Source organism: Orcinus orca, chromosome 4, assembly GCF_937001465.1.
Source record: "Orcinus orca chromosome 4, mOrcOrc1.1, whole genome shotgun sequence".
Taxonomy (NCBI): Eukaryota; Metazoa; Chordata; class Mammalia; order Artiodactyla; family Delphinidae; genus Orcinus; species Orcinus orca.
Genome location: NC_064562.1, coordinates 68,406,755 through 68,662,433, shown reverse-complemented (window position 1 = coordinate 68,662,433; position 255,679 = coordinate 68,406,755). Strand labels below are relative to the sequence as shown.

At 36.2% G+C, this 255,679-nt stretch overlaps 3 protein-coding genes and 4 pseudogenes across 7 annotated transcripts; 2 read left to right on the top strand and 5 right to left on the bottom strand.

Annotated features, from left to right (window-relative positions):
- Positions 1 to 1,062: 1,062 nt before the first annotated feature.
- On the top strand, positions 1,063 to 6,232 carry LOC101276834 (vacuolar protein sorting-associated protein 45-like; annotated as a pseudogene).
- A 52,995-nt stretch (positions 6,233 to 59,227) lies between these two features.
- On the top strand, positions 59,228 to 93,954 carry YTHDC1 (YTH N6-methyladenosine RNA binding protein C1). Of its 4 annotated transcripts, none has more exons than XM_004268345.4 (17): positions 59,229 to 59,626; positions 69,441 to 69,542; positions 69,910 to 70,238; positions 70,358 to 70,790; positions 75,326 to 75,415; positions 75,875 to 75,928; positions 76,499 to 76,593; positions 78,098 to 78,206; positions 78,288 to 78,405; positions 84,374 to 84,458; positions 85,444 to 85,610; positions 88,123 to 88,205; positions 89,450 to 89,486; positions 89,559 to 89,622; positions 89,722 to 89,784; positions 91,298 to 91,432; positions 92,964 to 93,954. In XM_004268345.4, the coding sequence occupies exons 1-17, from the start codon at positions 59,599 to 59,601 to the stop codon at positions 93,186 to 93,188; spliced, it is 2,217 nt and encodes a 738-aa protein (XP_004268393.1). In that variant the 5' UTR covers positions 59,229 to 59,598; the 3' UTR covers positions 93,189 to 93,954. The 4 variants fall into 4 exon arrangements, with proteins under 4 accessions (XP_033281438.1, XP_004268393.1, XP_033281439.1 ...); XM_004268346.4 differs by having other exon boundaries at positions 59,230 to 59,626; positions 89,583 to 89,622; XM_033425547.2 differs by lacking the exon at positions 75,875 to 75,928 and having other exon boundaries at positions 59,228 to 59,626.
- Positions 93,955 to 109,034: 15,080 nt separating this feature from the next.
- Positions 109,035 to 112,888, bottom strand: LOC101276585 (UDP-glucuronosyltransferase 2B4-like). Its single transcript, XM_012532498.1, is given in 3 exon segments — positions 109,035 to 109,067; positions 111,390 to 111,538; positions 112,159 to 112,888. Coding segments are annotated over 3 exon segments (912 nt in total).
- A 4,513-nt stretch (positions 112,889 to 117,401) lies between these two features.
- Positions 117,402 to 134,145, bottom strand: LOC101275333 (UDP-glucuronosyltransferase 2B31-like; annotated as a pseudogene).
- Positions 134,146 to 138,458: 4,313 nt separating this feature from the next.
- LOC101275073 (UDP-glucuronosyltransferase 2C1-like) lies at positions 138,459 to 176,112 on the bottom strand (annotated as a pseudogene).
- Positions 176,113 to 192,665: 16,553 nt separating this feature from the next.
- Positions 192,666 to 230,885, bottom strand: LOC101274822 (UDP-glucuronosyltransferase 2C1). 2 transcript variants are annotated; one of them, XM_004268344.3, is made up of 6 exons: positions 230,061 to 230,885; positions 223,885 to 224,033; positions 213,404 to 213,535; positions 201,101 to 201,188; positions 199,539 to 199,758; positions 192,666 to 193,200 (listed from the first exon to the last, which is right to left on the bottom strand). In XM_004268344.3, exons 1-6 carry the CDS (start codon positions 230,779 to 230,781, stop codon positions 192,921 to 192,923), a joined length of 1,590 nt encoding a protein of 529 aa, XP_004268392.1. In that variant the 5' UTR covers positions 230,782 to 230,885; the 3' UTR covers positions 192,666 to 192,920. The 2 variants fall into 2 exon arrangements, with proteins under 2 accessions (XP_004268392.1, XP_033281437.1); XM_033425546.2 differs by lacking the exon at positions 230,061 to 230,885 and adding an exon at positions 224,292 to 225,002.
- Positions 230,886 to 244,389: 13,504 nt separating this feature from the next.
- On the bottom strand, positions 244,390 to 245,939 carry LOC101274581 (zinc finger protein 532-like; annotated as a pseudogene).
- Positions 245,940 to 255,679: the final 9,740 nt, after the last annotated feature.

Below are 255,679 nucleotides of genomic sequence, written 5' to 3'. Positions count from 1 at the left end.
CCAACACATGTATATGCAAATATCTGTGTATTTGTGTCAGGTATAATCTTTAAATTGCCTCCCCTAATCCCCATAAACTAGATAAGGTGTTTCTCCTCTGTGTTCTCATGGTATCATAACACTTATCATATTGTACTAGAATTTTTTATTTTTATCTCAACCCCAGCAGACTGTGAATTCTTAACAGACAGTAACTTTATTCCTAAGACATATGGGCTCTCAAAAATATGCATGGAAAAGAGAGAGAGGATGAAGGAGGAAGGGGGTATGTATGACCAGTCCTAAAAATCACCATAAAGAAGACAAATAAATATTGTTGAATACTACTACACAGCCATTTAGCCAATGGCTCATCTGAACAGATGTAGAAGTTGGGATCCGTACTGAAGTGTGGGATTAGGCTGCCAAGAATTGGAATCATTCTCTAACAGTAACTCAAGAAACCTCTACATTGGGGCACACTGTACTTAGGACTAGAGAGAGCATCACATCTACCCTTTTTATTAGCCAAGAGATCACTTAACACTGAAGAATAACATGGATATTTACTTGAAGTTACTTAATATATAGTATCATGTTTCTGTCTACTCACTTGAAAGTACAATTTAGCCAGAAATAAAGAAACAATAATGAAGTAAAAACTTTCAGGTTATGAGATTAATCTGTTCTTGTTATATAGCCTTTAAAAAATGAAATCCTCATTAATGGAATGTTAATACTGGCTTGACATACTATATTCTACTTCATATTAATATTTTATGAAAATATTGATTATACTCTTGCTTTCAAAGGAAGACATATTCTTCCTCAGAGTGACTTTGGGCCAAGACTTGTCAGACTCATTTTAACAGAACCCCATGACTCTTTCTCTTTACCAAAATCCAGACTCCAAACTCAAATAAATCCTTCATATGGTCTAGTTACTTAAGTTTATGTATACCTGAACATGTAAATGAAAAAAAAAATGAGAGGGCTTTCATGAATTTTTTAAAAACCCTATGAATATAAGCTAGAAATTACAGAAAACCAGAGACTAAGGATACGTAAATAGAGGATGAGTGGATGTCGGTCAAAATACAACCATAACTATTTCCTTCCTATATAAAAGGCCTTCATTCACCCTACGCAAAGAGTATTAACAGTGTGTATCATCAAATTTCATGATATTACTTACCTTTTAATAGCAATTTGAAGAATAACAGGGAAAGAAGGAGGAATGAAACATTATACAAAATTATCCACTGAATGGAGCCTTTCATGCACTCAAGGTATGTCTTTAATAGTCATTCTTAGAAATTAGAACACTCCCTAACACCATACACAAAAATAAGCTCAAAATGGACTCGAGACCTAAATGTAAGACCGGACACTATAAAACTCTTAGAGGAAAACATAGGAAGAACACTCTTTGACATAAATCACAGCAAGATCTTTTTTCATCCACCTCCTAGAGTAATGGAAATAAAAACAAAAATAAACAAATGGGACCTAATGAAACTTCAAAGCTTTTGCACAACAAAGGAAACCATAAACAAGACGAAAAGACAACCCTCAGAATGGGAGAAAATATTTGCAAATGAATCAACAGACAAAAGATTAATCTCCAAAATATATAAACAGCTCATGGAGCTCAATATTAAAGAAACAAACAACCCAATCCAAAAATGGGCAGAAGACCTAAATAGACATTTCTCCAAAGAAGACATACAGATGGCCAAGAAACACATGAAAAGCTGTTCAACATCACTAATTATCAGAGACATGCAAATCAAACCTACAATGAGGTATCACCTCACACCAGTTGGAATGGGCATCATCAGAAAATCTGCAAACAACAAATGCTGGAGAGGGTGTGGAGAAAACGGAACCCTCTTGCACTGTTGGGAATGTAAATTGATACAGCCACTATGGAGAACAGTATGGAGGTTCCTTAAAAAACTAAAAATAGAATTACCATATAATCCAGCAATCCCACTACTGGGCATATATCCAGAGAAAACCATAATTCTAAAAGACACATGCACCCCAATGTTCATTGCAGCACTGTTTACAATAGCCAGGTCATGGAAGCAACCTAAATGCCCATCGACAGATGAATGGATAAAGAAGAGGTGGTACATATATACAATGGAATATTACTCAGCCATAAAAAGGAATGAAATTGAGTCATTTTTTGAGAAATGAATGGATCTAGAGACTGTCATACAGAGTGAAGTAAGTCAGAAAGAGAAAAACAAATATCATATATTAACGCATGTATGTGGAATCTAGAAAAATGGTACAAATGAACCGGTTTGCAGGGCAGAGGTTGAGACACAGGTGTAGAGAACAAATGTATGGACACCAAGGGGGGAAAGCCATGGGGGGGTGGGGATGGTGGTGCTGAATTGGGCGATTGGGATTGACAAGCATACACTGATGTGTATAAAACTGATGACTAATAAGAACCTGCTGTATAAAAAAAAATAAAACAAAATTCAAAATTAAAAAAAAGTCATTCTTAGAGCCAATCAGTTTTAAATTAATTGATCTCTAAGAGGGAAAAATAGTATCTTAGAGCAAAAATTTGTCTTTCATTCAAATATTTATTTTCTTTATACTGTTTTTCTGAAATCATAAATTTTATTCTGCAATCCTTTGCCCTAAACTGTGGTGTGAAGAAAATGTATTCAGAGTTATCCACCTCTTTGTTTCTGAGATACGACAATCTGTCTTACCTGTGTCCTTCTGTGCAATGTGGAAGCAGAGTCAGGAGGAATATATTTGTGGATTCAAGTCTCTTAGAAACCTATAGTAGATATGTCACATTGCATAACTAGTAAAATAGCAACTAGACCACAGGCATTTTTACCAGCCAACAAACCATTCCATAGTTCTTTACATATTTAGCAATGTCATAGCAATGAAGCATCTGATGGCCACAAGGATGAGTATGCTAAAGAGGTATAGTGCCAGTGTGGCTAGTCATGGGTGGTTCAAGTCCCCTGGCTTGAACCAAGTTCTTTTATGCCTGATAATATCAATGCATGGATGCTTAAGGATAGTAATCTGATAATTTACGGAAACCCTCAAAGTTATACCTAGATTATGTCTCTGTAATGCTAAAGCGATACTTTCATTGGCCAGTTTATTGGGTTGTACATAACAACAGACCAATGTTAAACTAGTGAATGAGCTAGTTATCAGAGTAAACATAGCTATTTTGTCATTTGTGGATCCATTTCCTCCTATCATGTATTGTTTTGAAGGTACCCATGCACCTTAGTTTGTTTAAGCTGAGAAAACAAAGAGCATTAATATAATTAATTAACCTTTGGCCTCTATTTCAGCAAAAAGAGATCATGCAGAGCTCCTCTGAAGAACAAGCTATCACCATTCTGTCACTCTCCTTTATCTAATTTTCTTAGCAAAAATGTGATTTGTTTTTCACCAGCCTATCTGTCCCTGTCTTTGAAATCCTTTTTTTATCTCCCCTAAACCTTTTTTATTGAATGTCATCATGTAGTGGTTGTTTCTCAGTCCCATCTTATCCATTGTTTTGCAGTGGAAGAGACCATCTCAGCCAAACTAGCATTGGCTTTTAACCTGGTGTTGCACTCATAGGGTTGGCAGAGTTGATTCCAGGATGCAGCCACAAGCATGAGGAAGAGGCTGTAGATAACTTCCTGCACTTCAGCTGGTTGGAGAGTACCACTCCCACTCTGAACAACATCTCGCCTTCCCTCCAAAGAGTGTACTGTACTTGAAGCAAAACAGTTACACACAAATGGCTATGCATATAATTGTTTGCCAAAGAAATTTCTGGCCCTTCCCTTTCCCTTAACTGCCTTAGGGAAGAATCTTTTCTCTAGCTTAGTTTCCACATGATGTTTCTTTTGAGAAAGGGGACTGGGACAAGAAATCTGTCATGTAGTTAAGCAGGCAAGAAATATTATTAATCCAATTTTGTTTGAGAGTTGTTTGTCCATATGATTACTTAAAAGTCAAGTTTAGTTTCAAAAAACCTTTTTTTTTTCTGAAATTACTTTTGGGGTAATATTTAAAATGAGAGATTGTAACTCTGTAAAATGCATAGGGAATAAAGCATTCCAGTGTACACAGAAAAGGCAAATTTTTAATCAAATAAAGTTTTATGAAATGAAAAACAAAGTCCTCTATAAGATGTTTCGCACCTGCTACAACTATCTCCTATGCTAGGGATAGTTTTCCTGGCCATTGACATGAGGATCTGCTAAGCTTTACAATACATAGTGATACATATAGCAAAAACCAGAGATATGGTTTTTACAATTAAAAGACAATAACAATGCTAAAACAATCTTTATTGTTTAATGTATTGGGATATACAATATAGACTAGTTAATGTCGTTAAACTAGTGAGTGAATGAGGATAACATTTTTGGACCCATTTTAATTTTAAAACATTTTTTTTAATTAGTCTTTAAAAAACATTTTTAAGATTTATCAGGCTGCCAATGTCCTTGCCCCCACGGTGAGCCACAGCCACCCTCTGCCTCTGCAGGAGACCATCCCACACTAGCAGGAGAGTGTGGATTATCTGATTCAGGAGCTCTGAAGACCCAAATACAGTATATATTTTATTTATTTCAGTAATGTGATCAGCAAGAGTAATGTGAAGTCATTAGCTGAACCTGATGAACAGGAAGTTGTGGCTGAGGTTCAGGAATTTTATGGTGATTACATTGCTGTGAATCCACATTTGTTTTCCCTCAATATTCTGGGTTGCTGCCAGGGTCGAAATTGGGATCCAGTCCAACTATCCAGAGCAACTCAAGGACTGACAGCTCTCCTTTTATCTCTGAAGAAATGTCCCATGATTCATTACCAGCTTTCATCAGAGGCAGCAAAGAGACTTGCAGAATGTTAAGCAAATGATAACTAAAGAATATGAACTGTTTGAATTCCGGCAGACTGAGGTTCCTCCCTTGCTACTTATTTTAGATCGCTGCGATGATGCCATCACCCCATTGCTAAACCAGTGGACATATCAGGCCATGGTCCATGAACTACTGGGCATAAACAACAATCGGATTGATCTTTCCAGAGTGCCAGGGATCAGTAAAGACATGAGAGAGGTGGTCCTATCTGCTGAAAATGATGAATTCTACACTAACAATATGTACCTGAACTTTGCTGAGATTGGCTGCAACATAAAGAATCTCATGGAAGACTTTCAGAAGAAGAAACCAAAAGAACAGCAAAAACTAGAATCAATAGCAGACATGAAGGCCTTTGTTGAGAATTACCCACAATTCAAGATGTCTGGGACTGTATCAAAGCACATGACAGTGGTTGGAGAGCTGTCTCAGTTGGTCAGTGAGTGGAATCTGCTGGAGGTTTTGGAGGTTGAGCAAGAACTGGCCTGTCAAAATGACCATTCTAGTGCTCTCCAGAATGTAAAGAGGCTCCTGCAGAACCCCAAAGTGACAGAGTTTGATGCGTGCAGCCTGGTGATGCTTTATCCTCTACATTATGAGCGACACAGCAGCAATAGCCTACCAGGATTATGATGGACCTTAGGAATAAAGGTGTTTCTGAGAAGTATCGAAAGCTTGTGTCTACAGTTGTTGAATATGGTGGTAAACGGGTCAGAGGAAGTGACCTCTTCAGCCCCAAAGACGCTGTGGCTATTACCAAACATTTCCTCAAAGGATTGAAGGGAGTAGAAAATGTATATGCTCAGCATCAGCCTTTCTTACATGAGAACCTGGACCATCTCATCAAAGGAAAGCTTAAGGAAAACCTGTATCCTTATCTAGGCCCCAGCACACTCAGAGACAGACATCAGGATATCATTGTGTTTATAATTGGAGGAGCCACCTATGAAGAGGCTCTAACAGTTTATAACCTGAACCGCACCACTCCCGGAGTGAGGATTGTCCTGGGGGGAACCCCTGTGCATAACACGAAAAGTTTCCCAGATGAAGTTCTTGCTTCTGGACTGCACAGCCGAAGCAAGGACAGCTCTCAAGTTACATCAAGGTTAGCAAGCAGAAGATGAAATGGTGATAGAGAGGTGAGAAGAATGGCACAACTTCCCCTCTTGCCTCACTGCAGGCTTTCTCCACTGACCAGAGGGGTGTTGGAGAAGAGCCTTGGGTTTTGTACTTCTTGTTATAAACCATCTCCAGGTAGCCTGCTGATTCCTGAACTGTTGGCACAGACACCAAGACTCCAGTGGTGAGTTGAGAATAAGTCTGAGCCCATTCCAACCCACTTTTCTCATGTTTTCTTTATCAAATAAATAAATGTATTCCTTGTATTTGATAGCCCACACAAAAAAAAGATTTATGAATTTCATGTTGAGGGATCACCTTTCAGTCTTCTGAACAGACTCTTCCTGAGATATGAATTAAATGTGTTTATCTACACTCTACCTCTTTACAAATAGACACCCCAAGATGTATAAATATATTGATAAAATAAGGATCAAATTCAAGAAAAACTACAAATGCAAATATACTATCTCTCTATATTGTTTATACTTGCTTTGATAGAGCTGGCAATTTGGCTTTGAACTTCCTGGCAGTAAGGATAACAACAGAAACTTAGATAATTCTCATTATAGAAAAGAAAAAACTTTTTGGTCTAGCTTGATCCAAAGGTAGAACTTGAATTACCTTAACTAGGGATACTATGTTCCTTAGATGAACATTCCTAAATATCACTTCTCTCAGAAGACCTTTATAAGAACAGAAAAGGAGATTCTGAGTTCATATTCTTGACAAAGGCCTGGAGAGTTAGGATTATGCATTGCTGATTGAGGGAAGATTAATTTACTTTGTTACACCAAAGAGGCAATTGACAATATCGATACTTTATCAAAACTGAGGAGCTGGAGGAAACTTTACTTTTAAATAACATAAAACCCCATGAGATTATTATTTTAGATTAGTGCACTTTGACTCCTTATTAGCTCCTGTGTAGTTTGTATTATTATGTCTCATAGTTTGCTGGATTCTATAATGTATCTCAATAGGTGCATAAATGCACCATAGGTTAATATTTATTCCAATAAAAGCTTCTATCCGTGATGTGCCAAATCTCCTTTTCATATTCCTTAAAGAAATCTTGGTACATACGATCATTTTCTATTAATTATAGTCTAATTTTAAACCTTTGTCTAGTGTAAAACTTCAATAGTGAATCTGATATAAATACAATCACCTCCTTTTCCCCTTAACGCAAGCATAAACTATGACACTGGCTGCTTGAAGTAGAGAAGTTGGAAGGAGGTCTGGCTCCTCCTCCTCAGCGCTTATTTCTTCTAGCTTGGGGTCAGACAGAGGAGATAGGGTAGTAGAGATTTTACATAATCAGCTATGTGTCGGTGTGGGAAAGTGTCCCTGGTCTTTCTCTGGTTCAATCCAGTTATGTCTACTGCTAATAGATTCTGTTATTGAGAATTCTTTGCTGATGATGTGCTTGGTTTTCTTTGGATGGTGTTCAGCTTTATCCGAGCCTACCAATCACTGAGGAATCCCTCAGGGAAAAGTAACCATGTCCACTTTGGGCTTTGACACTGGTTCTGCTCCTGACTCCCTCGCCTCACTGAGCAGCTATCTTGCCCCTTTCCTTTCCTCTGTGCTGCTTCAAATATAGTCAAGGTAACCACTGACATCATCTTCTGAACCCTCCAAGAGCCACAGAACACCGGCATGGGATAGAGGGGGCTATGTATTCCCTCTCAGGAACAAACTCCAGTCCCTTACTTCCCTGTTAATGTGAGCTAATGCAGTGAGCTCCTCCTCTTCAAAAATCTGAAGACTAGAAGTGAGCAGCTGTCTTTGGTTCACATGTGGTGCTTAAACATCAGATGGCAAATGCTTAACTTCCCCAAGAAGACTTTCACAACAGGGCTCTACCATAGCAGCTCCAGGTGGACCTCTCTTGCTTCTTGCAGACACACACAAACATTCTTTACACATGATTCTCCCAATGGGCAGCCATAATTTGGCTTCAGGAAGAGAAGAGAATAATCTCTCTTCTTCCCTTGGGAAGAGGAGAAACCTTTTCCTCTGAGGTCTGTGATCTTCAGGAGTTACTGGCTCTTACCACTCTTCTCCCTAGTTTTCTCCTTATACATATGAGGAGTTGAGTGCTGGTTTTTGTTAGGACAGCAGGTTATTTTACCTCACAGTGTGCCCACCCTTGGTGGAGGGTAGTGACTGACCCCAATTTTTGGCATCTCTTCGGAGGTTTTCATACGAAGGGTATTACTTAGTTCTTCTTTTCAATTATAAGCAACAGAAAAAGTCCTACTCAACAATATAAAATCTTTTTTACAAATATATCTAGTATGTCCCCTAATTTCTATAATATTTTATACTTCTTGAGGTATTTTTTATCAAAATGCTCCATCATTTTTGTTGATTCATTGAATATATCTATTAATCCAAAATTATTTGCCTACTCCTACCTCATTTCCAAATATAGATGTCACTTCACTTTACCACCACATGGGCCTTCTGTTTGCTCTTGAACACCTGAATTCAGATCTGCCTCATGGCCTTTATACTTGCTGTTCCCACTTTCTAGAATTTTCTTCTCATTGATTTTCCTAGCACTTACTCTCTCACTTTACTCATATCTATGCTCAAATATCATCTCCTCAAAAAAGTTCTGACCATTCCATCTGAAACAGTCTGTCCCATTAATATCCCCCCATCACTCTTCATCCCATTAGCCTGCCTTTTCTTCAAAGTACTTATTAATTGTTAAAATTATTTATACATGCGTTTGTTTCTTTTTTATTGTCAATTTCCTTCATTAGAATGAAAGCCCTTAAGCTGAAATCTTTATCTTGTTCTCTTTGACTCTATCCCTAGGACCTACAGAGCACCTGAAACATAAGCACTCAAATACTTGTTGGACAACTAGGGCACCTACCAGGCACCGGTAGGGGACCATGGACACTTAAAGGGATGGGAGGAGCCTCCAGTGACTGGCTTGTGGGATCTTGGTTCCCAGGCTGGAGGTCAGGCTTGAGCTCCTGTGGTGAGAGTCTGAGTCCAAACTGCTGGACTAACAGAGAACCTCAGATCCCAGGAAATATCAACTGGACCTCCTGGAGGTCCTCATCTCAACACCAAGACCCAGCTCTATCCAACTGCCTACAAACTCCAGTGGTGGACGTCTCAGGCCAAACAACCAGTAAGACAGGAATACAGCACCACCCATTAAAAAAAAAAAAAATGAAAGGACAAAAAAATTTGTTACAGGTGAAGGAGCAAGGTAAAAACATATAAGACCAAATAAATGAAGACGAAATAGGCAAACTACCTGAAAAAGAATTCGGAGTAATGATAGTAGAGATGATCCAAAATCTCAGAAAAAGAATGGAGAAAATACAAGAAACATTTAACAAGGATCTAGAAGAACTAAAGAGCAAACAAACAGTGATGAACAACACAATTGCTGAAATTAAAAATATTCTAGAAGGAATCAATAACAGAATAACTGAGGCACAAGAACAGATAAGTGACCTGGAAGATAAAATGGTGGAAATAACTGCCAGGGAGCAGAAAAAAGAAAAAAGAATGAAAAGAATTGAGGACAGTCTCAGAGACCTCTGGTACAACATTAAACACACCAACATTCGAATTATAGGGGTACCAGAGGAAGAAGAGAAAAAGAAAGGGTCTGAGAAGATATTTGAAGAGATTATAGTTGAAAACTTCCCTAACATGGGAAAGGAAATAATCAAGTCCAGGAAGCACAGAGAGTACCATACAGAATAAACCCAAAGAGAAACATGCCAAGGCACATATTAACCAAACTATCCAAAATTAAATACAAAGAAAAAATATTGAAAGCAACAAGGGAAAAGCAACAAATAACACACAAGGGAATCCCCATAAGGTTAACAGCTGATCTTTCAGCAGAAACTCTGCAAGCCAGAAGGGAGTGGCAGGGCATATTTAAAGTGATGAAAAGGAAAAAGCTACAACCAAGATTATTCTACCCAACAAGGATTTCATTCAGATTTGACAGAGAAATTAAAACCTTTACAGATAAGCAAAAGCTAAGAGAATTCAGCACCACCAAACCAGCTTTACAACAAATGCTAAAGAAATTTCTCTAGACAGGAAACACAAGAGAAGGAAAAGACCTACAATAACAAGCCCAAAACAATTAAGAAAATGGTAATAGGAACATATATATGAATAATTAAATGCTCCAACCAAAAGACATAGACTGGCTGAATGGATACAAAAACAACAGCATACATATGCTGTCTACAAGAGACCCATTTCAGACCTAGGGACATATACAGACTAAAAGTGAGGGGATGGAAAAAGATATTCCATGCAAATGGAAATCAAAAGAAAGCTGGAGTAGCAATTCTCATATCACATAAAATAGACTTTAAAATAAAGACTATTAAAAGAGACAAAAAGGACACTACATAATGATCAAGGGATCAATCCAAGAAGAAGATATAACAATTATAAATATATATGCACCCAACATAAGAGCACCTCAATACATAAGGCAAATGCTAACAGCCATAAAAGGGGAAATCGACAGTAACAAAATCATAGTAGGGGACTTTAACACCCCACTTTCACCAGTGGACAGATCATCCAAAATGAAAATAAATAAGGAAACACAAGCTTTAAATGATACATTAAACAAGATGGACTTAATTGATATTTATAGGACATTCCATCCAAAACCAACAGAATACACTTTCTTCTCAAGTGTTCATGGAACATTCTCCAGGATAGAGCATATCTTGGGTCACAGATCAAGCCTTGGTAAATTAAGAAAATTGAAATCATACCAAGTGTCTTTTCCGACACCAATGCTATGAGACTAGATATCAATTACAGGAAAAAAAAACTGTAAGAAATAAAAAAAATGGAGGGTAAACAACAGGCTACTAAATAACCAAGAGATCCCTGAAGAAATCAAAGAGGAAATCAAAAAATACCTAAAAACAAATGACAACAAAAACACGATGATCCAAAACCTATGGAATGCAGCAAATGCAGTTCTAAGAGGGAAGTTTATAGCAATACAATCCTACCTCAAGAAACAAGAAAAATCTCAAATAAACAATCTAACCTTACACCTAAAGCAAGTAGAGAAAGAAGAACAAAAAAACCCAAAGTTAGCAGAAGGAAAGAAATCATAAAGATCAGATCAGAAAGAAATGAAAAAAGAAATGAAAGAAACAATAGCAAAGATCAATAAAACTAAAAGCTGGTTCTTTGAGAAGATAAAATTAGCCAGACTAATTTTAGCCTAAGAGAAAACGGGAGAAGACTCAAATCAACAGAATTAGAAATGAAAAAGGAGAAGTAACAACTTACACTGCAGAAATACAAAGGATAATGAGAAATTACTACAAGCAAGTATAAGCCAATAAAATGGACAACCTGGAAGAAATGGACAAATTCTTAGAAAACCACAACTTCCAAGACTGAGCTAGGAAGAACCAGAAAATATAAACAGAGCAATCACAAGCACTGAAATTGAAACTGTAATTAAAAATCTTCAAATAAACAAAAGCCCAGGATCAGATGGCTTCACAGGTGAATTCTATCAAACATTTAGAGACAAACTAACACCTATTCTTCTCAAACTCTTCCAAAATATAGCAGAGGGAGGAACACTCCAAAACTCATTCTACGAGGCCACCATCCCCGATACCAAAACCAGACAAAGATGTCACAAAAAAAGAAAACTACAGGCCAATATCTATGATGAACATAGATGCACAAATCCTCAACAAAATACTAGCAAACAGAATCCAGGAGCACATTAAAAGGATCATACACCATGATCAAGTGGGGTTTATCTCAGGAATGCAAGGATTCTTCAATATACGCAAATCAATCAATGTGATACACCATGTTAACAAATTGAAGGATAAAAACCATCTGATAATCTCAATAGATGCAGAGAAAGGTTTTGACAAAATTCAACACCCATTTATTATTAAAAAAAACCCTCTAGAAAATGGGCACAGAGAGAACCTAACTCAACATAATAAAGGCCATATATAACAAACCCACAGCCAACATCATTCTCAATAGTGAAAAACTGAAACCATTTCCTCTAAGATCAGGAACAAGACAAGGTTGCCCACTCTCACCACTCTTATGCAACATAGTTTAGGAAGTTTTAGCCACAGCAATCAGAGAAGAAAAAGAAATAAAAGGAATCCAAATTGGAAAAGAAGAAGTAAAACTGTCACTGTTTGCAGATGACATGATACTATACATAGAGAATCCTAAGGATGCTACCAGAAAACTACTAGAGCTAATCAATGTATTTGGTAGAATAGCAGCATACAAAATTAATCCACAGAAATCTCTTGCATTCCTATACACTAATGATGAAGAATCTGAAAGAGAAATTAAGAAAACACTCCCATTTACCATTGCAACAAAAAGAATAAAATACCGAGGAATGAACCTACCTAAGGAGACAAAAGACCAGTATGCAGAAAACTTTAACACACTGATGAAAGAAATTAAAGATGATGCAAACAGATGGAGAGCTATACCATGTTTTTGGATTGGAAGAATCAACATTGTAAAAATGACTCTACTACCCAAAGCAATCTACAGATTCAATGCAATCCCTATCAAGCTACCAATGGCATTTTTCACAGAACTAGAACAAAATATTTCAAAATTTGTATGGAAACACAAAAGACCCTGAATAGCCAAAGCAATCCTGAGAAAGAAAAACGGAGATAGAGGAATCAGGCTCCCAGACTTCAGACTATACTACAAAGCTACAGTAATCAAGACAGTATGGTACTGGCACAAAAACAGAAATATAGATCAATGGAACAGGATAGAAAGCCCAGAGATAAACCCACGCACATATGGTCACCTTATCTTTGATAAAGGAGGCAAGAGTATACAATGGAGAAAAGACAGCCCCTTCAATAAGTGGTGCTGGGAAAACTGGACAGCTACATGTAAAAGAATGAAATTAGAACACTTCCTAACATCATATACAAAAATAAACTCAAAATGGATTAAAGACCTAAATGTAAGTCCAGACACTATAAAACTCAGAGGAAAACATAGGCAAAGCACTCTATGACATAAATCACAGCAAGATCCTTTTTGACCCACCACCTAGAGACAAATCGGACCTAATAAAACTTAAAAGCTTTTGCACAAGAAGGGAAACCATAAAAAAGATGAAAAGAAACCCTCAGAATGGGAGAAAATATTTGCAAATGAAGCAACTGACAAAGGATTAATCTCCAAAATATACAAGCAGCTCATGCAGCTCAATATCAAAAAAACAAACAACCCAATCCAAAAATGGGCAGAAATCTAAATAGACATTTCTCCAAACAAGATATACAGATTTCCAAGAAACACATGAAAAGATGCTCAACATCACTTATCATTAGAGAAATGCAAATCAAAACTACAATGGAGTATCACCTCACACTAATCAGAATGGCCATCATCAAAAAAAATCTACAAACAATAAATGATGGAGAGAGTGTGGAGAAAAGGGAACCCTCTTGCACTGTTGGTGGGAATGTAAATTGATACGGCCACTATGGAGAACAGTATGGAGGCTCCTTAAGAAAATAAAAATAGAACTGCCATACAATCCAGCAATCCCACTACTGGGCATATACCCTGAGAAAAGCATAATTCAAAAAGAGTCATGTACCACAATGTTCATTGCAGCTCTATTTCCAATAGCCAGGACATGGAAGCCACCTAAGTGACACAAAGCCACTTTGTGTCACAGTGGGAGACAGTGGGAGACTACTGGTATAATTAGGGAGCAGGCCCACACACTCAAGTAAAAATAGTAACAGGTAACACTTATGGAGTGTTTACCTGTGCCATAGCCTCTTCTAAGGACTTCACACATTCATTGATTTAATCTTCACAACAACCCTATAAAATAGGCATTATTACCATCTCCATTTTTCAGACAAGGGTACTGAGATACAAAGATTTATGTAATTTTTTGAAATTGTATTTTATTATGATAAGAACACTTAATGTGAGATCTTACCTCTTAATAAATTTTTAAATGTCTAATACATTATTGTTTACTATAGGTACAATATTGTACAGCACATCTCTAGAGACTATTCATCTGTTTAACTGAAACTTTATGCTCATTGATTAGTAACTTCTTATTTCCCCAGCCCCTGGAAAGCACTATTCTCTTTGATTCTATGAATTTGGCTATTTTAGATTCCTCATATAATTGGAATAATAAAGTATTTGTCTTTCCGTGACTGAATTATTTCACTTAGCATCATGTCCTTAAGGTTCACCCATGCTGTCACACATTTCAGAATTTCCTTCTTTTTTAAGGGTGAATAGTATTCAGTTGTATTTATATACCACTTTTTCTTTGCCCATTCATCTGACTATGGACACTTAGGTTGTTTCCACGTCTTGGTTACTGTGAATAGTGCTGCAATGAATATGAGAGTGCTGATATCTCTTTGGGACCCTGATTTTAATTCTTTTGAATAAATACCCAGAAATGGGATTGCTGGGTCATATGGTAGTTTTATTTTTAATGTTTTGAGGAACCTCATACTTTTCTACATAGCAGCTGTAACATTTTGCATTCTCACAACAGTGCACAGAGCTCCAATTTCCTCACATTCTAACCAATGTCTTTTTCTCTTGTAATAGCCATCCAGGCAGGTGTGAGGTAATATCTCATTGTGGTTTTGATTTGCTTTTCCCTGATGATTAATGATGTTTTTATCTTGTATATCTGTTGGCCATTTGTATGTCTTTAGAGAAATGTGTATCAAATACTTAGCCCATTTTTATAATCAGGTTACTAGTATTTTTGCTTTTGAGTTGTAGGAGTTCCTTATGTATTTTGAAGGTTAACCCTGTATCAGATAAATGGTTTGAAAATATTTTCTCTCATGTTTTTTAACTCTGTTGATTGTTTCTTCTGCTGTGCAAAAGTTTTTTAGCTTGATGTAGTCCCACTTGTTTATTTTTGGTTGTGTTGACAGAACTTATGTAACTTAACCTAGGTGACACACTGGTGTCTAATCTTGGATTTGAGCCAAATGAGTCTAGTTCTAGTTTATAGGCTGAGTTAACTACCATAATTTAAAAGTGCACTTTTACCTTCTAGATTGGTGGTTTTCCACCTTTAAATTATGTTTGATAAGTCATTAAATTCAAGACCAAAAGTATTGCCATTTTTGAATCTATAAATCTAATCATAAGGAGAATATATATATATATATATACACATATACATATACATATATATGTAAATTATCTAAATTGCCTTAGAGGAGGAGTTCACTATTCAACATCCAAAGATACAAAGTCTTAGTTGGTTTCTTTTTAAAATTTACCTATAGTTTTTTGTAAGCCTCATTCTAAAAAAGAGATAGGAGTAGATATTTAACAATATTAATAATTTGATGGATGATAGTATAGAAGATATTTTCTAATACTAGAAGTGTCCAAATTAAATGAGGTTAAGTGATGCTAAATTAATTGAACTTGAACTGTGGAACCTAGAATAGCTATTTAAACAAGTTCTAGCAGGTTGTGTTTGGCACATATGTCTCTGTTTGGAAGTTACAAATGATTTTGATTACAGTGGAGGGAAAGGTTAACTGATACTGCAGTCTCTTTTAAGGAAATAACTTTATTTTATTCATCTTTTATTCTGCAAAGCATCTAGCACAGTGCCTAGTACAGCAGGATCACTCAAAAGCATTTGCAAAATTACCAGAAATATTGTTGTAAAATACGATGTTCTGCTTGTTTAAAACTGGCCCTAAGTGAACAACTCTTGGTTTTTCTCTAAGATCACAAACAAGGCTATTTTGGTCTCTGAAAGCCACAACTTCCTGTCACCATCCCAAATCTTAATTTATTACAGTAATATGTTTTCCTACGTATTAGTGGCTCTGTTTGGGCCTAATAAAGTTATAACAAAATACACAAGTGATAATGAGATCTGCCCTCTGTGTGGAATATGTGGAAGTATGAGATACAAATTATTAAAAATAGAACACCTGAACAGGCTGTCAGAACTGCTATGCCATTTTTTCATTGTCTAAAAAAGATTTAAGGGGGAACATCCAGTATCAAGAGTCACTCTACAGCATTTTTGTGTCTGATATATACCTGAAATGGAAGAGAAAGGAGGGCTAACAGTGGAAAAGAAAAAGTCCAAATATAGAACAGTCTTTTGCTTAAGTAACTTGAGGTGCAGGACTATACATCTGTAGAAGAGCATGGAAAGGGTAGGCACAGGCCTTTCTTCATTTGTTTTCTCATTCGACTCCATTCCGCAGCCCTGATTAACTGCATGGACAAGGCCTATCCCTCTATCTCCGCCTTAGAGGAGTTCACCATTGCTTGGGTGTGTTTGTTTCTGAATTACTCAGTGGGAAATCAGTCTCACATCTTATTCACCTAATCAAGATGATTTCAGAATAAATGCCAACGTCACCACCACTACCTCATTCTTTTGTTGGGAAACAAGAAAGAAAAAATAAACAAAATTTTTGAATACCGAGAGAGTATAGTCTTAAAGATAGAGTAATCAAAATAATCAGTTGACTATGAAAATTAAACTAAATTTTAATCCATTTAATACACATATTTCTTTAAAACATTTATTATATTTAAATACTATACAGAGTTCTGAGGTTAGAAGGTAGAATGATTAATTGCTTTTTGCAAGCAGGAAGGCATAGGAGGAGAGGCAGATAGGGATGGAAGCTCCACCTGTGTTATGAAACAAAGGGTTAAGGAGAAAGAGAAAATGGAGCAACTGATTCTGCTTGGCAGAGATTTTATAGAAGGCCAAAGACTCACCAGTGATTAAGATTTCACCAAGATATAAAAAAAATTCATTCTGGGAAGAAGAAACAGCACGAGTAAATAGTACTGAGACTTGAATAAAATACACAATACACTTGTAAGATGTTGACAAAAAAAATTCAGTCTGAAAGGAATACAATTGTTTTTTTCTAATTTCTCCCCGTAAGTAATCAAAGTCTTTGTGCTAGTCCCTTCTTGCTGGATCAGTGTAATAAGCAACTCTGGAAACAATTTCCCATACTGAATGCCACTTTTGACTATCCCTTTACTTCTAAGAAACCATTCTGTGTGGTTGAACCAGAGTAAGTTTTCATTCAAATAGAGAAAATTACCACCAAGCTACTCCTTCCTTGTCTCCCCTCTCGTTATACTGCATCACATTCTTGGAAGACATTCCTGAGCCCCTTAAGGAGCCCTGCTCTGAGCTTCATAGGATGCTATACTTCATGTTATGTGCACTTCTCAGCCCATTTTATAATTGTCTGTATATCCCTGTGTCCCTAATGACAGTGAACTGTGTCTTTTCTTTTAACTACACTATTCCCAAGGCCTAGCTAAGTGCCAGACACATAGTTGGCACTCAATAAAGATCTGTTAAACGAACACATATCTTCAACCTTGTGTTTTTGTGGGTCCAAGATCTTCCTGCAGGATACTGGGCCAGACCTGGTCAAGATGAGTCAGTAGGGCTGACAACCAAGGATTAGTCCCTAGGGTAGGGTACACTAACTGAGGAGGTCTGCAGTGGAGAAAAGTAAGAACACTGAATTCCGAAGTCCTTCAAAAGAATGGGGTTTCAAAGTCAAGGAAACAAAGTCAGAGGGAAGAATCAGGGTCTGAAATGCAAAAAAGCCTGCGCCTCTCAAAAGGCTGTGCCTCTCAAACTGGGGACCTTGTGTTCACAGGGGTATTTGTCAGGGTGCCTCGGAAGACAGGAAGCCATAAGACCAACATGGACCATCTCCCTACAGTATCAAATTTATTAAACCGTGAGTAATTTAGAACATTCTATTTCTAATAAACATAGACTAAAATGCACATTTTCACGGATTTTAAAAGTAAAAATGAAATTTCAAAAGAACTCTATGCTTTCAAGTGAGCCACTTTATTTTGATACCAAGTTCCTAGAGTCATGTGCTTTTCCTCTTGATGTTGGGGATACTGCAGCACAAATTTCTGAGAAGGATAGGCAGGCTAAGAAGCTGAGCAAAACCAAACTTTCAAAGAAATACATTGGACACAATTTGAGAAGTATCTCAAGCACCTGGTAAGAACAATATTGGGCTATCCTTAGCTTAATCATACTGATTTGCATAAAGGTGAATTCTATGGATTAGAGAAAATAAGTAGGTGACTAGATCCTAACATCTTTTTAACTAAAATCAACTTTTTTCTTATTACAAAAAAATGCATGAAACAAGATTTGTCACAAGTTGATAATTGTTGAAGCTAGGTGATGGATACCTGAGGGTTCATTATACTATTTCATTTATTTTTGGATTGACTTGAAATTTTCCATACTAAAAGGTTAAAGAGACAACAACAATGCATACTTAGTTATAGAAGACTATTACATGCAGGTAAGGAAAAGGAAAACATGTAAAAGAAATGTAATTCCATTGCCCAATGCTATCATACTGTGGGATTAATTTTCTATTCAAAGATAGACATTAGATAGATATTTTTAAAACTGTATTTGACTCTCCAAATGCATTTCACCTATACTCCATTGAATGGCAATACTCTGGTTTGGGAAATTGATATTAGCTCAGTGAGTAAGCCTGACTATTCTAAAGAGAGTCACATTCCCTTTGCCAACTATGAGCTTAGAAATCTGAATATGATGCAATTCTAGCCAATGATAAATGAGGAGGTGGTTGCTAGAGACTTCTAAAAAGGTTCCTCTTCAGTCTTTACAGCAAGTGATAGCCATTCTCTTCTTCTCCATCTGAGTGTTAATGAGGAATCAAGTAGTTATACCAAATGGCACCTGGAATCCATCTTACAATTATTTGGGGAACTAGCTGGAGGATAAAGCAGATATTTTGAGTGATAGAGCAAAGAGAAACAAGCTCTGCCTATCGTGGTTTCCTTGATAACATTGTTAGGTTACTGAATCAACCAACTGTAAAGCCTGCCCTGTCTCTGGACTAGATCAATTGGATTAACACATCTAATTAATAATAAATACATCATTTTAAATTCATTTTGAGTTGGATGTTCTGTTACTTGCTGCCAAAACTATCCTAACTCACACATTCAGTTTAGTCTTTTTGTCTACTTAAGTATATATATCATGAACATCTGCCCATGTCAACAAATTCATTTCTACAGCATCATTTTGAATACCCATACAGTATTCTATTGTGCACTTATACCCTTCCAACATCTCCAAAGTTTAATTGCAATCTTCTTGTACTATCAAATGCATGAAGTTCTTTATCAATGAATCCATTAAGGACATGATCTAAATATCAGTACCCTTTCTGAAGGCAGGACTACCCCTCCATTGAATGACCACTATAATAAGATAGCAACAATGTTCAAAACCATTGTATCTAAGTTCAAGATTTGACACCAAGTTAGCAGTTCTTTCTTATGAATCCATGGGAAGTTTTACATGGTACTGTCTTCTTTTCCACTCTTAATCAGGGAAAAGGTTACTATAACCCAATACTAGAACAATTTTGCCACCTCATATAGGATGCTATGCAAAGTTCCTTCTCACTGAGCTGCAGGAAAAGGTAGGGCTCAGTGTCAAGAGATTTGTTATGACTGTCTTCCTGGTATACTCATGCATCATTCAGAAGGGTCAGAAAATAGTGACCTCTTATTTCCCTGCTTATTGTAGGGAAAGACAGGTATTAAGAAGGTCCCATTTAGGGTTTTTTAAGCTTGATATGTCATGTTAACCAATTATTCTTTGACTGGTTGCAATCTTTTCAAAAAGGATATTGTATTACGACATTAGGATTAGGATTATCTAAAGAGACTAGACAATAATTTCTCTTTTAACCCTAACATTCTTATTCATTATTAAGGACTCCTAGTATGGGTGAAGAAAATGTGAAAAGGGGCAATAGTTTAAATATGAATAGTCACTTCAATTGTCATATCAAATACCATATCATGATAAAAAGAACATGATTAAACCATAAATATTGCAAATATTGGTGTTCTACTAAATTTGAATGCATCTGTGCTAATTCCCCGGTTACTTGCCTTAATTTAAGGTGAGTGTTGTCAAAATCTCAATTACTGGGCTTCCCTGGTGGCGCAGCGGTTGGGAGTCCGCCTGCCGATACAGGGGACGTGGGTTTGTGCCCCGGTCCGGGAGGATCCCACATGCCGCGGAGCGGCTGGGCCCATGAGCCATGGCCACTGAGCCTGCATGTCCAGAGCCTGTGCTCTGCAACGGGAGAGCCACAGCAGTGGGAGGCCCACATACCGCCAAAACAAAACAAAACAAAAAAATCTCAATTACTCGTATCATTTTGGATTTCATGCACAGGCAGGTATTTTTTTCTTATTTTTTATAAATTTATTTATTTATTTTTGGCTGTGTTGGGTCTTCATTGCTGCACGTGGGCTTTCTGTAGTTGCAGCGAGCTGGGGCTACTCTTCATTGCGGTGCGCGGGCTTCTCATTGCAGTGGCTTCTCTTGTTGCGGAGCATGGGCTCTAGGCATGCAGGCTTCAGTAGTTGCAGTGCATGAGCTCACTAGTTGTGGCTTGTGGGCTCTAGAGTGCAGGTTCAGTAGTTGTGGCACACGGGCTTAGTTGCTCTGTGGCATGTGGGATCTTCCCAGACCAGGGCTCGAACCCCTGTCCCCTGCATTGTCAGGTGGATTCTCAACCACTGTGCCACCAGGGAAGTCCCAGAAAGGTAAATTTATGTCCTATCATACTCTTTTGTTCTAATAAAAGTCTTGCTGAATTAGCAAGTGTCCTAATCCAGATTATTTTATGAATATAAGATTAAAAGAAAAATTATTGGCATAAAATAGAACCATAGTGGATATTCACTACAATCTATTCTTCCATTGCTTAGCACATATCCAGAGACATGCTTATACCTCTAAAAATGTCTTCACCAAGCGTAACTCATGTGCCACCAAAAACACCCACCTCCTGCCCATTGGGAAACTACATAAAGTCATTCTTTTAGACCTTCCCTCATACAATGTTTTGAGCTCAGTGTTCTTCAAGTCCAAGCTTTCTGTACAATATCCTTCAGTACAGCTGACTCTACTGTGAAGTTTCAAAATATCGGTCATGGATTAGACAATGAACTCACTCTTCTTCAATCAGGGTCCCAAGAAGAAATAGATGGCACAACTAAATAGATTATTTTCAGGGAGGATTGTTTATAAAGAGACTATTTTCTAAGGTGTGGATGTGGGGGAATTATAAGGTATAATGTAGGAACCCGAGGTTTTGTAGCAGCTAATCTGTAGCTCCTAGGCCAGAAGTCAAAGGAGAGAAAGAGTCACATAGAGTGATTTGGCTTGAGATGAGCAGTGACCTTCAGTTGAGGGACACAGAAGGCAGACTTGCAGGGAGGGAGCCAGGAGGTAAGTACCCTTACCTCATCCTTTCCCAAGTCCCTGATCTACTGCTCCTATGCCTCCCTATTGGCTGAAACTAAATGGAAGTCAGAAGGTGTAAGAATCTATTAATGTTGTCTAAACAGGTCTGCCTCCCAGGACAAAGGTAGAATAAGAATAAGGCATAGAGAAGAATAAGAATAAGGTAGAGAGGGGTGAAGGATAGACAGTGGATTCAGAAGGGCAAATAAAAACACACCAAAGACAGAGTACCTATAATAAAATATCTTATTTTAAAAGAAGGGGGGGGGAAATGATCTTTTGTTAAGAGCATGTACTATAAAATGTCATTAACTTGCTTTCTTGGAAGTAGAGGAAACATTCTTGATGAGCCATTCTGCACCTTGGAGCTCCCTTGTTTACCACTGTTTCTCCAATGCCTGATCTAATAGTTATTACCTACGAGGCATTTGGTACTATTATTATTGAATACATGAGTCAAACTCCGAATCGGTCTTTCTATATCTGATCTTGTTCTCATGAAGTACATTATCCCACTTCTTACTAGGATGATCATTCTCAAATGCCAATCTCACCATGTCACTCTCTTGCTAAAATTTCTTCAATTACTATTTACCATTTGAAGAATAAATTTAAAATTTATTAGCATAATATCTAATGCCTTTCCCCTGCCTGCCTTCAGCCACATCATTGGTCATGGCATACTTTGCACTCTGATCTACCTTCCCTTTAATCAACATATCTTTATAAATGCTCTGCTTTTGATTAAGATCTCTTTTCCCTTTCTTAGTCTGGCTGAACTACTCATCCCTCAGAAGTTAATTCATCTTTCACCTTTTCTAGGTAGGTGTTCTCCATCAGTCTAGATTAGATGTCCTTCCTAATCTGTACTTTCCTTAGCTATAGCACCTATTATGTTGTATTAGCATTTTTAATATATGTTTTATTGTTTTTATTATTAAAAAATGATACTGATCCACTGTGAAAATTTCAAAAAAATATAGAAAACCAGTTTAAAGAGAATCAAATTAGTCAAATCTGTTACTATGCCAGATATTCACTTTGTGCCCACAAGTGAACACATTTTGCTATATATCCTCCTCCCTATGTGTGTTTGTGCCCCTTCTTACTTTCCACAATGCGGGCAATTATCTTTTTTAAACTATAGATTATTCAAACCTTTCCTCTCCTTAATAGTCTTTTAAAATTTCATATTGCCTTTAGGGAAAGATTTTATGCCCTTACTATAACCTGTAAAGCCAGGAAAGATCTGGTCACTACTTACCTTTCCATATTTACTATATGCCACTCTCCCCACCTCTTCCTCCTCATGCCACATTGGAGTTCTCACCTTTTTATACATACCATGGTCTGTCCACCTTAGAGTTTGTCATTCTATTCGCTCCGCTGTGAACACTTTTACTCCAGCGCTTCATGGAAGTACCTTGTATTTATCATTCAAATCTCACTTTAGAAGTTACATTTTCAGAGAAGTGATTTTCTAATCTACTTTAGCTCTGGAAAAGCTGGTATAGCATTTCTTACATCTACTTCATAGCAGGCATACTACTTGGAATTATGTGTTCAGTACCAGTTTCCCCACCACCAAATTTATGAACTCCATATGTATGTCTGTCTTACTCACCTCTGTATTCCCAGTACCTACCATGTACTTGAAGTATTTCAGGTGCTCAGCATTGCTTAGAGGAAAAATAATAGAATATGTAATAAAAATGGGTTTTTATCTATTTTTTATTTAACAATATTTTATGGATATCTTTCCATATCAGTAAACCTAGGTCCAATGTCAATTTTGGTGGTTCATTGTATGTATTTCTCATCTCACATCATTATTATTTTCTCTTTCCCTGTATATTTTCCTAACTAGACTATGATCTTCTTTAACACAGGGACTAGACCCCTTTCTCTATAGCTCCAGTGCCTAGCATGTAGTAGGAATTCAATACATATTACTGAACAAATGAATGAGAAAAATTTACAACCACAGCAATAATGGTTTCCAATTGCTGAGAACTTTCTATAGTGTGCTGAGCACTATACTAAGTTCTTTATATGTTTAGCTCACTTAACACTCACAACAAGTATTAGCCCAATTTACAGATAAAGAAACAGAAGCCTAGAGAAGATAAATAACATACCACAAGTCTCCCGGTTGGTAAATAGCGTAGCTGGATTAGGACACAGGCCGTCTGGCTACAGATCTGAGTCCATAAAGGGAATCAGAAAGAGATTGCTGGTCAGGCTAAGGGGACATTAGCAGTGACTTTCAAGACAGAAGATCTGTGAGGCAGAGGTTGTTTTGGGAGTATGCTGAGGACAAAAGTAGGTTTTAAACAATGGTTCAAAAAATCAGAACCACTGTATCAGGGATGAGCATAGGGAACAAATGAGAAATTAGTGAAAGGAATGGCTGAGGATGCAGCAGGGCAGCATTCCCGAGAACCATGGAGGATCGAAGTAAGAGGTCTAAGTAAAAGAGAAGCATGATTGAACTTGGTCTTGTATGTAAGAAAAAGGCATAAGTCCCACCAAACAAGGACTTTCCATGAATACCCATGGAGCCATAGTGACAGTGAGTGGTCCCTTCTATAAACCGGTCTGAGATTTGAAATCCTTTCCTTTAGGCTAGTTATCAAAATATTCAAGGCACAAGAAATACAAATCCCTAAGAACTTTTTCTGGGAACTCTTTTTCTGTGTTCTCCATTATTCCATATTGTTTGTCAGTTCTTGATATCATATCCATAAAAAGCTCATTCTTCTTACCAGTAGTAGACATTTTATCTAGGGTATGGTATACTTAAGGATTTGAGACAGTTGTCAAATGATAAACGTTTTCATTTTCCTTACTTTGAGAGGTAAAAGATAAGAGCTGTAACAAGGTACTTACTTGGATGTAGAATAATAACTATGAGGATAGATACAATACAAATACAATTTATTTTCTAAAATAAAAGCCTCTTTCAGTCAGTTAATAAAAACTCAGAATACATGCACATGCAGAGTCTATTTCTCACTTGCTTTTGATATGTAAGAACTGAAGAAAACTTAGAAATAAAATTGCACAAATGCAGGAACAAATCAACAGGGTTGAATACAGCTAAACTCTCCATGCCAAATACCTACAGTTAAAAAGAAATGTTTTAATAAGAGATCTAGTCTATTAATAACTTTTAAAATGTTTTTGTTTTTTTTTTTTTTTTTTTTTTTTTTTTTACGGTACGCGGGCCTCTCACTGTTGTGATCTCTCCCGTTGCGGAGCACAGGCTCCGGACGCGCAGGCTCAGCGGCTACGGCTCGCGGGCCCAGCCGCTCCGCAGCATGTGGGATCTTCCCGGACCAGGGCACGAACCCACGTTCCCTGCATCGGCAGGCGGACTCTCAACAACTGCGCCACCAAGGAAGCCCAGGGACGATTCTTGATTAGGCTCCAATTATGTTTTCTGGGGAGAACTCCATTATCCAATGTTCTCAACCTCTGGAAGGCTCCTCCTTGTCTGTTATCCTCCTCGACTGCAAATGGACAGATCAGGGCCTGCAGGAGAGAGGGGCAGAGAGGGGTCAGAGGGCTCTGGGGCCTCAGCAAGCAGGGGCAGTGGGGAGCTCCTGGACCCTGATGGGAGTGGGGCCCCTAATGTCGAAACCAAGGAGGGTCAGAGGGCCCCAGGGTGGGAGTGCTGATAATCATAGCCCATTTCATGCATGGGGGAATCCGGAGACCCAGAAATGCCAGAGTGCCCCAGGAGCCTGTAGTCCCCCTGGGGCGGTGGTGGATGGTGGCAGAGGCTCACTCATTCAGGGCCTCTTCCAGGTCCTAGAGGCACCACCTAAGCCTCCTTTAGGTCCTCCTGCACCCGCAGCTCATACTGCCTCTGCAGCTCCTCTGGCAGGGACTGTAGCTCTGCAGATGCAGCACCACCGGCGGGCAGGGCACCGAGCTGAGAGGCAGGCAGGTGCCGGATCTCCCAGCCCTTTGCTCTTCAAGCAGCCCTGGCTCCAGCTCCACTACCCCCCCACCCCGCCCCCCTACTCACTTGGACAGCCACTCACTTTTGGCAACCAGACACCATATGCCATACCGGTTCTACTTTCACTGGTGCCCTGCCACAGGTTGTTACTTACATACTGCTACCACTATCAGAGTAGGTTCTCCACTAGCTCCCAATGTAAAGTTGAGTGGGTTCAGCAGGTTGGTTGAGCCCTGGTCATGTTCCTGTGCCCTAGTTGAAAAGGAAGTTGGGATACAGAGCATATGGACTCTGGGGCTTCTGTCAAAGATGCGTAAGGTGGAGAATTCCCCAAATATACAAAGAGAGTTTGTACTCTGGGCAAAAAGAACAACAAAAGACAAACATTTACTTCAGGCGCTTAGTGAGCTATGCCTGGTAATTTCTGGGTTCCAGGGAAAGAAGTCAATGAAATAGTTCTTGCCTCCAAAAAGCTATAAAAGAAAGTATTTTACCTGACTCTATTCAAAGATATAGGAGCCTAGATATCTGACCTCATATGCACAGTATCATTTTTAACCAATAGCTTTTCATGAATATCAGCAGATAGCAACTCCAAAGTTACAAAAATACAGTACATGTGGATGAGTTTCTATGATTTCTCTTTAACTACTGAAGCTCTGGTTCCTGATCTAGCAGAAGCGTCACCTGTTTTCATATACAGTCATGTCAAACAATTTTAGAAAAAAGGGTCAATGAAATAAAGACTAATGTTATTCATTTTCCATTAAATAGAGACTGGAATTTCAGATGTTTCATAAAAGAATATATTACCTTTTCTACATTATGATATAAAAGAACTGTGGATCTCTGAAGAATATATCTTCCTACAGAGAATAACAAAGGAAATGTCCTTCTCCAGGGTTAAATTAGTAATTAACATTCAGTGAGTTGAATGATTAATCTTCTGAAAGAAAGTACTATAGGTCATTCTCAGTTACCCTATTATTGTGGCAATGAACCAGGGAGTTTGTGACTTAGCCTGTTTTGTAGGGATGGATCAAAATCAGAACCGGAGGAACCAGGTCTCACAGATCCTACCTCTTTGGGGAGCAAATCATGAGGAATGGTAACAATAATCAGCAACCAGAAGACAAATGCTAAGAAAAATAAGCGGGACCTCATAGTTCCAACACAGTCAGATCCCAAAGGGTTAGCTTGTTCATCTGTCTATAGATTTCAAAATAGTCATTTTTGCAACTACAAAATCATTTTGAAATGCAATATGTATAAACATTCACATGAAATAACCAGAAAAGAAAGCATAATTATGATGAAAATAAAGAGGAAAGCCACATCACCACCCATTTACAGAGTGAATATAAATCAGTTCACCGCAATTATCAGTTTCCTTAGGTAATCTTTCTGAACCTATGCCTTCTCAATTCACCTAGTCAAAGAAATAAGTAACCTAACCTTCACTAGTTAGATGAAAAAAACAGATGACAGTTGAATTGTAATCATCAACTCTGAGTGATATAACAAGCTTTTTCTTTCTCAAATGGTAAATGTCTATCATTCCTCACCACAAAAAAACAAACAACACACTCTTCTTTTTAAACTTTTGAAGGATTTTAATCAGGAAGCAAGGACATTCTTCAGATTCCCTGAGATGTAAAGTTGGCATTTTTCCACATGACAAACGTTCCCTACACCATCAACTAAGGAGCAGTCAGTGATGTTAAAACACACTGAATATAATTAAATGTTCTACATGGAAGCATAATATCCTCTTAATATTCACATTCAACAGTTAAGAAACTATTATTTCAGCTATTTCCTCTAACAGGCTGTGCTGTATACTCCACTGCCTTCTTTTCCTTTTGTGAGTTTTCAAAGGAAGCAAGACAATAAATAGAATATAGAACAGAGGGTAAGTGCAAGACAAATAATTTTTAGAGGCACTGAGTTCCAAAGATATTCCTCATTCAAGGTCATGAATGATAACTAAAGAAAGATAAAATGGTAGTTACAATTGAAGTAATTTCTAATGATAACATATTAAAATCTGAGAATGCAATTTAAGCCTCATGTTATACCAGTTAATGAGATAATTGCAAAGGAATTCCCACTATGAAAAAAATCACCATAATTGTCACATGGAAAGGTGAAGTTTTTGATGATCATCTTCTTTTTAAATGTATTTTCTACATTTATGTTTGCTAGTATACATAGATGCATCAATCAGAGCTTTATAGCTTATCTCGTTATTATCATTTGCCAAAACAGAATTAAAGTATAACTGCTATGATATTTATTATCTTTCCCTTACCCCAGAAAGAATATAAGAGAAGGGAATCATTAGAAGCCTGAGAATTCAACATGCTCATGCTCAGATAGCACTGACTTTCATATGCTCTCAAATTACCCCAGAACCCATACTCCAGGTTGTACTATGTATTATTACTTTTAGATGATCAAGTGCACAAAGTTGAATTAATCACTTTCTCCCATTTCACCGTACATTATCAGCATCTGTCCAATTTCTCTTATTTTTCCTCCTTTCATTTCATTATTTTTTCCAAGCATCCATCATCTCTCTTCCACCCTTGTGTAAAAATACATGTATTAAAATATATGCTCTTCCATGTTTATTTAGATACACGTGTATCCTTAGAAATAAGTGTAGGGTTGTTTTCTGAGTGTATGTGTTTAATCTCCTTGAAAGATATTCTTTTATAAATCTCATATTGTTTCTTTTTTGTTTGTACTTGCCAAAATATTTTAAGATCCACCTAGCTATATATTAATCTAGAACATTAATTCTGATTACTGCATACAACTTTATTATGTGTCTATCTCTCACTTTACTTCTCATTTCTCTCCTGATGGGCATCTAGGCTTCTTCCATTCTTATTACCACACCCAGTGCTGTAAAAAATATTCTTAGGGACATGTGCAGAAGACCTAGGCTATAATTGCTACATCCTATAGAGAGTATAAGTAGAGTTAATGTACCAAGTACTTGCAGGTTGCTCTCTGGAATGGTTGCACTTACTTTCTTTTAAGCTTTATGGGAGATTTCTTTTTTTTTTAGTTTGATTAATTAATTAATTTTGTGGCTGCATTGCATCTTTGTTGCTGTACGTGGGCTTTCTCTAGGTGCAGCAATCGGGGGCTACTCTTCCTTGTAGTGCGCGGGTTTCTCGTTGCGGTGGCTTCTCTTGTTGTGGAGCACAGGCTCTAGGCGCATGGGCTTCAGTAGTTGTGGCATGTGGGCTCAGTAGTTGTGGCTCATGGGCTCTAGAGTGCAGGCTCAGTAGTTGTGGCGCACGGGCTTAGTTGCCCCGCGGCCTGTGGGATCTTCCCGGACCAGGGCTTGAACGCATGTCCCCTGCGTTGGCAGGCAGATTCCTAACCACTGCGCCACCAGGGAAGTCCCTGGGCGATTTCTTATTTCCCAACATTCTCACCTCTACTTGATATAAGACTTTCTAATTGATGCTTTAATTTGCGTTTCTCTGATTACTAGTAATGGTAAATAACTCTTATCAGCCATTTGGGTTTCCATGTTTAGTTGTGTATTTTCTGTTTCAATAGCAGAATGCAAACTTCATGGGTGCTGTTATTTATTGCATCTTCTTCCCTTTTTCCTCATTAGTTTTAACAGAAACTGGCCTAATCAATCTTTTACAAGAAAAACTAGCTTTAGATTTTTACAGCAATACCTAGCACACATGAATGATGAATACATTAATAAGTGACAAAGGAATGTCTTTTGCTATGTAACAAACAACTGAACAATTCAATAAATAAACGACGTTTATTTCTCACTCATGGGTGTGCAGACTGGTCTGAAGGAAGTTGTGACTCTGCTCAGATCTCCTGGGCTTGGCACTAGCCTGCAGTTTGGTTTAGGTATGCAATGAGAGGAAACTATCCTAAAGTTTTTTTTAAAAACTTAGCTTAATAGGTTTCATGTCTTAAGTCACCTTTCTTTAAACTATGGGAAAGAAAATGGTACATGATATTTATAACCCAGAAACACTTAGTGAAAACCCAAGCAAGCTGACTTGTCAGGAAAATATCTTGAGTAAGATTATTTGATTATTCTCTCTTCTTTATTATAACTTAATATCCCTTATTTATTTTTTCTGACTTGCCATGTAAAGAAGATAAGGCACTCCAATATACCAAATCGTTTTACTTCAGGAACTGTCATCATCTCTCAGGAATATAACATCTACCCAAGGTTTGTTTTAAAAAACAAGTAGGGCCTTCCCGGGTGGCGCAGTGGTTGGGGGTCCGCCTGCTGATGCGGGGAACGCGGGTTCGTGCCCCGGTCCGGGAGGATCCCACATGCCGCGGAGCAGCTGGGCCCGTGAGCCATGGCCGCTGGGCCTGCGCGTCCGGAACCTGTGCTCCGCAACGGGAGAGGCCGCAGTGGTGAGAGGCCCGCGTACCGCAAAAAAAAAAAAAAAAAAAAAAAAGTAAAGTATGTTTTAGAAAACTGCATTACATCATCAAACATGAGGGCACATTGCTATTCTGCCAGTATACGTGACCATACCAACTGTTAAAGTTTTGAACAATTCTATATCTGTTCATAAATAGAAGCTACCCTGAGCCCCATCCTTGTGCCTCCCACTGCCCCAGCCTGTCCCAAATCTACCCCTAATCCCCAGGTGAAGGACCAAGCAGGAGCCTCCTGGAATCTACTCTAGCCCTTTGACTGACATCTGCTCTGATGGGTCAGTGCCCCATGCTGTACTACATGGTATATATTTTAAATATCACCTCTGATCATAGGAAATAGTACATATATATTCACATGTACAACTTGTAAATAAACTCATGGGAGGTTTTTTTGGCCTTTGTTCCTCCAGCAAATATACACACATACCAATGACATATGTCACACATATGTATACTCTATGAAATCTCTGGGGTAAAGGAAGCAGTCCAATCTTGTCTCTCCCTGAAGCTGTTTGAATTAAAGATGCTCCAGCAGCTTCTGATCCAAGCACAAGTTCTTCTCCCACACTTTCCACATCTCCTAGTTACCTCTTGGATTCATTCCTTTTCTTGCTCAGACACTTCATCCCACAATGTTTTCAAATAGGATCTTTCTGTGTCAGCCTTCTCAGGCCTTGTGCACCTTACAATAACTTATTTGGGCCTTACATATAATTAATTAGATTTTAAAATGCTACCTTGAAATTTCTCCTATTTCAACACTTTCTCTGCACTCTTTCCATCTAGATACTAATATCATTCTTTAATCTTGCAAAATTCTGTCACTATGTCTTAACTTTTCTCTCAGTTTTTTTAGTACCACTTTGTCCCTTCCTAATTCCTTCAGAAATGTTAATTGACCTGATCTTTCAGTTTACTAATTTGTTTTTCAAGTATATTCATTCTGATAAACAGTATCCACAAAACAGTAGTAAGGTGTTTCTGATACAATTCTTACTATACTATTTCATCTGGTAGAGTTTTCATATTCAATATCTCCAATTGGTCCTTCATAACTGATTTTCTTATTTCCTATTTCCAGTTTCCTCCTTTAGCTTTCTAAGGTTATTTATTATGCTTTTAAAACTTATTTGTGGCTTCCCTGGTGGCGCAGTGGTTGAGAGTCCGCCTGCCGATGCAGGGGACGCAGGTTTGTGCCCCGGTCCGGGAAGATCCCACATGCCGCGGAGCGGCTGCGCCCGTCAGCCATGGCCGCTGAGCCTGCGCGTCCAGAGCCTGTGCTCCACAATGGGAGAGGTGACAACAATGAAAGGCCCGCATACCGAAAAAAAAAAAAAAATTCTTGTTTGGTCTGGTCCGTTCACTTGGCTTCCTCTAAAGATTTCTCAATTTGTTTACTTTCTTTTCATACTATTTGCATTACTCCTAGTTTGTTATTTTTTCTTGTGTCCCTTAGGATCTGGAGTAATACCCAAATGATTTAATAACTAGATGGCATGAACTAATCCTAATAGAATGTTGAACACATTGGAGCAGGTAGATGCCCACTGCAACCACCCCATATGGGCTCAATATTGAATGTCAGCTTAATCTGGGACTATCAGCTACCTTTGCTAATTATATGTACTATCATATTCTGATTAACACCTCCAGATTACAAAGTTCTTGCACCAAAAATATCCTGCCAGTGACCCAATTCTGATTTTGATTTGCTCTAAATTGCTTGGCAACATATTTTCTAAATCTTCTTCTTGCAACAATTAAAATATAATTTGGCATTTTCTTAAGACCAATAAGATTTTTAAGATCATAAAATGTTTAAAGTGTTAAGAAGAAATGCTTTCAAGAAAAGGCCTGTGGTTGTTATCATCCAGCAAGGGTTTTCATTTCCAAATTAGATGACACAATATCAAATTACAATCATGGATTATTTTACATAAAGTATTTTAAAACTTTTTTATTTTTGGCTGCGCTGGGTCTTCATTGCTGCTCACGGGCTTTCTTTAGTTGCAGCAAACGGGGGCTACTTTTCATGGTGCCGTGCAGGCTTCTCATTGCGGTGGCTTCTCTTGTTGCGGAGCACGGGCTCTAGGTGCGTGGGCTTCAGTAGTTGTGGCATGCGGGCTCAGTAGTTGTGGCTCGAGGGCTCTAGAGCGCAGGCTGAGTGGTTGTGATGCATGGGTTTAGTTGCTCCGCAGCATGTGGGATCTTCCCGGACCAGGGCTCAAACCCATTTCCCCTGCATTGGCAGGCAGATTCTTAGCCACTGTGCCACTAGGGAAGCCCCTACGTAGAGTTTTTATTTATATCAAAATTTAACAGAACAGGGGTGAGGTTTATTCCATGCTATAATACTTACTGTTCTATTTTTAAATATTTGGCTCTAGTACTCGAGTGTCAGAATTTTTCTTGCTTTCAGGTAACCTATCTTGCCACTAGTTGGAGAGTAATGACAGTTTATGGTCTTGTGGTAAACTCAGCTTTTAAAGATAGCTGTTTAAGTATAATACATATGTATGGGGTCTTAATCTGGTGAAAAATCAATATTCTAGTTTCAAAGGTGAATTTAGAACAAGTTCTTTCTCCTCTAAATCACTAAATATGAATAAAACAAACAATTCATTAAGGCCTTCCCTAAATCTCCTTATGCTTATTTTGGGAAGAAAATAGAGGATCTTTAACCTCAAGAATAGTAAAAAATCAATCAATCAATCAATCAATCAATCTCTTACCATTTCAGAGTAGATGCTTCACATGATGCCTACTAAAAGAAAATGATGTGGGAACTGTTGTCCTGACAGCCCAGGGGTTCCCTGGGAATTCATGGAGCCGCATTAAATCAGGGAGGCCTAGTGATTCTGTCAGTGGATTCAAGCAGATGTAATGACAGCTCTATGTTTGTACCTTTCAGACCTCCCCAAGCTATAGAGCTCTTCCTCACAGAGCAGCTTTCCTTCCATGGCTCTTACTGTGAGTGGCAAGAAATTCAGAGCCTGGACCCGTGCACATGTAACCCACAAATCTCATAAAGTTATACCCATAGATATTCAGATGCTTACGATTCAAGTCTAGTATTTGCCCCTAAATTAAAGTGATGGCATCATAATCAAGTTACATAATCTTACTTCTAAGTTATGGTCTACAGGCTTTAATTAAGTTTAATTCATTTTTTAATTAATTTAATTTTGGAGACAGTAAAAGAAGAAAGTTTCCTTGGTGTTTACTTGAAAGACCTAAAGAGGATGGTTTACCTAGCAACACAGGGCTGTAGTAAGGGGTCACTAGATCTTAAAGTTATTTATTTAACTAATAGTAATTATATATGGATGATATATATGGATATATATATCCATATATATATATATGGATGATTACCATCATTTGAGATAATGCATATGAATGCATTGCTGAGAAATACTGGGGAAATGGGTAGTCTAAGGACTTGATGGTACTTCACCTACAGTGAGAATTAAACTGTTCAAATTTACTAGCAAAAGAAATTAGAAGTTTTTAAATGATGTGTCATTTTCCTTTTTAAAACTATGAGCAAATGCATTACTCATGATTGACAATATGGAACAGGATGGCCAGAAAGAATATAAACTGGTATAAGTTTTTAAGGGGAGTTTTGCAATAATTATTAAAAACTTGAAAAGTATTCATACTGTTTGACTAAGATTCCACTTTTAGGAATTTATTTTATTTATTTATCATAGAGAAAAATATGTGACAACCTAAAAATCTAACGAATGGTTAAGTAAATTATAACAATGTTCTACTTGCATTCCAGTCGGCTTCTAGTATTCTTTCTGTGCCTTTGAGGTTGGAAAGTAAAAACTACATTTCCCAGATGCCCTAGCTGTTAGGGTTGAGAGTGGATTCCACCACACAGGGACAAGAGATCCGTGGACACGGGACCGGGACCGGAGCAGAGGCGGGTTTTGATGCTGTGAACCCAGGCGGAGCCAGTATTGTTCTGTCCGCCGAAACCTCTTGGTTTGATGACTTCCTAGTGGCAGTGCTGCTTCGGAAGTGAGGGTTGGCGGTGTGATTTTGGCGAGTGGAAGTCGTTCCCGGAAGCTCCTTAGCGCCTGCCATTACAAGGAGTTTAAGCCATCTAATACCGGGTAATAAATTCCTTCCTGCTGGAGCTAGATACAATGGTGTGCAACTGGACCGTAGCCCATAGCTCATTCATACGATGGAATATGACACATCAATTTAAAAATCCATGGTCAAAGTTAATATTTAATGATATAGGAGTAAATTCTGTAACTTTATTTTTACTGGCTCATTTTTTCACTGATTTATAATTTAATCATTTACGCCAAAAACTGTTTTCTTAAAGAACCTCTATATCTTTAAGAGCTAACAATTGAACACATGTGAGTAGTTCAACCTGGTTGTAGGGAAAATTAAAAATGATGTTTTAACACAGCACTTAAAAAGATTTCCCTATACACTAATATGTATAAAATAGATAACTAATAAGAACCTACTGTATAAAAATATAAAAAAGATAAATTAAAAAAATTTAGCTTCAGATTTTGAGATTAAAAAAAAAAAAGATTTCCTTTCTGTCTTCAGGTAAGCCACGATTCTGTTGCTACACTACCCAGTTTTCCTCAAAGGCATTTGTTTTTAGGTGTAATCCAGTCATCAACTAAAGTAGTCTGTTCTGTATTGTTTAAATTTGGCTCAAACCCACATAAATGGTAGAAATCCTGCATTCCTCCGTGTTTCTATTCCTCAGCTAATTCTTGGTAAAGGGGGAAGGTGGGAGGGTAGGTTTGACTTTTTTCTGAACAATTAGTCTAGTGGTTTTTGCTTGTTCCCTTAGTTGTGTTAAATTAATTAAACAAGGAGGCCATTAGACTGAGGTGGCTCTAAATGCCATGTCAGTCTATGGAAGCAAACCAAAACCTAACCCAGTAAATGCCAAGGTTACCAAATTAAAACCTAAGGACAGTCAATCACAAATAGCCAATTAGGCCTTATGCTATAGACAATCAGTTATTTCCTTACTTTGCACTCAGCCTTCACTGTTTTTCCCCCAGCTCGTGTGGATGGAGCTCTCCTAACTACTTCTGGATTGGTACTGGCTGATTTGATTTTTGCTGAAATAAACTCTTAAAATGTTTACTATGCCTCAGTTTATCTTTTAACAGAAGTTAAAAGCAGAAGAGTCAATTTTAATTTTAAATGATTTTTTCTACTTCCATTCTGCAAGACTTCTAAATCACCATATTTTCACTTGCAAACACTTTTGTAAACCTGAGGACACACCCATATGTTCTGCATATGTACTGTCCTCATAGGGTGATTATGAAGAATCAATAAGATAATGTATGCAATTAAATTTAGCATTTAAGAATATAAGAGCCTAGGTGTATGTAAGTGGTGAAGAAATTGACCCAAACTGAAATTATCATCTTTACAATCCTGATTCTTCTTTTATATTCCTTATCTCTGTTAATGACATCTTTTAGGTGTGTGTCAAGAGCAGATGATATTTCCTTCTCTGGGCTAGGTATAATTTCAGTTCTTTTAAATTAAACAATGAGAAGAAATTTTCAGAGCAGCAATAATGGTAGAAAATACTATCCAGGGATTTAATAAGTAAATACATGGAAAGTGTAAAATAAAATTCTTGCTAACACAATCATCTCTGCCTTATTTCTAGATAATAGAATCAGTCAGAACCATTTTCTCTTTTGAAGCAATCATCTGTCTAGTCATGCCCCAGGAGCCCAGCTAATTATTGGGGCAAAAACTGTATGTCCTACTATTCTTCCCTCTTAAAAAATAAAGCTGTGGTAAAACTACTATCAATAACAACAACGATAATGACTTCCATTTTTTAAGTGCTTACTGCTGTATACCAGGTGGCATACATGCTTTACTTGCTAAATCTGCAAGGTAACTCTTTGAGGCAGCTATTCTGATTCCCACATACCCTCAGATTAGGATGCAGAGCTGAAAGAGGTTAATTTGATCAATAGCTTCTAAGTGGCAGAGTCTGGATTAGAACAGAGAGCCTGATTCCAGAGTTCTTAAAGAGAGACAAAAACTTGCAGAGTCAGGCTTGTCGCAAATGAAATTACTAGATGCATAGAGAACTTGATAGAGTTATCGTATTAAAATGATCCAATCATGTTATTCCCTCCAGTCACTCAAGATGCCTGTTAAAATAGCAGGTTTGGGACTTCCCTGGTGGTGCAGTGGTTAAGAATCCACCTGCCAATGCAGGGGACACAGGTTTGAGCCCTGGTCCGGGAAGATCCCACATGCCACGGAGCAACTAAGCCCGTGTGCCACAACTACTGAGTCTGTGTGCCACAACTACTGAGCCCGTGTGCCTAGAGCTCGTTCTCTTGCTCTGCAACAAGAGAAGTCACCGCAATGAGAAGCCTGTGCATCGCACTGAAGAGTAGCCCCCGCTCTCTGTAACTAGAGAAAGCCCGGGCACAGCAACAAAAGACCCAATGCAGCCAAAAATAAATAAATTATTTTTTAAAAAAATTAGCAGGTTCCCAGCCTTATAACAAACCCCTGAATCTTATTTCTGGGTTCAAGACCAGGAATCTACATTTTCAATAAATTTTCCTTATGAATCTTGTGCACAGTATACTTTGAGAACTACAGATCAAGAGGGTCAAGTTCAGACTCCTTATTTTGGCACAAAAAACAGTGTCTTGGGCAGTATCTACCATGTAATGGATGTACAATAAATACTTGTGGGAAAAAACCCAAGGAGGCAAGAAGGGGAGGAAGGTGGGGAAGTAGGTTCGGCTACTTAAGTTTTGGATAAAATTAAGGCTTAATATGGAGATAAGGAAGATAGACTAGATTCTTTACAGAAATCCTGCACATATTAATTCCAACATTCAATCTGTTTTCTGCCTTGTTTTTCTTTCTCCAAAAGATTGTAGCCCTTGAAAAACAAATGCAATGATTAACTAAGTGTAATTTTAACTATTCAACTTTTAAATGCCTTTCATTCTTTTCCTCTTTTTATTATACCTTTCTCTCCTTGCACTGGCAGGTGAACTTGTTGTTCTGGTCAAATGAGTCCGTTTAGATGGAAGCACTGATGTATAGGAGCACAGCTTGTGTTGACGTCCTAGTCACACATTCACAAAAGTAGTGGCTGCACATCTGTGTTCCACTTAGCCCACAGAATTTCTAAAATGTTCCTGGAAATTTGACCTGAAATCTGTTTCAGAAAGTCTGGAACAATTTAAGTCCAAACTTACCCAAGTAAAAAGTGTCCTAATGGGCTTCCCTTGTGGCGCAGTGGTGGAGAGTCCGCCTGCCGATGCAGGGGACGCGGGTTCGTGCTCCGGTCAGGGAGGATCCCACATGCCGCGGAGTGGCTGGGCCCGTGAGCCGTGGCCGCTGGGCCTGTGCGTCCGGAGCCTGTGCTCCGCAACGGGAGAGGCCGCAGCAGTGAGAGGCCCGCGTACCGCAAAAAAAAAAAAAAAAAAAAAAAAAGTGTCCTAATGATATTAAGACTTTATTTTTTTTAGAATAGTATTAGGTTCATAGCAAAATTGAGAGGAAGATATAGAGATTTCCCATATAAACCTTGCCAACACATATGCATAGGCTTTCCCATTATCAGCATTCCCCACTAGAGTTGTACATTTGTTATAATCGATGAACCTAAATTGACGCATCATAATCACCCAAAGTCCACAGTTTATCTTGGGTAATCCTTTGGTGTTGTACATTCTTTGGGTTTGGACAAATGCATAATGACATGTATCCATCATTACAGTTTCATACAGAGTAGTTTCACTGCCCTAAAAATCCTCTGTGATCCACCTATTCATCCTTTCCCCACTTTCAACCCATGACAACCACTGATCTTTTTACTGTCTCCACAGTTTTCTTTTCCCGAATGTATTTGGGGTCACACAGTATGTAGCCTTTTCGGATTAGCTTCTTTTACTTACTAAAATGCGTTTAAGATTCCTCTGCATCTTTTCATGCTTAATAGCTCATCTCTTTGTAATGCTGATTAATAGTCCATTGTCTGGATGCACCACAGTTTATTCATTTACTTACTGAGGAATATCTTGGTTGCTTCCAAACTTTGGCAATTATGAATAAAGCTACTATAAACATCCATGTGCAGGTTTTTCTGTGGGCATAAATTCTCAACTCCTTTGGGTAAAAACCAAGAAGGATGATTGGTGGATCCTGTAGTAAGAGTATGTCTGATTTGAAGAAATAGCCAAACTGCCTTCTAATGGCTGTACCATTTTGCATTGTCACCAGTGTCAAAAGATAAACTGAGGCATATTAAAATTTTTTAGTTTATTTGAGCAAAAATGGATTCAAACTGGAAGCGGTTAGGATCACTCTGCTGACAAGAGTCCGGGGAAAGACGTTATATAAGAAAGCATAAAAACAAAGAAAGGAATATATTTGACTGGCTATAACTTCAAGCCTAGTTGGCTATTTGTGATGGGTTGTCCTTAGTGGTTTGATTTCATAGCCTTGAGGCATTTACAGGCTTAGGTTTTGGTTTGCTTACATCAGCCGCCATGGCATTAGAGCCATCACAGTATAATGGCCTCCTTGATTAATTAATTCCACAGAATGTAAGGTTATCTGTCCAAATCCAGGGATAAAATGCAGCCAAGTCTCAGAAAAAATTGCAGCTGAAAACTATTGACAATAGAATACTGTAAGAAAACCAAGATTGGTGTTTTCCTTTGCTTTCCCTTTGCATTTCTTCTTCTTTACTGGAAGATCAGTCTTATTTGCTACTCAGTCTACATTATGGTCGAAAAGTGATTAGCTCAAATATTCACGTGTTAATTATAGCTTCAGTCACACATAGAAAATGATTCTCGGTCTTAATTCACATCTAAATTCTGCATTACTCTCATTAGCTGTGGCCAGGAAAGACAATGATGTTGTACAGATTTGGCCACTGGGAGCAGTGTATCTGAGGGCAGTGGTTTGCTGGAAGTGGCTTATAATGACTTACGAGAGTCAACTGTGAGATTTTTAGAAATTTTGCAAACTGGTTGTTAAACACAGGGATTATTAAAAATTAGATTATATGAAACTGTAGTTAAGTAAACTATATCAAAAACAAAAGTAATAAATTTCAAAACTCAACACTTTCTAATTCTTTCAACTAAAATTTAATACTATCTATGTTCTTTTATAAAAATTTAATTTAATTTATTTATACAGCAGGTTCTTTTTTTAATAAATTTATTTATTTATTTAATTTATTTTTGACTGTGTTGGGTCATTGTTGCTGTGATTGAGCTTCCTCTAGCTGTGGTGAGCTGGGGCTACTCTTCATTGCAGAGCACAGGCTCTAAACGCACGGGTTTCAGTAGTTGTGGCACACAGGCTTAGTTGCTCCATGGCATGTGGGATCTTCCCAGATCAGGGATTGAACCTGAGAACCCTGTTTTGGCAGGTGGATTCTTAACCACTGCGCCACCAGGGAAGTCCCAACAGCAGGTTCTTATTAGTTATCTGTTTTATACATATTAGTGTATATATGACAATCTCCCAATTCATCCCACCACCACCACCACACCCTGCCCCTGGCTTTTCCCCCTTGGTGTCAATATGTTTGTTCTCTACTTCTACTTTGCAAATCAGTTCATCTGTACCATTTTTCTAGATTCCACATATATGTGTTAGTATATATTTGTTTTTCTGACTTACTTCACTCTGTATGACAGTCTATACAAATGACCCCATTTTGTTCCTTTTTATGGCTGAGTAATATTCCATTTATATATGTACCAAATCTTCTTTATCCATTTGTCTGTCAATGGGCACTTAGGTTGCTTCCATGACCTGGCTATTATAAATAGTGCTGCAATGAACATTGGGGTGCATTTGTCTTTTTGAATTATGGTTTTCTCTGAGTATATGCCCAGTAGTGGGATTGCTGGGTCATATGGTACTTCTATTTTTAGTTTTTTAAGGGACCTCCATACTGTTCTCCATAGTGACTGTATCAATTTACATTCCCACCAAAAGTGCAAGAGGGTCCCCTTTTCTCCACACCCTCTCCAGCATTTGTTGTTGTAGATTTTCTTTCTTTCTTTTTTTTTTTTTGCGGTACACGGGCCTCTCACTGCTGTGGCCTCTCCCGTTGTGGAACACAGGCTCCGGACGCGCAGGCCCAGTGGTCATGGCTCACGGGCCCAGCCGCTCCGCGGCATGTGGGATCTTCCCGGACCAGGGCACGAACCCGTGTCCCCTGCATCGGCAGGTGGTCTCTCAACCACTGCGCCACCAGGGAAGCCCTGTTTGTAGATTTTCTGATGATGCCTATTCAAATTGGTGTGAGGTGATACCTCATTGTAGGTTTGATTTGCACTTCTCTAATAATTAGTGATGTTGAGCAGCTTTTCATGTGCTTCTTGGCCATCTGCATGTCTTCTTTAGAGAAATGTCTATTTAGATCTTCTGCCCATTTTTTGACTGGGTTGTTTGTTTTTTTGATATTGAGCTGCATGAGCTGTTTATATATTTTGGAGATTAATCTTTTGTCCATTGATTCATTTGCAAATATCTGTTTATAGTTTCCTTTGCTGTGCAAAAGCTTTTAAGTTTCATTTGGTCCCATTTGTTTATTTTTATTTCCATTTCTCTAGGAGGTGGGTCAAAAAAGATCTTGCTGTGATTTATATCAAAGAGTGTTCTTCCTATGTTTTCCTCTAAGAGTTTTATAGTGTCCGGTCTTATGTTTAGGTCTTTAATCCATTTTGAGTTTATCTTTGTGTATGGTGTTAGGGAGTGTTCTAATTTCATTCTTTTACATGTAGCTTTCCAGTTTTCCCAGCACCACTTATTGAAGAGACTGTCTTTTGTCCATTGTATATCCTTGCCTCCTTTGTCATAGATTAGTTGACCATAGGTGCATGGGTTTATCTCTGGGCTTTCTATTCTGTTCCATTGATCTATATTTCTGTTTTTGTGCCAGTACCATATTGTCTTGATTACTGTAGCATTGCAGTATAGTCTGAAGTCAGGGAGTCTACTTCCTCTGGCTCCATTTTTTTCCCTCAAGATCGCTTTGGCTATTCAGGATCTTTTGTGTCTCCACGTAAATTTTAAGACTTTTTTTGTTCTAGTTCTGTAAAAAATGCCATTGGAGATTTGATAGGGATTGCATTGAAACTGTAGATTGCTTTGAGTAGAATAGTCATTTTCACAACACTGATTCTTCCAATCCAAGAACATGTTATATCTCTCCATCTGTTTGTGTCATCTTTGATTTCTTTCATCAGTGTCTTATAGTTTTCTGCATACAGGTTTTTTACTTCCTTAGGTAGGTTTATTCCTAGGTATTTTATTCTTTTTGTTGCAGTGGTGAATGGGAGTGTTTCCTTAATTTCTCTTTCTGATCTTTCATTGTTAGTGTATAGGAATGCCAGAGATTTCTGTGCATTAATTTTGTATCCTGCAACTTTACCAAATTCATTGATTAGCTCTAGTAGTTTTCTGGTGGCATTTTTAGGATTCTCTATGTATAGTATCATGTCATCTGCAAGCAATGACAGTTTTACTTCTTCTTTTCCAGTTTGGATTCCTTTTATTTCTTTTTCTTCTTTGTTTGCCATGGCTAGGACTTCCAAAACTCTGTTGAATAATAGTGGTGAGCGTGGACATCTTTGTCTTGTTCCTGATCTTAGAGGAAATGCTTTCAGTTTTTCACCATTGAGAATGATGTATGCTGTGGGTTTGTCACATATGACCTTTATTATGTTGAGGTAGCTTCCCTCTATGCCCACTTTCTGGAGAGTTTTTGTCATAGATGGGTGTTGAATTTTGTCAGAAGCTTTTTCTGCATCTATTGAGATGATCATATGGTTTTTATTCTTCAGTTTGTTATTATGGTGTACCACATTGATTGATTTGCATATATTGAAGAAACCTTGCATCTCGGGGATAAATCCCACTTGATCATGGTGTATGAGCCTTTTAATGTGTTGTTGGATTCTGTTTGCTAGTATTTTGTTGAGGATTTTTGCATCTATATTCATCAGTGATATTGGTCTGTATTTTTCTTTTTTTGTAGTATCTTTGTCTGGTTTTGGTATCAGGGTGATGGTGGCCTCGTAGAATGAATTTGGGAGTGTTCCTTCTTCTGCAATATTTTGGAAGAGTTTGAGAAGGATGGGTGTTGGCTTTTCTCTAAATGTTTGATTGAAGTTACCTGTGAAGCCATCTGGTCCTGGACTTTTGTTTGTTGGACGATTTTTAATCACAGTTTCAATTTCATTACTTGTGATTGGTCTGGTCATATTTTCTATTTCTTCCTGGTTCAACCTTGGAACTTTACACCTTTCTAAGAATTTGTCCATTTATTTCAAGTTGTCCCTTTTATTGGCATAGAGTTGCTTGTAGTAGTCTCTTAGGATGCTTTGTATTTCTGTAGTGTCCATTGTGACTTCTCCTTTCTCATTTCTAATTTTATTGATTTGAGTCCTCTCCCTCTTTTTCTTGATGAGTCTGGCTAATGGTTTATCAATTTTGTTTATCTTCTCAAATAACCAGCTTTTAGTTTTATTGATCTTTGCTGTTGTTTTCTTTGTTTCTATTTCATTTATTTATGCTCTGATCTTTATGACTTATTTCTTTCTACTAACTTTGGGTTTTGTTCGTGCTTTTTTCTCTAGTTCCTTTACGTGTAAGGTTAGATAATTTATTTGAGATTTTTCTTGTTTCTTGAGGTAGGATTGTATTGCTCTAAGCTTCCCTCTTAAAACTGCTTTTGCTGCATCCCATAGGTTTTGGATAATCGTGTTTTTGTTGTCATTTGTTTCTAGGTATTTTTTGATTCCCTCTTTGATTTCTTCAGTGATCTCTTGGTTGTTTAGTAACGTATTGTTTAGCCTCCATGTGTTTGTGTTTTTTACTTTTCTTCCCTGTAATTTTTTTCTAATCTCGTAGCGTTATAAGCAGAAAAGGTGCTTGATATGATTTCAATTTTCTTAAATTTACCAAGGCTTAATTTGTGACCCAAGATGTGATCTATCCTGAAGAGTGTTCCATGTGCACTTGAGAAGAAAGTGTAATCTGCTGTTTTCGGATGGAATGTCCTATAAATATCAATTAAATCTATCTGGTCTCTTGTGTCATTTAAAGCTTGTGTTTCCTTATTAATTTTCATTTTGGATGATCTGTCCATTGGTGTAATGAGGTGTTAAAGTCCCCCACTATTATTGTGTCACTGTCGATTTCTTCTTTTATAGCTGTTAACAGTTGCCTTATGTATTGAGGTGCTCCTATGTTGGGTGCATATATATTTGTAATTGTTATATCTTCTTCTTGGAATAATCCCTTTATCATTATGTATTGTCCTTCCTTATCTCTTGTAATATCCTTTATTTTAAAGTCTATTTTACTGATATGAGTATTGTTACTGCACTTTCTTTTGATTTCCATTTGCATGCAATATCTTTTTCCATCCCCTCACTTTCAGTCTGTATGTGTCTCTAGGTCTGATGTGGGTCTCTTATAGATAGCATATATATGGGTCTTGATTTTTATCCATTCAGCCAGCCTGTGTCTTTTGGTTGGAGCATTTAATCCATTCATGTTTAAGGTAATTCTTGATATGCATGTTCCTGTTACCATTTTCTTAATTGTTTTGGGTTTGTTTTTGTAGGTCCTTTTCTTCTCTTGTATTTTCCACTTAGAGAAGTTTCTTCAGCATTTGTTGTAGAGCTGGTTTTGGTGGCGCTGTCTTCTCTCAGCTTTTGCTTGTCTGTGAAAAGGTTCTTCCCTTTCATCACTTTAAATATATCGTGCCACTCCCTTCTGGGTTGTAGAGTTTCTGCTGAGAAATCAGCTGTTAACCTTATGGGAGTTCCTTTTTATATTATTTGTTGTTTTTCCCTTGTTGCTTGTAATAATTTTTCTTTGTCTTTAATTTTTGTCAATTTGACTACTACATGTCTTTGCGTGTTTCTCCTTGGGTTTATCTTGCCTGGAACACTCTGCACTTCCTGGACTTGGGTGGCTATTTCCTTTCCCATGTTAGGGAAGTTTTCGACTGTAATCTCTTCAAATATTTTCTCAGGTCCTTTCTCTCTCTCTTCTCCTTCTGGGACCCCTATAATGCGAATGTTGGTGAGTTTAATGTTGTCCCAGAGGTCTCGTAGGCTGTCTTCATTTCTTTTCATTCTTTTTTCTTTATTCCCTTCTATGGCAGTGAATTCCACCATTCTGTCTTCCAGGTCACTTATCCATTCTTCTGCCTCAGTTATTCTGCTATTGACTCCTTGTAGTGTATTTTTCATTTCAGTTATTGTATTGTTCATCTCTGTTTGTTCTTTAATTCTTCTAGGTCTTTGTTGAACATTTCTTTCATCTTCTCTATCTTTGCCTCCATTCTTTTTCAAAGGTCCTGCATCATCTTCACTATCATTATTCTGAATTCTTTTTCTGGAAGGTTGCCTATCTCCACTTCATTTAGTTGTTTTTTTTGGCGTTTTATCTTTTTCCTTCATCTGGTATATAGTCCTCTGCCTTTTCATTTTGTTTTTCTTTCTGTGAATGTGGTTTTTGTTCCACAGGCTGCAGGATTGTAGTTCTTCTTGCTTCTGCTGTCTTGCCCTCTGGTGGATGAAGCTATCTAAAAGGCTTGTGCAAGCTTCCTGATGGGAGGGACTGGTGGTGGGTAGAGCTGGGTGTTGGTCTGGTTGGCAGAGCTCAGTAAAACTTTAATCCTCTTGTCTTCTGATGGGTGTGGCTGAGTTCCCTCCCTGTTGGTTGTTTGGCCTGAGTTAACCCAGCCCTGGAGCCTACAGGGCCTTTGGTGGGGCTAATGGCCGACTCCAGGAAGGCCCACAGGAAGGAGTACTTCTCAGTATTTCTGCTGCCAGTGTCCTTGTCCCTGTAGTGAGCCACAGCCACCCATTGCCTCTGCAGGAGCCCCTCCAACACTAGCAGGTAGGTCTGGCTTAGTCTCGTATGGGGTCACTGCTCCTTCCCCCTGGGTCCCATGAGCACACTTCTTTGTGTGTGCCCTCTAAGAGTGGAGTCTCTGTTTCCCCCAGTCCTGTCGAAGTCCTGCAATCAAATCCCACTAGCCTTCAAAGTCTGATTCTTTGGGATTTCCTCCTCCCGTTTCCCAACCCCCGGGTTGGGAAGCCTGACCTGGGGCTCAGAACCTTCAGTCCAGTGGATGGACTTCTGTGGTATAATTTTTCTCCAGTTTGTGAGTCACCCACCCAGTGGTTATGGGATTTGATTTTATTGTGATTGTGCCCCTCGTACTGTCTCATTGCGGCTTCTCCTTTGTCTTTGGATGTGGGGTATTATTTTTGGTGAGTTCCAGTGTCTTCCTGTCATTGATTGTTCAGCAGTTAGTAGTGATTCCAGTGCACTCACAAGAGGGAGTGAGTGCACGTACTTCTACTCCACCATCTTGAGCCAATCCAATATTATCTATGTTCTTGAGGTTATTTACATTTACATCTATTGCATGTGTGTGGTGAAAATACTATATAACTGTGTGTTACTGCACACTTCTCAACTTTTTTCAGTGATATGGTGTCATATTGGTAGCTTGAAATAGGTCGTGATAATATGGAAGTACTTATACCATAGAAATTGTCAAACACTACAAAGACGGTTTTTCCTTCTGGAGTGCTGGTTGTTAAATATCTATCAGCTCACTATCAATTAAAGGAGTCAAAGTACCCTTTTCTCTACTATCTATTACTTCTACTGTACTAGAAGATAGGTTCCTTTAAACTAGCTATAACACAATAACAATACAGTTGCCTCTTCTACAATTTTTTAAATTATTTTTAAAATTGAAGTATAGTTGGTTCAAAAAATAGGATGGCAGTTTTAAGGATAAGTTACTGCTAAGAGATGACTGTGAGTTTGGATAGCTACATAGCAGTTTGGATAGCCATGTTCACAAGTAACCACAGTGAGAACAGAAAGTGTCATGGGACTACAGAGCAGGGAGTGGTTAACTGAGGCAGGCTGGATGATATCTCAAAAAAAAAAAGAGAAATATACAAATAAATACATAGTTTTCCTTTATACAAAGTATACACACTTATAGAACATTGATTAAAATTAAATTCTATTAAAGGAAAGTAGAAAGAAAATGTTGCATTTGGGAAGTATGTTGGACTCCTTGTAGGGAGTAGCCATTTTCCCGATTTGTAGCCTTTTAGGCAAGTGCCACAAAAAATAAACAACTGGAAGATAATTTAGGATACAAAAATAGCTCTAATTGTTTCACAAGTTATACTGATCTAATAACAATGCTAATAAATACAACTCAGAAGTGGGAATTTCTTATTTCCTTCTCCTGCAATCAGTCCATCATTACAGTGAGTTAGCTTTGATTCATTTTTGCCGTTTATGCCACTAACAGCATACTGTAGTGTTCTGCTCTTGACCCTATGGTTTTTTAAAATTCATGGCCTCTGGCTTCTCTTCCTGTTTCTCTCCACTTCTGCCTACCTTACTATTGTTGTTGTTGTTTTTTAATTGAGACATAACTGACATATAACATTGTATTAGTATTAGGTGTACAACACTATGATTTGATGTATGTATGTATTGTGAAACAATTGTCATGTTAAGTTTAGTTAACATCTATCACCACATATTTCATCTTGTGATGAAAACTTTTAAACTTAGCTTTCTTAGCAACTTTCAAATATACAGTACAGTATTATTAACAATAGTCACTATGCTATACATTATATCTCCATGACTTACTCTTTTTATAACTGGAAGTTTGTAATTTTTGACCCCATTCACCCATTTTGCCCACTCCACATCCCTCTCCCTACCTCATATCCGTGACCTCAGTTTCTTTTGTTTTGGTTCTGGGTTTTGGGTTTTGGTTTTTTTTTTAGATTCCACATATAAGTGAGATCTTATTGTATTTGTCTTTCTCTGTCTGACTTATTTCACTTAGCATAATGCTCTCAAGGTCCCTACATATCGTTGCCAATGGCAAAATGTCCTTTTTTTTTTTTTGGTGGTATGTGGGCCTCTCCCGTCGCGGAGCACAGGCTCCGGACGCGCGGGCCCAGCAGCCATGGCTCATGGGCCCAGCCGCTCCGCGGCATGTGGGATCTTCCCAAACCGGGGCACGAACCCGTGTCCCCTGCATTGGCAGGCGGACTCTCAACCACTGCGCCACCAGGGAAGCCCTTCCTTCTTTTTCTATACCACATTTTCTTTATCCATTCACCCATTGATGGACGTTTCAGTTGTTTCCGTGGTTTGGCTATTGTAAATAATGCTGCAATGAACATGGGGGTGCAGATATCTTTTCAAGATAGTGTTTTTTGTTTCCTTTGGATAAATACCCAGAAGTGGAATTGCTGGATTATATGGTAGTTCTGTTTTTAATTTTTTGATACCCCTCCCTATTCTTCTCTTTTCCATAATGATTGCACTAATTTACATTTCCACCAACAGTGCACCAGGGTTCCCTTTTCACCACATCCTCTCTAACACATGATGTTTCTTGTCTTTCTGATAACAGTTACTCTAACAGATCTGAGGTATCTCATTGTGGTTTTGACTTGCTTTCCCTTGATGATTAGTGATGTTGAGTATTTTTCATGTACCAATTGGCCCTTTGTACATCCTCTTTTGGAAAAATGTCTATTCATTTCCTTTATTTTTAATTGAATCGTTTGAGTTTTTTTGCTAATGACTTTTGTGAGTTTGTAAAATATATTTTGAATATTAACCCCTTATCAGATATATGATTATCTCATTCCATAGGTTACCTTTCCATTTGTTGATGGTTTCCTTTGCTGTTTTTTTTTTAATTTAATTATTTTATTTATTTATTTTTGGCTGCATTGGGTCTTCGTTGCTGTGCATGGACAGAGAGCGGGGGCTACTCTTCGTTGTGGTGCACAGGCTTCTCATTGCAGTGGCCTCTCTTGTTGTGTAGCATGTGCTCTAGGCGTGCAGGCTCAGTAGTTGTGGCACACAGGCTCAGTAGTCGTGGCTCACGTGGCTTAGTTGCTCTGTGGCATGTGAGATCTTCTCGGACCAGGGCTTGGACCCGTGTCCCCTGCCTTAGCAGGTGGATTCTTAGCCACTGCGCCACCAGGGAAGCCCTCCTTTGCTGTTTGATGTAGTCCCATTTGTTTATTTTTGCTTTAGTTGCCAAATCCAAAAAATCATTGCCAAGACCAATGTCAAGAAGCTTACCCCCTATGTTTTCTGCTAGGAGCTTTATGGTTCAGGTCTTATGTTCAAGACTTCAAACTATTTTGAGTTGATTTTTGTGTATTATGTGAGATAGGGATCCAGTTTCATTCTTTTGTATGTGTATATCCAGTTTTCCCAACACTGTATATCCTTTTCCCCCTTTTTTTTAGGAGTAACAAATATTTATTCAGAAGTGGATAAGTAACACATAGTCTCCTCCATCCGTTAATGCTGCTTCCTCTCCTTTTAAACAGAAGAGACACAGATGGGGAATGTATTATAGAAGAGAGGGAGTGGAGAGAGAAATAAGGGTCGGCTCACCACCTTCTCTTCCCTGATTTCCACAACATCCTGTAGAGCAGGGGAGGTGAACAGCCTCCGCCCTCCAGTGTATCATATGGCTATGCAGCAGACAGCATCCAGATGGCCAGGCAGCTGCAGCTGGGTTCAATAAAACTCTGTGATAACCAGAGCTGTTCACCATGGGAACAGGAGGGGAGAAGGAAAGGGAAAGCCACTCAGGCAGGATATTTACCACCCCTACTCAAAGCAGAGTCCAAGCAGTGATCTGACTGTCCTCAGCACCTGAGAAACCAGGTGCTACTGTCTTGTGGGTACTTTCTTGGGCCAAGAAGGGAAAAGCGTAGGAGGAATGCCTTCCAGCTGCTGAGGAGAACTAAGTTTGTACCCATTCAAACAGGGAGAATGGAACAAAAACAGCATTCTTTAAAGAACCAGAAAGTAGAGCACCGTCAGGCGCATTGGACTTCTCAGACCTGAAGGACTGAGCTGGTTTCCAACCCTGGGTTCTTCCTGCTTGACAGATTTAACTCTGTAAACATGAGTTTCTAAGTTTTTCTTCTTCACTGGGCTAGCCCTAAGCAGGTCAGAGAGGTACTCAGTGCCTTAGGTTCCCTTTACCTTTTTGGCTTGTGTCTTTCACAGCACTTGCTACTGATTTTGTAGAGCTCCCAGAATCCTCCTCAACTTGCTCCAGGTCTGTTAGCCTGGATTCCCATTACAGTCCCCCCCAAAAGAGCAGAAGACTAAGAGTGACACTGGAACAATTCTGTCTTGGTATTCAGGGGCTGTCCCTGGGTTCTACAGGATCTATCTCCAAATACAGTCACATTGGGAGTTTGGGCTTCAACATAAGGGTCCTGGGGAGACACAGTTCAGTCCAGAGTAGTACCCTAAGCCAGGATGAGCAAATGAAGGTTGGAGTTACTAGAGCCCAGTTAGGATAACTGTACAGATAGTGTTGACTACTAGGAACTGGGGCCATGGATAAAAGGACAGAGCCAACCTCTGGTAACCCTGCATGGATGTAGTCACGAAAATAAATGTTTCAACTCTTACTCTACTCTCAGGTCTTCTGTTTGTGCCTTCCGTTGACTGCACTCAAACAAAACCAAGGAAGGGAGCCAATTGGCCAGTCTCTATGGATCAGCTTTCTAAGGTACAGAGCAGGATACAGTGTATGAAAAATGGATCAGGGCAGCCAGAGAGATCCAGCACACCCCTGTGCCAAGATGCTACCAAGAAAAGAGAAGAGGAAAAGAAGGAAAACCCTGAAAGCTTAAGCGTTTACTCAAAAGAAATTTACATCCTCAGTAAAATAAATATAACAATAAGGTCTCATGGGGGTGTTACATGGATTAAGGGAAGTAAAATACAGGCAGAGTTCAGAGTAGACTCCATATAGTGAGTACTCAGTAAATGTCAGCTATCAACGTTGTTAAAAAGGAAGCAGAACAACTTTGAAATTCCAGAATTCTTTAAATATCCCAGGATTAGATACTTTTTTAAAAAGCTGAGCAAAATTATATTCTTTTTTGGAAGTACTTATATTTTGAAAATTTATTTCCTATTAAAAGGCTTAAACCAATAGAATTTCTGTTAAAGAATGCAAGGCTGCCTACTGTGGTACACTTAAAAACTAAATGAAAACTTGACATTAACATCTTAGTGTAGAAGAACAGTTTCAGGTACCTGGTTTCAAATCAAAAGATTAATACATTTCCAAATTTAAAAATACCCTGTAATATTTAAACAGCCCTATTTTTATTGATTTTTTAAATTAAAACTATAATTGCTGTTAGGATAAATGTTTATTGAATCTAACTCAGAAGCTGGTTGTGAAGTTTAAATGGGATAAGATATGTGAAAGAGAAGTTCTCAGTAAATGTGCTAGTCAAATGTTAGTTATTTTAAGACTACATAATATACTAAATTGTGCAGGCAGCAGTTCAGTGCTATATCAAGGACTCTGCTGCATTATACTCAATAGTTCAGCAATGTTTACTGTGGTATATTTAATGTAAACTTTCCTCATGTTTGGGAAGTTCTGGAAGAGCTTCAGGCAAGTCCAATACCAGAAAGGACCAAGTCCTTACTAGGAGCCAAACATGAATTCAGTCAGATTCCAGAAGGTGGTGCAGAATACATATTTAAATATTTTAAATGATTCCTATCGGTGTATCTTTAAGTCTTTATAAACCTATTTCAAGTGGGTTCAGGAAGTTCCCTTCTCTAAGGCTTTCCTTCAGACTCTCTTTTCTAGCCTTCTGCTCTCCTCCTCAGGATTTTGAGCACTTTGGCCTCTTTTTCTCCTAGAGAAAAAGCCTAGAGAGACCCACATGCCCTTAAGAGGCCTAGGTCCTTCACGAATGTTTTTTTCAGAGTGGAGCAGCTACAGTACAAACAACTCCTCTCCTTTTTTTTTCTACTTTATTTTTTTCCCAGCTCTATTGAGGTATCATTGACAAGTAAAAATTGTATATGTTTAAGATCTAAAATGTACTTTAGAAATACAAAGTATTTGTATTTGTACATGTACAAAGTACATGTACTTTGTGAAATGATTCCCACAATCAAGTTAATATACACATCCGTCACTTCACATAGTTATAATTACCTTTTTATTTTCCTTTGGTGTGGTGAGAACACTTAAGATCTACTCTCTAAGCAATGGCAAGCATGTATACAATACAGTACTGTTAACTATAGTCACCATGCTGTACGTTAGATCCTAGAATTTAGTCACCTTAAAGCTGAAAGTTTGTATCTCTCTTAATAATGTATTCCGTTATTATGTTAAACTTCTTGATGTGCTATTTTATAAAAACACCTCATCCTTACAAGGCATGGGTGAAGATGGGAAAATATAGTGTCAGGAGCAGCAAATCAGGCCGTAGCACATTAGCTCACATAGCAGCTTACAGAGGCACTCAGGCAGGCAATAGAAGAGGGGCTGGGCTGTGAAGGCAAGCTAGGCTTTATGCATCTGGAGATCCAGATAACCATTTCAGTAAAGGATATGAGTCCTATCTTGTGCTCTCCTCTCACCTACACATACTTGGTTAGGAATAGGAAATGCTGTCAAGTCTGCATCAAGCTAGAATGAGCAGAAACAAGGACTCTAGTGGAGAAGGCCAAGAGACAAAGGAAGCTCAGTTTCTCTACAGCTTTGAGCAACTATTTTAAACACAATTGCATAATGCAACACGTTCCATTTAAAAATTTGCTTGAAATTCCATGTGTAATTTTTTTAAATGAAATATTTCAGACACTGATGACAGTAATGTAATCCTCATGTGCTCACTAATGTTATTATTGCTTTGCCATGTATTTCAGGTCTTTCTTGTCTTTAAATAAATAAAGCATATCTGATGAGCTTTTAATCCTCTTTGTACCCCTTCTGAGTTATATTCCTTCCTCCCTTCCTAGAAATAAACACTGTTTTGAAGATTACTTCTGGTCTATAATTTTGTATTTTTCATACATATATCTATTTCTATAAAAGAATACATAGTATTTTTGTGTGTGTGTTTTTAACATTTAAACAATATTACCATAGCAATCTGAAAGTTCCTTTTTCACTTAACATTATGTGTTTGAAATCTAACCATGTTGGTACATGTAGCTCTTGTTCATTTTTAATGCTGTATTATGTAACTGTATTTGAATATAACAAATTATCTCTACATTTAATTCTGTATTCCATGCCTAGGTATGATTATATCATACTTTATTGATTTATTGATCTATCTGTCTTACTTTATTTATTTATTTATTTATTGCGGTACCCGGGCCTCTCACTGTTGTGGCCTCTCCCGTTGCGGAGCACAGGCTCCGGACGCGCAGCCTCAGCGGCCACATCTAACAGGCCCAGCCGCTCCACGGCCGGGGCACGAACCCGTGTCCCCTGCATCGGCAGGTGGACTCTCAACCACTGTGCCACCAGGGAAGCCCCTGTCTTACTTTAATAAGTACCACACTGTCTTGATTACTATGGCTTTATGATAAGTCTTGAAATCAGGTAATGCTGATGCTCCAAAATTGTTGTTTTCCAAAGTTGTTTTGACTATTCTAGGTCCTTTTCATTTCCCTACAAATTTAAATTCACCTTGTCAATTTCTTTTGTGAAAATCCATTGGGATTTTGAATGAGATTGCTTTGAATCTATAGATCAATTTAGGGAGAAGTGACATCAACATAGAGTCCTTCAATGCATGATGAGTATTTTTTCATTTATTTAGGTCTTCTTTCTGTCAACACTTTTATAGTTTTCAGTATTGCTAAGTATTTTATGTTTTTTAATGCTATTGTAAATGTTTTTAAATTTCATTTTCCAATTGTTTGTTGCTATATTTAGAAATATAATTGATTTTTACATATGACATTGTGTATTACTTATCTAGTGCTATGAAACAGCACACTCCCAAGTTTAGTGGCTTAAAAATAACCTTTATTATCTTTTGCCATTTCTGTGGGTCGGGTATTTCAGAACCACTCAGCTGGGCAGTTCTGGCTCATGAAGTTGAGGTCAGATTAAGGCTGCAGTCATATGAAGGCTAATCACCTTGAACTTGTGTAGATTGTATGTTTATGCTTTATAGGAACAACCCAAGTTTTTAAATCCTTTCTAATATGCAAGATGCAACTTCCACATTTTGTTTCCCCTGTGGGTCTTCCTGGGCCTTGGTTTTAGTCTTTGTCTGAGTAGGTCATGATTAGACTTTACTTTAGGCTAAAGTCCTTATTCTTATGGTGTGGCCTTTCTGGTGTCTCAGGTGGCTACCTGGGGTATTAGGAGGTATGAATGAGATTTCTACCCCAGAAGGGCTAGATCTCCAAAGTTCCGTCCCACTGCTCCTCCTCTAGCTTTGCTTGTCCCCTAGTATCTCTGTTCTGATATTAACCCAATAGTAACTGAAATCTGGTAATCCATCCTATCATGGTTCTTCTCTCCATATGTATAGCTCTGGGCACTTTACTGCTATCTAAATTCTGTTAATTTCAATTCACAATTCATTACCATCAGTTTAAAAGGAACTTCCCACTTTAGAAGCTGTATTGTATTTTTTAAATAATATTTTGATGATCCCTGAGATCTGAAGAGAAGTTTTGGCTGTATGTTTTTAGTTTACTGATCTTTACTCAGGAAATCATATGTATACATAGACAGCTAAGCCAAAAATCTATTTAGAGTCATTTAGTGCTACATTTTCTGATTAAGTTCACCAACAACAATTGATAAAACAATCCATCATCCCTGAACTACAGAAATGATAAAAATAACAGTAGTTCCAGCTTATTGAACATTTAACTGCCCTTTTCTAACCATTTTAAACATTATAGCAACTCTGAAAATGATTTCTAAGTTTTCATTCATAAAGACACTAAAGATTAGAGGTTAATTTCTCCTAGATCGCATGCTAGTGAATGGCAGAGCCAGAATTTGTACCAGCTTATTATGACTGCAAAATCTGTGCTTTTAATAAGTACACAATAGTTGAATGTTCAACAAAGCTAGAGTTCAGTCCTTTATAACCCCTATAACTTTTCCTTTTTATTAACATGACTGAAATGAAAACTGCATTTTTTAAACAGTTGTACCCTTGTTCTCACATAAACTTATTTTTTTATTTTTAAAATTTTTATTTTACATTGTATAGTTGATTAACAATGTTGTGTTAGTTTCAGGTGTAAAGCAAAATGACTCAGCTATACACATACATGTATCTATTCTTTTTAAAATTCTTTTCCCATTTAGGTTATTACAGAGTACTGAGCAGAGTTCCCTGTGCCATACAGTAGGTCCTTGTTGTCATTGATCACATAACCTTATTTTAATAGCAAATATTTAAATATAGAATTCTAATTACATTAAAGATTACTTTCAATTACTTCTTAGTTCTGATAGGATAAATATGGATTAGGGAAAATGGCATTTTGATATCGCCTTAACTTTCTTCGTTGGTTTCTCTTGCTCTGCCTTTCTTTAAAATTATTAAAGAAAATCTAAAATATTTTTTTAAAAAGGTAAAGAGAATACGTTTTTCTATGAATGTATACATATCTGCAGCTCATGAGCTGACTTGTATGATGCCACCCAAATCCCCTTGCCCTGTACAAGTTTATTTTGAAATAAATCTCAGATAACATGTCATTTCATCTACAGATATTTTAGTATATATCATGAAATTATGAGAACTATTTTTTATTTTTATTTATTATTTTTTTAAAGAAGATGTTGGGGTAGGAGTTTATTAATTCATTAATTTATTTTTGCTGTGTTGGGTCTTCGTTTCTGTGCGAGGTCTTTCTCTAGTTGTGGCAAGTGGGGGCCACTCTTCATCGCGGTGCGCGGGCCTCTCACTATCACGGCCTCTCTTGTTGCAGAGCACAGACTCCAGACGCGCAGGCTCAGTAGCGTGGCTCACGGGCCTAGCTGCTCCGCGGCATGTGGGATCTTCCTAGATCAGGGCTCAAACCCGTGTCCCCTGCATTAGCAGGCGGATTCTCAACCACTACACCATGCAGGGAAGCCCCGAGAACTATTTTTTAAACTTAACTTATTAAACTAAAAATATTAATAGCAATTCTTTCAAAATTATCATTCACTCAATATTGTTTGCTGATATGTGTATGACTCTGTATGTGTGTGTGTGTGTGTGTGTGTGTGTGTGTGTGTGTGTACGCAAGGGTATTCACGTATTCAAATCAGTATCTAAATAAGATCCATGGCATTAGTTTCCTGGGCTGCTGTAACAAAGTACCAGAAACTGGGTGGCTTAAAACAACAGAAATTTATTGTCTCACAGTTCTGGAGGCTAGAAGTCTGAAATCAAGATGTCACTAGGGCCATACTCCCTCAGAAATATGCAGGGGAGAGTCTTTATTTGCTTCTCTTAGTTTCTGGTTTTTGCCTGTAACCCTTGGGATTCTTTAGCTGCGTCATTCCAACCTCTGCCTCCATTCGTCACATGGCCAAATTTCCCATGTGTACTTCTGTCTCTGTGTCTCTTTTCCTCTCTTATAAGGACACCAGTCATTGGATTAAGGGCCCACCCTACTCCAGTATACCCGTATCTTAATTAGTTACATATGAAACAAGCCTATATCCAAATAAGGTTGCAATCTGAGGTACTGCAGGTTATGTCTTCAACATATTATTTGGGGGAACACAATTCAACCCATAACATCCACGTACTACAATTGGTTTACATTTTTTATATTTCTTGTAAGTTTATTTTAGTGTATAGATTACTTACTCCTCTCTATTTCTTTCCTTCTTCATTGCAATTTATTTTTGAAGACATCTGCTTGTTTGTTCTGTAGTTTCCTACTGTCTGGATTTTGCTAATAGTATTTGTGGGGGATAGCTTAACACAGTCACCTGTGCTTTGTCTGTGTCCCAGAGCTCGATTTCTCAGCACAAGCACTGTTGGCATTTGGGTCAGATAGTTCTTTGTTAAAGTGGGAGGCTTTCCTGTGCCTTACAGGATGTTTAAAACCATCCCTGGCCTCCATTCATTATATTCTAGCAGCACGCTCTCTGTTGTGGCAACCACATAGTTCTCCAAATACTGCCAAATGTCCCCTGGGGGCAGAATCCCCCCCCACCCCCACCCCTGCTAGAGAACCACTGACAAAAGTCTTGATGAGATCCAGGTTTAGTTTTTTGGCAAGACTGCTTCATAGACAGAATTAGGTACTTCCAGCAGGAGGCACATAACATCTGATTGTCTTTCTGTTATACAAATTAGCAGCCATTAATAACCATTGTCTTGATCTGTTTATTTCATAATGGTTATAAAATGGTGATGTCCTACTTCTATCATTGCTTTGCCCTGGCCACATAGTAGCTGGAATACTTCCCTAAAGAGAAACTTCCCTTCATCAACTATTTGTTTGGTAACCCTGAGATACAGTTCTAATTGGAAAGACGGATAAATGATGATTTCTCTTTACCAGTTTTCAAAATAATGAACTGGTTCCCTAGCATCACCCAAAGGGGAATGATGAATTTTTCTGAACTATTATGAATTCAAGGATTTAAACATATTTGATATGTTTCAGTCCAATGCAATTTTATCTTTACAGTTGCTCAAAATGCTCCATAGTTTGATAGGTCTCTGGCATTCTCTGATTACTACTTTCTAATATGAGAAGATGTTCTAGGTTCATATTGCATATTCTCTTCATTGACATTCTCTAAGAGTCTGGACTGAGTCTCCTTTACTCTCCACCCTACATTACCTTCCCGGGGCGACAGAACACAGCTATCAATTTTTTTTTTCTTTTTTCTGAATCCACACACTTCATTGATACATACTTCAATCAGTAATATTGGTCAAAGGTAGGGCAATTGAGAAGGGTGGTGGAGGAAATCTTATTGGAAAGTGCATGCCCTGATTAAAGGCATTAAGCTTCAATAAAAGCACATAAACACTGATGGTTCAAGGAAAGTCTTAGGTCAGCAGGCACCAGTTTGCAACCTGTGCTATATAACCTGGCCCTAGCCTGATGTGATATTAAATATTGTGAAATATATGTTTCAGAGATTTTATATTTTGTTGTCTTCCTCTGAGGAGTGCTGATCATCTTGAACTTGTGTTGGCTTATTTTCACATTTTACAGGTGTGGCTCTTTGGAAAGCCAAAGGTGTTTTCCTTCCTCATGCTCCAGTGGGCTCACCTTTGAAATTCTGTTTCTCTGTAGACCTTATACTGCTTTTGTTTAGGGTTGGGTCCTGATTAGGCCCTTACTCTCATAAGATGTGGCCTGTCCCTCAAACATTATCTCAGCCACTTGCTCTCTCACTCATTATCTGGGTGGCAGCTCATTGGTGTTCTCCTTAGACCCTTGACCACACCAAGGCCTCTTTCTCCCTCAGAGCCTTTGGGTGTGCTGTCCTCTGCCTGGAAGACCCTTATCTCCACCTCTTACTGGGTATCAGTCTCAACTTCACCTCCTCAGAGAGGACTTTACTAGTTTTTCTATATAAAAAGCCTCCACCCATTCCCCCCCTACCACACCCTTTGCCATATTAACCTCTTGTTTCTTCCATAGAATTTGTCATGACTTTTAATTTGTTTACTTTTGCTTTGTCTCCCTCACTAGAACATAAACTTGAACTCTTTGAAAAGAGAAACCAGATTCTATACCATGTATATTTTTTAACTCTGGAGCCTATTACAACATTTGGGGCAGGATAGGAATTTAATAAATACTAGTTGACTGAAATAATAAATGAGTGGAACATATATAATGCTTTTCTTGATTCAGCTTCTTCTTACATAACCATTGAATATCAACCTGAATTGAACCATGGGTAATTTTGCCACCTAGGACCTTTTTTTTTTAACATGAAAACCATTTTTCTGCCCACCACCCTTGTCTTTTCTCCCCTTTACCTAGGTTAGGAGGCTTTTAGATCTCAACTAGGCTTTATTTTCCCTTCTCCAGAAAGCTTTCCTTTACTCTATTCTGTACCCTCCAGCAGTCTGAGTGACATGCCCCTAGAAGTTCCAATAACATTCTGAGCTTACTCCACATAAGGCAATGTTAGGTGGTGGCTGGATCCAAATTGCCTTAATTTGAGTCATGTTACTTACTACTACTCATAACTTTGGGCACTTTAATTTCATATTACTTCACTTTCTTTTTATGTAAAATAGAGCTAGTAATATACTAATCTAATTGTGTTTTCAGAAGATGAAATCAGATTGTGTAGGTCAAGTGCTCAGAACGGTTCCTGCCAGACAGTAAGAACACACAATTTTTAGCTATTATTTTTACACAGTAACTTCCTGTTAACTTGTCTCTTCCTTATACATACTGAAAATTCCTGAAAGGCAGAAATACTGTCCTATTCATGCTTGATTCCTAAGCATCTGATACAAAGCTGGATTTATATTTACTGAATTGATTTCCTTCTCTCTTCTCCCTTCAAGCCCTCCAGATAGCTCCAAACGAATCTCTATTCGTGTTTTCCCACTACTTAAAATCTTCCCACTGCCTTCAGTTTGGTCTCTACGTTAAAAGGGCAATCAAAGACCAAGACACCATAGATCTGTCCTTCTCTAAACTTGCCATAAGTCTGTAGTTTGTTTTTATGTCTATAACACTGTTACTTTTCTTGTTTTTCTGTTCTTCAAACTTTTTTTCTCTTGTAAACTCAGTTATGGAGCAGTGAAGCAAAATTACATTTTCATTCGTTGGACAATGAACTTTAAGCAAGTTTCCTCGCAGATCTTACCATATCATGTAAAATAATTTTTCGTCACTTCTGTAGTTTTAATTTCTCAATAGTCTGTTTAAATCAACTGTGTACCCCAGGACCTCGATAAATGTTTCAATCAAATTTATGTGAATTACAAAGCTATTTTAAAATACAATATAATTCCCTTCCCCAGTTAAAAACGAAACTAGTAGGCTTTTGTGACAAGTGAGCTGGTTGTGTCCTGTGCTGCCTTTGGGTAAGCCTGTAGCACCAAACAAGAAAGTACATCCGGTACCTAGAGTAGAAAGTGGTGGCTGGCCCAGACTTGTCCTAAATAAGTCTGCAATTTCCAGAACTGAATCAGGTGTCCCGCGGAGCGACAGAAAGCATCTTTGCTTTGAGGCTGGAAGCTCCGTTAATAGGCGCTTCAGGTGAGAAACCTGAGCCACCTGGGAATACCCAGCGCAGCTGGCTCCCCGTAAACTTGGGAGACTTTTATCGCTAGAAATCGAACTCATTCCAGGGACTTCCGGGCTGCGGGGGGCGGGGCAACGTGCTGACGTTACGTCACGTTCTTGCCTGACCTGCCACCCCGCCCTCTCCGCACTGTGACGTTCCCAGGGAGGAACGAAGCGTAAACAGCGCAGGGCATTTTGGGAGGGGGATTGTTTCACGCAGGAAGCAGGCTCCATTTTAGCGCCGCCCGCTGTCGCCATCTGTTTCCCTTCCCTCCCCGTTACCGCCTCCCGTTCCTAAGCCCCAACGGGAAGGCTGGGCCTGGGGTGGGGGAGGCAGGAGTGAAAGGAGGAAAGGGGAAAAGGGAGAAAGGGAAGAAGTGGGGAGAAAGGGTGGGTCGGGAAGGGTGAGTGGTAGAGGCTAACGTGCGAAGCGCGCAAGCCCAGCGGACGGACTGACGGACGCGCCTGTGGTTCTGCTGCCGTGGCTGCGGCGCCCGCGCGAGTCGCGTCGAAGCGGCGGTGGCGGCTGCGGCGGCAGCAGCGGAAACAAGAGGGGAGCAATGGCGGCCGACAGCCGAGAGGAGAAAGGTTAGTGCGGAGAAAGGTGATGGGCGGAGGTGGGGCTCGGGAGTGGGTCGACGGAGCCGTGGTCGTCGTTGTGGGTAGGGGAGGTTAGCTTCCTCCGCGCGGAGCCGGTCTGTCCATCGAGACGCTTGGACTCATTGGAAAAGACAAGGCCTGCCCTTTCGTCTTCGGTCTCCACATAACCTAACACTTCATCTAGCCTTGGATTTTTCTTTAATCCTAATTCCCTTTTTCACTTAACGTTTATGTGTCCTGGGCGCGGCAGAGAGAAGGCCTGTTCTGAGTTGCAGGCCCTTAGGTTTATTTCCTGGTAGTGGTATGCGGATGTAATGCGTATCTTCAAAACAGCCTTTTCTGTTAGGCTGAATTTCGAAAACCCTTAATACCCTTAAAGCTGGTAATCTACTAAGTAAGCATATTTAAGAAGTGATATAGGTAGATAATTTCGCGAAATGTCTACGAGTAACTTATGGCTGTTCTGTTAAATAGGCAAAGTGGCAAGAATGGCCTGTTTGGTTCCTCAGATACTTATTTTGGAAAACGTGATGTTTGAAAAGATGATTATGTGATTTAGGCCAGGCAGGAAAAATCCTGGCCACTATTGTGATAGACACACGTTGTGCGTAGTTCCTAGAGGGTACAACCAGGAACAAATGGATACAGTTTGTAGAGAGTCGGAGGGCTACAGTTACTTTAAATATGGGAAGAACTGATGTTGCCAGAATGAAATGTCATGTCTTTTTAAATACCGACCTTCCAAGCCCTGGAAATGTTAATGTAGATCCTGAATCAGTACAAGTCTGGAGAGTGGTCTAGATTGGATGGTACGTTAAGGTTTTTTACAACCCTAAGATTACCATGATAGATTTGGCAAGGTTATGGTTGATAAAAATCTGGCCAGCTGCTGTCCTGTATTTTACGGATCTACTCTTTTGTGTGGCTAATTGATTTGGGGGAGGGAGGATTTGTTAAGTGGGCTGTAGAGTCAAGTTCCATTAGACTTGTGACCTCTCATTTTTCTCCTTGAAAGAGTTTTCATGAATCAGTGAACTGCTCAATAATAGGGACAGGCTTGGGCAACGGAGTGGGTGGGAATATGTTTAAGATATGGCTCCTATCTCAAAGCAGCTCGGTGATTAGGTTTTAGTAGTTCAATTTTCCTTCCTTAAACGAATCCTAAAAAGCCTCTCCCTTCCTTTTGAGAAGTCCAGAAGGAATGTGATCATAGGATTACATGGTGTTAGTGAATAAAAGAAACTGCTTTTAATTAGTAGTAAAGTAGTATTAAGTAGATGATTTTAATCAGGAAGAATTAATTCAGTCAACATTTGATTGTTTCAGAGTGTAATCTATGATCTGTGTGTATGGGAGTGGGTGGTGGTTGTGGTGGGTGAGATGAACTAGATAAAAAATGAGTAAAAGCTCAGTACTTCTCAAGAGTTCAGTGTCTGTTAAGGTGAACATAGTTGTAAGTCATTTATGGAGTAGACACAATATTGTACATGGAGGAAAAAAGTAGGTGATGTTTTATAAATTTTGTTTTAGAAACGGATTTAGTGATGAAAACGTCTAAATGCATAAACTTTGTAACTATTATTGGGAAGTAGTAATGCCACCTATTAGCAATACTCAGGATAAATTGTCCAGCTAAATTGTCCAGCTTCTGAAAGGCCTCCCATTTGTGTAGTTTTTAAAAAATTAATTTTCATAATTCAGCTTCATTTCAGAATTTATGATGTAAGTACTTATAGTTTAAGATTGTCTCTAGTTTACTGGGAAAGCTAGCAGATACATACCTACTGGAATTGCTTATTTAATTTTGGAATGAGCAGATTTCTAGAATAACCCACTTTGCATGTATGGAAACTGAGGCCTAGGGTGTCTCACTTTCTTGATCTTTGTCAAACAGCTAGAATAATAGCCAGAATTAGAATTAATGCTTGACTCTTTGTTTTCATGTTGAACAGGGAAAAATGGGAAGCTAAGTACTTATTGTCATCAGTAGGATGACAATGAAACACTAGGAAATTGTAAAGGTAAACCCTGTCACAAATCTTAGACATGTCACAAACCTTAAGTCCTTTCTTGAAAGATTCCGTAAGTGGTGTAAGATCTTGATAAGAAATGAGTTTAAGTTGCAGAAACTTGCTATAAATCACAGAGCAGTTACAACACTTTCAGTTATAAAGTCCTTGGATTATTGGGCTTTGCACATTAGCTGTGTAATAAGCAGACATTACCTTCTATAAATGCTTCTGTAATACCCATACCTAGAAAGTGAAGCCTATAACTGGAGAATTTGCCAGCTTCCTGATTCCTGTGGTGATTGTCCAAAAAGTAGATGTGGAAGATGTTGGAATGTTGGTGGTATTAACTAGTGTTAATTGCCATTTTTCTATGTTTTCCATTATAAACACCTGGTTTATATTTTATTTCTTGAGCTCTTAAAAATTTCTCTCTGAAGAACAGTTATACAAGTTTAATGTATCTAAAATGTGGATAATGAGGTACCACTTTTGAAAGTAACATGTTTTCTGCATTACCAGACTGGAAGCTCCATGAAGGCCAGGAGTATGTCTTGTTTACCAGGTTCCTGGTGTACAGTAATTATGTCTCAGTGCCTCGAATAAATGATTTAGAAGATTGTAAATCATTAGCTCAAGGTTGGACTTCATTAATGACTGACTAGTTATGACTAGTTATGTGATATTTGCTATTGATGTCCAAAGTTAAGAGTTTCCCAGTTTAAATTATATACGTACACACACTCATGCAGGCAAATACATATAAATATGTATGCATGGTTATATATACACACATATATGTGTATACACACTGTAGCCCTCACTATAGTAAGTCCTTAGGGTTAGATTGACTTGGTCCACTTTAGTTAGGGCTTTGTAAAGCATAGAGTATGTATTTGATATTCCGATATATTTGTTTTACCCATAATAGAAGTAGGAGAAAAAAATTACAAATGCCCTCCTTAGACTTCAATTGTATGCGTTTTGGAAGACAGGAAATTTGGATGGTATAGGAAATCCAAGTCTCTACACTTCTTGAAGAATGACGGTTTTGAGTGACAAAAAAGTAACTGAGAGACTGGTCTAATGTACAACACAACAGAAGGGGAGGCTCCAGGAAATCTTGCTACGTTGCCAAACCCGACTAAAACTATATTAAGTGAATTAAAATAAAAACTGTAATGTATTATGGTGCCCTGTATTGGAAAACAAAATAAGTAGTATATTTAAGTACCCAGTTTTTTTTTTTTTTTTTTCTTTAAATATTTCAGGTCTTAGTCTGATGCTGGATCCTGAAATAAATAGTACTTTGTATCTCCTAACCCAGAAGCTTCCTGGGTCAAAAAAATGAACTGCGTCTCAGATAAAGGTTAATTTTCTACACTGATATCCCTGGAGTTAAGGTTTGTGGCCTTCCTGGGCCAGGAATTTCAAGGTTGAGGTGTAATTCTGGTAGAGTGGAAACAGCATTAAATTTGGATTCAGAACTGAGATTTAAGTCACAGTACTTTAATTCTTTGGGCTTCATTTGGGATATTTTTTGTTTCCTTGTTTTGCTTCCTATACCCATGGATCTGTACCTCTTTCCCAAAACTCAGTTTGTTAATAATATCGATAGTTTGTGATAACTAAGATTATGCTTGCTTAACAAGTGATGATAATGAAGTCCGTATAAAAACATCATATATTGTGAATGCAAAACGTTCACAGATTATTGCATTTCCATAGAGGAATCAAGCTAGCAGTAGCCTGCTTTGTTTTGTTTTTAATTGAGGCAGCATTTAAAAGACAATTTCAAATAAAAATCTGAATTTGGGAATCCTCTCGAAAATTTGTAAGATCCGACATAGCACTTGTATTCGGTCAAGGCAGTTAATCCACTTGAGTGGAATAGGCTTGTCCTCTTTAGCATTCCTACTCTTCCACAAAGTATCATATATACTAAAACTGAAGTTTGGTGTCCCTGTGCCTCAGTGTCTTGAACCTTAAATTTTTTTGCAGTTATTTAACATCAGTGTTGTTCAGGAGTTGTGGGTTTATATGCATTCTAGGGTCAGGCAGATAAAGTACTTACTTAGTACTGTAGGTAATGGTGAGTGTTAGGTTATAGACAGTAAAGGAGTAAGCATGGTATGTGTTCAGGCAATATTAGTAAATACACTGATGTATGGGGCATAAACCCAGATTGTCTCATGCAAAACTATGACATAAGTTACCTTCTCTGTGTCTTAACAGAAGACTGTCAGGACTGCTCCATCTGGTTTTTTTCAGATGGAGTCTGGGCCCCTAGTGATCAAATAGTCTTTTTTTTTAAATGTAGGGTCTGGATTTTTATATTAAATCCTTGGCACTTTCAAAAACAAAGCATCCAAGAGCTAGATTCATCCTACAGGCTGTTAGTGTATAACTTTGAATGGATTTGAACTTTAGCTGTAAATGGAAATACTGTTTATTTGTGTTTCATTTGAGTTAATTTGTTGCACTGACATATTGTGGAAAAATTCATTTTGTTGTGGCATCTAAAACACAATTTTCAGGGTTTTAAAAGGATTTTTTTAAAAAGACTGTATAGTTCTTTATATAGACTTCTCAAAAAAAATGAAGTGCTTTAACTGTAGAAATACTGCATTTGAGTTATTTTTTATATAGAATTCTTAACCTGGCATTTGCTAGCCTTTGTTCATTTTATTGCTAATATTCTTAAGGTGCTGCTGTCAAACTACTGTGAAGAAATTGTATATGTACATATCACTATACAGAATAATAATGCTAAATTTCAGGATAAAGTGAGTGATTTAAAACATTAAAGTAGTTTAAAGAGAGTCACCCTAGAGAACCGGTGGATGTTACTTTATCTCTTAAAGACATAGTTATTTCTTTCTAAAAAGGATATGCCAGTGATAGATAGTCTTTAATAGTAGTAGCTTCTGAGACTACTAAAATAATCTTTCTTTATAACTAATTCATTTTAAATTGAAAACATGAATTAAAATATATACAAACTCCTTTCTCTAGCCAATGAATGAAGTGGTCAGAGGAAGCAGCTTGTTAGCTTTATAACCCAATACTATGAACTCTCTCACCTTTTTAAACCAGATTTTGGTTTTTAAGAGTACTCCTTATATTTATAATTAAAATCCCTAAGTTTAAGCAAAACTAAGCAGGTGGTGGTAGTTTTGAAAACATCTATCAAGTATTTAATATTTCAACCAACAATAGGTGGAGTCCATAGCTCCTCTCTTTGAACCTGAGTAGACTTTTGTGATTGTCTCTGAATAAAATACTGTGGCACTGTTGCTGAGCTTCTGCCTAAACCACCATGAAAGCTCTAAACCACCATGAAAGAGGTCGGCCTACGCTGAAGCTGTCATGGGGGAGAGTGACCATAGAAAGGAGTGCCCTAGGAACCCCAGCTGTTCTGAGGCTTCCCAGCCAAGGTATGTGAATAAGCAGATGATTCTAGCTAACCCTTAACTGCAGCCACGTGAGAGACCCTAGTTGAGCCTCAGAACCATAAGCAATAATAGTAAATTACTGTATTGTTTTAAGTCACCAAGTTTTTGGGGTAGCATGTTAAACTTACAGCAGTAGATAGTAGGAACATTTATGCATTTGTCTTATTGAGAAAAGAGGATTTTATTTTATGTGCTGGACCAGATTTTGTGTATCATGTACCCTAGTCATTAACAAAAGGTTCAGAAGCATCAAATAACTGCCCTGTCCACCCCCTTCCCTTCCCCAAACACTGATCTTTTTATTCTAAATGCCTCTTTTCAGAGGTGAAGAAACTGGAGCTCAGACTGGGACTTTCCTAAAGATACCTAGCTCTTAAATGATGACCTGGATTTTCTTGCTTCCAAATACAAATCTCTTGCTCCTGTGTATCATATTTCAGCAAATATATAAGCGATTTCAGTGGTGGAGAGAAGTAAATTAAAATGTGATCTTTTATATCGGGGTCAGATAGAAAATAATATTTTAGGCTTTGTGGGCCACATAAGGTCTTCGTCATATATTCTTTCCTTTTTTTTAAAACACAACCTTAAAAATGAAGAAACCATTTATATCTTGCCAGTCAAAAATAGGCCATGGGCTGAATTTGTCCTGCAGGTCTTACTAGTTGGCTGATACTGTGATAAAACCACAGTTAGGTTTTTTTTTTTTCCCACAGTTAGGTTTTTGATGTCATAGACTATAATATGGATAAAAATTTGTAGACCATCAAGTGAGGATGTTATGGTTGATCTTAAAGTAAATTTAAGGTGCTATAATGTTGGTAATGTGGAGCTTTCTGGTGCACTAATTTGGAATTGATCTACTAGTGCACATGACCTTTCAGTGATACTTTGTAGTTTTGTTTTCTTATATTTTGTTTGAAGATGCTTATTTTATAATAGCCAGGACATGGAAGCAACCTAAGTGTCCATCGACAGATGAATGGATAAAGAAGATGTGGCACATATATACAATGGAATATTACTCAGCCATAAAAAGAAACAAAACTGAGTTATTTGTAGTGAGGTGGATGGACCTAAAGTCTATCATACAGAGTGAAGTAAGTCAGAAAGAGAAAAATAAATACTGTATGCTAACACATATATATATATGGAATCTAAAGAAAAAAAAGGGTTCTGATGAACCTAGGGGCAAGACAGGAATAAAGACGCAGACATAGAGATGGACTTGAGGATACAGGGAGGGGAAAGGGGTAAGCTGAGACAAAGTGAGAGAGTTGACATATATACATTGACATTGACATATATACACTACCAAATGTAAAATAGATAGCTGGGGGGAAGCAGCCGCATAGCACAGGGAGATCAGCTCCTGCTTTGTGACCACCTAGAGGGGTGGGATAGGGAGTGTGGGAGGGAGACGCAAGAGGGAAGAGATATGGGGATATATGTATATATATAGCTTATTCACTTTGTTATACAGTAGCAACTAACACAAAATGTAAAGCAATTATACCTCAATAAAGATGTTAAAAAAAAAAAGATGATTTTAATGTCCCCCATCTGATTTAACCGTAAATTTAGAAAGCCTGAACTCTAGACGTGTGAATTTGCTCAACTTGAATTTCTGAGCTTCTGTTTCTTTATCTGCAGAGTATTGGATCTAAAACATACCTTGTGTGTGTCATGTATGATATGTGTGAAAGTGATAAAATGTTAGAAAAGCAAGTATTGATTAATATTTTAAAATTTTGTAGATGCTTTCTAAAACTGCAACCAATCTTTGAATTTGACTAATAAAATTATTTGTTAAAGCTTTTTAAGACAGTAATACCCTTTTTATAGGGAAACCATGATTTAGGCATGTCTGAAATTTAAATTGATTAATTAACCTGCACAGTTATTTCATTCTGTGTTTAGCATGTCTGGATTTAGCATGTATAAAAGTTCATGTGAATGTTCAGGCTTTTGAAGTGGATATTTCTAATCAAGAACTAGTATTTCATGAAAAGATTTGTGTAGCACTGTATTTACTTAATTGCCTATTTTGCTGTCCTAGTTGTATGTTTTTTCTTTTGCTTCTACAGATATCTTATTTTTCAAGATCTGTTGGACCCACTTTTTACTGACTAGAGAGCTTTGACCTAAGAATAATTGAATATCTGAAAAACTTGGGTTTTAAAAAATCAAATTGTATGTTTTTATTTTTTATTTACAATATAACGTCCAAAAATTGTGTTTGCCACCATTCAGGTCTTCAGGGAATTTCCTCAGTGAAAACATGAACCCAGAGGATGAGAGAAGCCTTTTTGGTTGGCATATCTTGATTTTCAGTACCATTTAAGAAAATAAGTAAATAAAAATGGTAACAGTCTGTATAGTATATATTCATTTTAGAAAAATGGTAAAGTACAGAAAAGCATTCTTACCACTCAAAGAAATCAGTTACGATGCTATTCCAAGCATAGGTAATTTTCAGTGTTTTTTTTTTTTAATTTTTATTGGGGTGTAATTGATTTACAATGTTGTGTTAGTTTCAGGTGTACAGCAGAGTGAATCTGTTATACAAATACATATATCCACTCTTTTTTAGATTCTTTTCCCATATAGGCCATTACAGAGAGTTGAGTAGAGTTCCCTGTGCTATACAGTAGGTCCTTATTAGTTATCTATTTTATATATAGTAGTGTGTATGTGTCAGTGTTATTAAGTAGCAGCAGTGACTCCAAGCACAGAGGAAGATACATTGTTACCTTTTCCATATCCTGTGTAACCTTGCTTTCCTTCTTATTATGCCTACATTATCTGTTTTAGTTCTATTGAGTCACTGATTTCTGTCCCTCTTGGGGGATATTTGAACTCCATCTAACCTGTTCAAGACCTCAGGTTAATAATCCTTGCTATAATTTTAGTGGGCTTTCCTTTTTGGCTGGAGCTGTGATACAATTGTCCTATCTCATCAGTTTTTATGATTTTATACCTCTCTTTACGTCACCTTAGATTTGGAAGATATTTTTTGATGCCAGGATATTTAGTGTTCAAAACATTTACCATTAGCTTTAGTGCCTTATTTGAAAAAAAAAAATCAGTTTAAAGTAGTAAATACATAGTTGCATGTATTTCTAAGACTTATTTTATCCAGTTGGACTGGGTTGGGGGTAGGGAAGGTGATGGGGTAATAAAACTGAGTTCTAAATTTTCACGATCATTGACTGTATCAATTACAGTCAAGTTTCCTTGTCTGAACAAGTTATACTTTTATAGTCCATGCCAGCAGCCTCAAATGTTTTTGATTGTGTACCCCGTCAGTAATTTTCTTCTTTTAACTTACTTGGACATTATTTCAGACAAACAGGATAGCTGTAAGGATAGTACAAAGAATTCTTTTGCTTTTCAGCCACGTTCCACAAATGTTAACATTTTTACCACATTTGTCTTTCTGACTCATTCTTTCTCCCTCTTTTGTCAGTTGTAGACATGATGCTTCTTTGCCCCTAAATAGTTAAGTATGTATTTCCTAAAAAGTAGAATTCTCTTTTACTTAACTGTAGTACTATCAAGATCAGGAAATTGACATTGATACTTGTAATCTACAGATCTTGTTTAGATTTCACTAGTTTTTCAGTTGTCTCAGATAATGTGCTGTGTCAGTTATTGTATCTTTTAGTCTCCTTTAATCTGAAGTATTTCCTTAGTGTTTGTATTTCATGAATGAACTGTGACATTTTTGGATGCCTCTAAATTTAGGTTGGTTTGATGTTTGTTTACTCATGTATAGGTTTAGGTTTTGCATAGGAATATCACAGAATTTCTCTATTCATAGTGCATCATTCCAGGGGTTCCATGTTGTTGATTTGACTCACTGCTAGTGATGTTAATCTTGATTGCTTGGTTAAGCTGGAGTGTGCCAGATTTCTCGACTGTACAATGGTAATAAGTATTCTGCCCGGAGTACACAATCTTTGATAAATGTATGTTTATTTAAATATTATACACATGTATTTTTATTATTGTGCACATTTTAAAGCAGGTACAAACATTAGACATTAAAGGATGAGCTACAAATACAGAAGGTCTCACTTTTTCTTTTTGTACCCCAGTATATCCTTTCATACCTTATGGATTATATATACTCCTGACTTTGTAGACCAGAGCTGTGCATCATATCCTTTACTTTATATCGTTTTATAGGAATTATTCTTGTGTCTTGATCCTGAAATAAAAGCTCCTTGAAGGTTATGTTCTCATACTTCCGTAGCCTCAACACAGTAAGTACTCAGAAATAAATGCTTAATGTTAATGATTTTTCCCTGTTACTTTTTAATCTTTTGCTTCCAGATGGAGAACTTAATGTTCTAGATGATATTTTGACTGAAGTACCAGAACAGGACGATGAACTCTATAATCCAGAGAGTGAACAAGATAAAAATGAGAAAAAGGGTATGTAAGATTTCTATTTTTGTTAAAATAGCAAAGTAGAGATCAGTTTCTTAAGAAAGAGTCTTTGCTTTTGTACTTATTCCTTGAGGCACTTACCACCAAAAGCACAATCATGAGAAGCAGTGGTACCCAATTCCATGTGAATGAGAGTAATATATTTTTTTCCAAACGTGTGAAATGTCTCATGTATTTATTCCAGTGTTTGAAAGCTGTGTTTTCTTTATGATTAACTTTGGAGTAAAGGTATTTCAGAAAACATTTTAAAGAAGTGAGGCTTTTATTCTCTTATATATTTACCTGTTAAACTTTGGTGAAATAAGTCTAATACCCAAATTCTTATATATATTTTTTTCATTGTATTTTTAAGGTTCAAAAAGAAAAAGTGACCGAATGGAATCTACTGACACAAAGCGACAAAAGCCTTCTGTTCATTCAAGACAATTGATTTCTAAGCCACTGAGCTCATCAGTTAGCAATAACAAAAGAATGGTTAGTACAAAAGGAAAGTCAGTCACAGAGTATAAAAATGAGGAATATCAAAGATCTGAAAGAAACAAACGTCTAGAAGCTGATCGGAAGATTCGTTTGTCAAGCAGTGCCTCCAGAGAATCTTATAAGAGTCAATCTGAGAAAACATGTCTGCGGAAAAGGGATCCTGAAAGGAGGGTCAAATCCCCTACACCAGATGGTTCTGAGGTAGTAAATATTATTGCAGATATAATACAGAAAGCAGTTCTTTTTGAGGCTAGAACTATTTATTCACTCTGACCTTGTCTGTTATATGACTGCTGATTCCCTTTTTCTTTAAACATCAGAGAATTGGGCTTGAAGTGGATAGACGTGCAAGCAGATCCAGCCAGTCTTCCAAGGAGGAAGTGAACTCTGAAGAATATGGCTCTGACCATGAGACTGGCAGCAGTGGTTCTTCTGATGAGCAAGGCAACAACACTGAGAATGAGGAGGAAGGGGTGGAAGATGTGGAGGAAGATGAAGAAGTAGAAGAAGATGCAGAGGAAGATGAAGAGGTGGATGATGATGGAGAGGAGGAAGAGGAGGAAGAAGAAGAGGAAGAGGAGGAGGAGGAGGAAGAGGAGGAGGAGGAAGAAGAAGAATATGAACAGGATGAGAGAGACCAGAAGGAAGAGGGAAATGATTATGACACCCGGAGTGAGGCTAGCGACTCCGATTCTGAATCTGTTTCCTTCACGGATGGGTCTGTCAGATCTGGTTCAGGAACAGATGGATCAGGTACTAATTTTTATATGTAAAGATTTGTCTTTTTTTTTTTAATTGTTTTTTTTCTTGAACATGTTTAAATTGAATTATAAAATTTTTGAGGCAATGGGGGGGATGTTAGTAAGACTGTCCTGTGATTTTTTTTTTAATAGTGTGCTTTTGAGTATTATAAATGCACTTGAATAAGATTTACATATCTTAGTAAAGGCATTTCCCAGCTACAAATTGATTGTATTATAAATACACTAGTCTGATTGTTTCTCTATAAGGAAATGTATTTGAGGTTTTAATGTTATAAATTCTTAGATTTCCATACTAGTCAACAACAGCTTATTTAAACACTGATGTACTTGAAGTATATTCATATGGAACCTGTCTGCTAGGTATTAAAATATTTTCATGTTAAATGCCTCTAGATTTCCATCATGTGGCAACAGAAACCAAAATAACTTTCTTTTTCTCTTGGGAGCACAAACTTGTCTTTCATTTTTGTACCTGTGGGTTGACTGACGGGCAGGGTCTCCAGAGGGCTGGGTGTAAAGGTACCAGATGGAAAATAAGAGTATAAAATTATTGTGGAGAGACTGGGTAAGAGGCATCTTGGGTCATTCCTTCAATGATACATGCCCTGCCACTTTATCTGACCCATGAGACTTGAATATGAGAATGGTAGGTAGTTGCAGTCATTAGACTGAGGGAGCCCTCTTTTGGGGGGAAGTTCAGAGGGTAGAGCAACGAGAGGCCAGGGTACTTAGAGACCGCTGGTTACTCTGTGATGATTATACTCATGGCTGTCTTATGTAAAGATGCAGCCAGATCTCCTACATAGGCCAAATGTACTAAATATTGGAATACAAGAAAAATTCTATTCTTTTGATATATATGATAGTTAAATGTCATTATTATAGAATTTTATCATTTTAGTGTAGTACATTGTTAGTAAATCATATTTTTGATATAGTGTAAATGATAAGAGCAAACGACCAGGTATTTTCTAATTGGCAGCTGAAGTGCTTCTAGCCTTTTGCTCACTAGAGTTCTAGGTTTGGGAGTTTAGATAGGTTTTGACAGGGGGCTAAAGAGTTAAACTGAATAGATGAGTAGGGTTTGATATAAAAAAAAAACTTGTGGAATCTTTAATTCTACTATCCCATCATACTTTTTGCAAACTGATGGGATATACGTTTTGTAATTTATGATAATGGATAGAGAACAAAAATTGCATTGGCAATATGAATGAATGTTCATTTATTGTGGAGAATGTGTCAAACCTGTAAAAGTAGGGAACATTTTATTATAGGAATCTTCTTTTTGGTGTCCCTGTTAAGAACGATATTTCTTAGACTTGAACGTTTATCCTGTTTAAGTCAAACGAGGGAGACATATAAATACGTAGGGCCTGAAATAATGTATATTTTTAATAAATTCCTAGATGCTGATACTTAACAAGATACTTATTCATACTTTATGTTTTTTGTGGATTAGACATTTCAGATTGAATGGTAGCCAATAGTTTTATAAAACCTGGATATTAGAACTGTTAAGAGACTTACTGTTATAAAAGAGATACCTGCCTGGAACTCTTACTTTCCATATTAAAGGAAAATTTGTGGCTTTTCTTTGGAAGAGCTCTTATGTGGAACATTTTTTAAAGACTGTATTTAGTATGCAGGACATTATTATTTTTATTTTGGAGTGGTTTCTCTTTATAATAATGTGTGAGAGAAAAAGGGGTGTATCTGGAACTCCACCAGAGGTAAAAAATGTTTTTAAAGATTTTTAAATACAAGGGATCACAGTTTAGTTTTTGTGTCTTGAATTTTCTAGATTCCAGTTTATTTTACCTTATTTTTTCTCAAAATTTCAGTAATTTCCTTATAAAAGTGACACACTTGGTGGTTGTTAAAGGTTTATTTGTTAGATGACTTTCTTTTTTTTTTTGCGGTATGCGGGCCTCTCACTATTGTGGCCTCTCCTGTTGCGGAGCGCAGGCTCCGGACGTGCAGGCTTAGCGGCCATGGCTTACGGGCCCAGCCACTCCGTGCCATGTGGGATCTTCCCGGACCAGGGCACGAACCTGTTCCCTGCATTGGCAGGCGGACTCTCAACCACTGTGCCACCAGGGAAGCCCTCAATTGTTTTTTTGACCTGAGAATAATAGTCGGGAGAGGAGATCATAAACTTAAGAGCAGTGAAGGTTATTTATACAAAAAAGATAATAAATTCTTGGAGATTTTTCATGGTAATGCTATATTTAACATTACATAAAAATTGTTGGGCGAGATCTTACTTCTGCTTCTATTATATTTCCTGCATCTTTTTTTTAAAAAATAAATTTATTTATTTATTTTTGGCTGTGTTGGGTCTTCATTGCTGTGCGCGGGCTTTCTCTAGTTGCTGCGAGCAGGGACTGCTCTTCATTGCAGTGCATGGGCTTCTCGTTGTGGTGGCTTCTCCTTTTGTGGGGCACGGGCTCTAGGCAAGTGAGCTCGGTGATGCACGGGTTCTAGAGCGCAGCCTCAGTGGTTGTGGCGCATGGGCTTAGTTGCTCCGCGGCATGTGGGATCTTACCGGACCAGGGCTTGAACCCGTGTCCCCTGCACTGGCAGGTGGATTATTAACCACTCCACCACCAGGGAAGTCCCTGCATCATCTTGGTGAGAGATTCTTTTAGTACTTAGAACCGTAAAGTATTATTTTTAAACAGCAGCAAGAGATATATTACCTTTGTCATCAATTTATAATGCTTAGATCCCTAACTATTCAAAGAGGAAAAGAATAAAAGAAACATGCTAGAATTTTTGAAAGAAATAATTAAAAAAATTTTTTTTAAAGTTATTTTTCTAATCTCTTTCATGTACATGTCATACTCATTGATTCAGTGAATTCAGTTCCTTCTGTGTGCCAAACACTATATAAGAATGTGTAGTCAGTGAACAAAACAGACATAGATGAGAAAGAGATTTGGGATATGACAAAAACTCCTGTTATCTGTTTGGATGAGATTCTCAGTCATTTTATACTAAAAGGCTTCAGTCTATTCTCTTGAAGTCTTATAGTTTACCCTGAGGGAGAGGATTTTAAAACTTAAAGGTCAGGTATCATTCAAGGCCAACAAACCTGTAAATAAATGCTTTTCTCTATAGCTAGTTATATAAATTTCATTATGTTCCCAAGTTGCTAGCTTTAAATGGGCCTGGCTTTGAAGTTGTGCCAATATGTACTGCTTTGCCTTTCCTTTTTGCCTTAAGTTAGGAAAATCAGCATCATTTACAAGCTTCTTGTTAACATCTATTTGCAGAAGGAATTAGTAGTAAATTACAAAGGGAAAAATGCTTAAACTAAAAGAAAAGGAACTTTTGTCCTTGGAGTTTTCCATCTTAAACTAGTTTAAACCTAGAATCCCCTTTCAAGAATTGAAGTAAAATATCTTTTCTATTCTCTTGCTCATGACTTGTACTTTCAAGTTAGAAACTAGGTTCTGCCACTCAGGAACTGTGGGACCCTAGCCAAGTTGCCTAACCACACCACTAAGTTGAGGTTTCCTTTTCTGTAAATGAGAATAATGGGTATTATGTATCTCATGAGTTTGTTATGAGGATTAAGGGAAATAATTTATTTAAAGCTTTTGAAATAGGAGTTTGTATGAAAGATCATTGATTATTATTTTTCAACATTCTGTTAACTTTTATAAAAATAAGTATATGCATTTTCTCCCATCATATTCCTTCTAGCTGAAAAGTAAAGGTGCTTATAGTGGTGTAATTAAAATACCAACAGAGACAGGAGAGTCTAATTCCATTTTAGGCCCTCATTTATATGCTTCCAAATTAAGCCTGAAATGGTTCTTATAGGTAATGCAAAAAAACCTCTTCTGTCTACTGAAGATTCCCAGCTTTTTAATAGAAATACATAGACTATTGCTGAGATTTTAGAGATAAATTTTAAATTGAATTTGAAAATAAGCAGTAATTCAGGAAGGAAGTGGTCAGGAAGAATGGAATTGAAGATACAAAAGCAAGCAGTGGCAACCAGAAGGGAGTCGCTAATTTACTATAGTGTAATTTAAAAAAAAAAAATTGAAAGGCTTTGGGTTCTGGGGTTCATCAGACATCTAAGATAGAATCAGAGTTGGAATTGTGATGAAGAATGATAGTATACTTTTTAAAAAGAGGACTTAAAACAGTGGTACTTGGTTCATAGAAGGGAACACTGTAAATTTAATTGAAAGAAAAGTTGTGTTTGCTTTGCAGAATTTTTTTCTCTTTTAAAACTTTAAGACCTTTTATATATAGGATAAGTAGTTCTTAATTATAGCTGTGTATTTTTATTTGATTAAAGTTGGTGGGAGAAATAACAAAATGTCCTTAGTATTTGAACAGTGTCTGAATTGGAACATCTTAGGAAATTGAGGGGGTCAGGAAGGATTAGTAATGAATAATACTTAGGGATTATGCAAAATCCAGATGCATGGTGATACATTGTTGTTTGACTAACGGTACCTATATTGTAATGTTTTTAAGAATCTTGTCTGAATTCTTTTTTAGATGAGAAAAAGAAGGAAAGGAAGAGAGCTAGAGGCATATCTCCTATTGTTTTTGATAGAAGTGGAAGCTCTGCATCAGAGTCATATGCAGGTATTCTCATTTTATTTGTGATCATATCTGACTGATTCTAATGTAATCTGCTGTAAAAAGTGTGTGGAGGCTGTAGTTTAGCGTGAACTTGTTAATATTCATTAGTATTGATTTCTGGCATGTTCAGTGTAATAAATCTAGAGGAAACTAAGCTTTTTCTTATTATTTTAATCCTGTTCTGTTATTGCTTAAGTGGAATTTCACTTTTTTTTTCTTGGAAGATGATGATTCAGTGACTAGTTTTCTGAGTGAGAAACTGTTCAAATATTTTTAAAAACATCCAAACAACCCAAAAAGCAAAACACTCGTACACATTGAGAAGTATTTTTTTTTGTGTGTGTGGGTGCGCCAGGAAGAATAATTTGTCTTGAATGAGAACTTTATGTGACAAGACTGTAGAAATTTTGTCTTATCTCTATTAAAGCTCAATCTGAACAAATGTACTTTGGCTAAATACAGGTTCAGAAAAGAAGCATGAGAAATTATCATCTTCCGTTCGTGCTGTCCGAAAAGGTATCATTTAAATTTGAAATTGTTTTCATTGCATGCTTCCTTAAAAGTCATTATTTTGCCTTATTGGTTCTCCATTAATAGTTGGTTTTAATGTAGTAATGTTCTGATATATTACATTAAGGGAAAAAAAATAATTTAGTCTTACACAGAGCTCCATGTTCACTTCTTACTGGGTATCTTTTAGAACAGTAGCAGACATTTTAGGACATCTTAACAGTTTTTGGACAGAGTGGATGGTATATATATTTTAGTAGCATAATGGTCTATTAGTAAATTTTAAATGATTAATGTGATAAAGATCTATAAAATTTATAGCCATTTTCACACTTAAAAAATATTGATCTGATATATTAGAACATTACTATATTAGGTTTGCCTTCTTGCAAAATGCTGGTGTCTTTCTTAGCTTTGCTTTATTATGTGTTGTGGCTTAGCTTTCTAGGTTGAATGGGTGATTATGAATTTAAAAAGTTTAGCTGGGTTTTGGAGGGCTGATTTCAGTTAGTACAACTTATATCCCTCTGTGTGATAATGGCCTCTGTTTAATCAATTTGGATTTCTTTTTTTCAGATCAAACCAGTAAACTCAAATATGTCCTACAGGATGCGAGATTTTTTCTCATAAAGAGTAACAACCATGAGAATGTGTCCCTTGCCAAAGCTAAGGTATTAGCATCAGTTCTGTTGAAATATCCTAATCTTGAAAATTTAAATGTGAAGGTGGACTTGCGTATCACTTGAGTACATGACATACTGTAATTTTCATTAAAGTTTTAGAGATCCATAGTCCAGTTGCCATGTAGGGTCTGCTTTTTTGACTGGTTAGGCAACCTAGTAGTAATTTGAGTTTTCTTTTAAATCTTTTGAAGATGAGTTTAGAAGTAAAAATATTTGGTATTTGAAGAATATATAATTATACGTTGTACTGAAAAAGCCGTGTTTCTTTGGATTTTTGTGTTTCTATACTCAATTGCTAGTTTATTATACTAATAAATTTTATAAAGTTTTTTTAGTTAACCAGTTTTGTTTTATATTGCTGCTTGTTTTACACCTTGAGATTTTCTTGAATTCTTTTCCGGAGAGTTTCTTTTACTTTTAGAAGTAAGATCACTTGGATTTAGAAGAAAAGGGAAGAGTTAGTTTTAGTTTAAAGCCCCACCCTGGGCTTTACAAAAGGGATATGCCCAGTTGCTATAGGATGTCGTAAGGTTAATTTTTTAAAAAATGTTTTTGTTACAAAAATGCATCTACTTTTTATACCAACTATTCTAATATTTTTGTATTTTTGTTTTAAGAGAGTTTCTACTGACTTTGAGAAAGTTAAAACTACGCATTTTTTAAACTGTATTTCTGTCAATATTAATAATCCTATATTTCTAACTTAAGTTGAGGGTTACCCACTAAATTTTACAGATGGAAGGAATAATACACTAAATAGTGGAAGTTTATTCTGTTCTTTAGCTGGAGTGGATTTAGGCAGAAGTAGTTAAGCACCTAGTGAGAATGAGGTCTAGTATGTATCAGCAGATTAAACTGAATTAGAGGTTCTGGTTTACATTACCATTCCTGCCTCTTAATCTTTCATGATCAAAGAATTGTTTAAAATGCTTTGGAAATAATAACTATGTTCCAGCTCAACATAAAACACAGGTCTCTTCAGTCAAACTATTGATACATGAAAATTTGAACTTAAATAGAAAGAAGAGAGAAATGCTAGAAACTTGACAGAAATTCTTCACTTACGGATTTATTAACATGATCATTTTTAATTATTTGGTTAGTCACAGTTTTTAAAGAAAAAAATGTACACATTGTGATTCACCTTCAAACAAAATGTTTTTACCACAGTAAATGGCTCTGATTTTAAATTGTAGGTGATTGTTTTTATTATCTAAAATTCTAGCCCATATGATTTGATTGCCCCCTGTCCCCATGTGTTCACTAGTTGTTTTAATGATTTTGTTAAGGTTGGTAATTTTCTCCATATTTTTCCCAAGTTTTTAATAGATTATTCCATTATTTTGACATACATTATTCATAAATGTCCTATGAATAAATAGGACATTTATTCATTATAGCTTATTGGTAACCTTGGTCTTCTGCAAATGTAATTGGAAACATAAAAGATTTACATTAATTTCAATCTTTGATCTTTACATCATTTATATAGGGTGTATGGTCTACACTGCCAGTAAATGAGAAGAAATTAAATGCTGCATTCAGATCTGCAAGGAGTGTTATCTTAATATTTTCTGTGAGAGAGAGTGGAAAATTTCAAGGTAAGAGTAAAAATAATTTGGATATGTAAAAACATTAATTATATTTGCATCTGTATATTATGTTGTGATTTATTCCCCTAGGATTTGCAAGACTTTCTTCAGAATCACACCATGGAGGATCTCCTATACATTGGGTACTTCCAGCAGGAATGAATGCTAAAATGCTGGGAGGCGTCTTTAAAATTGACTGGATTTGCAGGTAAATTACACACTTCAGTGTAGATAATTAAAGTTGCTCTTGTTTTGAATGGGCTACCAGTTGAGAATAATGTTAAAACTCCACAGTTATTTAGTTTTAATTTATTATTCTAATTATTTTCCCCCTTATTTTGGTGTCATTCCTAGGCTGATTGGGATCTATAGAGTTTATTTAACAATGTTAAAAGTAAAAGTAACATTAATATGCTTAGATTGTATTGTTTACCACCTTTATAATGTAATGTAGAATGCATAGGGCAAAGATTTATTTAGTCAAGAGTTTTATGTATTTCATTTGTTCTCTGCATTAGTATTATGGCAGTAAATTTACAAATCAGACAATTGCTTATGTTATTAGCACATGTTTATGTTTAGTGATTTAACATGCCATTTTATTACGGTGGTGTGGGAAAATAGTCACCCTTTGACTTGGCTAATATAACATTTTGGAGGTGACTAATTTAGTTGTGAACAAGTAGTGTTTAAGGAAGTTAGCAAATCATGTTAGTTGGCATTGTGACCTTTTGAAACTGCAGTAGTTAAGATTTAAATGTTTGTTAGAAAAGTAGACTTACTTTGAAATCTGAGTTATTTACCACTTTTTTTGTCCTTACTGAACGATTGTACATTGTTTTAAAAAATGATTAAAGAAGTCAATTTAGATGATACAGAGAGACTTAACACTTCAGCAAATGGATAGTCTCTTGTCGAGAACTGCAAAATGGGGCAGAAGGCAGAAAGCTTTTATAGGATCAATAATAAAGAATAAGAAACAGACAAGAAAATATCTGATTAGATGGGGCCACACAGTCAACCTTCTTTGGGATGAGGAAGCCCAGAGTTGGCTTGGCGTTTGGGGATTGACTGACTGGATATATTGCATTTCTGGTCAAGTGGAGCATTTACAGGGACATGAAAGTTATCTAAGTTTCAGTTTGCTGGCTTAGCACCTTGGACAGGAGTGGCTCCATCTTGGGCTTAGAAAGCTATTTCAACAATATGAAAAGCTAATTATTTAAGTGAACTTTATATGGCATGCACAAATCTACTACCTGTAAAATTAACTTTAGCTAAATAAGAATTACCTGAAAGGGACCATATGGATTTTTTTGTATCATTAAGTCGGCTTAGGTGGATTTTTGATGAGGATAGAGGAATTGGATAAGAAAGAAAAATGCTGTTCATATTCAGAAGGCAAAGTAGCACAAAGAAGAGACATGAAATCAGAAACCATGGGGTGGGGGGTGTGAGTGGGGTGTGTGGATGGGATAGGGAACCACCTTTTTAATAAAGCAGATAGTCATTAAAGAGAAGAACAAAAGGCAAAGATGGGTAGTAATGTGGGCCAGCCTAAGGAGTTAAACCTTTGCTGTGGGACAGTGAGGAACTATGAAAATGGGCAGTGATACAGTAGAGATAGTGTATTAAGTTGATGTTTAATAGAGTAGCAAAAAGCTATATGCGCATATAAATATATCACCATTATTCATCCAGTAATTACTTTTTTTTTAATAAATTTATTTTTACATTTGGCTGTGTTGTGTCTTCGTTGCTGCAGGCGGGCCTTCTCTAGTTGCGGCTAGCAGGGGTTACTCTTTGTTGCGGTGCGCGGGCTCTTCATTGCGGTGGTTTCTCTTGTCGTGGAGCGCGGCCTCTAGGCGCGCAGACTTCAATAGATGTGGCACTTGGGCTCAGTAGTTGTGGCTTGCAGGCTCTAGAGCACAGGCTTAGTAGTTGTGGCGCATGGGCTCAGTTTCTCTGCGGCTTGTGGGATCTTCCCAGACCAGGGTTCGAACCCATGTGCCCTGCATTGGCAGGGGGACTCTCAACCACTGCGCCACTAGGGAAGCCCCCTGTCATTACTTTCTATAGGGAAAAATTAGAAGCAATCTAAATTCTCTCATAGGAAATTGGTTAAGTAAATTACGGTTTGTCACTTAAATGTAATACACAAAAATAATTGTCCATGTGATAACATGGAAAGATACAACAAATGAAAGGATACATAATTATAATGTTGGAATGCATTGTTAGGGTGGTGAGACTATAGATGATATTCCCATACTCCACTGTGCCCAGGGTTTTAAAATATAGATTTATAGTTCTTAATTTCTAAAGTTAAATCATAGTCAAAATTATAAAATTTAAAAATCTGGTGGCAGTTTATAGGGAAGACAAGGTGCCAATTATTTCTTAGCAGAGATAGACATTTTTACTTAATTTTTTGGATGGATAACTGTAAAGGCCAAAGGAGAGATTTGTTAAGTCTATGGTTTAATGACTAGAAACATTATTGGTGTCACTGGAAAATATTTGGAGGTGATGCTTTTTTAGGAGAAAAATAATTACCCAGTTTTAGATTGGTGGTAGCAAATTTTATTTTGAATGTTGCTTGTTTTGTGAACCTTCATTTTCAGATTATTGATAAGGAAATTTGTTTCTTAATTTTAGAAGATGAGTTTAATTTATTCACAGATTATCGTCTTAATTTTCTTCTTCATTGACTTACTGGCTCTTTTACTAACTCATTTGAAATATATATAGCTAGCATCAGAAGATAGGTACAAACCCAAATAGTCCATTCTGCTAAGATTTTGTGTAAAATTTTGTGTAGTAATGTTTTTTATTACTGTTAAGTAAGTTTTTGGTTTACCTGGAAAAGAATATTCTTAATTAAAAAAAAAAACTAACTTTATTTTTAAATACTCATAAGTGCGTTAAAGAGTAATATTAAAATACTTCAGAGTTCTGAGGGGGCACGTGTTCTTATTACATTGACATTTCTTTGAGTAAGTCACTTGAACTCTTAGTTTTCTGTGTGAAATGAGAATTACATTTGACCTTCAGTGTTAAAAGGATGAAACTTTAATAAATACAAACCCTGAAGGCTTTGCTATCAGTAATAGTAACTGCTATTAATATATTTTCTTTTCAGATATGATAGTTATTAGAGTTTTATTTAAGCACCTTTTGGATTTAATAATAACTAGCCTTAAGTTTTTTGAGGTGTGGTCCCTGGATCACCTGCATCAGTAGTATCTGATTTTTAAAATGCAGAATCGTTACATGCACCTCAAACCTGTAGGCACACCGGAGTTTAAAACTAGATGGTGCATGGTAGCAGATAGGAAAGGAGGCATTAAAAAGTGACTTAAGTTGCTGCTGGGAGTTAGATCAAAGTAAGGCTAAAATCTATAGAATGTCATTCAACCAGAATTAAATCTACTGACTATATTGTATTTTAACCTCACCCCTTTCTTGTCCATTCCAGATAACCCATTTCTCTTTTCTTTCATGGTTTCTCGATATTATTCCTTTTAGTTTTAATGACCAAAACAGCTGTCAGTACGTAAGAGCCTCTGTACAGTTTCATGTTCTTTTGTTAAATATGCCCCATTTTCTAAGCTCCTTAAGTCAGAGAATCACTGCCATGTTACCTAGGGTACTCACAGTAAAGACAGTCATCTCTAGGCTTTTTCATTACATGTCTGCTCAAAAGCTGATTTTTAGGATGCCTGCTCTATAATTGTGATGACCACAGATGTGCAGTTTCTCTTAGTCTTAATCTGAGCCCTGTTTTTCCTAAGGCCTCATAGTTCTCTGTGCTTTTCAGTCTGGGATTAATTTGTCGAAACAGTGGGCAGAGGTCTCTAGAATCTAGTTAGAACCAGTGCCACCAAAGAATTTTAACCCTAAGTGACTCAAACAGCTCAACACATGCCTTTTTTTTGGACCTAGGGTATTCCATTGCTAATGTTTAAATAACAGTGGTAACTCTGTACAATAATAATTTGTAACCGTCCTGCATTTTCGTAGTTGTAGGTTATTTATTCCTTTCCGTAACCTTTTTTTAACTGGCAACTGAGAGGAAAAATCTGAGAAGCTATTAAAGTACAGTTTTAACTATAGATCTGCATCTGGATATTCTAGGCTTTTGATATGGACTTGTTCTAGCTTAATGATAGTCTCTTTCCCCCTGCCTTCCCTGTAAAGGGTGTGTGTGTGTGTGTGTGTGTGTGTGTGTGTGTGTGTGTGTGTATGTGTGTGTGTATGTGTGTATGTATGTATGTAGATACATACACACATATTTTTATGTATGTATATACACTATTGAACCACTCTCGATGTGTGAGGTAAGATGTCTTTAAGGTGAGGAATCCAGTAGTAGTACCTAGTAGGCATTTCTGTACACTCTGCCCATTTCTCCCATACATTCACATCACCACCACCACAGATCATGCCACCTTGATACTTTAATTTTAGATATACTTCTCTTTTCCTGTAAATGTCGAAATATTTTCTGAGGTTTAAAAATAGTTGTGTAAAATTTGGGAGTTTAATATTCATCTTTAAGAAAATTCACATAAGGTTAGAATAAATGGTTATATAGCTGGTCCACTGGACCAGGTTATTTGCTTGTATTTTTTCTTCTCCATTATGTCTTTGCTCAGGTCCTTTTCATTGCTTCAAATGTAACCCTGCCTTACCTCTCTACATACGGCTTTTCCTGAGTCACTTTTCTTTCAGGCTTATCCCATATGCCACCTTTTCCAGGAAGCATTTTCTGATTGTTTTTTCTTTCTTTCCAAAATACGTATGACCATGCACATTAAAAATAAAACTTCTGTACTCTATTTATGGTACCCATTCTTTTACAAAATAATTGTGTGTGCTTGTTTACTCTCTGATAAAAGCTGTGGAAGAAAGGTTAGGAATGCAGGCTCTTTATTTTATTCATCTTTGTATGTCTTTTGAGTAGTTTCATTTATATTGTATATATGTATATATATATATAATCTTTAATTAAAGCATTTATTAAATTTGGTATTACTTTATGCACAAATAGATGAAACCTTATTGAATGATGTTAATTTTCGATTATTTTTTTTGACAAGTACTTATGTGTCATGTTTGTGTTCAGTGTTGTGCTGGGTTGATAAAGAACTATAAAAATACAGGGTATCTTTTTTTAACTTGGTGAGACCATTTTGCCCTATGGCTCAGCTTAGAGCCAGAGTTTGTTTAAATTATTTAGGTATAGCACTGTAGTGTAAGTGAAGGGCATAATTAATACATGCAAATATAGGAATTTATGAATAAAAACATTTGTGTTGTCAAGAGCCATTCCATGTGTGGTGGGGAGTATTGCCTTATCAAAAGGAGGGAGGACATTTGAATCTGGGAAAGCAGCCCTGAACCAAGGATAGGGGGCATGTATTTTCATTTGGTATTAACTGCCTGGTTAAGCTTCATCTCTTTGTGATCAGTTATTAAAAAATACAAGATTTTTAGGGGCTTCCCTGGTTGCGCAGTGGTTGAGAATCCGCCTGCCGATGCAGGGGACACGGATTTGAGCCCTGGACTGGGAAGATTCCACATGCCGCAGAGCAACTAAGCCTGTGCGCTACAACTACTGAAGCCCGCATGCCTGGAGCCTGTGCTCCACAATGAGAGAGGCCACCGCATTGAGAAGCCCGCTCATGGCAACGAACAGTAGCCCCCACTCACCACAACTAGAGAAAAGCCCGCGTGCAGCAACAAAGACCCAACGCAGCCAAAAAAAAAATAAATTTATTAAAAAAAAAACACAAGATTTTTAGTACACAGAAGCAAGAAATATGCTAAACATTTGATATGTTATTTCATATGTAGACTGCTTAAAACAAGTATGAAGAAGGTGGTGATATCCTTGTTTATAAGATGAAGAAACTCAGAGAAGCTGAGAGATAGCTGGGATTAAACCCCAAACTGTCTTGGTTTCTTAAGCGTATTGTTTAGCTTTTTTAAATTTTGAGAACACCTGAGAATGTGGAAAGAGTGTGTCTCTGAAGGGGGCTCCCTTTCTGGGGAATAAGCTCTATCAGTCTTAAATTTTAGTCATATTTAAATCATGATTAACATAGGAATTCACTACTAAAGTAGTATAAGGATTCTGCAAAGTAATGTAATTAATATTACTTTGTATTTAGGCGTGAATTACCCTTCACTAAGTCGGCTCATCTCACCAATCCTTGGAATGAACATAAGCCGGTAAAGATCGGACGTGATGGACAGGTTTGTTGTTTTAATTGATTCTTTAAAAAACATATTTAATCAACCCTTTTAGAGATCTTTATTGAAGGATATTCTAAAACCATTTTTGATTGAATTTGTGGGAAAGATTAAGGGAAAATATTCTTATTTGGAGTTTGTGATTACTGTGATTTTGATTGATTAATCTGACTTCCGTAATGTTGAAAGGTGGCTTTATATGGTACTTCATTAATACAATTGAAGGAAAAGTTTTCAAAGAGAATTGGCATGATTTTTACATGCTTTTTCATTATGTTACTACTGTTTGACAGATTCTGAACTTTGTATAATATATTTTAGAAATGCCATTTAATGTCTTTGCTGAAGCTTTCTGAGTAGAAGGAAGCTTTATGAAAAGGAGATAAGTATGTGTAGTCAGGTTTTCAAATCTGCAAATGAAATTAAAAGTGTGCCGTGACTTAAACCCAAACCTGTGAACCTTACGGTTTCTACATGTAATTTTGAACCAGGTTTTCATTGCTTCTAAGTGAAAATATTGGTAATTGAAAATAAAACTTAATTTAAAAAAGTCTGTAGATTAGTCTGTTTTTCTAGTTAATATAATGTATTTAAGTGCATTTAGCAATTTATTATTATGAAAATTGTTGACACACTAACACGTTTTTCCTCCACTGTATTGAGATGGATGACTTTGTCCTGATACTTCTGTGTTTTGCACAAAGAAATATTCCTTTGTTGTAGAGGGAGATTGTCACAGACTTTTTGTATAGTTAACGTTGGAGATTCTACACTTTTAATTGTTCCCCTTATATAAATACGTGAAACACTTTTAAAAGGTTTTTTAGAAACCTTTCAAGGAAATTTATCGGAATCTCATACGATCATCAGCCTTGGGAAGGAAGCCTCCAAGTCAATCTGTTTTTGTTCTTGTACATCAGGAAAATACAAGTCTATTGAAAGTTTCTCCTTTTTTTTCATCTTGTAAATTACTACTTTCCTATTCTAGGAAATTGAACTTGAATGTGGAACCCAGCTTTGTCTTCTATTTCCCCCTGATGAAAGTATTGACTTGTATCAGGTCATTCATAAAATGCGTCACAAGAGAAGAATGCATTCTCAGCCCCGGTCAAGAGGACGTCCATCCCGTCGAGAACCAGTCCGGGATGTGGGAAGGTTAGAAACGTTCTTTGGACTGATAATAGGCACATGTATCAGAATAACATGATGGAGGAATGTGATTCGTCAAAAGTTTGTCCTGCGGTAAAGAAGAAAGAGAAAATCCTCAAATCAAGCTGCATGGACTAGTTTGTGGCTTCATTGAGGATTTCACATGGTCATCTTGGTCTCAGTCATTTTTCAAGAGGAAAATGGGGATCTTTCCTTATGCAGAAAAAATTATCTGCTAAAGAGTGATAACCAGTTTAGATTAGATAATAATCTGATAATACAATGTATACCATTGAAATGAGGTAGGCCTTTGTTGCTAAGAACAGGCTAGAAAGGAGGAAGAGGAGGAAGTCTTTATTTGCAAAAATTGTTAATATTTTGTAAAAAGCCTTTTCTTTCAGGTGTGTCTCTGGATAAGCCTTATCAGATATGGGACTTTTATAAAGGATCACTAATATTTTTTCAGAAGATGACGCCTCATTTAGAGGATAAAATATTTTAAGTTATTTTGATATTCAAGAGGAGCATTATTGGGACTGTTTCAGATTTTACCATCGTGATGTGTTAACCCCATTGTCAAATATTGTCTAACTTGTACCCAGTGAATTCACACATCTTGCTGAGCTTCTGAAAACACTAGGTTCTTTCCAAAGGGGATCAAGTGGCCCTGGGAGACCCGGCAACAAACCAAAAAGAAGGGCTGTTGCTGTGTCTGTTTACAGCTTTTCCAGATGCTGGCAGTACCTGTGGACTTAAAGTGTTTTTTAGAGGATCGCCATGGTTATTGATCACTACTTATGAACTAAACAGCATTTTCCAGGAAAAGGGGGTTTAACTTGTTACAGAATTGGAGAAGTCTTTGCAAAGGACTGATATATGCCCTTCTACCCAACACCTTCCCCTGTATAGATTTGCATACAGCTAAATCTAAAATATTCTGCTAAAGACTGTTGGATGTGTGGTTGATGGGATGAAACCTTTGGTTAAGTTTCCTTTTGGTGGAAACATCCTGTGGTAGGTACAGATAATCCAACAAGAGTCCCCATTTCTTTGAGCTTAAGAAGGACACTGTCAAGTAGGTAGGAGGAAACCTGGCAGAGCCCCCTTATTTTTGGCCTAAAAGGACTGAGCACCAAGATGTCTTTTGAAGTTTTAAGCTAAGAGGTTTCCAGTGCAATACAGTACATACAAGTGAAGTTTTTACCTCAGTTTTGCAATGGACTGTAAACTATACTTACACTACACCTTCTCTCAAGCCTGCCAGGGCCTCCATATTTGTATGTGGCTTACAGCTTAAAGTCAGTAGTTGGACTACTTTATGAACTGTTACTATCATGTTTTATACCGGTCGTAAATGCACTCCCCAAACTACAAGAAAGCGGTATGTTTATTTTTTTAAACCAGCTTTTAATTTTCTTAGTCTTATTTATTGTAGATGCAACTGTTTTTATTCTGTTGGGGGGCTTGGGTTTGTTGCAGCTTTGTAGTTTGAGTGAACTTGTGTTGCAAAAGTTAATGAAAACAGTTAATATGCAGAGAAATAGCTGGAAAACTAGTGATACCAGGTTATTATGGAGTTTTTTACATTAAGGGTAAAAAGGTGTATTTATTATTACCTTAAAAACTTGGATTTTTGTTTTTCTTTTGTGTAGCTCTTTATTAAATGCTAAGTAAAATGAAGTGTATTTAATGATGTATTTACATTAACCATTGAGATTTATGGAAGATAGTGAAGAGCAGCCCTCTGCAGATAGTAAAGTTGTCACCTTCTAAAGAATACACTTTGAACTCGTTTTATGAACTCTGTTAAAACTCTGCCCCATTACGTGCCAGTTTTATTTTAAGGCATTGTCTCTGGAAAACATTCCCATAATTCCTAAATGTTATTAACTTTAGAAATTGGTTTTTCAAAGTATTAAGATTTTCAAAACTTTTCTGTAAAGTCACGTTTAATTATCAAATTTTCTGTATGATCATGTGAAAAGTGTAATTTTGTGCAAAGCAGAAGAAAAATATTTAAGAAATTCTTAATTTTCTTTAGACTTAGCCTAAAATGACATTAATACGTTTAAATATATAGATTTTAGAATTACCTGTTGTGTAATGATGATAGTTTTTTTTCCCCTTTCTTTTACCTGAATGGAGACTTTATTTGGGAAAGTGTTTTGTTAAACTGGATATTTATATTAGTTTGAGGGCAGCTCATTTACTTTTGTTTAGATTACTAAAATGCGATGTACGTATTTTGAGCAGGTTACTCTTTGCAAGTGCCTCGTCATAGCATGAGGATTACAGAGAATATCTATTCCAGCGATACATCTAAGGATTGGTGTATAGTAATTACTTTGAGGAATTAGAATTTAGGAATTTTAAGGTATTTGCTCACCAAAAATGAGGGTGTTATTTTAAAGGAAATAATGAGCTTTTTTGTGTGCTTATTTCTGTCAGAAACACTTGCTTTGCTGTTTGTTCTCCCAGCAGTTTTTGGTTTAATTTCTAATGTGTCTAATTTGTGTAGGCGTCGACCAGAAGATTATGATATTCATAACAGCAGAAAGAAACCAAGGATTGACTATGCCCCTGAGTTTCATCAGAGACCAGGTTAATATTTTATAATCCTGCAGATATTTGACTTGAAATTATTAAAAACAACAACAACAACACAAACTTCTATCATGACCCTATAGTTTTAAAAGTGAGAAAACTTTAGGATGCGACTACTTAAACCTTAGGAAATTATTAATCACATAGTAATTCCTCTTCTTTGTTAAGGTTGTTTATTCTAGTGTGACTCATTATCATAATCTGTTAATTATCTGAAATTACTAATTTATCATTATTGCACAAATGGAAACTGCACTTGTGCTTTTAAGATTAAATGTAGTTAGGGAAAGCAGTGATCTTACACTGTATTAAGCTTTTTATTCCCTTTGATACTTAGTATTTCATGTGTATACAGCTTTAAATGGAAACGGAAATAATGCTGTATTTTTCTAAATAAAAATACCTTTGACATCATTTTTTTAGAGAGGAATGGGGAATGCTTGGTTTAATCTAAAAGCAGCTTTTCAGTTAGTCTTTCCCTTACTGGAATTGAAAAAGGCAAAGTGTATTTAAGAGAAGATATTTAAAACAGTCAGTGATACACGTATAAAAATTAGGCAGTTTGGAAGTTGGTGTTAGCATTACAGCACTGTATGTGGCAAGTGGCTTGATAAGTCTCATTCTTCTCCAAAATGGGATATTCCAGAGAGTAAAATTAAATTTTTCCCCAGTAACTTGGCCACTCGGATTTTTTTACATTTTTAATTTACTGAGTACTTATGAAAAGGAGGGAGAATATTTCTCTTATTACCATGGTTCTTTCACTTATTGATAAAATGTATATATCTTCATTTTTGCAACTTTTGTTAATTTTGCTTTTCTCCCTGTACGTTTGCATTTTTTAAAACTATGGTTGACTTAGCAAGACTTGTGTATACTCAAGGTAGAGGTAAACATTTGTTTTAAGGAAGCCCTATTACAGTGTCCTCAAGATAATTCCTCTGCCCTTACCTTCCTTACGGTGCAGCATGAAGAAATTTCTGTCTAGCAAGAAGTGGGGTGTGAATTTAGAAGATCCATATGAAAATCTCTCTAGCAGTTTATAATTCTGTGATATCAGTAAGTTATTTAGTTACTTTTATCATGTAATCTGAGAAGAAAATCTGAAAGTGGAATAATACAATAATAGCATCACTATTATTTCATGGGAAGAATTGAATTGAGTGGTAAGGAAGGTTTAATTATAATGCCATAATAAAAAACATATATTTGATATACTAAAATGCTTGATGTTTAAACAGGGTATTTAAAGGATCCACGATACCAGGAAGTAGATAGGTAAGTTGGGTTCACTCTTGCTTAGTTTTGAATTACGTTCTTGGAACTGGTTTATGAATTACCTGAATTTAGTTTCACAAATCTTATTCCCAACAGACGGTTTTCAGGAGTTCGCCGAGATGTGTTTTTAAATGGGGTAAGCATCTCACTTTTTAAATTTAATGTACATAAAATCTGTATATGATTTATAACTTCTGGGCATTTTATTTATTAACATTATCATCTTTCATTTTAGTCCTACAATGATTATGTGAGGGAATTTCATAACATGGGACCACCACCACCTTGGCAAGGAATGGTTTGTATTATTCTGTTTTTGCAAGTTATTTAACTTCATTTGCAGTTCCATACATTTTGAGTGCTTACTTGGAATATGATTGTTACAGTTACCCATTAGGAGACTTAAAATACGTATCTTTGGTGATATATACTTGCATGCGGTTTTTAAAACTAAAGGCTAATGAATGATTTGATTTATATTAATAGTACCGGCTTAATTGATGAGTATTATGATCTATTATTGTAGTGGCTAGTAGTGCAAACTCTTCGGGGTTCAAATACCTTCCCTTCTCAACTCTGACCTTGGACAAGTTTCATAATATATTTTTTTCTTATAGCTTTCCTTATCTGTAAAACTCGATAAGCATCCATTCATTCTTTGGCTCATCAAACTAATATTTAGAACCTACTCTTTGCAGGCACTGTGCTTGCTCTGGGTATATGTTGGTGAATAAATTGGGCATTATGTCTATCCTTTTATGGCTTAAAATTTAATGGTATAGTCATTAATATCATTTAATGTCAACCTCAGGATTGTCAAGAAGCTAAATATACAAAATACAAGTTAAGTTTAGCATAGTGCCTGACCCTAATATTCAGTAAATTCTCTATATTAAATAAGGTTAATTAAACCCTATTCCTAAACTTTAATTTTTTTTCCTTTCTTTAAGAAAACTGGATATTCTTCTTAGAATATATCTTAAGGTATTGAGGATAGCTGAAGCATTAATCCCTAAAAAATAAAAAACTTGGAAGTTTAAGTAGTTCTGATTGTTTCTTACCTTTTTTATCTTAAATGCTGCCTGTAATGTGGCATTTCCATCTGACTTTTGTTTCACTTAGTTACTCTGTACAGATAGATGAATTATGAGGTTACTTTCCTTTAGATTCTATGAAATTAAAGAAAATATTTAATAATATTATCTTGGCACTAATTAGGGGGAGAAGTACCTTTGATTTTCCATTATTTTATAATGGCATTTAAAAGTTCATTAGCCCCTGAGTTTTGTTTTTTTTTTAAGAATACATTTGTACATAGTGGTTAAGATGACTGATTCTAGAGCCAGAATGCCTGATGTTGTGTCTAACTTCCACCCCTTTACTAGCAGTGTGATCTTAAGCAGGTTACTTAACCATTTGGTGCCTCAGTTTCCCTTTTGTAAACTAGGATTACGTAATAGTACCTATCTGTAGGGTTGCTGTGAGAATTAAATGAGCCATGTAAAGTGCTTAGGACAGTGCCTGATCCATAGTAATCACTGTGTAGTGAGGGCTCGCTGTTTTTATTAGTATGTAAATGGTATGTATAAATGTTAAATTTTGGAAGATATGTAATTAGAGAGTTTATTACACACATTTTCAACAAGCAAATAAAGAGGGTATTTTGACGAATCCTAATGCCATCAAAGTAAACGGCTTGTACAGAGTAAATTATTTGTTTGGGATGGGTGGTTTGGATAGGGGAATTCTAAGAATGGTTTGTTTACAAGGATGTTTGGTAGATGCTTATGGAAGTGGTTTTCTTTTTTTAGACTCCTTATCCTGGAATGGAACAACCTCCACACCATCCTTACTATCAGCACCATGCTCCACCTCCTCAAGCTCATCCCCCCTACTCAGGACATCACCCAGTACCACATGAAGCAAGATACAGAGATAAACGAGTAGTAAGTGAATGAGAAGGCAGAAGTATGAGGGAACTACTTAGAATTCTGTAGATAATTTGAATGTGAGGGATACCAGATTATGTTGAGTGGTAGACGGTTTCACATTCTTATTGAAGGCTGTTTTTGAAGTAATTCACAACTTGTTTTTATTAAAAATGGCTAGTTTCTTTGATTATTTAAGCAGACTATATTTGAGTTTGAGATTTCTGGGTCTTCAGTATAGTAGTTGGGCTTAGTTTATTAAATGTTATACACACACACACACACACACACACGATGACTGTGCTGGGCCACATAAACATCCTTTTATCTTCCCACATGATGAAGAGCATGCATATCTGAGAGGACCAGTCAGAGCAGTAGTTTCCTAGCCTATCTTTGAGATACTTTCATCTGTCATTTATTTCCTTATCCTCATAAAGATACTAATCCTTCAAAATAAAGTCATACTAGGATCTTTAATGTTCGGTTAAACAATTTGAGAATACTAATTGACTAATAGACTTTAATTTAATAGTGGTTTTTTTTTTTTCAGTCACAGAAGAAGACATATACAGCCTATATGTATGATGAAATCTTAGTTGACTAGCTGGATTGTGTTTTTAAAAATGCCTTTTGTAAATGATCATATTTTCAAAAGAAGTTTTTCTGAGATTGCTTTATCAAAATGTACTTTTAAACAAGTTCTATTTCTGTTGTAGCTTTTTTGTTAGTATATATGTATATATTTCATACTTAGGTAATATTCACATATTTATTATATGTGAAAGGTAGTGTGAAATTGTTTTTGAACCTTATATTTTATATATTTAAGCTGACTTTTGAAGAGACCAATTTCAGTAAGTAAAGAATTGAGAACTAAGAGTAGAAATCTAGAGCAGGGGTCAAGTTTAGAAATATCCACGGTAACAACCTTGCACCTCAGTTGCTTATCTTACCCTTCGTTGTCCTCCTCAACCTTTTGTGTATTATTAGCTCTGTGTGGAATAGACTACAATCTTACTGCAGTACATATTTTCTTAAAATTCTGTCAAATTCCACAAATTGTCATTAACAATGATTCAGTCTGAAAAAAATCAGGAATGGAAGAATTCTTAATTTCACCTTTAGAGGGCAGAGTTGGTTTGGTTTAGTTTGTAGACTCAGGAGGAAAAATAAGTAGAGCTCACCTGTTGCAGAAAAACATTGATGACATTTAGCGTAGTTGACAGCATGTATTGATGTATTTATTGATCATGTGGTTGATGGTCATCAGGTGATTATTTTGGCATAAATCTTACTAAAGGGATTGGATGGAGAAATCATCAAAGTTAAATAGAAAACTGCATGAAGTGATTTTTTAATGAGATTTGAATAATCCTCTGTTGTAGGTGTCTAATTAGTAAGACATCAAAATCCTTTCTCTAAACAATGTCAGAATTACATTCTGTGAATTAATAGGGCATTTCTTTAGATTCTTTCTCTACAATGAAGGGACACATAAATTCCGTTTGATTTTTGACATACCTTACCCATTTCTTACCTTTTCTAGCATGATTATGATATGAGGGTGGATGATTTCCTTCGTCGAACACAAGCTGTTGTCAGTGGTCGGAGAAGTAGACCTCGTGAAAGAGATCGGGAGCGAGAGCGAGACCGCCCTAGAGATAACAGAAGAGACAGAGAACGAGATAGAGGACGTGATAGAGAAAGAGAAAGAGAGAGATTATGTGATCGGGACAGAGACCGAGGGGAGAGAGGTCGATATAGAAGATAATGTGCTTTTGGAAGCACTGATTGTTTAAAAATAAAAAGAATCTTGTATTTTTCTTTTTGTGTGTGTTTACAAGTAGTAAATTTATTTTCAACTGTCTACTTAAAGTTCATTGTGTAGAAGGATTTATTATGACCCTCTTTGTTCCAAGCATGCAGTATAATAAGAACTGGAAAAACTCAAATCCTCCAAAAAATGCACAGTTGACAATTTGAGTTGAGACTTTTATTGGGGCAGAATGGAACAGTCCAAGAATGTAGATATTGATTCAGTCTCCATAAATGTTCACCTACATATAGTATGTTCATCCTAGAGTTATTTTTTGTTTTCTTTCTTTTGAATCTTGATGGATGACTGCCACAATATTTTGCTTTGATGTATTTCTAAATGTAGGTGCACACGGTTCAGTAAAAATAATGCTGCTATCAAGTATGCAAATATTGAAATATGATGGTTTGACTGTATGGCAGTGTTGTAGCAGCCTCTTGGTTTTTCCTTTTTTTTAATCTTAAAAAAAGTCACTTTTTATGTTTCTTCCGTCTTCAATGATGACAGCAATATTAAGAAGACATTGCTATCTAATTTTTAGTCTTTTTAGATAAAAAATTCCTATGTTCAGTAGCATGGTTGATGCTATTGTTTAGCCTTCCCCTCCAAACTGTATACATTGGCTTGGAATGTTCACAACTTGCGTGTGTGGCAGCGGAAGATAATTCCCATATTCTACATTGCTACTGTTTTGTATAAAATAAATTGGTAAAGATTGACACTTATGTCTTGTATTTCTTTCTTGTCTGTATGCAAGTTTGTTTCCTTATATATTAGTGGACATAAAAGAATGCTTTGTGTTCAGGAATTGTGAACCCCAGTTGTCTCTTTTTGCATATTTTATGAAATGATTAACTTACGTCAATTATATTAAAAGCTTACTTATATTTCTAATATAAGAACTAATGGTACACAGTGGAGTTTCGTTAGTATTTTGGTTAAGTATTCATCTGATAACATTTTTGGATCTCCTCTGATTATAGGATTGTTTTTTCAGGTTTTGTGTTGGTTTGTGTGTAACTTTGATAAGTTAGCTACTTTAGGTATTTTCTATTTTACTTTTAGAATACACTTTTAAAATTTAGCCCTCTTATAGTTACTTATTTTAAGTTAATCAAGTTAATCATCAATCCCTCTCAGTAATAACAAGCTGTATAAAATACAGTTTATGAGAGTTTTTTTTGTACTTTATTTTGAGTTATACCTATAGTTTTGGCCTTTGTTATGTTGAATATTTAAATATTTGGGATATTTGACCACATTTTTTTGTTTTCATACATTGTCATAATTGTGTTCTGTACCAGATCATGATTACAGTTTTATATTTACTCTATATTAGTCTCAAGAACACAGGAACTTCACTGTTGAAGGATACCTAAAACTATCAGTTTACTGCTTTCATATGCTCACTGGTATTTAGAATATTTTTCCATTCAGTTACAATTAGTAGGTATATTTACCTATTTCAAAAATAAAGCATAAGGATTTAAGTCTGTGCAGTGTGGTAGAGAAGAAAGAACATTTAACTGTATTACGAAACCTGGGTTCTAGATTCAGCATTGCCTTTGATTAAACCAGTTGGTAATACATGGTAAGTCATTTCACTGACATTTTGTTTGTATTCATCAGTATGTTTTACAAGTTGATATCTAAGGTTTTCTTTTCAAGTTCTTAAACTCTGAAGGATTTCTAAAATGTAGAGGAATCACGAAAAATGTTACTTTATGAGATAAGTAGGTAATATTAAAGTCATCTTTCTGAAATAATCATAGTAATAATAAAATATACATCATGTTGAGCACTTTGTATTTAAAGTCACTTTGTGCTTTCACGTACTGACTTCATCTTCATATAGCATCTCACTCTGTATTTTTATACATGGAGAGATAGGCCCAAAGAGGTTAATAATTTGCTCAAGATTATAAAGGTGGTAATTGATGGAGCCAAGATTCCACCCATATATTTCAGCCAGTTTGGTGTTTTTGAAGAAGCCATCTCATCATTTGGAAAAAATAGAAAAATATTTTAAATGATGGTGCTGGGTTCTACTAAGGATATTAAACATTTCAAGCTTCCTTATTAAAAGAAGTGTCCAATCACATGTTAACGTGTGCTTTGTATTTTAGGTGTTAAGATGCTTAGTATCCAGTTAATCTATTCTAAAAAGCTAACATTTACTGATTTCTTACTATGTTATGTATTCTGTATACTTAATGTTAGCTGATTTACTCCTCACAATAACTGGTTTTTCTCCTCATGATTTTTTTGAATGAAAAAACTGACAGAGGAACGTGGTGTGAAAGATTGAATGATAATTTTTTTTCCTATGCAAAGAAATCAAAATAATAGAAGTGTAAAATGGAAATTTTGATTAGCTATTTGAAGACATTTATGACAGCCTTCCTTATTGTGAGAAGCATAGTTTCTTCCATGTATTCTACAATATTGACTGTAAAAATCTATACATCAGCAGCATGTTCAAGTCAAACAAAATTGTTATTCAGAGTGGTTTTCTTTTTGTCTTCTTGTTTGTTTGTTTGTTTTGGCAGCATGGGATCTTAGTTCCCTGACCAGGGATTGAACCCGGCCACCGCAGTGAAAGCACCAAATCTTAACCACTGGACACCAGGGAATTCCCTATTCAGAGTTTAGAAATTCAGGGTTTTTATTAGGTGGAGAAAAATTCAAGGGAGGGAAATGTAATTCAGGTATGTCACTTGTCTTTTGGCTTTGCTTTCCTCTATAATGACTTTATTCTCAGGCATAGTCTTAAGTATTCCAAAAATGGCCATTACCATCTCCAGGCTTCTATTATCCATATAGTTCTCAGTGTCAGAAGGAGAGAGACCATTTTTCCAACAAGTTTCCATATGAATTCCACAAAAGAACTCTGAATAGCCATGCTGGTTTCATGGAGCCAGGTCTGATCCAATGTGTGTGTCCAGGGAAATGGTGTTCTTTGACTAGCCAGCACTGGAGGCAAGAGAAGCTGGGGCTATTATGTCAGTGCCACTGGAATTACATCAGGAGCGACAGTTCCCAAATGACATGGACAAGTAGATAGCTGTTAAATGCGTGTTCTCTCATAGAACTAATATCTCTATGTCTGATTTTTCACTCAGAATATTTTGTCATCATAGGCATAGCTTCCTTCTGTTCTTGGATGTCTCTTTTCACCCTGCTGTAGAATGCCTTGGTCACTCACCTGAAAGACATAGATCCTGCTTTGTGCTATCACTAAAATTATGATCTTAAGGCATCGATGTATGTAATAATAAGGAAATACGAGTTTTTGCAGCATTTCACTGACTATGCTAGAGTTCCCTGACTGCAAGGTAAGGGTGACTGTTCACACATGGGTCATTTTATCTCAACTTTTAAAATTTTGTTTGATTTGGATAGAAAACATTCCAAATGTAATTTGATGTACATATTAAAAATTGAGGCACATGTGACACTATTCATCCAAACCTTTAGACTTCAAGTTCCTTGTAGTAGGAATAGGTATCTTAGAACTTAAACAATTCATAGTATTCTATCCTCTGTATTATGGGTCATCTAAGTTTTTTCTCCTTTTCATGCTCTTAAGTCTTTGTGTTTCCCTTTCAGTTTCTTCTCTATGTCCTAAATTTTTCTGTGACACCTGAAAGACTATTCATTCCTACAAATGATATTCAGGGTATAACAGGTCAGAAAACTGTTCCAGATCTTGGCGTCCACTGAACTCACGCAAAGGAACTTTTTTTTTAATTACGTGGCAAAAGACAGGAGGCTGCAGTTAGCCTCAAATAGTTTTCAAAGGACTCAATGATTTTGGAATGTGAGCTCAGTACTTTTGGTTGGAAATAATCAATGGGCAAACAACTGGCTTATAAGAGTGCAAAAATTCCTACTACCCACTTCATCTGTAGTGGTTTTCAGAAGTGGATGAGAATTTTGATAGAAAATTAGGAAATGTGTTTTTTATGGGAACATACTATTTAGATTAAAGGTATTTCTTTTACTATGGGGGTAATCGTATTTTTCCTCTAACTCCTGAGGGTTTTTTTGTGGTTTTTTTTGCGGTACACGGGCCTCTCACTGTTGTGGCCTCTCCCGTTGCGGAGCACAGGCTCCGGACGCGCAGGCTCAGTGGCCACGTCTCACGGGCCCAGCTGCTCCGCGGCATGTAGGATCTTCCCAGACCGGGGCACGAACCCGCGTCCACTGCATCGGCAGGCGGACTCTCAACCACTGCGCTACCAGGGAAGCCCCTTCTGAGAGTTTTTAACTGAAGTCTATGGAGATAGAATATTATTGGGATTAATTTTAAGCTCAAAATACTCAATTTTTAAATTTTTGTTTTCAAAACAATGCACATAAAATATTTACTATATATAAACTTCCTTTTGGATAAGAAATCTCCATTTGTGTCATTTCTTGTTTCAAAATCATATTCTGTTGTAGAAAAACTTGTACAAGAACTGCTTACTTTGTAAGCAGACCTCTTTAGAAATGTACATTATCTGTACTATAGCAGCTGTTTTTCATCACTGCAGTGAGGTCATAGAGCTTGAGAGAGAATTTGAGAACAGATCCATTGACTCTAATAAATTCTAAATAATAGTCACAGTGAATGTTACTGATTTCTTTTATAGCCTCCATTCATTGTTTTGTCCATCCTAACAGTTCTTCAATTATCACCAAAGTATCCCACCCTGCAAGAACCCATGTGATTCAGAATTAGTTGGCCCCATCCTCAGAGAGTGAACTTGATTGGCCAGGGTTATCCCATTCCTTTAGGAACTCATGAATCAGGGCATGGCATTCCTTTTGCCAGGACTTGGCTTAAAATTAGGCAGTTTACCATACTTAGGCCAATGAAATGCCATGGGAGTTTTTCTGAGAATTTCTGGGAAAGGTTTGCCTGCTCTTTGGAGAGAGTCACTGAAATAGATACTTTTCATCTCATGGGACTAAATTATGTGAATGTGAAGTGTGGAAATGTTTTAACTATTTTGCCAGCTTCAGGGAACTGGTTTAAGGATAAATCCAACAAACAATAGGACAACCCGTTCTGTCTTGCATCATAGAATAGGGTAGAGATTTCTGTAATCTTTGAGGAACTTTTCTACTTCACTGGGCCTTGAACCAAAGATGCTGTAAGTACAGTCAAGGATTTACAGAAATAAGGAAAAATCATTGGGAAGAGGTCATAGATCTGAGTAAAACAGAGGGTGAGTGAGGGTGCAGGATCAATATGGACAAACATCTTGATAAAACAAGTTACATTTCAGCTCAAGAAAAAGTGACACAGGGTTATGCTTTGCACTTGAACTCATCCGACCCAAGTGCTGATGTGGGGAAAAGGTGCTCAGAGCACATTGGAGTTTATAGTAAAAATCTGGTAAAGGGAGAAAAGGGAAGGGAGAAATTTAATGATGTTACATTTAATCTTTACATCCTCTCTCTCCAGTAGGCGCTTCAGACTTTATTGCTAGTAGGCAATAAAGTCAGGCTTTGAGCCACATTGTTTTAACTCAGTAGCCCACAATCTTCTGAGAGGAGGAAGGAAGAGCTTATTTCTCCTCTGTTTGGGAATGTGTTTCCTGGTGCAATCTGGCAAAAGAGTCGAGATATGATGTTGATTAGGAATGAAGGAAAAAAAATAAAAAAATTTTTAAAACATTTAAAAATTTTAAATTCATTTAAATTTGTTGTTTAATTGAAGCATAATTGAAATGTAACATTATATTAGTTTGAGGTGTACATGATTTGGTATTTATGTATTGTGAAATTATCACCACAGTAAATTTAGTTAACATCCATCACCACGTGTAAGTTTTTTTCTTGTGATGAGGACTTTTAATATTTACTCTCAACAGTTTTCGCATATGCAATATGATGTTAGCTATAGTCACCATGCTGTTAAAATTACATCTCCATGACTTGCTTATTTTGTAATGGGATGTTTGTACCTTTTTTACCCCTTTCAGCCATTTTGCCCACCTCCACCACCTGCCACCTTTGGTAACCACCAACCTATTTTCTGTATAAAATTTTTACTTTAAAGATTTTTCTTTTAGATTCCATCCACATTTAAGTGAAATTGTACAGTATTTGTCTTTGACTTGTTTCACTTGGCATAATGCCCTCAAGGTCCATCTGTGTTGTCAGAAATAGCAAGATTTCATTCTTTTCTTATGGCTGAATAATATTCCATAGTGTGTATGCCACACTTTCTTTATTCAGACATCAATGGACACTCAGGTTATGTCTGCATCTTGGCTATTGTAAATTTGCAATGAACATGGACGTGCATATATCTTCTTGAATTAGTGCTTTCGTTTTCTTTGGGTAAGTACCCAGGAGTGAAATTGCTGGATTGTATGGTAGTTCTATTTTTTAGTTTTTTGAGGAGCCTACACACTGTTCTGCATAGTGGTTGCACAAGTTTGCAATCTCAGCAACAGTACAGGAGGGTTCCCTTTTCTTCATATCCTCACCAACACTTGTTATTTCTTGTCTTTTTGATAATACCCAATCTAACAGGTGTGAGGTGATATTTTGATTTGCATTTTCCTGATGATTAGTGATCATGAGCACTTTTTCATGAACCTGTTGGCCATCTGTTTCTCTTCTTTGGAAAATAGCTATTCAGAACTTCTACCATTTTTTAATTGGATTTTTTTGGGGTTTTGTTTTTTTGCTATTGAGTTGTATGAGTTTTTTAATATATTTTGGATATTAACACCTTATATATATGATTTGCAAATATTTTCTCCCATTCTGTAGGCTGCCTTTTCATTTTGTTGATGATTCCCTTTGCTGTGCAGAGGCTTTTTAGTTTGATGTGTAGGCATACTATGGAGATAATTGCAGGTTCAATTCCAGACCACTGTAATAAAGCAAATATCTCAGTAAAACTAGTCACATGAAATTTTTGGTTTCCCGGTGCATTTAAGTTATGTTTACACTATATTATAGTCTATTAGGTGTGCAATAGCAATACGTCTAAAAAAACTATGTACCTTTGTTAAAAAACACTTTATTGCTAAAAAATGATAGCCATCATCTGGCAAAAAAAATGTTAACCATCATCTAGCAATGCAAGGTTGCCACAAACCTTCAATTTGTAAAAAAAAAAATGCAGTATCAGTAAAGCACATTAAAGGGTAGTGCAATAAAACAAGGTTGCTTATAGTCTCACTGTTTTTTGTTTTGTTTTGTTTTTTTGCGGTACGTGGGCCTCTCACTGTTGTGGCCTCTCCCGTTGAGGAGCACAGGCTCCAGATGCGCAGGCACAGCGGCCATGGCTCACGGGCCCAGCCGCTCCGCGGCATGTGGGATCCTCCTGGACCGGGGCACGAACCCGTGTCCCGTGCATCGGCAGGCGGACTCTCAACCACTGCGCCACCAGGGAAGCCTGTTCTTATTTTTTTCAGGTATATACCCAGGAGAGGAATTGCTGGATCATATTTTTATTGTTTTGAGGAACCTCCATACTGTTTTCCATAGTGGCTGCACCAATTTACATTCCCACCAACAATATACAAGTGTTCCCTTTTCTCCACATCCTCTCCAACATTTGTTATTCATAGACTTTTTGATGCTAGCCATTCTGGCAGGTGTGAGGTGATACCTCACTGTAGTTTTGATTTGCATTTCTCTAATAGTTAGCAATGTTGAGTATATTTTTGAATGCCTGTTAGCCATCTGTACATCTTCTTTGGAAAAAATGTCTATTTGAGACTTGTGCCCATTCTTTGATTGTGTTATTTGTTTTCTTTGATAATGAATTGTATGAGCTGTTTGTGTATTTTGGATATTAACCGCTTGTTAGGTAATTTACAAATATTTTCTCCCATTCTGTAGATTGTATTTTTGTTCTGCCGATGGTTTCCTTTCCTGTGCAAAAGGTTTTATGTTAATTAGGTCATTTGTTTATTGCTGCTTTTATTTCTTTTGCCTTAGGAGACTGATCTAAGAAAATATTGCTGTGATTTATGTCAAAGAGTGTTCTACCTATGTTCCCTTCTAGGAGTTTTATAGTTTCAGGTCTTATATTTAAACCTTTAAACCATTTTGAGTTCATTTTTGTATAATGTACAGGAATGGTCTAATCTCATTGTTTTTAATGTGGCTGTCCAGTTTTCCCAGCACCACCTGTTGAAGAGACTCTTTTCTCTGTTACATATTCTTGCTAACTTTCTCAGAGATTGACCATAGGTGTGTGGGATTATTTCCAGGCTCTGTATTCTGTTCCATTGATCTATGTGTCTGTTTTTGTGCCAATACCACACTGTTTTCATTACTGTAGCTTTGTCGTATATGTAGTCTGAAGTCTGGAAGAATTATACGTCCAGCTTTGTTCTTTATCCTCAGGACTGCTGTGGCAATTTGGGGTCTTTTGGTGTTCCATATAAATTTTAGTATTATTTGTTCTAGTTCTGTGAAAAATGTCCTGGGTATTTTGATCAGGACTGCACTAAATCTGTAGATAGCTTTGGGTACTAAGGCAGTTTTAATAATACTAATTCTTCCAACCCAAGAGCACAGGATATCGTTCCATTTCTTTGAATCATCTTCAATTTCTTTCATCAATGTTTTATAGTTTTCAGCCTGTAGGTCTTTCACCTCCTTGATTAAGTCTATTCCTAGGTATTTTATTATTTTTATGTGATTTTAAACAGGATTTTTATCTTACTTTCTTCTGACATTTCATTATTATTTTATAGAAATGCAACAGATTTCTTTGTATTGATCTTGTATCCTGCATCCTTGCTGAAATTATTTGTTAGTTCTAATAGTTTTTGTGTGGAGACTTTAGTGTTCTCTATATAGGCTATCATGTCATCTGCAAATAGTGACAGTTTTACCTCTTCCCTTCCAATTTGGATACTTTTTATTTACTTTTTGTATCTGATTGCTGTGGTTAGGACTTCAAAAACTATGTTAAATAGAGGCATTGGGAGTGGCATCCTTGTCTTGTTCCTGAATTTAGAGATAAGGTTTTCAGCTTATCACTGTTTGTTGTGAGTTTGTCATAAATGGCCTTTATTATGTTGAAATATGTTCCCTCTATACCCACTTTGATGAAAGTTTTTGTCATGAATGGATGATGAATTTTATCAGTTGCTTTTTGTGCATCTATTGAGATATTCATGTGATTTTTATCTTTCCTTTTGTTAATGTGGTATATCACATTGATTGATTTACATATGTTGAATCATCCTTGTGACCCTGGAATGAATCCAACTTGATCATGGTGTGTGATTCTTTTTATGTATTGTTGGATTCAGTTTGCTAATATTTTTCGTTAGCTAATATTTTTTTAAGGATTTTTGCATCTATATTCATTAATGATATCCACCTATAATTTTCTTTTTTTATGTTTGACTGGTTTTGGTATCAGGGTAATTGTGGTCTTGTAGAATGAATTTGGGAGTGTTCCCTTCTCTTCACTTTTTTGAAATAGTTTGAGAAGGATAGGTATAAATTCTTTTTTATATGTTTGGTAGAATTCCCCAGTGAAGCCATCTGGTCCTGGACTTTTGTTTCCTGGGAGTCTTTTTAAATTTCAAATTCAATTTCACTTCTAGTTATTGGTCTGTTCAAATTGTCTGTTTCTTTTTGAATCAGTCTTGGCAGGCTATATGCTCCTAGAAACTTGTCCATTTCTTCTAGGTTGTCCAATTTGTTGGCATATAATTGTTCATAGTATTCTTTTATGATTTTTTGAATTTCTGTGGAATTGGTTGTTATTTCTCCTCTTTTATTTCTTTTGTTTTTTCGGGTCCTCTCTTTCTTCTTGGTGGGCTTGGCTAAAGATTAATCAATTTTGTTTAACTTTTCAAAAAACCAGTTCTTGGTTTGATTTTTCTATTGTTTTTTGATGTCTATTTCATTTGTTTCCTCTCTGATGATTATTACTTCCTTCCTTCTGCCAACTTTCAGCTTTCTTTGTTCTTCTAATTCCTTTAGTTGATAGATTAGGTTGTTTGAGATTTTTCTTATTTCTGGAGGAAGGCCTGCATCACTATGAACTTCCCTCTTAGAACTGCTTTTTGTTGCAACCCCTAGATTTTGGAAAGCTGTGTTTCCATTTTTATTTGTCTTGAGGTGTTTTCCTTTTTCCTCTTTGATTTCATTGTTGACCCACATTTTTGGTAGTAACATGTGGTTTGGTCTCCATATGTTTGTTCTTTTCCCAATTTTCTTTCTTTAGCTGATTTCCAGTTTCATGCTACTGTGATCAGAAAAATGCTTGGTATAGTTTCTATCCTCATAAGTTTGTTGATGCTTGTTTTGCGACCTAGTATGTGATCTATATTGGAGAGCATTCCATGTGCACTGGAAAAGAATGTGTATTTCTTATTTTTTTTAGAAGTAATGTCCTGTAGATACCAAGTAAATTCGACTGGTCTATTGTGCCATTTAAGACCACTGTTGCTTTATTGATATTTGTCTGGATGATTGGCCCATTGATGTCAGAGGGGTTTTAAAGTCTCCTGCTATTATAGTACTATTGTCAAGTCCTCCCTTTGTGTCTGTTAGTATTTGCTATATATATTTAGGTGCTCCTGTATTGGGTGTGTATATGTTAACAAGTGTAATATCCTCTTTTTGCTTTCCCTTTATTATTCTGTAATGCCCTTCTTTGTCTTTCATTATGGCCTTTCAAAGTTTATTTTGTCTGATATGAGTATTGCTACCTCTGCTTTCTTGTTGTTTTCATTTACATGAAATATCTTTTCCTACCTCCTCACTTTCAGTCTGTATGTCTTTTGCCCTGAAGTGAGTCTCTGGTAAGGCACCATACTGAAGGCTCTTGTTCTTTTTTTTTTTTTGGCAGTACACGGGCCTCTCACTGTTGTGGCCTCTTCCGTTGCAGAGCATAGGCTCTGGATGCGCAGGCTCAGCGGCCATGGCTCATGGGCCCAGCCACTCTGCGGCATGTGGGATCTTCCCAGACCGGGGCATGAACCTATGTCCCCTGCATCAGCAGGCGGACTCTCAACCACTGCGCCACCAGGGAAGCCCTCTTGTTCTTTTTTATCCAGTCAGCTGCCCTATGTCTTTTGGTTGGAGCATTTAGTCCATTAACATGTAAAGGAATTTTTGATAGTTATTAATGACTTATTGCCATTCTAAAACTGTTTTCCAGTTGTTTTTGTAGTTTTTTTCTGTTCATTTCTTCTTTTTGTTTTTCTGTTGTGGTTTGATGATTTTATTTCATAGTATGCTTGGGATCCATCTTTTTGATTTTTGTGTATCTATTGTACATTTTTGATTTGTGGTTATCGTGGGGTTCATATATGTTAACCCATAATTATATCTACTTTCTTTAAACTAATAGTCATTTAAGTTTAAACACATTCTAAGAGATTAATTTTTTATTCCTCTCCCTCATATTTTGTGTTTTTGATATTATATTTTACATCTTCATGCTTATCCCTTTACTGTTTATGGTAGTTATAGTTGCTTTTGCAATATTTTTTTGTCTTTTAATCTATGTACTGGCTTATTTAAGTGCTCTTCAGGAAAAAAAGTGATCTTCAATCCTTACTTTATATTGGCTGTTTCTACTGTGATTATCCCTTTCCTATAGATTCTTACTTCTTTTTCATTTAGAGAAGACCCATCAACATTTCTTTTTGGGTAGGTTTATTATTGCCAAATTTTTTTAGTTATTGCTTGTCTGAGAAGTTCTTTATCTCTCCTATTTTAAATGACAGTCTTGCTGGGTAGAGTATCCTAGGTTGCAAATTTTTCCCTTTCAGGAATTTGAATAGATCATGCTGCCCCCCTTCTGGCCTGAAAGTTTCTGCAGAGAAATCAGATAATAGCCTTATAGTGATCCTTTTGTATATGACTCTTTGTCTTTCTCTTGCTGCCTTTAGAATTCTCTCTTTATTTTTAACTCTTGTCATTAATTATGATATGTCTTATTCTGGGTCTGTCTGAGTTCATGTTGTTTCAGATCCTCTGTGTTTTCTATACCTGGATGTCTGTTTCCTTCTTTAGATTTGGGAATTTTTCAGCCATAATTTCTTCAAATACATCTCGATAACTTTTCTCTCTCTTTCATCTTCTGGAACCCCTAAAATGCAAATGTTGCATGTTTTATGCTATCCCAAAGATCTCATGTTACTTTATTTTTATTTATTTGTCTTTTGTTCTGATTGGGTGATTTTCATTCTATTTTCTAGATTACTTATGCATTCTTCTGTGTCATTTAGTATTCTATTCATTGCTTCTAGAGTGCTTTTTATCTCAGATATTGAATTATCTATTTTTGTTTGTGTCTTCTTTATATTTTCTAGTTCCCTGTTAAAATGATCTGTGCTTAGATGAATTCTCTTTCCTAATTCAATTAGCATTTTTATTATCAACCGTTTGAATTCTTTGTCTGGTAGACTGATTATCTCTGTTTCATTATTTTTTTTCAGGGGTTTTGTCTTGCTCTTTCAATTGAGAGTAGTTCTCTGCCTTTTCATTTTACTTGCTCTGTCTCTGTGAATATAGGTGAAACAGTTACCTTTTGTGGTCCTGAAGTGGTGTTCTTATGTGGAAGCATCCTTATGTAGACCTTGTGTGCCTTTGGTGGGAGGGCTGTGTTTGATGTGGATTCCAGTCACACATTTCCTTAGGGTGTGCTGGTAGCTATCACCTTGGTGTAGGGGTTGTGGCTGGTGATGGAGAAGCCTGAGCCTGTGCAGGGTGTGAGGTGGAACTTCCACTCTGCTCAGTGGCCATCTCTACCCTTTCACAGGTGGAGTCTGCTCCCAAGGTGCTGGAGCAGAAGGTTGAGAATCTGGCTGGAGCTGGTTGTGTGTTCCATTTAAGTGTGTGTTTTTCTTCCTCCCTGCACTGGGGTCTTTTCCCCAAAGCAGGGGAGTACTGAAGCAAGTGGGGCTCCTGTGCTTACAGTGGTCTGATGCACTGGTTGTGTAGGCATCTGTGGCTACCTCAGACACAGCTCACATTCACATCTCTTCCCCTGTTGTGGTCACTCCAGATCTAGTGCTAGGTTGTGGCATCAAGTGGGCAGGGCTGGAGCATTTGCTCATCTGGGATTGCATACTTGTGGTCACAGGAGTTCAAGCAGCTGTGCTGCCATCAGAAGTCTGGGCTGCTTATGGGGTGCTGTCTTAGTAAGCACCAACAATGGCCTCCACCATCCCACCTGTAAACACCCCAGGCCCCAGGTCACCTCTGCATCCCAAGATTGAATCTTTTCCCAGTTGGTGGGAAATCTCCCTAGATCCAGGGCCAAGCTGTGGTGTGGAGTGGGTGAGGTAGGAGTGTTTGCTTGGCTTGGACTCGGGAGCCCAGTGAGGCAGCAACCACTAGGGCTGACCTCTCTCCGCCCTGTCTGTTGGCAAGCCAGCACCCTTGCATTCCACACGAGTGGAGCCCAGGCTTCTCCAGACTTTCTATCTGTCCCAGCAGTTCTCCAAGCAGCCAAGGGAACTTGTCTCCTTCCTGTAGGACCCTAGAACTGGGATGCCCAGTCTGTGACTTGACCCACTCACTTCCCAGGGTGAGTGTCCATCTGTGCAATCTCTCTTTTCCTCTTAGTACCCTCCCAGGGGTATTTGTCCCAGACCGGTGCTTTTTTTCTTGTCCTACTCAATTATGTGTGTATCTTACTTACAGCCTTGGTTTGTAGGAGTTCTGCCACTTTCCAGTTAGTTTTCCATGAGAATTGTTCCACCTGTAGATGTATTTTTGATGTGTTTGTGTGGGGAGGTGAGCTCCACATCATCTTGCTCCACCACCATTTGATCTTCCTCTGATCAGTGATCGTTGATGTTACTATTGCAAAAAGATTATGACTCACTGAAGGCTCAAGATGATTAGTATTTATTACCAATAAGGTGTTTTTAAATAGAGATATGTACATTTTGAAGATGAAATATATTTGACATAAAACATTATGTAATTTAAGTTGTATAATGTATTGATTTGATACATTTATATTCAATATATTGTAATAGGATAGCCATTTTTCATGATAGTTCACACCTCTATCATGTCACATAATTATTTCTTTTTGTGGTTGGAATAATTAAGATGTAGTCCCTTAGCAAGTTTGATGATTATAATATAATATGGTTGTCCATATTCACTGTACTATACCTTAGATCTCTAGGACTTATTTTTCTATGAGATGCAGATCTGTACCCTTAAAAGACATCTCTCCTATTCTCCTGCCCCTCAGCTCCTGGTAACCACCATATTACTCTCTTTTTTTACAAGTTTGACTTTTTTATATTCCACATAAAATGGATATCATCTAGTATTTGTCTTTCTCTGTCTTTTAAAAAAATAAACAAAATGACAATCTTTAGCTAGATTAACTAAGGAAGAAAGAAGACATAAATAAAATTAGAAATGAAAGTGGAGACATTATAACTGATGCTACAGAAATACATACGCTCGTAAGAGACTACTGTGTAGAATTATAGGCCAAAAAATTACATTACCAAGAAGAATGAATAAATTCCTAGAAACATGCAATCTATCAAGACTGAATCAGGAAGAATTAGAAAATCTGGACAGTCATAATAAGTAAAGGTATTGAATCAGTTTCAAAAACCTCTCAACAGAAAACCCCAGGACCAGAAGGCTTCACTGACAAATTCTATGAAATATTTAAAGAATAATTAATGCCAGTTCTTCAAAAACTCTTCCAAAAAAATTAAAGAGGAAAGAGGGAACACTTCCAAACTCATTCTACAAGCCAGTATTACCTTCAATATAAGCCATTATCCAGGATGAATATAAATGCAAAAATTCTCATCCAAATATCAGCAAGTCAAATTCAAGAACATATTAAAAGGATTATATACCATGACCAAATGGGATTTATCCCTGGGATGCAAGGATGGTTCAAAGTACCCAAATCAGTAAGTGTAATACATTGCATTAATAGAATGAAATTTAAAATAACTTGATCATCTCAATAAATGTAGAATAACATTTGGCAAGATACAACATCCTTTCCTGATAAAAACCCTCAACATATTGGGTGTAGAAGGAACATACTTCAACATAATAAAGATGTGATATATATAATACACACACACACATGCACACACACACACACACAGAACTGAATGTTATTCATCTATGAGAAAGAAGGACATCCTGCCATTTTTTGACAACATGGATGGACTTTGATGGCATTATGCTAAAGTTCGTGCTTTCATTCTAATCTTAATTACTCCTATAACTAAATATACATTGTGATATATATTTTGAAAATTGTAATTCTAATTTATATTTTTTTATCCTACAAGAAAACTGTGATCTTATTATAGCTGTTATTTTCCAAGTAAACCTCATACTATAGTTGATTTAGTGTAATAAAAAATTCTTTGAGAAAACGATTGTAATGGTGTGATGTGCACATGATAATTTATTTAATTATTGCTTAATTTTGAATATTTACATTACTTCCAGTGTTGGCTTTTATGAATTACTGCCCAAAATATTGTTTTTGCACACCTTGATTAATTTTCTCTGTATGGTTTCTTAGGAGTATACTATGAAGTCAAAGGCTATAGCATTTTTAAGATTCTTGAAGCATTTTGCCAAATGTCTTAATTCTTTAAAAATTACAGAAATTTTCTGAGAACCTAATAATGAATGGAAAAGTTAGTAGCTTGAAGGAATAGTTTCTGTATATAATGAAATCTTCACAATCATTGACGGATTTAAATCTTATTTTGCAACTTAATAGCAACAGCTACTATTACTAATTATTTTCATTATCCTACTATTCATCTTTTCTTTGTCCTTATTCCTCTCCTCTTAACCTCCCTTCTTACTAACGCTATCACTTTCCTGCAATGAGAACACGGAAATCTTTCAAAAACTAGGGTTAGATAGCATAGAACTTTCACTAACCTTATCTCAGACTTTGTTGGTGCAAATGGCATTATTTTGTTCTTTTTTATGGCTGAGTAATATTCCATTGTATATATGTACCACATCTTTTATTTATTTTTGGCTGCATTGGTTCTTCCTTGCTGTGCACGGGCTTTCTCTAGTTGTGGTGAGTGGGGGCTACTCTTTGCAGTGCATGGGCTTCTCATTGTGGTGGCTTCTCTTGTTGTAGAGCATGGGCTCTGGGCATGCGGGCTTCAGTACTTGTGGCTCACAGGCTCTAGAGCACGGACTCAGTAGTTGTGGCGCACGGGCTTAGCTGCTCTGTGGCATCAGGGATCTTCCCAGACCAGGGCTTGAACCCATGTCCCCTGCATTGGCAGGCAGATTCTTAACCACTGTGCCACTAGGGAAGCCCTTAAGTCAATTTAAAAGAGATCATATCAATTTAAAATAGATTCGATTCTTGCTTTCCTTCATAAGGAATAGCATCCTATAAACTGAAGAGAATTCTTTGTATTTTTAAACTACAGGAAGTTTTCAGATTCAAGTTGTACAAATTATTTGCTGTTTAGTGTATGTGCAGAGTTTATGGTTCTTATATATGCAGTGTATATTTTCCCTGTGCTCATTCTGTTAGGCAGCTATGATGTTGAGATGTACATCCCTAAGGGAGCTTTACTGAGGTTTTCTATAGGATTGGTAGAGGCAGAAAACACCTATCCTAATAAACTAAATTATCTCTTTTATTCTGCAAGTTGTAAAACCCTGGGATTTCAAATGAGGAATGGTTTAAGTGCTGATGTGAAAGCTAGGAAATGCTGAATTTGGCTCCAAAAATTGTTAGATCATACATTTATATTGTTCAAGAATGGTGTTCTTTTTGGCTAGTGCGCCAGTGAAGAATCTCAATCCTTAGAAAAGAATTTTATCATTTTATCTTGCTGGTCAGATAGCCAAACCTTAAAAAATTCTTAAAATAAAACAACTTTAACTTAAATGTATTAAATTATATTTTATTTAACTTAAATTTTATTACATGTATTAAAATTTTAATTCCCTTTATTTTTCATTTAAAAACTTAAAATTTACTTTTAAACAACTCCTTGGGATATCTACTCTTTAGGACTTTGCTAGATTATATAATCTTGATATATTGGAAAACCAGTTTCTAGTAATTTAGAAATTAGATCCAAGTGACTGGTACACATTGGGTTATTGACAGTATGGAATAGCAACAAAATAACAATAAAGACAATAGGTAATATTTTTTCTGGATCACTAAGTATGTTCCAGAGACATTTTGGGTGTTTCATACATACTAACAGATTTTTTCCCCACAACAATATGAGGTTTGTACTATTATTATAAGAGTTAAGGCGGACATAACTCTATGAACATTGTATTCTAGTTTTCCATCATTGTTGCCTGTATCTTGTAACAACCAGCTAAATGGTGTCCCTTTTCACTCTTGCCCCTCTACAATCCAACCCAGTGACTACATCCTGTGTGTGTTTTTTTTTTATGTGAACATCTCTCTCCCTTTCTTTACCCTTTTAATTTTCTCCCTAATGCTCCTACTAGATGTTTCAAACTCCTTATAATTATCTGTCTCCAACTTACCTCTCCAGCATCATCTGCCTCTTTACTCAAACTCTTCCTTTTTAGGCTAAACTTAGACTTCTTGGAAACTGTCATTACTACTCTACCTGCTTTTCTTTTGTGCCTTCTTCTACCCCTGCCCTATCCTGAACATCTTTCAGATCTTGTCTTAATTATCAATGCCTCAGGGATAATATCTGTGATTCCTGCTGGATGTTTCCTTAGTGTTGTGGTCTTTCCTTATAAAAATTTCACAAAGTTTTTACTACTTGCTGGTATTCTATCTTTCCAGGTAGAGTGTCAGATGGCAGAAACTGTGTCTACACCATTTCTCTGCATATTAGCACTTATTTCTGGAATATGCTAGTCATTTTATAATTATTCTTTTAATTTTTTATAATAATTCTTTTAATGAAGTCTGATGATTTATTATGTATTGAATAATGAAAGTAATAATTTTACTGACATATTCTCAAAGTCTTCCACTTTATTCTGTATTGATAATGAAATTCTGATACTTGCGTTGGTATAGAAATATATGAGTTTCTAATTGGCAAGTCACTTTATCTAGCATACCACATCTCTCTCACTGTAATTAAATATTCTAAATAAAGAACACAGGATTATTCCTATTGAAAATTCAATGTAAACAAAACAGAATAAATAGGAATAGGTAACCTTAGGCAGGGGTTTGGCTGGTTTGCAGTGGAGGCGTCCAACAAATTCAAAATTTGGTAGCAGTGGGAGAGGAAATTCAAAATCCCAGTATGTTCAAATGAGCCACATTTCAGCTTTCCCCATTGTCTTTAATAATGTAGTCGGTCTTCCTGGAAGGATAAACTAAAACAACAAGAGTTAGATCAAATGAGAGTATTGCCATGTGAATATAGTAGGTAGTTTTTGGAAAGGAGCTTGGAATGATATAGCCAAAGATGTTTGAAAGTGTTCTCTAATTAAGCAAATATATATGTATGTGTATAGTGTACACCATATTGATATTGTATCATATCATATCATATAATACAGAAATCGAGCTACACAAGTAGAAACAATTTCCCAATGCTACCTAGATACTTGTGCTACAAATATGTGTGTAACTCTTCAATCTACCTGTCTTCATTTATCAAGGCATTTTATGAGGTTTCTAGTGATTTTTTTTTAAGTTAAAAAAAGTTTAGTAATATAGATATATAATTGCTTGGAGAAGTCCTAAGTGCTTCAGTTTGTGTTTTATGACTTCCCGGAGGAGAATCTGTATGAGTAATGGGAAACAGGGTTATACCTTACCCTATAATTTAATATTTTGATAATACTTATGAAATCATTTTATATTTTCATTTCCTTGTTTCACTTATAAGAGACAAAATTCTGTTACTTTATACAAACTCACCTTCCAAGGCACTAGGAAAGTTAGGACTTCATGCTACCAACTAAAAATATGACTTACCTAGTACTTCGCCATAAAACTGATTCCATTTATTCTCATTAAATGTCTGGAACCAAAAGTCAAAATAAAGTGCATATATCATATTTTTGACCCTCTCCGTGCATGTCACGTGATCACTTAATTCTGAAAACGTAGCAGGTACATAGGATGGTGGTAATGGAAGTCTTCCACTATACTTTTCAGCTGAATAGCCAGGAGAGGAGCGGAGACTGTATACTAAAGGTACTTTAAATACCTCAGCCAGCAGCTCACCACAGGGTCCAACAGCATCTGCAAGAACAGCATCAAACCTTGATTCATGTAGTTTTGTCATCAGCTTCTTGTTCGAAACAACATCTTTACAGATATTCATAAGCATATCAGAAAGTTCCCAAAATAAACTTCTCAATGATGAAAAATATGTCCACAATGAATTTTTTGCCAGATATGTCCATTTCTCTACCAAATGCTTGATGTTATGCTTCAAATTATCTTTAGTTAAAGACATAGGGAAAGTCCCAAACTTAATAGCAGATGGTTTGTTGGAATCAATAAGAATGGAAGCTGAAGTTGTCAGAACAGTCACCTTATGACCCATCATGACAAGTTCATCCAGGATGGTCTTCATATTCATCCAATGACTGTATTTCATTGGCCGTGCCAGCACCTTTCCACAACTTCCAGAGCTAAAGTAGCAAGTCAGCTGTAGTAGCAGCAGAAGTGAGAGCCATTTCACAGACATCTTGTTCATATGCAGTACTTTTCAAAAATTACATTATCCTTTTGCCATTGCTCATGCTTATATCCAAGGAGAAATCAATCAGGATGTTAAATTATAACTCCTGTGCCTCAAATAACTACATTATATGAATAGTCATAGCTGTGGAAATCAAGTGAAAGGGCAAAGTGTAGAACACTTCATGTTTATACTGGTGTTTAATATTATTTCATCAGTGCTATCACCCATCTAAAAGTCGATGACCTTGCACACACAAATCAGTTATTATGTAAGAGAGAAAAATAGTGTAACAACAGTGACAAGTAAGAGGCTCTTGTGTCTGCAGTCCCCTTGACACAGAATTAGAGATAATGTAACATCAACAGGATGGAGGGTTAGGAGGTTCCAACACTTGTATCCCCCATAAAAGCAACAACAAAAAAAAATAAATGAGCAACTACAAACCAATGTAAATTACTTTGGGAAAGCTCTGGACTACAATGAAGAAGCAGCAGAAACCCTGCAGATTGTAAAAACTGAGGATGGCCCTGTGAAAAAGCTTGGGAAACATTTTACCTCCATCACCTCATCCTCCAGTTCAGAGCAGCTTGGCACTCACAGAAATTCCTTCAAATGGATTTCACCCCATGGGGAGAAGAAGAGCAGGAGAATCCCAGCAAGCTTCACCATCATAGAGGTTTGCAGTATTTGCTACTGAGGACTTCCACAGTCTTCACCAACACTGATTACAGCAGACACAGAGCTGCCCAGAGTCCCTGCTTCTGTGTCTTTCCTGAGGCTGGAAATGTTGCTGTGGTGAGATCTGACACTTGGGGCCCCATCACTCTGGTACTTTGCTTTCCCTGGTTGAGTTGTCACAATGCCTGACTATCTATGAGACTGGAGCTCCTGCTCTGTGCCCTGCCCTCAGGTATTAAGTCAGTACTTTGTCTTGCCATAACTGGGGCAATGCTGCTATTGCTTGGACTTCACTGTGTATTCCTAGTTGTGGCTTTGACTGGTCATTACCTAGGCTGAGCTGCTGAGCTATCCACCATTCCTGGAGCCTAAGTCATGGCTTTAACCTATCATTGCTAGGGCTAAAATGCTGCTACTTTGTACCTCACCCTGGGTCAGGGTTCTGATCCACAATTACCACGGCCACACTGCTGGGGCTCTGCACCCCAGCCCATGGGTCCTGACTTGCGACTTTAACAGGCCATTGCTGGGCACACGCTGCTGCTGCTCTGTGACTTCCACTAGGGCCAGAATTGGAATCTTGGCCCACCATTTCCAGGCTGTGCAGCTACAGGACCCTGGACCCTTGGACCTAAGCCATTGTAGAACCCTGTCATCTCAGGGCCTGTAACACTGCTGCATCCCAGTCACCGCCCCCCCAATATATTAACTATATGTCAAATGCCTAGGACTACAACTATATACATGTTTTACATGCTTGCTTTTTATATTTATTAAGAGAAGAAAGAAGACATATGCATTTATACTGTCATATAAATACTTATCTCACCAGTTCTTTCTGTTTTATCATGGTGATTAGAAATTGCAATCTGGGTTTACTTCCTTCAGTTTGAAGACTTTCTTTTAGTTTTTCCTATAAGGCAGATTTCCAAGCAATGAATTTTTTGGGGGGGAGTGGAGGGAGAGAAATATCTGTATTTTGCCCTCATTTTTGAAAGATAGTTTTGTTTGATATAGAACTTTTGGTTGACAGTTTTGTCTTTCAGCGCTTTGAATATGTCATCCCACTGCCATAGAGCTTCCATTGTTTCTAATGAGATATAAGTGATGTCTTATTGGAGTTCCCTTGTGTGGATAAATTACTTTTCTTTTAGTGCTTCAAGATTTTCTGTCTTTAGCTTTCAACATTTCATTAAGTCTGTGTATGGCTCTCCTATGTTTATCGTACTTGGACTTGGTTGAACAATTGGGATACATAGGTTAATGCTTTTCATCATATTTGGGATGTTCTCAGGCATTATTTTTAAAAATATTTTGCTCCGCTCCTTTTTCTCTGACACTCCCATTTTGTGTATGTTACTGTGCTTAATTATGTCCCACAATTCTCAACCCCTCAGTTCATTTATCTTCATTCTTTTTTCTCTCTGTTCTTTGAGGTGTATTATCTTATTGATCTATCTTCAAGTTTGCAGGGTTTTTTTAAAAATTTATTTTTGTCTGTGTTGGATCTTTGTTGCTGTGTGTGGACTCTCTCTAGTTGCAGTCAGTGGGGTCTATTCTTCATTGTGGTGCACGGGCTTTTAACTGTGGTGGCTTCTCCTGTTGCAGAGCACAGGCTCTAAGTGCGTGGCCTCAGGAGTTGTGGTGTGCAGGCTCAGTAGTTGTCATGCACGGGCTTGTTGCTCCACGGCACGTGGGGTCTTCCTGGACCAGAGCTCAAACCCATGTCCCCTGTATTGGCAGGTGGATTCATAACCACTGCGCCACCAGGGAAGTCCCTTGCAGGCTTTTTTGTTTTGTTTTGTTTTTAAAGTTCAGCAAGATTTTTTTTTTTGATAGACATTGATGATCTGATTTTTAAATTCATATGGAAAGGAAAAGGACCTAGAATAACCAAAGTTGTATATCAAACTTTAAAAAGGAAAACAAAGTTGAAGGACTAACATTACCTGATTTCAGGAGTTATTGTAAAGCTATGTAATCAAGAGAGTATGGTACTAGTGCAAAGACAGACAAATAGATCAGCGGAATAGAATAGCAAGTCCAGAAACTAACCCACACACATATGGCACACATATATGGACAAATGATTTTTGACAAAGGTGTAAAGACAATTTAGTGGAGAAAGGATAGCCTTTCAACAAGTGGTGCTGGCATAAAAGGATAGGCATGTGCCAAAAAAAAAACCAAAAAAATAAACCAAAACAAGAACTTCAAACCATACCTTGTACCATACACAAAAATTAACTTAAAATGGATCATAAAATCAAATGCAAAATCTACAACTAGGGCTTCCCTGGTGGCACAGTGGTTGAGAGTCCACCTGCCGATGCAGTGGATGTGGGTTCGTGCGCTGGTCCGGGAGGATCCCACATGCCTCAGAGCTAACTGCATTTTATACAATGGAAAACACTAATTTAGAAGGTATCGAATATGCTATATCCAGCCCAAAGAATTCATGGATATTGAAATTCTCACTTCTCAATGGGATAAAATCCCAAGGAATCCTAGGTTTCTGGGGCAATTTTTTTTTTTTTAAGGTAGGTGGCTGTCTATTACTTGTCAAGGCAGTCAGCCTGATTCCAGGCTGTAGAAGATAAAAATTGTTTGGGTTGTTTTGGGGCAGTTTAGATCATGCCTGAAGGTGGAAAGTAGTTCACCACTAGTGAGAGAGCTCAGATGGATTTATACTGTCATAAAAATAACTATAGGATTTACCAGGGAGCACTTCTGTAATTTTCTCTGTGCTAACCCTGACTACTCCCATGCTTTCCAGTTTTTGCCTCTCCTCTTCCTCCCCACCTCTGAGAAAGTAGCTGTTAATCCAATTGGTCAGAACCGTATGTTGAATAGGCCAAGTTGTTAATGGGCAGGACTAAGAGACCTTAAATTCAGAACCTATGCCTCTTACTGTCACCCTTTTCTGCTTTAACAGGAAACAAAGCGTGGCTCCCAGGGGTCTCTCTTGGTCTTTTACTCAACGACTGGTTTTAAGACACAGACCTACTAGAGAATGGACTTGAGGATACGGGGAGGGGGAAGGGTAAGCTGGGACAAAGTGAGAGAGTGGCATGGACATATATATACTACCAAACATAAAATAGATAGCTAGTGGGGAGCAGCCACATAGCCCAGGGAGATCAGCTCAGTGCTTTGTGACCACCTAGAGGTGTGGGATAGGGAGGGTGGGAGGGAGGGAGACGCAAGAAGGAAGGGATATGGGGACATATGCATATGTATAACTGATTCACTTTGTTATAAAGCAGAAACTAACACACCATTGTAAAGTGATTATACTCCAATAAAGATGTTTTAAAAAGAAAGAAAGAAAGAAAAAAGATATATGCTCTTTTCATCTTGGGAAAAGAGAGAGCAGGAACAGGAAGAAGGATTTGAATCTTTATGCTTCAACTCAGCCTTTTTCAAAATTCTATTTTGAATATTGAATATCGAGTACTAACTGAACTGTAACACAATGTCTCTCTGCTGCTCAGAACTTCCACAGTCCCCCAGGAACTCCTCTGGGAAAAATCATCATTTGTGGGGTTAGATTTGGACATTCTTGTGTTCTTACTATTAACTTAATAGCACTGAAACCTCACACATAACCTCTAATACAGAAGTGTCTCTGAGAACAAAGTAAAACTTGAATTGGAATATTTAAGCACATGAGTCCCCCTTGCACCATTTAAAACTTTGACTTCAAAAGAAAAACAGATATACCAGTTCATTTTGATCTAATTGTGTTATGAAATTCTCTCCCCCTTGCAAAAACTATTTTAATGGACCCACTCCATAGACATTAAAGAGAGTCATTCAAGTAGTTGTTCAGCACAAAGGCAATGTATCATACCTTCTGTGGAATCTGGGCAGGGGCCAATGCAATCATGTTAACCTTTCCTTCTGGAAGGTTTTGGACCATTGAGCCCAAACTAAGTAATACAATGCCATCTTCTCCAGAGCTTTGGACAACTTTTCGATTTCCTGAAAAGAAATAATTTGCTATACTACAAAGGGGCATCAGCAAAGAGAGAAAGAGAGAGTTTTGTTTGTTTGTTTCATTTATTCTTGTCTTAGTTTGTTTGAAGGAAATGAATATGTATATTTCTAAAGAGAGAAGTATTGTTAGAATGCCTCATCTTCTAACATGCCAAACGTTAAACCCCCTTGGAAAGAGATGTGTAATATGAAATCTATTTTCTTTAATCAATGTATAATCATTGACTACTAGGCAAGTATGGTGATTTATTTATTACTTATCAACAAGAGACAGCAGTAAAGTGAAAGTTTCCAGTGAAGAACATTTTACGTTGTGACAGCACAGGTTTAATTTTCTTAAGTGAGTTTTGAAAACAGTGTAATTTTTATTCCATGTCTCAAACAATAACAGGACCAGGAATTTTTTTTCTAGTTATGTGTTAAATAATGCTAAGTTCCAGCAACAATGACTTAGTAATTTGTCCCAGGATGACAGGATTGTGACCAAGTAAAATAGTGTGCTTATTAAAACACGTGGCTTGCTCACCCAGACAAAATTCAAGACCTGACCTCACTGTGTCCAGCAATTCAAAGTTATGCCTTGAACTTTGCCCAGTCCCAAACTGTTCCTCACTTTACAAATTCTTCCTCGATATCGCCAACCAGGCCCCAACACCTTAGAATTATCTTCCCCTGACTTTCCTCTGCTGAAAAGTAATAAAACTCTGTCAAAGTGCTGTTCTTGTTTCCTATAATAAGTCAAATAAACCTAGCCTTGCTTGATCAACAAGGTTTTTTTTGTTTGTTTGGATTTTTTTTGGTTTTGTTTGGAGGAGTTGACAGAAGACAAATATTTAAAAGGACCTGAATTCCTAACAGAGAATCTGTCTGTAGCTCGGCTTCTTGAGATTTTATGTCATTTTATGTCCAGTGTATTTGTTACTGAATTGGTCTACTTTTCTTCTTGGCAGTTTTCAGGATGTCTCTTTTGGTGTACAGGCTTTCCTGATTATAAAGGCTACATATGATAATATAACCTGATTATGAGGTTACATATAATTGCTTTGGTAAAAGAACGAAAGTGCTCTTGTTAAATCATCTATATATAAATAAATGACTCTGAATTTATTAATCACAATTTATTATTTACTTATTGGTGTTTCAAATTCCCAATATTGACGGGTTCCCTAAATTTAATCCTCAGTTAAGATTCTGATCTATTAAACTTCTGGTGATGTTACATTAATTGACTGAAAGAGAAAAAGACTGATGAAAGCAATTTTCCTTATCTTAAAATATTATTTCCTTTTTCTTTCTACCTCATGCTCTGATAACACTGGGCATGCTATATTAATTTCATCTCTCTTAAGGAAATAGCTTTTCAAAACTTCCTGTAGTTTATTTCTCTCTATTTTCATTCAAAACCTAATGAAATTACAATATCAAATATTATCATTATTTTTATATGGGATGTTTAAATTTTGAGTATAAATTTAATTTTACTTCTGATCATGGCCCAGGTATTTTAAGGGAATTAATGCTATGACTTATAATGAATGTGACAGATTTTGCCTGTAAATTGTTTATTTTGGGTGGATTTTACTCCATGAGAGTGTGATTTATTGGGTAAAACATCTGATCAGGCTATCTATGAACTAATTGGGGCTCATGACATAACGTTATGGAAAACTTTCATTTACATTTTAAAATTTGTAGCCTATTGTGCAGGTTAATACTAAACTAGGCACTTCTTCTCTGATATCTACTTTACTTTATTTGTTTCCAAGCCTAGCTAGTGAGTTCAGGCAGTTTACATGATTGAAATAGAGCTATATCTTTATGCGTTACTGGATGATTTTTAATGCACCACCACAACCAATTCCTGAGAGAGGCTTATTTCCATGAATTGTATTATCAGGATACAATAATTTCTGTTCTATTTTGTGCTGTGAAGTTCTTTGATCTCAAATATGATGAGAACAAATTTTGGGGGAAAAAATATCATGAGTTTGCCAGTATGACACATACACAAGTGCATATATCAGAAGGAATCCCTCCAGTCTAGATACTAGTGAGATTGCTTAAAGCTTCCAATACAATTTTAACATTTTCTTCTTCTTACTTTGGTTTCTGAGACAAATTCCTTTTGTCAAAAGGGGCACTAAGAAATTTGTCACAATAGCTAATATTTATCAAGCACTATGTCCTTGGCACTGTGTATGGGCTTTATGTATCCAGTCGATTCTTTTTATTCTTAGTAACTATGTTCTATAAAGTTGCCACAAACATGTCATTTGTGAGTAATGAATCATTGCTCCTGGTTTCACCCAAGCTTCTTGTCGCAACATTTTTGTCAACTGCTCAACACATAAGCTGGTTTTATGTGTGTTTCTGTTTTAAAACACCTTGTTTAACATATATTGTTGATTCATCAACACTGAACTCATAGCCAACAGTGCTATAACTCATGGAATGGAATGAAGATTATCTGGCAAACATATTTTCTTCCTAAGGCACATCACAGCCTTCTTACTTCTTTTCCGGAACAATAGAAAACATGTCAGCACTCTCCTTGGGGGCCATTCCAAACAGCGACATCACCAACAAAAAGCACTCAAATGCAAAAATGTGGTATTAATTAGACCTGAAAAGGACACTTATTTACAGTATGAGAGCTGCAACAAAAAGGCAGAGGATTGCCTTGTTCAATGCTTAACTGGGAACATGCACGTCCAGTGAGTAACTTTTTTGCTGCTCTGTATATAGCTATGAATGACCATGAAGTACTACAAATATTGATTCTGGGGTTACAAATAAATTTTAGTGAGTAGGAAAATTTGAAAATACAGAATCTGTATATAATGAAGAATTACTGTATTAGACCATTTTATTCTCACACCACTCCAATGAGATAGGTAGGTAAACCCCCTCCCTCATTTTTCTTCTTTTTTTCTTGTGCATCCATATTTTATAGGAAAGGCACTACCGGCAGGATTTGGCTTTTGTATATTTCCTAGCTACCATAGTACCATATATTAAAGCACCAGATTCCATAACCTTTGAATACTCTCACATATTTCCACTTTTAATATCACATTATCAGAATTTAATTCTTTTAAATACCTCATTGCAATTTATTTTAATAAAATACAAGAGATAAGCTCCCACATCACCTCAGTCTTATGCATTTTGTGATTTGTACTTGATTGTAAATAACTATTTAACATTTATAGTTTTTCTGGCTGACCAGTCTATAATATCCCTAAGGACTACAACTTTGTCTATCTCATTCACCCCTCCTTCTTCATTTCGGAGTGTAGAATCTGGTATCTAGCAGACAAAGAATACACATTTGTTGAAAAACTATAATTTCTTATGTGTTGGAAGACTTTTTTATAGTGGCTATATCCACACAATCTTGCATTTCTCTCTTACTTTTCATGACTGTTATGTAGCTCAGAATCTTCAGTGATAATAAAACCTGAAACACATAATAGGTGAGGGCATGGTGTGAAGAAATTTTATATATTGTCCGTTTCTTTTCCATAAGACAGTATTTGGACTGGGAATAGAAAACTATTCAAGACACCAGTTTACTTTTGGCAGTGGTTTAGCAGGTTTGCTGTGGAGTCTTCCAACAAATTCAAAATTTGGTAAGAGTGGGTGGAGAAATTCAAAGTCCCAATAGCTTCTTATCAGTCAAATATCAGTTTTCCCCATCAATTCACACAATGTAGTGAGTCTTCCTGAAAAAGAAAATAGGAAAAGGAATATATGTAAATTTGTATCCATTTTTTCTTAGAAGATATAGCAATAAAGCTTCAAGTCTGTGTTGGTCAAGATGAACAAATAATGCCAGTGTTTTATAATTTAAACAAACATATATACAGAAAAAAGAGAAGGAAAAAAATACATGTTAAGTGAGAGACTTACATAGCTTACAATAACTTCTCCCCTCTGCACCTTTGAAAACAGGTTCAAATAATTGTTAAAGATTAATTCTTGTTTCATGTATTACATGTTCAAGTTAACTAACAGATTTTAATTCTAAGTCAATATCTCTCTGTAATTATTTAAGTATGTGATGAATATTACATTCTAAATGGTCATTTTCCTGCATAGCATTGGGCTTGTATCACATTGATGATATTTGTGCATTTTTACTTAATGCTCTAACATTTTAAACTTTTCTTTTTTTTTAACTAACTGAGCATCCCCATCTTCCAAGGATGACCCAGCATTGTGTGACTGCCATGGACCTACTGGCAGGCAAGCCCCTGGTGCTAATAGGTTAGAGAGAGGTTTCCAAAATGGTGTTTGCCAGTGTTAGCATGGTAGAACAAGATCCCCAAAATGGCTGCCACCAGAGTCTCCATCCGTAGGTGGAGTCCCAGCTGCACAATGCCTCTCCAGGAGACTCGCCAAGATCAGCAAGTGGGTCTCACCCAGGTGCCTTTTTAACTACTGCCTCTTCACTGGGACTCAGACTGTGTGAGATTTTGTGTGCAGACTTTGAGAACAGAATCTGTTTACAGGGTCTCCTGTTCTCTCGAATGTAAGCCCATCTGGTTTGCAAAGCCAGACATTCTGGGGGCCTATCTTACCAAAATGGGGAGCCTGAAGTGGGGTCTCAGACCCTTTTCTCCTGGAGGAGAACCTCTGTGGTTGTGATATTCCTCCTGTTTGTGGGTGGCCAACCCCAGGGTGTGGATCCTGGTTAGACTGCATCTCTGCTCCTCCTACTTGTCTAGTTGTGGCTCCTTCTTTATATCTTTAGTTGTGGGAAATCTTTTATGCTAGTCTTCAAGTTGTTCTCAAAGATAGTTGCTTTCTGAATAGTTGTATTTTGGTGTGTCCATGGGAGGAGGTAAGTTCCTATTTCACCAACTTGATCTCACCTTCATAGAGATTGTTTTCTAAAGATTATTAATGACTTTCCACATTAAACAAGGACCTGCAGCATGATGAATTTGCACTGTTCACACTTGTTTCAATCTGGTCTCCAGTGTCACTTAGCTAGCCACCAGAGGATAAACAGGTTACTCATAGGAAATTGAATTTCCTCTAGGGGTATAGAGAAAGGCAAGAAGAGAAACCTCAGTGGTTTAAGAAGCTTCCCTAATGATGCATATATCACTAAGAATGAATAGCCTTCCCTTGCATAACTTAAAGTCTCACACTTTCTTGTATGTTTTAAAGAAGAAAGCTTATTGTGGGACTAAATTCTTGGACCATCTGTGATCAAGAAAGGGCATGATGAATGAGGTGCACCAAATGAAATGATGTCTTTCACTTCCATCTCTATGTCATTTATTTTTTCTGTTCTAGGAAATTCGAAACATTCTGACTGTATCAATTACTACAGTCTAATATAAAGGGAAGGCTGCTTGATAACTGCCTAGAAAGGATAGGAGGCTAAGGAAGTATCACATGATTCAGACTGTGAAGTGTTTTCCCATATCTAAACTTGTCTCTTTGGTCTCCAGAAAAATTATAAATACTGGAAAAGCTAAAAATAAATATTATGAACAAGTGGGAATGAGTGATAAAGGAGACTCAGCTGCCCAAAGCTGAAAAATATTCCTTTAGTGTTTATAACTTGGTCAAAGGATCTCCTTTGTTAGTTTCTATTCCTAGAATAAATCAGCAATGCTGTGATGGCTTCTTTTTCAAGGAATGACAAAAAACTTCTGGAAAGTCAGACTGGAAAACTGCCTTGGTTGTAAAAGTCTATTTGTGTCAATCGCTTTCTCCTCTGTCCCCTTATTTACCTACAATTTCTCTAAGCTTTTTCGTGGCTTTGGATTATTTGCTTAGTCATATTCTCACAGACCAATGCACCCGCCCCATTCACAGCCCAGCATTCTACTTTGATTGTTATTTGGTGCCATGTTTTCCTTCCCATTGCTGTGCATGTGCTTATTATGGTATCTCATTTAAGAGCTTATTTTCTATGACTTATGATTCCTGATTAATTTTTATCTTAGAAACTTTGGTCTTTGGGTTATTTGTTTAGTCTTTTATTTCAGATAGGCCTACTCATCCTCCCACTTCATTCACCAACCAGCTTTCTACTTTGATTGTTTGGCATTTGATGCTCTGTTTTCCTTCACATTGCCTTGCATGCCCTGGCAATGGAATCTCATCTAAGAGCTTATTTTCTATGATCTGTGATTCTTGATTAATTTTTAGCAGAATTTGTTCCTGAGACTTTGACCTTGGCTCTATTCTCCAAGCCACTACGTCCTATAACCTCATATACTATATATGTAATCAAAGTTTAATGTTTATATAACTCGGATATTTATTTCCTTTGTAATTGTAAATTACCCTTTTAAATATTCTTAGGCAATGAGAGTAATTATGAATTTCTGTCAAGGATGGTTAAGATCAATTTGGAAGGGATACTTTTCTTAGGTTTCCAAAATTTTTACAATACTTCCCAAACACAAAGATGCTTTATATGTATCTATGAGTAAATGGTGGTGAGGGAGCATCTCTCCTGGCAAAAATAAGTTTGGTTAGTTCAGCGGTATATGCTGACTATGGAGAGTGTTTGTTATAAAGACCACCAACATCAAGAAAAACTAATCTTCTTGGTCTTCTATATTGCAGAACACTTGGTGCTTAGCACAATGTTTCTCCAAATCATACATGGAGTTTTGAAATTACAGTCTCATGCTTTTCTTTCAGTTAATGCAATATACAAGTGCTTAGGTTCAGGGGCCAGACTGCTGTGTTTTAATCCCATCTCCATCACTTCTTCCCCAAGAGAACCTGAGTAGGTTATCTTACTTAAGTTTCCATATTTATAAAATGACGAGAATAATAGTGCCTATGAACAGGATTTCTATATGTGTCTTTCATGAGTTAATAAATGTAAAGGATGTAGAAGATTTCCTGGAGAAGAGTAAATTCTCAATAAATATTTACTAATTTCCTTCTGTGCTTCACCCCCCCTCAAACAAGAAGAAGCTCAATAAATATTTATAGTTGAATGAATGTACTCACAGAATCAAGATTAGAAATCATCCAGATATGAAAAATATTCTGGAACTTTGCCTTTTGCTTCATTTTTCAAACTGTAGTGTTGTAGAATCAGAAAGCAGACATTGATAATTCTAATATAAATCCCCAGTGTTTTAGGTTTGCTTAGCAAATGACTTTTAATCCATTGAGAGGGAAGGAGTAATACTAGATAATTCCCAGCGACAACTCATCCACACTAAGTAATTTTCCTTCTTAATAGATATATTAGATGATGAAGATGTTAGAGATATTAAAATAATAGAAGAACTGAATCTAGAAGAGAGATATCAGAGACTTTGAAGCTGAAAGCTGAAAGGAACCTCAGGTATGAGTTCATAAAATATTTAATTTTTTTTTTTTTCTTTGCGGTAGGTGGGCCTCTCACTGTTGTGGCCACTCCCGTTGCAGAGCACAGGCTCCGGACGCGCAGGCTCAGCGGCCATGGCTCACGGGCCTAGCCGCTCCACGGCATGTGGGATCTTCCCGGACCGGGGCACGAACTGCTGTCCCCTGCATCGGCAGGCGGTCTCTAAAATGCTGCGCCACCAGGGAAACCCTAGAAGTGTTTAATTTTAAAGACAAGTAAACATAAAGTTTACACAAAGTGTCATACTTTCTTGTACATGAAGTAGATTTTTTTTACTACACCCAGGTTTAAAATTATATTTAATCATGACTGACTTTCACTTGATTTTTAAATATATTTAATGAAGTTTCTTACTATTATATATTATAAATGGCTACGTAGTCTTTGAAACTCCTCCTATTAAGAGGTGGAGGCTACTTCTTCACCTTTTGAATTTGGGCTTGCGTTGTGACTTGTTTTACCAATAGAAGGTGGCAGAAGTGATACTGTGTGACTTCCAAATCTAGGCCTAAAACTTTCATACAAACTATTCTAGAATTCTTCTGTCATGTGAAAAATTCCAAGCTTTTCTGTTGGACAGGTCACATGGAAGAGACAATCATAGTATCCTGCCAATCTGCCAAATCCCAGCCATGAGAGTGACACTTTCTTGGACTGATCCACCGCAGCCAAGCTGATAACTAACCGTAGGCTAATGAGTAAGCCCAGACAAGCCTCAAAGAAGAAACATTTCCCTGAGCCCAGCCCAAGTTGCTGATTCATAGGATCATGAGCAAATGATATGTTTGCTCTTTTATTTTATTTTTTATTATTTTTATATCTTTATTGGATTATAATTGCTTTACAATGGTGTGTTAGTTTCTGCTTTATAACAAAGTGAATCAGTTATACATATACATATGTTCCCGTATGTCTTCCCTCTTGCGTCTCCCTCCCTCCCACCTTCCCTATCCCACCCCTCCAGGCGGTCACAAAGCACCGAGCTGATCTCCCTGTGCTATGCGGCTGCTTCCCACTAGCTATCTACCTTACCTTTGGTAGTGTATATATGTCCATGCCTCTCTCTCGCTTTGTCGCAGCTCACCCTTCCCCCTCCCCATATCCTCAAGTCCATTCTCTAGTAGGTCTGTGTCTTTATTCCTGTCTTACCCCTAGGTTCTTCATGACATTTTTTTTTTCTTAAATTCCATATATATGTGTTAGCATACGGTATTTGTCTTTCTCTTTCTGACTTACTTCACTCTGTATGACAGACTCTAGTTCTTTCCACCTCATTACAAAAAGCTCAGTTTCATTTCTTTTTAAGGCTGAGTAATATTCCATTGTATATATGTGCCACATCTTCTTTATCCATTCATCCGATGATGGACACTTAGGTTGTTTCCATCTCTGGGCTATTGTAAATAGAGCTGCAATGAACATTTTGGTACATGACTCTTTTTGAATTATGGTTTTCTCAGGGTATATGCCCAGTAGTGGGAGTGCTGGGTCATATGGTAGATCTATTTGTAGTTTTCTAAGGAACCTCCATACTGTTCTCCACAGTGGCTGTATCAATTTACATTACCACCAACAGTGCAAGAGGGTTCCCTTTTCTCCACACCCACTCCAGCATTTATTGTTTCTAGATTTTTTGATGATGGCCATTCTGACTGGTGTGAGATGATACCTCATTGTAGTTTTGATTTGCATTTCTCTAATGATTAATTATGTTGAGCATTCTTTCATGTGTTTGTTGGCAGTCTGTATATCTTCTTTGGAGAAATGTCTATTTAGGTATTCTGCCCATTTTTGGATTGGGTTGTTTGTTTATTTGCTATTGAGCTGCATGAGCTGCTTATAAATTTTGGAGATTAATCCTTTGTCAGTTGCTTCATTTGCAAATATTTTCTCCCATTCTGAGGGTTGTCTTTTGGTCTTGTTTATGGTTTATTGGCTGTGCAAAAGCTTTGAAGTTTCATTAGGTCCCACTTGTTTACTTTTGTTTTTATTTCCATCTCTCTAGGAGGTGGGTCAAAAAGGATCTTGCTGTGATTTATGTCATAGAGGGTTCTGCCTATGTTTTCTTCTAAGAGTTTGATAGTTTATGGCCTTACATTTAGGTCTTTAATCCATTTTGAGCTTCTTTTTGTGTATGGTGTTAGGGAGTCATCTAATCTCATACTTTTACATGTACCTGTCCAGTTTTCCCAGCACCACTTATTGAAGAGGCTGTCCTTTCTCCACTATACATTCCTGCCTCCTTTATCAAAGATAAGGTGACCATATGTGCGTAGGTTTATCTCTGCGCTTTCTATCCTGTTCCATTGATCTATCTTTCTGTTTTTGTGCCAGTACAATACTGTCTTGATTACTGTAGCTTTGTAGTATAGTCTGAAGTCAGGGAGCCTGATTCCTCTAGCTCCGTTTTTTGTTCTCAAGATTGTTTTGGCTATTCGGAGTCTTTTGTGTTTCCATACAAATTGTGAAATTTTTTGTTCTAGTTCTGTGAAAAATACCAGTGGTAGTTTGATAGTGATTGCATTGAATCTGCAGATTGCTTTGGGTAGTAGAGTCATTTTCACAATGTTGATTCTTTCAATCCAAGAACATGGTATATCTCTCCATCTATTTGTATCATCTTTAATTTCTTTCATCAGTATCTTATAATTTTCTGCATACAAGTCTTTTGTCTCCTTAGGTAGGTTTATTCCTAGATATTTTATTCTTTTTGTTGCAGTGGTAAATGGGTGTGTTTTCTTGATTTCACTTTCAGATTTTTCATCATTAGTGTATAGGAATGCCAGAAATTTCTGTGCATTAATTTTGTATCCTGCTACTTTACCAAATTCATTGATTAGCTCTAGTAGTTTTCTGGTAGCATCTTTAGGATTCTCTATGTATAGTATCATGTCATCTGCAAACAGTGACAGCTTTATTTCTTCTTTTCTGATTTGGATTCCTTTTATTTCCTTTTGTTCTCTGATTGCTGTGGCTAAAAGTTCCAAAACTATGTTGCATAATAGTGGTGAGAGTGGGCAACCTTGTCTTGTTCCTGATCTTAGTGGAAATGTTTTCAGATTTTCACCATTGAGGACGATGTTGGCTGTGGGTTTGTCATATATGGCCTTTATTATGTTGAGGAAAGTTCCCTGTATGCGTACTTTCTGCAGGGTTTTTATCATAAATCAGTGTTGAATTTTGTCGAAAACTTTCTCTGCATCTATTGAGATGATCATATGGTTTTTCTCCTTCAATTTGTTAATATGGTTTATCACATTGATTGATTTGTGTATATTAAAGAATCCTTGCATTCCTGGAATAAACCACACTTGATCATGGTGTATGATCCTTTTAATGTGCTGTTGGATTCTGTTTGCTAGTATTTTGTTGAGGATTTTTGCATCTATGTTCATCAGTGATATTGGCCTGTAGTTTTCTTTCTTTGTGACATCCTTGTCTGGTTTTGGTATCAGGGTGATGGTGGCCTCATAGAATGAGTTTCAGAGTGTTCCTCCCTCTGCTACATTTTGGAAGAGTTTGAGAAGGATGGGTGTTAGCTCTTCTCTAAATGTTTGATATAATTCACCTGTGAAGTCATCTGGTCCTGGGCTTTTGTTTGTTGGAAGATTTTTAATCACAGTTTCAATTTCAGTGCTTGTGATTGGTCTGTTCATATTTTCTATTTCTTCCTGATTCAGTCTTGGCAGGTTGTACATTTCTAAGAATTTGTCCATTTCTTCCAGGTTGTCCATTTTATTGGCATATAGTTGCTTGTAGTAATCTCTCATGATCTTTTGTATTTCTGCAGTGTCAGTTTTTACTTCTCCTTTTTCATTTCTAATTCTATTGATTTGAGTCTTCTCCCTTTTTTTCTTGATGAGTCTGGCTAATGGTTTATCAATTTTGTTTATCTTCTCAAAGAACCAGCTTTTAATTTTATTGATCTTTGCTATCGTTTCCTTCATTTCTTTTTCATTTATTTCTGATCTGATGTTTATGATTTCTTTCCTTCTGCTAACTTTGGGTATTTTTTGTTCTTCTTTCTCTAATTGCTTTAGGTGCAAGGTTAGGTTGTTTATTTGAGATGTTTCCTGTATTTTAAGGTACGTTGTATTGCTATAAACTTCCCTCTTAGAACTGCTTTTGCTGCATCCCATAGATTTTGGGTCATCGTGTCTCCATTGTCATTTGTTTCTAGATATTTTTTAATTTCATCTTTGATTTCTTCAGTGATCACTTTGTTATTATGTAGTGTATTGTTTAGCCTCCATGTGTTTGTATTTTTTACAGATCTTTTCCTGTAATTGATATATAGTTCTCATAGCATTGTGGTCGGAAAAGATACTTGATACAATTTCAATTTTCTTAAATTTACCAAGGCTTGATTTGTGACCCAAGATATGATCTATCCTGGAGAATGTTTCATGAGCACTTGAGAAAAATGTGTATTCTGTTGGTTTTGGATGGAATGTCCTATAAATATCAATTAAGTCCATCTTGTTTAATATATCATTTAAAGCTTGTGTTTCCTTATTTATTTTCATTTTGGATGATCTGTCCATGGGTGAAAGTGGGGTGTTAAATTCCCCTACCATGTATGTGTTACTGTCGATTTCCCCTTTTATGGCTGTTAGTATTTGCCTTATGTATTGAGGTGCTCCTATGTTGGGTGCATAAATATTTACAATTGTTATATCTTCTTCTTGGATCAATCCCTTGATCATTATGTAGTGTCCTTCTTTGTCTCTTCTAATATTCTTTATTTTAAAGTCTATTTTGTCTGATATGAGAATTGCTACTCCAGCTTTCTTTTGGTTTCTATTTGCATGAAATATCTTTTTCCATCCCCTTACTTTCAGTCTATATGTGTTTCTAGGTCTGAAGTTGGTCTCTTGTAGACAGCAAATATATGGGTCTTGTTTGTGTATCCATTCAGCCAATCTGTGTCTTTTGGTGGGAGCATTTAGTCCATTTAAAGATAATTATCGATATGTATGTTCCTATTCCCATATTCTTAATTGTTTGGGGTTCATTATTGTAGGTCTTTTCCTTCTCTTGTGTTTTTTGCCTAGAGAAGTTCCTTTAGCAGTTGTTGTAAAGATGGTTTGGTGGTGCTGATCTCTCTCAGCTTTTGCTTGTCTGTAAAGGTTTTAATTTCTCCATCAAATCTGAATGAGATCCTTGCTGGGTAGAGTAATCTTGGTTGCAGGTTTTTCTCCTTCATCACTTAAGTATGTCCTGCCAGTCCCTTCTGGCTTGCAGAGTTTCTCCTGAAAGATCAGCTGTTAACCTTATGGGGATTCCCTTGTGTGTTATTTGTTGTTTTTCCCTTGCTGCTTTTAATATGTTTTCTTTGTATTTAATTTTTGACAGTTTGATTCATATGTGTCTTGGCGTATTTCTCCTTGGATTTATCCTGTATGGGACTCTCTGTGCTTCCTGGACTTGATTAACTATTTCCTTTCCCATATTAGGGAAGTTTTCAACTATAATCTCTTCAAATATTTTCTCAGTCCCTTTCTTTTCCTCTTCTTCTTCTGGAACTCCTGTAATTCGAATGTTGGTGCGTTTAATGTTGTCCCAGAGGTCTCTGAGACTGTCCTCAGTTCTTTCCATTCTTTTTTCTTTATTCTGCTCTGCAGTAAATATTTCCACTATTTTATCTTCCAGGTCACTTATCTGTTCTTTTTCCTCAGTTATTCTGCTATTGATCCCATCTAGAGTATTTTTCATTTCATTTATTGTGTTGTTCATCGTTGTTTGTTTCATCTTTAATTCTTCTAGGTCCTTGTTAAATGTTTCTTGCATTTTGTCTATTCTATTTCCAAGATTTTGGATCATCTTTACTATCATTATTCTGAATTCTTTTTCAGGTAGACTGCCTATTTCCTCTTCATTTGTTAGGTCTGGTGGGTTTTCATCTTGCTCCTTCATCTGCTATGTGTTTTTCTGTCTTCTCATTTTGCTTATCTTACTGTGTTTGGGGTCTCCTTTTTGCAGGCTGCAGGTTCATAGTTCCCGTTGTTTTTGGTGTCTGTTCCCAGTGGTTAAGGTTGGTTTAGTGGGTTGTATAGGCTTCCTGGTGGAGGGTACTAGTGCCTGTGTTTTGGTAGATGAGGCTGGATCTTGTCTTTCTGGTGGGCAGGTCCACATCTGGTGGTGTGTTTTGGGGTGTCTGTGGACTTATTATGATTTTAGGCAGCCTCTCTGCTAATGGGTGGGGTTTTGTTCCTGTCTTGTTATTTGTTTGGCATAGGATGTTCAGCACTGTAGCTTGCTGGTCATTGAGTGAAGCTGGGTGCTGGTGTTGAGATAGAGATCTGTGGGAGATTTTCGCCATTTTATATTATGTGGAGCTGGGAGGTCTCTTGTGGATCAAGGTCCTGAAATTGGCTCTCCCACCTCAGAGGCACAGCACTGACTCCTGGCAGCAGCACCAAGAGCCTTTCATCCACATCGCTCAGAATAAAAGGGAGAAAAAGTAGAAAGAAAGAATTAGTAGAAGTAGAGAGAAAGAAAGAAAGAAAGAAAGAAAGAAAGAAGGGAGGGAGGGAACGAGGGAGGGAGGAAGGAAGGAAGGAAGGAAGGGGGAAGGAAGCATAAAAAGAAAGAAGATAAAGTAAAATAAAAGTAAAGTAGATAAAATAAAGATAAGTAAAATAAAAGTAAAATAAAATAAAGTAAGAAAATATAATAAAGTTATTAAAGTAAAAAAATTATTAAGAAAAAAATTAACAAAAAAAAAAAGAAAAAAAAAACACGGACAGATAGAACCCTAGGACAAATGGTGGAAGCAAAGTTATACAGACAAAATCTCACACAGAAGCATACACATACATACTCACAAAAAGAGGAAAAGGGGAAAAAATCATAAATCTTGCTGTCAAAGTCCACCTCCTCAATTTGGGATGATTCATTGTCTATTCATGTATTCCACAGATGCAGAGTACATCAAGTTGATTGTGGAGCTTTAATCCGCTGCTTCTGAGGCTGCTGGGAGAGATTTCCCTTTCTTTTCTTTGTTCTCACAGCTCCCAGGGGCTCAGCTTTGGACTTGGCCCCGCTTCTGCGTGTAGGTCGCAGGAAGGCGTCTGTTCTTCGCTCAGACAGGACGGGGTTAAAGGAGCCGCTGATTCCGGGGCTCTGGCTCACTCAGGCCGGGGGGAGGGAGGGGCATGGAGTGCGGGGCGGGCCTGCGCCGGCAGAGGCCGGCGTGACGTTGCACCAGCCTGAGGCGCGCCGTACATTCTCCCGGGGAAGTTGTCCCTGGATCCCGGGACCCTGGCAGTGGCTGGCTGCACAGGCTCCCCGGAAGGGGGGTGTGGATAGAGACCTGTGCTCGCACACAGGCTTCTTGGTGGCGGCAGCAGCAGCCTTAGTGTCTCATGACTGTCTCTGGGGTACGCGCTTTAGCCGCGGCTCGCGCCAGTCTCTGGAGCTCGTTTAAGCAGCGCTCTTAATCCCCCCTCCTCGCGCACAAGGAAACAAAGAGGGAAGAAAAAGTCTCTTGCCTCTTCGGCAGGTCCAGACTTTTCCCTGGACTCCCTCCCGGCTAGCCATGGCGCACTAACCACCTGCAGGCTGTGTTCACGCCGCCAACCCCAGTCCTCTCCCGGAGATCCGACTGAAGCCCGAGCCTCAACTCCCAGCCCCGCCCGCCCCGGCGAGTGAGCAGACAAGCCTCCCGGGCTGGTGAGTGCCGGTCGGCACCGATCCTCTGTGCGGGAATCTCTCCGCTTTCCTCTCTGCACCCCTGTTGCTGCGCTCTCCTCCACGGCTGCGAAGCTTTCCCCCTCTACCACCCGCAGTCTCCTCCCACGAAGGGGCTTCCTAGTGTGTGGAATCCTTTCCTCCTTCACGGCTCCCTCCCACTGGTGCAGGTCCCGTCCCTATTCTTTTGTCTCTGTTTATTCTTTTGTCATTTGTCCTACCCAGGTACGTTTGGGGGGGGGGGGCGGTTCTTGCCTTTTGGGAGGTCTGAGTTCTTCTGCCAGCGTTCAGTAGGTGTTCTGTAGGAGTTGTTCCAAGTGTAGATGTATTTCTGGTGTATCTGTGGGGAGGAAGGTGATCTCCGCGTCTTACTCTTCCGCCGTCTTCCCGGAGGCTCTCTCACGTTTGCTCTTTTAAATGCTAAGTTTTAGGATGGTTGATTTTACAACAATAATTAGCAGACAGTATGGTTTATCGAAAACACAGTGAGTATGTAGCTTTCTAAATAAACAAGTCCCAAGAATATTCACATATTGGAATATTATTGTCAAATGGAGGGATATCTCCAGTGTCACACAGTTCTAGATTACTTTGCATGCTTTCTTGAATAGTTGATAAATTTTGACTGAGAAGCGTTCTATTTCCATTTTGACACTAAAGCTAAGAAAATACAAGTTATTTTTTATTTTAAATTATATGTATATATATATATATATATATATATACACACACATATGCACTCTAACCCACACAAAGGAAGTAAGGTTTCTTTCCATCTACTAGAGGGAAAACGTACTAAATAAACCAGACTTACCTAATACTTCACTGTAAAATTTATCCCACTACTTCTTGTTAAAAGTCTCAAATGCAAAGTCAAAATATAGCTAATACAACATATTTGTTACCATCTCCATAAATGTCCTTTTGTCACTAAGTTCTGATATGATAACAGGTACATAGGAAGGAGGTAATATGAGCCCTCCGCAGAGTTTTTCATTTGTATTGTCAGTGGTAAGTCAAAGACTGTAGACCAAAGGTAGGTTAAGTAGTTCAGACAGCAGCTCGGCACAAGGAGAAATGGCATGTCCAAAAACAACATCAAATCTGTATTCCTGCAGTTTTTTCACAAGTTTTTTGTTCAAAACTGCATCCTCACAGAGCTTTTGAACAGTATCAGAATATTCATAATATGTTTTTTGCATCTTTGAATCATATGCCCATAATGTACTCTTTGGTAACTCGTATGGCCATATCTTGATCCATTCTGTAAAAAGCAAATCAAGCTCATTCTTAGTGAAGGATGTAGAGTGAACCTCAAATTTAAGGGTAGATGGCTTATTGGGACCCACAAGGATGGTGAAGATACTAGCACAGTAACTTCATGGTCCCTCTGAGCAAGTTCATCCCATATTGTCTTTAAATTGATGCAGTGATTATATTCCATTGGCCACAGCAGCACCTTTCCACAAGATGCACAGCTGAAATAAAAGGAAAGGACAAGAAGAGAAACCCATGTCTTAGACATCTTGATAAAATCCAAACCTTCTTCATAAACTTTCTTTACTGCAGAGGTAGCTCTCACTTATATCCAGTATGGAGTAATTAAGTAGTTAAAATATAACTGGCACATAGCAAGGTCACAATGACTATGAGGTAAAGATTTTGTTTCCAAGAGCACGCCTTCATAATTTCTCTGCAAGCTAATCTCCAGTTCAGAGGCTTTGGAAAGCAAATAGATAAAGAAAAGCGTAGATGATCTTGTGCCTCTATGTGTGAAAAATAAATCCCAGTATCATTGTAAATGCTACTGGCTCTAGGCTAAGAAGAAATTACCTTGTATGTAGGGAGTTTCCAGATACGAAAGCAGCATGTGTCAACACAAGGATATTCTGATTTATTTGAGCATTTCCAAACATTTCTTTCTCCATATTTTCACACCTGTTTTATTAGCCCCATTTCATTTAGCTTGCTGTTGTTCTTTTGGCTATAGTTATTCCTTCCCTTTTTTCCTTTTTATCCAAACATGGGTATCCTTTGAGTATCAACTTTGGTTACTTTCCTTTATTTAAGAATATTATCTCTGGGCTTCCCTGGTGGCGCAGTGGTTGAGAGTCCGCCTGCCAATGTAGGGGACACGGGTTCGTGCCCCGGTCCGGGAAGATCCCACGTGCCGCGGAGCGGCTGGGCCCATGAGCCATGGCCGCTGAGCCTGCGCGTCCGCAGCCTGTGCTCCGCAACGGGAGAGGCCACAACAGTGAGAGGCCCGCGTACCGCAAAAAAAAAAAAAAAAAAAAAAAAAAAAGAATAATATTATCTCTGAATTATGATCATTTCCTTTTCTGAACATTTGCAACATTCCTTATATTTCTCTCACTTCTTCAGTACTTCCCAATACTTACTCTTAGAAAGTATTTATCCTCTAAGTACCTTCTTCTGAACTTTGTTTTGTATCCTGCCTTTGTAGTCCAGGTAAGTTATATTTTAAAATGATCTTACCAGGAATTCCCATCAAATTAGAAGTAGGAAGGGAAAGATGCATGTCATGGGATAGATTTGTTTTTATGCTATCAATAATCTATTGACCTGAAATGAGAGGAGAATCTCCTTTGAAAAGGATTTGGATACAGATTCTAAGTAAACATTCATTCTGTGAGTGATATAAGCTTTTAAGTGTAGCAACTAATTTGGGAACAATATCCTCATCATCTTGCCTTGTAAACATATGAAAGTAATGGATAAATTCACATTTCTCATGTTAGGATTCTCCAGAGGTATTGCATCGGGTTTTGTGAAGACTGGAATGGAAGATGGCTGTTAACTGCAAAGGGATGGTGCAGGAGTAATAGTACCAGCAGTGATTTCTTATACCTCTCACACAGGTAAGATGATACCATCATGACACCTGGACAGTGAATCTTCACTCAGTTCTTAGTAATTATCGATGAAATAGCAGTTTTATCTCAACAAAGGAAGAAAGATCTAGTTTATTGCAAACTCTCCATGAGTTTTAGGATCTCCCCTATCATAATCTGCATGATGAGACTTTATGTCTAGGAGTCCTGCAAAGGAGACAAGGTCTAAACTGAGGCATGTTCATGAGGGCAAAGGATCTCCAGGATAGTGGGGTGGCTTCCCTTCATGAAAAGATCATAATTTTATCATCTGACAATTCCTTTAAGCATGAAAGGCGCCTTCATTTCATGGTGTCATATGGATTGCTGATATCATAGAAGATTTCATCTGAGTGTATTAAAGATTGTCTCTGGGGGAAATGAATGGCAGGAACTGACAATGAGAGATTAGGATCTCAGCCTCTTTGGCTAAGTTTAGAGCCAGAATCTAGAACTTTGGTAGAATTGGAATGGAATTCAGAAGCAAACAACCTGGGGAGGAAATGAAATTGAGAAGCAGGTTGGTAGGGTTTCAATGTTCATTGCAGAACTTATGGTTCTCTATTTTATAGGCAGCAGACGCTTCTAAGTCCCAAATGTATTACTGTTTAAAATACAGTTAATATTCTCCTAAATTAGGGAGTATGTTAAATCTAAGATACAGGTGAATCATTATTTTTGGTAAAACATGTAGAACATAAGAGAAACAAATCCTTCATTGTAAAAAACAAGCAAGTTTGAAAATCAAAACATAAAATATAAATCACTTTTTTGTGATGTATAGAAAGTGACTTTGTATTCACATATGTATGCATGTAATGTACAAAATACTTGCATCTACCTATTAGTGTTTTCAATGGTCATGATACAGAAGAAAATTGAGCAGGATTCTATAATATAGTCACATATGAATAGTAAATAGTTTAAAAATAAAGTATTTTAAGACATGTTATTTTAACTGACTGGAAAAGCCAGAGGTCATCAAACTCCTGAAAAATATGTTTTTATTAAAACTTAAACTAGAAAAAATATGATATGTTACAAAGGTTTAGCTTCTACACACCTAAAATTATTACCAGATTGTTAATATATTTAATATAGTAATGTATAGATGATTTAAATAGGTAAATATTTGTGTTTAAGAAAAACTTTGGTCTCTACAAGATAGAATATATTTGTTTATTTGCCAGGGTAGTTCTTTTGAATAAACTCAGAAATTGCTAACAAGGTATCCAAATCTTGAGTTTACTTAAACTCCTTTATGTTACATCATTTGATAATAATGAAAAAAGTGAAGGGATATCTTGACATTGGTATAAAATAACCAAAGATTAAACTATGATTTTATAGAGCATTTTAGGAAATAACATTATCTTATTGCCAGAATAAATGATTTAGCACTATGGTAAATTATTGCTTCGATTACATTAATTAGATTGTAAACAAGATAGCATTGTGTTTACATTTTTCAAAATATGTACCTTAAAGCATTATAATTAGTTAATTATCTCAAAACCTCATAAAATTGAGAAAATATCTTTTTTTGTATATCTCTTTATAGTTAATTCCACACCTAAGAATAAATTTATCTTTATCTTGTTCTTATTTGTGCCACTATTCCTGTAACAAAGAAGATAATTGCCCAAATGATTTATAACTATTCTAAGATAGAGCTATAATTTTAGGCCTCTTAAACTTGAGTTATAAATTTCAAACTCTGTGGTAAATCATTTAATGAACTTGGTTACTACTATGTAATACCATCACAGTTAAATAATATTTTGACCTCAAGGGCAAAACACTGGCAAACATAATGGAAGATAGACTTTTTAGAAAAGAAAGGAAAATATATTCTTTATTTTTATTAAAATTGAACTTGTGTCTTCATGTTTACTGCAGATTTCTGACTGATGCTAGTTAATAAGAAGCCTAGGTACTTGTGCTTATTATAGCTGTCCCAGTACAGTTCATGAGAGGACCAGGGGAAGTGATGGGACAAAAGAAAAGGAAGAAATGGGTAAACTCTTGAGTTTCTGATGGAGAAATCATACCCATAGAAAATAGCATTTCTGAGAAATACATTTTCTTCCCAAAGTATTTGCAGAGTAGCTCTTAAGTAATTTGCTTCTTCTTTTCAAATATGTACATTGTAAGTAAAATTAATGTAGGAAAGAATTAAATAAACTTTTAAATTAATTTAAAAGGGTAGGAATGAAATTCCAATCATTTACTTCTGCTCCATCATATCATCAACCATGCTAACATATGATAATCAGCTAGTTCTCTGAAGCCACGAAGTGTTACAATACAAATGAAGTACTATCATTATTAATATCCAAATGAAGGGAAATCTTCAAATCAAAGACCAAAAATAGTGTTTTGTATTCCAAGAGGGACAAAGTCTGACATGTCATGTGAAAGGAAATTGATGGTGTAAAATCTGCTTTACAGCAAATTAGAAACCCTGACAGTTTCCTGATCTTCCTGACCAGAAGGGCAGCTCTGGCTAGAGTAATATTTTACATTACTTCTTGTCTAGTTCCTTTAGATAATACACAATAATTCTCATACACTGGACCCAAAACGATGTTATTTAGGAAATATTCAACATGAGCAGTACTGAAAATAGAATTAATCATTATGTTCCTAAGGTCTCAAACAGCATCTCATTTGGTTGAACTGAAAGAAAGAAACAAAGCACTGAGGCTTTAATGGTAATAACTTCCATGTGTTTAATTGTTTATATTGTCTTTTAAAGAACAGATTAATTTAAACCTTAATTCTGAATCATGTGGCATATTTTTGGGGTGAGTCTTTGATCTGTGACTTGATAAGCTGAGGAATGGACAAGAACCTGGGGAAGTAGGAGAGGAATCTATTCTAATCAGTGGCTGGGTTAATTCAGATGGATCCTACCAAAGTTTCCAGCCGAACTGTTAAAAAAAAACTACTCTCTCTTTTTCTTCTTCGCAGTTTTACCAAACTTCCAGCAACAAAACAGGCAACATTTAGTGATCAGGAATATAAAAGTTGCCACGCATGCTAGGAGGAACCCAATCACATAAAAAGAATTGTACTGGTACTAGGTGTAGTTGTGGATGGCTGGCCAAAGGTGTTTGACTCCTTTATGGCACATGATAAACTCAATCCAGAAGAACTGCTCATTCCAGAGGCTTCATAGGCTGATCATGGTGAATTCTTGCTAACTTTATAGCATTCTCTTTATAGCTAAAATTGAATATACAGATAGCAACTTGAAAAATTTGTTAAGGACATGATATACCTAAAACTGTTATATATTATTAAAAGTATATTACATAATTATATAATAAGTTGTGTCATAAATGATATCACCAAGAGTCAGAATGCATATGAAAGTTTGTTTCCTCTTGAGATATTTCTAGATATAGTGGCCTATCAGCTGGAATTTGTTGGATGTTTCATAGTCTCAGTAATGATTGGAGGCAGGGGAGAAAAGAATTTCTAACTGGAAATAGCATTTTGAAAGTTCAGAAATAGGAATGTAGAATATGTAGGTTGAGAATACATAATTTGGTTTCATTTGATGAGTGTAGTATTGGGAACATGATAGTGACAAGAAGCAGCAATGAGGGGAAAGTTTATGAAAAAGGAACCCTTCCCCCCACCACTCTGCCCTTCCCCAGGTTCTGTCTGGAGTGTCAGTGTTAGCAAGGAGCTAGTCTTCAATAGTAACAGGAAATGGTTTCAGTCTGTGATTTTCATGGCCCTGACATTCCAGATGAAACCAATAAGTTTCATGTGACCGTCTGGGCAAGAAGTGGGCCTGAAAGTGAGTAGATGCTGGACTCTTTGCTTCAATCTACAGAGGGATGCAAGTGCCAGTGTTGAGATAGAACAATGGCAATAGCTAGAACACTAACCCTTCTAACTTCTGTCATAGAACAAAGACCAGACCAAGGTTTGGTTTAAGGTTTTGAATGGCTGATTTAGAAAAAGGATTTCCTTGTATCTGTGAAAGAGTTGAAGGAGGAAGGTTATTCTCCCACACTGAAGTGCAGTCATCATTGATGGAGAATATAGAACATTAAATTGTAGAAGATAGTGGAAGAGCATGTAGAAAGTTCTGAGGAAGGGAACGGTAAATCAGAAAAACATCAAATCCTTGTTGCTCTTTGGTTTAAAAAAAAAAAAGGCCTTTCTTAATACCAAGAATTTAAGGAATAAATACTTCTGAATATATCTCAAGGAAACAAGGAAATAGCAACAAGAAACCCTCTAAGACCCAAAAACAAAATATCTGTCAGATAAAAAATTAATGAAAAGAAAATCCTCCAGGAATAGAGAGACTGCAATAAAAAGAAAGTGCATCATTAAATCCATATAAATACAAAACTAAGGCTAAATGTTATTCGAAATTTTGGTCGTGGACAAAATGTGTACCTTGTAAGTTTTGAACATGTTATAATGATAATACAGCAAACAAAAATTAAGATGTGATGTTTAGGTGACATGAATGGGAAGTTTAAAAGTGACTTCATAGTGAAAAGTCATTCTATATTGACCAAAATTGGAAATATTTAAAAAGTAATTATTCTAAACTCTAATGTAAATATTTGTACATAGAATTATAGGAAAATTTTAGTAAGAATTTATCTAATATTAAAAAAATCTCTCTAACCGTGGCAATTCTTTTAATTTTAATATAGCTTATTTTTTTCCAAGAATATATTTGATTTATTTGAAATACACTAAAATGATAAATATAATCACTTGCTGTTGAGAATATTTTTATTTATTTATAATCACAGCTAATCACCATGCAGTACAAATATCCCTATAACTTATGCACTTCAAACTAAAAGTTTGTACCCTTTGACCAACATCTCTTCACTTCCCAAACCCCTAGACTCTAGTTACCACCAACCTGCTTTCAGTTTCTATGAATTTGACTTTTTAGATTACACATATAAGTGATATCATATAGTATTTGACTTTCTCTGCCTGACTTATTTCACTTAGAACAATGCCATGTTACACAAATTGGCAGGATTTCCTTCTTTCTCTTTGCTGAATAATATTTCTTTACATACATATACCACATCTTCTTTATCCATTTATCCATTGATGGATAATTAGGTTGTTTTTATATCTTAGTTGTTATGAATAACGCTACAATGAACATAGAAATGCAGGTATCTCTTCCATATTCCGTTGTAATTTCCTTTAGATGTATACCCCAAAGTGGCATTGCTGAATGATGTAGTAGTTCTATTTTAAATTTTTGGAGGAAGCGCCATCCTATTTTCCATAGTGGTTACAGCAATTTACATTCCTACCAACACCCTTCTTCACTTCCTCACCAACATTTGTTATACCTTTTCTTTCGTTCATGGCCATTCTAATAGGTATGAGGTGATATTTCATTGTGGTTTTGATTTGCATTTTCTGATGCTTACTGATGTCAACCCCCCTTTCATGTATCTGTTGGCCATTTGTACATCTTCTTTGGAAAAATGTTTATTTAGTAACTCTACTAATTTTTAAATTTTTCTTTACTTGAGTTATATGAGTTTTTATATATTTTGTATTTTAACCTTATCAGATATCTAATTTGCAAATATTTTCTCCCATTTTGTACGTTTTCTTTCATTTTGTAGATCATTTCTTTTGCTGTGCAGGAGCTTTTAAATTTGATGTAGCCCACTTGTTGATTCTTGTATTTGTTCCTTGTGCTGTCGTTGGCATATCCAAAATATTGTTACAAAGACCCTTGTCAAGGAGGTTTTTTTTCCCTATATTTTCTTCTAGGAGTTGTATGGTTTCAGGTCTTATGTTTAAGTTTTTAATCCATTTCTAGTTAATCTTTGTAAGTGAGGTAAGATAGGGGTCCAATTTCATTCTCCTATATGAGATTATCTAGGTTCCCCAGCACCATTTATTGAAGACACAACTGTTTTCTTATTGAGTATTCTTGGCTCTCTTGTTAAATATTGTTTTACCTTATATGTGAGGGTTTACTTTTGGACACTCAATCCTGTCCATTGGTCTATGTGTCTGTTTTTATGCCAGTACCATACTTTTAGAAGATCTGTAGCTTTGTAGTAGCTACAATTTAGGATTTGTGTTTCAATTTCTGTGCCCCAAAAGGCTTTAGAACCTGGTCACTTGACTCACCCTTTCCTGTTGAGAAACTCTTTCTAGCTGGGAAGTTCCCTCTTGGTGTTGAGTAATGCTGGCTTGGAAATGGGATGATATGGGTAAAATGAAGCTGTCTTCATTCTGTTTTTGTGTGATTATTCTCAGGATTTTTTAGTTCCACAGTGTTGCTAAAATTCCTTAAGTGGACTTTAGAGCTCTCCCAGAGATGTTTTTGTTTATGGGTACTGTCGTGTCTAATTGTCGATCTTTGTCAGGGGACAGGGAGGCTGGGGTCTTCTATGTCTCCATTTGGATCTCACTGTCTCACACTCTTTACTTCACTGTCTTTCTCTTGTTTTCAATTAAAATATACCAATATAGGATGTTTTTAATTAACAAGTAGAATGATCCTATTTTTATAAAAGTATTTCTATCTTTTTTTTCTAGTTATAAATTAGCACGAGGAAATACCTAAAGTAATATTTCTATACTGATGGTTATAGCTGCATGTGGAGAGTTAAGTGATTTTTCATTTTTATTTCTCTATGCTTTTTTAATACTGTCTAAATTCTTTATAGTGTTAACATCTGCATTTTTAAGAGATAAACAATAAGTATTATTAATAAAAATATTTGTGTCTCTTTAACAGCAGCTTAGTTTCTTTAAATAAATTTAGTATTTCTTTCAGGTTGTAATCTATTACCCAGTAACAGTAGGTGAATCTAAATACTTTCATAGAATTTGAGAAGTGTAAGACAATCATATTTGATGTTAGTTATGTCCTGGTGATTATGTAAAAGTAATCAATTTAACTGAATGAGACAATTTACTCCTTTTAAAATACCGAGGCTTCTCAGAAAAGAATATAGTCTATACTCAGGAAGGGTTGTTAACAACTGTGTTCAAAGTGTTAAGGAGATTGGAACTCGTAATTATGTGCAAATTTAATTCAACAGCTGCCCCTTTGGCTTTTATATGAGCAATATTATCATGCTGATCACCAAACAGGGGAATTACCACCATAGGGACCCTGTGGTAAATAGCTTCATAGATCCCATTGGTTCCACAGTGAGTAATAAAAGCTCTGGCTTTGGGATGACCTAAAAATAAAATATATATCATTAGTAAGAGTTTCAGATACAGAAAATCATGACACCTTTATAAATCATTAATTCAATTAGGTAGCATCTTCTGCATAATTCTGTGCCATGAGGCCATATATAAATTCCTATAGGCTCTAAAGAAAGCAGCAATTAATTATTCCAGGCTAAGCAGCAATTAGTAATTCCAGCAATTAAGTCATTCCACACCTGTGAAAAGTTTGTGCAGAGTTAACCGATGGAGAGCACTTGACGTTGGACAGTTGCTGGGGTGAGAATACTTTAATAAAAAGGAATGGAGGGTTTTAAGAAAACAAACGCTTGCTTTAATAGGGAAAGGGAGTTGAGATGTGCAGGGTTTCAATGTGAGAATGTTGGCATAACAGGCTAGAAAGATCGACCTGGGCAAGTTCATGTAGTACTCTGTTTTAAAAATTGGGTTTTGAATTGATTATAAGTAATTTGAACCATTTATAATATTGTAGATGGTGAAATGGCTTATCAGATTTTTTTTTCAAATAGCTACTGTGGGAAAAGTGAAGAGACGAGGAAGATAATGGATACAGAAAGCCAGGAGAGTGTTGCAATATTCTATACAAAAGATAATGATAGCCTGATGTAAAGGTACTTTCTTTGGCTCTGATTCTGAGGAGGGAGAGATTGTATCATAAACGGAAGAATTATAAATACCATATTTATGTTAGTGCTTGACAAAGATTCCATATTTGACCAAACTCTAGTCAGGCTCCTCTGAACTCTCTTTTCAAGTAGACCCTGATTTGGGGGCTTTTTGTTTATCTCTGCATTGCCCAATTTTAGCAACCATCCTTCTAAAGTCAGTTTAGCTAGATTCTCCCAGTACTGATACCTGATCACTCTTTTGAGCTGCTGCTTCCTCTTTCACCATCCCCCAAGTGATGGCTGATCACCCTGCCCTGCTGTGAACAAGAATCGGATTAGGTTAGTTTTGCCAGCGTCCTCCCTTGACCCTGATGTTTCTTCTAGTGATTTTCCATCCACTGACCTCCCTCTCTGCACTTTGGTTATAAATTTCCCACTTTTCTTTCTGCATGCAGTTTAGTCCAATCTCTCTGTCTTACTGTAAAAGTCCATTGCAGTAGTTACTGTACTTATCATGGTGGTCTTGGCTAAAGTGTGCCTTACAGTCTTTAACAAGTGTCATGAATAAGTTTTTCTTTAACAAGCTCCAGAAGAAATGTGAAGAAGAAATTAAGTTTTTTTTCTTATTTTGAATACAACTTATCTGTTATTGAGTAATCATTCAGATTATTCCTCATTCGTAATTAAGCAAAATTATTTAATTTTGCTTCTCTTTGGTCTTACCCAAGATCATTCTGTGGAATCCATCCATATAGCCGGGTATTTGCTCCTAGTGTTTCTGGTTTCTTTTCCTGTGTATCTCCACAGAACCTGCTAAGACAAGTGCATTTACTCTATTAGAAAACTTTTAGAATCACATCCCATCAGAAGGAGGCAGTTAACTTAGAATTAATCAGGTTTGATGACTCCAGGTAATACACAAGCAAACTGAGGTCCTAAGTGATTAAGTAATGAATGTTTTTAAACCTTTGACACCACAACAGTGTTTTCAAATGCTTGCAATAATCCTAGTCGATAGGCTATCATCATCAGGTTAATTCTAACTTGTAGATGAAGATAAAAGACAATCTGTATCTGAAACAAGTGTATGTTGGTATTACTAGGCCATTCTGGTAAAGTGGATTTTGAAACAAAGTTTTCAGAGGCAAAGGGAAGGAATGTGATTTACGTCACTAAGAAATTGTTAGTGCTTTGATCTTTGTTATATACTTGGTAGTAACTTAGAATCAAGTATTTCCTTTTTTATTATAGTAAAATATATATAATGATGTCTATCATTTTAAAGTATTGTAATTATAGAATCTGGTGGCACTAAATACATCCACAGTGGTGTGTAACGATAAGCACTATCTATACCCCAAATGTTTTCATCTTCCCTACATAAACTCTGTATCATTAAGCAATAACTCCCTATTCCCCCCACTCCCTAGCCCCTGGTACCTCTATTCTACTTTCTGTCTCCATGAATTTGTCTAATCTAGGTATCTGATATAAGTGGAATCATACAGTATTTGTCTTCTGACAACATTATTTCACTTAGCATTATGTCTTCAAGGTTCATGTATATTTTAACATATCAGAATTTCCTTTCTTTTTAAGGCTGAATAATATTCCATTTTGTGTATATATCACATTTTCTTTATCTATTCATTCTGGTATTGTGAACAATGTTGCTGTGACCATTGTTGTACAAATATCTGTTTGAGTCCCTGATTTCAATTTCTCTTCATAAATAGTCAGGATTAGAATTACCGGGGCATATAACAGCTCTATGTTTAACTTAGTGAAGAACAAGAAAAATGTTTTTCAGAGCAGATACATCATTTTGCATTCTTATGAGTATAATAGAGAAGAACAAATCTGATTTCACATTAGATCTGTTTCTTTTACTTTAACCTTTCTGTTCTGTTTCCTGTGTTGGTCATGCTGGCTCTGTACCTTTTGTAAAATAATGTTGCCTACAGCCTAAAATGTACAGGATAGCCTATTCTCAAGGCTCTGACCTTTAAGAGTCCATTAATATAGAGATAAAAGTTGCAGAACAGAAAATAATATTTGTCTTGTTGGAGGTTTACAGGAACATCATGACCTGACCTACTTGGAGAGTGGCAAGAACAAAGTATTGTCCTACACCAAGAAGTTTGCAACAACTAACCACATACCTCTCTTACCTTGCCTTTAAAAGTGCTTTGTTGAAACCCTTTGGAGAGTTCAGGGCTTTCTGGGCACAAGCCACCCACCTCCTTTGTGGACTTGCAGTAAACCTTTCTCTGCTCCAAACTCCTGTGTTTTGGTTTGTCTGGACTAACTGCATCAGGTATACGAACTTGCATTCGGTAACAGAATTGTAACGCACGAGGTCCTATTTCTCCACATTCACACCAACACTTGCTATTTTCCTTTTATTTACTTTTTATAATAGCCATCTTAATGTGTGAAGTGGTTCTTCGATTTGCATTTCCTTAATGATTAATGATTTTGAGCATCTTTGCATGTACTTTTTGACCATTTGTGTATCTTATTTTGAGAAGTATCTATTCAAGTACTTTCCCATTTTTCAATTGGTTTTTTGTTGTTGTTGAGTTATAGGAGTTCTTTATGTATTGTGCACATTAGTTCCTTATCAGATACGTGATTTGCAAAGATTGTCTCCCAATCTGTATATTGTATTTCACTTTCTTGATAGTATCTTTTGATGCACAAAGTTCTGCATTTGATGAAGTCCAATTTATTTACTTTTATTGTTTGTGCTTTTGGTGTCATACCTATGAAATCATAGCAAAATACAATGTGATGAAGTTTTCCCTTAGGATTTTCTTGTAAAAGTATTATGTTTTTACTTCTAAAGTTTGTCTCTGATCCATTTTGAGTTAATTTTTTTAAGGTAAGTGTCCAACTATATTCCTTTGCATGTGGATATCAAGATTTTACAAGCACTATTTGTTGAGAAGATTGTCCTTTCCCCACTGAATTGTCTTGCATCCTTGTTGAAAATCAATTGCCCATACGTGTGAGGGTTAATTTCTACTTTGTCTTCTATTCCATTGGTTTATATGTCTGCCCTTTTCCCATTACTACACTGTTAATTTACTGTAGGTTCATAGTAAATTTCTAACTTCAGTGTTTGAAAGTGTGAGTCCTTTAACTTTGCTGTTTTTCAGGATTGTTTCGTCTATTTGTGGTTCTTGTAGTTCCATGTGAGGTTGAGGAGTGGATTTTTTATTTCTACAAAAATGCTGTTAGAGTTTTGATAGGCATTGCATTAAATCTGTAGATAGTTTTGGATAGTGTTGACATCTTAACCATGTTAAGTATTCCTATCATGAACATACATAGGATGAGTTTCCACGTATTTAGGTATCCTTTAATTTCTTGCAGCAATAATGTTTTGTGGGGAATTCCCTGGCTGTCCAGTGGTTAGGGCCCTGAGCTTCCACTGCAGGAGGCATAGGTTCAATCCCTGGTTGGGGAACTAAGATCCTGCATGCCACGCAGCACAGTAATAATAATAATAATAATAATATTTTGTGGTTCTCATCATGCAAATGTTTTACCTCCTTGGTTAGATTTATTCTTAAGTATTTAATTTGTTTTGTTGCTCTAGTAAGTGGAAGTTTAAAAATTTCATGTTCAGAGTGTTCGCTGACCCTGTGTGTATGAAAAAAACTGATTTTTGCCTGTTAATCTTGTATTATGCACCTTAGTTAAGTTTGGTTATTATCCTTAGTAGTTTTTTGTGAATTCTTTGAGATTTTCTATGTATAGTATCACGTCATCTGCAAATACACATTGCTTTACCTCTCTCATTCCAATGTGGATGCATTTTTATTTCTTTTTCCTGTGTCATTCCTATGCTAGAACTTCTGGTATAAGGTTAAATAGCAACAGTGAAACAATACAACCTTGTATTGTTCCTGATCTTAGGAAGAAAGCTTTCAGTTTACACCACTGAGTATGACATAAGCTGTGGGTTTTTCAAAAGTATCCTGTATCATATTGAGGACTACTCCCTCTATTCCTAAATTTCTTGAGAGTTTTCATCAAAAGAATGTTGGATTTTCTCAACTTCCTTTTCTGTGTAAGTTAAAATGATCATTTGTTTGTTTGTTTTTCCCTTCATTATATTCATGTGCTGTATTACATGGATTGATTTACATTTGCTGAACCAGCTTTGCAAAAATAGAATAAGTATCATTTTACTATGGTGAATACTCCTTTCAATATTCTAGTGGATTTGATCTGCAAATATTTTCTTGAGTATTTTAATGTCCATATTTAGAAATGATCATGGTCTGTAATTTTATTTTGTGGTGTCTTTATCTGGCTGTTGGGAAAACTAGTAAAGTAGTCTTGTTTAGGCTTCAGAGGCAAAAGAAGGCCTCTGACTGACTTGTGATCCTGCCTGGACTGCAGGCCTGCTTGCACACCTAACAATTCTTACTAACAAGTCAAGCAGCAAGTACAATAAGAAAGGGAGTGGGTCTTGGAATTTCTTGAGCCCTGGGGACCTGGCCAGTCCCCTGGGGTCTAGAAAATCTTGTGACTCATATGGTGAAATCAACAGCATTGTTACAGTTGAACCAGAGCTGCATTTTTGCATGCAAACTGATGACATCAGTTTGTGGCCTGGAATTATAAACGGAAGCCCCCAGAACTACAATTTGAAGTTTCACCCCTGAGGTGGACGCACCGCCTGGGACCCTTCCCAGCTGGGACTCCAGATTGCTGTTACTCGGGATTTCCCAGCTGCTGTTTGAATCTGGATGAAGATGTCAGCCCAATCTGGTGATGTATACTCTGTTATGTCTTTCTAATACTTTTATTCATCCCCTTCTAATGATTGTATATTGAAATTAAGTTAAATCATCTTCTATTAAAGAAATTAATTAAATCTGTTCAGTTGTGTGAGATGAGTGGGTATTTTGCTGGTGAGTCCAACGAACCTTGAAACTGAAAGCAGGTTTCGGCAATACACAGGCTTTCATATCAGGTAAATCTAGCCTCACAGCATTATATAATGTTTCCTTCTTTTCACTTTTTTGGAATATTTGAAAAGGATTACTTAATTATATAAATGTTTGATAGAATTTGCCAGTGATGCTATCTCTCCAGGCCTTTTCCTTTTTGGTAGGTTTTTGATTACTATTTCAGTCTCTTAATTTGATATAGGTCTGTTGAAATACTCTATTTCTTGTTTAGTCAGTGTAAGTAAATTGAGTTTTTCAAGGTATTTATCCACGTATTCCAGGCTGTCTAATTTTTGTTGTGCAAGTTTTGATAATATCCTCTTTTTTTTCTTTCAGTTTTGTTGATATATAATTGACATACAGCACTAAGTTTAAGTTGTATAGCATTATAATTTTACTTACATACATTATGAAGTGATTATCACAATAAGTGATAAGTGAATAAGTGAATATCCATCATCTTATGTAGGTACAAAATTAAAGAAATAGAAAAAACATTTCTTCACATGAGACCTCAAGATTTACTCTCAACAATTTTCATATATAACATACAGCAGTGTTTATGATATATATTGCATTCCTAGTACTCATTTATCATATAACTGGAAGTTTGAACCTTTTAACCACCTTCCTCCAATTGTCCTTTCCCCAGTCCCCTGCCTCTGGTAACCACAAATCTGATCGATTTTTCCATGAGGTTGTTTTTTCTTTTCTGTTTTGAAGTATAACTAACCTACAACACTATGTTAGTTCCTGTTACACAATATAGCTATTTGGTATTTCTATACCTCTCAAAATGATCATCATGATAAGTCTAGTTACAACATGTAAAACTATTGTATAGTTATTGTCTTATTCCCCACACTGTATTTAGCAAAATACATACATATATATGTGAAAATACATGATTATTTTAAGTTGCTGATCTCTTAAGTTCAAGTGCATTTTAACAACCTTGCATTTTTACTTTCCTCACCACACTTACTATTTTTGACATCATATTTTAAACCTTTTAGTTTCATGTATCTCTTAACTACTTATTATGAGTATACATGATTGTATTACTTTTGTGTTCTAACCTTCCTTCTAGCTTTATATCTGGCTGATTTACTAACTTTACTATATATTTGCCTTTACCAATTTTTCCTTTTGTGATTTTCCTGTTTCTAGTTGTGACCTTTTGTCTCTCACTTAGAAAAGTCCCCTTAACATTTCTTGTACACCTGGTTTGGTGGTGCTGAACTCTTTAACTTTTGCTTGCTTGTAAAACTTTTGATCTCTCCATCAAACATGAATGAGAGTCTTGCTGGTGAGAGTATTCCTGGTAGTAGGTTTTCCCCTTTCATCATTTTAAATATTATATATTGTGCCACTCCCTTCAGGTCTGCAGTGTTTCTGCTGAAAAGTTAGCCAATAGGCTTATGGGAGTATCCTTGTAAGTAACTTGTTCCTTTTCCCTTGCTGCTTTTAAAATTTTCTCTTAATTTTTGCCATTTTAATTACAATGTGTCTTGGTGTGGTCTTCTTTGGGTTGATCCTGTGTGGGATTGGCTCTGCTTCCTACAACTAGATGACTGTTTCCTTTCCCAAGTTAGGGAATTATAGCTATTATGTCTTCAAATATGTTCTCTGCCCCTTTCTGCCTCTCTTCTCCCTCTGGGAGACCTATAATGCAAATGTTAATATGCTTGATGTTGTCACAGAAGTCTCTTAAACTGTCTTCTTTCTTTTTATTCTTTTTTCTGTTCAACTTCAATGATTTCCACTACTTTGTCTTTCAGCTCGCTGATCGATGTCTCTGTATCATCTAATCTACTGTTGATTCTTTCTGGTGTATTTATCATTTCAGTTATTGTATTGTTCATCTTTGTTTTGTTCTTATTTATATTTTCTAATTTTTTGCTAAAAACTTCTACCTTCTCACTCTGTTTATTTAATCTTCTCCCCAGTTTTTCTGAACATCTTTACAATCATTACCTTGAACTCTCTGTGGGGTAGATTGCCTATGTCCACTTCACTTAGTTCTTTTTCTGGGGTTTTATGTTGTTGCTTCATTTGCAACATATTCCTCTGTTGCCTTATTTCACCCAACTTGCAGTTTTTATTTTTATGTATCTGAAGGTTGGTTACATTTCCTGATCTTGTAAAAGTGGCCTTTTGTATTAGACATCCTATCCATCCAAGCAGTGCACCCTCATCCGGTCACCAGACTTAGATGCTCTAGGGGTACCTGTATTTGGGCTTCCTGTGTCCTCTTGTTGTGGTAGATTGATTACTATGAGCCATTAGCTCTGCTGAAAGTACTCTCCACTGGCCTTTAAGGCCATTGTTTTGGGGGCATGGCTTCCTGGTGCTGGAGCCCTGGTCTGGGGAGCCTAACCAGGAGTTAGGACTATGTACTCCTTGGGGACAGTCTTTGCTAATGTGCTCCCTTGGTGCTATGAGTCTTGACTATACCACTTCTTCATCCCCCCTATCTGTCTTACTGTGCTAAGAGGTAAGCTGGGGTATTCTTCTTCTCCCATCTTGGCTACAACTTCTTCATATCCTCTTATAAACTTTTTATTTTTGAAAAGCCTTTAGTAATCTCCCTAGGTTCATTTCTCATTTTAAAATTATTTGCATCTACTTTTTTTCTTTTTCTCTTTGGCAGTTTAGCTAAAAGTTTGATAATTTTGCTGACCTTTTCAAAGAACCAGGTTTAGGTATTATTGATTTTCTCTGTTTTTTTTTTTTTGTTTGTTTGTTTTGTTTATCTCTGCTCTAACTCCATTTTTTTTTCCTTCTGCTATATTTTGGTTTAGTTTGCCTTCTTTTTATAGTTCTTTAAAGTATAATATTAGTATATTGATTTTTAGATCTTTCTTCTTATTTAATGTAGGCACTTGCACCTATAAATTCCTCTCTGAGTCCTGCTTCTCCACATCTATTGATTTGGACTGTTGTGTTTTCATTCATCAAAAAAAAAAAATTTTCTGGGGGCTTCCCTGGTGGCGCAGTGGTTGAGAGTCCGCCTGTCGATGCAGGGGACACAGGTTCGTGCCCCGGTCCGGGAGGATCCCACATGCCGCGGAGCGGCTGGGCCCATGAGCCATGGCTGCTGAGCCTGCGTGTCCGGAGCCTGTGCTCCACAACGGGAGAGGCCACAACAGTGAGAGGGCCGCGTACTGCCAAAAAAAAATTTCTAATTACTTTTCTTTCCAGATTTTTTAAAAGTTTATATTTTACAATACTTTTACATTTACAGAAAAATTGCAGAATTTCCATAAACCCCACATCCAATTTCTGCTATTACTAGCATCTAACATTAGTATGGTACACTTGATTTTTTTTAAGGTTTTTTTTTTATTCTTGAATTTTATTTATTTTATACAGCAGGTTCTTATTAGTTATCTATTTTATACATATTAGTGTATATATGTCAATCCTAATCTCCCAATTCATCCTACCACCCCTTGCCCCCATGTCCATACATTTGTTCTCTACATCTGTGTCTCTATTTATGCCTTGCAAACTGGATCATCTTTACCATTTTTCTAGCTTCCACATATATGCATTAATATACGATATTTGTTTTTCTCTTTCTGACTTACCTCACTTTGTATGACAGTCTCGAGGTCCATCCATGTACCTACATATGACCCAATTTCATTCCTTTTTATGGCTGAGTAATATTCCACTGTATATATGTACCACATCTTCTTTATCCATTCATCTGTCAGTGGGCATTTAGGTTGCTTCCATGACCTGGTTATTGTAAATAGTGTTGCAATGAACTTTGGAGTGCATGTGTCTTCTTCTTTTTTTTTTTTTTTTGCAGTACGCGGGCCTCTCACTGTTGTGGCCTCTCCCGTTGCGGAGCACGAGCTCCGGACGCGCAGGCTCAGCAGCCATGGCTCACGGGCCCAGCCGCTCCGCGGCATGTGGGATCTTCCCGGACCGGGGCACGAACCCGCGTCCCCTGCATCGGCAGGTGGACTCTCAACCACTGCACCACCAGGGAAGCCTGCATGTGTCTTTTTGAATTATGGTTTTCTCTGGGTATATGCCCAGTAGTGGGATTGCTGGGTCATATGGTAGTTCTCTTTTTAGTTTTTCAAGGAACCTCCATACTGTTCTCCATAGTGGCTGTATCAATTTACATTCCCACTAACAGTGCAAGAGGGTCCCCTTTTCTCCACACCCTCTCCAGCATTTGTTGTTTGCAGATTTTCTGATGATGCCCATTCTAACTGGTGTGAGGTGATACCTCATTGTAGTTTTGATTTGTATTTCTCTAATAATTAGTGATGTTGAGCAGCTTTTCATGTGCTTCTTGGCCATCTGTATGTCTTCTTTGGAGAAATGTCTATTTAGGTCTTCTGCCCATTTTTGGATTGGGTTGTTTGGTTTTTTTGTTACTGAGCTACATGAGCTGTTTATATATTTTGGAGATTAATCCTTTGTCTGTTGATTCATTTGCAAATATTTTCTCCCATTCTGAGTGTTGTCTTTTCATCTTGTTCATAGTTTCCTTCGCTGTGCAAAAGCTTTCAAATTTCATTAGGTCCAAATGTATTGTTTCATTTGTTTATTTCTGTTTTTATTTCCATTGCTCTAGGAGGTGTGTCAAAAAAGATCTTGCTGTGATTTATGTCAAGGAACATTCTTCCTACGTTTTCCTTTAAGAGTTTTATAGTGTCCGGTCTTACATTTAGGTCTTTAATCCATTTTGAGTTTATTTTTGTGTATGGTGTTAGGGAGTGTTCTAATTTCATTCTTTTACAAGTAGCTGTCCAGTTTTCCCAGCACTGCTTATTGAAGAGACTATCTTATATACATTGTATAACCTTGCCTCCTTTGTCATAGATTAGTTGACCATAGGTGCGTGGGTTTATCTCTGGGCTTTCTATCCTGTTCCATTGATCTATATTTCTGTTTTTGTGCCAGCAACATACTCTCTTGATTACTATAGCTTTGTAGTATAGTCTGAAGTCAGGGAGTCTGATTCCTCCAGCTCCAGTTTTTCCCTCAAGATTGTTTTGGCTATTCAGGGTCTTTTGTGTCTCCATACAAATTTTCAGATTTTTGTTCTAGTTCTGTAAAAAAATACCATTGGTAATTTGTTAGGGATTGCATTGACTCTGTAGATTGCTTTGGGTAGTATAGTCATTTTCACAATATTGATTCTTCCAATCCAATAACATGCTATATCTCTCCATTTCTTTTTGTTATCTTTGATTTCTTTCAACAGTGTCTTATAGTTTTCTGAGTACAAGTCTTTTACCTCCTTAGGTAGATTTATTCCTAGGTATTTTATTCTTTTTGTTGCAATGGTGAATGAGATTGTTTCCATAATTTCTTTTTCTGATCTTTCATTGTTAGTGTATAGGAATGCAAGAGATTTCTGTGCATTAATTTTGTATCCTGCTACTTTACCAAATTCATTGATTAGCTCTAGCAGTTTTCTGGTGGCATCTTTAGGATTTTCTATGTATATTATCATGTCATCTGCAAACAGTGACAGTTTACTTCTTCTTTTCCAATTTGGATTCATTTTTTTTCTTTTTCTTCTCTGACTGACATGGCTAGGACTTCCAAAACTATGTTGAAAATAAGTGGCTAGAGTAGACATCCTTGTCTTGTTCCTGATCTTAGAGGAAATACTTTCAGTTTTTCACCATTGAGAATGTTGTTTGCTGTGGGTTTGTCATATATGGCCTTTATTATGTTGAGGTAGGTTCCCTCTAGGCCCACTTTCTGGAGAGTTTTTATCATAAATGGGTGTTGAATTTTGTCAGAAGCTTTTTCTGCATCTATTGAGATGATCATAAGGTTTTTATTCTTCAATTTGTTAATATGGTGTATCACATTGATTGATTTGCATATATTAAAGAATCCTTGCATATAACTTCCACTTGATCATAGTGTATGAACCTTTTAATGTGTTGTGGGATTCTGTTTTCTAGTATTTTGTTGAGGATTTTTGCATCTATATTTATCAGTGATATTAGTATTTAATTTCTTTTTTTTTTTGGAGGATCTTTGCCTGGTTTTGGTATCAGGGTGATGGTGGCCTCATAGAATGAGTTTGGGAGTGTTCCTTCCTCTGCAGTTGTTTGGAAGAGCTTGAGAAGGATGGGTGTTAGCTCTTCTCTAAATATTTGATAGAATTCACCTGTGAGTCCATCTGGTCCTGGACTTTTGTTTGTTGGAAGATTTTTAATCACAGTTTCAATTTCATTACTTGTGATAGGTCTGTTCATATTTTCTATTTCTTCCTGGTTCAGCCTTGGAAGTTTACACCTTTCTAAGGATTTGTCCGTTTCTTCCAAGGTTTCCCTTTTATTGACATAGAGTTCCTTGTAGTAGTCTCTTATTATGCTTTGTATTTCTGTGGTGTCCATTGTGACTTCTCCTTTTTCATTTCTAATTTTATTGATTTGAGTCCTCTCCCTCTCTTTCTTGGTGAGTCTGGTTAAAGCTTTATCAATTTTGTTTATCTTCTCAAGGAACCAGCTTTTAGTTTTATTGATCTTTGCTATTGTTTCCTTTGTTTCTATTTCATTTATTTCTGATCTGAACTTTATGATTTCTTTCCTTCTACAAACTTTGAGTTTTGTTTGTTCTTTCTCTAGTTCCTTTAGGTGTAAGGTTAGATTGTTTGAGATTTTTCTTGTTTCTTGAGGTAGGATTGTTTTGCTATAAACTTCCCTCTTAGAACTGCTTTTGCTGCATCCTTAGGTTTTGGATCATTGTATTTTCGTTGTCATTTGTCTCTAGGTATTTTTTGATTTCCTCTTTGATTTCTTCAGTAATCTCTTGGTTATTTAGTAACATATTGTTTAGCCACCATGCGTTTTTTTTTTTTTACATTTTTTCCCTGTAATTTATCTCTAATCTCATTGCATTGTGATCAGAAAAGATACTTGATGATTTCAATTTTCTTAAATTTACTGAGGCTTGATTTGTCACCTAAGATGTCATCTTTCCTGGAGAAAGTTCTGTGTGCACTTGAGAAGAAAGTGTAATATGCCGTTTTTGGATGGAATGTCTTATAAATATCAATTTAATCCATCTGGTCTTTTGTGTCATTTAAAGTTTTTGTTTCCTTATTAATTTTCTGTCTGGATGATCTGTCCATTGGTTTAAGTGAGGTGTTAAAATCCCCCACTATTATTGTGTTACTGATGATTTCCTCTTTTATAGCTGTTAGCATTTGCCTTATGTACTGAGGTGCTCCTATTTTGGGTGCATATATATTTGTAATTGCTATATCTTCTTCTTGGATTGATCCTTTGGTCATTATGTAGTGCCCTTCCTTATCTCTTGTAACATTCTTTATTTTAAAATCTATTTTATCTGATGTGAGAATTACTACTACAGCTTTCTTTTGATTTCCATTTGCATGGAATATCTTTTCCATTCCCTCACTTTCAGTCTTTGTGTGTCCCTAGGTCTGAAGTGGGTCTCTTGTAGACAGCATATATATGGGTCTTGTTTTTGTAACCATTCAGCAAGCCTGTGTCTTTTGGTTGGAACATTTAATCCATTCACGTTTAAGGTAATTATCGATAGGTATGTTCCTATGACTATTTTCTTAATTGTTTTGGGTTTGTTTTTGTAGATCCTTTTCTTCTCTTTTGTTTCCCACTTAGAGAAGTTCCTTTAGCATTTGTTGTAGAGCTGGTTTGGTGGTGCTGAATTCTCTTAGCTTTTGCTTGTCTGTAAAGCTTTTGATATTTCTATCGAACATGAATGAGATCCTTGCTGTGTAGAGTAATCTTGGTTGTAGGTTCTTCCCTTTCATTGCTTTAAATATATCATATCACTCCCTTCTGGCTTGCTGAGTTTCTGGTGAGAAATCAGCTGTTAACCTTATGGGAGTTCCCTTGTATGGTATTTGTCACTTTTCCCTTGTTGCTTTTAATAATTTTTGTCAATTTGATTACTATGTGTCTCATTGTGTTTCTCCTTGGGTTTATCCTGTCTGGGACTCTCTGTGCTTCCTGGACTTTGGTGGCTATTTCCTTTCCCAAATTACGGAAGTTTTTGACTATAAACTTTTCAAATATTTTCCTGGGTGCTTTCTCTCTTCTCCTTCTGGAACCCCTATAATGTGAATGCTGGTGCATTTAACGTTGTCCCAGAGGTCTCTTAGGCTGTCTTCACTTATTTTCATTCTTTTTTCTTTATTCTGTTCCACGGCAGTGATTTCTACCATTCTGTCTTCAAGGTCAGTTATCCGTTCTTCTGCCTCAGTTATTCTACTATTGATTCCTTCTAGTGTATTTTTCATTTTAGTTATTGCTTTGTTCATCTCTGTTTGTTTCTTCTTTAATTCTTCTAATTTTTTGTTAAACATTTCTTGCATCATCTTGATATTTGCTTCCATTCTTTTTCCGAGGTCCAGGATCATTTTCACTATCATTATTCTGCATTCTTTTTCTGGAAGGTTGCCTATCTCCGCTTCATTTAGTTTTTTTTTCTGGGGTTTTATTTTGTTCCTTCATCTGGTGTATAGTCTTCTGCCTTTTCATTTTGTCTGTCTTTCTGTGAATGTGGTTTTCATTCCACAGGCTACAGGACTGTAGTCTTCTTGCTTCTGCTGTCTGCTTTCTGATGGATGAGGCTGTCTAAGTGGTTTGTGCACGCTTCCTGATGGGAGGGACTGGTGGTGGGTAGAGCTGGGTGTTGCTCTGGAGAGCAGAGCTCAGTAAAACTTTAATCCATTTGTCTCCTGATGCATGGGGCTGAGTTCCCTCCCTGTTAGTTGTTTGGCCTGAGGCGTCTGAAGACTGGATCCTACAGGCTCTTTCGTGGGACTCATGGTGGACTCTGGCAAGGCTCATGCCAAAGAGTACTTCCCAGAACTTCTGCTGCCAGTGTCCTTGTCCCTGTGGTGAACCACTGCCACCTCCCACCTCTGCAGAATACCCTCCAACACTAGCAGTTAGGTCTGCTTCAGTCTCCTGTGGAGTCACTGCTCCTTCTCCCTGGGTCCTGATGTGCACAGTTCTTTGTGTGTGTCCTCCAAGAGTGGAGTCTCTGTTTCCCCCAGTCCTGTCAAAGTCCTGCAATAAAATCCCACTAGACTTTACAGTCTGATTCTCTGGGAATTTCTCCTCCCACTGCTGGACCCCCAGGTTGGGAAGCCTGACATGGGGATCAGTACCTTCACTCCAGTGGGTGGACTTCTGTGGTGTAATTGTTCTCCATGTATCTTTTTTGGTGAGTTCCAGTGTCTTCCTGTTGATGATTGTTTGTTTTGATTCCGGTGCTCTTCCAAGAGGGAGTGAGCACACATCCTTCTACTCCGCCATCTTGAACAATCTCCAATTACTCTTGTGACTTATTCTTTGACCAATTGTTTGTTAACTTCAATAGCATGAAAAAAACTGTGCTCTTATATAGACCCATCTATCTCTTTCTTTATTGATGTGATAAATTACATATTTATACATTGTGCTCCTAATTACATAAATTAATAATTTCATTTTATGAATTTTATTTTAAATCATTGAGAAAATTTTTTAAAAATTGGGGTTACAACACTACTGGCTTTTTAAAATTGCCTTTACTGCAATTTTACCTTACTGCTGACCTTTATTTCTTCATATGGTTTTACCTACTGTCCAGCAGCATTTTATTTCAATTAGAAAGACTCCATTTGCATTTTTACAAGGAAAGTCTACTGTTAATTATGTCCCTCAGCTTTTGTTTTTCTTGGAATATTTTAATTTCTACTTCATTTTTGAAGGATATTTTGCCTGATATAGCATTCTTGGTTAACAATTTGTCTTTGAGGACTTTGAATTTATCAATCTACTGCCTTTTGGCCTCCAAAGTTTCTGATGAGATATTGGCTAGTCACCATAGTCAAGATACCTTTTAGGTGATGAATTCCTTCTCTCTTGCTGCTTTCAAGATTCCCTCATTATCTTTGGCTTTTAACAACCTGGTTATAATATGTCCTAGTTTAGGTCTCTTTGAGTTTATCCTACTTGGTGTTCACTAAACTTCTTGGTTTTGTAGATTTATGTGTTTCATTAAATTGGGCTATTTTAGGCCATTATTTCTTTAAATATCCTTTCTGCCCATTTCTCTCTTTCTGGGGCTTCCACAATGTGTATGCTCATTCACTGGATGATGTCCCAGAAGTTTGTTAAGCTTTGTTCATTTTTCTTCATTTGTTTTTCTTTCTGTTCCCCCAACTTGATAAATATCAATTATTCTTTCCTCAAGTTTATTTATAATTTTGCCTGTTCATTTCTGGTTTTGAACTCCTGAGGTGAGCTTTTCATTTCAGTTATTGTAATTTTCATCTCCAGGATTTCTTTTTGGCCCTTTCTTTAGTAATTTATTTTTCATTATCAATATTTCATTTTGTTCCTACATCATTTTTTTCTCTTTATCATTGTCTCCCTTTAGTTGTTAGTGCATCTTTACGGCAGTGGTTTTAAAGGCTTTTTCTAGCAGCCACAAAATCCAGACTTCCTCAGGAATAGTTTCTCTCAATTTATTTTTTTCCTATGATTGAGCCATATTTTTGTCTATCTTCTTATGCCTTGTGATATTTGTTGAGAGCTGTACATTTGATTTTTATAATGCTCTAACTCCAGAAATCAGAATTGACCCTTTGTTAGAGTTTGAATTTTTTTTTTTTTTCGGATTGTTGAAGTATTTCTCTTTACCAGAAACCAGCCTGAGTTTAAAGTTTTAGGTCTTCTCAGTTCTTTTATAAGCCAGTATCTTTCCCTGGACATGCACATAGCTTTCCAAATTCCACTATGTGAGGTTGTTTTTAATGACCTAATTCAATGTCTTGCTCCCTAATGGACAAAAAAGGAAAAAAAGAAAAAAATAGTGCTGATCCTTTAAAACTCCTGGATATTGTTTCTGCTTATGAAGGTTGAAACAACTCTCACCAACTTCTGTGCCTACACCTCAAGGATCAGAGGCAGTAATCAGCAAACAGAATGCAGAACCCCAATATCTGGAAAATAAGGTCTTTTTTGCCCATAGTGGCTCCACCAATTTACACCAGAAATATAGGCATTTTGCCTGATATGGGGTTGAGTGATGGAGGCTTTGAAGTTGCTTTTAGTCTAAAGGGGTGAAATTTACTAAATTAACCACAGTTCCTAGTCAAGCTGTCCCCTGTGAGTTGTAAGTGCTCAGACAGGCCCCAGAGTTCCAATATAGTTACTTCCTACAGCTTAGGCTAGCACAATTATTTTTTTGGTAGAGAGACAAACAAAATTTGTGCTTCCTATTCTACCCTGCTTTCACCCATAAGCATTGCATTTTAATGCAATTGAAAACTCAATAATTTTCAATAATTTTATGAAAATGCTTTTTGGATTAAATATTTAAATGGGTACTACTTACACAAAATAATTTTAAAGTAACTTCATTATGAATACAAAAATTATTATGATGATTTGTAACTTAAAATTACATTTAATTCTCTATTTTAACTAAAGGTAAGGAGAAAAGGGTGTCCTTGGCAGTTTAAAAGCAACATCACTCAGTTATAATCTAGAATGGTATCAATAAATAATTGTAATTTATAGGAACATCATAGAGTGAACTGCATAAATCTTTTACTGTATTATTATAGTTTTTAACTGTTTAAATAGAAGAATCACTATTTAGGAGTATTTCAGGAATCTAAGCTGTCAGTTCCGGGCTCAAACAGGGCCTGGTCCACGTCCATTAATTAAAAGGAAATAGAGTCCCAAGGCATTCTGTAAATCAAAGATATATTTTTGAATATCTATTCCCTTATTCTCCATCATGGTAGCTGCAATTTGTGTGTATGCCTCAGATTAAAAAAACAATAAGCACAACAAAACAAGGTTATATTACATGGAAGCCTTAAAATGTAGATACAAAGCCGACTGAAAATTTGACAGTAGTGAATGATTGTTTTAGCTTATTATTTAAAGAAAATTTTGCAATATGTTTTCCTGTTAGTAATGCCAGGTTTAAAACAAGACAGCAATCAAATATCCTGTTTTAACGGTTAGTACCTTTTTTTTACAGTTCAGTTAAATTGACACTAACATTGCCAATAAAATTTCTGACATTTTTAAGCATGCTTTTAAGGAGATCTTCATGGAATTTAAAATAGCTGTCCCTGAAAAAATAAGATTATCTGACCTTCTGAGGAATCTGGGCAAGGGCTGATGCAATCACATTAGACTTTTCTTCTGTGAGGTTTTTGATCATTGACCCCAGAGTAAACACTACAACTGCAAATTTTTTTTTTTTAAACATCTTTATTGGAGTATAATTGCTTTACAATGGTGTGTTAGTTTCTGCTTTATAACAAAGTGAATCAGTTACACATATACATATGTCCCCATATCTCTTCCCTTTTGCATCTGCCTCCCTCCCACCTTCCCTATCCCACACATCTAGGTGGTCACAGAGCACCGAGCTGATCTCCCTGTGCTATGCGGCTGCTTCCCACTAGCTATCTATTTTACGTTTGGTAGTATATATATGTTCACGCTACTCTCTCACTTTGTCCCAGTTTACCCTTCCCCCTCCCCATATCCTCAAGTCCATTCTCTAGTAGGTCAGTGTCTTTATTCCCATCTTGCCCCTCGTTCTTCATGACCTTTTTTTTTTTTGATTCCGTATGTATGTGTTAGCATACGGTATTTGTTTTTCTCTTTCTGACTTACTTCACTCTGTATGACAGAATCTAGATCCATCCACCTCACTACAAATAACTCAATTTCGTTTCTTTCTATGGCTGAATAATATTCCATTGTATATATGTGCCACATCTTCTTTATCCATTCATCTGTTGATGGACACTTAGGTTGCTTCCATGTCCTGGCTATTGTAAATAGAGCTGCAATGAACATTTTGGTACATTACTCTTTTTGAATTATGGTTTTCTCAGTGTATATGCCCAGGAGTGGGATTGCTGGATCGTATGGTAGTTCTATTTTTAGTTTTTTAAGGAAGCTCCATACTGTTCTCCATAGTGGCTGTATCAATTTACATTCCCACCAACAGTGCAAGAGGGTTCCCTTTTCTCCACACCCTCTCCAGCATTTATTTTTTGTAGATTTTTTGATGATGGCCATTCTGACCGGTGTGAGATGATATCTCATTGTAGTTTTGATTTGCATTTCTCTAATGATTAGTGATGTTGAGCATTCTTTCATGTGCTTCTTGGCCATCTGTATGTCTTTTTTGGAGAAATGTCTATTTAAGTCTTCTGCCCATTTTTGGATTGGGTTGTTTGTTTTTTTGATATTGAGCTGCATGTGCTGCTTGTAAATTTCAGAGATTAATTCTTTGTCAGTTGCTTCATTTGCAAATATTTTCTCCCATTCTGAGGGTTGTCTTTTCATATTGTTAATGGTTTATTTGCTGTGCAAAAGCTTTGACGTTTCATTAGGTCCTGTTTGTTTATTTTTGTTTTTATTTCCACTTCTCTAGGTGGTGGGTCAAAAAGGAACTTGCTGTGATTTATGTCATAGAGTGTTCTGTCTATGTTTTCCTCTAAGAGTTTGATAGTGTCTGGCCTTACATTTAGGTCTTTAATCCATTTTGAGTTTATTTTTGTGCATTGTGTTAGGGAGTGTTCTAATTTCATTCTTTTACATATAGCTGTCCAGTTTTCCCAGCACCACTTATTGAAGAGGCTGTCTTTTCTCCCCTGTATATTCTTGCCTCCTTTATCAAAGATAAGGTGACCGTATGTGTGTGGGTTTATCTCTGGGCTTTCTATCCTGTTCCATTGATCTATATTTCTGTTTTTGTGCCAGTACTATATTGTCTTGATTACTGTAGCTTTGTAGTATAATCTGAAGCCAGGTAGCCTGATTCCTCCAGCTCCGTTTTTCTTTCTCAAGATTGCTTTGGCTGTTCAGAGTCTTTTGTGTTTTCAAACAAATTGTGAAATTTTTTGTTCTAGTTCTCTGAAAAATGCCAGTGGTAGCTTGATAGGGATTGCATTAAATCTGTAGATTGTTTTGGGTAGTAGAGTCATTTTCACAATGTTGATTCTTCCAATCCAAGAACATGGTATGTCTCTCCATCTATTTGTATCATCTTTAATTTCTTTCATCAGTGTCTTATAATTTTCAGCATACAGGTCTTTTGTCTCCTTAGGTAGGTTTATTCCTAGATATTTTATTCTTTTTGTTGCAATAGTAAATGGAAGTGTTTTCTTAATTTCACTTTCAGATTTTTCATCAGTGTATAGGAATGCCAGAGATTTCTGTGCATTAATTTTGTATCCTGCTACTTTACCAAATTCATTGATTAGCTCTAGTAGTTTTCTGGTAGCATCTTTAGGATTCTCTATGTATAGTATCATGTCATCTGCAAACAGTGACAGCTTTACTTCTTTTCCAATTTGGAGTCCTTTTATTTCTTTTTCTTCTCTGGTTGCTGTGGCTAAAACTTCCAAAACTATGCACAACTCCATTTTTTCCAGAGCTTTGCACAAACTCTTCTAACTCCTGTGAGGGAAACAGTCTTTGTTATATGAAAGTTGATAGTATCAAGAATAAGTCATACACTTTTCTCAAGGTGTCAGAATTATTAGAACATTTCTGTTTTTCATATGTTAACCATTTCAGTATACAAAATATGACCTGAAATCACTGGTTATTAGACAAATTAAAAATGACTTAAATTGGATGTTCCCTTCAGCATGATAGAGCGGTGTGTGTGTGTGTGTGTGTGTGTTTACAAATTATTGACTACATGTTATCTCCTGCCATGTGCAGAGCTCTTTACATGTATCCTTTAACATAGATATATGAGAATTCTAAGAGATATGTATACATTTGCAAATGAGAAAGCTGTCTCAGTAAGGGTGAGTAAATTGTCCAAGTCTACACAGCAGTAGCTGGCAGAGCCAAATTTCTAAGTTAAGCTTGTTGATTGTAAAGCCAATGACTATATTCAGTACTCTCTATTGCCTTCCAAAACCCTCTCCACAATGTTCCAAATGAAGAACATTTGATTCCTGCTTTAAGTTAAATAGTTCTGGTGCTTCACTTTATATTTAGTTTTGGATGCTAATAAGATTATCATTCATTTTTCTGCTGAATCGCAATCAGTATAATGACATAAGTTTGGTATATTTACTTTATCCTGTTTTCTAAATTTCAGTTTTCTTTTACTTTGGTTACATTTTCTCTTTGTATAAGCTTCCATAACCACATTTAGAAATGAGGTAGCCACATAAATTCCTGACTAGATAAGACATGCAGAAAGAACTATAATGAATACTCTGAGGCTGACAGTAATATAATAGAAATATATGACTTTCCATTAAAAATAAAAATATCATATTTAATCATGCTGAAGTAAAAATGATCCTTTCATCCTATGTTTAACTACTAACAAAACTAAAACTAAGTCAACTAAATAAGAGAAGGAAAAAAATGTATGAGTCTTGAAAGGGAAAGACAGGGAAGAGATTTATATTAAGGAATTGACTCACATGATTATGGAGTTTGGAAAGTTTAATCTGCAGAATAGGCCATGAGTCTGGAGACTCAGAGAAGAGCCATTGCTCTAGTTCAAGTCTGAAATCTGTCTACTGGCAGAATTCTTTTTTGCTTGGGAGCATTCAGTCTTTTGTTCTATTCAGGTCTTCAACTAATTGGGTGAGGCTCACCCACATAATAGAGAGCAATTTGTTTACTCAAGGTCCACATATTTAAATGTTAATGTCATCCAAAAATACCCTCACAGAAACTTCTAGAATGATGTTTGGCTAAATAGCTGGGTGCCTGGCCCAGGCAAGTTGACACATAAAATTAAACATCACACTATATTTTACATGGATTGACTTAATATGTAAAGCTATCAATCTCTTTAAATTTCTTTTCATTTATGGCATTTTTCTTGATAAATTGGCACATTTTAAAATTTATATAAAAATTACATTTTCATCAATAATGAATGAACTTTGAAAAAGCAAAGGAAGACTACTTCATCAGATAATAATGCAGAATACAAAATGAAGGCTACTGAATTGCTAACAGACTAAGTGAACCATAGAATAATGTAGTTAGGACAGAAAGAGAGGCATAAGTAGGTGATAGTCCCGTTTATGCTAAAAATGGTATCACAATTCACTGGGACAATCAGTGAGAAAAATTCATACTGTGTGGATTGTTTATCAGGTAGTGGTATAACAATACATTCATTATTCAGACAAAACAGGGAGGTGAATGTTTACCTCCTAGCATGTATTAATAGAAAAATCTGAATGCATTAAATATATCATGTTAAACTATAATATTATACATTTAAAAATAAAATATAAGAGAATGTCTCTTTAACCTCAGAAAAGATACAAATATTTTAAATGAGACTTTGAAAAGTACAAATCATAAGGTATTAAAGGATGGATTTGATTACATCAAATTTGGCAGTTTACGTTTAGAAAAGGAAATTAGAGGTAATATTAACAAATATATGAAGCCATAGGAGAAGATATTTGCAATGGCTAGATCAAGGATTAATACCTAAATATTCTGTGCTATGGAAAGAATTTGTATTTCTTGCAAAAATGTTAGAATATCCAAAATAATGTACTAAGTATATGATTTTCAAAGAAGGAAAATAAGAATAATAAGTTTCTGAAAAGATGTTCAGCTTTGCTATTACAGAGAATACAAATAAAATTCAGCAATGTAATATCACTTTACCTCTTTGAAACTGACAAATAGAATAGTATCAAGGTGTAGATAAAATGTGGAAGATGTGACCACCTATGCACTCCTGATGAAACAACACATTTGTAGAGATATTCAGTGAAATTAAATGTACAACACAATTAAATATGCCAATAACCCATGATACTATAATTTAATCCCACTATTGGATATAGATCTCAAATATATGCCTAGCTTTGCAAATTTTCCTCCTAATATTCTCCGTTGTAGGATGGAGATGGGGACACCTAATTATCCTTTGTGAGGAATAAATAAAATGTGATAAATACATAAACCAAAACTCTGCAACTCTCACAATGAATTAAATGGATTTACAAATAGAAACTTGGATATATTTGAAAAAAATCATAGAGTAATAAGAAAAAGTGAATTATAGTATAAAACAATTTATGTAATTATAAAACTCAAATCAATACTATATATAGTTTGAAGATCCACAGTATCTGTGTAAATTGAAGTGAGATGATAAATATTAAATGCATTTGACTGGGTGCCTACTGGTTGTGGGGTAATGAAAAAAAAGAAGATAAAGAAAAAAATGTAAGAAAATAAATCAAAAGAGATGTCAGCTATGGGCTGATTATCATATGGAATGAATTGCGAGAATGATTAATACATTCTGAGGCTCTGAAATTAAAAAAAGAAAACCCCAAATTCCATAATTCCACAAACTTACATTTTGGCATTCAAAATCAAATTGACATCTTTTTCTTGTTGTAATGGAATCTGAATACATGTATCATATTGAAAATTCTATAATAGATCATGTGACAAATAGTGCTACTGACACAAACATTATTGAGTAATAATCTATTTTGAAGTGATAATTTTAAGGTTTAGATTGTGATTCAATGTCAGTTTGAGATAAGTAGTTCTTGTCCTGTGTGGATAAATATTATTGTTGGAATTAGGCTGGTGATAAAAGCATATGAGATTGTTGTTTTACATAGGATGGATATATATTACTTTTGTAAATACTTGAGTTTATAATTGTAAATGTTATTATAATTGGAATTGTTAATATGAATAGTGTGACTAGTGTGAAGGAGGTAAATAAGTTTATTACTTTTATTTGGAGGGAAATTTTTCACTCCTCTCTCCAACCTTTTCCTACATCTTCCTTACAGGGAAAAGATGAAAGTCTGAGTCTTACTGCAGATCCCTAGTTGGGTCACATTCCTTAGAGGATTGTTGTGCTGAGTGTTATAAGAACACATATACATGATTAACTGTGACTCTCCCTCTACTTCTTCAGTAGATGGGGCTAAAAATTTAAGAAGAAAAGACCCTGTTCCAAAGATGGGTCTTCAATACTGCTTTTTCCTTTTAATGTTTACATTGATCTGATTAATTTGACATAGCTGCCTGACGTTGATAAGATTTTGGCTCAAGGGTAGAAGCAGCTGTGTACACTTTGAGTTTAACCAAATGATCCAGGCTAATTTACCAGAGAGCTCTGCATAAGGATTAAGGCACAAATGTAGTTAACAAAGGGCTCGCACTTATATATCATCTGTCACTGTACATACTCTAACTCAGAAACAGAACACAAATGTGGTTATTGTTTGTGGAAATGTTCAAGCTTTACATTTTCTCCCATCATATTCCTTTCTATTAGAGCCTCAAACCTCACGATTACTTTACTTGTCACTCTCTTTATGTGTTAATTTGCACATTCACATCGACTCGTATTTGTATGTAAACGTAGATACAGTGTACTTTAGTATCTGCTTTTTTTTTAAAAAGATTTATTTATTTAATTTTATTTTTGGCTGCATTAGGTCTTAGTGGCAGCACGTGGGATCTTCACTGAGGCATGCAGGATCTTTCCTTGCAGTGCGCGTGCTCTTCGTTGGGGCATGCGGACTTCTCTGTAGTCATGGTGTGCGGGTTTTCTTTCTCTAGTTGTGGCACGTGGGCTCCAGAGTGCGTGGGCTCTGTAGTTTGCGGCACGGCAGGCTCTCTAGTTGAGGCGCGCAGGTCAGTAGTTGTGGTGCGCAGGTTTAGTTGCCCTGCGGCATGTGGGATCTTAGTTCCCTGACCAGGATTAAACCCGCGTCCCCTGCACCATTAAGGCGGATTCTTTACCACTGAACCACGAGGGAGGTCCCTAGTATCTGCTTTTTATAGTTAGGGATACCATTGAAAATCTTCTGGAAATATTCTAATACCAAAATTAATCATGTGAATTATTCAAACAATTAAATGTTATGAAAATACTTGCTATATTAAAGAACCCCCTTACAGCTGTCATAAACTTAGGAATCATTTTTTTTCATGAGTGTGAGAGCATGTCATTATTGAACTGCAGAGATGTTATTGTGCTTTTGTAGTGTCCCCAGGGCCCTAGTGTTCTCTGATGGGTGGAGACAGGGGAAATAAGATCCATTGGAAATACTTCAAAGCTCTTACACTTTCTGGACATCCTTAAAGTTCATACAAAAGAAATCAGTTAGATCCTTGGTGACATATAGCTGGTAAAATAAATAAATGCACAAATTCACACAAACACACATTATATATACATGTATGTGTGTTACTCGGTCAATAATAAGGCAATAGGAGAATTCTGAATATTTTTGAATTATTAAATATAGCAAATATACTTATAAGTAAGTCTCACACTATCCCAACAGGGCATAGACCTTTTATCAAAAATTATGAAATAAAATAAAAAAGGCTCAGAATATTTAAGTGATTACTTTCTGAGCAGAAACAATGGCTTAGAACAAAGTAGAATGGATATCCAATATCATTTAACTTGTCAAAATATTAATGTACATATTCATATAACAGGATAAAGTAAAAATTTCTGTTACATGATTTAAAAATTCCCCGAAATTCTCAACCTCTTCAATGAGTATTCCGTATATTTCCTGACCTTACCTGAAACTCAGGTCTTGCCCTATAATCCTTTAAGTATGCTCAATCATTCTACCCTACCTACATCAAACAGGGTCCAGACAGAGTCTTAATATGTGTCCTGCTTTCTTTTGACTGACATTTCCAACTGTTTCATTTTCTCTGCTTTTAAAAAATATCCTTATCTTTATGTCTTTACTCTGTACTGTCAACTACTCATGTTCTCTAATGCCAACTGTCAGGCTGACAGGTGCAACACCTGTTCACACAAGCCTTAGACATTTGGATTATAGTCTCCTGTTCCACCCCAATTTCTGCTTTTTAACTCTGGGTGATGTAATGTTTACAATAAACAGCCAATACAAAGTCATGTCTTCTTATTCCTTGACATCCCTAATTTAAAACCACTTCTTATGGAAAAGGCAAAACTATGGAGGAAGTAAAAATAGTTATTTCTAAAGATTTAGGGGCAGGGAAGGATGAAGAAGTGGAGCACAGAGTATTTTTAGGAGAGTGGAGAGTCTGTATGAGAGTATAAGGGTAGATAACATGTCATTATACGTTTATCAAAAGATGGAATGTACAACACACAGAGTAAACTTTACTGTAAACCATGGACATTTGTTGATATTCATGTGGATGTTGGTTCATAAAGTGTAACAAATGTGCTGCAGGAATGTGGAATATTGATGGTGAGGGAAGCTGTGTATGGGAGGGGGCTAGAAATAGGTGGGGACCCTCTGTATTTTGTGCTCAGCTTTGCTGTGAATATAAATGCCTCTAAAAATAGTCAATTAGTTTAAAAATAAACCCCACAAGTACTGCATAGACCTGTCCTCTGAGATTGAAACAATGTATTTTATAGCTGCTTGCTAGACACTGCATTGTATCTTATTCAGCATACCCATATATGAAACGATCATTTTCCCTCACAACTGCTCCCATTTACTTCCCCTTTGTAAATGACAATATTCACTACTAAATTGCCCATACCAAAAAAAATAATAATTAAGTAAAGGACTGACATATACAAAGAAACAAAAGCCAAGGATTAATTCTGGCACTCTCTCTTTTAATCTCCAGATTCTCCTATCAGAAAATCCTATTGACTTTCTTTGTAAATACTTCCTAAATCTCTCCATTTATATTCAATATTGCTATCATAGTGAAGTTTGGATCTTTATAATGACTTTCAGGAACTATTGCAACTGTATCTCAGCCCATTTCCCTGCTTTAAATCTTGCTCCATTCCAAACAATTCAATAGTCAAAATTTATGAAAGGGGACACTATATCACATTACTGCTTACAAATTATATGTTGATCCTCATCGACCTTAAATTTGAAGTGAAGAATACTTAGCATTGTCCCTTTGTTTTTTCCATAACCTATCCTCCGATCATGTCTCCAGTCTAATTTCTCTCCTCTTTTCAAATCAAACAGGTCATCATTACTGAATTTCTGCCAGAATTTTACTGGGCCATCTCATTTCTATTAGATCTTTTATCAAAGTATTATAATTTCCCCACTATTGTCCATGTCTTAGACAAGATTATGCTAAATAACATGCAATTCCAAAATCTCAGTGGCTTAAAACAACAGCTTATTTCTTTCCCATGCCATATGTCCATCTAGTGAACTGTAACTGTTACATATATTCTTTAACTAGGACTCAGGTTGACAGAGTAGCCACTCTGGAGCACACCCCATTGACATTACAGAAAAGAGAACTCTGGAGTAAGTGCACCTGACAGTTAAGTGTTGGACCTGGAAGTGATACATGACACTTCAGCTCATACTCATTGCCTGGAGAGTATTGAACAATTTGCACCAAACTCAGGGGCTAGGGATTTTATTGTTGTCAAATATCTGGCATATTTGATGAACATCATTAATGATTACCATGCTAATGTTATTAATAATATTGTATTATAATACTCCAAGTGGATAATTCCCATTAATTCCTATGTCCAAGTTTTCAGATTGAAGATCAAATACTAAAAATAATAAACTAGAAATCATTCCAAGAGGTAAACACTCAAAGAGGCAATAACAAGTACATTTAATTACCTTTAGCAGGGGCTTTGCAGGCTTGCAGTGCAGTCCTCCAACAAATTCAAAATTAGGTAGTAAGGGTGAAGAAATTCAAAATCTCGGTCAGTTCGAATCAATCACATTTCAGCTTTCCCCATAATCTCACATAATGTGGTAGGTTTTCCTGAATAAAAATAAAGAATGATAGAGGGAAAACAAACTGATATATGAGATGGGAAATGTTTTACCATCAAATTTTCTAAGAAAAATCTTTAAAGAACCAGTATTGGTCCCATGTAACTATTGCCTTTTCCCTGCAAGAGTACACAATAGTGAGATTATGAAGAATCAGACACAGATTTAAGTATGGAACAAAGTCAAAAGCCTGCTGCTTTCTCTGTCAACAGACTCTTTCAGCTTGAGCTAAGTCTGAGCCCTGCTCCATGCTCAGAATCAGCATGTGCTCTGAGCAATGAGCAAGGAATTCAGCCAGTGATCCCAGCCTACTATGGTAGAGTCTCCTCCTCTTCTGGAATTCCAATTTATCTCATCCTCATTGCTCCAAAAGAATTTGATATCTTTAAAAATCAGCTTTTGTAATTGATCCATCTTTTTTTTTTTTCTGGTGATTGGGAGTTTGCCACCACAACTAACTATATCCTATCAGGACTGAAATCTTTTAATAAATATTTAAAAGTGATTATCTCCTTTGCTATCCATAATTATAGTTCCTGTTTCACAAGATCTTGTCCTCTTTGGTGAAGATATAGCACTTCATAATAATCTGGTGATGTATTAGTTGTTATTTTGACATATTTAGCTGACAAACACTACAAAAGGGGTACCTTTCAAATGAAGTGGTGACCAAGTGAATATTAACAGAATAAGAAATAAAATTAGTGACTCTGATTAAATTATTTTTCTTAATTTTGAACCAGAGCCTCCTTTCTGAATTCTATTCAATTACTGTGGTGTAAGGGACCTTACCCAGCATTTTGGTGTCCTTTCGAAATATGTACTCTATATCACTAATAGGAGGAAACCATTGCTATCTGGTTTCTCACCACATGGCTTTTTGAATAATCTCCTTGATGTTCTAAGTGTGTTAAAGTTTGATTAGAAAATGTAAGCGATTTTGAACTGCCAGGAAGATCTATCTGCATGAGATCACAAGAAAATCTCATTAATTTAGGTTTTGATTCTGGTAATGCCAAAGGTATTCAAAATCCAGTTTCATACTCAGTGTGTATCCCATTTCACTGCCTTATTGGTGTCAGCCATGAGTATAATATTATTCTCTTTGTGAAATGTTTCACTCTCATACCCTTTCATAAAAGTTTCGTTGAGATATATTTTAAATACAATCAATTCTTCCTTTTAAATAAATGACAGTATAGTTTTTGGTATATTTATAATGTTGTGAAACAATCACCACTATTAAATTTTAGAAAATCATTAATCCCCAAAGAAATCCTGTATCCATTTAGAACAGATACTCGATAAAAGGAAAAGGGAAGCAGTTATAAAACAAGAGATCACAACTATAAAGGAAAATTTTAATTTTTCAGGAATAAACTAATTTTTTAGTAATGATGAATTATTAGAGATATTTCTGTCAAAAACAGTAAAAAAGAAAACAATTTTAAAATTCACATGAAACTGAAAAAGACCCCAAATAACCAAAGAAATCCTGAGAAAAAAGACCAATCTGCAGGCATTACACTTTCTGATTTCAAGCAAGATTATAAAGCAATAGTAATCAAAACAATTTGGTACAGGCATAAAAACAGACACATGGACCAATGGAACAGAATCAAGAGCCCAGAAATAAACCCATGCATATTTGATCAACTAATATTTCACAAAGGAACCAAAACAACTCAATGGAAAATGACAGTTTTAAATAATTCTTGCTGAAAAAAATGGATATTCATGTGCAAAGGAATGAAACTAGACTCCAATCTTACTCCACAAAAATTAGCTGGAAATAGATTAAAGACGTCAATGTAAGACCTGAAACCAAAAAATTTCTAGAAGAAAACATGAGAGAAAATTTTCTTGACAGAGGTCTTGACAATGATTTTTAAAATATGACACAAAAGCATAGAAAAAAAATTAAAAATAAATAAGTGGGACTACTTCAAACTAAAATGACTATGCACAGCAAAAGAAATGATCAACAAAATGAGAATACGACCTATGAAATAAGAGACATTATTCTCAAACCATATATTGGATACAGGGTTGCCATCCAAAATCTCTAAGGAGTTCATACAATTCAGTACAAAAAAAATAATAATTCAATTAAAAATTGAGCAAAGGACCTGAATAGACATTTTTGCAAAGAAGCTATTCAAATAGGTAGCAAATATATAAAAATGTGCTCACCATTGCTAATCATCAGGGAAATGCAAATTAAAACCACGGTGAGATATCACCTCACACCTATTAGCATGGCTATCATGAAAAGACAAGAGATAACAAATGCTGGGGATGATCTGGAGAAAGGGGAGCCTTTGTGCACTGTTGGTGGGAATGTAATTTGTGTAAAACTATGGAAAACAGTTTGGAGGTTCCTCAAAAAATTAAAAATAAAACTACTATGGCACTCCATGTTCACTGCAAGTTTGGAGCATTATACAGTAGCCAAAATATGGAAGCAATCTGCATGTTTTTCAATGGGTGAATGGATAAAGAAAATATGATTATATATACCATGGAATATTATTAAGTCATGAGAAAAAAGGACAACCTGTCATTTGCCTCGACAGATGGAACTTGAGGACTTCATGGTAAGTGAATTAGGTCAGAGAGAGAAAGACAAATCCTATTTGATATCACTTAAATGTGGAATCTAAAAAGAAAACAAAACAAAAAAGAAAATGAACTCATAGAACCAGAGAACAGACTGGTGGTTGCCAGATGCCGGGGCTGGAAGATGGGCACAATAGGTAGGTGAAGGTGGTGAAAGGGTACGAAATTGCAGTTATAAAATAAGTCAGTCCTGTGGCTGTGATGTACAGCATGGTGACTATAGTTAATAATACTGTATTGTATATGTGAAATGTGCTAAGAGAGTAGATCTTAAAATTTCTCATCTCAAAATAAAAAAAACTACATTCAGTGATGAGTGTTAACAAGTTCTTGTGGTGTTCAATATGTACAAATATAAAACCATTATGTTGTATACCTGTGATAAAAGGAAATGATTTTAAGGCAGGACAAGAAAAATTTAACATAAAATTTTCTCTTCCATTTGAGCCACTACCCCCCCCCTTTAGTGTATCTGTATTCTACATTAACTAGGTCCCCTTAGAAGACACAAGAGTGCCTACTCAACCACCACCACCACCACAACAAAAAAACCAATTTCCTCCTGGTGCCAGCAAGGTAGCTCCTTAGGAGATAAAATTCCTTCCTTAATCCCTTAAGGGATCACAGTGACCCACTACTCGCCTTCTTGACCTATGTAAACTGTCAGTATATTACTTTGATGTATAACACTTTGTCTCAAAAACTTGTACAACTGTGCTTTGACTTCTAAAGGGGAGAACATTCCTCAGAGCTTTATGAAAAACTGTCTCCTGGATTATAATCCTCACGTTGGCTCGAATACAATTTTCCAGTTTTTTGTAGACTGACTATTGATTAATTTTTGTAGATCCCTGAAATGAATGCAATGTTACATGTTAATTATATCTCAAAAAATCTAAATAATGTAAGTAGGGTAGGGCTTCCTCAAAGATAAATAATGTCTTATGCAAAAATCATCCATGACACAATTAAATGAATGCTTTTCAAATAAAAAAAATCAAAAGGAAAAACAAAGGGGGTAAACAGACTTGCTTAAACAGAGAAAAACTTTGTGCTCAGAGTAAAAGCTCACTAGTTGACCTCTAATGCAATTTAAAATAGAACAACAGCAACAAGAAAATAATAGGTTAAAAGTTTAAAAACATGGTCCTTTAGGGAAAAATCTTCCTTTTTTCTCCTTTGGAAAACAAGAGCAGATGAAATGAAGCTATATTTATTTATTTATTTTCTAGTTTCATGCTCACCACATGCCAAGCTCTGCAACCAACTAACCAAGCCCTGATAGAATGCAAACAGAAAATCTGAGAAACAGTACGTTAATCAGAAAGAAAACAGACTGTGTACCAGAAGTAAACAAGGGAGTAGTCCAAGGTTATGGAAATTAAGCACAGTGTCAGATTTGGGTTTTCCAGTTACTTCAAAAAAACCTAGGGGCATCAGTCAGGATTTATGCATAGGTATATAGAATATTCCTTCTTTGATATATTGTCAGTACTCAATCATATAAAACAAAACAAAAAAGAGAAAAAAAAAGAAAAAAAGAGAAAAAAAGAGAAAAGAAAAAAAAATTATTATTTTTTCATTCAATATAGTTAAGCAAGAGGAGATTGGGTTCTCTCTTAAAAACACTTTTTTGTAAGTTTTCATACAGTCAGATAAATATTTGCATTTTACATATGAAATAAGAATCATTACATGCACATTTCTCTTACCTAAAACCTTGCTGTAATACTTATCCCATTCCAGAAATATATCATATGAATATAACATTTCATTCATTGCATAGAAAAACCAATTCTTCAGCCTCTGTATAAAAGTCACGTTGTCTGTCAGTACTGATGTGATGCCAGGAACATATGAAGAAGGTATAAGATGCTCAGCACACAATCTCTCAATGACATTCCCATAAGAAAACCAAAAATAATATATAAATGGGATATTGAGGAGTTCAGCCACTGATTCCCCACAAAAGCTTAAAGGGTCATCAATACAGATATCAAACTTAGCTGCCTGTAGCCTGTTGAGTAACTCCTTGTTTGTGAGAGCACTGTCATGTACTCATTTGTCTGATGTTAATAAACTGCTGATCATTTTTGTTAGTTTTTCTTGCAAGTCCCACCATGAAACTTTCAGCACTTCAAAAGAAATTGTATAGAGACCAGTATCAAATTCTTCCATGAAACCTTCTTTAGTTACTGGAAGTTGGAGGATTTCCACATTGAAGGGAATCTTGGTATGATCAAGCAGAAGGCTTTGTGAAGGTACCAGGATGGTTATCTCATGTGTGTGAAGGAGGAGTTCTTCCAGAATAACTTTTAAATTAATCCAGTGACTAAAATCCTCAGGCCATACAAGTACTTTCCCAGTCCTTCCAGAGTCAAAGAGACATAGATGCAGCCTGAAAAGGACACAGAAGCCTTTCACAGTCTTCATGATTAACTCTTGCTCAAACTAAATCTTATCCATTTTATTTTATTTTATAGTAGGCTGGGTTGAACTTTGAATTGTGTACTTGTAAATCAACCATATGTCACTTAAAAAATAAATTAATTAATTTAAAAGAAAATGATTAAAATGCAATGCAACTGCTGTGATGGAAAAAAAAAGTCGATGAAGTCAATAATATATTAAGGAAAAAAAAAAAAACAAGTGAGAATTTCCAAACTTCTTTTGGATGATATCAAAATAAAGAGGCTTAAAGTTAAAGACAAATCCATAATAAATTCTTGGTAATGTTAAAAAAATCCATCATCATGTGATGCATACTCAATTAAAACTAGATTTTTTGGAATTTTTCTCTGGTTTTCTTTGAATGTCCGTTTGAAAAGAGTGGTCTCTCTAGTATTTCTCTTACTGATAATTATGCTAGGTATTCTACATAGGAAAGAGACAAACACTTCCTGCCAGAAAAATAAAATATGTCGAGTTTAAGAGCTGTTAAGGCAAGGAGAATTTAATATAAATATTCTGATGCTAAATAAAGTTCCAGTTTGGCTATATCACAGCTATCTTTAAGAAAAATATCTTTTTACTATTACTGTGGATATGAGTCAAGTTCTGCTTCTAGGTGAGATTAATGTTATGTTGTGAAGAGATAACTTAGAATGGAGAAGGTAGATCATGAATAAGAAATCTTGATTATCTTACGCTTCCTTCTAGTGTATCCACTTCTCTTTTCTTTGCTTTCTTGTTCTAAGATTCTTCTTATAGTGTAAAATTCCCTTTTTTGTTTTTGGCTTGGATCTTCACAACTGGAAGCCACTACTCCATGTAGAAATGGAAACAATTATATTTAGGATCATAACTTCATCTATAGTCCTTTTGCTTAAAATGTTGATTTTCCTCAAGTTATTAATCAATAGGAATATAGGATGATAATAACATTATCATAAGAATAATTGACTAATAATAAAAATATAATTGCATAATTATTCAATTTCCTACTATAACTTTAAATTCTACCTCCAAATGATAAGCCAATCTATTTTCATTTGCAGTCTTCACTATCATCAATCTAACCCTATTCAGTTTCATATCTAATCTGGACTTACTGAAGTACCCTTCCAATATCACTTCTTCAACTTCTGCACACCTGCAACTTACTCTCCATAGAGAAACTTTTCTGATTTTCAAAAAAATTCTATTTCAGAAAATATCATACTTGAGCAAAATGGTTTAATAACTTTCTCTTATATGTACATTAAAATCTATACTCTTTGAAATGGCCCACAAGACCCTAGTTTTCTAATCTTATGTTGTTTCACTTTCCCCCTTCATTGATATCAGCTTCCTTTAAACTTTCCATGATAAGAATTTCTTTCCTGTAGTGACAGCATCAAGATTGTAAAAGGAGATCTCTACTGTTATCCACACAGAATATTGATATTGGCAGTCATCCAGGGATGAATGTAAGTTTCTGGGAGTCCGGTGGAGAAGTTTTATCCCACCATTGGAGCAAATCATTCCAAGAACAGATTCATTGAAGAGGGTAAGAAAACAATTTCACTTTGCCTGTGTCATTCCTTCCACAGGGCATTATGGACCAGTTCCAGGAAAGTTCCTTGTAAGAACTTCTTCTTTAGGAGAACTGTAATTTTTCCTACAGTGGAAAGTGAAATCTTATGAGTACTTGGTTTCCCCAGCAATAAGGGATGTCCACTTCTTTCTCACCTTTCCCAGATTACTGAGGTGATCTGCAAAGCTAAGGAGATAGGAGAGGCTGGGATCATCACCAGGCCTTAGAACTTATCAAAGCAAGGCTAGTAACCACTCTGTGGTTCTTCCTTCTAAACAATTTCTGGACTCCATTAGGAAGCCTGCCCACCATCTTCTTGGGACAACTCATCAGAAGACTGCTCTGTGGGGCCACAGACTCCCCCAGTGCTTTGTGCTCCTTTACTAAACTCTGCTTCTCCTTCTCCCTGACCCACAGAGCTGTCTCCAGCTGTACACTGCCATGGAGAATAAGAGTAAGCAAGTGCAGAAACCATATCTGTAGGACTGGGATAAGACTCACAAACTTGAACATTTCAGGACTCTACACTAGGGAAAACAAATTGGAGACCCTCAACACACAGCTTCCATTGTGGAATCAAAAGAAGGCATACAACCTGAAGAAATCCCCCTAAAGAGGGAAAAAGCAATGTGGAACAGACATATCCATAAGAAAGGTCTGAGAAAGTCTCAGATTTTCTAGTCAGACTGAGAGGTGAAAGCATTTCTGTCCCAAAGCCAGTCAGTAACGATTGTGTGAGGTAACTGATGCTTTATGTGCAAACACCAACACAAGCCTTTAAGGAACATAAAAAATTAAGGAAACATGACATCACCAAAGGAACACAATAACTTTCCAGCAACAAATTACAAAGAAATACAGATCTGTGAATTCCCTGAGAAGAATTTTAAATAATTTTTAAAGGAAGCTAAGAGAGCTGTGAGAGAACACAGACAATAAAATACAGCTCAGTGAAATCAAGAATACAATACATGAACAAAATGAAACATTCAACAAAGACAGAAATCATAAAAAGAAACAAAAATGAAACAGGAAAAATTATAGACCATATTTTTCTAAAAATAACACAACAATGAAAAGAAACAAACAACATACCCCAGAAATCCTGGAGCTAAAGAATGCAATGAATGGAATGAAAAATGAATACAGAGCCTCAAGAGCAGACTCAGTGAAGCAGAAAAAAGAATCTGTGAGCTCAAAGACAAGTCATTGGAAATTATCTAGTCAGAAGACAAAAAGGAAAAAAGACTAAAAAAGAGTGCTGGAGGCTTATGTGAAGAACGGGACACCTTAAAGTTAAACAATACTTGCATTATTGGATTCTCAGCAGGAGAAGAGAGGGAACAAGGTGCAGGAAGCTTAATTTAAGAAATAATAGCTAAAACTTCTCAAGCTGGGGGAGGAATATGGACTTCCAGGTACATGAAACTCAGAGGTTCCCACACAGAATCACCAAAGAGAAGACTTAACCAAGACATATGATAATCAAATTCTCAATAGTTAAGAACAAAGAGCAAAGGGAGAAAAATACCAAACCAGCAAGAGAGAAAAAAACAACTCACTTCATACAAGGGAACTCCCCATAGAGATATTATTAAATTTCTCAGCAGAAACTTTGCAGACCAGGACAGATTTGGTTGGTATATTAAAAGTTCCAAAAGAAAAAAACCTATGATCCTGAAATATTTTATGTGAAAATGATGTCCTTCAGAAATAAAGGAATGATACTTTCCCATACAAACAAAAGCTGAAGTGGTAGAAAACTCAGACCAATATCTCTGATGAATATAGATGTCAATTTTTTTCAACAAGACATTAGCAAACCAAATTCAACAGCACAAAAAAGGGACCATACACTGTGATCAAATAAGATTTATCTCTGGGATTCAAGGATGGGTCAACATACATAAATCAGTATTATGATACACAATATTGACAGAATGAAAAATAAAACTCATATGAGCATATTATAGACACAAAAATTTTGAAAAAAATATAACATCTTTTCATGATAAAAATGCTTAACAAGTTAGGAATAAAAAGAACATGACTCAACATGATAAAGGCAATCTATGCAAACCCACAGCTAACATCATACATAACAGTGAAAGTGACAGCTTTTCCTCTGGGATTTCATCAGGAATAACACATGTGCTCTATTCAATACTGTACTAGAAGTCCTGGCTAGAGCAATCAGTCAAGACAAGGAAATAAAAGGCACCCAAATTGGAAAGAAAGAAGTAAAATTGCATTTCTTTGCAGATGATATTATCTTTTATATAGGAAATTATAAAGACTACCAAAAAGTTTTTAGAAGTGACCAGTGAATTCAGTGTATTTGCAGAGTACAAGTCAATGTACAGAAATGGGTTGTATTTCTATACACTAACAACAGAACATCTCAAAAAAGAACAAAGAAAACAACTCCATCCAAAATAGCTCAAAAAGAATAAATGTTTAGGAGTAAATTTACCTAGGATGTGAAAGTTCTGTACACCAAAAATTATAAGACTTATTTGAAATAAACAGAAGAAGACACAGAAAGTTGGAATGATTCCCATATTCATGGATTTGTAGAATTAATATTGTTAAAATATCCATACTATCCAAAGCCTTCTGTATTCAACGCAATTGATGTAAAAATTCCAAGGCATCTTCACAAAAATAAGAAACACAATCCTAATATTTATATGGAGCCACAATATAATTGCCAAAGTAATCCTGAGAAAGAAGGACAAAGCTAGAAGGCTCACACTTCCTGACTTCAAATTATGTTACAAAGCTATAGTAATCAAAACAGTATGACACTGGCATAAAGTATGCATGTAGACCAATGGAACAGAATTGAGAGTTTAAAACAAAAAAAGCTTTGACTATAAGGTTAACTCATATTTTATATGGGATCCAATAACACTAAATGGGGAAATGATAGTTTCTTTTATAAATGGGGATAGAAAACTGGATAACCACATGCCAAATAATTAAACTGGACCCCTATCCTACATCACTCACAAAATTTAACATGCAATTGATAGAGACTTAAACATAACAAAAACTGAAAGCATTCACAGAAGAATAGATAGGAGAAATGCTCTTTGACTTTGGTCTTGGCATTGATTTTTTTTGATTGACACCAGAAGCACAGCAACCACAGCAAAAATAAACAAGTGGGACTATATCAAACTAATAAGTTCTACACAGGAAGAATAAAAATAAACAAAATAAAAGGCAACCTACAGAATGGGAGAAAATATTTGCAAATCATATATCTGATAAGGCATTAATATCCAAACTACATAAAGAACTCTATACTTAATAGTTTAAAAAATCTGTTTTAAAATGGGTAGACACATTGAATAATTTTCCCAAAGAATACATATTATAAATCACCAAGAGGTATGTGAAGATGTGCTCAACATTTCTAACCATCACAGAAATGCAAACCAAAGCCACAATGATCTATCACCTCACATCTGTTAGAATAGCTATTATCAAGTACAAGACACAAGAAGTATTTGTGACCATATGGACAAAAGAGAACTCTAGTGTACTATTTGGGGGAATGTAAATTAGTACAGCTACTATGGAAAACAGTATGGAGGTTTTGTGAGAAAAAAAAAATAGAGCTACACATATTTAGCAATTCCCCTTCTGGGTACATATCCAATGGAAATGGAAACAGGATCTTACAGTGATATCTGCACTCATGTTCATTTTAGCATTAATAACTACAGCCAAGATATAGAAATAATCTAAGTGTCCATCAATAGATGAATGGGCAAACTGATGTGATATATGTATACAATAGAAGATTAGTTAGCTATGAGAAAGAAGGAAATCTTTCCATCTGCCACAGCATAGATGGACATTGTGGGCATAATGCTAAGTGAAATAAGTTTGACAGAGAAAGACATACTGTATGATATCACTTATATGTGGAATCTAAAGAAGCCAAACTTATAGAAACAGAGAATAGAATTGTGGTTTCTTGAAGGTAGGGGTTAAAGTGAAGGGAGAGATGATGGTAAAAGTGCACAAACATACAATTATAAGATGAATGAGTTCTGGGGACCTAATGTACTGCATGGTGATTATTGTTAATAATACTGTATTACACTTGAAAGTTGCTAAGTGAAAACATTTTCAATGTTTTCACCACAAAAAAAGCAAAGAAGCAAAGAATGGTAATTATGTGGTGTCTCAAAGATGTTATTTAATGCTAAGGCAGTAATTATTTCTAATATAAAAGCATTTCAAGTCACCTCAAATTTATACTATGTTGTATGTTGATTATATCTCAATAACTGTTTGGATATCATTAAAAATTTCTTGTATTAATGATTCTGCTGAATTATATTTGTAATGAACCACAAAAGGGATAAATAACTTTGACCCACAGCCAATGAATTCATCCATTATCAGTATTACTCTCTCAATGTTATTAGATGTTTCCTGGCTTGGATGTTAACCATTTGTACTTTAGTAGGAAAAAACTAAAAGTGTTTATTTTGTTCTCTTAGTCTTAGGAAGTCTGGAAAAATAAGAGAGTGGGCTTTCTCTTGGATTTGAGTTCAGTGAGTCACTAAATTTTTACATTACAAAAATTCCATTCTTGTTGCAAAGCTTCTTCCGGTTCTGCTTCAATTTGTTTATTCAAAGATTTTTCCAAGTCATTTAAATTTCTTAGTAATTAAGTCAGTTAAGGTATTGACTCCATTTTTGTCCATGATGGTATAACTGGAACCAGACTAACCCTCTGCCACAAACAACTAGAGAACTGGACAAATTATATGTAACAACTATTTTCAGGTATTGAACAGGCATCACAGAAACTTGACAACTAAGAGAAGGGAAGCTAGTGAGGTGAACCCTAAGATCACTATAGCTTTCTGACTATAGCCACTTTTGAGATTACATTGCCAAAAATAGAATCAATAGCAGAAACTGGGGGTATCAATGAGTGAAGAAAAAGAAATGAGAACTTGAGGAGAATTGACATCTGGGAAAGGAACTGCCATAAATTGGAAATTCAAAATGCTCTACACTGTTTTCTACTGAAAAACTAAGGTACTCAGTTTGTGTTGATGCTGAAGTCAATTTTCACCCGTGGCCTTAAAATATCTTGATTTTTTTACCACTTTTATACCTCTCAGTCTTAGGAACCAATAAAATTGCTAAAATTCTGGGTCAATGAAATGTGACCTTTTTGCAGAGTCCATGTAGATAATAAGATAAAATCATTTCCAGTATTATCTAACTATTTCTGTCAGGGTAAATAGCCAGTGTGAAAGGGATCCAATTTAGGAAATTAGCCTCAGTGCCCAGTTGGTTTACTCTAGCAATGATGCCCTATCAGGAACTCAATGTTTAATTCTCTTCCAAGCAGATATGATCCTTTTGACACTCAGGGAGTAGTTACATGAGCCTCAGTAAATAGGATCCCATACACTGGGGCCCATGCATAGCTTTACTCTCTGTCACCATAGTCACTTTGTTAATTTGTTCTAGGAGCCAGAACTGGGGTGGATGATGATAAAAGCGGTCTGATGTGACCCGGCTGGGTAATTTTGCCTACTTAATTGCTTAATGCCAATTCTATGATGGTTGGTCTCTGGTGAGAAATAACATGATGTCCCATGGTTGAGTGTTCCATATTTAACAGGGTCCCATAACATGTCAGGAGTTGTTTTTCCAAAAACACATAATTCTTCAGTCCAGATGACTTTATATTGCTGTGTTGTGATTCTTCTATTAAGCTTGGCAGAGATTCCATACAGTGTCTTCTCTCACTGCTGATGTATTTAATGCTATAAGGTTTACCTAATATTGCAGACTATTACAGGCTGGACCTATTGCAGAATTCTTTCCTGCTCTGGGTCCATTCATAACTGATAGTCTTTTGAGTTATCTGGCCTACGAGTCAAGAATGGAAAAATATGCTTCCCCTAATTCCTGAAAAGGCCTACAATATCTATTATTTTTCTTTGCAGAAAAAAGGCAAAATGCAAAATCTATCCTCTTTTGGAAATGATAACCTTAAATATCCCTGATCACTGGATCTCAATTAATTTTACTGATGTGGAAGATCACACTTGAATATTCACAGGGTTTTTCTCCCACTTTCTAAAGCTCATGTGTCTTACACAGTTGCCCAACATACTAACCACTTTTTGCTCATCTTTCTGATTTGCATAGTGTTGTCAACATAGCTGGTTAGTACAATTTTCTGAAGGATATCCAGATAATTCATATCTCATTGGCCTATATTATGAGGGAAGAGAAGAAAGTTTATTTTATATAGTCTTCAGGCAAAATTGTATATACATGTATACTATTGTATTTTCCAAGTGAATGAGAACTGTATCTGATCTCCTTTCAGATAGGGATGGCAGAGAACACAGTTACTAGAACAATGACCTCATCCCATGTACCTGAAGATGTATGCTTTAGCAGAGATATCACATCAGACACAGAGTGTGAGAGTAGAATGAATTCTTGTATGAGTTTGCAGGATCCACTACCATTTTCCAGGATCTTTTGGTTTTGAGGGGCCCAGATAGGATGGAGCTCATCATCCTGCATTCTTTAACTCTTTAATATCTTTAATTTTCACCATACACAGAAGTGTGATCCTGTCTTCTGTTTGTGTTTTTGGGGTCAAGTGGTGGTGAGAGTAAGTTGTTTCAAGTCTTTAATGGGTTGACTAGTGGACACCCCAAAGTATGTCCAAGTTGTAACTCCCAGGATCTATAAAATTGACCTTATATGGAGAAAGCAGTCTTTGAAATATACAGGCATACCTCATTTTATTGTTCTTTGCTTTATTGTGTTTCACAAATATCAGCTTTTTAACAATTGAATGTTTGTGGCAACCATGAGTCAATCAAGTCAATCAATGCCATATTTTCAACAGCATTTGCTCACTACATACCTCTGTGTCACATCTGGGTAATTCCTGTAATATTTCAAACTTTTTCATTATTATTATATTTGTTGTGGTGATCTGTGATCAGTGATCTTTGATATTACTATTGTAATTTTAGGGGGTGCCACAGAACCTCACCCATACAAAATGATGAACTTAATCAGTAAATACATGTGTTCTAACTGCTCCATCAACTGGCTATTCACCTGTCACTCTCCTGCTCTTCAGATCTCCCTATTCCCTTAGACACAACAGTATTGAAATTAGGCCATTAAAAACCCTGCAATGGTCTCTGTGTTTTCAACTGAAAGAGTTGAATATCTCTCCTTTAAATCAAAGGTAAAAATAATAAAGCTTAAGGAGAAAGGCATATTGAAAGCTAAGACAGACCAAAATCTAGGCTTCTTGCACCAAAGATTTTTTTTTTTTGCAAAGGAAATGTTCTTGAAGGAAATTAAAAATGCTACTCCAGTGAACACACAAACGATAAAGTGAAACAGCCTTATTGCTGAAATGGAGAAAGATTTCATGGTCTAGTTAGAAGGTTAAACCAGCCACAACATTCCCTTAAACCAAAGCCTAAACCAGAGCAAGGTCCTAACTCTTCAATTCTAAGAAGGCTGCAAGAGGTGAGGAAGCTGCCTAAGAAAAATTGGAACTAGCAGAGTTTGGATCATAAGGTTTAAGGAAAGAAGCCCTCTTCAAAACATAAAAGTGCAAGGTAAAGCAACAAGTGCTGATGTAGAAGCTGTAGTAAGTTATCCAGAAGATCTAGCTAAGATAATTCATGAAGGTGGCTACAGGCAGCAGATTTTCAATGTAGATGAAACAGCCTTATATTGAAAGAAAATGCCATTTAGGACATACATAGCTAATGAGGAGAAATCAATATCTGGCTTCAAATTTTCAGGGAACAGGCTGACTCTCTTGTTATGGGCCAAGCAGCTGGTGATTTGAAGTTGAAACCAAAGTTCATTTGCCATTTTGAAAATTCTAGGCCCTTAAGAATTATGATAAATCTACTCTGCCTGTGCTCTATAAATTGAACAACAAGGCCTCGATGACAGCATATCTCTTTACAACGTATATTTACAGCTAAATATTTTCAGCCCACCTCTGAGACCTACTGTCAGAGAAAAGAACCTTTCAAAATATTACTGCTCACTGACAAGGCACCTGATCATCCAAGAGCTCTCATGGAGATGTACAATGAGACTAATATTGTTTTCATACCTTCTAACACAATGTCCATCATGCATCGCATGGATCAAGGACTAACTAAAACTTTCAAGTCTTATTATTTAAGAAATACATTTTGTTAGGCTATAGCTGTCATGGATAGTGATTTCTCTGATGGATCTGGTCAAAGTGAATTGAAAACCTTCTGAAAAAAACTCATCATTTTAGATACCATTAAGAACATTTGTGATTTATGGGAAAAGGTCAAAATATCAACATTAACAGAAGTTTCAAAGAAATTGATTCCAGCTCTAATGGATGATTTTTAAGGAGTTCAAGACTTCAGTGGAGGAAGGAACTGCACGTGTGAAAATAGCAAGAGGACTCAGAAGTGGAGCCTAGGCAAAAAATATACAAATCAATTTTTACTGCAAATAAAGGAACTGTTACAGTGGAGGATTACTGGACTGAATATCAATATTATGACATAGTATGAGTATGTTTCATGTTTGGTAATTGCAATCATTGTTGCTTTTGTTGTGGTCATCCATTTACAGTGCTTGGTGTCAGTCTATCTTTTGTAAAAATAAAATACAGTGTATGTGTGTGTGTGTGTGTGTGTGTGTGTGTGTGTGTGTGTGTGTGAAAATAAATAAATAAATAAAAAGTAATAGAACCTAAGATTTAGAAATAAATAATAAATAAATAAAATAATTTATTTTAATGTTTAAAAAAAAAAAAGAAGTGGAGCCTAGGGATTTCCCTGGTGGTCCAGTGGTAAAGAATCCGCCTTCCAATGCAGGGGACATGGGTTCAATTCCTGGTCAGGGAACGAAGATCCCACATGGCACGGGGCAATTAAGTCTGCGCGCCACAACTACTGAGCTTGTGCACCTCAATGAGAGAACCTGTGTGCCGTAAACTACAGAGCCCATGCACTCTGGAGCCCACACCACAACTAGAGAAAAGAAAACCCACCCTCCATAACTAGAGAGAAGCCCACGTGCTACCACTAAGACCCGAAGCAGCCAAAAAAAAAGAAGTGGAGACTTAAGATGTGACTGAATTGCTGCAATCTCATGATAGAACTAATGGGTGAGGAGTTGCTTCTTATGGATTAGTAAAGAAAGTGACTTCTTGAGATGGAAAGTAGTGCTGGTGCAGATGCTATGAAGATTGTTGAAATGAAAACAAATGATTTAGAATATTGCATAAACTTAGTTGATAAAGGGGCAGCAAGGTTTGAGAGGATTGACTCCAATTTCAAATGAAGTTCTATTGAGCACAAAATGTTTTCAAATAGCATTGTATGTTACAGAGAAACAAAAGAAAGAGTCGATGTGCCACAGCCACCCTTGTCTTAAGCAACCACCAGCCTGATTCATTAACAGTCATCAAAAAGGTAAGACCTCCACCAGCAAAAAGATTATGACACATTGAAGGTTCAGATGATGATTAACATTGATTAGCAATAAAATCTTTTTTAATTAAGGAAGGTACATTTTTTTACACACTTAATAGATTACATTACAATGCAGACATAACTTTTACATCTACTGAGAAACAAATAAATTTGTGACTCACTTCACTGTGACCTTTGCTTTGCTGTGGTGGTCTGGAATCCAACCTGCTATACCTCTGATGTATGCCTGTAATTAAGTTAAAGATATCGAGATAAGTTCATACTGGATTTAGGATGGGCTCTAAATCCAATGACAGATATTCTTATGGCAAGAAGGATGGAAAGGGTTTATAGACACACAAAGGAAAAGGTGATGTGAAGAGAGAGACAGCAATTGGAGAGAAACCACAGCCAAGGAACAACATGCATTGTCAGAAGCCAACAGAATCTTGTAGCGAGCCATGGAATGGATTTTTCAAGAAATCTCAAAAAGTAATGGAGCATAACAACACCTTGATTTCAGACTTCTGGCTTCCATAACTGTGAAAGAATAAATTTCAGTTGTTATAAACTACCAAGTTTGTGGTAATTTGTTATAGCAGCCCTAGGAATCTAATACAGAGTGCTTCTACCCGACCTTTCCCACTATTATAACTTTTATCCCACATGTCAAGGATACAGTTTGCATTTGTGCCACTGACAAAGTATTCCTATCCTATATTTGAGGGACTGAAAAAATCATTAGCTGTCGCAGGATGCTGTCATCCTCTTGGGAAAGAATTGAGGAAATTATTAGCATGTACACTTACTGTGATGCTACAGCGTTCTTCCTCTAAAGGACTTAGTCTCTTCATTAGTCAATGGATCAGGTCTAAAAACTCTCAGGTCTAAAAGCTTGATAAGTGATTATGATTTGAGTGAAGCGATGGTCCTCATCCTTCTGATACTGATCCTCAAACTCTTCTGGTAGTATAGACAGGACAATGCCCTTTTTGGTGGCCTGTTTATCTCTATCACCATATTGATAGCTTTTCATGGGTTAAGACTGCTTGGCTGCCACTCTAACCTCACTGTTCACTGTGATCATTGTGACTGTCTGACTTCTGATGATTGAGTACCATCACCTAGTCTCTCTTATTTTTGGATTTGATTACAATTAACATCATTGAGCTCAGTTTTGTTACTGCCAACCACCTGGCCCTCAGAATATGGCCACACTGAACAATTTATAACTTCAGTAAACAATCATGTGGTAGATTTTCCAGACTTACAAGCATATAAATCTTAATATATCCACTATTCTAAGCCTTTGGATTCCTTCTTTCACTGTTTATCATGGCACTTCCAGCATATCAGTTTTACTTCCTATGGGCCATCACTTTTTCCAAGTTTCTACAGGAATCTTAGTACTCTGTTACCACCATCTCCTGGAGTCTGAACCCAGGTATTAAATCCTATGTCCTGAGAGTGCTCCAAAGTCTTAAATGATGCTTCCTTATACAACTTTATGTTTTACTTTCCTTAATCCTATTCTTCAGCATACAGTTCCATATATAATCTCTCAGTTCCTGCTGGTAAATATTGGATAGGTCCTGCAGTTCTTTTGAGCTATACTATGTTTCCTCCCTTGGTTGATCCTTCTTATACCTGGCTTTATACACTGTGACTTAACCCTAGTCATTGGCCTGTGGCCAAGAGGGGAGATAAGAGCAGATACTGAGAGGGACATAAGATGTTCTGTAGGGTAGAGGACCCTATATCATCCTCAAACAATGGAGAAGTGCTACCCCTTCACAGAGAGGACTGGGCTCAGGGGAATCTAGGAATTCAAGATTTTCACATACATTAACTATTTCTCTGATGTCTTGGCATTCTTTTCTTTCTCAACCAGGGTCCTGCTCTTCAAAAAAGTTAAAACTACGTTGGGAATTTAAGAAGAACTGGAAATGTTTTATTTTAAAATAAAACTGATTTTTCTTTTTCTTTTGCCTTCTGCAAGAGATGAGAATTGCTTTATATTCTGACAAGGAGGCTCCTCTGGCTTTCTCACTTAGTCTTAATACGATGGTCTAAAGTTCTCATTCTATCATATTTTCCAAAGCACTAATTCTGCAGAAACAAACATGTACCTTCAGTTTCCTCATAATTTCTGCTTTTTCCATATTTATCAAATACATGATATATCACAAACACTGCTACCTTCTATTGGGTTTTAAAACGGGTCATGAGGCAGGACCAAACTCAAGGCTGGAGAAGTAGCTTCACCTCTTGACAGGAGGAGTTACAAAGAAAACGTAACCATTTATATTATACTGCAGTAAGAAACTTCATTAAATATAAATAAACTCATGAGGAACTACATCTTTCAAACATGGTTTTAGTAAAAAATCTACTTTAAGCATAAGAAAGTATGACTACTTTATGTAAACTTTATGTTTGTTTGCCTTACAAATCAAACATTTCTAAGGGCTCACACCTGATGTTCCTGCAGCTTTCAGAATGATATCTCTGATATCTCTTCTCCAGATCAAATTTTTCTATTACTGTATCTGTGCTATTTCTCTATTAGGAAGGAAAATTGCTTAGTTATGGATGAGTTGTCTCTGGGCATTGTTATTACTCCTTCCTTCTCAATGGATTAAAATTCATTTGCTAAGGAAAACTAAAGCTTTGGGGATTAACATTAGAATTATTATTATCAAGTATCTATTTTCTGATTCTACTATTACTGCCAATATGCTTTTACAACCAAGTCAGTTCTCCAGCCTAACTCTCCAGATTTTTTATGTCATTCCTTGAACAGGCACCCATCACAGCATTGTTGATTTAGTCTATGGATAGAAGCTGACAAAGGAGATATTTTGACCAAGCTATAATATATAAAAGTGCTAATTTTTAGCTTTTTGCTGTTGAATCTCTCTTTTACCCATTCCTCCTTGCTTAGTAATATTTTTCAGTTTTTCCAATACTTATATTTTTTCTTGAAACCAGAGACACAAATTTAGTTATGGGAAAACATTTGATAGATTAAATCATGCTATACTTCTTCATGGACTTGTTCTTTCCAGGCAGTTATCAAGCAACCTTTTGTTTATATTAAATTGCAATAATCAATACATTTCAGGAAGTTCCAGCTTACCTAGGAAGAAATATATAAATGACATGGAGATGGAGGTGAAAGACATCATTTCACTTAGTGCATCTCATTCATCACTCACCTTACTGATCATGGATTAACCAGGAATTTAGTCCTGCAATAACCTTTATTCTATAAAATATACATAGGAGGATGAGTCTTTTCGCTATGGAAGGGAAGACTTGTTGATTCCTGGTGAGATCTGCATCATTAGGGAGGGCTCTTAAGCCACTGGGGTTTCTCTGCTTGCCTTTCTTTACACCCCAAAAGGAAATTCACCTTCCCATGTGTAACCTGTTTATTCTCTGGTGGCTGACTAGGTGTAACTGGAGACCAAATTGAGACACATGTGAGTGATGCAAATTCTTTATGCTGCACTTCCATACTTAGCATGGAAGAAATTATAATCTTTAGAAATCAATTTCTCATTTAACCATTTATATCGACCTTGGGGCATTTCTTCATTCTCAGTGAGCATGATGAAATAGCAGTTTTATATCAATAAAGGAAGAAAGGTCTAATTTGTTCCAAACTCTCCATGAGTTTTAGGATCATCACTATTGCTAACTGCATGATGAGATTTTATGTCTAGGAGTCCTGGAAAGGAGACAGGATCTAAAATGAAGCATGTTAACCAGGGCAAATGATCCACGATGTGGGGAGCTTTCCCTCTGTAGAAGAATCATGATTTTACCACCTGACAAAGGTGAAAAACAGGTGCCTGCATTTCATGGTGTCATGTTGACTTCTGATATCATACAAGAGTGGTTTACATCTGAAGATATAAAAAGGTCATCTCTGTGGGAAATTAATGGAGGAATTGAGAGTGAGACATTAGAGCCAGAATCTAGAACCATGGTAGAATTGGAGTGGGATTCATAAGCAAAGAACCTGCAGAGGAAATGACATTGAGAAGCCAAGGGTAGGTAGTGATTCAATGTGCATTGCTGAACTGATAGTTCCTTGTTCCATAGGCAGCAGACTCAAAAGTCCCAACTGTATTGCCATTTGAAATATCACCATTGATAGTCCCATAAATTTGGGGAGTATGGTAGATCTGAGGCTGTAGGTTAATCATTATTTTTGGTAAAATATGTAGAACATTACAGTAACAAACACTCCTCATCAGAAAAGGGAAGCAAGTTTGACAATCAAGACATACAACCATATGAATCACTTTTTATTTATAACAGATAGAGCTTCACTTTGTGTTCACACATATATGCATGTGCACATGTACAAAATACCTGCATACACCTATTATCATTTTCAAATAAGTCATGACACAGAAGATATTTGAGCAGGATTTCCTAACATATAGATTATATAATATAGATTATATGTAGTTTACAAATAGAGTATTTTAAATCATATTGTTTTAACTGACTAGGAAAGCCAGAGGTCATCAAACTCCAGGAAAAATCTTCTTATTGAAACTTAAACTGGAAAAATATAGCATATTAGAAAGGTTTAACCTCTGCATACCTAAAATTATTACCAGATTGTTAATTTAGTTAATATAATGATGCATAGATAATATAAATAGGTAAATATTTGTGTTTAAGAAAAGCTTTGGTCTCTATAAATAGAATATATTCATTTATTTTTAGGAGTAGTTTTTTTTAATAAACAGAAATTGCTAACAACGTATCCAAATCTTGAGTTTAAACTCCCTTATATTAAATCATTTTATAAGAATGAAAAAGTAAAGAGATATCTTGACATTAAGATTAAACTATGATTTTAAAGATTATTATAGGAAAGGACATTACCTTATTGCCAGAATAAATGATTTAGAAGTATGGTAAGTTATTGTTTTGATTACATGAATTAGATCTTAAAACAAACAGCATTAGTGCTTACATTTTTGAAACTTTACACCTTAATGTATAATAATTATTTATTTCAAATCTCATAAAATTAAGAAAATACATTTTTTCTGCTATATTTCTTTATAGTTAATTTGCCATTTAAGAATAAATTTATATTTACATTGTACTTATTTGTGCCACTATTCCTGTTTAAAAAAACAGATAAATGCCCAAATAATTTTCATTTGTCCTAAGATAATTTTATATTATTTTCTAAAATAATTTTATATTTGATAGACTTATGTTTGTTCTATGATAGTAACTTTCAGTCTATTTTGCTTGGGTTATAAATATCAAAGTCCATAGTAAATTATTACTGAACTTGGTTGATATGTATTATATTGAATAATTTTTTGACCTCATGGGCAAATTATTGGCAAGCATACTGAAGATAGACTTTTTGGAAATGAAAGAAAGAGACTTTTTTTTAAATGGAGAATTTGGCAGAATTTCAAAATAAAATCACTGTCAGAACTCCCCAAAATTGACCCTGTATGGTTAGAGAAGAAGGAGAGGGAATATTCTTTTTTTTTTTGAGAACTTTCTATTAAAATTCAACATGTCGTCTTCATGTTTACTGCAGATTTCAGGCTGACACTAGTTAATAAGAAGCCTAAGTACTTGTGCTTGGTATAGTGATCACAATACAGTTTGTGAGAAGACCAGGGGAAGTTATGGAGTAAAAGAAAAGGAAGAAATGAGAAAACTCACCGAGTTTCTGATTATATGTAGAAATCATCCTCACAGCAGATAGTATTTCAGAGAAATGCATTTTTCCCCCAAAGAATCTGCAGTGTAGTCTAAGAAGTTTGCTTATTTCCAAATGTGTTTATTGTAAGTAAAATTAATGTAGGAAAGAATTTTTAAAAAAAATTAAGTTACTTTTAAAAAGTGGGTATTAAATTCCAATCATTTTCTTTTGCTCCATCATACTATTAACCATGCTAACATATGATAATTAGCTAGTTTTCTGAAGCCACAAAGTGTTACAATACAAATGAAGTACTATCATTATTAATATCCAAATGAAAGACAATCTTCAAATCAAAGACAAAAAATAGTGTTTTGTATTCTAAGAGAGACAAAGTCCAGTGTGTCATATGAAAGGAAAGTGATGGTGTAAAATGTGCTTAATAGCAGAGTAGAAACCCTAACAGTCTCCTGACCTTCCTGATTGGAAGGGAAACTCTGACTAGAGAGAGTATGCTCTACACTACTTCTTGTAAAGTTCCTTTAGATAATATGTAATAATTCTTACATGCTGGACCCAAAATGATGTTAGATATTTAGGAAATATTCAATATGATAAGTACTGAAAATTGTTAATCATTATGTTCCTAAGGCCTCAAGCAGCATCTCAATTTGTTGAGCTGAAAGCAATGAATGAAGTAAAACACTAAGTCTTTAATGGTAGCAACTTCCATGTGTTTATTTGTTTATCATCTCTTTTTAGAGAATAGATTATTTTAAACCTTAATTCTAAATCATGTGGCACATTTTGGGGGTGAATCTTTGATCTTTGACCTGATAAGCTGAGGAATGGATAAGAACCCAGGAGAGTAGGAGAGGAATCTGTTCAAATCAGTGGCTGGATTAATTCAGATGGAGTTTATCAAGGTTTCCAGCCCAACTGTTAAAAAAACAAAAAAAAAAACCCACTACTCTTTCTTTTTCTTCTTTGCAGTTTTACCAAACTTCCAGTAACAAAACAGGCAACATTTAGTGACCAGGAATATAAAAGTTGCCACGCATGCTAGCAGGAACCCAATCACATCCAAAGAATTGTACTGGTACCAGGTGAGGTTGTGGATGGCTGGCCGAAGGTGTTTGGCTCCTTTGTGGCGCATGATAAACTCAATCCAGAAGACTGCTCGGTCCAGGGGCTTCATAGGCTGATCATGGTGAATTCTTGATAACTTCATAGCATTCTCTTTATAGCTAAGGATTGAATAAATATGTAGATACTCACTTGAAAAATTTGTTAAGGACATGAAATACCTAAAATTTTTATATATTATCAAAGGTATATTACATAATTATTAATACATTATTTCATAAATATATCACTAAGGGCACAGAATGCACATGAAAGTTTGTTTCCTCGAGATATTTCTAGATAAGGTGGTCTATCAGCTGGAATTCATTGGATGTTTCATAGTCTTAGTAATGATTGGACGTAGGGGAAAAAATAATTTCTAATTGGAAGTAGAATTTTAAAAGTTCAGAAATAGGAATGTAGAATATGTGGGTTGAGAATATAGAATTTGATCTCATTTGCTGAGTATGGTATTGGGAACATGATAGTGACAGGAAGCAGCATTGAGGGGTAGGTCTATGAGAAAGGAACCCCTTCCCCTTCCCCCTCAACCTTCCCCAGGTTCTGTCTGGAGTGTTAGTGTTAACAAGAAGCTAGTCTTCAACAGTAGCAAGAAAGATTTCAGTCTGTGATCTTCATGGCCCTGATATTTCAGTTGAAAACAAAAAGCTTAATATGACCCTATGGGCAAGAAGTAGGGCCTGAGATTGAGTAGATGCTGGAAACTTTGCTTCAAGCAACAGAGGGATGCAAGTGCAGTGATGAGAGGGAAAAATGGCAATAACTAGGACACTAACCCTTCTAATTTTAGTCAAGGAACAGAAGACCAGTCCCTGGTTTTGGTTTAAGTTTTTGAACGGCTGACTTAGAAAAAGGATTTCCTTGGGTTGTGAAGGACATGAAGATGGGAGGTTATTCTCCCACACTGAAGTGCAGTCACCATTGATGGAGAATACAGAACATTAAATTATAGAAAATAGTGGAACAGCATGTAGAAAGTTCTGAGGAAGATAATTGTGGCTAAAAAAAAAAAATTATACAAAGTCCTGTTGCTCTTTGGTTAAAAAGAAAATACTACAGGCCTTTCTTAATACACAAGAATTTAAGGAGTAAATACCTCTGGATATATCTCAGGAAAACAAGGAAACAACAACAACAAAAGCTCCAAGACACAGAAACAAAATATTTGTCAGATAAAAAAATAATAAAATCGTTCAGGAATAGAAATACTGTAATAAAACATGAATTACATCAAGTCCATATAAACACCAAACTAATGCTAAACAATGTTGGAAATGTGGTCATGGACAAGATGTGTATGTTGTAAGCTTTGATAATGTTGTAATGATAATGCAGCTGACAGAAATTAACATGTGATGTTTAAGAGACATGGACTGGAAGTTGAGAATTGACTTCAAGTAAATGTCATTCTATACTGACCAAAATTGGAAACATTTACAAAATAATTATTCTAATCTCTACTGTCAAAATTTTTTCATAGATTTATATGAAATTTTTAGTAAGAATTTATCTGATATTAAAGAAATATTTATCCAAAGTCTGGCAATACTTTTAATTTTAATGTTTTTTCCTCACAGAGTATATTTATTTGATTTTTATGAGAAAGAATAACGTAATAAATATAATCATTCATCATTAGGAATTTATTTATCTATGATTACAGCTAATCTTCATGTTGTTCAAAGTTCCCCACAATTTATTCACTGAAGTAAGTTTCAATTTACTGAAAGTTTGTAATTTTGTATAACATCTCTTCATTCCTCCAACTCCTAGCTCCTGGTAACCACCACTCTAGTATCTGTTTCTGTGTGTTTCACTTTTTATATACAAATATAAGTGCTATCATACAGTATTTTACCTTCTCTGACTTATTTCATTTAGCATGATGCCATATTATCACAAATGGAAAGATTTCCTATTTTCTCTTTGCTGAATAATATTCCTTTATATACATATGCCACATATTCTTTATCCTTTCATCCACTGACAGAAACTTAGGTTGTTTTTATATTTGGCTATTGTGAACAAGGCTGCAATGAACATGGGAGTGAAGATATCTCTTCCATATTCTGTTTTTATTCCCTTTAGATACATACCCAGAAGTAGGATTACTGGAGAGTGTAGTAGTTCTATTTTTAATCTTTTGAGGAGCCTCCATACTTCTTTTTTATAGTCACTGCACCATTTGCATTCCCACCAAGAGTGCACTAGAGTTCCCCATTCTTCTATCCTTACCAACACTTGTTATAACTTGTCTTATTTTTTTTTTTAATAGATCTTTACTGGAGTATAATTGCTTCACAATCTATATTACTTTCTTTTGTACAACAAAGTGAATCAGCCAAATGCATACAAATATCCCCATATCCCCTCCCTCTTGAGCCTCCCTCCCACCCTCCCTATCCCACCCCTCTAGGTCATCGCAAAGCACCAAGCTGATCTCCCTGTGCTATGCTGCTCTTTCCTACTAGCTAATTATTTTACATTTCGTAGTGTATATATGTTGCTGCTACTCTAACTTCACCCCAGCTTCCCCCTCCCCCACTGTGTCCTCATGTTCATTCTCTATGTCTACATCTTTATTCCTGCCCTGCCACTAGGTTCATCAGTACCATTTTTTTAAATTCCATATATATGCGTTAGCATACAGTATTTGTTTTTCTCTTTCTGACTTATTTCACTCTGTGTGACAGATTCTAGGTCCATCCACCTCACTACATATAACTCAATTTTTTTTATGGCTGAGTAATATTCCATTGTATATATGTGCCACATCTTCTTTATCCATTCATCTGTCAATGGGCATTTAGGTTGCTTCCATGTCCTGGCTATTGTAAATAGTGCTGCAATGAATATTGTGGTACATATCTCTTTTTGAATTATGGTTTTCTCAGGGTATATGCCCAGGAGTGGCATTGCTGGGTCATATAGTAGTTCTATTTTTAGTTTTTAAAGGCATCTCCATACTATTCTCCATAGTGGTTGTATCAATTTACATTCCCATCAACAGTGCAAGAGGGTTCCCTTTTCACCACACCCTTTCCAGCGTTCATTGTTTCTAGATTTTCTGATACTGGCCATTATGACCAGTGTGAGGTGATACCTCATTGTAGTTTTGATTTTATCTCTAATAATTAGTGATGTCAAGCATCTTTTCATGTTTGTTGGCAATCTGTATGTCTTCTTTGGTGAAATGTCTGTTTAGGTCTTCTGCCCATTTTTTAATTGGATTCTTTTTTGTTTTTGTTTTTGATATTGAGCTCCATGATGAGCTGTTTGTACATTTTGGAGATTAATCCTTTGTCCAATGCTTCATTTGCAAATATTTTCTCACATTCTGAAGGTTGTCCTTATGATCATACACCATGATCAAGTGGGATTTATCCCAGGGATGCAAGTATTCTTCAGTATATGCAAATCAATCAATGTGATACAATATTAACAAATTAAGGAATAAAAACCATATGATCATCTCCATAGATGCAGAAAAAGCTTTTGTTCAATACCCATTTATGATAAAAACTCTCCAGAAAATGGGCATAGAGGGAACCTACTCAACATAATAAAGGCCATATATGACAAACCCACAGCAAACAACACACTCAATGGTGAAAAACTGAAAACGTTTCTTCTAAGATCAGGAACAAGACAAGGATGTCCACTCTTGCCACTCTTATTCAGCATAGTTTTGGAGGTCCTAGCCACAGAAATCAGAGAAGAAAAAGACATAAGAGGAATACAAATTGGAAAAGAAGAAGTAAAACTGTCACTGTTTGCATATGACATAATACTATATATAGAAAATCCTATAGATGCCACCAGAAAACTACTAGAACTAATCAATGAATTTGGTAAGGTTGCAGGACACAAAATTAATGCACAGAAACCTCTGGCATTCCTATATTCTAACAACAAAAAATCAGAAAGAGAAATTAAGGAAACAATCCCATTTACCATTGCAACAAAAAGAATAAAATACCTAGGAATAAACCTACCTAAGGAGGTGAAAGACTTGTACTCAGAAAACTATAAAACTCTGATGAAAGAAATCAAAGATGACATAAACAGATGGAGAAATATACCGTGTTCTTGGATTGGAAGAATCAATATTGTGAAAATGACTATACTACCCAAAGCAATCTACAGATTCAATGCAATCCTTATCAAACTAATGGCATTCTTCACAGAATTAGAACAAAAATTTTTACAATTTGTATGGAAACACAAAAGACCCCAAATAGCCAAAGCAATTTTCAGAAAGAAAAACGGAGCTGGAGGAATCAGGCTTCCAGACTTCCAACTATACTACAAAGCTACAGTAATCAAGACAGTATGGTACTGGCACAAAAACAGAAATATATGTCAATGGTACAGGATAGAAAGCCCAGAGATAGACCCATGCACATATGGTCACCTAATTTACGACAAAGGAGGCAAGAACATACAATGGAGAAAAGACAGTCTCTTCAATAAGTGGTGCTGGGAAAACTGGACAGCTACATTTCAAAGAATGAAATTAGAACACTACCTAACACCATACACAAAAGTAAACTTCAAGTGGATTAAAGACCAGACTCTCAAATGTAAGACCAGACACTATAAAAGTCTTAGAGGAAAACATAGGAACTCCTTGACATAAACTGCAGCAAGATCTTTTTTGACCCACCTTCTAGAGTAATGAAAATAAAAACAAAAATAAAGAAATGGGACCTAATGAAACTTAAAAGCTTTTGCACAGCAAAGGAAACAATAAACAAGATGAAAAGACAATATACCTTGTCTTTTGATGGTGGCCATTCTACCAGGTGTGAGGTGATACCTTATTAAGGTTTGGATTTGCATTTCCTGATGCTTAGTGACATCAAACTGCTTTTCATGTACGTGTTAGCCATTTGTGTGTCTTCTTTGGACAAGTATCTATTCAGTAACTCTGCTTTATAAGAGTTCTTTATATGTTTTGTATATTAACATCTTATCAGATATGTACTTTGCAAGTATTTTCTTCCATTTTGCCAGTTGCCTTTCATTTTGTGGATCATTTATTTTGCTGTGCAGAAGCTTTTAAGTTTGATGTAGTCCCACTTGTTGATTTTTGCATTTGTTCCTTGTGTTGTTGGTGTCATACCTAAAATATTGTTGGCAAAACCCTTGTCAAGGAATTTTTCCCCTTTTTTTTCTTCTGGGAGTTTCATGGTTTCAGGTTATGTTTTACTATTTAATCCATTTCTAGTCAATGATTCTAAGTGATGGAACATAGAGTTCCAAACTTCATTCTCCTGCATATGATTATCAATTTACCCCAGTACCATTTAATGAAGAGACAACCATTTTCCTATTGATTATTCTTGGCTCTTTTTTCAAATATTATTCAACTTTGTATATGAAGGTTTGTTTCAGTGCTCTCAATCCTGTCCTTTGGTCTATGTGTCTATTTTTATGCCAATACCATACTTTTAAATTTACTATAGCTTTGCAGTATAGTTTGAAGTAGGAAGTGGGATGCCTTCAGCTTCATTCTTCTTTCTCAGGACTTCTTTGGCTATTTGAGATATTTTGTGGCTTCATACAAATTTAGGATTGGTTTTTCTACTTCTGTGCCCCAAAAGGCTTTAGAAACTGGTCACTCAGTTCACTCTTCCCTTCCTGGTGAGGAACTCTTTCTAGCTGGGAATTTCTCTGTTGGTGCTGAGCAATGCTGGCCTGGGGATGGGATGATGCAGGCATAAATAAGCTGTCTTCACTGTTCTTGTGTGATTATTCTCAGAGTTTTTTTGTTCCACATTGTTGCTAAAATTTCTTAAGTGAACTTTAGAGCTCTCCCAGAGATATTTTTGTTCATGGATAGTGTCTAATTGTTGATCTTTGTCAGGGGACAGGGAGGCTGGGGTCTTCTATGTCTCCACTTGGAGCTCTCAATTTTACTTCATTGACTTTCTCTTGAAATATTTTTAATTAAAAAGTAACATGATCCCATTTTTATAAGATTATTTTTCTTTTCTATTTATAAATTAGCACAAGGAAATAGCTGAGGTAATATTTCTACTGGTAATTGGTTATAGCTACATGAGGAGAGTTAAGTGGGTTTTCATTTTTATCTCCTTATGTTTTTGTCATATTGCCTGAATTCTTTATAATGATAATATCTGCAATTTTTAAGAAATAAACAACAAACACTATTAATAAAAATAATAATATTCAGTAATAGCTTAGTTTATTTAAATAAATTTAGTATTTCTTTGAGATTGTACATTGTTGCCCAGTAATCTATTGCCCAGGTGAATCTAAATGCATTCATAAAATTTGAAAGGTATAAGCCAATCATATTTAATGTTAGCCAGCCTCTGGTGATTATGTAAAAGTAATCAATTTAGTAGAATAAAACAATTTACTCCTTTTAAAATACTGATGCTTCTCAGAAAATAATATATTCTATACTCACGAAGGGTTGTTAATAACTGCTTTCAAAGTGTTAAGCAGATCGGAACTTGTCATTCTTTGCAAGTCTACTTCAACAGCTGCCCCTTTGGCTTTTATACGAGCAATATTATCATGCTGATCACCAAACAGAGGAATTCCCACCATAGGGACCCCATGGTAAATAGCTTCATAGATCCCATTGGTTCCACAGTGAGTAATAAAAGCTCTGGTTTTGGGATGACCTAAAAAGAAAAAAATATATATCATTATTCTATGTTGTAAGAGTTTCAGAAACAGAAAATCATGACACCTGTATAAATAATTCAATTATGGAACATCTTCTATATAATTCTGTGCCATGAGGCCATATGTAAATGCCTATAAACTCTAAAGAAAGCAGCAATTGATTATTCCATGCTAAGCAGCAACTAGTGATTCCAGCAATTAAGTGATCCCATAAGCCTCTGAAAGGTTTGCACAGAGTTAAATGATGAAAAATACTTGCCTTTGGACAAGTTTTTGGGGTGAGAATTCTTTAGTAAACAGGACTGAGGGATTTAAGAAAAAAATGCTTCTGTGGTTGGGGAAGGGGGGTAATATGTGCAGGGTTTCAATGTGAGAATGGCTAGAAAGATAGATGAGGGCAAGGTCATGAGGTTTCTGTTTAGGAAAATGGAATTTGCCCTTTATTTTGAGTAATATGGAACCATTTATAACATTATAGTTGGTGAAATGGTTTATCAGATTTTTTTCAAATAGTTATAGTGAGAAAAAGAGAAGAGAGGTGGGAGAAAATGGATACAGAGTCAGGATGATGCTGAAATATTGTATACAAAAGTTAATGAGAGCCTGATCTAAAGGTACTTTCCTTGACTCTGATTCTGAGGAGGGAGAGTGTATCATAAATGCGAGAATTATAAATTCCATATTTATGTTAGAACTTAACAAAGATTCTATCCTTGACCAAAGTCTAGTCAAACTCCTCTGAACTCTCTTCTCAACTAGGCCCTGATTTGGGGGTTTATTTGTTTATCTCTGCATTGCCCAATTTTAGCAAGCATCCTACTAAGTCAGTTTAGCGAGACTCTTCCAACCTGATATCTGATCACCCTATGTAGCTGTTGCTTCATACTTCACCATCCCCCAAGTGATGTTTGCCTTCAGCAAGAATCTGATTCAGGCAGTTTTGCCAGGGTACCCACTTGGCCCTGAGGTTTCCTTAGTAATCTTCCATCCAGTGACACCCCCCACTCTGAACTTTGCCTACAAATTTCCCACTTTTCCTTTTTGCACTCAGAGTTGAGCCCAATCTCTTTGACTTACTGGAGAAGTCTATTGCAGTAGTAGCTATATGTATCATGATGGTTTTGAATAATGTGTGCCTTACAGTCTTTATCAAGTGCCATGTATAATTTTTTCTTTAACAAGCTCCAGAAGAAATGTGAAGAAGACATCAAGGGGTTTTTTTTGTTGTTGTTTATTCCTTATTTTGAATAGAAATTTGTTGGATTTATTTGTTATTGAGTAATCATTCAGATTATCCCTCATTCACTTCCATTTAATTTTGCTTCTCTTTGGTCTTACCAAGAAGATCATTCTGTGGAATCCACTCATATAGTCGGGTATTGGCTCCTAAAGTTTCTGGTTTCTTTCCTGTGTATCTCCATAGGACCTGTTAAGATAAATGCCTTTACTCTAGAAAATTTTTAGAATCACATCCTATCAGAAGGAAGAAACTGACTTAGAATTAATCTGGTTCGGTGCCTCCAGGTAATACACAAGCAAACTGAGGCCTGAAGTGATTAAGTAATGAATGTTTTTAAACCATTGATGCTATAACCATGTTTACAAATGCTTGCAATAATCCTAATCGATAGGCTATCATCATCAGGTTAATTCTTACTTAGGAGATGAAGAAAAAAGATAACCTGTACCTGAAACAATTACATAGTGGTGTTACTAAGCCATTCTGGTAAAGAGGATTTTTGAAACAGTTTTCAGAGGCAAAGGGGAGAGATGTTATTTACCTCACTAAGAAACTGTTAGTGCTTTGACCTTTGTTTTATATATATATATGTATGTGTGTGTGTGTGTATATATATATATATACACACACACACATTAATATAGAATCAAGCATTGCCTTTTTTAATTATAGTAAAATATACATAATGGTATTTATCATTTTAAAGTATTGTAAGTATAGAATTTGGTGGCATTAAATACATCTATAATGTTTGTAACCATAAGCACTATCTATACCCCAGATATTTTCACCTTCCCTAACATAGACTCTGTACCATTAAGCAATAACTAACTCCCTATTTCCTCCACTCCCTAGCCCCTGGTAAAGTACATTCTACTTCATGTCTCTTTGAATTTGACTACTCTATACATGTGATATAAGTGGAATCATACAGTATTTGCCCTTTTCCCACTTAACATTATTTCACTTAGCATTGTCTTCAAGGTCATGCATGTTGTACCATGCCAGAATTTCCTTTCTTTTTAAGGCTGAATAATATTCTGTTTTGTGTGTATATCACATTTTCTTTATTCACTCATTTACTATTGTGAATAATGTTGCTGTGAACATTGGTGTGCAAGTATTTGTTTGAGCCCCTGATTTCAATTCTTTTGGCTATATAGCCAGGATTAGAATTATTGGGTTATATGATAGCTCCGTGTTTAATTTTCTGAGGAATGACAAAAATGTTTTCCAGAGAAGATGCATGATTTTGCTCTCCTACTAGCAATGCAGGAGGTCTCATTTCTCCATTAACACTTGTATTTTTTTTTTTAATAATAGCTGTCCTATGTGAAGTGGTATCTCTTTGTTCTTTGATTTGCATTTCCCTAATGATTAACTATGTTGAGCATCTTTTCATATACTTTTTGACCACTTGTATACCTTCTTTGGAAAAATGTCTATTCAAGTACTTTCCCCTTTTTCAATTGGGTTTTTGTTGCTGCTGTTGAGCTGTAGGAGTTCTTTATGTATTGTGCATGTTAATTCCTTGTCAGCGATATGATTTGCAAAGATTTTCTCCCAATCTATACATTGTATTTTATTTTCTTGATAGTATCTTTTGATGCACAAAAGTTCTGCATTTGATGTAGTCCAATTTGATGTAGTCCAATTTATTTATTTATTTTTTTACTTTTTTTGCTTATGCTTTGGTGTTATATCTATGAAATCCTGACATAATCCAATGTGATAAAGTTTTCCCTGAGAATTTTCTTGGGAAAGTGTTACAGTTTTACTGCTAAAGTTTGTCTCTGATCCATTTTCAGTTAACTTTTGCATATGGTGTAGGGTAAGGATCCAACTTCAATCTTTTGCATGTGGATATCAAGATTTTATCAGCATTATTTGTTGAGAAGAGACTGTCCTTTCCCCCAATTGAATGGTCTTGCACTCTTGTTGAAAATCAATTGACCATATATATGAGGATTAATTTCTGCATTTTCTTCTGTTGCATTGGGTTATATGCCTGTCCTTCTTCCAGTACAACAGTGTTAATTTACTGTAGGTATTATAGCATATTTCTAATTTCAATGTTTATAAATGTGACTCCTTTAACTTTGTTGTTTTTCAAGATTTTTTTGTCTGATTGTAGTTCTTATAGTTCCATATGAGGTTGAGGATTGGATTACTCATTTCTATAAAAAAGGCTGTTAGAGTTTTGATAGGCATTGCATTAATCTGTAGATTGCTTTGGATAGTATTGACTTCTTAACCATGTTGAGCGTTCCTATCTATGAACATGGGATGATTTTCCAAGTATTTAGGTATTCTATAATTTCTTGCAGCAATAATGTTTTGTGGTTTTCAGCAGCAAATATTTTACTTCCTTAATTAGGTTCATTCTTAAGTATTTGTTTTGTTGTTTTTGTAAATGGAATTAAAAAAATTTCATGTTCAGTGTGTTCACTGACATTTATATAAACAAAACTGATTTTTGTATGTTAATCTTGTATTCTGCACTTTTGTTAAGTTTGGTAATTAGTTCTAGTGGCTTTTTCTGAATTCTTGAGATTTTCTATGCATAAGATCATGTCATCTGCAAATACACATTGTTTTACCTCTCTCTTTCCAATTTGGATGCCTTTCATTTCTTTTTCCTGTATAATCCCCATGCTAAAACTTCTACTATAAGGTTATATAACAGCAGTGAAACAATACATCCTTGTATTGTTCCTGATCTTAGTTTCCACCATTGAGTATGATATTAGCTGTGGGTTTTTCAGAAATACTCGGTATCATTTTGAGGGCTTTTCCCTCTATTCCTAGTTTCTTGAGAGTTTTTTTCAGCAGAGAATGTTAGATTTTCTCAACTTCCTTTTCTGTGTAAGTTGAAATGATCATTTGATAGTGTTTTTATTTCCCCTTCATTATAATCATGTAATGTATTACATTGATTTACTTTTGGTAAATCAATGAATGTAGTATTTATTTACTTTGCATAAATACTGTTTTACTATGGTGAATACTCTTTTCAACATTCTAGCGGATCTGATCTGCAAATATTTTCTTGAGTATTTTAATATCTATATTTAGAAATGATCATGGTCCGTAATTTTATTCTTGTGTGATGTCTGTATCTGGCTTTTGTAACAGGGAACATCTGGCCTCATAGAGTAATTTATTGTTTCCTTCTTTCCACATTTTTTGAATATTTGAAAAGGATTACCTTAATTATTCAATTCCTTAAACATTTGGTAGAATTTACCATTGATGTTATCTGACCCTGATTTTTCCTTTTTGGCAGGTCTTTGATTACTAATTCAGTCTCTTAATTTGATATAGGTCTGTTGAAGTAATCTGTTTCTTTTCAGTCAGTGTAAGTAAATAGAGTTTTTCAAAGCATTTATCCACTTCTTCTAGATTGTCTAATTTTTGTTGTGCAACTTTTCATAATATCCTCTTTTATCTTCCAGTTTTATGAGATATAATTGACATACAGCACTATGTAAGTATAATGTGTACAGCATTATGATTCTACTCACATACATTATGAAATGATTCTCACAGCAGGTATAACATTAAAGAAATTTTAAAAAAAGTTTCTTGACATGAAAACTCTTAGGATTTACTCTCTTAGCAATTTTCACATATAAAGTACAGCAGTGTTACCTAAATTTATGATGTATATTGCATCCCTAGTACTTATTTATCTTATAACTGGAAGTTTGAACCTTTTAACCACCTTCTTCCAATTGTCCCTTTCCCAATCCCCTGACTCTGATAACCACAAATCTGATCTGTTTTTCTGTGAGTTTGTTTGTTTCTTTTTTGTTTTTGAAGTAAAACTGACCTACAACACTATGATAGTATCTGTTACACAACATAGTGATTTGGTATTTCTATATGTGTCAAAATGATTATCATGATAAGTCTAGTTAAAACATGTGAAGATATTACATAGTTATTGTCCATGTTCCTCACACTGTACTTAGCAAAATAAATACAAATATATGTAAAATACTTGATTAAGTTGCTGATCTCTTAAGATTAAATGCATTTTAAACAACCTTGCCTTTTTACTTCCCTCACCACACTTACTGTTTTTGACATCATATTTTAAATCTTTTTGTTTTGTGTATCCCTTAACTAGTTATTGTGAGTATACATGATTGTATAATTTTGTCTTTTAGCCTTCCTTCTAGCTTAATACATGGCTGATTTACTGACTTTGCAGTATATTTGCCTTTACCAATGAGATTTTTCCTTTTGCAATTTTTATGTTTCTAGTTGTGGGCTTTTCTTTCTCACTTAGAGAAGTCCCCTTAACTTTTCTTGTAAACCTAGTTTGGTGGTGCTGAACTCTCTTAGCTTTTGGTTGCTTGTAAAACTTTTGAACTCTCCATCAAATCTGAATGAGAGCCTTACTGGGTAGAGTGTTCTTGGTTGTAAGTTTTCCCCTTTCATTATTTAAAATATATCCTGCCACTCCCTTCAGGCCTGCAGTGTTTCTGCTGACTAGTCAGCTTTTAGCCTTATGGGAGTTTCCTTGTACTTAACTTGTTCCTTTTTCCTTGGGCTTTTAAAATTCTCTCTTTATGCTTTATTTTTGCTGATTCATTACAACATGTCTTGGTGTGGTCTTCTTTGGGTTCATTCTATTTGGGATTGTCTCTGCTTGGATGACCATTTCCTTTCCCAAGTTAGGGAAGTTTTCAGCTATTATGGCTTCATTACTTTTTTTTTTTTTTTGAAGAGTTCATATATTAACAGGTTTAATGTTTTAATATAACTCCCTCACCAATTCTCTTTGTATCAAAATTTCAACTTGGGGTCTACAAGCTATGGGTGACTAATTTTCCAGTTCACAGTAATGCTAAAGATTTTTTTTTCTTTTACTCTTTATTGGAGTATAATTGCTTTACAATGGTGTGTTAGTTTCTGCTTTATAACAAAGTGAATCAGCTATACATACACATAGATACCCATACCTCCTCCCTCTTGCATCTCCCTCCCATCCTCCCTATCCCACCCTTCTAGGTGGTCACAAAGCACTGAGCTGATCTCCCTGTGCTATGTGGCTGCTTCCCACTAGCTATTTTACATTTGGTAGTGTATATATGTCCATGCCACTCTGTCACTTCATCCCAGGTTACCTTTCCTCCTCCCCATGTCCTCAAGTCCATTCTCTACATCTGCATCTTTATTCCTGTCCTGCCCTTAGGTTCTTCAAAACCAGTTTTTCTTTTTTTAGATTCCATATATATGTTAGCATATGGTATTTGTTTTTCTCTTTCTGTCTTACTTCACTCTATATGACAGACTCTAGGTCCATCCACCTCACTACAAATAACTCAATTTCGTTTCTTTTTATGTATATATGTGCCACATCTTCTTTATCCATTCATCTGTCGATGGACACTTAGGTTGCTTCCATGTCCTGGCTATTGTAAACAGAGCTGCAATGAACATTGTGGTACATGACTCTTTTTTTTTTTTTAATTTTTGTATTTAATTTAATTTATTTTTTTATATAGCAGGTTCTCATTAGTTATCCATTTTATACATATTAGTGTATATATGTCAATCTCAATTCATCACACCACTCCCCTCCACCACTTTCTCCTCTTGGTGTCCATACATTTGTTCTCTACATCTGTGTCTCTATTGCTGCCCTGCAAACTGGTTCATCTGTACCATTTTTCTAGGTTCCACATTTATGCTTTAATATACAACATTAGTTTTTCTCTTTCTGACTCACTTCACTCTGTATGACAGTCTCTAGGTCCATCCACCTCACTACAAATAACTCAATTTCTTTACTTTTTATGGCTGAGTAATATTCCATTGTATATGTGTACAACATCTTTATCCATTAATCGGTCGATGGGCATTTAGGTTGCTTCCATGACCTGACTATTGTAAATAGTGCTGCAATGAACACTGGGGTGCATGTATCTTTTTGAATTATGGTTTCCTTTGGGTATATGCTCAGTAGTGGGATTGCTGGGTCATATGGTAATTCTATTTTTAGTTTTTTAAGGAACTTCCATACTGTTCTCCATAGTGCCTGTATCAATTTACATTCCCACCAAAAGTGCAAGAGGGTTCCTTTTTCTCCACACCCTCTCCAGCATTTATTGTTTGTAGATTTTTTGATGATGGTCATTCTGACCTGTGTGAGGTGACATCTCATTGTAGTTTTGATTTGCATTTCTCTAATGATTAGTGATGTTGAGCATCTTTTCATGTGTTTGTTAGCCATCTTTATATCTTTGGAGAAATGTCTGTTTAGGTCTTCTGCCCATTTTGGATTGGGTTTTTTGTTTTTTTGATATTGAGCTGCATGAGCTGCTTGTAAATTTTGGAGATTAATCCTTTGTCAGTTTCTTCAAATACAAATATTTTCTTCCAGACTGAAGGTTGTCTTTTCATCTTGTTTATGGTTTCCTTTGCTGTGCAAAAGATTTTAAGTTTCATTAGGTTCCATTTGTTTATTTTTATTTCCATTTCTCTAGGAGGTGGGTCAAAAACCATCTTGCTGTGATTTATGTCATAGAGTGCTGTGCCTATGTTTTCCTCTAAGAGTTTTATAGTGTCTGGCCTTACATTTAGGTCTTTAATTCATTTTGAGTTTAGTTTTGTGTATGGTGTTAGGGAGTGTTCTAATTTCATTCTTTTACATGTAGCTGTCCTGTTCTCCCAGCACCACTTATTGAAGAGTCTGTGTTTCCCCCATTGTATGTTCTTACCTCTTTTATCAAAGATAAGGTGATGAGGGGCTTCCCTGGTGGTGCAGTGGTTGAGAGTCCGCCTGCCTATGCAGGGGACACAGGTTCATGCCCTGGTCCTGGAGGATCCCATGTGCCGCGGAGCGGCTGGGCCCATGAGCCATGGCCACTGGGCCTGCGTGTCCAGAGCCTGTGCTCCGCAACGGGAGAGGCCACAACAGTGAGAGGCCCACATACTGGAAAAAAAAAAAAAGATTAGGTGACCATATGTACGTGGGTTTACCTCTGGGCTTTCTATCCTGTTCCATTGATCTATATTTGTTTTTGTGCCAGTACCATACTGTCTTGATTACTGTAGCTTTGTAGTATAGTCTAAAGTCCAGGAGCCTGACTTCTCCAGCTGTTTTTCTTTCTCAAGATTGCTTTAGCTATTCAGGGTCTTTTGTGTTTCCATACAAATTGTGAAATTTTTTTGTTCTAGGTCTGTGAAAAATGCCATTGATAGCTTGATAGGGATTTCATTGAATCTATAGATTGCTTTGTCTAGTATAGTCATTTTCACAATGTTGATTCTTCCAATCCAAGAACATGGTATATCTCTCCATCTTTTTTTTTTTTTTTTCTGTTCAGCTTCAGTGTTTTCCAGTACTTTATCTTTCAGCTCACTGCTCTCTTTCTCTGTATCGTCTAATCTGCTATTGATTCCTTCTAGTGTATTTTTCATTTCATTTTTTGTATTATCCATCTCCATTTTATTCTTCTTTATATTTTCTAACTCTTTGTTAAAAACTTCTAACTTCTCACTCTGTTCATCTAATCTTCTCCTGAGTTCTTTGAACATCTTTACAGTCACTACATTGCACTCTCTATCAAGTAGATTGTTATATGCACTTCACTTAGTTCTTTTTTTAGGGTTTCATATTGTTGCTTCATTTGGAACATATTCCTCTGTCACCTTATTTCATCTAATTTGCTGATTTTTTTTTTATATATATCTGGTAGGTTGGTTACATTGCCTGACATTGGAGAAGTGACCTTTTGCAGGAGACATCCTACGTGTCCAAGCACTACACTCTCCTCTAGTAATGATAGCTACATGCTGTAGGGCAGCTCCAATTTGGGCTTCATGGGATCTTCTGTGTTGTGTGTTGAGTACTATGAGCCCTTGGCTCTTCTGAAAGTAATCCCCACTCACCTTCAAAGCCAGTGTTCTGAAGGCTTGACTTCCTGGTGCAGGAGATGTGTGCTGGAGAGCCCAATGTTTGGCTCAAACTGTTCACACCTTGGAAACAACCTCTGCTAATTTGTTCACTTGGAAATACGAATCTTTTTTTTTTATAGATGACTTTTGTTTTATTTTATTTTAATTTTTTTGGGGTATAGTTGATTTACAATGTTCTGTTAGTTTCATGTGTACAGCAAAGTGAATCTGTTATGCATATACATATATCCATTCTTTTTAAGATTCTTTTTTCATATAGGCCATTACAGAGTATTGAGTAGAATTCCATGTGTTATGCAGTAGGTCCTTATTAGTTATCTATTTTATATATAGTAGTGTATATGTGTCAGTCTTAGTCTTCCAATTTATCCCTCCCCCACTCTTACCCCCCTGTAACCATAAGTTTATTTTCTACATCTGTAACTCTATTTCAGTTTTGTATTGTGTTGGCCAAAAAGTTCTTTTGGGTTTTTCCATAAAATTGTATGAAAAACCCAAAAGAACTTTTTGGCCAAGCCAATAGATAAGATAACTTGAAGTCTTTTTTTAGATTCCACATGTAAACGATATCATATGATATTTGTCTTTCTCTGACTGACTTCACTCAGTATGCCAATCTCCAGATCCAACCATGTTGCTGCAAATGGCATTATTTTGTTCTTATTTTGGTTCTTTGTTCTTTTCTCTTAACCATACTGCTTCTCCATCACTCCTATCTGGCTCATTGTGGTTCCTTCTTTATATCTTTAGTTGTAGAAGATCTTTTCTGCTCATCTTCTTTTTCTCATCAGTAGTTGCTCTGCAAATCAGAGCTATTTTTGTGTGCCTGTGAGAAGAGGTGAGATTGGGGTTTTCCTACTCTTCCATCTTGGACACAGCTCCATCATATCCTCTGATAATATTTTAATCTCTGTACAGCCATTAGTAATCTCCCTAGGTTCATTTCTGATTTTAATTATTTGCATATACTCGATTTTTCCTCTTTGCAAATCTAGCTAAAGTTTTGATAATTTCCCTGACTTTTTCAGAGAACCAGCCTTTGGTTTTATTGATTTTCTCTGTTTTTTTTGTTTTGTTTTGTTTTGTTTATCTCTGCTCTAGTCTTTATTAGTTCTTTCCTTCTGCTAGCTTTTGGTTTAGTTTGTCCTCTTTTTATAGTTCTTTAAAATATAAGATTAGGTAATTGATTTTAGATCATTATTCTTTTTCAATGTAGGTACTTGCAGCTATAAATTTCTCTCTGAACTCTGCTTTCTCTGCATCTCTTGCTTTGGTCTCTTGTGTTTTCATTCATTTAAACAAATATTTTCATATTACTTTTGTAACTTATTCTTTGACCTATTGGTGGTTAACTGCAATAGCATAAAAACATGTGCTCCTTTATAGATCCATCCAGCTCTTTCTATAATTGATGACATAAATTACATACATATACATACTGTTCCTAATTACATAGATCAATAATTTTTTTTATAAATTTTTATTTTAATCATTGAAAATTTTTTTTTTTTTTTTTGCAGTACACGGGCCTCCCACTGTTGTGGCCTCTCCTGTTGTGGAGCACAGGCTCCGGATGCACAGGCTCAGTGGCCATGGCTCACAGGCCCAGCCACTCCGCAGCATGTGGGATCTTCCCAGACCGGGACATGAACCTTCCCAGACCGGGACATGACTCTCAACCACTGCGCCACCAGGGAAGCCCAAGAAAAAATTTTAATAAATGGAGTTACAACAAAAATAACAATAATACTAGTTTTTATTATTGCCTTTACTGCAATTTTACCTCACTGCAGATCTTTATTTCTTCTTATGGTTTTGTGTTACTGTTAGCAACCTTTCATTTCAACAAGAAGTATTCCCTTTTGCATTTTTTACAGGGAAAATCTAGTGTTAATGATGTCCCTCAACTTTTGTTTATCTGGGAATGTCTTAATTTCTACTCTTTAAAAAAATTTTTTTAAGGCCACACTGTGTGGCATGTGGGATCTTAGTTCCTCACCAGGGATCAAACCCATGGCACTTGCATTGGGAGGGTGGAGTCTTAAATACTGGACCACCAGGGAAGTCTCTAATTCATTATTGAAGGACATTTTGCCTGATATAAAACTCTCAGTTAATAAGTTTGTATTTCAGCACTTTGAATTTATCAATCCACTGCATTTTGGCCTCCAGTGTTTCTGATGAGAAATTGGCTGATCACTTTATTGAAGATATCTTTTAGGTGATGAATTCTTTCTCTTGTTCCTTTCAATAGTCACTCATTATCTTTGTTTTTCACCAACTTGAATATAATGTGTCTTGGTGTAGGTGTCTTTGAGTTTATCCAACTTGAAGTTCACTAAGCTTCTTGGATTTGTAAATTTATGTATTTTATTAAATTGGGACTATGCCCATTCTTCCCATTTCTCTCTTTCTGGGACTCCCACAGTGTGTATGCTCATTCACAGGATGGTATCCCACAAGTCCCTTAGGCTTTGTTCATTTTTCTTCATTCATTTTTCTTCCTTGAACTCGATAATTTCAAATAGCCTTTCTTCAAGATTGCTGATGCTTTTGCCTGCTCATGTCTGGTTTTGAACCCCTGAGGTGAACTTTCATTATAGTTATTGTAATTTTTAACCTCTGGAATTTCTTTTTGATTCTTTTTAAAAATAATTTCTTTCTCATTATCAATATTTCCTTTTGTTCCTCCATCATTTTCTTCTCTTTATCATTGTCTTCCCTTAGTTCTTTGTACATCTTTAAAAATGTGGTTTTAAAGGCTTTTTCTAGTAATTCCAAAATCCAGGCTCCCTCAAGAATGGTTTCTCTCAGTTTATTTTGTTTCTTTGATTGGGCCATACTTTCATCTATCTTTGTATGCCTTGTGATATTTTTCGAGTATTGTACATTTGCTTTTTATAATGTTCTATCTTCAGACATCAGATTTGCCCCTTGTTAGAGTTTGATTTTGTTGTTGCTGTTGTTGAAGTGTTTCTCTTTGCTAGAAATCAGGGTGAGGTTAAAGTTTTAGGTCTTCTCAGGTATTTTATGAGCCAGTGTTTTTCTCTGGACATGCACATAATTTTGTAAATTCCACTATTTGTGAGGTTGTTTTTTTTAAATGTCTAATTCTCTAATGCCTGGCTCCCAAATGGAGAAAAAAGTAAAAAGAAGAAGAAAAAAGCTTATCCTTTAAAACCCCTGGAAGTTGCTTCTTCTAATGAATGTTGAAACAACTGTGCCCAGCTTCTGTGCATATACCTCAATGACCATGGGCAGTAATCAGCAATTAGAATGCAGAACCACAGTATTTGGAGGATAAAATCTTATTGTCTACCGGTTCCACCAAATTACACCAGGAATGCAGGCATGTTGGCTGCCATGGGACAGAGTGATGAAGTCTTTGAAGATGCTGCTATTCTAAAGGGATGACATTGACTAAAATTAACCACAGTTCCCACTCAGTTTTTCCACTGTGAGTTGCAAGTGCTCAGTTAGAGTCCAGAGTTCCAATATAGTTACTTCAGACAGTTTTTGCTAGTACAATTTTGTTTAGGTAGAGAGACAGGTCTTAGTGCTTCCTAGTCTACCCTGGTTTCACCCCTAAACATTGTATTTTAATGCAATTGAAAGTTTAATATTTTTATGAAGATGGAATTTAGATTAAATATTTAGATGGGTGCCGCTTCCACAAAACAATTATTGAAAGTAATTTGGTTATGAATACAATAATTATTGTGAGCATTTGTAACTTAAATTTACATGAAATTTTCTGTTTTAACTAAATGTAGGGGAAAAAAGTGTTCATGGTGGTTTAAAAACAGTGCCACTCAGTATAACCTAGAATGGTATAAATAAAAAGTTATAATTTTGGGGAACTTCAAGGAGTGAACTGCATAAATCTTGTACTGTATTATTAAAGATTTTAACTGTTTAAAATGAAGAGTATCTATTTAGGAGTATCCCAGGAATCTAAGTTGTCAATTCCAGGCTCAACCATGGCCTGGCACAAATCCATTAATTATAAGGAAATATAGTCCTAAGGCATCCAGTGAATTAAGGCTGTATTTTTGAATATCTATTCCTTTATTCTCCATCAAGGTAGTTGTAACTTGTGTATATGTCTCAGATTAAAAAATGAAGAAACAAACCAAAAAACTCAATAAACACCAAAAAACAATGTTAGATTACATGGAAGCCTTAAAACCTAGACACAAAGCTGACTGATTGTTTGACAGTAGTGAATGATTAAGTTTTAGGTCATTATTTAAAGAAAATTGTGCAATATGTTTTCCTGTTAGTAATGTCAGGTTTAAAGCAAGATAAGAATCAAATATCCTGTTTTACCATTTAATATTTTTTCTTTACACTTCAGTTAAATTGACACTAACAATACCAATAACTTTTCCTACGTTTTTAAGCACACTTTTAAGGATATCTTCATGGAATTTAAAGAAGCTGTCACTGAAAAAGTAAGATTATCTGACCTTCTGAGGAATCTGGGCAAGGGCTGATGCAATCACATTAGACTTTTCTTCTGTGAGGTTTTTGATCATTGACCCCAGAGTAAACACCACAACTCCATGTTTTCCAGAGCTTTGAACAAACTCTTCTAACTCCTGTGAGGGAAATAGTCTTTGTTATATGAAAGCTGATATTTACAAGAATGTCACACACTTTTCTCAATATGTCTGAATTCTTAGAACACTTCTGTTTTTTCATATGTTAACCATTTCAGTGTACAAAATATAACCTGAAATCACTGGTTATTAAGCAAATTAAAAATGATTTAAATGGAGGTTCCCTTCAGCATGATAGAGGGGAGTGTGTGTGTGTGTTTACAAATTATTGACTACATGTTATCGTCTCCCAATTACAGAGCTCTTTACATGTATGATTTAACTTAGATATATGGGAATCTTAAGAGCTATGTATACATTTACAGATGAGAAAGCTATCTCAGTAAGGTTAAGTAATTTGTCCAAGTCTACACAGCAGTAGCTGGCAGAGCCAAATTTCTAGTTTAAGTTAAATAGTTCTGGTGCTTCACTTTATATTTAGTTTTGGATGCTAATAAGATTATCATTCATTTTTCTGCTGAATCACAGTCAGTATAATGACATACTTTTGGTATATTTACTTTTTTCTGTTTTCTAAATTTCAATTTTCTTTTATTTTGGTTATATTTTCTCTTCGTATAAGCTTCCACAAACACATTTAGAAATGAGGTAGACATATAAATTCCTGACCATATAAGACATGCAGAAAGAACTGTAATGAATACTCTGAGGTTAACAGTAATATAGTAGAAATATATGGCTTTCCATTAAAAATAAAAATATCATATCTAATTATAATGAAGTAAAAAGAAATCTTTTCATCCTATGTTGAACTAGTAACAAAACTAATTCCACCAAATAAGAGAAGATAAAAATTTGTAAGACTTAAAGTGGAAAGACAAGGAAGAAATTTATATTAAGGAATTAACTCACATGATTATGGAGTTTGGAAAGTTTAATCTGCAGAATAGGCCATAAGGCTGGAGACTCAGATAAGAGCCATTGCTCTAGTTCAAGTCTGAAGGCTGTCTACTGGCAGAATTCTTATTTTGCTTGGGAGTGTTCAGTCTTTTGTTCTATTCAGGTCTTCAACTAATTGGATGAGCCTCAGCCACATAATGGAGGGCAATTTGTTTACTCAAGGTCCACATATTTAAATGTTTATGTCATCAAAAAAAATACCCTCACAGAAACTTCCAGAGTGATGTTTGGCTAAATATCTGGGTACCTGGCCCAGGTAAATTGATGTATAAAATTAACTGTTACATTGTATTTATAGATGGATTGATATAATATGTAAAGCTATCAATCACTTCAAATTTATTTTCAATTATATCATCATATTCTTCAGATACTAGGAAATATTTTAAAAAGTATATAAAAATACATTTTCATAAATAATGAATAAACTTTGAAAAAGAAAAAGGAGTACTAGAGACTATTTCAATCTGATAATAATAAACAATATAAAATGAAATTTACTGACCTGCTAACAAAGTCAACAATAGAATAAAGTAGTGAGGCCAGAAAGAGAGCCATGAGTATGTGAAACCCTCCTGTATGATAAGATGATATAATTCATTGGGATAATCAGTGAGAAAATATCACACTGAGTGGATGGTTTATTAACTGGTGGTACAATAATATGTTCATTATTCAGACAAAAAAGGGAGGTGAATATTTACCTCCTATCATGTATTAATTTTAAAAATCTGAATGGATTAAATGTATCATGTTAAAATATAATATTATACATTTAAAAATAAAATATAGGAGAATGTCTTTTTAACCTTAGTAAAGAGAAAAATATTTTAAATGAGATTTTTAAAAGTACAAATCGGAAGACTTCCGGGAAGATGGCGGAAGAGTAAGACGCGGAGATCACCTTCCTCCCCACAGATACACCAGAAATACATCTACGCGTGGAACAACTCCTACGGAGCACCTACTGAACGCTGGCAGAAGACCTCAGACCTCCCAAAAGGCAAGGAACCCCCCACGTACCTGGTTAGGGCAAAAGAAAAAACTAAACAGAGACAAAAGGATAGGGACGGGTCCTGCACTAGCGGGAGAGAGCTGTGAAGGAGGAAAAGTGTCCACACACTAGGAAGCCCCTTCGCGGGTGGAGACTTCGGGAGGCGGAGTGGGGGAGCTTGGGAGCCGCGGAGGAGAGCACAGCAACAGGGGTGCGGAGAGCAAAGCGGAGAGATTCCAGCGCAGAGGATCGGGCCGACTGGAACTCACCAGCCGAGAGGCTTTTCTGCTCGCCCGCCGGGGCGGGCGGGACTGGGAGCTGAGGCTCCGGCTTTTGTCGGAGCGCCGGGAGAGGACTGAGGTTGGCGGCGTGAACACAGCCTGCAGGGCGTTAGTGCACCGCGGCTAGCCGGGAGAGAGTCCGGGGAAAAGTCTGGACCTGCCGAAGAGGCAAGAGACTTTTACGTCCCTCTTTGTTTCCTGGTACACGAGGAGAGGGGATTAAGAACGCTGCTTGAGAGAGCTCCAGGGACGGGCGCGAGCCGCGGCTAAAAGTGCGGAGCCCAGAGACAGACATGAGATGCTAAGGCCGCTGCTGCCGCCACCAGGAGGCCTGTGTGCGAACACAGGTCACTAGCCACACGCCCTTCCGGGGAGCCTGTGCAGCCCGCCACTGCCAGGGTCCCGGGATCCAGGGACAACTCGCCCGGGAGATCGCACGGCGCGCCTCAGGCTGCAACGTCACGCCGGCCTCTGCCGCTGCAGGCCCGCCCCACACTCCGTGACCCTCTCTACCCCCCGGCCTGAGTGAGCCAGAGCCTCCGAATCAGCGGCTCCTTTAACCCCGTCCTGTCTGAGCAAAGAACAGACGCCCTCCGGCGACCTACACGCACAGGCGGGGCCAAATCCAAAGCTGAGCCCCTGGGAGCTGTGAGAACAAAGAAGAGAAAGGGAAATCTCTCCCAGCAGCCTCAGGAGCAGCGGATTAAAGCTCCACAATCAACTTGATATACCCTGCATCTGTGGAATACCTGAATAGTCAACGAATCATCCCAAATTAAGGAGCCCTGTGGATGAAAGGCTCTTGGTGCTGCAGCCAGGAGTCAGTGCTGTGCCTCTGAGGTGGGAGAGCCAACTTCAGGACACTGGTCCACAAGAGGCCTCCCAGCTGCACATAATATCAAACAGCAAAAATCTCCGAGAGATCTCCATCTCAACGCCAGCACCCAGCTTCACTCAACGACCAGCAAGCTACAGTGCTGGACATCCTATGCCAAACAACTAGCAAGACACGAACACAACCCCACCCATTAGCAGAGAGGCTGCCCAAAATCATAATAAGTCTACAGACACCCCAAAACACACCACCAGACGTGGACCTGCCCACCAGAAAGACAAGATCCAGCCTCATCCACCAGAACACAGGCACTAGTACCCTCCACCAGGAAGCCGACACAACCCACTGAACCAACCTTAGCCACTGGGGACAGACACAAAAAACAACAGGAACTACGAACCTTCAGCCTGCAAAAAAGGAGACCACAAACACAGTAAGATAAGCAAAATGAAAAGACAGAAAAACACACAGCAGATGAAGGAGCAAGATAAAAACCCATCAGACCTAACAAATGAAGAGGAAATAGGCAGTCTACCGGAAAAAGAATTCAGAATAATGATAGTAAGGTTGATCCGAAATCTTGGAGATAGAATGGACAATAGAATGGACAAAATGCAAGAATCAGTTAACAAGGACCTAGAAGAACTAAAGATGAAACAAGCAACGATGAACAACACAATAAATGAAATTAAAAGTACTCTAGATGGGATCAATAGCAGAATAACTGAGGCAGAAGAACGGATAAGTGACCTGGAAGATAAAATAGTGGAAATAACTACTGCAGAGCAGAATAAAGAAAAAAGAATGAAAAGAACTGAGGACAGTCTCAGAGACCTCTGGGACAACATTAAACGCACCAACATTCGAATTATAGGGGTTCCAGAAGAAGAAGAGAAAAAGAAAGGGACTGAGAAAATATTTGAAGAGATTATAGTTGAAAACTTCCGTAATATGGGAAAGGAAATAGTTAATCAAGTCCAGGAAGCACAGAGAGTCCCATACAGGATAAATCCAAGGAGAAATACGCCAAGACACATATTAATCAAACTGTCAAAAATTAAATACAAAGAAAACATATTAAAAGCAGCAAGGGAAAAACAACAAATAACACACAAGGGAATCCCCATAAGGTTAACAGCTGATCTTTCAGCAGAAACTCTGCAAGCCAGAAGGGAGTGGCAGGACATATTGAAAGTGTTGAAGGAGAAAAACCTGCAACCAAGATTACTCTACCCAGCAAGGATCTCATTCAGATTTGATGGAGAAATTAAAACCTTTACAGACAAGCAAAAGCTGAGAGAGTTCAGCACCACCAAACCAGCTCTACAACAACTGCTAAAGGAACTTCTCTAGGCAAGAAACACAAAAGAAGGAAAAGACCTACAATAACAAACCCCAAACAATTAAGAAAATGGGAATGGGAACACACATATCGAAAATTACCTTAAATGTAAATGGACTAAATGCTCCCACCAAAAGACACAGATTGGCTGAATGGATACAAAAACAAGACCCATATATTTGCTGTCTACAAGAGACCCACTTCAGACCTAGAGACACATACAGACTGAAAGTAAGGGGATGGAAAAAGGTATTTCATGCAAATGGAAACCAAAAGAAAGCTGGAGTAGCAATTCTCATATAAGTTATATATATATATATATATATATATATATATATATATATATGTAGTTTGCTTGAGTGCAGTGTTTTTTGTTTTCTGTACTGAATTCATTAGCATGGGTCGGTATAAAATTTAGCATAGGTCAATATGTAATTTGTAAACTAATAAGGTCTTAAAAGTGAGGAATTAAGTCTTTTAAATTTAATTATTTATTGTAAAGAGCATAATAGCATACATAAACAGGTGCCTAAGGAAAACTTGTATTCTAATATGGAACTCTCATGAACACCTTTTTTTTTTTCTTCTAACGGTATGATAGTAGGCCATTTGATTATTTTTATGGCTTTAACTTTACAACAATGAAATATTCGTAAATTTAAAAAAAAAAAAAAGAAAAGGAAATAAAAGGCATGCAAATCAGAAAGAAGAAAAGTGTCTCTGTTTGCAAATGACATGATCTTCTATATAGAAAATCCTGAAGACTATACCAAAAATCTGTTAAACTAATCAACAAATTCAGTAAAATTATATGATACAAAATCAACATACAGAAATTGACTGCATTTCTATTCATTTACAATGAAATACTGAAAAATAATGAAAACAATCCCCTTTATAATAACACTGAAAACAGTAAAATACTTAAAATATATTTAACCAAGAAGGTAAAAAATCTATATTCTAAAAACTATAAGACACTAATGAAAGAAATTGAAGAAGACACAAATAAACGGAATTATATCCCATGATCATAAATTATATCCCATGATCCCAAGAAAAAAAAAAAAAAAAAAGTACAAATCATAATGTATAAAAAGATGGATTTGATTACATCAAATTTGGTACTTTATGTTTAAAAAAGGTAATTAGAGAAAATATTAACAAATATATGGAGTAATAGGAGAAGATATTTGCAATGGCTAGATCAAGGATTTATACCTAGATATTCTAAATGATGGAAAGAATTGATATTACTTGGAAAAAAAAGATTATCCAAAAAATATACTAAATATATGAGTTTCACAAAGGGAAAATAAGGATAATTGATAAGTTTCTGAAACAATGTTCAACTTTGCTATAAATGGAGATTACAAATAAAATTCATCAGTGTGATATCCCTTTACCTCTGTGAAACTGACCCGTATTAGAAAATAGAATAATAATCAAGGTCTAGATAAAATGTGGAAGATGTAACCCCCTAAGCATTCCTGATACCAAAATTCTCTGCTACAGTCAGAATGAATGAAATGAATTTACAAATAGAAACTTGGATACATATGAAAAAAATTATATATACTAATAAGAATGAGAAAATGTGAATTATAGCATAACATCATTTATATAATTAAACAACTCAAATCATTTCTACATATAGTTTAAGGATACACAGTTATCTGTTTAAATTGAAATAAGATGATAAACATTAAATTCATTTGACTGGGTGCCCATTGGTTGTGGGGTAATGGAAGAGAAGAAGATAAAGAAAAAATGTAAGAAAAATTAATCAAAAGAGATGTTTGCCATGGGCTGATTATGGAGTGGAATGAACTGAGAGTATGATTAATACATTCTGTTGCCCTGAGATGCACGAAAAACAAATTCTGTAATTCCACAAACTTATGTTGTGGCATTCAAAATCAAACTGACATTTTTATCATGTTGTAGTGCGAGGGAAATTTTTCACTCCTCTCCCCAACGTTTTCGTATGTCTTCCTTACAAGAAAGAGATGAAAGTCTGTCTTACTGCAGATCCCTAGTTGGGTCACATTCACTAGAGGATTGTTGTGCTGAGAGTTATAAGAACACACATACATGATTAACTGTGATTCTCCCTCTATTTCTTCAGTAGATGCGGCTAAAGTTTAAGAAGAAAAGACCATGTTCCAAAGATACTGGCACAAAAACAGAAATATAGATCAATGGAACAGGATATAAAGCCCAGAGATAAACCCACGCACCTATGGTAAACTAATCTATGACATAGGAGGCAAGAATATACAATGGAGAAAAGACAGCCTCTTCAATAAGTGGTGCTGAGAAAACTGGACAGCTATACGTAAAAGAATGAAATTAGAACACTCCCTTACACCATACACAAAAATAAACTCAAAATGGATTAAAGACCTAAATGTAAGACCGGACAACATAAAACTCTTAGAAGAAAACATAGCAGAACACTCTTTGACATAAATCACAGCAAGATCTTTTTGACCCACCTTTTAGAGTAATGGAAATAGAAAGAAAAATAAACAAATGGGACCTAATGAAACTTAAAAGCTTTTGCACAGCAAGGGAAACCATAAAAAGACAAAAAGACAACCCTCAGAATGGAAGAAAATATTTGCAAATGAATCAACAAAGGATTAATCTCCAAAATATACAAACAGCTCATGCAGCTCAATATCAAAAAAACAAACAACCCAATCCAAAAATGGGCAGAAGACCTAAATAGACATTTATCCAAAGAAGATAAACAGATGGCCAAAAAACACATGAAAAGCTACTCAACATCACTAATTATTAGAGAAACTCAAATCAAAATTTCAGTGATGTATCACCTCAGACCAGTCAGAATGGCCATAATCAAAAAATCTACAAACAATAAATGCTGGAGAGGATGTGGAGAAAAGGGAACCCTCTTGCACTGTTGGTGAGAATGTAAATTGATACAACCACTATGGAGAACACTATGGAGGTTCCTTAAAAAGCTAAAAATAGAATTACCATATGACCCAGCAATCCCACTACTGGGCATAAACCCAGAGAAAACCAAAATTCAAAAAGACACATGTATCCCAATGTTCTTTGTGGCACCATTTACAATAGCCAGGTAATGGAAGCAACCTAAATGCCCATCGACAGATGAATAAAGAAGATGTGGTACATATAGACAATGGAATATTACTCAGCCATAAAAAGGAATGAAACTGGGTCATTTGTAGAAATGTGGATGGACCTAGAGACTGTCATACAGAGTGAAGTTAAATCAGAAAGAGAAAAATATCACACATTAACACATGTATGTGGAATCTAGAAAAATGGTACAGATGAACTTGTTTGCATGGTAGAAATAGAACACAGATGTAGAGAACAAATGTATGGACAACCAGGGAGGAAAGGGGGGTGGGATAAATCGGGAGATTGGGATTGACATATATACACTAATGTGTAAAAAATAGATAACTAGTGAGAACTTGCTGTATAGCACAGGGAACTCCACTTCACTGTACAGTAGAAACTAACACAACATTGTAAAGCAAGTATACCCTAGTAAAAAAAAATAAAAATAATAAAATATTTTTTAAAAGTTCAATTTTTTAAAAAAGTATACTTGTCTTTATGTCTTTATTCTATACTTTCATCTATTTCTCTAATGTCAATGGTCAGGTTTTCAGGAATAACCCCTCTTCACAGAAGCCTTAGGCATCTAGTTTATAGTATTTTGATCCACCCCAAGTTCTGTTTTTCACTCTGGGTGATGTAATGCTCACAAAAAGCAGCCAGTAAAAAGTCATGAGTTCTTATTCCTTGACTACTAATGTGAGACTACTGCTTATGGAAAAAGCAAATCTATGGAGAAAGTAAAAAAAAAAAAGGTGATTTCCAGAGATTTAGGGACAGGGAAGGATGAAGAAGTGGAGCACAGGGAATTTTTAGGACAGTGGAGAGTCTGTATGACAGTATAAGGGTAGATACATGTCATTATGTATTTATCAAAATATAGAATGTACAACACAAAGAGTTAACATTTTTGTATGCAGTGGACATTGGTTGAGATTAATGTGAATGTTGGTTCATAAAATGTAACAAATGTGCTGCAGGAGTGTGGGATATTGATGGTTGGGGAAGCTGTGCATGGGAGGGGGCAAGAGATAGGTGGAACTCTCTGTACTTTGTGCTCCATTTTACTGTGAATGTGTCTCTAAAAATAGTCTATTAATTTAAAAAACCATAAATACTACGTAAATCTGTTCCCTGAGATTAAACCAATGTATTTGGTAGATGCTTGCTAGACACTGCATTGTACCACATTCAACATATGCAAATATGAACAAATCATTTTCCCTCACAACTGTTCCCCTTTCCTTCTTCTCCTTGTAAATGATAATATTCTCTACAAAATTGCCTGTACAAAAAATAAATAAATAAATGTAAAGAAATGACATGTACAAAGAAACAAAAAGCCAAGGATTAATTCTGGAAATCTATCCCTTAATCTCTAGCCTATCAGAAAATCCTATTGACTTTCTTTGTAAATACTTCCTAAACCTCTCCATTTATACTCAAAATTGTTATCATATTGTAGTTTGGATCTCTACAATGGCTTGCAGGAACTATTGCACTTCTATCTCAGCTCATTTTCCTCCTCTAAATCTTGCTCCATTCCAAACAATTCAATAGATAATATTTATGAAAGAGTAAGTTGTATCACGTTACTGCTTAAAAAGTATACGTTGATCATTCATTGACCTTAAATTTGAAGTAAAGAATACTTAGTATTGCCCATTTGTTTATTTATAACCTATCCTCCGATCATCTCTCCAGGCTAATTTCTCTCCTCTATTCAAACCAAACAGGTCACCATTACTGAACTTATGCCAGGATTTTGGGTGGGCCATCCATCTCTATTTGATCTTTTCTCAAACTATTATAATTTCCCTACTATGTCCAGTTTTTAGACTAGGTTATGCAAAATAAATTTCAGCTCCAAAATCTCAGTGGCCTAAAACAACACCTTATTGTTACCAAGTCCAAGCTTGCTACGCTCACTGCAGGACTGCCCAATGAACTGAAGATGAGGTGCTGAGGCAAGGAATATGACTTTATTCAGAAAGCCGGCAAACTGAGAAGATGGCAGACTAAAGTCTCAAAATAACCATCTTATCGGGGTTTGGATGCCAGTTTCTTTTATAACACAAAGTGTGTGTGGGGGATATGAGGGAGTAAAGTAAAAAGGCCATAAGTTTTGCAAATATCACCTGGAACGGCCAGCCTCGGGGAGGGGATGTGTTAATTTCTTCTTTCTTGCAGCCATCCACAGGGGGACAGGGTCTGGATGTTTGCCTGAACAAAGGCACTTTGGTTTAACATTCAGGCAGAGGGGTAGGGTTCCCCAAGGCAAGCCATTATGTATAGACAGTATCCTTTTAGTGAACAACAGCAGCAGAAAGCAAAGGTTAAAGTAAAAGAAACAGATCCAACATGTAGTCAAGATTTGGCTCTTCCCTGTTACATTATTTCTTTCTCATGCCATATGTCCATCATTGAGCTGCAACTGTTATATATATTCTTTAACCAGGACTCAGACTGGCAGAGTAGCTACTCTGGAACACAGCCCAAAGACATCACAAAGGAAAAGAGAACTCTGGAGTAAGTGCACCTGATAATTGTGTTGGACCTGGAAGTGATACCTGTCACTTCAGTTCATTCTCATTGCCCTGAGAGTATTGGACAATTCCACTAAACTCAGGGGCTAGGGACATTACTGTTGTCAAATATGTGGCATATTTGATAAGCATCACTAATGATTACCACAATAATGTAGTAAATACTTAATGGTAATGTAATAGTCTAAGGTGGATAATTCCTGTGTCCAGGTTTTCAGTTTGAGGGTCAAATACTAAAAAATAATAAACTAGAAATGATTCCAGGAGGTAAATACTCAGAGAAGCAAAAAGAAGCACATTTAATTACCTTAGGTAGGGGCTTTGCAGGCTTGCAGTGCAGTCCTCCAACAAATTCAACGTTAGGTAAGTAAGGGAATGGAAATTCAAAATCCCAGTATGTTCGAATCAACCACATTTCAGCTTTCCCCATAATTTCACATAATGTGGTTCGTTTTCCTGAACAAAAATAAAAGACGATAGAGGGAAAACAATCTGATATGTTAAGTGGGACATGTTTTATGATAGAATTTTCTAAGAAAAATCTTTAAAGAAGCAATATTAGTTCTATGCAACCCATGAGAAATCAATAGGACTTTGCCCCCCAAGAGTACACAATACTGAGATTATGAATAACCAAACACAGATTTAAGTATGGAACAAGGCAAAAGCCTGCTGCTTTCTCTCTACCAACAGACTCTTTCTGCTTGAGCATACCTGAGTCCCACTCCAAGCTCAGAATCAGCATGTGCTCCTAGCAATGAACAAGAAATTCAGCCAGTGATCCCAGCCTACTATGGTAGAGTCTCCTCCTCTTCTGGAATTCCAATTTATCTCATCCTCATTGCTCCAAAACCTCTGACATCTTTTAAAAACAGCTTTTGAAATGTATCCATCTTTTCTTCTGGTGTTTGGGACTATGCTTCCATACTTATTATATCCTATCAGGAACGGAAATCTTTTCATAAACATTTAAAAGTGATTATTCCTTTGCTGTACATAATTATAGCTCCTGTTTTACAAGACTTTGTCCTCTTTGGTGAAGAGAGAGCACTGCATAATAATTTGGTGATGAAATATTTGCTATTTTGACATATTTAGCTGGTAAACAGTACAAAAGGGTTACCTTTGAACTGAAGTAGAAACCAAGTGAACATTAACAGAATAAGAACTCAGATTAGTGACTCTGAATTAAATCATTTTACTTAGTTGGGAACTAGAGCTTCATTTTTGAATTCTATTCAATTACTGTGGTATAAGGAACATTACCCAGAGTTTTGGTGTCCTTTTGAAATACGTACTCCATATCACTGATAGGAGGAAACTATAGCTATCTGGTTTCTCACTGCATGGCTTTTTGAATATTCTCCTTGATGTTCTAAGTGTGGTAAAGTTTTGATCAGAAAATATAAGGGTTTATGTATCTATCTATGTAAGAGATCACAAGCAAATCCCAATAATTTAGGGGTTTTATTCTGGTAATGACAAAAGTATTCAAAATCCAGTTTCAGACCCAGTACAGACCCCATATTGGAGCCTTATTTGTATCAGCCATGGGTATAATTTTATTCTCTTTGTGTGATGCTTTACTCCCACGCTTAATGACAGTTTTATTGAGGTATAATTTATATACCATACAATCCTTCTTTTTAAATAAACTATTGAGTAGTTTTTAGTACATTTATAACATTGTGAAACCATCACCATTATTAAATTAAAAAAAATTTTTATTACTTGCAAAAGAAATCCTGTCTCCATTGGCAGTCATTCTTCATTTCTCCCTCTTCCCAGCCCGTGACAACCACTAATCTACTTTTTGCTTCATTTGCCTATTCCAGAAAAACCTTATTTAACTTAATATGAATGAAATCATACACTATGTGGTCTTTTTTGCTGCCTTCTTTCATTTAGCATAATGTTTTTCATGGGTCATCCACGTGGTAGTATGTATCAGTATTTCATTACTTTTTGCTGTTGAATGATATTTTTGTAAGGCTATACGTCATTTTGTTTATTCATTCATTAGTTGGTGAACTTTTGGGTTGTTTTCATGTTTGTCTACTATGAATAATGCTGCTCTGATCATTCATGTATATGTTTTCTGTGGACATATGTGTTCATTTTTCTTGGTTATAAACCTAGGAGTAGAATTGCAGGGTCATATGTTTGGTTCACTTTCTTTCATATCAAGATGATATCTTTTTCCTGTTAATTCTCCACTACTGATTTAGTAATCTGGTGTGATTAATGCATCTTATTGAAATGAAGATAATATTGTAGGAGAAATAAAAAAATAATTGATCTGAATAAGGAGATTGTGAGAAAATATGTCAAATTTGGAAAAACTTTTCCAAATTTCCAAAAGCAATGCCACATTTGATATAATGCTGGGGCATTTGTTGAATGATTAAAGGATTATTTACATCTTCAGGAAAGTGTGCCTACATTTTATTTTGTTATTTATTATTGATTTATTTTGGACTTTTTTGTTCAGACACTGTGAAGTTAAAAAGTTGGTGTGTATATTTCTGTCTGGTAGAAAATATCATCCCCTAAATTATGATTTTATTGCCCTATTAGACATTGACCATTTTTGTGTCTAACCCAATAGTATTATCCTAACATTCCTTTGTCTCCCAAAATGTTATATTAATATTTCCTCAAAATATGGTTTGAACCAGATACCTTCTTACTTGTTTTCTCCTCAATTATTTGAACATATCTATGACATGATTCAATTTATAATTGTGTAAGTTATGGGTTACAGTTTTGAAATTTGAAAAATATACTTGGAATACATTTTATAATGGAGATACTAAATTGATACTGAATGATAATCTATATCTAATAGCATTTTAAAATTTATGAGAGTAAAAGAAATTTTTTTCTTCTATTTACCAAGACTTTATTATTCTTTCTCAGATTATTGATATATTCCCCAAAAGAATGTTCTAAGGTGTCAAGAGCTAGCAAGGAATCAGAGACAGAGTTGTGTCCTATAACTTATGTCTCACTATAAAAGAGCTTCCAAAACTGAGTACAAAATTGCTGGAACCAGAGGTAAACAAATAACTTCAATACACCTATAGATCAGTCACTGCTTGATCCATGGCTCAGAAAATGTCACTAGGATGAGATTTTAAGTTATCTTTTTTCAGTTTTGCCTTTTGCAGCTTGGACTGTGACTTTGGGTAAGTGATGGGTACAGCAGTTTCTGTCCACATTTATTTTTGTTTTAGGGTCAAGTCTAGAGATATAAGCACCTGTTTCTGTCACAGAGTGCCCAGAAAAATCCTCAGTGCAACATGTCGACCTTGATTAAGTCACATGCCTTTTTTGAATATATGGCATATTCCTGGGCAGCATACTTCATTAGAAGCACTCATATTGTTTGTGAGTTGTTGAAGAAATAATTTCTCAGAGGAAATTTTTAACAGATATCCAAAAAAGAAAAATGGAAGTGGCTACATAAAATAATAGATCACAACCAAAAGGGTAAATTTTAATTCTTTAGGAATAAAATTAATTTTTAGTAATGATAGGGTATTAGAGATACTTCTGTTAAAATATGTACCAAAGAAAACACTTTTAAAATTCATACGGAAGTGCAAAAGACTCCAAATAGCCAAAGCATTTGTGATAAAGAAGAACAAACCTGGAGGCATCACACTTTCTGATTTCAAGCAATATTTTAAAGCTGTACTAATCAAAACAATATGGTACTGGCATGAAAACAAACCCATTGATCAGCCCAGAAATAAGCCCATGCATATAAGGTCAACTAATATTTCACAAGGCAGCCAGAAATAGTGGAGGAAGACAGTCTTTTAAATAATTTTCGCTGAAAAAATTGGATATTCACATGCAAAAGAATGAAACTAGACCCCCATTTTACTCTGCTACAAAAATTAACTTGCAAAGGATTAAAAACATAAATATAAGCCCTGAAAAACCATAAAATTCCTAGAAGGAAACATAGGAGAAAAGCTCCTTGACATGGGTCTTAGCAATAATTTTTAAAATATGACACCAAAAGCATAAGCAATAAAATTAAAAATAAAAAAGTGAAGACTACTTCAAATTAAAAAGCTTCTGAAGAGCAAAAGAAATGATCAACAAAATGAAAAAGCAACCTATGAAATGAGAGAAAATATTTGCAAACCATGTATCTGATTTGTCATTACCACCCAAAATGTCTAAGGAACTCATAGAATTTGACAGCAAAAAAAACAAACAAACAAAAATGCAAATAATTCATTTAAAAAAATGAGCAAAGGACCTGAGTAGACATCTTTCCAAAGAAGATATTCAAATAGCCAACAAATACATAAAAAGGTGCTCAGCATCACTAATCATCAGAGAAATGCAAATCAAAATCACAATGAGGAATCACCTCACACCTATTAGGATAGCTATCATCGAAAAGACAAGAGTTAACAAATACTGGTGAGGATGTGGAGAAAAGGGAGCACTTGTGCACTGTTGGTGGGAATGTAAATTGGTGCAGGTACTTTGGAAAATAGTATGGATGTTCCTCAAAAAACTCAAAATAAAATTCCTACTGTACTCTCATGTCCATTGCATCATTATTTACAATAGCCATAATATGGAAACAATCTGTTTTCCAATGGGTGATGGATAAAGAAAGCATGGTTATATAAACAATGGAGTAATATTAAGTCATGAAAAAAAGGGACAACCTTCCATTTGCATAAACAAGAATGGAACTTGAAATTGTGGTAAATGAAGTAAGTCAGACTGAGAAAGACAAATACTGTTTGATATCATTTAGATGTGGAACTTCAAAGAAAAAAAAAGAAAAAAACGTTTCAGAGAATAGATTGGTTGTTGCAAGATCCTACGGTTGGAGGGTGGGCACTATAGATAGGTAAAGGTGGACGAAAGTTATAAACTTTCAGTTCTGGGGATGTAATGTATAGTATGGTGACTATAGCTAATAATACTGTATTGAATATTTGAAATGTGTTAAGAGAATAGATCTAAAGTTTTCATCTCAAGATAAAAAAGACTTTTAACTATGTGTGGTGATGAATGTTAACTAGAGTTATAGTGGTGATCATTTCACTATATGTACAAATATAAAATCATTATGTTGTCCACCTGTGATGAAACAAAATGATTTTAAGGCAGGACAAGAAAAATTTTAAGTAAAATTTTCTCTGCCATTTGAGCTACTACCCTGCTCCCCTTTAGTGTCCATTTTGCATCTGCATTGTACATTAACAAGATCTCCTTAGAAGACACAGGAATGTCTGCTCACAAACAAAACAAAAATGAAACAAACAAAAAAGCCAGTTTCCTCCTGGTGCCAACAAGGTAACTCCTTAGGATATAACATTCCTTCCTTAATCCCCTAAAGGGTCACAGTAACTCATTACTCGCTTTGTTGGCCTATGTAAACTGTCAATACATTACTCTGATGTATAACCCTTTGATGTAAAACCCTTTGTCTCAAAAACATATAACTGTGCTTTGACTTCTAATGGGTGAAACATTCCTCAGAGCTTTCTGAAAGACTGTCTCCTGGGTTATAATCCCCACATTGGCTCAAATAAAGTTGTCCATTTCTTAGATTGACTATTGATTAACTTTTTCATCCACACCTGAAACTAATACAATGTTATATATTAATTATATCTCAAAAATCTAAATAATATAAATAGGATACTGCTTCCTCTAAGATAACTAATATACTATGCAAAATCATCCTTAACACAATTAAATAAAAGTTTCTTTAATAAAAAAATCAATTATGCAAAAGGAAAATTAAAGTTGTTACAGACTTGCTTAAATTGAGAAAAGCTTTGTGCTCAGGGTCAAAGCTCTCTAGTTGACCTCTAATGCAATTATGAATAGAACAATAACAAGATAACAATGGGATAAGTTTAAAAGTCTAGAAACATGGTCCTTTAGAGAAAAATCTTCCTTGTTTCTCCTTTTGAAGACAAGAGCAAATGAAATCAAGATATATTTATTTATTTTCCAGTTTCATGCTTACCACTTTCCAACCCCAGGAATCAGTCAATCAAGCCTTGATAGGATGCAAACAGAAAGCCTGAGAGACAGCAGGTTAATCAGAAAGAAAACAAGTGTATAAAAGGAGAAGTAAACAAGAGAGAAGTAGTCTAAGGTTATGGAACTTAAGCACACGTCAGATTTGGCTTTTCCAGATCCTCTGGAAAAAAAATTAGTAGCATCAAATAGAATTTATGGAGAAATATAGAGAATATTCCTTCTCTGATATGTTTGCAGTACTCAATGATCTAAAAAAGAAAAAGAAAAAGAAAAATTTAAAAAAAGAAAGAAAAAGAGCTGTTTTTATTGTTTTCACTCAAAACAGTTAAGCAACAGGAGCTTGGGTCCTCACTTAAAAAAAAAGTCTTTTGTAAGTTTTCCTACAGTCAGATAAATATTCACATTTTACATATGAAATATGAATCATTATTACATGCAAATTTCTCTTACCTAAAATCTTGCTGTAATACTCATCCCATTCTGCAAATGCATAGTATGAAGACATCATATCACTCATTGTATACAATAACCAGTTCTCCAGCCTCTGTATAAAAGTCATGTTGTCTGTCAGTCTTGATGTGATGCCAGGAACATATGAAGAAGGCATAGGAAGCCTGGCACACAATCTCTCAATGACATTCCCATAGGAAAACCGAAAAGAGTATATAAACGGAATATTGAGGAGTTCAGCCACCAATTCCCCACAAAAGCTTAAAGGGTCAGCAATACAGATATCAAATTTAGCTGCCTGTAGCCTGCTGAGTAAATCCTTGTTTGTGACAGCACTGTCACATACTCTTTTAGCTGATGCTAAAAAATTTTTTATAACTTTTGTCATTTTCACTTGCCTGTCCCACCATGAAAGTTTTGGCAGTTCAAAAGAAAGTGTATAGAGATCAGCACTGAATTCTTCCATGAAACTTTCTTTACTTATTGAAAGTTGAAGTGTCTCCACATTAAAGGGAATCTTGGTATGATCAAGCAGAGAACTTGTTGAAGGTACCAGGATGGTTATCTCATGTCCATGAAGGTGGAGTTCTTCCAGAATAACTTTTAGATTAATCCAATGACTAAAATCCATGGGCCATACAAGTACCTTCCCAGTCCTTCCAAAGTCAAAGAACCATAGATGCAGCATGAATAGGACACAGAAGCCTTTCACAGTCTTCATGATATTAAGTTTGCTCAAACTAAATCTGGGCTTAAACCAAGTGCATGAAATTCACAATCCAAAGATTTGTACTTGACCCTCCCAATCAATTTATAGTAGGTTGGGCTGAACTTTGAGTTGTGTACTTTGTATTGAGGAGTAAAATGAAATGCAAGTGCCTTGATGGAAAAAAAAAAGTCAATAAAGTCAATAAAATAAGTTAGGAAAAAACAAACCTCAGAATGAGAGTTACCAAACTTCTTTTAGAGGATATCAAAAAAAGGGTGTGTGAAGTTAAACACAAATCCATAATAATTTCTAAATAATATTAAGAAAATCCATCATCATCTGATGCATATTCAAATAAGACTAGATTGTTTGGATCTTTTTCTCTGGTTTTATTTGAATGTTCTTTTGAACAGAATGGTCTCTGTAGTGTTTCTCATACTGATAATTCTGCCAAATATTGCAGATAAGAATGAGGCCATCACTTACTGCCAGAAGGAGAGAATATGCACACTTTGAGATGTTAAGGCAGGGAGATTTAGATCCAAATGTTCTGAAGCTAAATTCAGTGCCTTTCCTGCTAAATCACATCTATCTTTAAGAGAAGAAGAAAAAGATATCTTTTTACTGTTATTGAAGATAGGAGTTCAAGTTCTGGTTCTCATCAGATTAATGTTATATCGAGAAGAGATATCTTAGACTGCAGAAGTCATGAAGAACATAACTAGATAATCTTATCCTTCCTTCCAGCACATCCAATTCTATTTTCCTTGCCTTCCTGTTCTAAGATACTTTTTATAATGTAAAATTCCATTTTTTGCTTGGATCTTCACCACTGGAAGACACTATACCATGTAGAAATGTATTCAATGATATTTAGGACAATAACTTCATCTATAATCCTTTTGCTTAAAAAGTTGATTTTCCTCAAGCAATTAATCAACAAGAATATATGATGATAATAACATTATCATGAGAATAACTGGTCCTTAATAAAAATATAATTGTGTAATTATTCAATTGCTTACTATTTCTATACATTCTACTCACAAATTATAAATCAACCTATTTTCATTTGTAGTCTTCACTGCATCTATCTGACTCTAGTCATTTTTATATCTAACTTTGACTTACTGCAGTACCCTTCTGATATCACTGCTTCAACTTCTGCATACCTGCAACTCACTCTCCATAGAGAAACTTCTCTGATTTTCAAAAAAAAAAATCTGTTTCAGAAATTATCATACTTGAGTAAAATGCTTTAATAACTTTCTCTCATCTATACATTAAAATCTATACTCTCTGAAATGACCCACAAGATCCTGACTTGTTTTCTAATCTTATGTTGTTCCACCTCCATTGATATCAGCTTCCTTTGAGGTTTTCATGGTAAGAATTTCTTTTCTGTAGTGACATCAGCAAGACTGCAGAATAGGATATCTCTACTGTCATCCCCACAGAGAACAGTGATTTTGTCATTCCCCCAGGGGTGAGCATAACTTTCTGGGAATCAGAAAGTCTAGTGAAGAAGTTTTGTTCCACCACTGAAGCAAATAATTCCAAAAATGTGTGCATTGAAGAGGGTAAGAAGAATAGTTTCATTTTTCTGTGTCATTCCTTTCCACATTATTGTGGCTTAGTGCCAGGAAAGATACATGTGAAATGTAATGTCTCCCACAGGGGAAAGTGAAGTTGTATGAGTGAGTGCCTGGTTTCCCCAGCAATAAGGAGTGTACACTTTTTCCTCACCTTACCGAGATTACTGAGGTGATCTGAAAAGCGTAGGGGCTACGAAAGGCTGGGATCATTGCCAGGCCTTAAACTCATCAAAGCACTGCTACTAACCACTTTGTGATTCTTCCTGCTAAACCATTTGTGGACTCCATCAGGATTCCCACCATCTCCTTGGGCACCTCATCTGCAGACCCCTCTGAGTGACCACAGGTTTCTCCAGTGCTTCGTGTACCTCACCCACACCACTCTGCTCCTCCTCCCTGACCCACAGAAATGTATTCTTCTGTGCACTGCCATGGACAGTAGGAATTAGCAAGTGCAGAAATCAGACCCATGTCTGTTGGATTGGAAGAATACTCACAAACTAACATTTCAGGACTCAGTACTAGGGAAAATAAATGGGAGATTCTCAACATGTGGCTTGCATTGTGGGATCAATAGGAGACATACAATTGAAAGAAATCCCCCACAAGAGGGAAGAAGCAATGTGGAACAGACGTATCCATAGAAATGTTCTGAGAAAGTCTAAAAAACACCTCATATCAGACAAAGAAATACCCATTGGAATATTATTAGATTTCTCAGTAGAAACTTCACAGTCCAGGACAGAGTTGGTTCGTATATTCAAAGTTCTGAAAGACAAAATCTGTGACCCAAAATATTTTACCTGAAAATGATGTCCTTCAAAAATAGAGATAAATAATTTCCCAGAAAAACAAAACCTGAGTGAGTAAAAAATTACAGACCAACATCTTTGATGAATATAGACGTAAAATTTTTCAATAGGACATTAACAAACCAAATTAAACAGTGCAAAAAAAGGGACCATACACCATGATCAAATGGGATTTATCCCTGGGATTCAAGGATGGGTCAACATAAGTAAATCAATAATGTGATACACAACATTAAGAGAATAAAAAATAAAAATTATGTGATCATCTCAATAGATGCAAAAAGTTTGGAAAAACAACATCTTTTCATGATAAAAACACTTAAACTCGGTATAAAAAGAACATGACAACATAATAAAGGCAATCCATGACAAACCCACAGATAACATAATAGCAAATAATAAAACATTGAAAACTTTCCCTCTGAAGTTTCACCAGGAACAACAAATATGTTCTATTCAACAGAGTATGAGAAGTCATGGCCAGAGCAATCAGCCAAAAATAAATAAATAAATAGATAAATAAATAAAATAAACGACATCCAAATTTGAAAGGAAAAAGTAAAATTGTGTTTCTTTGCAGATGACATGATCTTATATATAGGAAATTCTAAAGACTCCACCAAAAAAACTGTTAGAAATAATCAGTGGATTCAGTATATTTTCAGGATAAAAATAAACATAAAAGAAATAAGTTGTGTTTCTATACACTATTAACAAAACACCTAAAAAAGGGACAAAGAAAATAATCCCATTCAAAATGGCATAACAAATAATAAAATGCTTAGGAATAAATTTACCTAGGAGGTGAAAGGAAAGTTCTGTACACAGGAAACTATGACATTTTTGAAATTAATAGAAGAAGACACAAAAAATTATAGTGATATACAAAGTCATGGATGAGTAGAATATTGTTAAAATGTCCATAATAACCAAAGCGTTCTCTATTTAATGCAGTTCATATAAAAATTCCAACACATCTTCACAAAAATAGGAAAAACAATCCTAATATTTGTATGGAGCCACAAAACACCCTGAATTGCCAAAGCAATCTCAAGAAAGAAGGACAGAGCTGGAGGCATCACACTTCCTGATTCAAATTATATTACAAAGGAATAATAATCAAAACGGTATGGCACTGGCATAAAATATGCACATAGACCAATGGAACAAAATAGAGAGTTCAAAAAAAAGCTGTCATAAGTAAGGTCAACTAATATTTGACACAAAATCCAATAACTCTAAATGGGGAATGGATAATCTCTTCAGTAAATGGGGTAGGAAAACCAGATCACCACAGGTAGAAGAATGAAACTGAACCCCTATACAACACCACTCACAAAATTAGCATGAAATGGATAAAGAATTAAATATGATAACAAAAACTGAAAACATTCCTAGAGAAACAGACAGGAGAAATGCCCCTTGACATTGGTCTTGGCAATGATTTTTTGGATTGACACCAAAAGCACAGCAACAAGAGCAAAAATAAACAAGTGGGACCTTATCAAACTAATAAGTTCTGCACAGAAAAAGGAAAAATCAACAAAAGAGAAGGTAACAGACAGAATGGGAGAAGATATTAGCAAATCATATATCTGATAAGATATTAATATCCAAAATATAAAAAGAATTCATATGTCAAACCCAATCTCCCAATTTGCTTTGCTGTACAGCAACTATTTTACTTATCTCCACAACGGGAGAGGCCACTACAGTGAGAGGCCCGTGTACTGCCAAAAAAAAAAAAAAAAAGCAAAACAAAACAAAACAAAAAAAAGTGGCTACCCTAAACAACAGACTTCCAATGTTGACAAAAGATCCTTATATTGGAAGATGATGCAATTTAGGACTTTCATAGTTAGAGAAGAGAAGTCAATGCCTGACTTTAAAGTTTCAGAGGACAAGCTGACTCTCTTGTTAGGGGCCAAAGCAGCCAGTGACTTGAAGTTGAAGCCAGTGCTCTTTTACCATTCCAAAAGTCCTAGGGCCCTTAAGAATCATGCTAAATATACTCTGCCTGTGCTTTATAAATGGAACAACAAAACCCAGATGACAGCACATCTCCTCTTTACAACATGGATTACTGAATATTTTCAGCCCAGTGTTGAGTCCTCTGCTCAGAAAGAAAAGGTTCCTTTCAAACCTACTGCTCATTGACAAAGCACCTGGTTACCCAAGAGCTCTGATGGAGATGTGTAATGAGATTACTGTAGTTTTCATGCCTGCTAACACAACAACCATTCTTCATCCCAGAGATCAAAGAGTAATTGCAACATACAACTCTTATTATTTAAGGAATACATTTTGTAAGGCTATGGCTGCCTCAGATAGTGATCCCTCTGATGGAGCTAGGCAAAGTCTGTTGAAAATTTTCTGGAAAGGATTCGCCATTCTAGACACCATTAAGAACATTTGTGATTCATGGGAAGAAGTAAAAATCTCAACATTAACAGGGATTTGAAAGAAGTTGATTTTAGCTCTCATGGATGATTTTGAGGGGTTCAAGATTTCAGTGGAGGAAGTAACTGCAGATGTGGTGGAAATAGCAGGAGAACTTGAATTAGATGTGGACCCTGAAGGTCTGAATTCACTGCAGCAATCTCCTGATAGAACTAACGGGTGAGAAGTTGCTTCTTATGGATGAGCAAAGAAAGTGATTTCTTGAACTGGAAAGTGCAGCTGGTGCAGATGCTGTGAAAATTGTTGAAATGAAAATAAACGATTTAGAATATTACATAAACTTAGTTGATAAAGTGGCAGCAGGGTTTGAGCATATAGACTCCAATTTTCAATGAAGTTCTACTGAGAGTAAACTTCTATGGAACAACATAGCATGTTACAGAGAAATTATTCATGAAAGGAAGAGTCAGTTGATGTGCAGACTTCAGTGTTTTGTTATTTAAAGAAATTGTTACCTAGTCTTAAGCAGCCACCACTCTGATCTGTTAACAGTCTTTAACAAGGCAAGACCTCTACCAGCAAAAAGATTATGACCCACTAAACGTTCAGATTAGCAATAAAGCACTTTTTAATCAAGGAAGGTACATTTTTGTACACTTAATAGACTACTTTGTAGTGTAAACATAACTTTTATATACACTGAGAAACCAAAAAACTTGTGACTGATTTTATTGTGATTTTTGCTTTGTTGTGGTGGTCTGAAACCCAAACTACAATACCTCTGAAATATACCTGTAATTAATTTAAGCATATAAAGATAAGTTCATACTGGTTTTAGGATGGGCTCTAAATCCAATGACAGATATTCTTATGACAAGAAGGATGGAAGGGGTTTATAGACACAAAAGGAAAAGGTGATGTGAAGAGAGAGACAGCAATTGGAGAGAAACCACAGCCAAGGAGCAGCATGCATTGTCAGTAGCCAACAGAATCTAGGAGAATCATGGAATGGATTTTTTCAAAAAATCTCAAAAGGAAATGGACCTTGACACACTTTGATTTCAATCTGGCTTCCAGAACTGTGAAAGAATAAATTTCAGTTGTTATAAACTACCAAGTTTGTGGTAATTTGTTATAGCAGCCCTAAGACTCTAATACAGACTGCTTCTACCCAACCTTTCCCACTATTACAACTTTTATCCTACATGTCAAGGATACAGTTTGGATTTGTGCCACTGACAAAGTATTTCTATCCAATTATATATTTGAGGGACTGAAAAAATCATCAGTTGCCCCAGGATGCTTTCATCCTCTTGGGAAAGAATTGAGGAAATTATTAGCATGCACACTTACTGTGATGCTACAGTGTTCTTCCTGTAAAGGACCCAGTCTCTTCATTAGTCAATGGATCAGGTCTAAAAATTCCAGGTCTAAAACTTGGCAAGTGATTATGATTTGAGTGAAGCGATGGTCCTCATCCTTCTGATACTGATCCTTGAACTCTTCTGGTAGTATAGACAGGACAATGCCCATTTTGGTGGCCTATCTGTTTATCTCTATCACCATACTGATAGCTTTTCATGGGTTAAGGCTGCCTGGCTGCCACTCTAACCTCACTGTTCACTGTGATCATTGTGACTGCTTGACTTCTGATGACTGAGTGCCATTACCTAGTCTGTATTATTTTTGGACTTGATTACAATTAACATTATTGAGCTCAGTTTTGTTACTGCCAACAGCCTGGCCCTCACAGTATGGCCACAATGAACATTTTATAACTTCAGTAAACAATCATGTGGTAGATTTTCCAGACTTACAAGCATATAAATCTTAATATATCCACTGCTCTAAGCCTTTGGATTCCTTCTTTCACTGTTTCTCATGGCACTTTCAGCATATCACTTTTACTTCCTATAGGCCATCACTTTTTCCAAGTTTCTCCTGGAGTCTAAACTCAGGTATTAAATTCTATGTCCTGAGAGAGTGTTCTAAAATTTAAAAAGATGCTTCCTTATACAACTTTAAATTCTACTTTCCTTAATTCTTTCCTCAGCATACAGTTCCACATATCATCTCTCAGTTCCTGCAGGTAAATATTGGATAAGTCCTCCAGTTCTTTTGAGTTATACTATGTTTCCTCCCTTAGTAGATCCATCTTATACCTGGCTCTATACACGTGATTAACCCTAGTTATTGGCCTGTGACCAAGAAGGGAGATAAGAGCAGATACTGACAGGGATACAAGATGTTCTGAAGGGTAGAGGACAGTATATCATCCTCAAACAATGGAGAAGTGCTATCCCTTCACAGAGAGGAGTAGGCTCAGGGGAATCTAGGAAATCAAGATTTTCACATACATTAACTATTTCTCTGTCATTCTGCTCTTTCTCAACTAGGGTCTTGATCTTTGAAAAATTTAAAACTAGGTTGGGACTTTAAGTAGAACTGGAAATATTTTATTTCAAAATGACACTGATTTTTTTTCCTTCTGCAAGAGATGGGAATTTCTTTATATGCTGCTAAGGACGCTCCTCTGGCTTTCTCACTTAGCCTTAATATGATGGTTTAGAGTCCTCATTCTGTCATTATATTTGCCACAGAAAATATAATGCAGAAACAAACATGTACCTTCATTTATTCTTAATTTCTGTTTTTCTCATATTTATCCAGTACCTGATATATCACAACCACTAGTAACTATTCTTCCAAAAGTATATGGTCCCAATTCACCATGACTAAAAGTAGTAAAATATTCACAGTTATCACAGTCCAGGTATTATCTGTGTACAGTGGAGTATTAGAAAAGTCCCTTTTTTACTCATTACATTTTCCCTCAAGTATTTGAAAAGAAACCTTATTTTTTGTGTTTGTTAGAATTCATACACACACATATATATGTATAATATATAAATTTCAAATTAAAAAGATATATTTTGTTAAGAGTAGTGAGGAGATGGAAATATGATAATTTCTCAATGAAAGTTTATCAACCATTAAAGAGTTTGTACAAGTAACCTAGAAGTCCTTGACACTCTGGACTTTGTTCCAATTTGACATTGATCCACTATATTAATATTCTTTGGGCTTGTTTATTTAAAGAGCTACATATGTACTGTGTTTTTGATAAATCATAATATCATTGTTACATATTGCTGTATAACCAACCATTTTTTTTAACATCTTTATTGGAGTATAATTGTTTTACAATGGTGTGTTAGTTTCTGCTTTATAACAAAGTGAATCAGCTATACGTATACATGTATTCCCATATCTCCTCCCCCTTGCGTCTCCCTCCCACCCTCCCTATTCCACCCCTCTAGGTGGTCACAAAACACCGAGCTGATCTCCCTGTGCTATGTGGCTGCTTCCCACTAGCTATCTATTTTACATTTGGTAGTGTATATATGTCCATGCCACTCTCTCACTTTGTCCCAGCTTACCCTTCCCCATCCTCATGTCCTCAAGTCCATTCTCTACGTCTGCGTCTTTATTCCTGTCCTGTCTCTAGATTCTTCAGAACCATATATATGTGTGTGTATATATATATATATATATAATTTTTTGTTTGTTTAGATTCTATATATATGTATTAGCATACGGTATTTGTTTTTCTCTTTTTGACTTACTTCACTCTGTATGACAGACTCTAGGTCCATCCATCTCATTACAAATAACTCAATTTCATTTCTTTATATGGCTGAGTAATATTCCATCGTCTATATGTGCCACATCTTCTTTATCCATTCATCTGTTGATGGACACTTAGGTGGCTTCCATGTCCTGGCTATTGTGGTATGTGACTCTTTTTGAATTATGGTTTTCTCAGGGTATATGCCCAGTCGTGAGATTTCTGGGTCATATGGTAGTTCTATTTTTATTTTTTAAGGAACCTCCATGCTGTTCTCCATAGTGCCTGTATCAATTTACATTCCCACTAACAGTGCAAGAGCGTTCCCTTTTCTCCACACCCCCTCCAGCATTTATTGTTTGTAGATTTTTTGTTGATGGCCATTCTGACTGGTGTGAGGTAATACCTCATCGTAGTTTTGATTTGCATTCCTCTAATGATTAGTGATATTGAGCATCCTTTCATGTGTTTGTTGGCAATCTGTATATCTTCTTTGGAAAAATGTTTATTTAGGTCTTCTGCCCATTTTTGGATTGGGTTGTTTGTTTTTTTGATATTGAGCTGCATGAGCTGCTTGCATATTTTGGTGATTAATCCTTTGTCAGTTGCTTTGTTCGCAAATATTTTCTTCCATTCTGAGGGTTGTCTTTTTGTCTTTTATGGTTTCCTTTGCTGTGCAAAAGCTTTTAAGTTTCATTAGGTCCCATTTTTTAATTTTTGTTTTTATTTTCACTTCTCTAGGAGGTGGACCAAAAAGGATCTTGCTGTGATTTATGTCATAAGGGTTTGGCCTATGTTTGCCTCCAAGAGTTTTATAGTGTCTGGCCTTACATTTAGGTCTTTAATCCATTTTGAGTTTATTTTTGTGTATGGTGTTAGGGAGGGTTCTAATTTAGATCAATGGAACAGGATAGAAAGCCCAGAGATAAACTCACATTCACATGGTCAACTTATTTTTGATAAAGGAGGCAAGAATATGCAATGGAGAAAAGACAGCCTCTTCAATAAGTGGTGCTGAGAAAACTGGACAGCTACATGGAAAAGAATGAAATTAGAACACTCCCTTACACTATACACAAAAATAACCAACCATTCTTAAACTTAGGGTTAAAACAGCACCATATTATTTGCTCATGACCCTCTGGACCAGCAATTTGGTCTGGGGTCAGGGAAGTGTTATCTTTGGAGCTTCCCTGAGCTTACTCTTCAGTACAGAGTTAGCCATCAGCTTAGCTGGAGCAGAATGATACAAGAAGGCATCAGTCACATGGCTGGAGTTTGGCAGATTAGTAGGAAGCTTTGATTTTCACTTTCTTGTGGCCTCTCCAACAGACAAGCTTGGACTTTTTTGAGATGAGAGCAGAATTTTATAACACCTTGCATGTAAGTTCTAGGCCTAGGTCACTTCTGCTTCTATTGAATTTTAGAACACGTCACTAGTCAAGTCCATATTCAAAGGGTGGAGAAGTAGCTTCCACCTCTTGATAGGAGGAGATACAAAGCAAACAAAGTCATTTTTAATGCCCTACAGTAAGAAACTCATTAAATACAAAATCACCAAAGCTAGGTTCGTTTGATTTATTACAGGAAGGGTGTAGAGTACTTTGACTGGACTTTATTACTGCTTCAGAACAGGGAAGTCAAAGGAAGATAGTTAGGGTGTTGGGACCTGGTTAGTGATATCAAGGAAGACTTTGTAAAGAACAGGTTGTGACTTGACAAGCTTTATGACATAACTTTGTATTGCTGGACATGGTGAGGTGAAGTCTTGAATCTAGGTTATTAATATTATTGTTATTATTTTCATTATTATTATTTGGCCAAATGTCCTATATTTATTCACATATGAGCTGTGTTTAATATAGTCATGATGGATATAGTGCATAACATCTGACAGCAGCAAGACCTTTTGAGGAACTGAATATCAACTACATTATATCATGCAAATATCTATACACACAGAACATTTCTTTTTTAAAGTACATAACATTATTAAAATGTAAAATAAAATATATAAACACAAAAAAAGACAAGAAAAAATATAATTCTTCCAGAGAACTACAAATGGAAGAGTCAGTAGAGTAACTCTGCTGCACTTCAATAAAGTGGAACTACCAAGAATAAACGTGTTTATTGAAATAACTGAACTAAACCCTGGTAGCTCAGTGCTTAATCTAACAGCCATTTGTAATACTCAGACTGCTGCATTGTCAAAGCAGTTGTTGAAGTCATGCACACCAACTCAAAGTACCAGGATATTTGGCAGTGGCATCCAGAACAGGAAATGCAAACTCTTCCAACAGGAAAGGATTAAGTCAGTTGTGATATTTTTACTGTCAAGGGTCAAGAGAAATACTTTATACTGTTGATTGTTTCTCTAATATTGAATAAATTACATGACAAAACTTGCCTCTATAACTTTGCTTTAACTACATATTTGTAACTTTTACAGTAGTCCAGCCCTTTTATAACTTTATCTCCTGTGCTCTTTAAACCAGCCTTGCAAATTGGCGCAGAAAACAAGTCCCCATTTTTCTTATATAATACCATTCTTCCCCATTCCTCAAGATTAAATTAAGAAAATCTGCATTCTTTACTGGATTATTAGTCTAAGTTTTTCTCCACCACTGGGGAAAAAAACCCCAAAAACCTACTTGTAAAGCTGCTTTAAAAACTGTTTGGTGTGTGGATTAAAGACCTAAATGTAAGGCCAGATACTATAAAACTCTTAGAGGAAAACATAGGTAGAACACACTTTGACGTAAATCACAGCAAGATCTTTTTTGACCCACGTCTTAGAGTAATGAAAATTAAAACAAAAATAAACAAATGGGACCGAATGAAACTTCAAAGCTTTTCACAGCAAAGGAAACCATAAACAAGACAAAAAGACAACCCTCAGAATAGGTGAACATATTTGCAAATGAAACAACAGACAAAGGATTAATCTCCAAAATATACAAGCAGCTCATACAGCTCAATATCCAAAAAACAAACAATCTAATCAAAAAATGGGTGGAAGACCTAAATAGACATTTCTCCAAAGAAGACATACAGATGGTCAACAAACACATGAAAAGATGCTCAACATCACTAATTATTAGAGAAATGCAAATCAAAACTACAGTGAGGTATCACTTCACAGCAGTCAGAACGGCCATCATCAAAAATTCTACAAAAAATAAATGCTGGGGATGGTGTGGAGAAAAGGGAACCCTCTTGCACTGTTGGTGGGAATGTAAATTGATACAGTCACTGTGGAGAATAGTATGGAGGTTCCTTAAAAACTAAAAATAGAACTACCATGTGACCCAACAATCCCAGAACTGGGCATATACCCTGAGAAAACCATTCAAAAAAACACATGCAGCACAATGTTCATTGAGCCAGGACATGGAAGCAACCTAAATGTCCATCTACAGATTAATGGATAAAGAAGATGCGGTACATATATATAATGGAATATTACTGAGCCATAAAAAGGAATGAAATTGGGTCATTTGTAGAGATGTGGGTGGACCTAGAGAGTGTCATACAGAGTGAAGTAAGTCAGAAAGAGAAAAGCAAATATCATATAATAATGAATATATGTGGTATCTAGAAAAATGGTACAGATGAACCAGTTTGCAAAGCAGAAATAGAGACACAGACATAGAGAACAAATATATGGATACCAAGGGGGAAAGGGGTGGGGTGGGAGGAATTGGGAGATTGGGATTAACACATATACATTATAGATACTATATATAATATAGATAACTGATGGGAACTTACTGTATAGCACAGGGTACTCTACCTAATGCACTGTGGTAACCTAAATGGGAGGGAAGTCCAAAAGAGAAGGGATATATGCATGTGTGTGGCTGATTCATTTTGTTGTGCAGTGGAGGCTAACATAACATTGTAAAGCAACCATACTTCAATAAAAATTAATGAAAAAGATGAAATAAAAACTGTTTGGTGTGGCCTAAAAAAAACTGTGAGCAGAAACTAACACAACATTGTAAAGCAACTATACTCCAATAAAAAATATAAAATTAAATTAAATTTTAAAAAAAGTTGTGAGGAACCTATCTCTGCAGCTGTGTTTCAAATGTGCACTTTTATACTAAGAGTAGGCACACTGAGGATAATGTTAAGGTAATGAAGCTTTCTTAATGTTATTGAGACCCATAATCACTTATAATTTATGTAGTAAATTTAAAAGTTAAAAAACACATTCTAAATTAGTTTCTAATTAATTCTAAAATTGTTCTAATTTAATTCTAAAGATTAAAAAGGGAATATCTTAACCTGTAATTAGTTAACAAACTAATATTTTTAATATTTGCAACATCCAAAATGGTTTAGTTGAATTTAGGAACTTCCACTGTTATTAAGAACTCTGTTTTAAAGAAACAGTAAAAGAGGAAATTAACCCTAAAAAACTCAAAACATTTTCCACCAGATACTGATATAAACATGTAACAAAGATTATAAAATGTTATTCATTTAAATATATACAAACTCTTTTAAACTCAAATACTGTTTTTAACTCATCAAGTACATATATAAGATGAAGAAGGCACATTGAAAGAGAATATACTGCAGCAGCCTAGACCATACTGTTAACTCGAATAAGCTGCAATTTTTTTGCAACAAAAATGCCTTGCCTTTTTCATTCCAACATGGACAGAGATTTTCCTTATAGGCATGTGAAAATTAATAAAGAGCAACTTCATTTAAAATGGAGTCAGAGGTCAGAAGGGAGAGCTCTCACACAGTACCACTTGGTCAATAACAGGAAGGACTCTCAATTACAGACCCCAACAAGAAGAGTCATCAACAGTTAAGAATTGTCAGTTACAGGTCTCAACAGGAAAGATGTACATTGCATCTCCTTCAGAAAATTGAACACCCCAGCAACTAAGCCGGTGAGAACATTTTCGCTCTGATTTCTCACTTTTGTCCAATGGGTTTTCCTTCAAAACAATCCCTCCCAACTTCTTCATTTTTCTCTATAAAATGACATTCCTTCCTTTTTCTCTATAAAATGACATTCCTTTCCTTTGTTTATTGGACTTGCCTATGGCTTTTCCTATAGCCTGCTTGTCAGGAATTGTAATTATTTGCTGTTCCCAGATAAACCCATTTTGCTGGTTAAATTCCTGGCTGTTTTATTTTTTAGGTTAACAGACAACTGTAGCTATTTCTCAGTTGAACTCATTATTTTGGATTTAATAAAGATCATGTCATGTGTCCACATGTGAGTATTTAAGGCAGCGTCAGCTGCAAAATGTTTTGCGCACACTTCGCTTTATCTTTCTGACACTACACCATCAGATGATTTATCCTTGTGCCTAGGTTTGTTCTCTTGTGGGTTATCTTCCCCACACCCATTCTGTTTGGACACTGGCTGAAGTTACTTCAATTTGTTCACTATGCAGAGCTGCCTGAACAGAGAGACTTGGGACATATAACAGAGGCCACATTTGGGCACTGGTAAGAAGAATCATTCAATTTGTGTTACAGGTTGTTGTCATAGAATTGCAGGAGATTTTTCATTATGAAACTGCACACAGCACATTTGTGAACCTTAAAAACATTTCTCTTTAGCTTTTCCAGTGACTGGGTAATAGTTCCTTTGGGAGATATAAAGTCTAAAACTGATTCTGAAACCAAGCAGGACCTTGGGGGGCTTTCCCCAGGATAGAGAACCCCATGACCCCTGCCTCTTGTTTGTAGAAAAACTGTTGGCCTCCTAGGCCTTCCTTGAGTTCCAAAGAAATTCAGTCAGAGAAGTGAGAAAATGCAGAAACAAAGGAAAACAGTCAAGTGAGACAAAACAATAATAGTTTAGACATAAAACAAATTCAAGGACTTTTAGCTCCTCCTCAAGGCTATAGATCATACCCTGAGACATATCCTTGAGTTGTTTTGCAAATATTAAAACCCTCACCGGGTGGAAAAAATTAACTGCATATTGACCACCAGCACAAAGACCACCCCAGACCAGGTGAAACCAGAAGGTTGAAGAATAAGATTCCCAAAACATCATCCTGCTACCACACCAACAACTGATAAGAGAATTGTGCATGAGCTGATCACACACTCTGCGATCCTTTCCCTCATACTGTTTTTATTTTCCTTTTTTTAAAAAATAAATTTATTTATTTTTGGCTGCATTGAGTCTTTGTTGCTGCATGTGGGCTTTCTCTAGGTGTGGCGAGTGGGGGCTACCCTTTGTTGCAGTGTGTGGGCTTCTCATTGCAGTGGCTTCTCCTGTTGCAGAGCACAGCCTCTAGGCACATGGGCTTCAGTAGTTGTGGTACGTGGGCTCAGTACTTGTGGCTTGCAGGCTCTAGAGCACAGGCTTAGTAGTTGTGGTGCATGGGCTTAGCTGCTCCGTGGCACGTGGGATCCTCCCAGACCAGGGCTCAAACCTGTGTCCCCTGCATTGGCAGGTGGATTCTTAACCATTGCACCACCAGGGAAGTCCCATAATCTTTTTTAAAAACCGTTTTCTGAAAGTCATTAGGGAGTTCAGGTCTTTTGAGCATTAGCTGTCTCTTCTCCTTGTTTGATGCCTTGCAATAAATGCTGTAGTCCACTTCATCACCAATGGGTGTCAGTAGATTAGCTTTTCTGCACATCAGGTGAATGAACCCAAGTTTTGTTCTGCAACAGTTTTTCCATTTTCTCCTTTGGAGTGGAAAACTTGGCATCTTCTTTTGTTTCTGTTTTCTTCTCATTTGTCACTTCTGTTCATTATTTTTTTTAGAGTCTCTTGTTACAACTTTTTAGAGTACTTATATGCAATTATGTATTAGAATGATAATTTGTTTATTTAAAAATCTTCAGCAACAATTATTTATAGATGTTATACACTGTGCTGTGCATTGTGATGACTGAGAGACAGTTCAGAAAGAATCCCTGCCTTTTTAAGTTTATAGTCTAAAAAAGAAGATAGAAAAAGGAAACAGGCAAAAACCAAGGGAAAAATGATCATAAATGCTGTAAAAGAAACAAACAGGTTTGGAGAAGTGAGACCAATTTAGGTAAAAATTGTTGAAGTGGAAGTTTAATATCTGTCACCTCCTCCTATAAATGACTTTAATTTCCATGAAAAGAGGTGTCAGTACCTAACAGACTGTCTATTCCACTGTAAGTGCAAGGTAAATAAGTTGAATGAGAAAAATGAATGAATGGATGACTTACATTTATTAAATGTCTACCAATTTCACTGAACTGAGTTCGTTGTGTACATTATCTCATTTTATCCTTATAGCGACCCTAAGCCATCCAGATTTTATAGGTAGTAATATTTTTATAGGTAATATGTATCTTGTCCAAAATCAGAGAACTTGTTACATGCTGGGCCATCTGATTCCAACATGGAGATGTGTGGCCAAGGTAATTAATCATTAGAGGTAATGGTTCTATAAAATTAGACTTATTCAGTACATAATAATATTCTTACTTCAGTCCTGTTCCATTTATTCTGTGCATTGACTTTTATTCACTTAAATTTTACATTTGAATGTAAGTAAATAATTGACTTTTATATGTATAATTTCTCCAAGATAAACATTTAAAAAACACTCTTTAAATTCAGTCATCATGTCCATAAATATTCTGTTATTCAAAGATTATATTGTGAGTTAATCTCTAACAGCTCATATATGAAATAAAATGGGAGGGAGAGAGAAGAAGAAAACGGTTAGTATATACAAATAACACATACATGTAACAAGAAAAGAGAAAATATCAAAGATACTTTAGTCCCCATTTCTGTAAATTGGTTATTATGTCATAGTTGATATCTGTGGTTTTCTTCTTTAGTGCCCATCTCATACTTCCTTGTCTTCAGCCAGAAACTTCTCTGGGTTCTTTACCTGGAGGGGTGATCCAAATCTCCACTCCTACAAGGTGTGCTTCTTTAACCAACTTGCCTTATTTGGTTGCTGTTAGTGTTCCATTAAGATTTGCAACTTGGTTTTGAAGCAAAAGAGGCATTCCGGAGAATCCCCTGAGTTCGAGACATCGTCCTATTTATCTCCATTTTGTCACAGCAGCTAAACTTCCCCTTGATAATCAGAATGAGTCACTCCATACAATAGATTAACTTTTCTTTTTTTTTTGCCTTTTGGTTGAGAGGCAAAAAAAGCCCCAAGTGACTAGGTGGTAGTCTCATCTTCCAATTCAGTGGAACCATTATTGAGTCCCCTGGTGGAAATCAAATAAGAAGAACAAACCTGACTCCATATTGGACCCTTTCCTTTAGCTCTAACCTTTGTGCTCTGTTGCCTGTGCTTAGTGATACTGGCTCTGTCCCTTTGTAAAAGAATGTTGCCTATAGCCTGGAATATACATAATAGCCCTTTCTCAAGGCTCTGCCTCCCAGGCTTGATCTTTAAAGGTATAAAACTTTTCATTCACATAGAGATAAAAAGTTGCAAAACAGAGAATAATATTTGTCTTTTTGGAGGTTTATAGGAATATTGTGACTAGACCTATGTGGACAGGTGCAAGAGCAAAGGATTATCACATCCCCTCTGGGTCTGGCCAGCACCAAGAAGTTTGCACCAACCAGCCACATCCAATTCTCTTTCAGTATAAAAGAAACCTGAATTCTAGCTTGAGTAAGATGGTTCTTTGGGACACTAGTCCACCATCTCCTCAGTCCTTGCCCCAACACGTCATCTTTCAATTTGTTGGCCTTCTGTGTGATGAACAGTACAAGTTTGGACTTGGTGACAGAAAGGTTCCCCATTGAGAACTGAGGTCAGTCGATGGAATGGGAAGCAAAAATTCTGCAGGTGTAAGAGTATAATCCCACTTCCACTTCTTGATTCTGGCACTTACGTATGCGGGATATGGGGAGATATCACTATATAATAGTCTCTGAATTAAAGCATACACTGCCTACTATAAAACAAACAAAAAATCTTTTCAGGGTGTTGCCTTCCAAGTGTTGCTGTAACTCATCAGTGAGCCATTCCATCTTTCAATTAGGCTAGCTACTTCTGGGTGATGAGGCATATGTTAAAATCCATTGTAAACCCCATTCACTCTGTGCCTTGTCTATTCACTCTTTCCATGATGTCTTTAATGAGTGGAAGCTATTTGTTTTAATGTGCTTAAATTTATCATTTTTTCTTTTTTTATGATTAACGCTGTCATGGTCTCTATCATGTTCGCCATTGGGTCTGCATACAGCAGAACTGTTACAGGTGTTTGTGTAGGTGTGACTCTCTCCAGGTTCCTGGGAGGACTCCTACAGGGTCACTGAGTGGGTCCTTGGGCAGGCAGAACTAGCCCTGTACCACAACTGAGTGAGGCTGGAACAGGGTCACAGAGCTGCTTTTAAGGTTCACAGCCAGGTCCAAGATCTGAAGGCCTGCCTCTGGGGGCATGAATAAGGGTGTGTCCTGCCAGATCCCTGGGCAGGCATGACTGTGACTAGGAGGGATTGGAGCTGAATCAAAGGGGTTGCAGGACCTGCAGTTAGGTTGAGGTCAGGGAACCTGCCTCCAGGGGCACAGATGGGCATGACTCCCACTGGGTCCCTGGGCTGGCAGGAGTACATATAGACCACAGCTGCAGCTAAGGTTGGTTAGTTGAGGGGCTGAAGCTAGGTTATAGGGCTGCTTCAGGATCTGCAGTAGGGACCAAGATCGGCAGACCTGAGGCACGGGCAGGTGTGGCTCTGAGTCCTTTGGTGAATGATGCTAGTAGCAAGATGAAGGCCAATCAGGGCTCTAACCAAATCCATAGGAACATGGGGCTGTTTCCAGATCTGTAACTAGGATCATAGTTGGCCAGCCTACCACCAGGGTGCAGACCTACCAGACCTACCTTATTAAATGCAGCTCTATTTACAGTAGCCAGGACATGGAAGCAACCTAAGTGTCCATCGGCAGATGAATGGATAAAGATGTGGCACATATATACAATGGAATATTACTCAGCCATAAAAAGAAATGAAATTGAGTTATTTGTAATGAGGTGGATGGACCTAAAGTCTGTCATACAGAGTGAAGTAAGTCAGAAAGAGAAAAAGAAATACCATATGCTAACACATATACATGGAATCTAAGAAAAAAAAAAGGTCATGAAGAACCTAGGGGCAAGACGGGAATAAAGACACAGACCTACTAGAGAATGGACTTGAGGATATGGGGAGGGGGAAGGGTAAGCTGTGACAAAGTGAGAGAGTGGCATGGACATATATACACTACCAAATGTAAAATAGATAGCTAGTGGGAAGCAGCCGCATAGCACAGGGAGGTCAGCTCGGTGCTTTGTGACCACCTAGAGGGGTGGGATGGGGAGGGTGGGAGGGAGGGAGATGCAAGAGGGAAGAGATACGGGAACATATGTATATGTATAACTGATTCACGTTGTTATAAAGCAGAAACTAACACACCATTGTAAAGCAATTATACTCCAATAAAGATGTTTAAAAAAAAAAAAAACATGGCCCTCCACAGTCTTGGGCTCCATAGGGGTTTCACCATCTAGATCCCAAATCTCCCACAAAAGCACTCTTGTTTGTGGATGACTGCCAAATTATTGTTGCTGTGGGTGGATATGAGTGAGGGACATCCTATTCTGCCAACCTGTTGACATCCCTTGCCTAGCAGTGAGCATTCTGTTAACTGAAATTTGAACCAAGTCTCTAAGATAGGTCATTCCTAATATAGCATACAGTAGCCTATTCTATTCTGTATTGAGCAAACTATATCTCTAGCATCATGTTCACATTCTAAGTTCTACAATCAAGATTTATATTTAAAAGCAGAATTCACTGTAGATCATAATTTGCTGCAGCAAAGAACAGCTAGAATGAGAATTTATTACAGATTAAAAATACAGGTGAAGCTCTATGGGACTTTTATGAGGAAAATAAGTGTTAGTGATTAAAGTTTGAAGCTTATCTACCATGAGGTGATGTTATAGAATACATTTAGAGAAAAGCTACCAAACAGCATAGGTATATTTTTTTCTCAAGCAATTTTTGTGGTATTTGTGGTTTGAATAAAGAAGATTAATCTTGATGCACATGATGACAATATTAGTTTCTGGGTATGGAAAAATGGTTTGAAAACAGATTTCTGTTTAAAGCCTGTCAGGGTAGACAATTTTATTATTTTATTTTACTTTTGAAGAGCAAAATTATTACCACAATATAAATCCATTTATATCTCTGGACTTTAATGAATAAGGAATGTTTCAGATCCAGAAATGACCAACAATGTGAAACGAATTACAAAAACTGAGGTTTTCAGATCTTTCTCCTGTGGTTTGGTATTAATATAATGTAATATATTATATTATTATAATTACTTTAAAACACTTAAGTATAAACCTTCTGGAATTATGCATATTTAAGTGTATATGTGTGTGTGAGTATGTGTGTGTGTATTTCTTTTCATTGGTACCCTAACAGGTGTTACCTAACAAATGGCCTGTCATTTATTAGACTACAACCCAGAGGAAAATCCTAAAGTCACTTTAATTTTTCATTTGAAGAGCTTGACGTGCAGGCTCAGCGGCCATGGCTCACGGGCCCAGCCGCTCCGCGGCAAGGGTGATCCTACCGGACCGGGGCACAAACCCGTGTCCCCTGCATCGGCAGGCAGACTCTCAACCACTGCGCCACCAGGGAAGCCCAACAATAAACTTTTGAGTAACTTTTTTTCTATGTATATACCTGAAGTTTAATAATTATGAAAGCACCTGGTTAGATTAGAAAAAGAAAATACAGTTTCTTATTCAAAACACAAGATCTCAGTTTTGTCTGGGTGCTAAACCTTACTAATAATTTTTTTTAAGTTATAGTAATTTAACTGTTTCATTTTTAATTGGCTAATTCTATAACTTATTTTATCCCTTACAGATGTAAAGAAAGGGAAAGTGAACTCCCTGAAGATTTTTTAGGCTAGACAGTTCTTTCTGTCTCTCCATATTCTGCTGGTTTTTTACTGGTTTCCAACTCCTTTTCTCACTCATGAATCTGTTGCTTCCTCTTTGCTCCAAAACATAGTACGTTCAGGAAATTCAACATATACTGGTTATGATGGCCTTCCATTATTTATGCTTTTTTCAACAGACTGTGATACTTATTAATAGCAGTACTGCTGTCTCTCAACTGGAAAGATCATGAAGTTTTATTTTTAATGCCACATAGATTCTTTGGTAACTGTTATGCATACCAGTAGATAAACCTCAAAGTTAATTTTAAAATCTTATATGGACAAGACAAAGAATGGTAAAATTATGACCAGGAGTCACTGTTGCCCTCAGTTCTAAGAGTTATTTTTTTAAAAAAGAAGAAGGAAAAAAAAAAAGAAGGAAAAGAAATAGGGTTAATGAGAATAAATATATCAGAACCGTTTGGAGATTTGTTGGTTGAAAGTGTTTTAGCACACCACCTGTCCTGAGAATTTTGCATTAAGAGAGTCTTACACAATTTTGGCAGCTCTGAGGTGTTCTGTGTTTTCAAAATATAGGATTACCATCACTGTCTATTTTTTACCAATTGGAAACTTTAGATTTTCTTTGGTAATTACAAATTATACAGATTCCAAGTTTTATGAAACATTTGAATCTACCGTGAAAATGCCTATTTCTGGTTTTCTGCTCCCCAAATCTTATCAATACAGGTAACTAACTGGTAATTACCATATGATACAAACAAAGGCCTTTTCTTTTTTTCTATTTCAGTGAGGCCCTACATTTTTCATGATACAATTTAAGGATATTTAGCTTATGGATCTGTTTTAAGAAACTGATCTGCAAGGAATAATTGTATATAATGTTATTTAGATTTATTTAAAACTCATTTAAGAGAAGGATGCCTGGATGTATTTATCAGAATATATGGAAAACATTGCAAAGAGATGAAAGTCAGTTATATTATCCCATCCATTAGAAATAACCAGTATAACTAAACATTAAAAAAAAAAATTCCTGTTTAGAATACTTTAGGATAGATATCTTTCTTAAAGGCCCAAAAGGGTAACTTTGTGATATTTAAAGGGCTTAAATTTTAGGATGCAAGATAAATGGCCTTTTTAAACCAAGCATTTTATATAGGAAAAGCATTTATTTTTCATTTTAAAGCTATCAAATAGGTATGATATCCATACTTTAGAAATGAGCAAAGATGTTTGCTGTGATACTGGATATTACAGCTCCTGCAGTCATTCTTTCCATTTTTAAGTGTGTATTCTAGCAGTGGAAAGCATCTAGCATGTCAATGATTGTACTAATTCAGAAAAAACCCATTAATATTAGTTTTCATTTTTTTGACCTTTAAGTTTTTGAGAAAAGGGTACAGTTGGAGGTTATCACCCACAAATATATTTAAATGGGTATTTCTTACTTTGAATTTAAAGTAATCTTATTAATTTCTATTTTAAATACATAGTTATATATTTAGTTACATTGCCAGTTTTTAAAGTTCTCAATTTCAGTGAGACAAGGTATACTAAAATGTTTAAATAGCTACATTCATTCTTACATTTTAACATTTCAGCAACCATTCTGGCTTATGGAACTTGCATTCTGGTTCCATGTTATGACACATGCCCCTTGGTTTTAAAAACAAAAAAAACCCTTCCATTTTGTTAAACTATTTTACCAAGTGGAATGAACCAGCCAGCACATCTAATGTACTTATCTACTTATCATTGGTGACTCTGTTACCTTCTAACTACTGAACCAGTCTCTCCTGATGTATAAATGATGCCCTGGGAGACTTTGGAAGCTGTATTAACTCTTTCAGTCTTTTATTTTATCTCTTATTATTTTTTTCTCATAATTAATCTAAATAGAATGCAGTTATCTAGTTTAGTGGCTATTACTTTGAAGATTCTCAGATCATGTTTTAGTTTCTTTTAGCTTTGTAGCCCCTGAGAAATACATTACTTTATAATGTAATGGCAATTTGTACTAGTATACCACACAGAGAGAATTATTCTTATTATTTGATGAATGAACAATCTCAAAATTATAATATTGTAACTGAAAGGACTTTGAGATTTAAGGAACTGATGAAAAGAATTAGAAACTTTTGTGTAGTACTTACTCTATTTTCAGTCATCTGCAAAATGTGAAGTTATAGCTTTGGAATATAGATCCAAGTGAGGGAAAAAACTAGTAAAATTCACATCTGGAAGGTACCCAAAGTTGCTAAAAGGTAGTAAATGTGGTTTTCAGTGTAAGTTATTGACATAAGATGATTTATTTATAATATATTTAGATTTTGAAAGTTACTGAGAGAAACATACATACAAACTAGATTTTCTTTTCTGAATCAGTGGAACAGAATTGCGGGGGAGCTTTATTACAGTAACCATGTCTATGAAGAATATTTACAGCTAAGCCTACTCCTATAGGCTTTAAGCTCAAATCATCAAAATTTAAATTAAGTTATTCCTTATTTTGCCTATACCCATTTTTTTCTTTCAGTGTCATTTTTGCTTGACAAAATGTTGGTGACATAGTGTATTTTTATTTGGTAGGTCCTTGGCAAGAATAATTTGCCAAAAGCAATAATGGCTCAGATTAACAATGAAGTAGAATTGAACCAATTTCCAGCTTCTACTAAGGAGCAGACATTCTATGGGTATTTCATTTTTAGATTATAAATATGTTAAGATTTATTAATGGAGAGTTAAGCCTATGTCAAATTATGGGAGGAAGACTGTTAGTGACATCATAGTTGTACTTTTATTTTCTAACTTCAAACTCAACTAATACAGTTAGATATTTCTACTACATCATAGTGATTATATTTTTATGATAAAAAGGTAATATTTCCATATCTTTACAAATTGTCTCTGCAGAGATGTCAGGTGATGATGTTATTGGCATCTCGATTTGGCAGTATCCAAAAAATGAGACTGCCTTAAAGTATTTGTGCTACTTTGGTTACGTATCTCCCTCTGCCTAGGGGCTAGGCCAGTTCCAACGAATACCAAGATTCTCGTACATTAATAGTTTATAAAGAATTTAAGCATTCAGACAGTTGGTTGAAAACAGAAAACTTAACAAAATTTTTTTTAAACTAAAATTTTTAAATTTCAGTTTGAAGTGCCTGGTTTATAAAATCAGATTCTTTGATTATTACCTTTCTCTTTTAAACTGAATAATTTTGCTGATTAAACTTAAAGCCCTAGGCTCAATTGTGATGATTTATGGATAAAATTGCTTCTTGAGGATTTGAGGTCCTACAGTGTCATGACGTTTATTAAATTGTCCTTGTTTTCCCAAATACTGGTCTAACCATATCAAGACATCACTATTCAATTAAACAAGTTAAGAAATCATCCTGTAAATGAATGTTTAAGTTACTAAATTATATCATCTGCTGTGGAAGTATCAATGTTCCCTACATTAAGAGGCGCTGTCATCTCCTCAAAACACATGCTATTTCCTTGGTATTAGCAGAGACTGTGTTCATTTAAAGATGGGAAACCTTTCATGCAGTTCCTAGAAACACTTGTTTTTTCTAGAAAGAAACTTTTCTATGATTAGTTTATAATTATGTTTTCTCTAAGTGCTTTCTTTTATTTCAGTTATCAATTTAATTTTCAAGTTGACAAATGCTACGTAAAGTCTTTCATACTGAGACTGGTCCATTAAATTATTGAAAGTTGCACTGCTCTTCATCTTTCAGGTGTCTGAAGTGAATGCCATCAGGTGTTTGGAAGGAGTAAGATGATAAACTTTATTCATTTTCCTTATACAAAACGATGGCTTCTAATGCTTATACTTCAAGTTTTTTTTTTTAAAGACAACAACCCCTAACAGAGTAAAATTTGCATTATCTTCATGGCCGTACGCGTTTCAGGACACCTAGGAGCCTTGCCTGGGCACCCTATTCCCACCCAGAACGCTGAGTACCCCCAGGCCCCCCTGGACCTGATAAGCAACATCCAGGCCCGTAGCCCTTCAGAGCCACTCTGTGTATGCCGAGTGTAGGGCAACACACTGAAATCTTTCTTGGGACAGCTTGAAAACCCCAGCACTCCCAGAGGTTCACAAACACCGTTCTGGCAGGTCCACCATGCCGTGGAAATCTGACTCATTGCCCTAATCTGAGCTGCACTGAGAAAAACACTCGGCTTGGCATTCCATCTAGGACCTCTTGCCTGAATTCACCCTGCCTCCGGGAGAAAGTTGGCTTGCGTTCCGACTGCATCTAAAGCCCAGTTCTTCGTGTGACTCTGCAGGCTTTTGAAGAACCACAGGCCTGTAGGCCTAGCTAGGGCGTTCCTTCGTTGAGGCAGTTCAGGTCCCAATAATGTATTTGATTTTTTCTGTTGTTGCTGGTGCTTCCTGTTGCATCAGCTAGAGATTGTCTGTCTTTTTGTAGGGTACCCTTGTGACACTTATGCCCAGTTAGAAAATACTATATGGCTTCTTTGGGCCTCTGCTATCTTTTCAAGAGCCATTTTATAAAAATCCTAGGTAGCCTATTTTAG

What these genes read in the sequence shown, in the direction of transcription:
- YTHDC1 (XM_004268345.4), top strand. Translation starts at nt 59,599, where the DNA reads ATGGCGGCCGACAGCCGAGAGGAGAAAG. An exon ending in CACCACCTTGGCAAGGAATG is followed by an intron (nt 89,785 to 91,297) that starts GTTTGTATTATT and finishes TTCTTTTTTTAG; the next exon opens with ACTCCTTATCCTGGAATGGA. An exon ending in GATACAGAGATAAACGAGTA is followed by an intron (nt 91,433 to 92,963) that starts GTAAGTGAATGA and finishes TACCTTTTCTAG; the next exon opens with CATGATTATGATATGAGGGT.
- LOC101274822 (XM_004268344.3), bottom strand. Translation starts at nt 230,781, where the DNA reads ATGAAGACTGTGAAAGGCTTCTGTGTCCTATTCATGCTGCATCTATGG. An exon ending in CTGCAAAGCCCCTACCTAAG is followed by an intron (nt 213,536 to 223,884) that starts GTAATTAAATGT and finishes TTTCCCTCACAG; the next exon opens with GAGTTAGAAGAGTTTGTTCA. An exon ending in TTGCCCAGATTCCTCAGAAG is followed by an intron (nt 201,189 to 213,403) that starts GTCAGATAATCT and finishes TTATCTTAACAG; the next exon opens with GTCCTATGGAGATACACAGG.